The 228,467-nt window shown below is 66.3% G+C and overlaps 1 protein-coding gene across 40 annotated transcripts; it reads right to left on the bottom strand.

Annotated features, from left to right (window-relative positions):
* Positions 1-550: 550 nt before the first annotated feature.
* NCOR2 (nuclear receptor corepressor 2) lies at positions 551-161,307 on the bottom strand. 40 transcript variants are annotated; one of them, XM_070066059.2, is made up of 49 exons: positions 160,229-160,366; positions 139,324-139,369; positions 108,299-108,515; positions 102,365-102,492; positions 100,232-100,409; positions 92,637-92,816; positions 89,237-89,350; positions 83,562-83,618; positions 78,271-78,323; positions 71,326-71,392; positions 66,165-66,337; positions 66,000-66,093; positions 63,865-64,043; positions 60,951-61,005; positions 59,216-59,314; positions 49,008-49,147; positions 48,302-48,474; positions 46,863-46,925; positions 38,130-38,272; positions 33,564-33,711; positions 31,418-31,468; positions 29,713-30,325; positions 25,111-25,231; positions 24,498-24,651; positions 20,730-20,894; positions 19,910-20,031; positions 19,301-19,433; positions 19,022-19,126; positions 18,768-18,871; positions 16,239-16,389; positions 14,440-14,580; positions 14,182-14,268; positions 13,467-13,765; positions 12,024-12,378; positions 10,972-11,193; positions 10,367-10,618; positions 9,912-10,061; positions 9,630-9,773; positions 9,332-9,539; positions 8,140-8,678; positions 7,159-7,308; positions 6,878-7,023; positions 6,250-6,443; positions 5,558-5,707; positions 5,008-5,156; positions 4,512-4,565; positions 2,564-2,788; positions 1,789-1,968; positions 551-1,507 (listed from the first exon to the last, which is right to left on the bottom strand). In XM_070066059.2, the coding sequence occupies exons 3-49, from the start codon at positions 108,401-108,403 to the stop codon at positions 1,344-1,346; spliced, it is 7,677 nt and encodes a 2,558-aa protein (XP_069922160.2). In that variant the 5' UTR covers positions 108,404-108,515; positions 139,324-139,369; positions 160,229-160,366; the 3' UTR covers positions 551-1,343. The 40 variants fall into 40 exon arrangements, with proteins under 40 accessions (XP_069922160.2, XP_069922162.2, XP_069922158.2 ...); XM_070066061.2 differs by lacking the exons at positions 139,324-139,369; positions 160,229-160,366 and adding an exon at positions 160,872-161,307; XM_070066057.2 differs by lacking the exon at positions 139,324-139,369 and having other exon boundaries at positions 160,229-160,672.
* Positions 161,308-228,467: the final 67,160 nt, after the last annotated feature.

Raw genomic sequence — 228,467 nt, 5'->3', positions numbered from 1 at the left:
CAGGGGGTCCCACAGCAACTGCGCACTGGTGGCCAGGGGCCGGCGCTGTGGAGCAGGGACTTGAGCCGCAGCCAGCGACGCCGGCATCCCACATCTGAGCTCTGGTTCGAGTCCTGGCTGCTCCACTTCCAGGCCAGCTCCCTGCTAATGGCCAGGGAAAAGCAGGGGAAGGTGGCCCAGGTGCTTGGGCCCCTGGACCCACATGGGAGACCCGGACGAGGCTCCTGGGTAGGGCCTGGCCCAGTCCTGACTGTTGTGGCCATCTGGGGAGTGAACCCAGCAGATGGAAGCTGTCTCACCCCTGTCTGTAACGTGGCCTCTCAAATAAACAAGTCGTGTCCCCTTGGTCACTTATTTTCAGCATGGACAGGAACAGTTCACACCCTCACCACCCCTCCCCGTGGGCGTGACTCCCCAATGCCCTTGTGACCTCCCACCCAGGGGCGCAGAGGGGGTGTCCCTGGCCCTCCAGGGGGATGACACAGCCACCCTTCCTCAAGCCCCCGCTGCCTGCCCGCCTGGCCGTCGGTAGAGAAGACACCGGGGGGACTCGAGTATAATTCGCTTTTTAATTAGAACCACGTGTGTAAATGACAGAATGCCACGGCCGTGCGCAGACGGCGGCCACGGAATACGCGTCCAATTCATTCTGCCAAGGGAGGGAGGGAGGCCGCGGGGGCTGGGGAGCCCCGCGGACGATGGGGTCACCGCCTGTCGCCTGCACGCGCCCCCTGAGCGGGAAGCAGAGACCGAAAGCGCAGCAGCAGTAATACTGGGCGAGTCCTTCCTCGCGGGAAACAGCTGAGTTAATTCATCGAAGGTATCAAAAATATACCCTGTAAACCAATACATCATGTACACCTGCTCCCTCCCACCGCCCGCCCACCTGGCCTGACTTGGTTCCCAGCAGTCTCAGGGGCTGGAGCAGCCCGCGGCGGGGAGGGGGGCCTGCAGGGCGCCTGTGTCCGTCTGTCCAGAGTGCTAAGCGGGACGGGAGGCGGGGGGAGGGGCGGGGCTGCCAGCCCGGTTTAGACTTTGGTTCCAGATGCGTTAAGGGGGGAGGCGGGGGCGTGGAGGTGCGTGGCCGTCCTGCTTTGGGTCCCTGGCCGCCCGGCCGCGCGCGCGGCCCCTGCTCTCCCCCCCCCTCCCGAGCACCAGGTAAGCATCCCCTGAGTAAGGTCACTGCACAGGGCCAGCCCGGGGCGGGGTCCCAGTTAAGGCTTCAGACAGGCAAGGATGCCAACTCTGCATGACGGATGGACGGATGCGCAGGCGCACTCAGGGGCTCCTTCCTCGGTGCGGGGGCCGCCCCTGCCGCCCCCGCCCCGTGCGTGGGGAGGGGGTCACTCGCTGTCGGAGAGCGTCTCGTACTGCGAGCAGAGCAGCGGCTTGGGCTCCTCGTCCCAGGCAGGGTGGGGGCCCGCGGGGAGGCCAGGCGGGGGCGGGGAGGCCATGACGCCCGCCTGCAGCCGCATGATCAGGGGGTTGTAGGGGAAGGGCGTGGAGCCTGCAGGGGGACAATCCCATGAGCCGGTGGCCGAGCAGGCCCCACTAGGCCTGTCCCCGGGGGCTGGGCAGCACCCCCCCATCCTGGAGGCCCGCCCTGCCCTGCCCCACCCCGCCCACCTCCACGCCACATCTTCCCCAACACTCAGGAGAGAAGGCCCGAGCACGGCCGTGCCTGCCCCGCCCTACACCCCCGGGCCTTCCTGGACATCCCTGGTCACACCCCGTCCTCCCGAGTGGCTGGGAGCCAGGGTGTGCGTGGGCAGCCCTGCACGCACGCACCTGCCGACGAGGGCCGGTCCTCCCACACGCGGTTGGTGAGTGGCGTCCGGCGGTTACAGTCTCCCTCCGAGTGCACCGAGGAGACGGAGGGTGGCCGGTCCCCGGACGCCAGGCCCGGGGCCGGGGACTTGGCTTTTCGGCTGCTGGGTCGGCCAGAGAGCTTTGTCTTCCCGCTGCCCCCTGCAGGGGCACAAGGGGGAAGGGGCCGCGTTGCACCCCGCACACGGCCCCTGCACGGATGGGAGGTGGGGGCATCCTGCGGTGAGGGGGGGCGGGGTGGCAAGGAGGCCGAGACCTGGCCGCGAGCCTGGGACCCGGAGGGGTGGGCCTGACTGTCAGCCACCCACCCAGACCCCCGCTCAGCGTCCAGTTCGGACAACTGGGCCAAGACCGCTTTGCTCTGCTCCTGCTCAGGCACGGAGGCTGTGGCTGGGCCCGGGCGGCGGGCTGCTCTGCTCCCTGGCCCTGGGCCGGCCCTGGCTGCCGCGCCCTCCTCCTCCAGGGGCCTCCCCTCCAGCCTGGTCTCCCCCCAGGGAGACCCCAGCGGGCCAGGACGCGGGGGCTCAGCAGGGGCGGAGCGGGCAGCGGAGTGAGCGTTCTGAGGAAGCAGCAGCGTCTGGGGCCGCGTGGGCAGGGCCGGGACACTCGGGGGTGTCGGCCCGGAACGAACGTCAAACAGGCACAAAAACAGTCACAGGCTCCACAGAGGGACGCAGAGGAGAGGGGTGAGTGACACCGGGGGCGGGGACAGACGGGGCGGGCGGGGCCTGCAGACCTGGCGAGCCGAGCGCGTGGTCGCTCCGTCCGTCAGCAGTGGTTATGGGCATAGCAGCAGGCAGGCTGGCACTGGCATTCAGAGGGTTAAAAGCATGGGCGCTGAGTGGCGGGGGGTCGGCCCCCTGGTCATATTTACCCATGAGGGCCTTTCTAATAATGGCCTCCAGCCCCATGTTGGCGCTGGCATGCTCCTGCAGCGCCTGGCTCCTACAGGTCATAAGGCCTGGGAGAGAGACGGACACACAGACACACAGGGGCCGGGAGGGAGCCAGAGAGGAGGGGGAGAGAGGGCGGAGGCGGGAGGGGAGAGGAGAGGAGAGAAATTCACATGAGCACATTTCGCAAAGCAACGTTTCCTCCCCTCCCCCACTGTCCTGCAGGTGGTGACCGGGGTGGGGTAGGGGGCTTCTAACTGGGGCTCCAGAGCTCCAGGGAGGGCCAGAGCCCGTGCCCCCGCCTCCTCCTGACTGCCCTCCGCGTGGCCGTGGCCGTGGCCGTGGCCATGGCCGCAGCCCCTGCACCCGCACCCAGCCGGGCTGTTTGCATTTGCTAACCTCAGGTGGCCCCAGGGCTCCTGTTTGGGGAAGGGGTTGCTGGGAGACTGTTGGGCCAGAGCCCATGTCCAGCCGTGTCCCTAGGGGCTGGTGGGACTCACAGAGGCAGGGTGACCGGGGATGCACCCCCAGCTGCCCCTACACCGGATCTATCTCCTCTCTCCCGCCCCCCGCCCCACCCCACCCGGGAGGCAGTGGAGAAAGAGGCGCAGAGAGGGGACATGAGGTGAAGGTGGCAGCCATGCAGTTACGTGCGTGCAGGGGACAGGGCAGAGCTAGAGACGCGTGCAGGCCGCCCCCGGCCCGGCCCGGCCCTGGCTGATGGGATCCATAGACGGGCGGCCCCTGGCGCCGCCCCTCCCCGCCAGGCTCGCTCTCCTCGTCTGTCTCCTCACTGCCCATTCTGCGGGCTGCAGCGCCGGGGTCACACCGCACTGTGCTCCCGAAACACCCCAGGGGCCCCAGGGCCAGCCTGCCCCGGGCTCCGACTCAGAGCCAGGACCAGGAGTGCCAGTCCACCCGCCTTCTGGGTTCCAAACCCGTGGCAGCCAGACACGGAGCAAAGTCTCCGCCACCTGTCAACAGCCCCCAAAAAAGCAGCCAGCTTCACCCGCGATGCCGCCCACTCGGGGAGCGGAAGCGAGGCCGCGGGCAGTCAGCTGTCGCGACGGCTGAGCCACCTGCCTGCCTGAGCTGGGCTTGGGCCCGAGCAGCCTCGCTCACAAAGAAAAGCAGGTGCCGCAGAATGGCACACGGGCCTGGCAGGCGCACTGCGAAGGAACAGGGAAACTTCCCGGTGCCACCGCGAGAAAGTCTGCACACGCGTACACCTGGCTCTCGAGCGCCCACATCAAGGTCTCGACCATTCCGGAAACGCTCGTTTCTAACCACCTTCCTGTTTCGACCAAACTCGGTTCTTTCCGTAGCCTGAGGCTGTGTAGTTTCTGGGTGGACGGCTGCCCTGATGACCCCCCACCGAGGGACCTGGGTGAATGTCCCCAGGCCACGGTGCATCCGGGACCCAGGCCTGGAGTCCTGAGCACCACAGAGGTCAAGTTTCAGCTTAAAACCGCATGGGGAATTTTGTACTTGACTTAGCAAAAACAGACCAGCGATGTCCCCCCAGCTCCCGGTGAGAATTTGCAAGTGGAACCGATGCTCTCGATACAGTAGGGCCCACTCCCTGCTGGGACACGCCACTCTCCACCGAGGGCCCCAGCGAGGGCGCCGTGGCATCTGCCTCCGAGGAGGGGCTCCCTGCACGGCCACCGCCGCCGCCGCCTGCCTGCGGTCAGCTCTGGACCCATGCACAGCCAGGTGAGGCCCAGAGCAGGGCACCTATGGGTAGGAAGGGCCCCGGTCCCCACACAGAGGGCCGGGCGGCACGGTCACCTGCTCCGGTGATGGCGGGCATATTGAAGATCTCCGTCCCAGGCTGGCCGACATCTGGCGGGGAGGAGAGAGGGTGAGGCCAAAGCCCAGGGTCTCCCGTGCCCACCCAGCCCCCACGTGGCCCAGGCCAGGGGACCTGTTCTCCACAGACTCTGATGCAGGGGTGGGGCCTGAGACCCTGCACCTGCAGCCAGCTTCCGGCATGTGGCACTTAGCCAGCTCTAAGTGCTCTACAAGGGTCTCCCTCGGGTCCCGGAAGGAAAGAAGCCCCTGGGACCTGCAGAACAGGGGTCCCAAGGTCAGGGCCCCAGCTGCTCCTACATCTGCTGGCCGCCGTGCAGACGGGCGTGACACAGCATGTGGCGGGCACAAGCCCCAGTGTCGCTGGGTGCCCACCGCGGCGGGCGTTATTCTAGGCACGTCTGTGCCGGGGGCACCTATGGCAGGAGCAGCCAACAGACGCCCTGCGGCCCACTCGGCCCGGGCTTCCCCTTACTGTATTCCGGCTCGTTCCGGTTGTGGGTGTTCAGCTTCTTGTTGATCTCTTGCTTCTTGGACTTGACCATGGCGGAGTTGCTCTCAGTCAGCTTGCTGAAGAAGGCCGGCGGCTGGCTGGTGTTGCCAGGGGACTTGGAGCCCATCCTGCTGGGGGGTCATGCGCCCAGTCAGCTAGCCTGAGCTGCCTTAGCAACGCACCCACACCTGCCCCAAACCTCTTCTGCAGCCTGCCGGTCCTGGGACCCAGATAGGACACCCCGACACCCGTAAAGAACTCCAGAAACCAATACCAGGCTCCCATCACGGCTCCCTGGAGCTACTGGGCATGGCTCCCTCCAAGCCCCGCCCGGGTCCAGTCCACTCATCCCTCAGACCCCACCAGATGCCAGTGAGAGGGCTGAGCCCGAGGGAGGCTCCCAGCCCAGCGCCACCCCCCAGGCAGTGGACTGACAGGTCTGTCATCACCGGGCAGGGCCTCGAGCCCTGGACACCCCACACTAGAGCGGCGGGCTGAGGCCGAGCCTGCCAGGCCGGCATGGGGGAGGCACCTGGGCTCCGCCTGCTCCCCGTCCCGGTACAGCAGTGGGTACGCGGCGCTCCGTGGGCGGCCCGGCTCGGCCACGCCCTCCGGTGGGGACACCGGCTCCACGGCGTCCTCGCTGCTGCACAGGGCCGACGTCTTGTTTGGTTCTGGGGACCTGGGCAGAGAGGGGGCCCCGGCTGTGGTCAGGGCTCTCGCTCGAGGGGACGCCGCCGTGCGCCCAGCCAGGGTGGGGCAGGCTTTCCTGTGAGCGGCCAGACGGCTGATGCTCTGCACCGAAGACCACCCGAAGGCTTGCGCCCTGGGCGAGAACAGGTGGGGCGGGTCCAGGCCAAGGGCCAGCACGTCCTGCTGGGGGTTCTGATCGGGCCCCCGCCCCCGAAGACTTTCTGCCGACTGCCTGTGCCTGAGCTGCTGTCACACAGCCCACGGAGGGCCCCGGGGCAGCCTGGGCTGAGAGCACACTCGGGCTGGGAAGTGGCTCTCTGGCCACATGGCTTTGGCTCAAATCCCAACTCTGCATCCCAGTGGGAAGGGAATTCGCTTCTCCAGGCTTCAGTCTCTGCAACTGTGCAATGGGCACACAGCTGCCCCCACCTCCCGGGCCATGGCCAGAGGCGGAGACGGTGCCCACTGAGCCTGGCACCCTCCCAGCCCTCCAGGGTTGGCCCCGCAGGGAGCCCCTCAGCCCGCGCTCACCTCTTGCCCCCCTCGCTGTGCGGGGAGCCGCGGGCCGGTGGGCCGTGTTCTGGGGTTGGGAGGTAGAGGTCACTGGGCGTGCGGCGCAGGTCCAGGACGGGGCAGCTGGCCCCGGGGAAGGAGTAGAGGGGGGCGGGCAGGGGCGCGCTGAGCTGCTGCGGGTGGTGCCGTGTGTAGTCCTGCGTGATGACCTCCTGCAAGCCAGGGCGGGCGCAGGGTCAGGTGGCACCCTTCTAGAACCTTCCATGGGGCTGGGGCTAGACTAAGCTTTGGGGCTGGAACCCTGGCTTGGTTCCTGGCTTCTTGGGCCACTTGGGACCAGCCCACAGCCTTCTGGGCCTCGAGGTCCCCATGTGCAACAGGCTGGAGGCCTGGCCTCTGCAAGGGGCTGGACCACACCGGCCAGCTCCAGCCAGAGCCATTCTCAAATCATGGCGTCTCAGTGTTCTCGGGGCCGGGAGTCCCGGGCCGCATCCCAGGGTAGGGGACCATAGCTTGGACATCCGGGCCGAGACTCAGGGGTGCACCCTCCCTGCCCCCAAGTCCACGGGGCCCCTGTGAGCCCCCCCCCCCCGCCTCCCCCAGGTCCAGTCTCTGCCCTGGGTGCCAAGATCAGAGAGGTAGTTACACTGATGTGCTGGGCCAGGGTGACGACCCGCTGGTGACCCTTGACCCCGGGGGTGGGCTGCAGCAGGGAGCTGGAAGAGGGCTGGCTCTCACGCAGTGGCCGCAGGTGCGGGAGGTGGGCGGCTTCCCCGCCGAGCTTCACGGGGCCTGCGGACGGGGCGGAGCCGGTCAGGGAAGAGCAGACAGCGGGCGGCACCCCAGCTCTGCCCTGTGAGCTGCGTGACCTCTGGGTGCCTCGGTCTTCCCATCTGCGCAATGGGGCAGCGACTCGGGGGAGGGTACCTGGCTGCTTGTGCCGCAGCTCCCCCTCCAGGTGGCTCTTGTCGAGCTCTTCCAGGTGCTTGGGGACCGCCTTGTCGTGGCTCAGGCTGGGCGAGCTCACGGGGCTCACGGGTTCCACCCCGTCAGGGCTGTAGCTGCCGCCATGGTAACCTGCAGCAGGTGGGGCCCATGGTCAGGAGCCGGGCCCATGGGTCCGAGGGATCCAAAGGGTCCAAGGGCCGGGGATGCCCCTCCCGGCCCCCCAAGGTGGGCTGGGAACCTGAGCTGGGGCTGGGATTTGGGCCTCTGCAGGGAGTCAGAGGCCCAGAGGGAGAGCGGGGCAGGCGCAGAGGCAGGGGCACGGACGGACGGGCGGACGGAGACAGGCCTGGGGTGAGCGAGGGTCGGATGCAGAGACACGGGAGCAGGAGAGCTGGAGGGGGCGCAGGGGTGGCAGGACAGAGCCGAGTGAGGGCGCTGGGGCGGGGTGGGCAGTGACACGCGGGCCCGGCCCCACCTGGGCCACAGCCTCAGGCCCCGTGTGCAGCAGGGACGCCGCCCCTCGTCCCAGGGCACGGGGCCTGGGCATGTCCAGTACGCCCTCCGCCAGAGCCAAGATGTGGGAGCGGGGTTCCCGTCCCCTCACTGCCCACCCGCCCCACCTCCTCCAAGTCAAACTTCAAGGGCAGGCGGCAGTGGCGGGCACGTGGCATCGCCCGAAGCCCTCGCGGCGCCACCCCCTGCTCGCGGAACCAAGGCTCGAGGGGCGGGGGAGGGGACTCAGAATCACAGATCCACTCGGTAAAGGGAAAAAAAAAATAAGGAAAAATCCCAAAACCAAATGAAAATGAAAGAAAACCACAGAACTCATGATGGGGCTGTGTGCGCGATGAGGCGGCGGCCGTGGCGGGGTCCCCGGCGCGTGCTCAGAACCACAAAGCGGGCGAAAACAAAACGGGGTGGTCTGGGAGGGCCTCGAGGGCGCGGGGCCGGGGGTCTTACCGTCGCGAGGGGACTCGGCGGCCAGCGAACCTCCTCCTCGCGGCCCGACATCGCGAGCAATTTGACGCATGATTATCGCGTCTATGAAGCTGGCCGCTGTCAGGGTGGTCTTACCCAGAGATCGGAGCTCCAGTTCCTGGATGGAAAAGGGTTTACTCTGAGTCTTTTCCCGGTGCAGGTCGGAGGCCGAGGCCGAGGCGGGCGGCGCCGCTGGGTCCGGGCTGGCGTGCTGGGGTGCGAGGCTCTTCGCCGGGGTGCGGGCGATGGCCGCGTGGCTGGAGCCGGGGGGCGCCAGGGGCCGGGGCTCGGAGCCCTTGCCGGGGGAGGAGGCGGGCTCGCGGGCTGGGGGCTTGGCGAGGAAGGTGTGGCCGGTGTCTGCGCGGGGCCGCTCGGGCCGGGCGCCCCGGGGGGCCTCCTTGGGCAGCAACACAGGCTCCACGAGGGTCGGGTAGGCCCCGTCCAGGGCGCCGCCCAGCGGGCAGTGCGTGGCGGGCGGGAATGTGGCAGCCGGGCGGACAGGCGAGGAGGTGGAGGTGGACCTGGTGGGGGGGGAGGGGAGGGTCAGGCAGCTGTGGGGCCCCTCCCTCACAGCAGCGCCCGCGGTCTGCCCCAGGCCTTGGACAAAGTCCACAGTTCCTTCTGCCCCCAGGGCCACGTGAGGCGAGGCCGGCTCTCGCCTCCTGGCTACCGCTCACTCGTTCATTCAGCCAGTCTTCCCCGCCCACCCCACCACTCCTTCATCACTCACTCATTCATTCACATACCTGGCCTGCCCCACCCCACTCATTCATTCATTCCACTGCCACTCCTTCATTCATTCACACACCCCCGGCTGCCCCACCCCATTCATCCGTTCGTGCAGCAGTGTCCCTACCCCATTCACTGGCTAACCCATTCCATTCATGATTCATCCCCCCCCCCCCATTCACTCGCTCTCCTGTCTCCCCGCTCACTTCTATTTACCACATCCTCCCAAAGCTTTCCACCAGGCGCCTCCTGCTACGTGGGGGCAGCAGAGCCCTCACCCATCGGCCTGCTCCTCCACCCACCTGGCCACCCGGGTCTGCTGCCTCTGACCGCCGTCCAGCCCCCCCCACCGCGGTGAGCCCCGCCTGCTCACTGAGTCCACTGGCCGCCAGCAACACCCGCGCCGCTCGCCCGGCCCCGCCCCCCGGGCCCCGCTGGTGCCAACCTGGCCCACCTCAGGACTGTGGGCGTGCTGGGCTCCCCGGAGGTGGCGGCGCCCTTCACGCCCGTGTTGTGCAGCACACTGGGCCTCTGCTGCAGGACGTCCTGGGTCCGGGGGGAGATGGGCGAGTGCTGGTGGGAGTGGGAGTGGGAGGCGGGGCGGCTGCTGCTGCCCCCACCCCCGCCGCCGCCGCCGCTGCTCTGCTCCGTACCTGGCGACAGGCTGCGGTGTCAGGGTGGGGCAGGCCTCACGCGGCCCGCGGGGACCCCGGGGCTCGGGGCGGGGGTCCCTGATGCCTCACCCGGTCTCCAGATGGGCGCGTGCTCCACCGTGGTGGTGGACGCGAGGATGGACTTCTCCCGCTCCCGCTCCCGGTCTCGTTCCCGCTCCCGCTCCCGCTCTGACGAGGCCGCGCTGGTTGCTTTAGTCAAGTGGGTGGGACCTCCTGGGAAATCCATCAACTAGGGGCTCAGCCCGGGGTCTGGGAGGGCCGCCCAGGGCCCCCCCCCCCAACCAGGCACCTGCTCGCTCGCTCCCAGCGCCCGCCTGCCTGCCCGCCCGCCCGCCCGGGCCGCAGCGCCACCTGGGGAGAGCGGGGAGCTGCTGTGCCGGCTGCTGAAGGGCTGGGGCGCGGCGGGGAGGTAGGCGAGGCGGTCCATGGCGGTGGCTGGCGTGCCCGGCGTCGGGGGCACCAGCACGGGCAGGTGTGGCACTTGGGACAGGTCGATGATACCTGTGGGGTGGTGGCGGTGTGCCCTCAGGAGGCCGGCTCAGCCAGCGTGGGCCCCTCCCCCTTGGGTCCCGGCCCGGGGAGGGGTTGCTCTCTAGCAGGCTGCCCCTGCATACCCTGGCCTGCTGGCTCTGCTTTCTGACGTCAACTAGTACTAGTTCTGACGCTAATTAGTACTGGGTGTGCACCACCATGCCGCCTCCCGTCGGGGAGCCCCGGACCCAGGCGGTTCCGACAGCCCGCGCCGTGCCCCCGCCGCCACCCCGGGCTGGCACCACGCACGCCTGCCGGCACCTCGGCGTGCCCACCTCGCGGGCCGGCAGCATAGCTGAGCGCCAGCGAGGGGTCGCGGGGAGTCAGGCCCCTCAGCATGTCGGCGCGCTGGGCCATGGCGGTGGCCGCGTTGTGGTGCATCTGCTGCGAGGTGATGTAGTCGTTGATGATGGTCTGGCGGTTCTCCAGCGCCGCCGTGTCGGGGTAGCCGCGGATGAGGTAGGGCGGGTACAGGTGCGGGTAGCTGGGGTTGGGGGCCAGGTGCCGGGGCAGGTAATACGCGGCAGCTGCGGTGGGGAGGTGGGGAAAACAGGGTCAGGCCGGGTGACGTCCCTGAGCTCCGCACCTGACAGCTCCCCAGGGCACACGGCAGAGTGGGGCAGAGACCCCGCAACACACAGGGGTGCCTCCCGGGCATGGCGGTTTTGTCCCAAGTTAGCACCAGCACCCGGAGCACTGCCATTCCCAGGGAGGCATCCTTCCGGGAAGGTCTGGACTCCCGCCCACCCCAGCTCTGTTACGTTCTGCAGGAAGCAGAGACCCCCAGGTATATGACCAGGTGTGACCCTCAGATTACAGAGAAACTGCCTCGGCTCTCTCCCCTCCAGGTACCCCCGCGGGGGCCGGGGCTGCCAATCACCTGCGTCCAGAGGGATCCCGCGGGGAATGGAGGTGGGGTCGAAGGCCAGCGGGATGTGGCCCCGGTACAGGTCCATGCCGCTCACTCCCCGGAGCAGGTGCTCGTAGGGCGAGATGGGGTGGGCGTGGTGCTCGGGCACGGTGCTGTGCGGGGACTTGGCGAGCTCACGGGGCGTGGACGTCAGCTTCCGATCCTGGGACGCCTTGCTGGATGACAGGCTGCCTGTGGGCCGGGCCGAGGGGATGCGTTGGACTCGGTGGCCCAGCCAGCCCTGCCCCCAATGCAGGGACCCGGGGCGGCCGAGCTGGCGCCCACAGGAAGCCCCCTAAGGGTGCTTTGAGGGGGAGGCCCCGGGGTCCCAAGGAGCAGGCCTTTTCATTCTCTCCATCTGCCTCTCCGCTCACTCTCTAGAATGACCGGCTTGTTTTCGCTTTCTAGTTCTTTCTTAAAAACCCGTGCGTTCTCTGTTTATCCCCTCGCTTGACCACAAAACCTTTATGCAGCCCCCCACGCAGTGAGCGGAGTTCTGAGAGCCGGGGTCGCCCCTGCAAACGACCCCCACAACGCTGACATCAGCTGCGGGAGACGGGGCACAAAGCAGCCAGTGAGTGAGCAGGGAGTGGGCGGAGACCGGAGACGCCAGCCTTGGGCAGGAGGGCGTGGGGGTGAAGGCAACCAGTTAGCCAATGGCAGGGGAGCGGGGGAGGGGTCCCCGGGAAAGACCCAGCTGCCCGAGGCTGAGCCGAGAGCGAGGAGGAAGAGGAGCCGGAGGAAGAGGAGCCGGAAGACCGGGAAGCAGAGGCCAAGGGCTCGGCCGGGAAAGGGTGGGTTTGCTTCTAAGTGCAGAGAGAAGGAATAATGAAAATGTTTACAGCGAGGGTCCCGCAGCCATGCGGGAGCCGGGTCAGGACCTGGGGGTCGGGGCGGGGAGGCAGGGACTCAAGAACCCCCAGGTCAGGCAGGTGGGCGGGGGCGGCAGCAGCCTCCGGCTCCCAGCCAGCAAGGCACCTTCCTCGGGCCGGCGCCCGCACCCCAGCCCCCAGCCCGCTCACCCTCCTGCAGGCGCGGTGTGGGTTCCCGCGTGGTCACAGGGGAGCCCCGCGGCAGGTGGCTGGCGAAGGGCGCCCCGTGGTCCTCATAGGTCAGGGGGCTCTGCCGCGGCTTGCCCAGCTCGGGCACGATGACCGGAGCCCCGCGGGTAATGGAGCCGCCCGCGCCGCCGACAGCCGCAGGCCGGCTCTTGAGGCTGTCATCGTAGCAAGCACGCTCCAGGGCCCGCGCGTCGGCCATGGCGTCCAGCGGGTGCACGGCAGGGAACGTCCGGCCGGGGCTGCCGATGATGGAGCGCACGTCGTGCTTCTTGGAGCCAGTGGAGGACGCGCCGGTGTCGTACTTGAGCGGGGTGCCCTGCGGGACGGGGCTGTGAGCTCGGGGCCCCGGTTTTCAGTTTTCAGGGAGCGGCCTCTTGGGCCACATGGGGCAGACAGGGAGGGTGCACTTGTCCCTGGAGGCCCCCAGAGCTGCCTGGGGGCTGCGGAGAGGGGCAGAAGGGTCAGCAGTCAGCTCTTCCCGGGGCAGGCAAAGCCCCCCCCCCCGCCCCGGCTACTGTAGCGCCCTCTGCAGCCCGCCCTGCGGCAGCCATCCCAGGGCCACGGCTCTGGCTCGCTCGCTGGCCGAAGGGCAGCTGCAGAGATGAGGGTCATGGCAAAGGCTGGGAACGAAGTGGCCACGCCCCGACCCTGTCCCAGCCGCCAGGGAGACACTGGGCACGGTGCCCGCAGCTCGGCCTGAGCTACTGGGAAGCATCGGAGTTGCAAAGGAAGGAAGCTGCCCTGATGCTTGCAAAGAATGTTCTAGCCACCCAGCCGGTCCCATCCTGGACACACAGTGGACACATGGATGCTCGCTCCTTGATGGCTGTGCTACCTGGACTTCCTGCTGCCTCCATCTCCCTTGTTGTAGGCCCCGCCCCTCATGGCCACAACCTGCTGGGGAGGGCTCCAGCCTCCATCCTGCCCACGCCAGGCCCCGTGGCCCCCGGGCAGCTCTGGGGAGGGCTCCAGCCTCCATCCTGCCCACGCCAGGCCCCGTGGCCCCCGGGCAGCTCTGGGGAGGGCTCCAGCCTCCATCCTGCCCACGCCAGGCCCCTGTGGCCCCTGGGCAGCTCCTTGGCTGTCAGAGCAATCCTCCACTGCTGGGCCGGGCCTCTTGAGAGCTGCAGCCCCCGGGTTTAACCTAAGCCCCTAAGAAGCTGCGGATTTTAGGGACTGACGGCTGCCGCCGGCCGGCTCGCTGAGCCTGTCTGCTGGCTCGTGAGATGGGAACGGAACAAGAAGCAGAGGCTGAGGCAGGCAGCACCTGACCCACCTGCCTCCCCGGGCCTGGACACTGGCTGCTGGGGACGCCCCTCACGGGGCCTCACGAGATCTCGGGCTGGAGCGCACGGCCTCGGGCCTCATCTCCCCGCAGCCGCCTTGCCCGGGTGGGGTACGCACCTGCGTGATGGAGCCCTCCTTGAGCGGCCGCGGGGCCAGGGGCAGCTCGGGCGTGCGCCGTAGCTCCTCGCGTGGGATCTCGTGGATGGAGCGGCCGGCCTCCTTGACGGTGGCCACCAGGCCCTCGGCGGCCGGCTTCAGCTTCAGAGGGCCCAGTGCCTCCAGGGGCCGGGGCTTGTAGGCCTCGGCCAGGTCCCGTGGCGGTGGCGGCGGGGGCGGGGGCGTGCCCTCGCGCTTCAGGAGCTTGGCCTCGCGACGCAGGTAGTCCTCCTGGGCCTCCACGTAGGAGCGCGGGATCCCTGGCGGCACACGGGGAAGACAGGGCCCGGCCGTCAGCTCCCCCGCTGCCCCGCCCAGCCCAAGGCCAGGGATTCGGGGCTGGAGCCCCGAGCGCAGAGCCTCGCCCGCCCTCTCTGCCCCTGTGGTGACCATTCGTTAGCGACAAGCGCCTGGCCTAGCGGTCAGCAGCCAGTGAGCCAGGCAGGCAGGCAACAGGGGCGAGGAGCCGAGGGTGACCTGGCCTCCGTGAGCCTCCCGCCACCGGCACCTGCCTCGGGCGGACAGAGGCCCTGGCTGAGCTCAGGTGCAGGGCAGGGACGGTGGAGGGGCTCTCACATGCCTGCCGCTCCATGCCCGCACCGCACCCGTCCCCAGGGCATCCTGGGCGTCTCCCCGCCTCCGCCCACGGCTCCCGGCACAGGGCAGGGGTGGGTACCTTGCGTGATGGAGCCACGGATGTGGTGCTGCTCTTTCAGGTGGTGGGGGCTGTGGCGCTCAGGTGGGATGGCGCGGCCCATGAGACCTGGGGGGGAAGCCCAGGGCGTCACCCCGTGGCCCCCGTCCCACCTCCCGACCCCAGGGTGCCTCAGCCAACGCAGCCCCAGCCAGGTCCCCAGCCGGGCCACCCGCTCCATCTAGGGGAACTTCCCTCTCCACCGTGGTGACCAGGCGAGCAGGGGCCAGGGACATGTACCCTCGATGCTGGCCGAGGAGATGGCTCTGGCGACCCGGCCCTCCATCATGTCGTAGGTGCGCTTGGGGGCGGCCGGCTCGTGGGGAGGGCCTGAGCTGCTCCTGCCGTCCTCTCTGGAAACCTGGGATGCAGACATGCCACCTGGAAAGCAGGCGGACACAAGGTGACCACGTGCAGGGGCCTGGGACCGCAGGAGCCACAGGCAGGCGGCCTGGTCACAAGGCCCCATGGGCCAGGCAGCTGAGGCCCCCTGATCCCTACCCCTGGGGGGCCCCAAGGGCTGTGACCCAGCAGGAGGGAGTGACCAGCTCCGAGGAGCGCCCAGCAGCGGCAGGTGTGTGCCTGTGAGCACCTGTAGTGCCCACCTGGGATGTGACCAGGCATGGGTACAACAGTGAGGGTGTGTGGGTGTGTGTGCGCCTACCCAGAGGACAAAGCTGGCTCCACACACGTGTCTCTGAGTACCCGGTGGCCCACGGCTCTGCCTGGCCACGCATTGGCATGCCAAGGCTGCGCATGGACATGCACTTGTGCGTGGGAAGGCGAAGGCGCACCCGGCAGGCGGCGCGCAGGCAGGGTGTGCCCTGGGGGAGGGGCCCGGCTCACTGCCCCCTGCCAACAGGCAGCCCGGAGAAGGCATAGGCTGGGTGTCCCCCGTCAGGCTGGGAGATCCTCCAGGGGACTGTCCCTGCCCCTGCCCTAACTTGGAAGGGCGACCAGGTTAACAGGGCTCTGGGTTCCTGTACCAGTGACCATGGCGGCTGCGGGCCGTGTGCCGCTGCCCTAAACCATCTCCCAGTCCACTGCGGACACTGAAGCACCAGGAGGTCTCAGAAGCCTGGGCAGCAACAGCACCGGGAGCGCCGAGCGGCAGGTGCAGGCGGCCTGGCGCCCCCAGCTCCTGCCGCCCACGGAGGCCACGTGGCCCCAGCAGCACACGGGCACTTAAAAGCCCCTGGATAAACCCATTTCTCAGATGATCAACTTCAGGCCTGCAGCAGGGTCCCGAGCTGTGACTGCGCCCAGTGCTCTGGACACAAGTCCCCGCCCAGCACAGGGCTCCCTGCCAGCCCTGAGGGCACGCTGCTGCCAGGGTCCCGGACCTGGGCCGCAGGACGGGGGGTGGGCACTGTCCGGGCCCCAGCACAGCCTTGACCTCCACACCCAGGCCCGCTCTTCCCCAGAACTCGGCTCCCGCAATGCGGGCCTCGCAGGGCCCCGGACTCTGGGTGCAGAGGTGGCGGGGTCACTCTGGCCAGCGCCCTCTCTCTGGTGGTGAGCCTTGGCTTCGGCCCTGGCCCTCAGCCACCCACCACACTGGCAGCGGGGCCCGCACAAGTCTCTCCTGCACTGCCAAGAGCTGGGTGGGGGTGGGAGGCCGCTGCCTCTCTGACCGGGCTTCCCGCTGTCCTCAGTCCCACCCCGCCGTGTGCCAAGCACCCTCCACCCTGACCCTCGGCTTCCTCTGGTGACCACACAGAACCATGGCACGTGGCCACCCCTCAGCCTGCTCATCTGTGAAAGCAGTGAAAACCGCCGTCCTAGCTCCCGACCACGACGGCAGAGGCGCCGACTCCCCCAGGCTCGCCTGCCGCTCGCCGCCACTTTCTGGGGGCTCTGTCGACTGGCCCCAGACCCACCAGCGCCTGTGGCGTCCAGGACAAGCCTGGCGGGAGGCAACAGGGGTCCAGGACTCGGCATTAGCAAGGGGACTTCCAGTCTGCGTCTCGCGGGGGCGTCATCTGTCTCAGCCCCTGCCATCGGCCGGACAATCGGCTTCCTCCCGAGTCGCCACTCACCCTCATAGGACAGCACGTGGCCCTTCTTGCCCTCGTAGATGACGTGGGCCTTGGGCGGGCCGTCCTCCCGGGCGCGCTCCAGCCGGCTGGGGCTGTCTTCCCCGATGATCCTAGTGATGGTGCCCTTGTACAGGACGTCGGCCGGCGTGCCCTGCGGGGACGTGGGGTGAGCTGCAGGCCCTGAGACCCCCACCCCTGCCCGGGGCCGGGCTCTCCTGAGGCCTAGGCCAATAGGGAAACTGAGCAGTCAGGGACCCCACCCAGAGCCCCGTGAAAGGCAGGGCAGAGCCTGGAGTGTGGACCCTCGGGTGCACAGAACAGCACGGGGTGGAGGGAGGGGCACGGGCCCCAGCTCCTGCACCCAGGATGTGTCACCCGTCACAACTTTGGTTTCCAGGAGGAGGAGGGATGCCCCACCTCGGGGCAGCTAGTCTCACACGCTGACATCCAGAGCCACCAGAGAGACTCAGCCCACGCCTCCCATCCCCACCCCACCGCAAGGGTGACAGCCGTGTCCCCTGGGGGCAAAACCACCCCAACGGGGAACCACTGCTGGAAGTGAGCCCCCCGCTGGGGGCCGTCACACGAGCTTCACTGTGCTTCGCTGCTGCTGCCACCCCCTGCCCCGCGCCCGAGTCCACACGGCAGCAAGTGCAGTGGCCGAGTGGGCAGCTCAGGGGCACCTGGCACAGACCAGATGGCCACAGGTGCTGGCGTCCACTTCTCCAGAGTCCAGGAGCAGACCAGTGACACGAGCCCTATGGCGTGCCAGGCCCTGGCAGGGGACCCGAGTCTCCCGCCAGACTGGCTGGTGGCTGTGGGGGCGGGGTAGCCCCGGCCGGCCCTGGTACCCATCACAGACCCTGCTTTGATGGGAGAGCAGGAGCCTGGCGCCCTCAGCTCGGGCGGCGTTGCCAGTCTCTGCGTCTCCCCTGGTGGGAGGTGGGGGTGCCAGCCCGGGGCAGCCGTGCAGGCCCCCGCCCGGGAGACGAACACTGCAGGTCCACGGCAGGACCACATGTGCAGGGGGGACACAAGCGGCCGACAGGCTGGCCCCGCGCGTGGAGGACGGGGGCTCCTGGCTGTGAAACCGAAGGCGTGCGCTCTGAGCTGCTCTCCCTGGCCCACAGGCCGGCGGCGCCTGAGGGAGCCCCACAGACAGGGAGCGGGGACTCGGTGTGGCCCTGCGGGCAGCGCCCACTCTGTCTGCGTGTGTGATGCAGGCTCTGGTCCCATCACGACCCAGCAGAGCAGCTTCAGGAGGACATGGGACCCCAGAAACCTGGAATCCAGCAATTCCGGAACATTCTCCCGGAACACGCCTGCCAAAGGGCAGGGCTGCCCCTCCCTCACCGACGCGGGCAGCGATCCTGCCCCCAGCATCTGCTCCCAGCGCGCAGCCAGGCTGCCTTCCGGATCGCCGATCTCAGAGCGCTAAGGGCCGCCTCCATGGCCGGAGCTGAGGCTTCCTGGGTCCCAAATATCTCAGCGTGGACGTCCTGTTGCCTGAACCCTACACTCACCACACACACGTGCCTACGTGAGCATGTACTCAGCACACATGCATGTGCACACGTGTCTGAGCGTGTACTCACCACAGTGCATGCCTGTGCACACGTGTCTGAGTGCGTACCCACCACGCGTGCATGCGTGGTGCCTGTGCACACGTGTCTGAGCGTGTACTCACCACAGTGCATGCCTGTGCACACATGTCTGAGAGCATACGCTCACCACATGTGCATGCATGTGTGCCTGTGCACACGTGTCTGAGCGCATACTCACCACACGTGCACACGTGTCTGTGCATAGCCACCACACGTGCACCGTGTCTGAGAGCGTACACTCACCACACGTGCATGTGTGTGCACATGTATCTGAGTGCGTACCCACATGTGCATGTGTGGTGCCTGTGCACACACGTCTGAGCGTGTACTCACCACAGTGCATGCGTGTGTGCCTGTGCACACGTGTCTGAGTGCGTACCCACCACATGTGCATGTGTGGTGCCTGTGCACACACGTCTGAGCGTGTACTCACCACAGTGCATGCGTGTGTGCCTGTGCACACGTGTCTGAGTGCGTACACTCACCACACGTGCACGTGTCTGAGCGTGTACAGGCTCCCACCCTCTGCACGCTCATGCTAGGGGCAGACACAGCTGGCACCAGGCCCTGGGCCTCCGCTGCTCAGCCTGCGCCCTTGCTGTTCCCAGAGGCCTCCTGGCCACTTGTTCCTCTCTTCCTGCTGGCCACAGCCACATCCACTCCTGGAGATCTGCCCTGGAGGCCCAGGCACTGAGTCCTGGAGATACACTCGCATGGAAGGGCCACCCTGCTCTGCTGTCACCTGTCACCTACCCACCAGCTCCCCGTGGGCAGTGTCCAAGCACTGGGCTCTGTGCCGACTGCACGGCCACAGTGAAGCGATGTCAACCCTGGGGCTGGGCCACGTGGTGGCCTTGAAGGCAAGGAAGCCGGCCTGGCCTGGTGCTGGCCCCCCGTCCCCACGCCGCCCTCACCGGCCACCTACGTGGGTGATGGAGCCGCGGTAGCTGATGGTGCTCTCGGGGGGCACACGGGGGCCAGGGATGCCTTTGGTGATGCTTCCACCAGGAACGGAGCCCAGAGCCGTGCCTGGAAGACACGAGACGCAGGCCTGAGGCCGCCTGTGCTCCCTCCCTGAGGGGCCCCCGGCCCTGCTGCTCGGCAGGTCCTAGGGAGGGACCCACTCCCACCCCGACTGTGCAGAGCACAGGAGCAGATGCTGGGGCCTCAGGCACTCACCTCTCAGCACAGACGTCTCCTGTGCCGTGGGCACCCCCAGGCTCTCGGGCGGCCCGGCCTGGCCCCGTGGGGACAGCTGCTCCTGCTTCACCGCACTGAAGGGCGCTGAGGACCGGCGAGAGGTGAGCCCCGACGGAGCCCCGGGGCAGGCACGCGTCGGGGTGGGGTGGCCCCACCCAACGCCAGGGGCCGCAGCCTCCCCCATCCAGGCCAGGGTCCCTCCCCCAGCCCCAATGCCAACAGCCAGCGCCTCCAGGTGGGCAGGGCCCACATCCTTACCCAGCTTCTTGGGGTCCATGGCGAGTGGCAGCCCCATGGTGATGGGGCCGACGGGGGCCTTGGCGTGCTCAGAGTAGGGGACGTGCAGCTGCACCGACATTCCCTGCAGGGCGGGGGCTGGGGTCACAGGGGCCTGGCCAGAGCAGCAAGATGCGTGGGCCTCAGCCCTACTGCCCGGCTCTGTGACCGTGGGGATCCAGGCCCGTGCTGGGCCAAGGGCCCCTCCCATGCCAAGGGGTGGTCGTGGCCTGCATGGCTGAAGGGACAGGGGGCACAGAGGGGAGCTGGGGGAGGGGCTGGCAGCTGGGGACCCAGCGCCCACCACCTGCCGGCTGTCCTGCTGACCCCTCTGGGCCTGCAGCAGCCACACTTGCATTTCACAGAGGGGAAAACCAAGGCACAGCGAGGTCCAGCGACCCACTGGCCCCGCAGTGAGACCACCCAGGAACAAGGCCCTCGGCCCTGAGGGGGCTTAGACCCAGCAGCACATAACAGAGGGGACGTGGGCCCCAGCGCTCCACCGCCCCACCCCAGACAGACAGGAAGAGCATGTCCCCAGAGGGGCAGGGGTGCTCCCGGGGCCGCCCTCCCCTGGGAGATGGCCCCCACCTGTCTCTCGAGGACGCTGGGGTGCTTGGTGGAGGAGATGAGGGGCGGCGGGTTGGAGATGGCAGGTGGGCGTGGCAGGACGGGCCGGGCGTTGTCGTGGAGGCCCAGGGGCAGTGGGTGACCTGCGGGGCACACAGCTGTCATCGGGGCCTCACACCACCTCTGCCCCCGCTGGACACCCCGGGCCATTTGCACGGCTACCGTCCTCACGAGCCCCGCTGCTCCTGCCCTAAGCCTTCCCTGCCCCCGCTGGCTGTCCTGGCCCTGTTCCCACCTGGACCCTGATGGGTCTCCCTGTTCCCCACCAAGAACCAAAGGCATCTTGTTCAGTCTGAGGGTTCACGGCCTCCCACGGCTGCCCGCTGGCCCCCGACGTGGTGGTCAGAGCCACTGGCCTGGCGCCCGCTGGGCTCTGAGCTTGGGCCACAGTAGCCCGAGCTGGTTTCTCGGTGTCACCTCCTCTCTCCTGCGTCTGTATCTGGGCACAAGTCGTCCACCCAGCTCCCTCCCTGGTGCCCCTCGGCCAAAGCCCAGCCAGCCTCTGCCGAAGTCGAGGCGGGGTCCACCCCAGCCATGCCAGGGCCGCCCACTGGCTGGCTCCACCCCCACCCCCACCCCACCCCCGCCTGTTATCCGGCTCTGAGCCACCAGCGGAACACAGAGCCCTCCAGGCCCGCCCCTCACCCGCTCAGTCCCTCCCACGGCCCCGCCCCCAGCCCTCTGCTGGGCAGGCTGTGCTACCCATGGTTCCGAGCTGGGCAAACAGTCGGTGCCTGGTGTCGTGCACTGGGTGGCCCAGCGTGGCAGCTGCGCTACTCACCGGGGGGCGCGTAGGAGAAGGCCGAGGGGTCCGGGGCGTGTGGTGAGGCCTTGATCAGCTCACGCGGGGGCACGGGGAAAGGCAGGCCTGATGCCCAGCACGGGGGCTCGGCAGGAAGCTTCTGGCCCTCGGCCGCAAAGGCTGGGAAGAACGCAGGCTTCTCGGCTGAGGACGGGAGATGGGTGCTGAGGCCAGGATGGGCCGCGGCCCCTACCACGCGCTGCTTGGCGTGCGTGTGCGTCTTGGGGAGGGGCTAGCGGCTCTCGCCAGCCAAGGAGGGCCTGGCCCAGCACTAAGGGAGCAGCAGAGGGTGGCCCGGGGCCCGCCGCCACCTGGCTTTCTCGGCGTTTGGGGCTGCGGTGTAGTCACCGCTGTCTGCCCGTCTACACCCGGCAGAGCCGACAGACGTGGCCTGGCCCTCCACAGAACACGTGCACGAGCCGCGCCGTCCACGTGAAGGCTGCGGTTTGCTGACCGAGGAGGAGGGGTATAGAGGCGGCCGGAGTGGCCACAAGCCCACATGCTCCGATAGCAGGGACCCCAGCAGCGGCCTCTGTTCACAGAACACCTGCTCGGGGCCAGGCCGTGTGCCAAGCACCAGAGCAGCCCCACCGAGCCTCTCACAAGCTGTGCACAGACAAGTGCTGCGCCCACCTATCAGACGGCAGACTGAGGCCAGGCGCACTCAGGGACCTACCCGAGGTGCTCAGGACACGTGGCAGGACACGTGACAGTCAGCACTGGACCGTGTGTGGCCGTTTAGAGGGCACAGAGGCCATGAGAGACGACACTCTCCTGGGCCTCCAGCTCCACGCAGCCCAAACGCGCTAGCTCACGCCATCCCCGCGGCAGCCCGCGGGGCCTGAAAGGTCGGCCTCCTCTCGCAGACGGCAAAGCTGAGTCTGGACGGGCTAAGCCAGTTGGTTGAAGGCCCCAGCCAGCGAGAGGCAGGTGGGAGCTTCCCACCAGGGCAGCTGGGCTATGGACCACAGCCTTGACCTTAACCCAAGGCAGCGAGGCAACAGCTGATGCTGGATTCTCAGCCTGGGGCCCCTGCACAAGCCACCAGGGCCCCGGGGCTCAGGAGGTGGCTCAGTTCTGTCACATGGTGGCCCCTGCCAGCCTCCTGCCAGCTCTGAACCTCTCCCTGAGGACCACCCCCTGCGGTGGGGGAGGGGAAAACTGGCTCAGAGGTGGGGCAACGACAGAGGACGGGAGTGGCAGGCGGTCCTCTCCTGGATGGCCCAAGGCGGCTCTGGGTTGATTAGTGATGCCTGCTGTGGGCACAGCAGCTGGTAGTGGAGGCCTGTGTGCTGCAGTCTCCATTTCTCTCCCACGAGAGACTAAGCGTACACCCAACCCGTCCCCTGGCGAGGCTGACAGCCTGCAGGAGTGACGTGGCATGGCGACTCTTCATTCTCAGCTGCCCCTAGCGGAGGCGTCCCCACAGGGCCTGCCTCAGGCCAGGAAATTCCACACACTCCATGGACTTGGCTCGCCCAGCAGCCCAGCCCGGTGTGCACCTCGGCGGCTTTCTCCTGCTCAGCCTGGAGAGCCGGGCTGGGGGCGGAGCAGGGAAACTTGGGGCTAGGCCAGGCCGGGCGGGCGGCCGAGAGCCTGGAGAGACAACCTGTTCCTCCAGCTGGGCCCGGGGGGGCCCGAGGGACCGGCTTGGCCGAGCTGCCACACGCAGGCGCCAGGGCCAGGGAGGCCCGCCCACTTCCCGAGACCAGAGAGGTAGTGCTGGGTGTCAGGTTCCCATGAGGCCCCAGGGCAGCTGCCTGTGATCCAGACTGTGAGAAAGGCACGCGGTGCCTGAGGCCAGGTGCACCATCCCTGTGGGGAGCGAATCCAGACGCCAATGGGCGGGGAGCCAGTCCCAGATGCCCAGATGCCGCTGGCTGGAGGCTGCCTCTCCCCCAGGGCAGGGCCTGCACCCTGGCCTAGCAGGCCTCTGCCGGCCCCATGTGGCTCCGGCCCTGCTCAGAACCGAAACCAGCCCTCTGGGCCCCCGGACTGGTGCCGAACACTGAACGCTGCAGTGGCTCCCGCGCACCCCAACCCTACGCAGCCTTTGTCACAGGGAAACACCCCTGTCCTCGCCGGGCCCCTGCAGCTTTGCTTCTAAAGTGATCTGCTCTTCCCGCCCCACCTCCACAGCCACTGGCCAAGTCCAGGCTGCCGCTACCTTCGCCGGAAGCTGTGGCCAGGGGTTCTCCCAAGATGTCAATCACACGCCACGTCCAACCTCCCAGGAAGCACACTGAGTTCCAACCCCACCAGCAGCACCCAGGACAAAACGCACTCTCCTGAGGCCTAGGAAGCCGACACACGCAGTCCCACTGCCCTCTGACCCCATTCCTCGGTCCCCTCCCCCTGCCCGCGACTCCTCACGCTCCCCAAGCCTGGTCCCACCCCAGGGAAAGCTGCAAGGTCCGTGGCTGTCTCCCCCTGCCCTCTGCGGAGTCGCTGCCCTGAGGCCCCCGGCACTGCCGGTCACACTTCCTTCCCTGGGTGAGCCCAGCTCTCCCCTCGCCTCCCCTGTACAGCACACACAACAGGCCCTCCTCCTCCCACTGCCCGGCGCAGCACGTGGCCGTCACAGCTGCCCACCGATTGCCCTGGCCCAGGGGCCTCTGCTGGCCCTGCCCACTGGCCCTGCACTCTGGCCCTGCCCCCAGGAGGCCTCCAGACTTTCCAACAGCAGGTGCAGGTGGCTGCAGAGGTGGGGTGGGCGAGGGGTCTCCAGGCCTCACCTCAGGGCCAGCTGGCTTCCTAGAGACGGAGGTGACAACCGTGGTGTGGGGAGGGCACTGCGGCCACCTGCCCTGGGCTGTGCTGCTTGCGGGACCCATCTGGGTCCTGCTGCCCGAGACCTCTGGAGCCACCAGTAAGAGCCTGGGCTGGCCCAGGGGAGGCTCGGGGCACCATTCCCAGCACCTGTGACGGTCAGTGCGGCAGCCACCCGGGCTGGTCTGGGAAGGTGCCTCCTGGGGACACAGGCTACATCTCCTAGCCACAGCTGCAACAGGGCAGGGAGCACTCCCGCCGGTGCCCCAGTGAGCCTGGCCCGCAACACGGAGAGACCGCGGCCCTGACGCTTTGCTGCCGGCTGGGCCAGGGTCCCGAGCTCACACGCAGCCTGGAATCGGGTCCCGAGCTCACGCGCGGTGGGGAGTCGGGTCTCGAGCTCACGCGGCCTGGAGTTGGGGTCTCAAGCTCTCGTGCGGCCTGGAGTCGGGTCCCAAGCTCACACGGCCTGGAGTCGGGTCCCGAGCTCACACGGCCTGGAGTAAGGTCCCGAGCTCACACGCGGCCTGGAGTCGGGTCCCGAGCTCACATGCAGCCTGGAGTCGGGGTCCTGAGCTCACATGCGGCCTGGAGTCAGGGTCCTGAGCTCACGCGGCCTGGAGTCGGGTCCCGAGCTCACGCGGCCTGGAGTCGGGTCCCGAGCTCACCCACGGCGGGGAGTCGGGGTCCCGAGCTCACGTGCGGCGGGGAGTCGGGTCCCGGGGTCCCGAGCTCGCACGGCCTGGACACCACCCCAGCACAGGTTCCTGCGCAGCCAGCGCCCCTGGAAACGCCGAGAAGCTGACAAACTCCAGGGCTGGGCGCAGAAGGATGCTGTTCCGGCACCTCCGCCGTGTGCACCGCAAGCTGACTCGGCGGAGGCCACACGTGCCAGCCCGCGAGGCCACGAGGCCCGCAGCCGCCGCCACCACGTCACCCACCTGCCCTGCCCTGCCGCGGCCTCGCCGGGACCCTTACCCTCCTTCTCGGCGGGGGGTGCGGGGCTCCTGCTCTTGCCCCGAGGGCTGCTGCCGGGCTGCTGGGGACCCTCGCTCTCCGGCTGCAGGTGCTGCGGTGTTGGGGGGGCGGTGGGAGCCGGCTTTGCGGGGGCAGCATCCTCCCGGGTCAGCTGCTGGGGAAGCAGGACAGTGAGCGGCCTTGTCGGGGGTCCCGGGGCGGGGGCAGGGAGTGGCCAGCATGAGGTCCACCTGCACGTGGAGACCCGAGTGGAGAGGAGGCCTGGACCCAAACACGGGGGGCCCTCTGAGCCGCTGGCTCCCAAGTCCCCATAGGCCGGGGAGAAGTCAGGACTGCGCCAGCCCCAGGAGGGGTCCTGCAGCTCTGGGTCCCTCCTCGGACAGGGGCAGCCTCCCCAGAGGCCAGGAGTGGGGGCAGGACGCTCCGGTGTTGCTGCTGTGGGGGCCCAGGAACACCCTCCCGTGGGGGGCAGAGGCTACGGCGCCCCCTTCCCAGGGAGGTCACTCGGGAATAGGGAGGCGGGGTAGAGCCAGGCTGCAGGTGCTGTCTCCTTCCCACAGCTCAGGGAGTCACTGTCCCCTGGGGCTCGCGGGAGTCCCAGGCGGGCACTCACGATGGGGGGGATGGCGGCCGCCCGCTGCTTCAGCTGCTTCAGGTCCAGCGGCTTCTGAGGCGAGGCGGTGGCCCTGGGGTCGCTGGCGGGGCCCAGGAGACTGGGCCTGGGGGACAGCAGCCTGAGGAGAGACAAGCGTTGGTGCCCGCCCCGCTCGGCTCTGGGGGCGGGGGCTGTCCCAGCTCACAGCCGCTGCCTCCATGTGGGGCTGGGAGGGGCAGGACCCCCGGCCAGTGCCGAAGGGAGATTCGGCCAGGTGGGGTCCCCAGGGGCCCCCCCCTCGCCGCTCCGGCCTGCGCCAGCCTAGGGCGGGGCTGGGGGGCAGGACCACATCCAGCCCAGCGGAGAGGCGCAGAATCCAGTACCTGCCCCAAGCCTGGGGTGTCTCAGGAGGAGGCAGTGGGCGCTGTCGCCACAGCCCCGCACGCCACGCCCCCCCTCAGGCTGCCCGAGCTCTCGGCGGTGGTGCCGGGAGCACACTCCCTTCTGGCAGACGGAGCGGGAGGATGGACCACTCCGCCGTGCCACGACCACAGGGCCCTGGGCACAAGACAGGAGGGCGCTGCGGGGACTAGCCCCCTGCCCACACCCACCACACGCATAGCAGAGTGGGCGGAGAAGGCAGACTGCCCACGGCAGGAGCTGCAGAAGGAAGCTCACCCAGACGCTCACCTGTCAGGGCCCTGAGCTCTCCCGAGACCCCCTGGAGCCTCTCCCTTGGCCGTGGCCCTTCCTGGCACCCCTGAACTTGGGTGCCGGTAACACCGATGTCACCAGCGGCCCAGCTGCCACCGCGCCGAGGTCCCCAGAGTCTGTGCCCGGTGCACTTCAGTCAGGAATAGTCCACAATAGCCACGCCAAAAGCGGAGGCCAAGGCCACAGACCACCACTGTGGGGGAGGGAAGGCAAATGCCCAGGGCCACAGAGCGGACCCCATGCAGACAGGATGGCCGGACGGGCAAGGTGCGCCACGCGGACAAACCCCGGGAACACTAGACTGAGCGGAAAAGGCGGCAGTTCAGGGATGGGCAGGAGGGGCGGCTGCCAAGGCCCGTGGGGTTGGAGCGGTGACCGCGCACGGCACAGGGCTTCGGCTCAGGGTGATCGCCACGGCCGCGGCTGAGCGCTGTGCCCCCGCCCCCAGCTCACAGAGCGGGCGGAGACTGCGAGGGCCTGGGGCACGTGTGCATGGAACCTGGAGCTCGCCACGTGTGTTAAAGCTGTGTGTGTGTAAACACAAACCTACGGAGACAGAGTTTTAGCTGGGGACAAGCGGAACACCGTGTGGTGGGGGCCCGTGTGCCATCCTGCCTCGGTTTCCCCACAGCTCCTCACCCAGGCACCACCACATGGAGGCAGGTTCATCTTGTACCAATCCTAGGGGCTGGGTCACCCGTCGGGGTTCAGGAGTGGGCCAGCCCTGTCCTCGCGTTCCCCTGGGAGGGGCTGGCAGCGCCTGTTCCTGCCCCCCCCCATGTGCTCCTCTTCCTGGAAGACAGTGGTGTCTGTTTCCTGCTTCCTGGGAGGACCGAGAGGGTGGGGCTCTCAGGGCCTGGCACACGTGGCCAAGAGGCCCCGCCCTGCCCACCCACCTCTGCAGGGCAGAGTGGGCTCCACTTTGAACCCCCGGAGCTGACCGTGCCTCAGTCTCCCCATCTGTAAAGGCGGGGGGAGCTGGCAGGTGGGGGCTGGGCTGAGAGGCCCCTTCCTGCAGGCTTCTCTCCCCCAGGGCAAGCCATGGCCGAGGTCACGGGGCACCGGCAGGGCCTGCCCTGGCTCCCCCCCCACCCCCACCCCGGGTCTGCTCTGGGAGCTGCAGCACCCGTGCAGATGCGGCCACACCACTCCCCTGCCTTCTCAGGGGCTGACCATTCACCACCGCCCTCACCCCGGGCGCCCCTCACCCCACTCGCGGCTGCAGGGCTCTGCACTAGCTACTGAGCCACGCATGAGCTCCTGAGGCCACAGGGCCTTTGCCCCGGCTGCTCCCCCACCCTCCAATGCCACCTCTTCTGAGAGGCCCTCCAGGCCCGTGCAGCCCGTGTCTCCGTCATGCACTTAGCCGGGGGGAGGTGAGTGTCGCCATTTTCCCACCTTCTCACTGGAACCTGAGCACCCAGGGGCTGGGGCCCTGTCTATGCTGCTTCCCTGGTGCCGGGGCCGGCTGACACCCACCCACCACTCATGTTATCGACGAGCAGGAGGAAGCCACTGTTGTGAGCCTTTAAAGATTCGGGGGGGGGGGCAGAAGGAGCTGTGCTACAGCGCCATTTGGGGGGACCGGCCCCACGGGCCTGGCATTTCATGGCTCGCTGGGTCACACGTCAGGAGTGGAGGACCATGCCCATCCCACAGACGGGAAGACTGAGCCCGAGGAAGGGACCTTTCCCGAGGCCGGGTCCTGCCAGCAAGCACCCAGGCAGGCACCCTGTCTGGGAAACGGAACTGGGCAGGCTGGGCGGCAGGGCTCTGCCATCACAGCCGGGATCTCTGGCCGCCCGCCAAGACGACTCCCAAGGGAGAGGGGGAGGAAGTGGAGGGGGAGGGGGAGGGGAGGGGGAGGATGGAGAGGGAGGAGAGGGAGGGGGGAGGGGAGGGGAGGGGAGGGGAGGGGGGAGCAGGAGGAGGCTCTCTGTCCAACCTCCTGGCAGGGGCCCGAGCGACACTGGTCCAAGCCCATGCAGGGACGCCAGGCAGGAAGGAGGGCGCTGGGCGGGCAGCCAGGAGCCGGGGGTGCGGCGGGGGGGCCCCGGGGGCCTGACTGCAGGCCGGGCTCTGACGCATCTCACTGTGTCCTCCAGCCCTGCGTGGCTGTGGCTGTGGCTGTGGCTGCGGGGGGCGGGCTGCCAGCCAGGAGGGGTCAGCAGGCTGGCCCAAGGCCAGCCTCGCTCGCAGAGAGGGCAAGGCGGCCCCCAGGACAGGGGCCTGGCACACCAGGTGCCCTGACACCCCCCGGGGTGAGGCGCTGTGGGCTGGACCCCAGGCGCAGGATGGCCAGATGCCAGACCCCACTGGGTGGGGGAGGGACGTGGCCTGGGCGTGAGGCTGCCAGGGGAGAGGGCGGGGAGCTCAAAGCACCCTCTGTGGCGTCAGGCCTGACCCCAGGGGTCCGGACTGGTGCTGCCCGAGCCAGCCCTGCGGCTCCAGCAAGGACAGGCCACGAGCACCCGAGACACAGACTCCGGGAGGCTGCGTATCAGTGCGGCGCCCGCGAGCTGGGGGTGGGGGAAGTGGGGGAAGGCAGGGCAGCGTCCGGACCCCTGCCCTGGCACACGACCCTGGCTGGCTGCCCTGCTGGTGGCCACGAGCACCACTGTCGGTGCCACACCTGTCGGGCAAGAAGCTCTGCCTCTCCGTGCGCCCAGAACCTGCCACCGGGCCTCTGCTGACCAGGGTGGCGGCCCGATCCTGTGTCCCTCTCGGTGGGCGTGCTGCGGGGGCAGTGGGCTCACCTGAGTGCCTGCAGACAGCCCCGTCACCTGCCTGTCCTGCCTGCCTCACTAGCAAAGAACCCCGGAACCCCAGACGTCCAGTACAGGCCAGACGGGGCTCCACAGCTCTGCCCGCAGCACCCTGGGGTCGGTCCCGACTCGTCTTTGGTCCTGAAGCATCAGCCAGAAAGGGTTAAAGTCCAGCCTTCCCAGGGCTAGGGGAGGGGCACCCCATGTGGGCCGTGGCCAGCCACCCGAGGACCCCTCCTCAGCCCTTTGCCCAGAGCCCGGATGGGCTGGGCCATGAGCCTCCAGGGTGCTGCCCCAAATCTTCTGAAATTGCAGTTCTCCCCCAGACCCAAGGCCGCCACTGGGACAGCTGTCTCCTGACTGCCCGTCAGCCCCACTCCATGCCCCCACACAGCAGCCAGCGGCAGCAGGTAAAGCAGCCCCTATTGGTCAGGGACCCCCGAGAACACCACAGACGTCTGCCCGGTCCCATGTCCACCCCTTTCCTCCCGCCCCTCAGCACCTACACCTCACCGGGCCACTCCCACCCCAGGGCCTTTGCACCTGCCATCTTCGCCACGCTGAGGATGGAATTGTGTCCCCCACTCTAACCCTGGGCAGCCGTGAGGGCAACCTTATTTGGAAACAGAGCATCCTGTCGATGTGACCAAGGCAAGATGAGGTCACACTGGGCTGGGGAGCCCGAAACCCGGGCCTGGAGTCCTTATAAGAAGGAAACTTGGACACAGAGGCGCAGCGGGAGAAGCTGCGTGCCGACAGAGCAGAGTGCACGGGGCTGCGGGCCAAGGCACGGCCCAGGCAGCAGCGGCTGGAAGGCAGAGGAAGGGGCGACCCGAGTCTCAGGGGAACCCAGCCCCACCCACACCTTGGCGAGGGACTCTGGTCTCCACAGCCGAGAGAAGAGACAGCCAGCTGAAGGCGGCACGCGAGGCCTGGCCAGCTCCCCCGGCCTTGCCCTGCCGGCCCCTGCTCTGCCCAGGCCTCGGCTCACAGGGCACCCCTGGGTGGGGAGAGGTCTCCCACCCCCATCCCAGCCCCTGACTCAGCCACAGCATCAGCCTGCCTGCTGCCGCCTCTGCACAGTCGGTGCCTGATAGGACGAACACAGACAAGAGCCCCAAGCCGGGCCCCGCCCACACACCTGCTCTTGTCACCGCCCTCGGGCTCGTCCACCTCGTCGGCGCTGCACGTGGCGCTGGAGTCGCTGTCCTGGGGCGCACCTGAGCCCTTGGCTGCAGCGGCCTTGCCGACCCCGCTCTCCTTCTTCTCCACCTTGAGCGCTGCCTCCGGGGTGGCCTCCAAGCTGGGCTCTGCCCCCTTGCCCTGGTGCGGCCCCTCGTCCTGGGCCTCGTCCTTACACTCGCTCTTGGCGGGCTCCTCAGGGGGTGGCCCGGGGTCCTCCGTCTTCCCCGTGTCCATCACCAGCTCTGGGGCCTCGGGCACCTTCTGCTCTTCCCCCTCCTCTGCTGGGGGTGCTGCCACAGCCTCCTCTTTCTCCTCCTTGGGGACCCCCGGAGGGAGAGCTGCGGGCGAGGCGGGTGCGGGCGGGGGTGTGGGGGGGCTGGTGGCTTTGGGGGCGGGGCCGGGCTCCGCAGGGGCCGGGTTGTCTTCTGGCAGCGGGGTGGGAGGTTCCGGGGGTGGCGCGGCGACCACAGGTGCGGGCGGGGGCTGGGGCCCATTCTGCCCCGTGTCCTTGGTGGTCTCAGTGCGAGGGGAGGGGATGCTCTCGGTATCGGAGCTGTTGTTGACGGTGGCTGTGTGGGGCGAGAACACACGTGGAAGGAGTGAAAGGGGCTGGGGGCGCACGAGGCAGGTGTGACCCCAGAGTCCGGGACTCCATCCCAGCCCCCACACAGCCCTGAGGACCCAACACCCATGGCATCACCTGCACGGGGACCAAGGGCCCGTGACCCGGGTAACCCCAACCCCCAGGGCAGCCGAGCGAAGACCCCCGGGTTCTCAGCTAAGTTCTCACACTTGCTCTGCCCCCCACTGGCTGCTAGCCCACGGCAGCTCTTGGGCCTCAGTTTTCCCATCCACACAATTGGGAGAACAACACTCTTAAATCCTATCTCAGAGAGAGGATGAGCTGTGGGGCCTCACAGCTCACATGGGCCAGCTGGTCAACCCCACCATGCTATATCACCGTGGTCATCCAGCAGGACGAGGTGCACCTGCCTGTGCCTGGGCGGAGGCCATGGGGCAGGGCCCACATCAACCACACCCTCCTCGGGTGTAGACTGCACGCTGGCTGGTGACCCTGTGCCCCTGTGGAGGGCGGGCAGCCTTGGCTCCAGCCCTGGCTCTCGAGCCCCAAAGCCACCCCTGCTATTGCTTTGGGCTCGTGTTCCGCCACTTCCCATAGAACGCAGAGAAAACCAAGTCAGGCAGGGTGCCGAGGTGGAGGGCTGGTGTGGCCACCTCACCTACAGAGGGCCTGGCAGGAGTCCCAACCACGCAGCTTCCGACTCAGTGACTGCGCATGCGCACCCTGGAGGCAGCCGGTGGCGGCTCAGGTGCTCGGGCCCCTGCCACCCACGCGGGAGACCCCGAGGGAGCTCCTGGCTCCAGCCTGGCCCAGCCCTGGCTGCTGTCTCTCTCTCCCCTTTGACTCCCCCCCCCCCCCAATATCTTTGTTGCTCTGCCTTTCAAGTAGGTGAAAACAAACACAAAGGTTTTTTAAAAGGAGTCCCAGGTGCAAACTGTAGTGAGAAACGCGGTTGAGGGCTCATGGGTGCCCAGGAGGAAGCCAGGAGCACCGTGGGAGGGGGCACAGAGGGGGCAGCAGCCAGGTGGTAGTGCTCACAGGGGAGCGTGCCCCCCGCCCGGCCCCGCCTCATTCGTACCTGGACCGCCGCATTCCCCTCTGGGCACCTCACTCCCAGAGGCGTGTAAGGCTGGAAGGAAGTTAGACAAGAGTTAGGAGCCAGGTGGCAGTGAGCAGCGGAGTGGGGCGGAGGCGGGCAGGCCGCGGGGCTGGGGGCCCGGAAGGCATCAGTGCTGCCCAGCCCAGTTACAGGATCCAATGATGGGTCACAGGAGTCAGGGGCTTGGACGCTCAGGCCTCTTGCAGCCCAGGACCCCAGGGGCAGGTGGGTGAGGCTGGGGGCAGAGGCCGGCAGGGGCCACTGTGCCAGGAACAGGGCCACCCCTCGTGACAGCAACTCAAGGCCAGTACACATGGCGTGTGCCGAGCTCCACGCCGGGCCCTCACTTGGTCTCGGTGACTGCTCAGCACCCGGCACGCTAGCAGTCACCAGGCGTGGGCAGCAAAGGAAGCTGAAGCATGGGGGTCCGGCAACTTGCCCGAGGCCTCTGTGCAGGGCGTGAAGTGCGACACACTGTGCCCCTGAGCCCTGGCCGTCCTGCCCCAGCCTGGCGGCTATGGTGACAACAGCAGTCCCCGGGACAAGCGGCTGAAGCCCCAGTGCCCCAGTGTGTTCAGCCATACAATGGGCAGTTTCACCACGAGGTGGATGGCAGGGCTCCGGGGACGGACTGCGGGAGAAGCACACGGGGGCCGAGCAGGGCCGTCCTGGACTTGAGGGATTAATCCCAGAACGCCTGCCATGGCTTCTGCCATTCCTGGAGGTGCATGGGCCACCTGGGCTCCTGCCCCTCAACTGGCAGATCCGCCACCTACATGCCCAACCCCACGGAGAGGTCGGTGGCAACATGGGGGCTGGCTGGGTCTTCTGGAAGATTCTGCCAGGTCCCAAGCCGGCTCCTCCCTCCCCTGCCCCATCCTGGCCGGGCAGCCTGCAGGTGCCCCAGTTACACGCTGTGACACCCCAGGAGTGTCCCTGGCCTGAGCCTCGGCTCCCTCGCCAGTGGGACAGCTGTGACGCCCCGGGCATCCGGCCTCGGGAACGCTGTCCTGGGGGCTGGCCATGTGGCCACAGAGACCTGAGCTCTGTCCCCTCCCCCTGCCTAACAGGACGCGTGGGCCCCACAAGTGGCAGGGACTTCCCCAGCCCGCACCCTGCCCACCCAGGGGATGGGTTCTCTCTCTGGGTCTCCTCTTTTCATGGCCCACCCAGGGCCCAGCTGAGGCCTGGCGGGAGGCTTCATGCAGACGCCAGCCAGGATGCGGGCTGGCCTGGGCCAGAGTCTGCTCCCGACAAGCACCTGCGTGGGGGCGCGGGCTGGGCACCCACAGGTGGGCGGGAGCCCCACTGCCAGGAGCAGCAGGTGTGCCGTGGGGGGCCATAGGCAGACAGGAGGCCTTGCCTCTTGGCAGCTTGGGGCCCTGCCGGGGCTGCCCTGGCCATAGAGATGTAGGGCCGAGGACTGCGGGGGCTGCCACAGGTGACAGGAGGCCTGGGGCGGGCGTGCAGAGCATGGTTTGCTTGGGTGACCCGTGTTCAAGTTCCCAGGGCTGACTTGGGGGTGGGGAGTGGCCTTGGGTGCAGGGTGGGCAGGAGGCGGCAGCTAAGGCAGATGTAGGCGACGGTGCCCGGGCTGATGCAGCGGGTTGGGGACCCCTGCGCCTCATCATGCCAACCTGGGCGTGGAGCACAACCAACGGCCCAACAGCCACCCGCCCCAGCCGGCTGTCAGAAAGGACCAGCTTTGCTTATGCTGGGAGACCCGGCCATCAGCTCTGTGACCCGTGACACCCGACGGGCACAACAGGCATCACCAGGCCCAGCCAGGAGCTCAGATGACCCAGCAAGGCACCCGGGGAAGGCAAGCCCACAGTCCCTGAGCTGCTGTCATAGCCCTGGAGCCACTGTCACCATCCCGGGGTCGCTGTCAGCATCGCTGAGTCACTGTCTCTGATCACTCTCATTCCTGGGCTGTTGCCCTGTCACCACCGTGAGCCACCGTCACTATCCCCGTCCCCCACCCAACGGGAACCTTGGGGTGACACATGCACCCCACTTCGAGAGCCTGAGCCCCTCCTAAGAGGGCCACCCGGCGCCCGGCACCGCGGGGCGGGAGGGGTCCGTCCGTCCACCCAGGGCCACGGCCCCTGCTGGCCGCCCTCACCTTCCGCTTCCTCCGCCATCTCCTCCTCGTTGCCGCTGGCACCCGACGCCTCCATCTCCTCGTCCTCCACGGCGGGCGGGAAGGCGGCCTCCTCGCTGGCCACGGCCGGGGCCTTCTTCTTCTTCCTCCGCGCGTTCCTCTCCTTCTCCTGGGCAGGGACAGCGGGGGTCAGGGCCCGGCTGGGCTGGTGTCCCGGGGACTCCCCGGGCCCGAGGCCTTGCCACACTGCAAGGGGCAGCCGTTCCAGCCACGTGCCCCAGCGCCACGCCAAACAGCCACAGTTATTTTTACCAGGGCTTTACCCCTCCACCGTGTCCTGGGTACACCCCGGGCAGGGCCTGGCCTCTCGGCTGTCCCCATATTCTCGAATAGGCGAGAGGCTGCCTCTACCAGGAGGGCTCCCAGGACTGCTCCAGCCCTTGACTCCTGGCCAGAGTTGTGACCACACCCCTGAGGACACTGCCAGCTCCAGCCACAGGTGGGGAGGGGACCTTTTCCTGGCACATCTCGCCTGAGCCCTGAGCCCCAGGCACAGGCCGGGCAGAGCACGACATGGCAGCCCCGATCTCTGCAGAGCACCTGCTGGGCCAGGCACTGTGCACAGGCCCCTGCCCTGGAGGACTGCCGATCGGGGACGCAGCTTCTGAAGGGGGACTAAGAGGAGGCCACAGGGTCTGAGAGGGCGGGGTGGTGGCCAGGCAGCGACGACAGAGCCAGGCCCTGAGGGCCCTGGGAGGGGCGGCCCTGGGGTGCAGCCGATGGCCAGACAGGAGCCTGCGTGGAGCCAACTGCCAGCTCCTGTCCTCGGGCCTGGCTGGGCTGGGCACCTCAGCACGCCCAGACCAAGCGAGGGCCGGGCTGACTTGCGGAGTGGCTGTGCCTGGGCCGTGTCCTTAGCCATGAACATGCTGGGGTCTCGGGGTGACTGGGGACCCCCGGGGGAGTAGGGTGGGCCTCCCCAAGTCTGGTGTGAGAGGGGGGCAGCCTGACTTGCCGGGGTCTCAGCACACATGTGGAACCCAGAAGACACGGTGCCTTGGGCCGAACAGGGTCCCGCCAAACACACCCAGCCAGGACCGACAGCCCCTTAGCTGGAGGCATGGACCCAGTGGAAGGGTCAGCTTAGGGACGCCAGGGGCCTCCATAGGCCCCAAGTCAACCACACGACTCCTGCGCTGGAGCCAGCTGGCCCGTGAGAACTGACTCAGCCTCCCCCACCCCCCCGCCAAACAGGCACAGCCGCTCTCGGGGGCCAGGGCCACCCGGCCACCAGGCACCAAGCAGGCCGTGTCCCTCCTGCCCTGGCTGTGGCCAAGCTGGAAACAGCCTCGTGGGGCCCTCGGGGGTCTCCTGCCCAGCCCGGGCTCACTTCCTGTCCTGCCGCCGCCTGAACAAACAGCGGGCCTCAGGGTGCAGCCACCAGGGACAGTAGGAAGAGAGGGGAGTGGCCGCCTGCCCGCTCGTCACACTTTCCATCCCCAGCCCTGCCCGACGTCCAGGGCCTGGGCCTCAGCCCCGCCCAAACCCTGTGGCGGCTCCAGGCCGCGGAGGCGCGAGAAAGCTGTGGCCTGTGGCTTCCGTGGCTGTGGCCGAGGGATCCCCTTCTTCCCCAGTCTGTTTTTAGCAACAGGCACCAGGAGGGTGCTTGGGGCGGGGAGGCCGGCGACCGAGGCCTGGGCAGTGGGGGTGGGTGGGACGTGGCAGACAGAGCACTTCCTCGGGCAGGGGTCTCCAGCAGGGAGGGCCAAGCCCCGAACGCCCCACGCCTCGGCAGCCAGATGGTGGTCATGACTGGAGGAGCCCAGCTCCGGCACTGACTCCTCTGCACCCCAGGGCCCGGTCCTGCCTGGTGCAGCTCTGGACCACCACTGCAAGCTGCCCCCCCACCCCCCCAGCTCCTCAGCACCGTGACAAACTCATCGCCTGCTTGTTGAAGGTGCCTGGGCCACAGGGCCTTGGCACTGTCTGCTGCTCTGCCCAGACACCCATGGGATCAAAGCCCTCATGCCATCTGAGACATCTTCCCTGACTGCCCCGTCAAAACCAGCCGGCTCTGACCCCGACACGCCCCACTCGTCCCGCTCAGCCCGTCCGCAACAGATCTGGCTCCCTAAGGACCGGGGCCCCGCCTGCCCGCACCCAGCTCCCTGCCCGCACCCGGGAACGCCCTGGCACAGCATCGGGACTCTGTGACTTGCTGCTGGGGACCGAGTCCGGCAACACGGAGTTCGGCTCAGAGAGGCGGTGGCGCCTGCGCACGACCACACAGCTCACAGGTGGGGCTCCCCGCACGGCCTCGCGTGGCAGAAGACAGAGGTGCAACGGAGATAGCCGGACGCTAAGGCCCAGGGGCCGGGCTCCACAGAGGGGAGAGAGGGTAACCTTCGGCCACGGAGGGGAGGGAGAACCTCAGTGGGGACGCGGTGCCAGGAGTTACATAACCCGGGACGCGCTCCGGCTTCCCGCTGACGTCGCCGGCGGCCATGCTCGGCCAGGCCCGGTACGAGGCGGGAGGGGACACCCGCTGGCCCTCTGCTTCCCCCAGTCCTTCCCGCGCTGGCCGAGGGGGGCGTGACTTCCTGTGCCCCAGACAGGTTGGGCCAGGGGCCAGGGTCGGAGTGGCTGCTACGGCTTCGGGGTTTGCAGCGCTGGGAGGGGGCGGGGGCAGGGTGGGAGGCAGAGGGCAAAGATCAGGCCCTAGTGAGGCTGACAGGTCCCCGTGCCTGCTCTTTCTCTGCCGCCCAGAGGCCAGGCCTGTCCTCCCTGGGGACCGCCCTGGCCTCAGGGTCTCCCTCCTGCCCTCGCCCACCCACTGCATGTTCAGAGCTGAGGGTGGGAGGCCACCTTCCTATCAGCTCCGTCTCATTGTCACTGAACCGAGGACAAACCAGTCCAGCCCGGGACACAGAAGCAGTCAGCGGCCCCCGTGGTCCGGGCCCGGGCACACCTCTGCCTCCGGACACCTGCCGTCACCGTCACCTCACTGGACACAACAGGTTCTCGAGGAAGGAGCAGAGCGGGAAGCCACGTCCCCCAGCTGCCAGCCCAGATCCTGCCCTGAACCACCCGACAGTGAGTGAACGACGGTCGATCGGTTGGTCCCCCCACCCTGGTCTCAGCAGTGGAGCCGCGGCCCTCCAGCCTTGTGTCACAGGTGGGGGAACTGAGGCACAGAGCGACCACACAGTGAGAAAGCCTCAGAGACAAGATTCAGACTTGGCCCGGTCGCCTGACCACGACCTGCCGCAGCTGCCCCCGCACCACGGTCCCAGGAGCTGCTCAGAGTGCAGCCGCCATGAGCACTCGCGGGGTGAGGGCTGTGATCGCCCCGCTTCACAGACGAGAAAACGGGCTCGGGTGGGGTGGGCACGGCCAAGGTCACACAGGCGTTGCGGTAATGGCTGGGGCCTGGCCCTGCTCTCGGCAGCTGACCACACTGTCCACCTTGCTGGGGCCTCAGGTTCTCCAATGCTGCAGTGCCCCAGGGAACCTAGAAATCCAGGCTGGGAGGCCAGCAGGAGGAGGCAGCCACTGAGCCCTGGGCTGGAGCCCTGGGGGTGGGACTGGCAGCCTGGGGAGGCAGGGAGCAGAAGGCTGGTGGGGCCGGAGCACACGACTTTCTGTGCCTTGGGCGACATTCAGAGCCAGTGCTCTGACCCCTGGCTGGTCCCGTGTGCACCGCAGACTCCTGCCCGGAGACCCTGGCCCAGGACGTGACACCTGCTTCTTCCCGCCCGGGGCCCCTCTCCGCTGTAAGGGAATTCAGCGGGTGTTCAGTGCAGGTGCCCCACACCTTCCGACAGGGCCCTGCTGGAGCTCTGGGCTGCTGGCTCCCCTGGAGGGCCTGCAGGGGCCGGGGAGGGGGTGAGGGTGGGCCGCGGCCCTCACCACGGGTGTGTGGACAGCTCCCCGTGGCTGCTGGCGCCCACAGTTCGGGAGTGGAGAGGGGCCCTCAGATTCTGCAAGGGTGCGAGTGGGGCCGAGGCTCTCCCCAGTGGCCCCTGATGGAGACAATCGGCACTGCCCACACTCAGTGCAACGGGCAGCCTGGCGGGGCGGGGCGGGGGGCGGGAGCCCTGGGGACACAGCTGTGCAGCCCGCCCTGTCCCCACGAAGCCACACGGGCGCTCGGAGCACACGCCTGTGGGCTCAAACCCCAGTTCAGCTTCTTGCAAGCCCGGCCGAGCCCCAGCGCCCCCAGCCCTCGGAGGGGAGCTGAGGAGGAGGCTGAGAGGAGAGGAGGGCGGAAGGGCCATCAGCCGCAGCTGCGGAGGAAGCCGGCCCCTCCTGGGCCTCCCCCGGCAGCCCCTGAACCGGGAGGTGCGGCGGGGGCGGGGGGCTCTCACAGGGTGCACTGCCTCTTCATTCCAAGGCGCTGACGGCCACGGATTCCTGGCTGAGTCAGGCACTGACCCACCAGGCTGCTTCCCCACCCCCGGGGAGCACGGAGGGGCCGGGGGAGGGAGGCAGAAGGCAGGGCCGCAGGCCCGTGCGGCTGGTGGCCCGTGATGGCTGAGCCCCGCCCCGCGGGCAGCCCCCGGAGGCCCGGGCCCGGCAGCCTCTCACCATCTTCAGCTTGTGCTGTTGCAGGATCTCGTCGAGGTTCTGCCTCTTCTTGTAGTTGAAGTAGAAGTTCTTACACTGCGACACGGTCTTGGAGCCCACCATGCGGGCGATGGCTGACCAGTTCCGGCCATGTTCCAGGAGACCTGCGGGGCGAGGGCAGCAGGTGAGGCAGGGCAGCGGGCCTGGAGCGGCAGCAGGGCCGCCACCCCCACCGCCTCTGGGAACATACACAGAAGGATGGCGTGGGGAGGCTCTGGGAGCCTGGGGTCTGGGCTCCCAATCCAGAGGTGCCAGGCGAGGGCGCCCCCTCTGAGGCCGCCATTAAGGATGCAGGGGGCAGGGGTCTGAGGTCCGGGATGCAGATCCCACCCAGTCCCACCTCCCATCCCGCCAGCTGGGCGGGGGAGCCGGGCGGCCGTGACCCAGCCCTGACACTCGCTCACAGCTGCAGACGAGGCCTCCGGAGACCTCCGGGCTGTTTTCCGGCCACACCGGGCCAGGGCAAGGAAGGAACGCGGCAAGCGAGGGATGGGGGGGCGGGGTCTGGGGGTGAGCTGGGGCCAGAGCCCGTGCCTCGGTCACCTCGGGGCCACACGGAACCCAGAGCCCAGCCGGCCTCGCTCGGAGGTGGGGAGTGGATCTGCCCCCAGATCACGGCCCCCTCCCACCCCACGCCTGTGGGCTCAGGCCAGAGCTGCACCCCCTGCCGCTGCCACCCACACTCTGCTTCCAAGCAAAAAGCCTGGGCTCAGCAGAAACGAGGCTCCCGCTTCCTCCCGAGGCAGTGCCAGGAAGCCAGGCCAGGTGTCAGCCCACCTGCTGGGCGAGCTTGGCAGCCTGACCTCGTGTGGCCCAGGGCCGCCCCCTGCCACGCACCCACGAGGGGCAGGCCTGACAGAGGGCTCGGATGCTGGGATGGGCGAACCAGAGCCCCAGAGCTGCGCCCCCGGCAAATCCACTGACTTCCCAGACCCGAACCCCAGGCCATTTCCCTTGAACCTGCAGCCACCCTCCTGCAAGTGGGGGGCCTGGGGGGGCCGTGTGCACGGGCACTTCCTGCTGTCACCCATCCATTCATCGCGGCGCGGCGCGGCTGGCTGGCTACGCACAGGCACCAGCAACAGAGACGTCAACAAACCACCCCCCACCGCCTCGAGGGGTCAGGCGGTAGGCAGGGGCCCAAGGCCTTTCAGAGCCTGGTTCCGTCTCACCCTCCCAGTGTGGCCCTAACCACTTTCCCACGGCTGGTGTGGGCGAAACCGAGGTAGGGGGGTCACGCCAACTCCTCCCTGCTCTGGGGACCGGCCAAAGGGGCAGGGTGGGCGTGGGGCCCCAGCCTCCTGCCCTGCCGGCCTCTGGGCCCCAGCATGGGGGTGGCACAGGACGGACAGGCCACCTGCTTGCCTGCAGTGGCCACGGGAGCCACGTGGCTCCACAGGGTTCCTCAAGGACAGGCACGGGGGGGGGGGGATCAAGTGTAACTCGGCCTCCTGACCTTTCCCTCCGCCTGCGCCAGCAGCAGCTGTCACTCCCAGAACCTGGCGGACAGGGACGCGCGTTTATTTATATTTCCTCAGCCGGGGCCAAGAGCGTCCAGGCAAACACGTCGGGCCAGCGGGATCACAGGCCCGGAACCCAGGCGGCGGAGGGGGGGTTGGAGGGGGCAGATCTCCCATCTGGGCCTGCGGGGCTGGGGGGGGAGGGGGCGGGTGCTGAGAGCCCAGGCCGGCCGGACCCTGCAGAGGCTGCCATTTCCAAACTCCGTAAACAAATAAGGAGGTGGCTGCCCCCCCCCCATAAACTCAGCTCCCGGAAGTGGCAGAAGCAGGAGTCGGGGGCAGGGTGGGGGCAGGGAGGGGGTGTGCACTGTGAAGGCAGGCTGGGCCGAGCCGGCCGCGCTCCCCGCCTTCCGTCCCGCGGCAGTGGCTGTCCCGTTACCCCGCTGGCCCCTGGGGGCCTCCCCCAGAACTGGTCTGGGCAACCCTGGCTGCTGCTGGGAGTTGGGCGGCACTTCACGCCCCCCCACCCCTCAGGGTCTGCTGGCCAGCCCCCAAACACCCCCACAGACCTGGAGACTGCCCCTGGGCCGGCGCCAGCAGGACCCCTGGTGCTGCGAGGCACAGATAAGGTCCTGCCCTTCCTCCCAGAAGCTTCGGCCACAAATGAAACGCAGCGAAGGCGGCCCCCCCACCGGGAGTACACCCCCCCCACTGGCCCGGGACTCCGAGGCCCCCACCACCCCACTGCCCAGCCGTGATTTCCTGCCGGCCACGTTGCGGCCCCTGTCACGGCCCGTGGTCCCCCCCACCCCTCCCGGGGCCGCGCACTCACATCCTCTCATCCGCGTCTCCCCCTCGGCCAAGTTTTCCGGAAACATCCGGCTGGGAGGATGCTCCGGGGAGTGGAGCCGGGAGAAGTGGGCTGGAGGCTGGGCGGCCGCGGCTCTGCTGGGGCTCCGGCTGGCGTCTGCCGCCGGCTCAGCTCCTCACATCCTTCTCTGTCCAAGGCGAGGGAGGGAGCGCTGGAGCGCGGGCGGGCGGGAGGAGGAGGAGGAGGAGGGCGGGCCGCGGCTGCCTCTGGAGGGCGGGAGGCAGCTCCGCGCGCCGCCGCGCCCGTGGTGGTGGTGGTGGCCCAGGGCTCCTCGGCAGGCGGGCGGCCCTGCCACCTCTGCCACAGCCCCCCAGCGGCTGCTGACGAGCAGGAAGCCGTCAGTCCTGTGCCTGGGGCGCCCCTGTGCCGGGCGTCTGTCAGCACACACGGCATCCAGCGTGGACGCTCAGCACCAGAGAGGGAGCCCCCTGGACCCTACGCGGGGGTAAAATCCAAACACCCAGGCTTCGGGCTCAGCGCTGTCCCTGGGCAGCCTGGCTGCGCCCCAGGGCTGGGCTCTGCTCCTGCTGCTGCCTGACCCAGCGAGCCGCGTCAGGACTGAATGTGACCTCCAGACGGGGCTCGCGGGAACGGCGGGCGGGGGAGCCTGGCAGAGACCCAGGTTCAGGAGGGGCGGGCCAACTTGGCACCGGCTTCACTCCCTCTCCCTCCATCCGTGGCGGTGGCGGCGTCAGCAGCGGTAAGAACAGATGAGGGTTCCAGAAAAACAGAGCTTCTCCACCCCCGGCAGACGGGAGCAAACAGCTTCTTCCGCTGTCACCCCTCCCCGTGCCAGTTCCACCTGCGGTCTGCCCCCCCCCCCAGCCCCGGCCGCTCCCCGAGGGGGCCTGGCTCACAGGGAGGAAGTCTCCGCTTCCAGGGGCCTCTTCTTGCCTTCACAGAGGGGAGGCCACGGGGTCCCCACAGGGCTCTCTGCTGCTCCTCCCTCTCAGACGGCCGGCTCCCCGCACAACCGCGGCCCCCAGGCAGCTCTGGAGGGAGGCAAGCTAACGGAGCTGGATCCAGGTCATGACCAAGTTCCCCGACTCTGGGGCCACTCTTTCACCCCAAGCCTTCTCTGTCCCTGTCCACGGAAGCCGTGGAGTGGCAGGTGTCCGGGAGCACCCCCCTTCTGAACGAGCCCCTCACTCTTTGCAGGTCACTGAGCGTAAAACCCTGGCCCGACAATCGCAGCTCTCAGCCAGAGTGCAGAGGCCTCGGCCAGGCCCCAGGCGCCGCCGCGCCTGCTCGCCGCAGCCCGACCGCCTTCTTCCCACACCCGTGCATGTGCCCAGGGCACCCGAGCCTGCTGCCCACCTGGCTTTCTCAGGTCTGCCTCTACCCTCCTCCAAGACGCCCCCCGGAACCCCAGCCTGTCCCCTGCCCTCTGAGGGTCTTCTGACCGCCCCCCAGCATGGACTGACTGCCCCGGAAAGCTCACTGACCACGTGCTTTCATCCGTGGTGCTGTTTGACGACGGTGCCAGGCGCCTGGCACATCTGGGTCTGGCGCCCAGTAGCATCCCACAGCCCCTTCGCCACCTCTCTGGGGCTCCTGGGAAGCTTCCCAGGGAAGGGGGCCGGGGTGGCCCTGCAGGACGCCCAGGACCCTCCCCAGAGGTGGCTGGGGGTCCCCGCTCCCCACGAGGAGCACAACGTCCCCAGCACGCCTCGCACCTGGGCCGAGACAGCGGCTTCTGCAGACGTGCCCTGCGGCCTGGATTCCCCGACCCCACTTCTGATTTCTAAGGAAGGAGTTTCGTTCTGAAGGCGCAGGGGGCAGGGACTAGGAAGTGAAATTGACGAGACAGGAAGTCCAGCCCGGAGGTCTGAGTCACAGACTGGGAGTAGACGCAAAGCAGGCAGAGCTGTCCCGCAGCTGGCCGCAGGGCAGGGGCGGGCGAGAAGGCATCCACCTGTGGCCTCGGGGGGCCAGGGGGCCTGGTCGGGGCTGCGCCACCGAGGGGGACAGCTTCCCACGAGGGCCTGGGACCAGCTGTCCTCAGAGGAAGAGTGACATGGCCGCGGGCTCAGTGCCAACCCACAGAGGGCCTGGAGGTCCCTGCTCCCTCCCAGGACACCTGCCCCAGGTCCGTCAGTGTCCTGGGAAAGCCACAGTGGCTGACTCTGGAAACCAGCCCCTACCCCAGACACGTGCGCTCCCCACTCCTGCCAGCCCCAAAGGCTCCAGCTCTTTCCATGAAGGTTTCCTGCAAGAGGGGCGCAACTCCCACCCACCCATCCCCAACCCCACGAACAGCCGTTTTCTGAGAGAGGCTCCAGCCAGCGTACTCAACATCTCTCCCCAGGACACCCAAAGGAGGCAGGAAACCTGCAGCTCTCCCGGGCCCGAGGCCATCGCCGCCTTCTTCCGGAAACCCCGAGCCCCAGTGGGCTCCGCGGGGACGCAGCTGTCGGCTGCCGTGCGGGGCCTCACATCTGCCAGGCATGAGGGCCAGCCCTCTCCCACCGGATCATCCTTCCCTGCCTGGGCCCTCACACCCACGAGCTTGGACGGCGGCAATTCCACCTGCCAATCACCCACGTGCGCAGAGGCGAGACCAAGCTCACCTGGGTGCTGACGCCTTCCGCGTGGAGCTTTCCTGAGAGCAGGGCCGAGCGGGAAAGCCCGGCCTGGGGCGGTGGGCTCCAGGCGCTGTACTTAGGTCTCCGGCCCGCATGCGCGTGCCTGAGTGCCGGCCACAGGACACCGGGAGTCACCGTCAATCACCATGTGCCTCCCTGCGTCAGGACAGGTCTGAATGCTGCCTCCTGGCGCCCCGGCGTCTCCCAGGAAGCTGACAGGGAAAGCAGGGCTTGCGCCGGCCCCAGGATCAAGCAGAAACCCTGGCTTCCTGGCCGCTGCTCCGGCCGCGGCTGCTCATGGTGCTCCCTCCCCTGCAGCCCCCCAGCTGCCCCGCCTGTGCCCCATGACCCGGCCTCCACCTGCACTGGACCCTTGTGGTAGCTGAGGCTGGTGTGCGTCCAACGTCCAGGCCAGGCGTGCAGGCTGCTCCCACACGGGGCCAGCAGGAGGCCGTGACAAGGGCCACTTTTCCAGGCCTGGTGACGCAGGCTCACAGCTCCGTCCCCAAGCCTTGGATTTCCTCCACGCAGGGCACTGAAGCAGCCACGCCTCCCACTCACTCCTCCCCCCGCCACGCCCCCAGGCTCTCTCCTCCCTGGGGAGGCAGTCGGCTCTTCCTGGTCCATTATGGTGCGCCCGGAGCTTCCCCACCCTCCTGCACAGGGGTGGGGCCAGGACGAGCTGCCAGCTGAGCCCGGAGCCTTGGGTCAAGATTCCGAGCCGGGCCAGGCTGGCCTTCCCAGGGGGGAAGCACAGGCCCTCAGCCCAGCCCTGCCCCTCCCTCCCTGCGCAGCAAGGGGACACGAGGCAGGGGAGGCACCGCATACAACTGGCCTCAGCGTCCCTCGTCCTCTACGACCACGCAGACGAGGGAAGGCACCCAGCTCCTCTTCCTCTGGGCTCCAAGTGCTTCCCACTTGAACTCACAGACGCTGCCACAGGGCCTTTGCCTGTGCCATGCCCGCTTCTGAGAGGCCCTTCCCTCCACCCCCGCCTGGGCAACAGCAGCTAGACCCCATTCCTACTCTGTAGCTCGAGCGCCAGGTGCCAATCCCAGCTCCACCTTTCACCATTAAACACCCCCGGGCCTCGGTTTTCTCATCTGAGTAAGGGAACCAGGAGGTGTTAGCATTACTCTGCGCTCTGAGCGTCAGCCCCAGGGCCCCTCCTCTGGAGACCCCTCCCAGGGCCATCACACACTTGTTTCACCCCCACCCACCTGCTCAGGGTCAGGGCCCCACAAGAGGCAGGGCTGGGACTTGAACCCGGGCTGTCCCTCATGTCTGACCGTGCCCCCAAGCGATGTCTCGGGTGGGGGGTGGTATCCCAGACTCACGTTAGGGAACCAGAGAAACAGTGCAAGGGGGTGGGCTGGGCCGGGGTCGTGGAGCTAGGGAGCCTGGGATGGCGCCAGGGCAGGCAGGACGCACAAGGCAGTCTCACACCAGACGGGGGAGGGGCCTGACAAGATGCAGCAGGGATGAGACGCGCGGGCAGAGGCCAGGAGGAGGTAGAGGGGGACAGCAGAGAGACACTGGGCGCGAGCCCCCACAGGGCCCAAGGCCCAGACCACAAAGGTCCTTGCCGTGGCAGCCTCGGGACACGGATGCAGTGGGTGTCGCTCTCTGCCCCCCATGGTGCATTTGGGGAAACCGAGGCACGCACAGGCTGGCTGACTGCCTCTCAGGTCACAGAACTGGGGAGTCCAGAAGCTGCGCTCTGGCTTCCCTCTGGGATGGGGCCTGGTAGGCCCGGCCCTCGGCACACCTGGCTGCCTACCTGCCCACAGCAGGCCAAGCACCAGGTCCTTTAAGGCGTGCCGGCTGCTCACCGGGTCCTTTCCCTGTCTCCAGGATTCCAAGGGCTGGCCGGGGGGGCTTGGAGTACTCCTCGTCTTCTCCCCCACCGGCTGAGGAGCAGGCGTCACTGGGGGCTGCAGCACCTGCCTCCCCGCCCGCGCCCTCCCTCCCGCAGCCGCCCTGTGCGTAATTGGCCAGATTGCTGGAATTCACGGCAGACGAGCGCAAATGTCACCGAGCAGGGCTTCGGCAGCACAGCCCCCAGGGGCCCTGCGACGCCGGCTCCGTGGGCAGGACCGGGATGAGCTCACCGACCTCGCCGAGGACCAACCTTGAGACGGAGGGGCACGCTCCCGGCTCAGCCGTGACTCATCCCGGCCTCCGGCTCTGCCCTTCCTGCAGGGAGGGAGGGAGGAGAGGCGGCCGCCCGCCGACTCCAGGGCAACGGGGATGGGGCTGCAGCGACAATGGAGGCCCGGGAGGCCGTGGGGCCGCTGGCTGCCCGTCCCGGCACTTGGCGCCTGGAGTCCTCAGTGGACAGAACCCTGGGCGGTGTCACAGCCAGCGGGGCCGAGCAGGGGTTAAAAATCGCACGTGAGCTCCCAGCAGCCTCGCCGACCACGGCCGACAGAAACAGCCCCACATCCACCAGCCAGTGGTCGGGACGCAGGACGCCAGCGCACTGGAACATTACTGGGTCACGGTGAACCTCGGACACGCGGCGCTGGGGAGCAGCCGGAGCCCACCGTGAGCGATCCCCAGGACAGGCGCGTCTGCGGGCCGCGAGCTCAACAGAGAGGTGCAGACGGGAGACACAGGGGCTGCTGCCTGCGGCGGCGGAAGTTCTAGAACTTTCCGGCAGTGAGGGCTACCCCCCCATGGACGGCGCGGCTCACTTTTAGAGGATTTGGGCTTAGTGTTTTCCCAAAGCGAAATAAACGAGGGAAAAGTTCACCCGGTTCCAGTGAGGGCTCTCGCGCGCCACGGTGAAGCTCTAGGAAGACAGGAAGCAGTGGCCAGCAGCACCCGGCCCCGCCAGCGGGAAACGATGCCCACTACCCGGCAGCCCCTCTGCCCCAGTCACAGGCTCAGCCGCAAGGAGGCGGGGCCCTGGCTGCCGCCTCCAGTCCACCGGGGAGAGATCGGTGCTGAGGGGCAGTGGCCGTGGGGCTGTCGGGACAGTGACAGGCAGGGCGGGGGCTTGGGGCTTCCCAGGGTGGTGACAGGCAGGGCCCTCAGCTGCCCCCAGCAGGGGTATACCCAGCCCTTGGCTTCGTCCCAACTCCAGGCCCGGGCACAGGCCCCAGCTCTCAGCAATGGGGCGGGGAACGGAGGCAGGCAAGACAGGAGTCAGGCACAGCCCCCAGCCCCAGCACTGCCTTGAGCCCTGCACTGGGTGCGGAGAGGGAGGGGCAAGCCAGCCCCTAGACGCCGCTCCGCTTGGCAAACAGGGCCCCGACATGGGCCACTGGGTCCAGGAGCCAGGACACAGCACTTCCGGCTCCACGAACTGGTCTGTGGTTTCCCGATGCTCGGCCTCCCAGGGGATACATGTGAGCCAAGAGTGGTTTCTGCTCCCTGTGACACGGTGACTCGGAGAACCAACCGCCAACAGCCCCAACAGCCTCACCAGAGACACAGTCCCAGAGCCGCCTGATGCTACAGGAGGACCAAACCCCGCCGGGCAGGGACCACAGGCAGAGGCCCCCACTGGCCCAAAGGAGCTGGGCACAGAGCCCTCCCAGAAGGCACAGCGCCCGACCTCACACATTGCGCGGCCTCACAGCACAGCCACTCGTGCCCATTTCCTAGAGGGCAAAACCGAGGCTCCAGGAAGAAACGTCCAATCCAAAAGCACCATGGCACCGCAGCCTGCCCCATCAGGTCTCGCCACTGTACCCGGGCCGAGGCCAACGTGTCGATTCTCTCAGCTCAGGACCGGCACCCAGGCCGCCCCAGGTCCCCAGCAGCCCCTCACCTTTCTTGGCCGTCTCCATCTCCTCCTCGGTCCAGCGGGAGCTCTCGTTCATCTCCATGGAAGCTGAAAAGAAAGGCGGCGGATTGGCAGGAGCCCATCCAGGAGGCGGCCCTCTGTCTTCTGGGTGGGCGGCTTTGCCCCAGAGCCAGGGTGGGAGTGGACGGGCCCTCGACACTGCCACCTCGCGGCTCTGAGCCCCGGGGGGAGGCCCCGTTTCAGATGCCCATCCCAGCTGGCACCCAGCCCCCGCCCAGCCCCATTTCACAGATGGGCACACAGAGGCAGCCAAGGGCCTCAACCATGGCAGTTGCCGCTGCACACACTTGGCTGGGAAGGGGAGGGCCTGGAGCTTCAGCTGGGTTGGTCACCCCCAGTCACTCCATTGCCCAGTGCCTGGCAGGGTCCCACCTGTGAGCCACACCAGAAACGCCTGCGGGTGGGGGCAGCCCCCGGGCAGGTGCAGGATGGGACTTCCAGCTGACACAGAGGGGACCTGGCCGGCCTGGGAAGCACCCCTTCTGAGCGCCCTCTGAGAAGGCCTGGCGTGGATCCCTACTCCTTCCCCTCGGGCTGCGAAGCTGGGACCAGCAGCTCAGGCCCCGGAGGGGAGCCAAGCCCACCTCCTTCCCACAGGACCCCAGAGAGAGGCTGTGCGTGTCTGAGCGGGCTGGGAGGGCGTGCTGGGGTCTCTTCCACCCTGCAGCCCAGCCCAGCAGCAGCCCCGGGCCTCCAGGACACACCACCAAGTGGCAGACCCCACGGGGCCGGGTTCAAATCCTGGCTGCCCCAGAGACTTTCAGGAGGCCACGCCCTTTCTCCAACCCTCCAGGAGTCTATCCACGAACTGCATCCAGACCACGTCCCACGGGAAGAGGAGATGGGGGACCGGCACAGTGAGAATGGAAAACCCATCCATGTCCACTGTGGGACGCAGCCTTGGGAGCAGGGCCCGGCCTGGGCACCAGCGGCCCCGGGGGGCTCCTAGGGTGGCTGCAAGGCTGACCCCAAACGGCTCAGAGCACAGGCGCCGTGGCTGCCCCAGGCTGCTGGCTCGGCGCCCTCTTCCCTCCGGGCGGAGGGCAGCGGGCTCAGGGCACCTGGAGGTGAAAGAGCCGCTGAGGCCCAGAGCTCAAGGTGCGACCCAGACGCCCAGCAGGGCTGCGGGCACCACGTGGACAGACCCTGGGAGCCACGCCCTCCCTCGTGGCACAAAGCCAGAGCTGGCAGTGGCCTGGACCTGTGGCTGACACCTCCCTGCTTGCCCAGCGCAGCCCCAGGCCCTCCCTGTGCCTCTGACCCCACGGTTGCTGTAACCTCTATGACGCCCCCTCATGGAGAGGCTGAGGGAGTCACCGCGGGGGCCAAGGCTAGTGCAACCGGCTCCAGTTCCACAGGATGCCCGCACGGCCACCGCCCCTGGCCCGGCTCGCCCGGCTCACCCAGCTCGGCGCTCTGCTGCGGCGTGGCGGCCTCCTCGCTGTGCGCCTCGCTGGCCATGGAGCGCGTGATGCGGCCCTTGCGCCGCCCCTGGCTGTTGGCCGTCTTGCGGCCGCGGGAGGCCACGGCCTCCTTCTCATCGTTGTCTTCCCCCGAGGTGTCGTCCGTTTTCTCCCTGCGGCCAAACGGGGAGTCAGAGACAGGGTCAGCGGGCTTGTCCGCCCCGGGGCTGGCCCAGGGGCCCGGGGGTCTCCCTCGGTGCGCCCACTTTACACAGCACGACCAGGGCGGCTGTGCCCGCTGGGTCCCTGCAGGCCGGCCGAGGGGCAGGGTGTATGGGAGCGGGACGCGGAGCTGGGCTCTCAGAAGCTGCCTCCTCCCCGCTCCCCGTGCGTCTCCCTGAAAGGCCCGGGCTGGAGGCGAGAGGTGGCCAGACTTTCCGAGGTGCATTCCTGGGCCCCTCACGGGTACCTGGCGCCAAGCGAGCGGCGCTGCCCCTGGCTGCATGGGGCCTGTCACAGCCACAGGTGCCCGCAGCCCTCGCTCCTGCAGTGAGAGCAGCCAGGGCCCGCATCCCAGCTCGGGGAGGAGCTCAGATGCGAGCTCAGCCTCGCAGGGCCCCAGGGGCAGCTGGGAAGGAGCAGAGCAGCAGGAGGGGCTGCCTGGACGCACGGGAGGACCCGGCCGCTCTGCTCCCGGCCGGCTTACTTGGCGAGCTCTTCCCGGTCATGCTCCACGTCTGGCTTCTCCTCCTCCTTCTCCGCCTCCTTCTCCTTCTCCTCCTTCTCCTCCTGGCTGTTGCGGGGCATCTGCTGCTGCTGTTGCTGCTGCTGCTGCTGCTGCTGCTGTCAGGCCCCGGAGAGCGGCGAAGGGGGAGAGGAAACCCAGGCGTCAGCCAGAGAATCTCTGCACCTGGGCTCGGCGTGCAGTGGGGAGGAGCTGCCGGAGGCGGCAGGCGGCTGGGGACCCGGCCAGCCGGTGGGGCGGGTGGAGAGGCCACGGCTGAGTTCTGGGGCCCGGGGGGCGTGGAGGAAGCGCTGGGAAGTCTCAGACACCCCAGGTTCCATCCCTTGTGTGCGGGGCTCAACCTGTCTGCGCAGATTTCTTCCCTGTAAACCGGGAATTCCGTGCGCTCACACCTCAGCCAGGCGCTGGAGGCTCCACGGAACACTTAGAATGGGGCGGCCGGCCTGGACCCTTCAGTGGGGCAGGCGCTGGGGACACAGCCCTGCCCCTGACAGAGCTCAGGCCCCGCCCCGGGCCCCAGGGCTGTCTGCAGGAGGTCACTGCGCCTGGCCTTGGTCCCCCACTCAGGACGCTCCCTGGGCAGAGTGGAACGGGCCAATTTCACAGCAAGGATCACAGAGGCTCGGGGCAAACCAGCCTCTGCCCCGGGCCCAGCTCCTCCCTCTTCTTCCCCAGCCGCCTCCTGACTTCCTTTGGGTCCCGTCTGATTTCTGTGAAGGCACACATTGGGTCCTCCCTGCAGAAGTGCCAAACCATCCCCTGAGCCACAGGAAATAAAAACAACGCTGCTAACCAGAAAGAAACCCGGGCAGCGGGAACAGGGGCCAGGGCGGAGAGAGGAGAGTAAACGCGCAAGCGAGAGAGAAAACACGTGTCCCCCACCCCCCACACACACACGAAGCCCTCAGACCCCGTCTCCTGTGGGGTGGAGCCGGGCACGGGGTCTGTGGGTGCTGAGATGCTGCCTGGCCTGGGCCTGCCGGGGACACTCCCAACCTCCTGCTAATGCAGACTCCTCACCCATAGCCTCGACCCAGACTGACCCCTGACCCCTGGCCTCAGAGCCCCAAGCACTCAGGCTTGACCCGGAAACAGCTGGAGCTGGCATCACTCCCGGCCCCTTGTCCATACCCAACAGGCCGGCCTCCACAGCGCTGGCCCAGCAAGTGGAGCTGGGGTGGGAGGGTGTCCTCCCCACACGTGCCGAGGGGGCGGGTCACTGGGGCAGGAGGGTGTGGCCACCTCCCGTCAGTTGGCCCTGGCCATAGGATGTCTGGGCTTCCCCATGGCAGGGGGCTGGCGTCCCCAAGGCTGTGCCCAGCTCTCCCCACGGGGCGACAGCTGTTGCCACAGCCTCCCTCTCTGCCCCTCCAAGCAGGAGCAGTGGCTACTCTCATAGCAAATCTGTCCACTGGCCCCGAGGTCTGGGATGCTGGGGCCCCACAACCTCTCACGACTCGCCCATGGCCCACAGCGCAGACTAATGTCACACAGCACGACCAGAGGCAGCCGTAGAGTCTGGGAGGCCGCGGGCAGCCAGGGCTTGTGCGATGCTGGCTGAGGGGCAGCCCTGTCTGTCCTGCCTGCCCATCACGCCTCCCCTGAAGCGCACCTGTCAGTGTCCCCACTGCGCTCGCCACCAGCACCACTGCGCTCCCCAGCGGCCCTGCTCGCGTGCTGCCCGGGCCCCCGTGGCCTCCTCCACCCGCCGACTACACAGAAGCAGAAACGGGCAGACAGTGCGGCCGACGAAGCCGGCAAACAGCGGGGCCGGGACTCAAGCCCAGGGCCCGCAGCCTGGGCCAGCACCTGTGCAGGCTGGAAGTGCCCTCGGCAGCAGAGCCAGGGCGTGACTCTCTATCTGTCCATCCAACAGCGCGAGGGGCCAGGCCCCATTGCTACCTCCTCCCTGGAGACCCCCACCTCCCACCCTCTGCAGGGTGTGCACAGTGGATGCAGTGACCGGCACTAACCGGAGCCAGGGCCCGTTCCCCGCTTCTGCCGGCCTGAACTCCGTCTCCCGCAGGGCCGGCGCCGACGTGCCCTAAGCGGGGTCACTTGCAGGAGGACAAGGCGGGGAGAACAGCGTAGCCAAGACAACGGACATGCGTGGCCTGGGACCTCTGACCAGGGGTTGGTGGGCTTCTTCCCCAAGGGGTCCTGGTAAAATGCAGCTCTCCCGTCCGTGGCCTGGGGCAGGCGCTGCAGGTCGAGGCAGCTCCCTGGGCTCCCCGGTGCCCAGACCACAGGGACACCCGTGTCAGCCCACGCAGGGCCCTTGCCGCTGGCTGCAGATGCCACCCCTACCAGAGGGGCCTGGGAGGAGAGGAGGGGGGGAGAACTGGACGGCGCGGCGGGGTGCCTGCGACGCAGACGCGGCCTCGGTCAGGGCCGCCGGCGAGCTCCGTGCCACCGTGCAGTCGAGAGCATCCGGCCCCTGATCAGGGAGCTGCCAGGATCCGGGGCTGGCCAGAGCCATGGTTCAAGTGCTCAGGGATCCCTGCTTCCGGAAAACAATACTAACGGCACCAGCACACTCACTGCACACAACAGGTGCTGGAGAGGCCGTCTTCCCGGCCACGCCTGCCAGCTTCTTGAGCCGCCCTGCTCCTCCAGCTGAGGACACGAAGACACAGAGGGGAAGCGCCTCCCCTGAGGTCACAGCAGCTCCCAGCAGGGACCTGCAGACAGGTGCGTCAGGCCTCCCGCTCGGGGCTGGGGGTCGTACCCCTCCCCGTACCCATCCACTCTCTCCCTGACGAGCAGGTGCTCAGCCCCCAGCAGGGGCCCTGAGCCACAGGAAGACGTGGTCCCCAGGGCACGAGGCCTGCCCCGGGGCCACAGTGAGATGCCAGGGACGGCATGAGTTTGTGGCAATGCAATCACCCTTGCCCACAAGGGCTCTGGCAGACAGGCCTCCAGGCTGCCTCCCTGGGCTGTGGTCGTGCAGGCCGAGAGATGGCATTGGTGCGGGGGTGGGGGAGGGCAGGTGGGCCAACGCCCAGTGGTGTGGAAATGCCGGCTACACCCACGAACACCAGCATGGGCCGAGGGGTGGGCAGGGAGTCCAGTGAGGAGGCGGTGCCTGCCAGCCACAGGGGAGTGGACAGCATCAAGTCCCTGAAGGTAAGTTCTGAAAAATGGGTGGGGGTGGGGCCGGCACTGTGGCGCAGCAGGTGAAGCCGCCGCCCACAGCACCAGCGTTCCACAGGGGCGCCAGCTGGAGTCCTGCCTGCTCCCCTTCCAATGCAGCCCCCTGCTAATGCAGGATAACCCAAGTGCTGGGGGCCCTGCACCCACGTGGGAGAGCCACATGAAACGCCTGCCTGCTGACTTTGGTCTGGCCCAGCCCAGGCCACTGTGGCCATCTGGAACCAGAAGATGCAAGATCTCCCTGTCTCTGTCTCTCTGTAATGCTGCCTTTCAAATAAACGAATATTTTTAAAAAACAACAAGGGACGGGGGTCTTTCCAGGGCCCAGCCTCACTGCCTGCACCACCTCTCGCTCTTTCCTTCATTCAACGCACGCTTCACTGAGCGCTGCCACGGCTGGGGGCCCTCCTGGCAGCAGGGGGAGGGCACCCAGGAGCCTGAGGCTGATGTGGGGAGCAGGGTGAGGTCGGGGCTGGGGTCAGAATGAGGTTTCCTCGCCCACCAACACCTGCCCCTGGGGGGGGACGTGGGAAGGGCGGCCGTCGTGAGAAACACGGAGCAGCACCTTGGAAGCTGGCCACGAGTGCAAACTGGGGGGGGGGGCTCAATGTGGAACTCAGGACCAAGCAGAGGTGCAGGCCCTCCAGGTGCCTCCCCCCACGGCCAGCACCCGCGGTCTTGAGGCCCCCTCCACCCGGAGCCTCGGCAGGGCGGGCGGAGCCTGGACGAGCACACCACGGACATCCCTTCCCACTGCAGCCGGGGCTTCCTGCTGCCACTGGCACTCGGGTGTGTGTTCACACCGCAGCCGCTGGCGCCGGCAGCACACTGGGGTCCACCCCATGCCAGAGCCCTGCTGTGAGACACGTGTGCCAGCACACTCGAGCCACTCGCAACACACGGCGCAGACCCCGTCCTGCGCCTGGAACACAATCCGTGTGAGGGAGCCCCTGCCTGCCTCATCCACCTCCCCTCATCTGCGCTGCCCGGTTCCCTGGACGATGCCACCTTTGCTCCTGGCCCAGGGCTTCCAGGCTTGCTGTGGCCCAGCCTGTGTGCCCCTGCCCCAGCTCCGCCTCGCTGGCTCCTTCTCACGGCTCAGCTCTGAGCCCCAGTGGCACCTCATGGAAGCCCTCTGTCGGCTCTCCAACACCACCCCGGAGACCGCCCCTCCTGACTCTAGCCCACCTGCATGTGGTCTGTGTCCCCACAGGAGGGCCAGCTGCACGCTCACTGGAGAATCAGCCCAGTGACATCAGCGTGCAGGCACAGTGTGACAAAACACTCTCAAACCTGGCCCAAGGACACGACCCTGCTGTGGGCCAGCACCCACGGCTGGGATGTCCCAACTCCACGCCAACCTGCAGGCAACCCACCCCCGCCCTCCCCTCCCCTCCCGCGCCTCGGAAGCGGGCCTCCGTGGAGGGCGCTGGGGGCCCCACAAAGGCCCCCGTTCCCTTCTCTTCTAAACCAGCAGCCTGGCTTGCTCCACCCCGGGGGCCCCCCATCTCTGGCACCCCCACCAGGCCTCCAGCCCCAAGAACCAAGAACACCATCCCCAAAATGTATTGGTGGGCTGTGGGCCTGGGGGACCTCTGCTCCCCTTTTCTCCAACCCCATGCACCCCCACAGGGGACAGCCAGCTGCTTCTGGAGGACTTGGGCCACCTGGGCAAGCCGGCAGGAGCCCAGGCCGGGGGCCCAGCCCTGCCCCGAGACACAAGCATGTGCCCGGCGGACACGCAAATCTCGCCCAGCTGTCAGGGGCTTCGTGGGCCGAGCAGGTCGGCCAGGCCCTAGAAGCAGCGCCAACCACACACAGCCCCCCCACTGAGCTTGGCTGCCACCCGCAAACCAGTCCTCCCGGTCACACTGCTTCCCGAGCAAGCCAGCAGGGTGCCCTGGCAACGGGAACAAGGTCACCCGTCCCTCGGCAGGGAGCTGGGAGAACCGGAGAGGTGGAAGCGGCAGGGCGGGGAGAGGGTGACAGACACGGAGAACGGACAGGGGAAGGGGGGGGGCAGGAGACAGACGGGGGGTGAGGAGGAAAAGCGGGACACGGAGCGAGACGAGGAGAGGAAGGCAGAGACAGCACCAAGAGACAGCACCGGGGAGAGACCGAGCCAGAGGGAGGCGGCAGGCTGGGCTGGCAGCCTGGGCAGAGCAGAGCCCTGGCTGAGAGAGGGACGGGGGCCCAGACACGGCCACGAGCTCTGAGCGCGGGCCTGCGGGCAGGCAGGAGCGGGACAGCGGGGTCTCCACCCGGGGGAGGGGCAGCCTGGACAGTGGGGGAGGACAGCCTTGCCCGTCTCCTGTCGCGTCTCTGGGAAGGGACAGCGGCCCTGCTCCGTCCTCAACCTCCTGGTGGCCCTGGGGGCTGCATGAGGAGCGCTCAGCTCCAGGGACACACCCCCTTGGCCACTGGGCACCTTCATCACTGCCCCTCGACCATGGCCACGTCCCGCCCCTCTCGGCTCCGGCTCCCTGGCGGTGTGCACGGTTAAGCTGCTCACTGTCCTCGCATTCCTGGCCCCGGTGTTGTAATCCAGCGGGAAAACATGGTCCTTCAGTTGCTGAATCACGAGCTGTAAGCCACTGGGCTGTCACCAGCAACCAGCCCGCACCCTGCGCCTGTGATTCACCCCAGGTAGCCGGCGCAGGGGCCGGGAGGTGCTCGGGCTGCAGCCCAGCCTGGAAGCACACCGGTGTGAGGTGCTGGCACCCCAAACGTCCCCGCCTGTGTGACCCACGGCTGGAATACACAGAAGCTTCTAGAAGGCATTAAGTCATCACCCAGGGGACTGCCCCTGCAGGTGACCAGGGCATGTCCCTTCCTCCCTGTGGGCCCTAGGGCCAGGCACCTGCAAGACAGGTGCTGGAGGGCCCTGTTCTCTGGGGAGCCGGAGCAGGGGCCGCCTCCACGGGCTACCCCAGAGACTTCATAACCAGCCGGGAACCACCCACGCATTTACAACGCCACCACCGAGACGCTGCGTCCCACGAGAGTGCCTGGGTTCAGGTTCCAGCTCCACTCCCAATTCAACTTCTGGCTAACGCACACGTGGGAGGCAGCAGGTGAGGCCACCCACAGGGGCAACCCAGACCGAGTTCTGGGCTCCTGGCTGCAGCCCGGCCCGCTCCTGTCCATGGCAGGCATTTGGAAAGTGAACCAGTGGATGGGAACCCTCTCTGCTTTTCAAATACATAGAAATTTTACATAAGGAAATGTTGAACAACCCAGCAGCCGTGCCCAGGGCACACAGTGTGGGGTGACGGGGTCGGGAAGGGCTATGCAGCCACCGTGTGCAGGTGGGAGGCCCTGAGCAGCGCGTGCCATCCTGTGTGCCCATGGGGCGGCTGGGCACTGGGGCAGCACCAAGCGCACGGCCTCCCTGGGAGCAGGGGCCCTGACCGGGCTCAGAGCTGCCCGCTGGCCCTGCCCAGGCGGAGCCCCCGCACGGCAGCCTGCGCGGTGGAGCCGCGCCTCAGGGCCCAGCCCCCCGAGGGCCACCCGGCAAGGAGGCTCCGAGAACGGTCCCCGAGCAGTGCGGGCAGCTTGTGAGGAACGCGGGGTCTCAGTCCCGGCCCTGCTGAGCGGCACGGGCCGCAGCCCAGCGATCTGGGGCCCGGTGGTCCGGCCCGGCCCGGCCCTGGGGCACACGCAGCAGGCCTAAAGCAGCTGGCAGAGTCTGAGCTCGGAGAAGGGCTGTCCCGATGTCTCTGGAGAGCCACTGTCCCCGCCAGCCCCATGGGCTCCCCCTCCTCATGCCCACAGCAATCCCAGGAGCCAGGAACACCAGCATAGTGCCGGTGACAAGCGGCCCCCGGGGCCTGCATCATCTACCAGTGGACGAGGGAGCACCATGCCTGGAAGTCCCACCTGGCGTCCACCTTCCAGCTCTGCATGGGGCAGTTGGGGCGTGGGCACCGGGGCCACTTCTCTGAAAGATGACAGGCGATCCGCCTCGGAGCGGTGACGGCTGGCAGCCCTGGGCGACAGCAGCTGCTCCGTGCCCGCCCAGGATAAACACACACACACTGCACAAGCCACAGGCACCTCCTGCGGCAGGCTGGGGGCACCTTGGAGAAACGGGGTGGGGGGGCGCCAGAGCAGCCTGGGCCCTGCTGGTGAGCGGAGCGGCCACTGGTGGCTGCCCTGAGCAACGGCGTGGCCCCGAGCCACGGGACCTGTGCCAGGACCACAGGCACCGCAGCCTCTCTGCGGCCACCCACAGCAGCCTCCGGCCACCCGGGAGTAGGGGCGTGCAGGGAGACAGGGCGAAGGCGAGGAGGAGAGGAGGAGGCACAGCCGTCAGGGGATCCCGGGACACGGCGGCAGCAGGGAGCCAGGCAGAGCGGACAGCCAGGGCCGGGGCATCTCGGGGAGAGCACAGACACAGGCCAGAGCCGGGCGGCCCCACAGCACCACATCCGTCCCTGCAGAAGGGCGGGCCCTCACGGGGACCCCACCGGCCCAGCCTGACCAGCACAGCCCAGTAGAGCCCAAAGCAACCCCCACGGGGCCTGCAAAGAGGACTTGGGCTGGATTCACAGCCAGTGTTACCCACGGGGCCACATGACTGAGGGCCTGTGCCTCAGTTTCCCCCTGGGAAGCACTTCCCACACAAAGCTGCAGAATGAGCAAGCACCAGGCCCTCAGCACGGGGCGCTGGGGGCCCGTCAGCCAGCCCAGGACTGTCACGGCTGCCGCCGTCGCCATCATCCTCACACTGAGGGCCAGGCACGCCTGGAACCCTCCCTCACCCCCCTACTCCAGACCCCTGCTGGGCCTCGTAACCAAACCAGAGCTCCAGGGAGGCAGCGAGGACCGGGCCTGTTCCCCAGAAAATGAACACCTGGGGAGCTGAGCCAGCGTCCAGCGGGCAGGTGGCTGGCCACGAGGAGGGAGCCAGAGGCCCCTCCTGGCGGCTGCAGCCCACCTGAGGTGACCCTGTCATCCACTGCCTCGGCGCTGCCTCGCAGAGGTGGTGCCGGGAGAGGGGGGCACGGGCCACCGACCCAGGGCAGCTGCGAGGCGGGGGCAGGGCAGGCCCATGAATGCACGCTATGCCCAGTCCCGGGCTGCTGGGGGTGGACCGAGAGAGCATGGGTCGGAGAAAGGGACAAGCCTCAGGCAGAGGGAACCCATCCCCACGGGGGCCCTGGGGCCCGGGGGCCAGGGAGTGGGCCCAGCCTGCCTGGCCTTCCTCACGCCCCCGGGAGCATCACGGCTGGGGAATGCCCTGCTCCTCCGCTGTGTGCAGCTCAGCCCAGCACTGGCGTCGCTCTAGGGGCCCAGTGGAAACCTCCGTGCAGGGCAGGGCCTGGCCACTGGGCGCCCCTGTGGCAGCCCTGGCTGCTGGGAGAAGGCAGGAGCCCGAGAACGCCCTGTCTCCCAGCGCGAGGTGGGGCACCCGCCCTGCCTGCCCGAGGGGCAGAGCTCCAACACGGCAGCTCCCCTCCCTTCCAGGCGCCCCTCCTGGGATGCCGCGGAAGCCCCCACCCGCCCCAGAGGGAGCTCTGCAGGTCTCAGACTCGGAGGCGGGCACACCCTCCTGTGCTTTGGAACGCTGGCCTGGCCTCTGTCCCCAGTCACCTGACCCCTGCTGGGTTCCACACATGGCACACGTGGCTCCCGGCACGCCGTCAGGACACGTGGGCCCTTCCGTCTCCAGCAGCCCCAGGCCAGCCACCCGGGTAGGCTCCCTACAGAGGCTGCACAAGGGGCACCGGGAGAAGCAGCCGTGCCCAGCCAATGCCTGCCGACTCCACCACAGTCAGATCCCCGCCATCGCGCCAGTCCCCCCACCCCAGCACGCAGCCACTCTGCCTCTCGGGCCAGAAAACTCCAACACCCTAGGATTTCTAGAACAACACAGCTGGGTCTGGAACGGCACAGCTCGGTGCCACGGAGCCTGGGGGCCAGGCTGGCCAGAAAGACCCTGTCCACATACCCGGTCGGCTGCTGAGCCACCCCCCACCCACGGGGAACGGCACTTCAGCCGGCACCCAGGTTGCAGCGAGGGTGGCCCGGACGTGCCTTCCTAATTCTGCTTCTATAGGGTGGGCACACGGCGGCCACTCAAGAGGGCCCTGGGCTGACCCTGGGGGTTGGGGGTCCTGAGCTCTGAGGCTGGAGGACAGCAGTGCCGGGCATCCCACAGAGGAAAACCCGGGTGGGGGGGGGGGGCCTTCCATCCGGCCGTGCCACACTGGCCTTCGGCCCTGTCCCCTGGGCTCCCCCGGGCCATGGCCCCAGGGAACAAATACTCCCCCTGACTGGAGTGCAGCACCAAGGCCCCACAGGGTCCAGCCCGCCCGCCTCTCCCCAGCCATGACCCCAGCACCCAGAGAAGCAAACGCAGCCCACCTCCACCCGAGACCCCGGGGAGCCGGCCGCCCCTCTTGCTGTGCACGGAGGGTCTTCTCCTCTAGCTCAGAGATCAGAAAATCCGTTCTATAAAGTGCCAGAGAGCAAACACGGCGGGCGTTGCCGACCATCGGCTTCCGTTCCAATGGCTGCGACGGCACAGAAGCCGCCAGGGGGATGTCCACGCGTGGCGTGGCTGTGTGCCAATAAAGCTTTATTCGCAAAAGCAGGCGATGGGCCAGACGCGGCCTGCGAACAGCGGTTCGCCGACTCCAGCTCCCACGGACACCACCCTCAGGCTCACTCTGGGCAGCGACAGCCCAGAGACAGCGGGTCAAAGGGCAGGCTATTTTTCTCTCTCTGTAGCCGCAAAGATAAACACACAAAACTACTCAAGTGTGCGAGATGTGAAGCCCGCAGGCCACCCCAGGTGGTCCCAGGAAGCAGGTGTGGGAACGCGGCCTTCTGACCGCGGGGACCATGGCGCACACAGCCAGGAGCCTGGAATTTTCCAAGCCAAGAACAGCAGCAGCCACGGCCCGCTCTGCGCCACTGGAGTGGGGAGAGGTCTCCACGGGCCCAGGGACGCCAGCACGTGGGCGTGGCTGCACACCCAGGACAGCCCCGCCACGGCGCGCGCCTCTCACCTGGCTCTTGCCCCGGCGCCGATAGCTCCGCCTCACCAGGCTCTTGTAGTTCTCGTTCTTCTTGGTCAAGTAGTAATACAGCACGCACTCGGCCACCGTCTGCGGACGCAGCAGGAGGAGGGGCTGACGCACAAGTGGGCGGCGTCACAGCAGCAGACCGCAGGCCGGCGACCCCGGGCCGGCCACCCAACCTCACGGGGAGGGGCAGCTCACGGCACAGGCTTCAGAGGACCCTGAAGCTCAGGGGAGCAGTGCCGGGGTGGACGTGAGGCCGTAACAGCGCCACCCGCTGTGACCGCGGCCGGGCAGGCTCCGCCTTCCCCGCTCCTGGGTCTGGGGCTCCCTGCACCACCCCTTCCCAGCTCCACGCATCGGCGTGGCGGCACCCCCGCCTCTCCCCTCTCCCCTGCCCTGGTCTTGCCCGTGTGGGTCAGGGTCGGAAGCCCGCTGCCTCCTCGCCCAAGCAGGGCCAGGAGGGGGCATCCGCGGAAAGCCAGGCCCGGTGCCCCTACCCACGTGGAGGAGCCTGGCTGGGTGCCCGAGCCAGTGCCGAGCCGAGAGCACCTTGGAGCAGCTTCCGTGACGCCTGCTGGGTGCAGGGCTCCTGGACACACCTGGAGCAGAGGCGGCTCCCAGGCGAGGCTGCCCACGAGTGCGCCCACAAGGCAGCTAGGCACACCACCGGGCAATCAGACGCCCACAGCTGCAAGTGGCTCCATGTGGGTGACTGACTTCTTCCCAGCTGCCTGGGACAGGCTGACCCCACGTGGTAGCTGCCCCCATGGACAAGGTCAGAGCAGCCAGTTCGGCCAGCTCCCCTGACACCAGCCGGGCTCACTGCCACCAGTCCCCAAGGGAGGGCACCTCCTGCCCAGACCTTCTGGAAGCCCTGCGGGGGTCTCAGCCTGGGCCCCCGGGTCCCCAGGGCGCGTTCCCCAGGACAGAGACCTCGGGTCCCCTGGCGCCTGCACGGGAGTCCTACCCGAGCCTGGGCCACCACCTGCCAGATGCTGTCACACTGCCAAGCAGGGACCGTTTCCAGGACCGAGAGACGCTCGGGGCTCAACTCAGCAAAGGGAGCCGCTGAGAACAACTGTGACCCTTCAACGTCACTGCTGTGGACAGGGCCGGGAGTGGGTGTGCCCCACCACCCCGAGGAAGGCCACTGTCCCTCCCCACGACGATGCCGGGGTGCCATGGTCCCCTGCACATGCAGCTCCCTGCAGCCCAGGGAGCCATCTGCCAGTGACAGTGAGCACCCACTGGGGACGCTTTGTGTCAGTTCTCCTGGGGCAGGCGCGGGGCAAGGCAGGGTCCGGAGGGCGGCGGCTTGGCCTCAAGGCTGGCGCGGCACTGGGAGCGCTGTAAAACACACAGTGGCCGGCAGCAGGACAAGAGGACACCAGGCCCCGGGCAGCGCTGCCACTGCAGCCTGCAAGGCCCCGGCTGGGACACCAGGCACAGCACCATGGCCAGAATCCACGGGTTCTCAAGGACACACGCGGCCACCATGGAGCAGCCGGCAGGAGCCCCGGGAGGCCTGTCCACGCCACGCTCGGCTGCCGAGGCGCCCCCTGTGGGCCTGCACATCTTCTCCCAGACAAGAGGGGAGGGAGGAGGGCTGGCAGCCAGAGGCATGGGCGGGGGGGGGCCTCCACCCCCAGCCCCAGTGGCTGCCACAGACGTGGGCGTCAAAGGGACCCTGGGCGGCACAGGGCGGCGGCCGGCGGCTCACCTTCCTCTCCAGGAACGAGGCGATCAGGCCGAAGTTCTTAGGATGCTGCATGAACCTGCGGGATGAGACGGGCGGGCGTGAGGCCGGGCCGCGGGGGCTCCTCTGCTGGGCGCCGGCCATCTCCACCAGCCGGCCGGCCGGGCAGCGCCCCGCGGGGAGCAGTGAGGCCCAGGGGGTGTGGGAAGGGCCGGGCGGGCGGGGTGGGGGGAGAGGACCCGGGGCTGAGAGAGGGCGTTCCCCGGGGTGAGTCACTGGCGAGAGCGTCTCGAAAATGAGTTTGTTTGTCCTGCTGAGGGCGGCTTCCAGGAAAAATGAGGACACAGCCGGCAGCTCGGCCGGGCCCCCTTCTAAGATCTGCTTTTATTTCTCTCTCCAGCTGGGTCTGGGAAGCTGAGCCTCGGCCGGCCCCCACGGGCCCCCACCAAGAGGTCGCGGAGAGCTGGGGCAGAGGCAGAGTGCCCGCGGGCAGCCAGGAGGAACCGGCCAGCCAGGCGGGCGGCAGGGATGGCCCTCAGCCGGAAGGGGTGGCGGGAGCTGGCGACGGGCCACGGGCTTCCTGCGAAGCCAGGAGAATCGCTGGGAAACCACGCGGTGCGGCTGAAATGTCAGGGCAGAGGAGCAGGCTGACGGCAGGCAGGGGCGGGGATGTGGGTCAAGGCCTGCTCAGGCCTGGGGGTGCCGGGCGGAGGCCCAGGCCCAGGCGTCCCCACAACGCGCCACCACCACGACCTCCACCTCCCGGCCTTCCTCGGGGACGAGCCGCAGGGTCAAGGGCCCTGCCTGTGCTGCAGGTGGCTGGGCAGGAGGCCCGCGGGCGCCGCCCTGCCCCGGTCAGACACAGAGCCGCTGGAACAGCCTTTTCCCTCTCTTCCCAGAGGAAGCAGCAAGCACAGGGCGGCTGCGCTGGCCCAGCTGGGGCCACCCCGAGCGGCTCCTCCCCAGCCCCAGGCAGGGATGGGCCCCAAAGCAAGCAAGAACCACATGTGGGAATCGGTCCCAGCTCACCTGGGCCCCTGCCCGCATCCACTGGAGACCAACTCCATGGAGTACCCGCGCCTGCCCCGAACACACACACACACACACACACACACACCCCGCCCTCAGCCTAACGCCACATCCTCAACAGGTGCGCTGGAGCCGACGCCAGTCATCTGGGCAGGACCTGCAGTGCGTGGGAGGGCCGGGGGTCACACAAAACACAGCCGTGCAGCCCTGATCCGGATCCACGAAATCCGCAACGCTCCCCAAACGCTAAGCTTCCTCATCGCCGTGAAAACGCCACACCTGCCTTCCCAGGGTCACAAAACACCACACAAAACCAGCTGCCTCTGGGCTGCGCGTGGACCCCGTCCGTGAAACATGTGGATTTCATGCCGGGCAGGGGTCCACCCCCTGGGGACCCTGCGCGTGTGCAAATACTCCACTGTCGGAGAAAACCGGAAACCCAAAGCATGCTGGCCCCCAGATTTCAGACCAGGGGCCTCAGCCTGCACCGGGCCACTCCGCACAGGGACCGGAGCAGCCGCAGCTCTCGGCAGATGTGAGTGTCGGGCGGAGGGTGTTCCCTCTGGGATACCAAGGGACAGCCGTGTGGCTGTGCCCATTTCACAGGCGAGGATGCTGAGGCTCAGAGGGGGGACTGAGTGGTGCACATGTGGCTGATTCCCAACAGCCCTGAGACCTCCAACCGGAGCCACGCTCTTCAGCCGGCACACGCAGCCAGGCTGCAGCCACCCGGGACCCACACTGCACTGGCCCAGCCCAGGCAACACCCCCCACTGGCGGTTGCCAAGGTAACAGAGTGTCAAATCACCAGGCCTCCGGACAGCCGAAGCCGCAGAGAGCTCCCTAGAAGACATAGACTAAAACACTCGGCACACCAGCCAGTTCCCTGCCGCCTGCCGCAGTGGCCCGGTCACCGACCACCGCATCACCTCTCTGGGTGGGAACGGCGTGAGCGCACGTGTGTCCCTCACAAGGCCATCGGGGTCCCTGGGCAGCATCACCAGGCTGCACTCCCTGGCACTGGGCTGGGCGTGCCAGGGCTCGGGAGCCCAGGCCTCTCCCTCCCCGTGCACCTTGGAGATCCTATCAGAGGCCACTCTAAAAACTGCCCCTGCCCCCAGGACCGGCTCGGCGGCCACGCCAGCCTTGCTGGGGCCGAGCCCATCTGACCTGCCTGGGCTCCGACCCTGCAAGCTGCGGGACCAGGAGTCACTTCTAGGGGGAAGCCTTCCCGGGGGGGAGGGGTGTCAGTGCTCAGCTGGAGCTGGATGGGCCCCGGGCAGGGACCAGTACCAGCCCTGGCCTGCCCTGACACTGCGGCCTCTGTCCCTGCCCTGGTTTCCACCGTCTGTCCTCACTGGGGAGGTCTCCCAGCCTGCAGGTGGCCGTAACTATGGACCGCTCCCCCGCCAAACCGGGGCTCCTCGGTCCCCTGCACCCCGGCCAGGAGCAGCCCCTGCAGCCTCGCTTTTGAAAATCCAGTTCCGTTTTCTGCCCCGCCAAAGCTCATCCTCCCTTCCACCGTGGGCACGCTGTGTGGCTCTCCGGGCTGGCAGGACGGACAGAGGGACAAAAGCACAAGGTCCCAAAGGCACTGGTGCAAGGCTGGGCTTGGGGCCACTCCACAAGCTGCCACCTTCAAAGTCAAAAGCAAACCGGGCGCCGCGGGGGCCGCCTGCTCCGCCACTCTCGGCCCTGTCCCGCGTGGGGGCCACCTTGCACTTTGCACCGGGCTGAACGGCGCCCGCCTGAGACTCACACCCACACGCCTTATCTGGAAACGGGGCCCCGGAAGGCACGGCACGTGAAGAGGGCGGCAGAGGCCGGCCAGCAGCCGCCGAGGGCCCGGGCCGCGCCCGCACCCCGACTCCGGACCCCCGCGCCTCCGCCCCGGCCGCGGAGGACTCACTTCTCCCGGAAGGTGTCCTTCTCCTGCTCGCTCCACATGTTGGTGACTTGGCGGTCCTTGTACACCTTCATGGGGTCGTCCATGAGCCCGTTCATGTTGATGAACTTGATACGCTGCTGGTCGGCGTCGTACAGCATCGGCGGGATCACGGCCAGCTGGCGCATCTGCTTCTCCAGGTTCTGCGGGGACACGGAGAGGGCAGCAGGCAGGGCCGGGGGCCGGGGGCCGGGGGCCGGGGGCCGGGGGCGGCGTGGCGGGCACAGCCGTCGAGGGCCGGGCAGGAAAGAGCAGAGGTAAAGGGAAAGGGGAGAGCGACGAGCTTCACGCAGCATCAGCCGCAAGGGGGGCGCGCGGGGCCACGGCTGCAAACCCAGCCAGCAGGCGGGAAACACGTGGGGGCCTGGCCCGTGCACTGCCCGGTGGGGGGGCGGGGGGGCGGGCCTCAGTACAAACACGTGCACCCCAGCCCAGCCCCGGATCTGGATCCACCGTGGCCTTTGATAGCGCCCACCGGGCCCATCCTGCGGCCGGCAGGGGTGATGGCCACTGGCTCGGAGCACGTCATGACAACCACGAGAGGTTCTGCGCGGCCACGCAACCCCCCTTTCTGCAGTCACCCATCGCTGGAGGGCTCAGTGCGGCCAAGGTCGGCCACCTGCCACCCGCACCCAACTCCTTCACTCCACATCCAGTACCCCAGCCGGGCGCAGAGCCTCACCAGGGCCCTGGGCTCACCACGTGCCCGCAGTCCCCAGTGCCTGGCCTCTGACCTTCCCGGGCTGCCCCAAGAGATGCAGGAACAGCGGCAGCCCAGGCCCGGCCGCAGCAGACGGCCCCACGGGCCCCCGCCCTCCCCTCGCAGGCACTGCCTGCCGCCCAGGCTTGTCCACACTGGGCACGTGCTCGCACACCGGAAGTGCCCAGGACAGCGTCTCCCCCTGCCCTGCCCCTCCTCCACATTCTCCAGGGAACCTCAGGGCCCCCACCCTCCTGCAGCCCACACCCCGCTCCCTCCACGCAGCTGGGACCCGCAGGGGGGCCTGTGCGCTGGCATGCGTGTGACAATCAGCCTGGAATGCACGGGGGGGCGCTGCCCTCCTCCTGCTGCCAGTGCCAAGGAGGCCCCGCCGGCACCCCTGCAGAACCCCACGAAGCCACAGCATCAGCGGGACACGCGGCCAAGGGCAGGGCCAGGGCTGGCGGCTGTGGGCCGTGGTCTCTGCTGCCTGGACGCAGTTCCACTTAACACATCTCAGGAAGTTCAAAAGTGAAAAAAAAAAAATTTTAAATAACCAGCAAGCCTGCTTCAGAGCCAGGCCCCTGCAACCTAAACTGGCCGCTCGCCCCGGCTCAGCACCAGCACGGGGAACGGCACCGTCCACCGGAAGTGCCGGGGCAGGGCCACCCCTCACCCCACAGTGCTTGGAGGTGCCTGGCACGAGGAAGGAGGTGGGCTTTAATTCTCTCTCACCTGGACCCCTCCCAATGTAAACAGCCAACCGTGTGCAGCTGAGCCAGCTGGACAGGGTCCTCACCGGGGGACCGTGGTAGCCGTGGTGCTGGGCGTGGGTGGCCCAACGCCACCCTGGGTGCCTGGCCCACAAGACCCAGGAGGGGGCAGGCTCAGGCCCGCCCCTTCCCCAGGAGTCTGTTTCTTGACATCGCTGGGCCCAGTGGCCCAGGCCAAGGTCCACCCTTGACTGAGCCCAAGGGAGGCTGGGGAGGTGTGGGGCGGGGGGGTACGGGGCCATGCTCGAGCTGGGAGGGACGAGGGTCCCGTGAGACGCACCCCTCCCGGGACGCTGAGGGGCTCAGTGTCCTCCGCTGGCCTCTGCAGGTGCCCCCAGCCCGCCAGGCTCTGGGCGCCAGGAGTGGAGCCTGGGACTGCTCTCTCGGGCACCCCTGCCCGCTGGCTCCCAGGAGGAAGAGCTGGGGGTGGAGCGAGGTGCGTGTGTGCCCCCGGCCCCCCTGCGGCTGTACCACTGGGGCCGGCGGGACAGCTGAGCCCCTGGGCTCGACCTGCCAGCCCACGTCCTCTCTGCACTCCACCCTGCGGGCCTGGAGACAGCTTCCCCGCACACCCTGGTCCCGGGTGAGCCCACAGAGCTCCCGCACTGCAGCGGCCGGGGACTCACCTCCTGCTCCGAGAGGCCGTCGATGATCTCAGAAACCTCGTGCTCGCTGCGGGCGGCCGCCATGGAGAGCCCGCTGCCCCGCTGGCCCACCCTGCTGGGGACCGAAGGACACACTCAGCACCGGAGCCCCCGCGGGCGCGGGCGCGGGGCCGGGCGCGCGCTCACCTCTGCATGCGCTCCTGCAGCTCGCGCTGCTTGCGGATCTCGGGGAACTGCTTCTCGTAGTACTCGCGCACCTTGCTCTCCTTGGCCCGCCGCCGCGGGTTGTTCTCGATGCGCTCCACCTTCTTCTCCCAGGCCTCCATGAGCTGGTCATAGCGCTGGCAGAACTTCTGCTCCTGCACCAGCGCGGGAAGCGGGGACGGCGCTCGGCACGGCTCCGGCCCGCGCACGCCGAGGCCCCGTGGGCAGACGACAGATACACATACACACGTGCACACACACACACACACACACCCATGGACACACACACACACGCACACGCACACCCATGGACACACACATACATACACACGCACCCATGGACACACACATACATACCCATGGACACACACATACACGCACACACCCACCCATGGACACACACATACATGCACACACACCCATGGACACACACATACATGCACACACACCCATGGACACACACATACATGCACACGCACGCACACCCATGGACACACACATACATGGACACACGCACCCATGGACACACACACACACGCACACGCACACCCATGGACACACACATACATACACACGCACCCATGGACACACACATACATACCCATGGACACACACATACACGCACACACCCACCCATGGACACACACATACATGCACACACACGCACACCCATGGACACACACATACATGGACACACGCACCCATGGACACACACACACATACACACACACACCCATGGATGCACACACGCACCTATGGACACACACACACATGCAGACACAAACCCATGGACACACACACATACATACACACACCCATGGACACACACACATACATACACACACACACCCATGGACACACACATACATGCACACACACCCATGGACACACACATACATGCACACACACGCACACCCATGGACACACACATACATGGACACACACACCCATGGACACACACACATGCACACACACATCCACGGACACACACACATACATACACACACACCCATGGACACACACATACATGCACACACACCCATGGACACACACACATACACGCACACGCACACCCATGGACACACACATGCATGCACACACCCATGGGCACACACATACATGCACACACACAACACCCATGGACACACACACACCCATGGACACACACATACATGCGCACACACACCCATACATGCAAACCCGCACACATACCCACAGACGGACATACACATACACACACACACATACATACACACATACCCATGGATGGACACACACATGCACACACACACACAGCCACAGATGGACATACACATGCACACACACACACACGAACAGACACACACAAACACACATACCCACGGACGGACATGCACGCACACATACCCACGGACAGACACACAGACACACTCCCATGGACACACACACACACACCCACGGACACTTACACATGTGCACATGTACACATACCCACGGACACACACATACACACACACACCCCCAATGTGGCAGCAAAGCCCACCGCCGCCAGGATTCTCAGCGGTCCTGGTCTCTGCCCCTCCTTCAAGTCTGACGCTCTGCCTTGCCCCCCACAACAGACCCCTCCAAGCCATCTGGGATGTTCAAGCCTCACCCCCACCCCCACCCTGCAGCCTTGACCTCCAGCCCAGGACCCCCCGCCCCAAGCAGGGACGCGGCAAAAGAGACTCCCTAGTAGAAGACGCGTGTGAGGAGGAGCCCTGGAAGGGGGGGGCGGGAACTCCTTCCTGTCTGGTGGGGAGGGAGGGACGGGGACTAGCTGGAAGGCGGGGCCTCTGCAGCCAGCGTCCCCACCGCCACACAAGCCCACACGAGCCCACGTGAGCTGGATGGATCCTAGGCAGGCGGCACCAAGTGCTCCTCACCCTCTCAGCTGCTCTGCATGACCGGAAGTCTTTCATTTTTTTTTTTAAAGATTTATTTATTTGAAAGGCAGGGTTATAGAGAGGCAGAGGCAGAGAGAGAGGTCTTCCATCTGCTGGTTCACGGCCCAGATGGCCGCAACGGCCGGAGCTGGGCTGATCTGAAGCCAGGAGCCAGGAGCTTCCTCCTGGTCTCCCGTGCAGGTGCAGGGCCCAAGCACTTGGGCCATCCTCCACTGCCTTCCCAGGCCACAGCAGAGAGCTGGACTGGAAGAGGGGCAGCCAGGACTCGAACCAGTGCCCATATGGGATGCCGGTGCTGCAGGCGGCCGCTTTACTTCCTACACCATGGCCAGCCCCACAACCGGAGGTCTTACAAGACAGACTTCAATTCAGGTCAGTCATCCAGAAGGCGCCGACTGGGGCGGGCATCTGGTGCGGCAGTGAAGTCACCACGGGGGATGCCCCCTCCCATCTCGGCGCCCGGTCCAAGTCCCAGCTCCTCCCCTTCCAGCCCAGCTTCCTGCTCAAGCTCCAGCACCGGGGCCTGCACCCACGTGGGAGACCTGGACGGAGGCCTGGCCCAGCCCCGGCTGTTGCGGGCATCTGGGGAGTGAACCAGCAGGTGGAAGCTCTCCCTCTTTGTCACAAATAAAAATTTTAAAAACACATTTGTTTGTTGAGAAGAAACCAAGTGCCCCTCTGTGACCCCAGCACGAATGTGAATGTTTCCGGGGATCCGATCCCTATCTCTACCCCTTGCCTGTGACACTGTCCCCTGTGGCCCAAGCTGGCTCCAACCACAGGGCCTTTGCACCTGCTTGCTCCTCGGCCTGCCGCCCTGCCCATCACCTGACCCTGAGAGCCGGCCCTGCCCGGCTCCCCCACCCAGCAGCACCTGCCAGGCACAAGGCAGGTCCTCAATGACTATTTCTTAACTGTGTTTCTTAACTCCACGAGCCCGTCACCAGCCCCAGGGCCTCTGGTCACCACTATCATCTGCTCAACCTGGGGGCCCCGGGTGCTGCCGCCCAGCTGCGAGGCCCCGGCACGCAGTGGGAAGCTTCCCATCCCTCAACGCCCCCTCTCTGCAGCAGGGACCTCCTGCCCAGCCCTGCTCTGCTGTGCCCCAGCCCCACCCTGCTGTGCCCCAGCCCCGCCCTGCTGTGCCCCATGTGCCCTGCCCTGCTGCACCCCAGCCCCGCCCTGCTGCGCCCCAGCCCTGCCCTGCTGCGCCCCATGTGCCCTGTCCTGCTGCACCCCATGTGCCCTGCTGTACCCCATGTGCCCTGCCCTGCTGCGCCCCAGCCCCGCCCTGCTGTACCCCATGTGCCCTGCCCTGCTGTGCCCCAGCCCCGCCCTGCTGCGCCCCAGCCCTGCCCTGCTACGCCCCATGTGCCCTGCCCTGCTGTGCCCCATGTGCCCTGTCCTGCACCTCATGTGCCCTAGCCCCGCCCTGCTGTGCCCCAGCCCCGCCCTGCTGTGCCCCATGTGCCCTGTCCTGCGCCTCATGTGCCCTAGCCCCACCCTGCTGTGCCCCATGTGCCCTGTCCTGTGCCTCATGTGCCCTAGCCCCGCCCTGCTGTGCCCCAGCCCCGCCCTGCTGTGCCCCATGTGCCCTGTCCTGCGCCTCATGTGCCCTAGCCCCGCCCTGCTGTGCCCCATGTGCCGTGCTCCCGGCTGCCCTACAGCAGCCCTGCACTCCTTAGCAACCACGCGCTCTGCCCCAAGCCCACGGATGGGAAGGGCCTCTGCGCGAGCTCAGAGCACGGGCTCGGGAGGCTGGGGGCCTGGGTTCCGATCCTGACCCCACCACTTCCCAGCAGTGACCTGGGCTGTCACATAAGCTCTCTGTGCCTCAGTTTCCTCGACTGAACGGCCACTCACAGGGCCACCCGCACAGAAACGCTCAGAGGGAGCACGGGGGGCACCCAGCCGTGAGCTCCTACTGCGCACGTTCGAGTCCTTGCAGCCTCAGCAAGGGCCTGGCACACAGCAGGCGCCCAATGACTGCACAGCGTGGACAGGGCCTGAGCCTCAGCAACGGTCCTGCACACAGCAGGCGCCCAATGACTGCACGGCGTGGACAGGGCCTGAGCCTCAGCAAGGGCCTGGCACACAGCAGGCGCCCAATGACTGCACGGCGTGGACAGGGCCTGAGCCTCAGCAAGGGCCTTGTACACATCAGGCGCCCAATGACTGCACGGCGTGGACAGGGCCTGAGCCTCAGCAACGGTCCTACACACAGCAGGCGCCCAATGACTGCACAGCGTGGACAGGGCCTGAGCCTCAGCAAGGGCCTGGCGTACAGTAGGTGCCTAGTGACTGCAAGCAAATGTGCCCATTTCTGGGCAATCAGCACTTAGCCATCGCCTACTGTGTACCAGCAAGGTCCGTGCTCAGGACACACCAAGCAGGACCACCTCGGAGCCCCCGTCCCCCTAGCAGAGCCAAGCAAGGGCCGGGGCCTCCCCCGAGAGAAGCCCACATCTGTCCACAGAAACCTCTGGTGGCTCGGGCCTCGCCCGCGCCTACCCGAGGCCGAGATGGGCTGAACACAGCCAGGGTTCCCTGCAGGGCCCCCGGATGGGCAGCTGCCCCTGCCCTGGGGGCCGGTGTGAGGATGGGCGGCTATCTCTGGATCTAGTGGACACACACCTGCCCCAGAATCCCATGCATGTCCTCACACACGGGCTGGGCACAGCAGAGACGGGAGGACCTGAGCGAGCCACGCCTGAGCCCCGCCCCCCGGCCACTGTCCCCTCCCTGTCTGAGCCCGCTCCTGCTTCCCTGGCAGCGGAAGGCACCCCTTCTCCCACGAGTGAATGATGCACACGGCTCCCCAACCGCACTACACCTGCGGGCTGAGACACAGGACACGGGCACCATTTCCTGCTGGGACGCAGGCTCCGCCCGCCGACGCAGGCCAACGGGCCTCCTGGCTGCTCTCCATCTTCCTGGTCCACAAACGGAGCTCTCTGGGGCCCTGCCGCCTGGCTCACAGCCCCATGCCCCCTCGAAGCCCCTGCCAGTCCTCTGGCCCGTGCCCCCAGGCCTTCAGACCACGCGTGCTTTCCTCTGCTCCAACTGGAAAGGAGATGCTGGGCCCCCCACCCAGACCTCGCCGTGACAGCCTGCGCCATGCTGGCCTGGGGCAAACGTGGCCTCCATTCTGTCTCTGGACCTCCCGGGGACCCAGCCGCAGAGGGGCTGAGCAGCGAGTCCTGGGAGCCCCGACGTACCCATTGCTTCCGCGCGTGGTTCCTCCTTTTGAAGTACAGGATTAGCTTCTTCCGCATGGCCTGGTTTCTGCAGCAGAGCAGAGCAGAGGGCGGGTCAGCACCGCGCAGGGGCCAGCTCCCGCCGCCCCGGCTCTCCCTGTCCCTGCCCTCACTCTCCCTGCGTTCACCCCGCTACTGCTTCTCTGTGACCCACACCCTGCTGCCGTGCCTCCTCTGGCCCCCCAACATGTAGGCTGGGACCTTGGAAGCGCCGAGGGGCCTGTGGCTGCTGCCCCCGCCCAGCCCCCACGTGCACCCATACCCCATCCGTGTTACACGTCAGTGGCTGGGGGAGATGGCCACGCAGAAACACCTCAGCCTCAGGCCAGGAAAGCAGGTCTGAGCCCATGGTCCCGGTCCTGCACTGCGCAGAGCCAGGGTCTCAGGGCTGCGCGGGCGCCGTGAGAGCCACACGGTCAATCACGGGTCCACACACGGCGCCGGGGCAGTGGGCTCTCCGGGGGAAGACACGGGCACTCCGAGAGGGGCAGCATCGCAGGGAGGGGCAGAGAGGCCCAGGAGGCCGAAGGTGAGGGACACATGAGCCTGGGGAGGGACAGGGTCCAGAGGGAGGTGGCTCGAGACCCAGGGGCAGGAGAGCCGGGGCAGAGAGGCCACGGGGCCACCCCAGTCCCTCCCCCCCGACACAAAGCAGGGCCGCGACAGGCGTCCTGGGGCCTGCGCCCACCATCTGGGGCCTGCAGTGCCATCAGCTCCCGGCTCCCCCATTGCCAGTGCCCCAAACCCACAGAAAGCACGAAAATCGGGAGCCGGGAGCCACAGCCGCGCTGTGCGGGCTGCGGGCTCAGATCAGCAGCAGCGCCCTGGGCCTCCCCTTGCCCGGGGGCCCCCACCTTGAGGCTCTGCCACTCACATCAGCACGCGGCCAGCACAGCTGAGGGCCTGGGTCACGCAGGCGGGGCCCGGACCCCCGTGCTCCACAGAACGGCGTCTCCGAGCAAATCTCAGCTCTCCACGCCTCAGTTCCCCATCCAAAAAACCCACATCGTCACCCACTCGTCTCTGCCACTCAGGCCCTGGGTGCTGAGCTGGGCGCTGCGCTGGGGACACACCAGGGGCCGGACAGACCAAGCCCTGGCCCTCAGGGAGGCGCTGCTCACAGGGGCCATGCTGGCCATCGGCAACAGCTCTGGGTGCAGGGACCCAACTAGGGGTGTAGGGGAGAGAGACAGGGGAAGGAAAGAGGCTGGAGTTAGGGGAGGGGTGGGCTGGAGAAACTGGGGAGGGGGAAAGGCTGGAGAAAGCAAGGGGTGGTGGGCTGCAGAGACCAGGGGGTGGGCTGGAGAGACAGGGAGAGGGATGGAGAGATGGGGGCATGCTGCAGAGACCAGCGGTGGTGGGGGGAGGCTGGAAGATGGGGTGCCTAGAGAGACGGGGAGAACATTGGGTTGGGGAGCCTGGGGGAGGGGTGGAGAATCGAGCAGGGTGGGCTGCAGAGTGCCCAGCACTGGGGTCAGGTGCCGGGGCCTCCAGGAGACAGCCGGGAGCTGAGCTCCAGGACCCCAGGAGGGCCGCAGGGAGGGACCTGGATGCAGAGGGCGGCACAGCAAGTGCAAAGGCCCTGCGGCGGGACGGGCTCAGCACAGCTGCCAGGCAGACGTGCACACGCTGGCTCCACAAGCCACGTCAGCGAGGCCGACTGGGCAGGGCGGTGAGCGTGGACGCAGGACAGGGTTTGGACTTTCATGCAAAAGACAGGGAGCCGAGAGGGTGCAGATGCGGCGCTGGCAGCAGCGTGAGCGCGCTGGCTCGGCTCTCCACCGCGAGGTCTCCGTTTCTATGGCGGACTCCTGGACCCGGCCAGCAGCCCGCACGAGGAGCCCAGAGCCTCTCCAAGTAAAGAGCTGGAGAAACGCGGGGAGGCAAACACAGCCAAGGGACAGGAGCCGACCTGCAGCGCGCGCCTGTCGAGCTGGGACGGCCTGGGAGGCAGGATGGACGGCGCTCGTCCCGGATCGCGGACCAGAGTAACACGAGGCGCGCGTCCACGCTGATGTAAACAAACGACTGCACAAATCAATGGGGGAGGGGAAACGTCCCCCCAGGCCCAACGAAGAGATGCCCAGGGAACCCGGAGAGAAACCGCGGCTGCCGTGGCCGGGCCGCGCGCCGAGGGCGGCCGTGGAGATTGTAAGGAGACGGGGAGGCCGCACGGCCTCCAGGTACCTGACAGCACCCGAGTCACGGGGGCAGGGGAGGCGGCCCCAGCACAGCCTGCAAAGGGCTCCCCTCGGGCCTCCAGGAGGCTCAGTTCCGCTCTCCCCGCACCAGGGCCAGGGCCCAGGAGGGGTCCCCGGCAGACACAGCCACAGCCAGCGACTGGGTGGATGGCGCCATGCCCCAGGTACAGCCTTCTTCCCCAACGCCCCCACACACCCACCCCATCTCGCTGCACAAAACACCACCAGACCTCCGGGGCGGCCCCCAACAAGACCCTGACCAGCCTGACCCCACTCGAAATCCTGACAAACAAGACACGGCCACAGGCCAGGACACAGGGACTCGGCGCCACGTGGGAACCCAGGTGGCATCTTGGCTCGGGGAGCGGATGTTAGCAGAAAGCCTGGCAAACGCCAAGCACGCCTGCGGTTGGGCTGCTGTGTCGGGGGCGTCTCCTGGGCACGTAGGACGGCCGCAGGCTCCGCGGGAGTTTGCTGCACTCCGTTTGCAGCTCTCCAGACGTGCAGGGCAGAAACCCAAAACGCACGGTGAGGACAGATGCCATTCACTTCCGATGCCGCGGGCTCCTGCCGCCTACCCCACTAGGACTCACGTCACCCCCGGCCGCTCCAGGCGGGAGCTCACTGGGAAACAGGACCTTCAGCAAGGCAAGCGAGACAAGGCGGGCACGGGGACCTACAGAGGGGAAACCTCTGTAGGGTGGGCACTGGAGTCCGCCCTCGTCCCCGCTGGGAGGCGGCAGGTGACGGCTCGCATGCTTGGGCCCCGCCGCCCACAAGGATGGCCTTCCAGGCTCCTGGTTCTGCCGGGCCCAGCCTGGCTGTGGCAGGCATTTGGGGAGAGAACCAGTAGATGGAAGATCTATTTCTGTCTCTGTCTCTGCCTGCTTTCCAATTAAAAGGAAACACATAAAGAATTTTATCTAAAAAAAAAAATCTAGAAGGGAAATCTGGGGCACAGACTGGTGAGGACGGCGCCATGGGAAGTGGGGGGCGATGGGGACAGTGAGGCCGCGGCAATACGCGGACCGCCAGGAAAGCCGTGGACCCCGAGGCAGGTGAGCAGGGAGCGCCCTGGGGCCTGCCCAGCCCGGAATCCTGGCCCCGACCATCCGAGGACGCTGGGTCACCCAGTGTATGGCACGGGCAGCAGCCCCAGGAACGGCCCGGCACCTCAGTCTTCCACAAAAGGCCCACGCGGTCCGGCACCCACACAGTCCTGCCCGTGGCAGCCACTCACTGCCACGGGCAGCAACCACAGGGCGCAGATTCTCCCCGGCTGATCCGAGCTTCCTTCCAGAGCGAGCACGGTGCCTGGCACCCGGAGACCGCCTGCCACTGCCAAAGGGGACAGATGTCAGGTCCGCAGGCTGCAGCTGGCACCGGGCGCCGGCGCTGGCCAGCACCAGTGTTTGGACTGCAGTGCTTTCTAGAAAACCTGTACCCTTTGCCAGCACTTAAAGCCCAACTCCAGACTTCTCTCAAAACACCAGACGATCGGCCACCCCCTTCAGGGCCACAGGCTGGGATCTGAGGTCTGGACCACCCCCCAAGGGCCTGAGCTCTCGGTCACCACAGTCCCCACCACTCCCTACTCCAGCCCCTCGCTAACTTTCCTCCCCGCCCCTGGCGGCGTCCATCTGGGTCTGCAGCGCCCTCGACTCCTGGCTGAGGTCCGCTTGTTTAACATTCTCCTGGCAAACACTTTTGAGTGTTTATTTTGTTCCAAGCAGCGTTCTGGCAACAGAGATGCAAACAGCTTATTGTGGACGATATTCTGGCCGAGCTTTCTGTCCAGAAGTGTCGGCGAGGGCCCGGCAGGGGCCGGCAGAGCAGCAGTGGGAGGCACCGGGCGAGCGCGTGCACGGGGCGCTCCGGGGTCCTGCAGAACCAGGCTGTGACACAGCGCCTCCTGGCGGGATGCGCCGTCTTGCCATCCACACTGGGGCAGGACGAGGGGACAAGGACAGGAGCAGGTCCGCTGGGCCGGGGCGGGCTCTGTGACCCTGGGGAAGCGCCCTGGTGCCGCGGACCTCCTAGGCAGCACACAGGGGACCTGTGGACCACGGGCCCGGGTCCTGACTGGCCGCCGGCCGCCGGCCCACAGGAGTGCAGGGCTGGGCCTGGCCAGGGAGGCTGAGCTTATGGCCAGAACTGGCAGTGGCCCCAGGCCTGAGCCCCGGCCCCCTTCACGGGATCATGTTTGGGCTGCACAGGGCGCCGGGTGGGGGCCCACACCCGTCCCTCCCCGGGGCCCCGCAGCAGGTGCCCACACAGCGAGAGCCCAGGCGCCGGCAGCGAGCACAGGTGACTCCCACATGTCCTGCCACCCGCCACCCGCACCGCAGGAAGCCAGGCGTGAAATTAACTTTAGCTCCAGGGCCTGCGCGCAGACACAGAGAAATTAAAGTGACAGGCGAAGTCCCGGGGGAGGGACCACCCCCACCTCAGCGCAATCACAGCAGTGGCAGCAGAGCCCACGGAGCAGCCCGGGGACGCGAGCCGCCGACCCTGTCACAGCTGTCACACCGCACAGGCCACATGGTGTCCCCCACACACGGAGACATCAGGACAGCGCCGGCAGGCACAGACCTCATAAATACCTGTGGGACCACCGGCTCTGCAGCCCTGTGGGTCCCATCCCTTAGCCGCAAAGCCATGCGCACCTGCTCTGGGCCGGCCCTGGGCTCGGCACACGGGGGCAGACGGTGACTGCCAAATCCCCACGTACGCATTTCACACACTGGGACACTGGGAGCAAGCGACCTCCTACAAGGACTTGGGCAGAGCGATTCCAGGGCCACAACACAGTCTCGAAGACCAGAGCCCTCTGAGCCCAGCCCCAGGCCTCGCTGCCCCCGGCCCCAGCAGCGGCCACACTGGGGTGGCATGAATGGGGCATCCCCCACACACTTCAGAGACGTCTTCAGGCACCCAGCCTCCGGCCGCTCGCAACCCTGGCTGGTGTCCCCCAACCTGGCTGCCCTCGTCTTGGCTCCCCCTCCCACACAGCGACCCTGACCTCCCTGGTCCTCCCGGCCCTCGCCCTCCACACCTCACCCCCAGCAGCTCCTGCAGGGCCCTCCCCATAGCCCCTGCCCAGGTCCTCTCCCCGGGTGGCCGCTTGCGCCACCGCCTGCTGGAACAAGCCTCCCTCCCGGCCTCCGCGGCACAGCTAACTCACAATCCCAGCCTTCTAGCTGGTCCACGAGGTCCAGCCCACCCCGCCCTGGCCACACAGCCCCAGGCCTTCTGCACAGCCCGTTCCACCTGCTAGGCCGCGGCTGCCCTAGAGGCCCACACGGCTGCCGCTGCTCGGCCCGAGACTCCCCTCAGCCGCCCCTGCGCCGTCCCCACGCCTCGTGGAGACTTTGCAAGCGACTGAGCTGAGGACGACCACGCTGCCCCTCACGCCGAGGACCGGGCAGTTCAAGACACTCCCTTAGAGGTGTGCTGCTCCCCCACGCACTGGCCCACTTGCCGCAGAGCGAGCCGGGCTTACCCTAGGACACGACTCCTGGGATCCAGCACGGGGCAAACACCCCTCTGCGGGGAGGATTATGGGACGCAAGTGGTTCTGTGCTACCCCACCCAAGTCTGGTCCCATCTGCTGGACCCGCTGTCACCCATGTGGGTGTCTTACTCCACTCTCACTTGGACTCCGTGCTGTCTTATTTCTAGAGATCACTCACATTATTCCATTGAAAACACCACTCCCTTAAAGTGCTAGAACCCGCCTAGGATGTCGGGGGAGGGGCTGACGTGGACAGCATCCCACACAGGCCTCCCGCCCCATACCTGAGACCCCTTCCTGGCCGCAGCTGAGAACGGCAGTGCCACTGACCCCACAAGGCCTCTGTGGCAGGGGCTCGGGGCCCAAAAGCCCCTAGGCCAGTCTCCAGGTTGCCCTGGCCATCGCTGGGAGTGTGGCTGGGCCGGTCACCCACGCCTGTAGGGTCGGGTCACTCCCACTACAGCCCTGGGCCCTCACGGGGGGTTGGGAGCATGCACAGCAGCTGGGATCACCAGGCGGGCTGCACCGACCACTGACCACTGACCACCAAGCACTGCTCTTCCAGGAGCAGGCGAACGCCTGTGCCCTCAGTGACCGGCCCGGGACACTCGGACGGCGAACCAGCCTGGCTCCCGCTCACCTCCGCCCCGTGCACAGCCACGTGCTCCTCACGGGCCAACGTAGCCCCTCTGACCGCAGCTTCCTGTCTGACCACATGACGTCACACCCCTTCCACAGCCGAGCAGACCGCGCCCACTAATGCATCCCCGGAGAACACCAGCCCACTCCCGGCACCCCCCCACCCCCGCAGCGCCCCGTGCCTAGCACAGCCCTGGTGCCGGCCGCGGCACTTACCTCTCCTTCCCCTCCCAGTATCCGCGCGATGGGGACTCTTGTCCCTGGGATACATCGGCCTCTGGGCCTGTGTCAGGGCTGCTAGCTGCCCCAGCAGGGCTGTGTCCCCGTGTAGGTGTCCATGGGACCCCAGCACCTTGGCTGGCTCCCGTCCACCCGGTCGGGACGCGGATGCCCACGCTCCACCTCCCCAGCGCAATGTCTGTCTCCTGAAGCCTCACGGGACCACTCGCACCCCTGCACCCCTGCACCCGGTCTGCGGAGCCCCATCCCAGACCCTGCCTGGCCCAGAGCTCCCGCCCCACCCCCCAGCCCCACGGCGCCGCCAGCACTCACATTTTGATGTTCTCATGGTACTGCCGGGTGTCGGAGGGCTGGTTGTACAGTGGCTGCAGGGCGAGACAGAGAGGCATGTCAGAGCGGGCGGGAGCGTGGGCAGGGGCCAGGCAGCCCCAGCTGCGGGGCTCAAGGCCCAGGCACCAGGGCACATCTGCGGGGCTGAGCGTCGGGCTGCCCGCCAACCTCTGTGAGCAGGAACACGGGGCATTGTGTGGGCGCCGCCATGGTGGCTGCCCTGCGGGGTGCTGGGCAGTGCTGGCCTGGAAAGAGCCGCAGCCCACACTTCCCCCGGGGTCAACCCCAGCCACCGGATCTGTCTCGAGGCACCATGGAGACCCCCTGCCCTGCCCAAACCCTGTGAGGTGTGGCTGCACCCTCCTGCCCAGCGAAGATGAAGTCCAGAACCCGGCCACGTCTGGGGAGCCCAGAGCCACAGTGGGAGGGGCCTGCACCCTCACCTGGCCCCCACACACGCCCCGGGCACCACAGGAGACAGGAGCCAGCTGGACACCCCTGCCACAGGCACCACTAAGGGCCTGGAGCTCGTCCTGGCTCACAGCTGCAACACCACGAGGACCGGGCTGGACAGCAGCATGAGGGCCGGAGTGAGTTCCCCAGGGCCTCAAAGCCACGGGCTGTGAGCAGGGACCCAGCACAGCAGTTGGCCAAACGCTGGCCCCACCACTTTCTAGCTGAGGGTGCCCACATCCACAGAGCTGCGCTCCGGCACGCCACCCACGTCCACCCACTCCCTGGCCGGGGCTTCGAGTCCTGCCTTTCTGCTTCTCCCCGCCAAGCTAGAGCCACCATGGGGCCCAGCGCAGCGGCCACCTTGAGGCCAGCAGTGAGGCCAGGTGTGCTGAGCTGTGTCCACAGAGTCACTCAGCCGGAGTCCACGCAGGGGAGGGAGCAAACGTGGCTGCTGCCCCGTGACACAACAGGAGCCCTGGCTCAAGGGTCATCCACTGCCCAGGTGGGGAGTTAACTCATGGCCCAGGCTGCAAGACCCGAGCTCGAGGGCGGGTCCCCTCTCAACCCCAGCGCCGGCGGGGGGGCGGATGGTACACTCTCTCGCCCACGCACGCTGCAGCGGCGCGGTGGACAGGTACAGGGTGTGGGAGCTCGAGAACGGGAAAGAGCGACGCAGCGTCCTGGGCCTCTGGGCAGGGCCGAGAAGGGACACAGGAGGCCCACCCTGGAGCCTTTCCCCGCCGCTCGGCCAGGGCCACCCGGGCACTGGGACCCCAGGCCCCACCCCTTCCCAGCCCCACACCCAGTCCTGGTCCTCCATGGGCAGGTGGGCCTCGGCAGCCGTGGATGGTGATGGTGAGGTCCCCACCTCGTGACTGACCGCTGAGCTCCGGGCCCAGCTCCTCTCTCGAGCCGACGTCACCCAGTGCTGCCAGGGAGGGATTCTCCCCGCACTGGGTCATGCTGCCCGCCCCAGGTGCTCGGCCGAAGTGGGGCAAGGATTGCCCACCCCCACCGTGGGGCTGAACAGGAAAGGAGAAGTGAAAGTGGAGAGCAGAGAGCCTGTGGTCAGACCCAGGGCACGGCCCCCGGGGAGACACCGCTGCAGGGGGCTGCTGGCCCCTGAGGGCTGACGTCCAGCCTCAGGAGCCCCAGGGCCCTGGGAAGATGCCCAGCCCCCACCCTGGCTGACTCAGGCCAGCAGAACAAAGACCCGGCCCCAAGCGCGGCACAGCCGAGCCCTGGTTCACAGGCCAGGTCCGACAAGGGCCTCCAAGCCCAGGGCCTCAGTGTCCTCATCTGGAAAAGGGGCACAGGCCAGAGCACCTGCCTTGCTGAGTCACCCAGAAACTCAGACTTGGTAGTGACTTGGCCTTGTTTGGGTTTTAAAGAGTTCGAGTTGGCCGCAGGAGCCAGGACAGGGTGGAAAGACCTCGGCGGGCTGGGCAGGGGGCCCGGGCTTCCATTGCATAGGAAGGGCCAGAGAAAGGAGACCCAGGGCTTCCAGGCAGCCAGCAGGGTCCTGATGGAGCAAGCGGCCCCTCGCAGTGGCTCAAGGGGAAGACCCGGGAGCACCCTGCAGGTGCACGGCCCCTCCCCCAGGCAAGCCAGGCTGGGGCCCCACCGAGCCCAGATGCTCTGCTCCATCCTGGACACGGCCCCCAAAGCAGCCAGGGCATGGAGAGGGGCAGTGACTCAACTCCAGCAGGCACAGTGTGGCCAGGGGGTGGGACCAGGGCCCACACGGTCCCCCAGCCCCACCTCGCCCTCTGCACAGGGCTGCACGGAGGCTAGGCAGCTCCCCGGGCCAAGGGCTGCATTGGCACCAGGGGCAGGAGCCAACACCGTGGCCGCAAGGCCACTCTGAGCCCCCTCCTGAGTGGGGCTGCCCTGGGGACGGGGAGGCCCCGGGCTGTCCCTGGCCCTCTCTGAGGGCACACCGAGGGCACTGGCGGCGTGCAGCCCGGGGCAGGGGCAGGCCCCGCCGTGACTCAGGCGGGGAGCGCCATGGCCCTGACCTCCAGCCAGCCGCGGTGACGGAGAGAGCCGGCAGGGCCAGGTGGACGGCGGGCAGCAACAGAGGCGTCAGCCCCGGCCTCAACCCCGCAGTGACACCACATGCTTAAAATAACTCCTCCGCACAGGAAGGAAGCGGATGACTCAAAGCAGAGGGGCCGGCCGCTCTGAGCACACCCTCCGCCCACCCCAGCTGCAGCAGGGACCGAGGGGTGGCCGGCAGAGTCGGGGCTGCACGGGGGCGGGGCCTCCCCATGGCCCTGGCTGCCGCCGCCCCTGCGGTACAAATTCCACCGAAGCTCTCACACAGGGACTGCGCCCGTGGGCAGGAGCCGGGGGGGCCCCAGGAAGCCTCGCCTTGGCAGTGCCCCTGGCCACGCCGCAGGCCATGAGTGCAAGGAATCTGCAGCCCGAGACCCCAGCCCCTGGGTGAGCAGCACCAGGCCAGCCCCACCAGGCCGGGGGGGTGGTGGGGGGCACACACAGGGGCCCCTGCAGTGAGTGCAACCCTGAGTTGTCCCGCCTTGGACACACTGTGTGCCTGGCCACACCCCGCCCCTCGTCGCTTGCTGTGTGACCACGACAAGACACTGCCCTCTCTGAGGCCCAGAAAACGGGCAAGGCCTCAGCCACGGTGCCCCGTCCTGTGAGTCCCTTCCGTCCCCACCAAAGGGCGCCAAGCCACCAGACACCACAAACGTGGCTGCCTCGCAGCTGAACACGGGTCCCTTCTCCCCCGCAAAGTCTGGGGGAGTCTGGGGGCTACAGGGCTCGAGGCCAGCAGACGCCCCCTCCCGACGGGCTCAGCGGGCCCCATCCCTCAAGCCCTGCCTCCCCTCGGGCCCCTGAGACTCACGGGCCTCCAGCTCTGACCCCAGCAGGCCCCGGAGACGGAGCAAGGGGCAGGCGAGGGAGAACCGGGGGAATGGCCCTTCTGCTCTTTAACTTATGATTCCTTTCTTTGCGACCTTGACGCCCTGGGCAACGACCTGGCCAACGACCTGGCCATGGGACAGAGGCACTGGCTGCGTCCTTCCTGCGAGCCGGGCCCTGGAGGGAGGGTGGCCGAGGCCCCAGCCAACGAGCGTCCTGGTGCTCGGCCGCCAAGGATGCCATGTCCAGGCCTGCGGCCCTTTAGGAAGGTTGACTTCTGAACAGCAGAAGTGTGGGGAGGGGGCCATGGTTTCCGGGCCCCTCCCTGCCCGAGGGACACCCAACCACAGCAGCCCCGTGGGACCAGTGGCCAGTCCCCACACGCCCGCGGACGGGGGACAGCCAAGCCACCTTCCGCAGGGTCAGGCCACTGTGACTCGAGTCCCCAGGGGAGCCAGGTCCCCACGGGCAAGCAGCGGCTCACCCTCAGCCTCAACCACCCGGCCCTGCTGCCCGCATCTGGCAAAAGGGGAAACTGAGGCAAGCAGCAGCTCCCTGGTGGGAACGGAAAAATGGGACAGCCAGCCAGGCTGCTCACGAGGCAGACACGGTGCCGCCACGTGGCCCGGCCATGCACTGCCGGGCACCTGGCCCAGGGCGAAACGCCCGTCCACGCAGAAACCACGCCCAGCCCAGGGCGGTTGCGTGCCCGGCACCCGAGGAGTAGGAGACGCACAATACGTGGCCCATGCACAGGAGGGGGCCACCGACCAGAGGGAAGGCCCAGTCTGCCCGCCAGGGGACAACCTGGAGACCCTGGCCCAGGTAACACCAATGCTGCCGGGCGGGGGGGGGGTCCGCACACAGAGGCCTGCGGTGGAGACAGGCACCTGAGGTGGTGGCTGCTTACAGCCACTGGGGGCATTGTGTGCCACGTGCACGGCGTCCCAACGAAGCCGGGACTGGGGCCAGCCCAGCGCGAGGAGCCAGTGCCCCAGCCCAGCCCCGGCTGAGTCCTGGTGGGAAGTCCAGCCAGGGAGAGAGGGGCAGCACCTGCCGTCCATCTCTGCCTCCTGAGCAGGTCTGGGGGCCAGCAGCTCACTGCTCCCCAGTGGCCAGTACTGGGGGCAGCTCTCCTGCACAAAACGGGCAAACAGCCCCACGCTGCCGACTGCTCACCACGAAACTGAGGTCCTGGCGGCTGAGACCCGTCCCCCGGCCTCTCACCTGGGCAGTGAGTTCAGAACTGGGCTCTGAAGACCTGACATGGTACCGATGCCCCACGAGCACCCAGAGGCTCCAGGCCCGCCCACCCCGGCACCCGCTCACCCGACAGCACAGGCAGGCGGGGCTTGGGCGGGGCTCCCAGGGCTGAGGCCGGTGCCTGCCGCTGCCCCCAGCCAGGCTCCAGGAGGCCCGGGTCTGCGCTCCAGCTCCACCGCGGCCCTGCGGTGCACCCACCACGGCCGTGAGAGTAAAGGGAGCGACAGCTGCCCAGCACTCACGGCCACGGCAGGCAGCGCACAGAAAGCCACTCAGCAAACCTCCCTGTGGCCCGACGGGACGGGCGGGATCACTGTTCTCACTTTCCATACGAGGAAACTGAGGCACAGAGCCAGAGGTGCACCTGGGAGTTGCAGGCCACTTGTGGTGTCCGCGCAAGGGCTCTGCGGGCTGGGCTGGGCCCCACGATCGCACCACAGATGCGTGCCCCTTCCTGCAGCCCGGCCAGCCGAGCCCTCGGCCACCGCTCCTCCCCTGGCCCGGCCCCCGCCCGGCCTGGCAGCCCTTATCAGGAGGGAGTGCTTCCTGTGCCGGGCAGCGCCGCGGACTTCCTCCTCCCCCTCCTCCCCCTCCTCCCCCTCCTCCCCCTCCTCACCCACCTGCTGCCCGCCCGCCCCCACGCGGCTCCCCGGGCCCCAGCTCACCAGCTCCACCTGGGGCCCCAGGCCTTCCAGAATTCGGTGCGCAGCCTCGGCCTTCTTCTGCAGGACGGAGGGGCGGAGCGGTGAGAGACACAGAGAGAGGAGATTAGAAACAGAGGCCTCTAGGAGCAGCAGGCAGTGGCCAGCCCGCACGCCGGGCCACGGCCCCCTCCTGGCCCGCCCCACGCTGCGCCATGCACACGGGGGCCTCGGGACCCCGTGGCGGCCCCAGCAAGCCGGCTGAGTTTCTGGCACCGTGCCGAGTCCCCCAGGCCGGCGACGTGGGCGCTGCCCCCTGCCAGGCCCAAGCCGCCGCCGTGCCCTGGAAGCCCTGGAAGCCGGCTGGGTCGCCTGCAGGGATCCCGAGCTGGAGCGGGGAGGGGTGGGAGGAGGGGACAGGGCTGGAGCAGGGCCTTCGAGGATTCCGGTGTTTCACAATCACATGACGAGGCCTGCGCTGCCCTGGGGCCTCCCCGCCTCCCTCCCCTCTCACCACCCGGGACTTATTAGGAAGACGGGAACTTGTGGCAGAGAGGACTCCGGGCTGCCGCCTCAATGGGCCAGGCCCCAGCCCCCGCCCCAGGCCCTCAGCCCTGAACGCAGCCATTGTGCCTCGGCTTGGGACCACCAGGCCCCCCTCCCAGGAGGCCTGGACAGGGCAGGGAGGCTGGGCGGGCGGAGGCGGCTTCCCCGTGGCTGGGGCAGGGGGCGGAGGGCAGAGGGCAGGACCCGGGCCAGTGCGGGCTGCGCAGAGAAACCAGAGCGGCACACTCGGCGGCGGCCAAGCCAGGGGGACCTGAGGTGTTTGTCATGCGCTGGGACCATCTTCACACGGAAACCGCCCAGCGCCGGGCCGGGGAGGCCCCGGGGCTCCCAGCAGAGGGAGGCGCCCAGGGCGGCCCCTGCACAGTGGGTTTGTAGGTGGGCTCAAGCTGGCCTAGAACAACCTCTGCCTAGAGCCCAGGGCCCAGCCCACCCAAGGCAGAGCCATGCTCTCGGCCCCATTTGTGCAAGCCAAAACCCCGAGACCAGCATCCTCGGAGTGCGGCTGGGGGCCGGAATCAGGGGTGGCTTGTGCGACCACGGCCCCGTCACTGTGGCCGCTGTGAGCCAAGCACTGGGCGCGTGGCACACGGCACGCATGATCACACACAAGCACCACGTGAGGCGGAGACGAGCAGCAGTCCCACTTTACAGATGGACAGACTGAGGCACAGGAAGACGATACAGGGAAGAAGTCCCTCTGTGGTACGCAGGCTCCAGGAAGGGAGAAAGCCAAGGGTTGGGCTTGAGGCCAGCTCCGGCACAGGGAGGCAGGTGCCGCCGACAGTCACCGCAGAGCACCCTGGGGTGCCGAGGCCGTCAGAATCCGAGTCGGACTGAGTGTACGGGGCGAAGTAGAGCTGGGCTCCCTGAACACTTCCTGAGCACCCATTCGGCATTGAGCCCGGGAGAGACGGACGTCCAGAGACCCAGGAGCAGACAAGGGTAAGGGTGGGGTTCAGGCAGAGATAGGTCCGTGGGGGGCACATGGGGGCACAAGGTGGGCACGGGCCACTCTTCCAAAAGGGCCAGGAGAAATCGGGAGCTGGGTTTTGAGGGGTGAACAGGAGTCCGTGTGTACCGCGAGGCTCTGGGGGACCAGCAACAACTGCTCACACGGACTAAGGGGTGACTCCGGAGCAGCCGGGCACGAGAGCTGCACGTCCCACAGTGGGCCTGCGCCTCGGATCCTCAGCCTGCGTCCCTCCAGCCCCCGCCCCTCACCCCGGTACCAAGCTCCCAGGCCTTCCGCCAGGAACAGTGACACAGCGCGTGCTGTCGCTTTCCGCTTTCCGCCTTCAGGGGGCGGCAGGGCAGGACGGCGCGGACGCAGGCCGCAGACCCGGGCGTGCTCAGGACGGAATCCAGACTCCTGGCCGGGGTCCCGGGGTCCCGGGGTCCCAGCCCCTCACAGGGCCTTGGCCTCTGCTGTCCGCACACCGCTCCCCAGACACCCGCAGCCACTTCTGCCCCGGGCCTTTGCACCTGCTGCTGCTGCGCCTGGAACACCACTCCCACCTGCCCTCAGCCAGAGGGGCCCTCGGTGACCACCCAGGACAGCCCACCACCCCCTCGCCCTGGCCTGGCCGACTGTGCGGCAGCCGAGCAGCGGGACGGACGCAGAGCACCCGCCGTGCCTCTGCCGGAGGCTGTCTCCCCGGGACGTCAGCCCCCAGAGCTCGGCTCTGCCCTCAGCCGCGAGCACGGGACCAGCGCCTGGCACAGAGGGCGCTCGGGAACGCTCTCTCCGACTGGGAGGGGCTCAGGCTGGGGTCGCCCTCTAGCGCCGGCCGGCGCCTCAGCGTTCCGGGTCCCCGGCACCTGCACAGAGCTGGGCACACAACCGGGTCCCCACGCTGAGATCTGTAAACGCCCTAACATCCGACATGTGTGCCCCCAGCTGAGGCCCACTCACGCCTGTCCCCATGCGTGTGGCCCACGCGACCACGTGCATAGCCATGATGTGTAAATGTACAAGAAACCACATGTGTGCCCCACACCTGCCACCTCACGCCCACCCCCTGTATACGTCAGCCCATCACATGACTGCGTACCGATGCCCACAGGGACACAGGTGCACAAGCAGACACACGTGTGCCCACATGTGCTCACTCGTACACACAGGCACTCGGTAGCCACACACACATGTCCACATGTACACGCAAGTGCCAAAGACCCACAAGGAACCACAGGCCCACGCGTGCTCACATACACCCATACTGACCTGCCAACCACACACAGTCCTCCTCCAGGATGGAGGACTGAGAGCCCCCCACCACCCGCCGGGGAGCCCCAGGCCAGCTCCTCACTGAGCGAGCAGGCAGCGGGGACAGCGCCAGGAACCCCCGGCCGCACGCCCTGGCTCCAGGAGCCGCTCACCCAGAGGTTCCGCTGTGTCTCTGGAGGAGCCCACGGCCCGGAACCCCGGCCAGGAGCCCACCCCGGGGGGTGAGCGAGCAGGAAGAGCAGGCAGTCTGGGAGCCACGTGCGGGGCGTGGGCAGGGCAGGGGGGCAGGACTGGGGTGGGACCTGCCAGAGGACTCCGGGGGTGAGGAGCGGGCCTTGGCCACTGCCCAGAAAGGCCCGGATGGCGACTGGGCCTTGGGGCGCCAGGACCCCGAGTGCTCTGCAGAGTGCCCGGCTCAGCAGTCGCTGTCAGGACGCAGACGAGCTGGGCGCTGCTCGCGCCAGGGTCCCAGGTCCTCGCCCCTCGCCAGGGCAGGCCTGGCGGCCGCAGGTCCCACCCCCCACCACCCCCGCCCCGGCCTCCATCTCTGTGCTGGACCACCTCGGCCTCTCCCCAACCATGCTCATTTCTGCAGAGCTCACGCGAGTCCGCCTCCTCCATGAAGCCCACCCCGGTAGTCAACCCACTGCCTGAAGTGCTGCAGCCCCACGCGGCCACCGCCCGTAACTCCCCGTGCTGCCCACGTGTGCCCTCCACCTACACGCCAGGCAGGAGCTTCCAGTGCAGATCAAAGGAGGCCCCCACGGCCCTCCGGGCTTGGCTGCGCGGTGACCCCGCGCCAACTGCCGTCTGCAGGCACCTGCCTGCCCGCTGTGCCGCTCCCACTGGCAGGAAAAGCCCAGCATAGCGGCGGCTCCCGGTGCGCGCTGCGTGCCTACCGAGTGAAGGCTCAGAGGAGCCGGAAGAGCCGGAGGCGGCGCGCGGCGGGGAGCTGCGCTTCCCAGGCGCTGGCCTCGCCCTCCCTCCCTCCCAGGAACCAGCAGGGAAGGGAGTGGGAGGGATTAAAGGGAACCCCTGCTGCTCCCCGCGGGTGGGCGTGAGTCCTGGCTGCCCTGCCCACCATGTCTGCAGAGGCTCAGCCCGGCGGAGGCCCCCAGCACCCCACGGCCTGGGAAGACCCTGCCTCTCACCCTCCACTCAGCAAACACGGGTCGGGCATCGGCGCCAGGCACTCTGGCAGGTGCCAGTGATGCAGCCAGGCCAGCCGGGCCAGCAGACGGCTCTGGCCCCCAAGGGGCTCCTGTTCCAGGAAGTCAGGAGAGCCGATGCCTGTCCTGGGGGGGGGGGGGGGACAAGGGATGGGGAGAGCAACAGCCAGCAAGGGGAGAGGGGCCTGGGAGGCTTCCAGGATTAAGCAGGGCCTCACTGAGCACAGAGCGGGGCAGGCGACAGAGACCTGGCGGGAAGGGGCTCCGAGCAGAGGGCCAGGCCGAGGGTGCGCCGCCCGGCAGGACCAGGGCCACCACGGCCTCCACGGAGAGGCCACCTGGGGGACCCTCGCCGTCCCCCACACCACAGGCTCCTAGGGCCAGCTCCGTCTTGGCGCCACACCTGCTGCGGCGTCTCGGGCAGCTCACCTGCCCCCTCTGAGCCTGAGCTTGCTGAGTAACGTGGAGAGGACGCAGGCACCCGTCGCGTACAGATGTGGACGGGAGGAGATGCAACGCGCAGCGCACGGACAGCAGCAAGAGCAGAGAGCCAGCGACACTGACGACAGCCCCAGCCGGCACTTCCTGGGTGCCAGGCACTGGCCCGGGGGCACGCAGCCGTGACCGCGTGAGCCCCGGAGCAGCTGCACACGGTGCGTGCCGATGTCATCTCGTCTTAGCCAAGGAGCAGGAAGCACAGGAGGACTGGCGAAACGCTCAAGGTCACAGGGTCAGGAGGCGGGACAGATGGGATGCGAACCCAGGACATCTCGCTGAGCCACACGTGGCCCCTTGGCTCTCCTACAGTCAGCCGGGGCAAGGGGGTGTGGGAGGGCGGCCGGAGCAAACAGGCCGCAGGAGCCCAGCAGGCCAGCGCTCGTCCTGCACCATATGACCACCTCAGGAGTGCAGGCAGAGCCCAGCTGGCCGATTGGCAGTTTCCTGCCATGCGTTCCCGTGGGCCACCGAGGGCCCAGCACCGCCACAAATGCCGCCAGCTCCCACTCGGACTCCGAGCACTGATTCAGCCGGGGGAGAGGCCACAGAACCACAGCCAGGAAGGGTGGCCGGGGCCACAGCAGGGGGAGGACGGGAGGTCACTCTGTGCCCTCAGACAAGGACCAGCCCCTCCCCCCACCGTTCACCCACCCATGAAATAAAGGAGGGACCCCGGCACGCGTGGGTCCTGCCGAAGATCACCAGAGCCCAGCTCTACGTGGCCTCGTGGGGGTGACGGGGAGCTCACCACCTCCCCAGCACCAAGTGCCACCTCCAGGCAGCCCTGGAGATAGCCTGCCCGGGCACCTCGGCCCCTTCCCAAGATGGAGCCCCTCCCAGGGTCCCCAGAGCCTGCTCCAGGCCCCGTGGGTCCGTCAGCCCCAGCTCTGTGACCTGGACGAGGAACTCGCCGTCTCTGGGCCTCAGTTTCTCCATTCGTGAAAGGGAAACGGCGCCTGTGAGCCCCTCGCAGGCCTGTCTGTCAAGGGCTGACGGGCAGGGGCCGGGCAGGAGCTGCTACTGTGACTGCCTGTGCTCCAGCAACTCCCTCCACACGGGGCCTGGAGCGGCTGCCCTCGCACGGGGCCAGGGGGCCTGGGGCTCCCCACGCCCCACAGCCCAGCCACGGGCCCAGCAGCCACACTCGGCAGCCACCCCCCGCCGCCCACCTGCAAATCCGCCTGGGCAGGAGGGTCACCATGCCCCCACCTCCCCGACGGGGACGCGCGGGCGGGACGTACCCGGTTCTCGTCGTAGATGATCTGCACGAGGCTCCGGTGCTTGGCCTCGCTGGGCGGCGGCGACACGGGCTTCTCCGGCTCGGCCGGCTTGGCGGCCTCCTCCTCCAGCTGTTGCTGCGGGACGGGCAGAGCGTGAGGGGAGGGCTCCGACCGCACGCAGGAAGTCAGGCCGCTCCCCGCTTCCTCTGAGTCACTCGGGCGCTCGGGCTGCGCAGGGGCCCCGGCTGAGCCTCCCGGCTCCTGGCGGGCCTTCCCGGGGTTCAAATCCTGCCCTCGAGCCTGGGCAGCCAGGGGCCGGAGGCACGCCGGGCCTCGGTTTGCTCCTCCGTCGTGGGCACCGAGTGAGGTAACGGTGCACAGCAGGGGCCGGCTTGCCGACAGCCCCCAGTGTCACCCACTGCGGCCCCCACAGGACCATCGGCACCAGGACGGCTGTGCTGGCCATGCTGGCCGTGCTGGCCATGCTCGGTCTGTGCTGGTCCCATGCAGCGCAGCGGGCACCCTCGTTCTGCAGGGGCTCCAGCCACTGCTCCCTGCTGGGCGGCCCCCTTTTTGTGCAGGGGCTCCTTGGAGCCTCCCAGCACCCTCCAGGGAGTGGAGGCCCAGGTGGGGACGCTGCGCCCCCTCCGGACCGGCTGGGCAGCCTTGGGCATTCCCAAGCATCTCCGAGCCTCACCTCCTCACGGGGACATGGGGCCGAGAACCCCTCTGAGCCCCCCGTCACTGGCTTCCCCTGCACTGTCGCCAGCACCGACCTCGTCTGCCCTGAGCTCTGCATGCTGGAGCCCCCCAGCCCCCACCACCTCCGGGAAGGCCGCCCCTTCCTGCTGCTGTCTGCGCTCTGCCCGACAAGGAGCAGAAAAGCGCAGGGCTCGCGACACCGGCCCCACGCCACACAGGCAGCAGAGGCCCGGTCTGCCACCTTGCAGGGCAACACGAGTGAGAGGGGCCCCGGCTCCTCTGGGCTCACGACGCCCAGCCTGCCCGTAGCCGTGAGGCAGACTACCAGGAACCCAGAGGCAGCCGAGAGGAAGGCTGTGCAGAAAGCATCGGCAAACCCGGAGCCCTGGGTGGGGCAGAGCAGCTTCCAAATGCCCCCAAAGGTGCAAAACCAATGAAGCCAAGTAATGAAGCAGTCAGATGGGGCAGGCACATAGTCAGATGGGGTGGGCCCAGTCAGATGGGGTGGACACATAGTCAGATGGGGCAGGCACACAGTCAGATGGGGTAAATACCCAGTCAGATGGGGCAGATACCTGGTCGGATGGGGCAGGCACCCAGTCAGATGGGTGGGTACAGGAGAGTCTCTTCCGTCAGAGAAGTGGCCTCCCTGAGGCCCACCTGAGGCAGGCAGGGACGCGGGGAAGAGGTGTGGGCTGGGCAAGCCTCTCTCAGACTCCCGGGAGGACCAGCACTCCCTGGAGGGTGCTGGGAGGCTCCAAGGAGCCCCTGCACAAAAAGGGGGCCGCCCAGCAGGGAGCAGTGGCTGGAGCCCCTGCAGAACGAGGGTGCCCGCTGCGCCGCATGGCACCAGCACAGCCCGAGCATGGCCAGCACAGCCAGCACGGCCAGCACGGCCAGCACACTGCTGCTGGATGTGGGCAAACCTGCTGGGGAGACCGGCGGGCAGCCGCTCACCAAGTCCAACCAGAGAGCCCACGTGACCGCCAGGAAAGCCGGGAGAAGAGGGAGCCCCGGGGCAGCGCGCACAGCGGCCAAAGGGAAGAAGCCCAGGTGCAGACAACACGGCTCTGCACGCCGCGGTCAGGAGCAAAGCCCCGGGCCAGGCACGGTGCACAAGAACCTCGGACAGGTGCTGCGGCGCGAGCCCCGACAGGAGAGGTCCCCGGTGTGGGATTCCAATGGCACAGCACGCCCGGAACAGACGGGGGGCGGGGGGCACTGCTGCCCGGGCCGGGGCCTCCTCTCGGAACCAGCCGAGTCGCTGCACCAAATGCCTCTGAACCGCGATTGCAAAGGGTTGGTTATGTTTGCAAATTTTACTTAAAAAAAAAAAAAAAGAAGAAAGGTCCAAGTAGAATTTAGAAAAAAAAAAACCAAACCCTGACTGTGCAAGGCCTCTCTACACCGCTGGCCTCCCTCTGATCCCTCACAGGAAACCCTCTTACCAGCCCTGCGGCCTCTGACCTCTGGCCAAGCCCCACTGACCGTCCCCCAATCCTGACCCCGAGGTCCCTCGCTCCTACACAACCTCCAAAAACACACAAGGCGCCCCCTCCAGGAGGCCCTCTCTCCTCAGCCCCGACTCCAGGCCCACGTGGCTGGGATGGGCCTGTGTCCCTCATGCAGCCCGCATACCCTTGTCTGGAGGGACCCGGCATGAGCCCGCCGCCCTGGCAGCCTCCCAGGGGTGGCCAGCAGACAACAGCGAGCACCTTCTATGCACCCAGCATTGCCAGGGGCACGGCAGTGGCCAGGGAGACAAGGGCTCTGCTGTCCGGCGTGGCCGGGGGACCACGGCTAAGCGAGCAGGATAACAGCATCCTAGGATGCTGACGTCACCAACTGGGCAGAGGCTTCTGCCAGGACCCACACAGCCCAGGCGTTACGGACACAGCCGGGCACAGCTGTGTGCCAACCAAACTTCATTTACAAAAACCAGCAGCAACACACATTGGGCTGGACCGGCCGCTCCGGGAACGCAGGCTGGTGAGGCTCTCGGTGGAGGGGACCGCAGCAGGGCCCTGGGGGGCAGCAGGGAGGGAGCCAGAGCGGAGCCAGGAAAGCGGATCAGCAATGACCTGACACCAACGGCCCGCAGGCCAGCGCCGTGGGGGGAGCATGACAAACACCTCTTCACGTGGCCCGGTGACTCGGACAGCGACCACACGGCTTGCTGTCAAATCACACGACCCTGCCCCTGCGCACAACCCCGGGACGGGGCAGCCTGCCTGTGCCCATCACACGGTCAAGGGGACCGAGGCTTCCGGAGGTGAAGCTTGTAAAGCCACACGTGGCGGGGGAGGGGAGTGACGGCCGCCCCACGCTGCCTGAACACCGTGGCACCAAGACTGGACCTGTGCGGCCCGGCGACAGCTCCCACGCTCCGACAGCAGCAGCTCCAGGGCCTCAGCGAGTGTAGACTGACTTAACCGACACACAGCTGAGAATTCCAATCCCGCAGCTACACCGCAGCGCACACACGGCCCGCGGCCACCACGCAGGACGGGGCTGGGCCTCCCGAGGCTCCTACGGAACAAACTCAGACGGCGTAAGGAGGAGCCGCTCAGGGGACAGCACCGCACTGTGCATCCTCCGGCTGGCGCAGGTGAGAGCAAAGGCGGCGCCCGGCACTGGGGGGCGTGGGCGCACGCTCACCACCACCGCTTCCGGTACCACCCTCGCTGTGGGGCCCGAGAGCCGCCCCCGGCCCGCGCACCTGCTTCTTCTTCAGCTTCGAGATCTGCTGCTCCACCATGGTGATCTCGCGGTCCACGCGGTCCATGTTCTGGATCAGCTCCTCCTTGGACAGCCGTGGAGGGACCAGCTCCAGCTCGGGGTCAGCATGGGGAGGGCTGGGCGGAGACACGGGCTCCAGCTTGCCCGTCAGGCTGCGGTCCTGGGAGAGAGGGACAGCGGGCATGGAGTCAGCGCACGGAGCACCCCAGCTCCCAGCGAGGACTTCACAGCCCAGCACACCAGGCGCCTGCCAGTCACCGGACGGCTCACGGGTGCCCCGCCTGCCACAGACCCTCCGAGGGTCAAGGTCCTTCGGAGTCTTCCACAATGAGGCCCCAGCGCTCCCCTGAAGCCCCCGCTTTTCCCATAGCACCCCCTCTTCCGCCAGGTCCCACCCCCACACCCTCCGTCACTCTTCACGATGCTCCCTCCGCCCATCCAAGTAGCCACGGCCCAATCCACCGCGGGCGGGCTGGGGACATCCACGCTGCGCGATGGCCCATGGCCGGCACGTGCAGAGGGACCTGCTCTGAGCGGTGGGTGGCAGGGGCCTCCGCCTCTGCCTGTCATTCCCCAGCTACGTTCCTGATGGGCTTCCCCGAGGGCAGCCCTCCGCGGAAAAAGGCTGCTTTCAGAACTGTGTTTGCCACCCGAGGGAAGAGGGAGCCGGCGCTGTGTCTCCGGGGCTTCCTGGTCCCGCGCCCCTTGTAGAGGGAACACCTGCTCACGGGGCACCTGCTCTGCCCCATGCAGCACCCTGCCGCAGGCTCCTCGTCTGTGCCACGGGGGAAGGAACAGTCCCAGCCGCCCCAGCAGTCGCGATCTTGAGTGTCCACGTGTGGAGCGTGCGGAGCCCGTGCAACCCAGCCCCGAACCCATGCCAGCCTCAGGCCCAGCCGCAGCTGCAGCCGCGGCCCCAGGGAGTGCCAGGCCGCCACGGCCCCGCGCCCACGGCAGCTGCACCGAGGACACAGGGGGCAGTATTCCCAGGACAACTGCAGCCAGGCCCCCTACTAGCAGAGGCTGCGCCATCTTCTCTATACCCCCCACACCCACCCCAAGACCCCAGCAGAGCCCAGAGGGGCCAGGAGTGCCAGGATCGCTCTGGGTTTGCCTCCTGGCCTCACTGTCACTGTGGGAAATGTGGGGACATGGGAGCCGGCGCTGGACTGCAGAGTCTCCCTCCTCACACCCAGGAGCCCTGAGGGAAAGGGCAGGAAAAGCCCAAGTCCCTCATTGGCCCCAAAGTGCCCCCACCCCAGAAATGTGGCCCGGGCCGCTCTGCTCAGCAGAGCCCAGCCCACCAGCGACTGCACCCCTACTGCAGAGACGCGGCAGCCAAGCCTGAGGCCTGGCCCACACCAGGCAAAGCCTGCAGGCAGCATAAGGGACCAAGCCCAGAAGTATCTCAGGCCTGAGGGCCTGATGAGCTCACCCTACTGAAAGCAGCCGCCAGCCACGCACAGTAAACGTGCACGGTTGTGTACCAATAAAACTTTATCGACAAAAGCAAGCCGAGGGCCAGATCTGGAGCTTGTGGAGCTCACTGTCCCCTGAGCGGAGCAATCCACAAGTCGTGACTCCGGTCACTGTCACAGCCATTGTTCTCCCGCCTTCCAGGCACGGGCACTAAGGGACAGCAAGGGTCAAAGGTGCCCGAGGCCACACGGCCACAGCGCAACGCAGTCTGCGGTTGGACGATGCAGAAAGGGGGGCCCTGGTCACACATTTGCTGCCCCCATAGAATCACACGTCTGGGCAGAAGAACCAAACCAAGATCCTTCTAGGAACCCAGGGCCTGGAACGCCCTGAAATCAGACAAAAGTGTGTATGCAAGAAAACCCCCTATAAAAATGCTCACAAGGGGCCAGCGCTGTGGTGCAGCGGGAAAAGCCGCCACCTGCAGTGCCAGCATCCATATGGGTACGGGTTCGAGTCCCAGCTGCTCCACTTCTGATCCAGCTCTCTGCTGTGGCCTGGGAAAGCAGGAGAAGATGGCCCAGGTGCTTGGGCCCCTGCACCCACATGGGAGACCTGGATGAATCTCCTGGCTCCTGGCTTTGGTCTGGTCCAGTTCTAGCTGCTAATCGTGGCCATTTGGAGAGTGAACCAGAAGATGTAAGATCATTCTCGCTTGCTCGCTATCTCCTTCTCTCTGACTCTGCCTTTCAAATAAAAATAAACAAATCTTTTTAAAAAATGCTCACGACAGAGCCAGTGCTGTGGTTTAGAGGGTAAAGTCACTGCCTGCAGTGCCGGCATCCCATATGGGTTCAAGTCCTGACCGCTCCACTTCCGATCCAGCTCTCTGCTGTGGCCCAGGAAGGCAGTGGAAGATAGTCCAAGTCCTTGGGCCCCTGCACCCGCATGGGAGACCCAGAAGGAGCTCCTAGCTTCAGACAGGCACAACTCTAGCCACTGCAGCCATTTAGGGGTTAACCCACAGATGGAAGACCTCTCTCTCTCTCTCTCTCTTTGCCTCTGCCTCTCTTTAACTCTGCTTTTCAAATAAATAAATAAATCTTAAAAAAAAAATGCTCATTTATGGCCAGCGCCGTGGCTCACTTGGTTAATCCTCCGCCTGCAGCACCAGCATCCCACATGGGCGCCGGATTCTGTCCCGGTTGCTCCTCTTCCAGTCCAACTCTCTGCTATGGCCCGGGAGAGCAGTGGAGGATGGCCCAAGTGCTTGGGCCCTGGGAGACCAGGAGGAAGCACCTGGCTCCTGCCATCGGATCAGCGCGGTGCCAGCCATGGCAGCCATTTGGGGGGTGAACCAACGGAGGGAAGACCTTTTTCTCTGTCTCTCTCTCTCACTGTCTATAACTCTACCTGTCAAATAAAAAAAAGAATGCTCATGAGGGTGCATGTGTGTGCCAGTGGGGGTGGGCCTGACAGGAGGGCAGGGCAGGGGCCTGGGGACATCCGGTCCCCACGTAGCAATTCAGCAGTGCCTCACGTATCTACCACCCCGGGGCCTTTGCACAAGCTGTGCCCTGTGGCTCAACCCCACTTCGGTGCCAGGGAAATCAGAGCCACACCTCCAACACCAGCTGGCCCCTCCCCGGTGCACTCCACAGCACCTGGTCTCCCAGGGCTGCTGCAGGACACTCCTCCCCTGCTCTGCCACCGGGGCGAATGGGGACGAGAATGCAGAAGGGCGGGCTCTGGGGCCAAGCGTCCACCCAAGCCAGGAGAGCGGCTGAAGAGCAAGGCTGGCACGGGACGCCCCCGGCCCCCCGGCTGGCCGCTCAGCTCCTGCTGGGAACGTCGGGAAGTCCCGGAAACACCTGTCCCTTCAACTCCTGGGGGCAAGGAGCCGTCTTCCTCACAGCTTCTTCAAGGCTCAGATTCTGCTGTGAGCAAAAGTGCACGCCTGTGTCCATCAGCCTTCGGAGAGAGAAACCACGCAGGCGTGGCCACGATTGGGCCGCTCAAGGGACCGAGGCACCGACACCTGCCACAGCTGGCCGCACCTTGCAAATGGGGTGCCGAGAGACGGAGCAGACGCAGGCCCCCGAGCTGGCGGCCGGTGTGGAACGTGCAGAGGCGGCCGACGGACGGGCAGAGCACCCGCGGCCCCAGGGGCAGGAGGACTGGGGAGGACGGGGAGGGACCCCACAATGGCCAGAGTTCCCTCCGGAGTGCCGAGAATGCTCTGGAATGCGGTGGCAGTGGCGGCAGCCGCAGGGCTGTGCACAGCCTACATCACTACCTGCCCACTGTAATGGGTTAATCTCGTGCTGCGACGGGGTGAGCATGCGACACAGCACTTGGAGCACGCACGTCCCATGTCAGAGTGGCCGGGCTCCAGCGCTGGCTCCTCTGCTCCCAATCCAGCTTCCTGCTCGTGCACGCCTAAGGGCTTGGGCCCCGCCACCCGCCACGAGACCCAGGTGGAGCGCCTGACTCCCGGCTCCAGCCTGGCCCGCCGTCGCAGGCATTTGGGGAGTGAGCCAACGGAGAGACGACCTCTCTGTCTCTCAGCCTTCCAAATAAAAGGAAACACATGAAAACACGAAGCTCCTGGGGAAGCTGCACTTTGAACAACCCACCGTACCTGACCCTCACCTCAGTCCCCAGGAAGAGGCGCAGCCGGATGGCAAGGAGCCGGCGACCAGGCCTTGAAGGCCGCCCGAGCCTGTGGGAGGCACACAGAGGCCCCGCCCCCGCCCCGGGCTGCCAGCGAGCAGCTGGCACCGCTCTCCATCCGCGGCCGCCCGCCCGTGGCACGAAACCTCAGGCCAGCGCTGCGGAGCGGAGCTCATTACGCAAAACAAAAGACACAAAAGACGTGGGGGCGGCAAGGGACTCCGAGGTCCCAGATCCGGGGAGGGGGCAGGGCCAGCCCCAGGCAGCCGCAGTCTGTGCCTGGCCGGGCCACACTGGCAGGCTCCAGGAAGGCCCTGAGCTGGCGGGGGCGGGGGCTGGAGCGTGCAGAGGCGGAGGGAGCCCTCTGCCGCCCCTGAACCTCGGAGCAGCGAGGCTGAGCCCCACACTGCTCTGTCGCTGACAGAGATCACGTGACAAACGGCGGGGCCGAGGGGCCAGGGCCGGGGGTCTTGGTGAGCTGGACCACGCTGTGCCCCTGGAATTTAATTTACTAGGCAAGCCAGTCTGATGGGGCAGCCTGGGGGCCCTGAACAACCCCAACGTGCCCTGGGCTTTCTGAGGGACGCCTCTGCCCGCCACAGACCCCAGAGGCAGGGGCAGGGGCGCGTTTTTCACATGAAATGGAGCGCAGCTGGCGCGAGGGCGAGCAGCAAACGCCGGCCCCAGGGTGCAGCTGAATTCCACAAGGCAGACGCAAAGCCCGGCCTGCACCGCGGGCCTCCCAGGCCGCCTCCCGCCCAGCACTGGCTCAGAGTTTCCAATGGCTTCAACAGCCTGCAGCAATTACAGCAGAGGCCACGCACCACCCAGGGGCCCCCCACAGGCCCTGGGAACAGGAAGAGACGGAGCAGAGACCACCAGAGGCCTGTAAAGCCAGAGACACGGAGCGCAGGCAGCGCGGGAGCACGGAAGGGGGAGCCCCAGGCGGTGGGGAGGGGGAGCCCCAGGCGGTGCGGGGGTGGGGGTGGCAGAGAGCCACAGTGAGGGACACAGACCCTGCCGGCAGGGGCTCAGCCTCTGGCCAGAGCAGACACCTGATAGGGACAGCTGGGACTGGGACAGGAGTGCCTGGGGACAACAGCCCACAGGGCCAGGAGCCTGAAATCCCCTGGGATCTCCAGCAGGAGGGAGGCTGCAGGCAGCATTGGGAAGGCACCTGGGGGGGGGGGGTGAGCAGGAGGAGGGAAGGAAAGGGGTGGGGCGGGGGGAGGTGCCAGCAGCCAAGGCACCACCCCCATCTCGGAGGACCTGGCTCCAGCCCCAGACCTGGACTGCAGCATGAGCACCTCGATGCAGCCTAGAGACCCCTGAAGGCCCCAGGGAGGACCTCCCTCAGCCACGACCTCAGGGGGTCCTCGCGGAGCTGGCCCCAGGCTCCCAGGGAGAATGAAGAAGGAAGGCAGAAAGAACGCGCCTCCCTGGGATTCCTGGGCAAAGGGGAACCACGCAGACCTGCAGGGCGGGAGCTGAGGGACACTGGGCTGACCAGAGAGGCCAGGGCGGTGACGGGGCTGCAGCACACCGACCTGCCGGTCACCCAGATGGCTCCCCGTTCCCAGCGCCTGGCCAGGGTCAGCCCCGTGGGCACCCGGGAGGTGTGCAGGCGTCACAGCTGTGAGCCCCGCAGAGCAGGAGGGGAGGCCCGGACACCCCCTCCTGCCCTTGCCCGCCCAGTCCTGCCTCAGGGCCTCCAGGGTCCACAATGCTGTCATCCCTCCTCATCAGAAGCCCCGCCCACACAGCCACCAGCCATGCCAGCCTGGGACACGAGGCTCACAGCCAGGCACTCTGCCCCACGGCCTGTACAACACAGGAGTGCCCATCAGTCCCCCATTGAATGGGGAGAGAACGGGGCACAGAGAGGCACAACCCCCTGCCTGGAGCCACACAGCAGCCAGGCCAGGGTGGCGGGGACAGAGCCACGGAGGCTCCAGATCAAAAGATGCTGGGTAGGTTAAGTGCGCAGGTGAGACCAGGGGTGACAGGGCCCAGCTCCCCCCTGCCCGACGCCCGCCCTGGGGTCCCGTAGGCCCAGCAGCTGCAGATTCCCAACGCGGCCCAGGACCACCGCGTGGAGGACAGCGTGCTGCCCCCAGCAGGGGCTCCGGGGCCGAGCAAGCACGGCCTCCCTGGTGCCGGCAGGATTTGGCCCCCGTCACGCTGGGAGCACAAGCCCAGGGGGCTGCCTGCCGAGCAGTGTTTCGGGGACCCTCTGAGCACTCTGGCCAAAGCAAGCGACGAACGGAACCTCAGGGCTGTCCTCAACCCCGACCCCAGCACTCCGTCAGCACTTCCCGGGGACCCCGGGGTCCCTCCAGCTGGCCACACGGCCACTGCTCTGGCCACCTGGAACTCTTAGGTCGGAAGTTAGGAAGGGGCCTGTGTGCGCGAGAGGGGCCGAGGAAAACAGCGTCTACAGAAGCCCCCCGGGACAGTCCTGCCCAGACCTGGTAACTCGGGAGGCGCTCGCAGCCCCCCACTCAGGGGAGCCTCCCAGGACCGTCCTCTCCTCAGCACCACATGGGTGACCTGGGCTGGTGGCCTGGAGCAACCAACCTCCACGGCGGGCGCCTCTGCCCGTGCCAGCTGGGCTCCCCAGCCTGAGAGCACTGAGCAGTGAAACCCGGGAGGAGTCTTCCTTGTCCTGGAGACGGGGGAGGAGAAACAGCGGGGAAAACTGGAGCCTCCCTTACACGCCGCGGGCTGACTGCGCGCTCGGCCCTCTGCTCTCTGCTGAGCCGCCCGCCTGGCCTGCCAGCTGCGTTCTCTCCGTTTGCCCACGTGACCTTGCTGTCCCCAGGCTGACGGGGCGCTCTCTCTCTCTCTCGGCTTCTGTCTGGAGAGGCGCCCATCCGTCCTTGTGGGTGCCCCACCCAACACACCTGGCTACCTTGCTTACCGCCGCTCTGTTGCACACCTGAGCTCTTTCTTGCGCCAAGACAAGAACCCCGGCCGGCGCCGCGGCTCACTAGGCTAATCCTCCGCCTAGCGGCGCCGGCACACCGGTTCTAGTCCCGGTCGGGGCGCCGGATTCTGTCCCAGTTGCCCCTCTTCCAGGCCAGCTCTCTGCTGTGGCCAGGGAGTGCAGTGGAGGATGGCCCAGGTGCTTGGGCCCTGCACCCCATGGGAGACCAGGAAAAGCACCTGGCTCCTGGCTCCTGCCATCGGATCAGCGCGGTGCGCCGGCCACAGCGGCCATTGGAGGGTGAACCAACGGCAAAGGAAGACCTTTCTCTCTGTCTCTCTCTCTCACTGCTGTCCACTCTGCCTGTCAAAAAAAAAAAAAAAAAAAAAAAAAAAAAGACGAGAACCCCACACTTGGACTCCGCTAACAGAACCCTCTTCCCGATCTGGCCCATTCTGGGGCGCCGCCAGGAGACCTGGCCTTGCCAGCTTCTGGGCACCCTGTGGGGGGCCCTGTCCCCGGCCTGGGCCCCTCCGCCCCGCACACCAACGCCTTACCTTGGTGAGGTCGTCAGAGGCTCCGGGCTGGCCTGTGGCCAGCAGGGCCGAGGGCCTCAGCAGGGGCTCGGGCAGCAGCTCCAGGCGCGGGCGCTTGCTCTCCATGAACTCCAGCTCCGACTTGCCCAGCTCGGGCAGGTACGTGTGCGGCTCGGGCCGCAGGTGGAGCTCCTGGGACCTGGGGGCGGTAAAGGCACGTGTCACTGCACCGGGCAGCGAGGCTCGGGAGAGTCGGGGGCCCCACTGATCCCATGGGGCACCCCACACACCACGCGCTGCGCAGCCCTACGGCTGAAGCTTGGGAGGAGCGCCCTCGCGCTGCCTCCGTGGAGAGGACACTGGGAGACAGCAGCCGCCCCCCCACCCCCCAGCGGCAAGGGCACAATCTGGAGCTCCCCTCCCCCACCCGCCGCCCCGCCCTGACTCAGACGCTGCCCGGGCTTTCTGAGCAGGCCGATGACCACACATCCTCATCACCCGGCCAGGCAGGCATCACTAGCCAATCACAGCACGCAAGTCCCCTGCGCAGCCTGATCACTTAGGACCAGCTCTCTTTAACTGCACTTCGCTCTCCCAGGGAGGGGCCCTCAGCCTGCCCCCCCCCCCCCCCCCGCCTCGCCTCCGGACACTGCCCTTGCCTGGGGGCTTCTCTAGCATTTCCTTCTTGCTTAGGGTGGGACCCAAAGTCCCCACCCCCAGCCCAGAACCCCAGGCCCACCTCCCTGACCCTGCTCACCTCACCACTGTGTTCCTGCCTCAGGACAGCCGCTGGGGCCAGACCCCCTCCCCAGCCACCTCCCCGCCTTTGTGCCCCAATGCAGATGTGCAGAGTCCCTGGCCCCGCCAGCCCCCTCCCACCAGCCCTGCCATCTTTCAGCTCAAAGTCACCGGTGTTTGCTGGCTGCCAGCTGGTCCCGGCATGTCTGCTACGCCAGGGCACGGCCGTTCACCTGCATGGCTCACGGCGGTCTCCAAGGCACACAGTAGGTGCTCAGTCAGTGCAGACTGGCTGAATGCTGCCAACCACGGTGCAGCTGGCAGCACCTGCAGGGAGGGGGCACCACCCCCTCTGCTCCCTCCCTGGAGGCCCTCATGTGCCAGACCCCAACATCCCTTCTGCCACCACCAGGAGTGTGGCCGGAAGCCAGAGGCTTTTCCTTTAGACACAAGGCTGCCACACTGGGCTGAATGGTGTCCCCAAACTCCAAGGGACCTGTCGATGGCCCTGAGCTAAGCTGAGGTCACACTGGATGGGGGCGGGCTCAAAACCCCATGACCGCTGTCCTCCCAAGAGTGTGAGAGCGGTGGCAGGGGAGAAGCCCTGTGCAAGAGTGAGAGTGCAGGGGTGTGGACCTGGGAGCCAGGCAGGAGCGGCCTCCCCCGGAGCCCCGGAGGGAGCAGAGCCCGGCTGACACCTCGCCCCAGAACGGAGGGACGCGTCAGACTGAGGTCCTGGGGAACGGCGGCCCCAGGAAACCACCCAGGCCCTCGAGCGCGATCCCTGGGTCTCCCTGCACCTGCATCCGCTCCTGCCTGAGTGCCCCGGCCCCACCCACTCCCAGGGGACCCTTGGCGGTGGGCTCCCCACCAGGGCCTGTGGCACTGTGACAGTCTTGGTCTCAGGGTTCTAGTTCCCTTCCCTGCCCCCACCTCAGCCTCAGCTGCCCCTTCCAGGAAATGGGCACACTCCCCACCCCAGCTGCCTCCAGCAGCTCCTGGGGAAGGGAGGAGAAAGGATGAGGCCAAGGGCTCCGAATCTCAGCGCTGGCGTCCACGCTCCCCGCCAGGGCCTGCCCCCGGCTCCCCCACCTGGACGGGCAGGAAGCTGAGGGCCTCTGCCGGCAGCAGGAGAGCAGAGGACAATGGGGGGAGGGCAGGGGCTCCTCGTGCCCAGGGCGTGCTCACGCCCCTCCCAGCCAGGACACGCACCTGCTCCCACCCGTGTGGATACTCACCCTCTGCCCGGGCCCCTCAGGCACAGAGGCCCGTGGAGAGTCCACGCTGGGAGCCCGGGCCACACAGCTCTTCCCTCGGGTCACGGTGGCCCAGGACAAGGCAAATGCCCCCACCTGCGGACCCCGCTCCCCCAGGCCCTGCGTGGCCCCGAGCCAGGAGGCGCCGGCATCTGCTCACCGTTCATTCCCGGGCTGGAACTCGGACAGCAGGGAGGGCCTCCTCCTCTGGGGCTGGATGATGGAGCCGGGCGACAGGTGCGAGGCGTAGTCCCGCGGGCGGTGCTGGTACTCCAGCAGCCCGACATCCTGCAGACGCCGTGGGGCAGTGAATGAGCAGGGCATGGGCACGGGCTGCCCGGGCACGGGCTTGGCAAGGCCCAGCACACACACCCTCGTCCTCCCCGGGCCCTCCCAGACCCGGTGGTCAGGGCGCGGCACTGCGGCCACTCCCCAGTAAGAACAGCACAGGCTGCCTGAGCCCCTCCCAGCCTCCCCGGGAGCCGCTGCGTCCTCTGCAGCTGTGCCCAGTCTACAGATGGAACAACTGAGCCCAGAGAGCTTCCATGGCCCGCCCTCGGCCACAGACAGGTAAAGACCGGCGAACCTGCCCCAACCACTGCACACGCCTGCCGGGAACATGGCATCCAAGGACGGGCCAGGCAGAGGCGAGGGCAGAAGCCGGCCCCCACTTCCCGCCCTCCCACCTGCCACTGTCAGGAGCGCAAGCCCCTCAGCCCCCACAGCACCCTGGGAAAGCCAGCATTCGGAGGCAGACACACCAGCCACGTGTGTTCTCTGCACATAGACATGTGGGAGCACGCAGCAGAGGACCAGGGACAGCAAAGGAGGCGGCCACGTGAGCGCCCCTTGCGGGGCGGGGTGGGGGGTGGATAGACAACGCAGCCTGCGGTCTGGAGAGACCGGGCCGCATATGCAGCGCCCAGCTCGGGAGCCCCAGTCCCGCACCAGGACCATGCACGTGCGGGCGGTGGTCAGGAGGCAGGGAAGCCCCTCTGGGCAGACTCCAGCTTCCAGAGCCGTCCTCATGCCGGGCCTTGGCCTCGGCCCCTCCAAGGAGGGCCCCAGGAGGAGTCAGAGCAGAGAGGGCCCCGCCCGGACGCCTCCCCCCAGGAAGGAACTCTCCACCCAGGACCCCCCACCCCTGCTGGGCAGGCTGGACCTGGGGCCGAGCGCCACGCCCCTCCCTATTGCGCGAGTCTGACCCCCCCCCCCCCCCCCGCTGCAACAGCCCTGCACAAAGTCTCCCCCATTGCTGGAACAATGGCAGCGTCAGTTTTTCTTTAATACATTCCCCATCATGCTCCAGGAGAAGCCAAACATCAACAAATTATATGTTCCCCAATCGCCAAGTACACCTGATTTGAGAGGCGTTAAGTGTTTCAAAAAAAAGAAGAAAGAAACAACAAACAAGAAAGGAGGCGGACCTCACGCAAGATTAGTTCCGTCTGCCTAGAACACGCAGTCATACGGTGAGTGGCAATCGATTAGTGATGTCTGACACGGGTATGGCTCCACAGAGAACAGGACTGCAGGTGACTTAGCTTCCTCCTGGCATCTACTTGTAATTTTCCCAATTTTTTACAAAAATCGAGTCTGTCTTTAGTTGTCTGGGTTTTCATTTTAAAGCCGTTATTTTTGCTAAGGGGATCAGAAAGGACATTGGGTGGGTGTGTTAACGTATCTGTTTCAGGCCCTACACGACACGAAGGCGAGAGGCTGGGGGCCTGGGGGTGGCACAGCGAGTGTGATGGGGACCTCAGAAGCCGGACGCGTTGCGGGGAGGGCGTCCCGAGCAGCTCGGCGTGGCAGCAATCGGCGGCAGACGGGGCCGGCGCGGAGGTGCAGTGGTCGGCCCCCACTCCCGAAGCTGGTCGGAGTCCCGGCTGCTCCACTTCCCATCCAGCTCCCTGCCAATGCACCTGGGAAGGCAGTGGAGGATGGCCCAGGTGCTAAGGTCCCTGTCACATGGGAGACCAGGATGGAGTTCCAGGCTCCTGGCTTCGACCTGGCCCAGGCCTGCCTATGCGGGTATTTGGGGAATGAACCAGGGGATGGATGATGTGTGTGTGTGCATGTGTGTCCTGTCTCGTCCTTTGCTCTTTCAAATAAATTAATTAAAAAGAAAAAAGCTGTAAGACGCAGCTGTAAGGCTGGGTCCCTGTTACTCAACTCCTTTGAGCCTCAGCTTCCTCGTCTTTGAAATGGGTGACTGACCCTGAAGGAAGGAGGCCTCCGAACCTCCCAGACCAAGCCCCCGTCTCGCCCCGGGGATCTGCCCGGAGACCGAGGCAGGAAGGGAGGAGCCCTCCCCGCCGGCGTCCAGCACAAGACACCAGGTGCTTGCGAGCCCACGTGCGGGAGAAGGAAGCAGAAGCAAGGGTGAGGAGGGGAGGGGAGCAGGCGCACACGCAGAGGTGTGAAAGGAAACCAGCGGGCTCTGCAGCTGCCGGAGACCGACAGTCCCGTCCCCGGAGAGGCTCCCGGCACGGCGCCTTCCGTTGCCAGCTGGGCGGGAGAGGCACGTGGCACGGCCTCAGTTTCCCAGGTTCAGGAGCATCCGGGCGGGCCATACTGCGGGTGTCCACCTGGTCCCCACCCCAGGGCTTGATGTCGGTGCCGGGGGCTGAGCCCAGGACACTCCCCAGGGATGCCTGGAAGCTGTCCAGGAAACAGCCCGACAGAAGCTGGCCAAGGTGGGCACAAGGCATCCCGGGAACCTGAATTCGCCCAGGCTGGAAGCCCTCGGCCTCATCTCAGGGCAGGGCCCCAGGTGACAGCCACAGCGACACCCGGCGCCTGTAAACCACCTACTGCGCGCACCTGCCGCTGAAGACTTCCTTTCTATTAATTAGCGGATCCTGCAGCACCCCGCGAGGCGGCTGCCATGGTAACCCCAGCAAGGAGGCATGGCAGAGCCGGGAGCGGAGGCTAGGCAGCTTCCCGCGGGGGGACAGGCGGGGGCAAACCCAACCTGGGGCGGGGGAGAGTGGCCCGGCCTCTCCACGTGTGTCCAGGGCTGCTGCACAAAGCGGGCAGGAGGCTGAGCACGCCCGGGCGGCACCAGTCCGGCCTCCGTGGCCTTAGGAGCTGGAAACGGGGGCTGCTGGTCAGCAAGTCCCTCAAAATCCTCGGGCGACCGTGGACAAGCCGCTTTCCGGGAGCAAGCCCAGTGGGTGCCTCCCCGGCCAGGCCCCGAGGGGCTGGGGCAGCTGGACCTGGGACGCTGGGTCTAGATTCTGGGGACGGACGAGCAGGGGCTGGAAGGATTCTCCCCGTGGCTGGGCTGAGAGAGGGGTGCTCACCCCAGAAGGGGTCTGGAAAAGGCCTGGGGGCACGGGCGCAAAGGAAGAGCCCAGCCCTTCCCTGGACCTGGCCTCGTGGGCCCTCCCGGAATGATGGAGCTACTGCCACAAGCACGCCCACCTCTGGGCCTTTGCACGTGCCACACCCTCAGCCTGGTGCCGCCCTAGCCAGACGTCCATGAGCCTGGCCCTTCCTCTGCCTTTCGGTGCCAACCCCAACGCCGGCGTCTCCGCGAGGCTTCCTCCCCACTGCCCTCCCCGACTTCGGCTCTCTGCTCCCCGTGAGAACACGCTGATCTGTTTGTTCACTGCTGCGCTCCCGGGGCTTAGAAGAGGACATGCGGTGCCTGCTAAGTACCGGCTGAACAAATCAAAGAATCTCCCCCACGCGAGGCTCCCAAACCATCCCTCACGGCCTCTCCAGGGTGCAGCCCAGCCTGGAGCTGCAGGAGGGGCCAGAGACCCCCCAGAGGTCCTCAGGACAGAGTGGAGGCCCCGACTCTCGTCTCCCCCACTGCAGGAGAGGCCCACAAGGCTGCTGCCCCAGCGACGCAGGCCTACAAACCCTCGGAGCTGCACCTGCCGCAGCGTGCACGTGCACGGCCCGCACACGGGCTGCTGAGCTGGGCCCCGGCCAGTCCCCGCGTGGGCACAACAGCCTCTCCTCTCGGTTCGGGACAAAGGCAATGAAGCAGGCTGGTCCTTTCCACGGAGAGCCAGGCAAACACTCACCCCAGGCAGGAGGCAGCAAACCAGGCCCAGGGCCAAAGCCAGGCACAGTCCAGCATCCAATGCAACTGGCATGTGGCCACGCCCACCCGTGGCCGCAAGAGCGTTTTGCCGCCCCTGCCATGGGCGAGCCCCCAGGGATCACACAGCCGGGGCTCCTGCCTCCTCCCTGTCCAAGCCCCCCCGGGATCGTCTCCGACCCTGCACACAGCCGGGGCTCCTGCCCCCTCCCTGTCCTCCCGAGGCTCAGGCCTCACAAAGACGGCAGCTCGCAAGCCGCACCCTGCCCAGCACAGGGGCCAGTGGGAAGGCCCGGGCGGTGGGGGCTGCCGTGGGCGTCCTCCACCCAACAGACCCCAGCGTGCACCTCCTCTGGCCCTGGACACAGCCCAGGAGGACAAGAGCCCTCCTCGGGTGCCCAGAACCGCGTCCCAGCTGCCTGAGTGGCAGGCGAGGGAGTCTGGGGCGGGCACAGGGGAGCAGGCCTGGCGGCTGCCCACACAAACACAGAACACTCCAACCTGCAGCTTCCCCTGCTCACCCCTGACCTCAGCCTCTGGCCCGGAGAGGGCAGTGGCCGCTTGGTCCTGGCCTACCACGTCCTGCGTCACTGAGGGCCCAGCTGAGGAGGGAGCGGCGCCCACGGGTGGAGGCTGGGCCAGGGCGCAGGGCAGGAGAAGACTGAGTCCGTGGGGCCGCTGAAGGCGTCTCGGAGTCTGGAGAGGGAGCCGCTGCTGCCCCACTTTATGGATGACAAAACTGAGGCCCAGAGAGGCTAAGCCCCTCAGCCGCCCACGCTGGCACACCTGCCCTGCAGTAACCACCCCGTGACGAGCACTCGGGGTGACCATAGGGCTGATGAGGACAATACGTGACAACTGTGACGGCAATCCCGCTACGCTCGGTCCTTGGCCCCGGGCACACAGGCACGTGGACAAGGAGCTCGGCACGGCTTCGGCGGAACCTGCCGCCTGTGACGTAAGCTGAGCCTCAGTCGCCACGCGTGCACAGGGCAGGGGTGGGGGGCTGTCGTGGCTCCATTCAGGGTGCACTCCCCACACAGCGACCCCCAATGCTGGCACCTGCTGCAGCAGCCTCTACAGGGCGCCCAGGGCCCCCACACTCAGCAGCCTCTACAGGGCGCCCAGGGCCCCCACACTCAGCAGCCAGGGCGCCCTGGACTCCCCAGGGCCGGACCCCAGAGTTCACAAGCAAACAACCCGCTCACAGCCGAGGGCATCCCACCCTACTTCCTCCCAGAGACTCACAGGGAGCAGCCACACCAGCCACACGCTAAGCCGACACGCGTGCACACACACATGGAAAGGCCCCCCCATGCCACTTCCTCCAGGCATCTCACAGGGAAGGGCCGATGCAGGATACACGCATACACACGCCCGCACACGCAGGCGCACATGCAGGCCAGCGGGGTCAGCGGCCGCCTCAGCCAGGCCTCCCCTCCCCGTGCTACGTAGCCAAGAGGTCAAATGGGGGAGAGTCAGGGCTCAGAGCCCTTTGGCAAGTACCCAGGAACACGGCAAACAGTAGGAACTAAATAGATGCCAGCAAAGTGGACCCAGAGTGTTCCCCACCCCCTCCCCTGGTCACACCACACAGCAACGGTGAGGCAGGACACAGGGGCCCCGCTGGACAGCAGAAGAGGGCGCGAGTGAGAAGCCGGCGGGCACCCCCCGGGCCCCAGGTCAGCAGCCAGGACACGGCACAGCCTGGGCCTCAGCGCCTTAGGAGGATGTGACTGGAGTCCCCGGGAAGCCACCACCATCCAAAAGCCTGGGGGAACCAGGTGTATACAACAGGCGCTCCACACTTGAGTGTGAACTCAAGAAGGAGCCGGCCGCAGCCTCTATCGTCCCAGCTTTAAAATGGGAGGAAGGAGACGTGACCACGTGCTCCTGGGCCTGGGAAAGACCCTAAGACACCAGCAGCCTCTGGGGAGGCGTCCCACGTCGGAGCCACGGCAGCCACGTCCCAAGGAGAGGAACCCAGAGGAGGGAAGAAGGCCCGGGGGTGGCCCCAGGCGCACACATGCACCCCCTTACCGTGTGGGGCCGGGCGATCTGCACCGGGTAGGAGATGCCGTGGGGTGGGTAGCGGGGCTCCGTGGCCCTCCACGTCTGTGCCACAGGCTGTGTGGACCCTGACATGGCGACGGGGATCCAGGGGTGGGGACTGGAGGCCCCGATGAACTCTCAATCAGCAGCAAGGACTAAACACCAGTCCTCGTCATCTGCTCCCACGCTGCCACACCACAGACACCTGCGGAAAGAACAAAGAAGCAAGATCAGTCCTGGGGCCACTGGCTCCTCCCGAGCCCCCAGGGAGCGCCCCACGTCACAGCCTGCCTGGACCCACTTCCCTCTGCGGGTGCCTGCTCACCAACAGCACGGAGAGACAGGCTGCGGCCTTGCAGAGCCGGCCAGCAGAGGCCACCCGAGCCACATGGCCCCTGCCCAGCAGGCATGGGAACCCCGACGCGGTGGGGGCCCCCTCCAGATGGTGCCCAAGCCCCCTGGAGCACCCACCCTCCCTGCCACCACGGCTCCCAGGGCTTTCCAAGCCTCAGGACAAAAGTCTCCGACAGCACCTGCCGGCTCGGACGCAGGTACTCGGCCGGTCCCGAGAAGCAGGGCCAGCAGGGGAGGCGCACACAGTGACCTGGGCGGTGGCGGCCAGGACCAGTGCAGGCACAGGTCACAGCATGACCCCAAGCAAGGCCAGGCCGCATGGGCCTCCCTGTTACCCTCAGCAGGAAGATGACGTAATCAATGGCGTGGGATGGATCAGACACGGGGTTGGCCCAGCAGCCAGCCACAGGTGGAGGGATCAGGACACCGAGGGCCATACACGGAAGCAACTGAGGGCAGGACAAGAGCTGGGGCGGGGAGGGAGGGCCCCAATCAGCCCCCCAGGGCACACAAAGCTGCCTCGCAGGGAGAGCAGCACCCACGGCCACACTGGGCAGAGCTGCAAGCTGTGGTCCACTGGTGTCATGGTGGGAGACCCTGAAGGAGGGAGGGCTCAGACCCTCTAGGCTCCCACAGCCCTCCTCCCGGGCCTCTGCTCCAGGGGCCACGCTGGCCCCCGTCTCCCTCTCCCCACTCTGGAAAAGTGTGAGTACAGGGGACCCTGCCACCTGCAGACTCCTCGTCACCCCCCACGTCCCCGCCCCCAGAGCCCAGCACCTGGACACGGCCATCAGAGAGGAAGGCCGGGGGCAGGGGTAATTAGGGGACCAGAATGCTCCCCAGCTCCCCGCAACAGCATCACGACGCCCCTGCCCTGAGCTGGGCACTGCCCACTCCCGGGGTGGGCATCCTGGTCATCAGCTGGCCAGGGAGCGCTGCGGCAATGCTAGGTGGCAGGAGTAAGAGGTGGTGGCCCCAGGGCCATGGCCATGTCCATCCTCCCCCCGCCCAGTGCACACTTGACTTTGCTTTCCTCCCCAGGCTCCAGGACAGTCACATGATCCTGGCCTGGCCAATCAGCTTCCCATTCCCCACCCCCAGGCCAGCAACTGGTTAGGAGGTGAGCATGTGACCCAATGGGAGCCAATGAGAGTCAGTCTTGAGGCTTCTGCTGGCAGCACCAGGAACCAGGCGCTCTCTGCTGGGAGACCTACGCTGGGAGCCTGCCCAGGAGCAGTGCCAGCCGGCGGGAAGGCAGAGCTAACGGTGCACGGGGAGCGCCATCTGTGCTGACGCCAGCCTGGCTGGAGGCAGATCAAAGCCTGCTCGCGGCACTCGGGGCCGGGCACTGCTGCCGGGGATCTGGCCCCACCAGCCCAAGCTGGGTTTCTGTCACTTGCCACCCGGAGCCCCGACTCCCACTTGCACCCTGTGCCTGCTGCTGCGGGAAGCAGCCACGGGGACACGGTGGTTGGGGCACAGGTTCCAGCTCCCCCGGCACGGCTCTGGGCCTGGCTGGCTTCCCGCCCCCAGGGAGGCCACTGCCCACTCAAAGGGGTCCCCACCCTGTGTCCTCGCGAGGCCGTTGGGGACCAGGTGACTGGAGGCTTCCTTCACACACCGCAAGCTCTCTATGCCCAACCTCCACCCCCTAGAACCTGATACAATGTTGCCAAACCAAAAAAAGGGGGGGGGGCAGACAGTTTGGCAGATCCTTCAAATCTTAAACACAGTTACCACGACCCCGACAATTCCACTCCTAGGCAGAGACCCAGAAGACCTGAAAACAGGGTACAAACAGAATACCTGGATGTTCAGCACGGCACAGCTCCCGGCAGCCAGGGAACTGCCACTCAGCCACAGAGGGAACCGAGTTCAGACACCCGCCGCAAAGGCAGGCGCGAAACGAGCCACAGGGACGCCCAAGGCACGGCTCCCCGGCGTGCTCTGTCCACAGCAGGAACGCGCACGGGGCAGAAGGTGGGGTCCTGGCTGCCGGGGCGGGTAAAGGAGCGGCAGCGAGACGGACAGTGAAGGGCGCGTGCGGAGGGTGCACCACACGGGACGGGAGAGAATGAAGCTTCGACTCTCCACGATCAAGGTGGGGCAGGAATGCCGAGGGGAAACGGCGGCGTGACCTCCTCATAGGCAGGGTGCCGGAGGCCAAGGGCACTGGGCCGGGCCCTGAGGGTGGGGTCCAGCAGGAGGAGGGATGGGGGTGCTGTCCTCTGGGGGTGTAGTCTGGGCCAGCGCTCCTCCCCCGCAGACCCGTCAGCACCCCAGCCTGGCCCCAGCTCAGGTGCTGGAGGCTTGATGTGACCCAGACAGGGCCAGGCCCCAGACAGATGAGGCCAGTGACCACCGAGAGTGAAGGCTGGGGACTCTGGAAACCTGAGTCCACCCCAGCCCCAGGGCAGCAGGAGACAGCCAGGGAGACGGGAGGGGAGGCGCTCCAGGCACAGGATACCCCTGAGCACCCAGAGGCGAGACCAGGAGGCCCCTCCGAGAGGCCCGCTGAGGGGAGTGGGGGCAGGGCAAGGGCCATGGTGTGGCCAGGTCTTGCTCTCAGAGCCACGGAAGGGGGGTGACGGGGACGGGCAGAGGGCTCCACAAGCAGGCACTGTGGGGAGAAGAGGGAGAGGGATCCAGAAGCGGCAGAGGCAGGAATGCCGGGCAGGCGCCGACTCTGCAGCTCCGAGCCTCAGCTGCGGACTGGCGCCTAGAGATTGGACCCTGGCCCGAGCGAGGTGTCTCGTGAACAGCAGGTGCTCAACGAGGCTGGCGCAGCAAGGCTGGGAAGACAGCAGTCCCGTGAGAGTGAGGAGACTGGTGCCCAGCCACCCTCTGCAAAGTCAAGCCACAAACCACAGCACCAGAGCGACCCGCCGCCCATGAGTCATATGATGGCCACTGCAAACGCTGGCCCACAGTGAGGGGTCTCCCGGCCACAGCCCAAGCTGACCGCCTGGCCACCCCACAGCCCTCCCCAAGGCTGGCCCCCAGCGTCCTTGTGTGCCTTGCTTCTGGCTGCATCCTGGGATCTCCCGCTGGGTCTGGCACACAGTAGGCACTCAGTGCACGCATTGTCCATCAGAGGCACGGGCCAGCAGCCACCACACCTGCCTCCGCCAGCCCCCGCCCCACCTGGGAGCCCTGGGAGCTTTCTCGGGCCCTCGGGCTCCACCTTCCTCCCCCACCCCCGCAGGACAGCCAGGACCACGGCGCTTGGACACACTCCACAGATCTCCGTGCCACCAGCAGCGGTCTGGGTCGGGGGAGGTGGAATTCCACAGGGAGCGGCGGGTGGGGGCCGCGGCGCGTTCAGCCTGCAGCTGCCAGGACACGGAAGGCAGCGGAGCCGTCTGCAGCAAACGTGCCTGAAATTTTCTCGGAACTAATGGGCACTGACATTGAACTTGCGGCAGGTGGGAGAGCCTCAGCATTAACAATCAGGCGGCACCTGCACGCTCGACAGAGCCCTCCCGGGGTGGGAGCGCCACAGGCCCTGGAGGTGCCCCATCACCACGCACTGGGCGGCTGCACCCAACAGGACTCTCGTGTCCTGGTTCCGAAGGCAGTGCTCCCTCGGAAGACCCTGGGGTGACCTCATGGCCGCTCTGGCTTCTCACGGCTCCCGCTCCCTCGACGTCCCCCAGCTCCCACCTCTGCCTGGGCCCCTAGGGCTTGTGCCCCTGTGTCCTCCCATCCGTTAATGACACTGGGCGGGCCTGTGCGTGCAGAGCCCACCGTAACCCAGGCCGACCCCCCCGGGAGAGGATACCTGCAAAGCCTCTTCCAAGGCAGGCCCCATTCACAGGACAAACTCACGTCAACTGCACGGGCGCCCAACAAAAACCACTGTGAACGCCTGCTTTGCTGTGTTCACGGCTGTGCCCCCAGGGCCCGGCCCCTCGTACACATCCCACCCCTATTCAACCCCCAGGAGCACCGCAGGCTGCCGGGCACAGGATAGGGCAACACAGCTGCCCCCAGAGAGCCCTGCAGGCACAGGCCTGATTCCCCGCCCCCAGGGACCAGCTCGCGGGGTCCTCGCCTGCCTGGCTCCCGGGGTCCTCGCCTGCCTGGCTCCCGGGGTCCTCGCCTGCCTGGCTCCAGACTCAGAGGTAGAACCCGTCCTGGGCTGGAAGTCAAGACACTGCAGAAATGCCAGCTACGGCACCTGGGCCCTGACACCTCGCCATGTCAATGTTCAGCACTGTAAAAGCCGGGGAAGCCGCCAGGTGCTGGACGGCCACCCTCAGCAGGGACGCCGGGTGCTCAGCAGACGCACAGAGGCCTGGCTCTCGAGAGCGTCCCAGCACACAAAGTCCCCGGGACGTGGCCGGTGTGCGCTGCAGCCAGCCGGGCCCGAAGGAGCGCCCACAGGGACACAGGCAGGGTGCAGAACGCCTCCTGCCCGCCAGGGCTTGCCCCTGCCTGTGTCCACCGCGATTTCCAAGTGTCGACTGTGTGACAGGTGCTGGGACGAGAGTAACGGACCCCGCTTCCTGCCCTCGCGAGGCCAACATCCCAGCAGGCGAGACGGGATGGTCACGGGGTGTTAGAGGGCGCCAGTGCTGCAGGGAGAAGTCGAAGTGGGGGAGGGCGGGCCGGGGTGGGGGTGCGACTTCAGAACAGGTGGTCAGGGCAGCCTCCCTGGAAGAAGCTGTTGATGCCAAGATGTGGAAGAGAAGAGGCAATGGTGCAGGTGTCGGCAGGGGACCAGCAGGCGGGACTGCGCCCAGTGTGGGGAGACCACGACAGTGAGGGGAGGGAACAGAGGCTGAGGGCCCAGACCGGTGAGCTCCTGGGGGGGTCGCTGCGAGGGACGTGGGACAGCCACAGCAAGTGCACTCTGAGCAGGGCTGGCCGGGCAGTGTCCTGTGCCAAGCCCACCTCTGGGTCTCTGTTAAAAGGACACCTGAGCTGCGCGCAGGCCGCTGTGGGGGCCACGAGTGAAAGAGCCCTCTGTGACCACCACGTGAGCAAAGCCAGCAGCTCCAGGGCCTGGAGACGTGGCTTCACGAGGCTCAGAGCGCGGGCTCACTGCCCAGGTGTCACAGCCAGTCAGCCACTAGGCTCAAGGCAGGCCCCCCACGCCCCGGGCCCCGGGCCCCCGCCGGAGCCGGCGGACGGGAAGTGGCGCTGGCTGCAGCCAGCGGAGGAGGCGCACGTGCGTTTCCGACGTAACCGGTACATTTGTGCTTGCTGGGCTGCCGCCAGCCGGGCCCGCGCCAGCGAGGTCTGCTCAGAACCGCTCCCTCCTCCGCTCCTTCTTCTCCATTGAGTTTTGCGAACAAGAGAGCTGAACCGCAGCCCAGCAAACCCTTCCTGCTCTGCGGTTCCCGGCTGCCGCCCCAGGGCGGCCCCTCTGCTGGCTCCTCCTCGCTAAGTTCTGGGCGCCCCGGGAGGTCGTGGTTTCCATCCCATGCAGCTCCCCATCTGGCCTCACTTCCCGGCAGCGGCAGCGGCAGGGGGTGGGGGAGGGGGAGGGGTAGAGGAAGGGCTCCGCCCCTCATGGGGGTCCCAGCCAGTGTCAGAGGCTGCAGGCTGAGTGGGGGCTGTGACTGCCCCACTGAACCAACAGCCCAGAACTAGAGACCCAAAACACAGCCCTGACCTCCCGCCCAGGGACAGCGGCCAGGCACAAAGGACGCACACTGGGTGACCACCGATTCGGGAGCTGGCTCCCTGCCTCCATGCACACTTGAGTGGGACTTGGGGGCTGACTCCCTGCACCCTTGCACACTGAGTGGGACTTGGGGCCAATGCACACTGGGACCCGACCGGGGTGGGGGGGCCGACTCCCTGCATCTGTGCACAGAGTGGGATGGCAGGCGGCAGCTGCGGGGGGGGGGGGCAGCACAGGGGTTCACCACCGTTAGAAATTTTAAAAGCCCACCCCCCACCCCCTCCAGAAAGGCTTCTTGATTGCTAGCCACGGGCTCTTAGTTGGGCCAATGTTGCTCTGTGGTGACCCCAAATGCCCGGGCTGTCTCCTGATAGACACCCAGCACTCAGGGGACCCTCCCAGCCCCCTGGGGTATGGCCAGGAAGGTCCCATCCCCGGGCTTGCCACGACCTCAAGGAGCCATTGGTAGGCCTGTCCTGAGAGGCTGCCCGCTCTCTCCCTCTGCCCACCGGCCTGCCGTCGCCCCCAGAGGCGCCCAGACCTGGGTGGGAAGGAGGCAGCCCCTCAGGTTCCCGCGTCACCAACATCTGGCCCACACATCCTCAGCTCGGGCACACCGCCCCTCCTCCACCGCAGGCCCGGAGGACGACTTTCCCAGGAATTTATGGGGTCGCCCAGTACTCCAGGGCAGGTCTCTGGGGGACATCAGCCACATGTGAACACAGACAAATGACGCTGCTGCTAAGAATAGCTACGCCCCGGGCCTGGCCGCAGCCCACCCACTCAACAACGCCCACCCCCACCCTGGGCAACCGTCCAGGCCAGACTCCACGGAGCCTCCCTCCCCGGCCCAGCTGCTCAGCCCTGAGGCCACCCAGACACCCCGGCCAAGGGGGGAAGGCCCCACCAGCCCCGCCTGTCGCTCAAAGCTGGGCTCATCTGGGCCGGGCAAGCACCCCCGGCGCTGACCACTAAGTGTCTGGCCAGAACGCCTGTGGCCATGGGGGCTACCGAGGGCCAGGGGCCCGGGGCAGCGAACACGACAGCGTCCACCTGGGCCCGAAGCACCCGCCTGTGGCCGAAACTAGGTTATGACCCAGGCCGGGCAGAAGCAGGGTGTGGACAGAAAGGGACCACAACCCCCCTGGGACAAAAGGGGGCCAGGCAGGACCTGTGCCAAGCAGGGGACTGTGTGTGAAAGGGCGCAGGCCCCTCAGGCAGGGGCTGGCCGAGCTGAGCCAGAGTGCAGGGGTGTGACGCAGAACTCATGAGTACCCCAGTCTTCCAGGTGAAGCCAGCAGGCCGCGTGCGGAGAGCCCTCCTAACACCTCGGGAAGCCACTGAGCACACGTGCCACCCCCCACCTTAAGTCAGTGTGGCCCCCACAGCTCACAACATGCAGTCCTGGAAGCCACAGGAGGCGGCCCAGTAAAGTGTGGAGGCGGGGGTGGGCAGGAAAGGCTTGGAGGTGGACCCAAGAGGCCCCCAGGTACCAGCGGGTGAGGGGCTGGGCCCGCTGACCCCCCCTACCCCCACAGGACACAGCCAGGCGGGCTCCATCTCAACACAAGAGGCAAACCAGCCGCGGTGACACGGCAACCCCTGCACGCCGCGCCAGCGCTTCCTGCCGACGGCTGCTCCCTGGAATCTGGGGGAGGCTGACCCTGCCCTCCAGGTCTGGCCACTCAGGGCCAGTCCAAGGCCACGGTGATTGCTTTAGGGAGGGCTTTTGCTCTCAAGCCAAGCAGTGAGACTCCTCCTAGAGCTTCCGCTGGAGCCTCGGGACAGCAAGGACAACGGGCCTCTGGCTACCCAGGACTGAATGGAGACAGTGCCTGGATCCAACTGTGCCTGAAGCCTCCCCTGAGGTTTGGTTTGGTTTGGTTTACTGGAAGCTTCCTGCTATAAACGTGAGGACCAGGGGGAGTCTGCCCATTGCAGCCAAGCAACCCCTCCCACCAAAATCCCAGGCTCTCCTCCCCCTCCCAGCCCCTCACCTTGCAGGTGGGGAGAGCTCCAAAGCCAGCCGGAGGAGACAGGCCTGCCTGCCTCCTGCCCTGGGGGCAGAGGCGCGCCACCCAGCCCAGCCTGAGCCTGCGGCCACTCTAACGGGCAGAGCGAGGCAGATAAGGGCAGCCAGCTTGGCCTAGCCGGCTCCGGCCAGATCTGGGTCACTCCTGGGCGGCAGTCACACCCCGCCCACGGCGCCCCCAGCAGTAACCGGAGCCCCAGCCGGGGCTTCTGGAGGAACATCCCGATCTCAATCGCTCTGTCCCTGGGACATCTGCTACCAGGGCCGCAGAGCCCAGTGCCTGCTGCTGTGATAAACAGAGGCCAGGCCAGAAGAAAGGGGCATTGTCTGCAGCCCGAGGCCCCAGGGGCCAGACCCTGCACGGCCTCTGCTCCCTAGACTGTAAAATGGGCGGCCATCCCTGGCCTGGGGCTGGCCAAGGCCTCCCCCTGCACTCCCCTGCTGGCCCCGCAGGTGTGGGCCCCCCTCAGTCCCCTCCCCACAGCCCTGGGCCTGCTTCTGCTCCCATTCCACAGCCTGAGCTCTGCCCACAGGCAGGGACAGGGACAGCAGCAGGAAGAGTAGCAGTGCTGTTTCCTGCCCCTGGGTCCCGAGCAACCCCGGAACCAACAGATCCAGGGCAGGTGCCTCACAGCCACGGCCACGGCCAAGGGCAAGGGCAGCGGTCGCCACACCAGTGACCACCACACCCATGTGACAGGCTCCACTCTTATCCCCACTCCCCAGGCAGAGAGACTGAGGTACACGCAGGCTGATCAGTTACTTGCCTGAGGTCACAGAGCTCCAAAGTGGCCCAGCCTGGAGGCAAACCCAGGAGAGTCCCCTCCAGTGCCCACTTCAAACTGTAGCCGGCGACCTGTCAGGCTACAGGGACCCCCACCTCCCCACCAGCCAGACCCAGGCACCACGGGACCAGGCCCAGCCTGCAGCGGGAGGTGGCCCCAGGCAGGGCACAAGGGCTGTGCCATCCCTCTGGGTCAGGCCCTGGGGCACTCACTGCCCCCAGGCTCTGCCACCCCCCTCACCGGGATCCAGGGCCCTGGTTCCAGTCCTGTCCCTTCTCCTCAAGCCCCAAGCCTAGGAACCACGAATGCGAGAGCCACACTTGCTGTGTCCCCTTGTCCCCGCACCCCACACACAGGAGGTGCTAAGTGCTTGTTGAATCCACGGGCACGCCAAGGGCAGAACCGCAGGCGGCTCAGAGACTGCTCGGCAAACAGAAACACGCGAGGGACCCGGCAGGGCCTCTCACCGCCAGCCTGCGCCAGCAGGTTCGTCACAGGTGGCCGCACGTCCCCAGACATCGGGTGATGACCCCATGTCAGCAACACACCAAGGCCCCAGACCCTCGTCCCTGGGAGCCACGATGCCAGGCCACCCACTGCTGGGGCCTGGAGGGGCTCTGTGCGTCTCAGCTCCCAAGGTCCCGAGTGCAGGGCCAGGTGTGTGGGGAGAGGCGTGTGCAGCCTGTGCCTCCCGGTGCCCGGAGGCGGGACAGCCAGCAGCAGGTAACGAGCAGGCTTCGGGGGGTACTGGGCCTCGCCGCTGGTGGCCACTCAGTCCAGGCTCGGCCCCGGCTTCCACACAGCCGTCCCCTCCGCCTCGCCCAAGGACCCTGGTCACGGGCTTTCGTTAGGGTCCACCTGTGTAAGCCAAGATGACATCGTCTCAAAGCGCACCTGCCCCGCGTACAGGCACACGGACAGGGCCCGCATCGGGAGAACACGCTCGAGGCTTTGGGCGCCACCGTTCACCCCACTGCGCCAGACCCGGCCTTCCCTGTGGTCACTCAACCAGAGTGCTCAACCGCCGCCCAGCCCCGCAGCCGGGCCCAGGGCAGCACCCAGCATGCAGAGGGGGAGACAGACAAGGAAGCGGAGCCACACGCCAGGGGGCCTTCTGAGCGGACCCGGCAGCCAAGGCCTCCCTCCAGCCTCCGGGAAGCCAGAGGCTCCCACGCCCACGGCGATGACTCACCCCCACTTCCCAGGCCAAGAGGCGGCTCAGAGCTGTTCCTAGGGAGGAGGGAGGGACAGACAAACAGGGGTTCGGGACCACCCCCCAAAGCCTCTGTGATTCGCTCCACTGCCAAATGGGAACAAACCCATCTGGGAAGCCCCCTCGAGAGACAAGGGGAGACAGGAAGGCAGCGGCAGGCCCAGCCGGCACCAGCTCTCCGGTCGTTAGCACACAGCTGCCCACCCAGCTCGGACCCTGGCAGAAAGGGCATATTGTGACATCACAGGCCAGGAATTCTGTGATTAGCCAGGGAAGGGGGACAAAGGACCCAGTGTCATGCAAATAGGAGGGGCAGCCCCTCCTGGAGAGGTGGGCACCTCTAGGCCTCTGACCTGGGCTGGAGTCACGCCCCCGGGGGTCAGAGAGGGGCCTCCGTGGGTGAAGCGGGCAAGCTCCGGTGGGCTCCCAGCAGGAGAACCAGACCACACAGAAGTACCCCGGCCCGCTGGGACCCCGGCCCGCTGCCGCGTGTCTGTGGGCGTGCTGCCGACCCTCTCTGCGCCCAGTCGGGGGGCTGTGGGAGAGACACGGAAGCCAGGCAGAGGTGTGCAGGGCGCCCCAGCCACGCAGTCTGCACCTCCCCTATGCCTGATCCTATCTGGGAGGCCAGGACGCCCTGGGATGGCCATGGACACTCAGCACACAGCAAACACAGGACATCCCCGGAGGGCCTGTCTGAGGCCCTGCCCCCACCCCTGGCCACGAATTCCAGGGTGGGGCTTTGTGGCGGGGGAGAGGCCCAGGCCCTTGGGGGACTGAGCAGGCACAACCACTTAAGGAGTGGCCACTGTCCACTGGGGACACAGTGGTGCCCACGATGGAGGACCTGGGCGGGGGTGCTGTGGTCAGCTCATCACCATGTGAGGGCATCAGAGGGGCCTCTGGAGGCGACTGGCGCCCTAGCAGGGCCCCAGCGGGCTCTCCCTCCCACCTCACCGTGAGGACACCAGACGACACCATCCACGGGCCGGTACACAGACCCTCAGCAGACCCCAGTCTGTGGCCCCTGGCCCACGGCTCCCAGCCTCTGCCACTCGTGAGATGCCCTGGGACAGCCACACCCACAGCTGAACACGGGCACGTGGCAGATTCCAGTGGTGAGCACCACAGGATCTGCCCAGGTGGAGCCCAGAGGCCTGCGGCTGCCGGGGCGGGCAGCCCAGGGAAGGTGGGCTGAGCAGAGCGCACAGCCGATAACAAGGCCCTGAGGCAGGACCCCGAAACAAGGAGCAAAGAGGCTCCTAAGGGGCTGGCACCGTGGCTCACTAGGCTAATCCTCCGCCTAGCGGTGCCGGCACACCGGGTTCTAGTCCCGGTTGGGGCACCGGATTCTGTCCCGGTTGCCCCTCTTCCAGGCCAGCTCTCTGCTGTGGCCAGGGAGTGCAGTGGAGGATGGCCCAGGTGCTTGGGCCCTGCACCCCATGGGAGACCAGGAGAAGCACCTGGCTCCTGGCTCCTGCCATCGGATCAGCGCGGTGCGCCGGCTGCAGTGCGCCGGCCGCGGCGGCCACTGGAGGGTGAACCAACGGCAAAGGAAGACCTTTCTCTCTGTCTCTCTCTCTCACTGTCCACTCTGCCTGTCAAAAAAAAAAAAAAAAAAAAAAAAGAGGCTCCCAAGGGCGCACCGGCCCCTGCAGGCTCCCTCGGCAAAGCCCAGACCTGAGACCCTAAGCAGCAGCCGACAGCCCCTCCCCACAAAGGCACACACGCGCATACACACGCTGCAAGCAGGCACACAACACACAGCCTTGTGCACACACACAGGTTTGCACACAAGCACAAGCATGCACACAACACAGCCACGTGCGTACACATGCACACAGGTGTGCACACAACACACAGCCCCACACACGTGCACGCAGACACACACGTGCATCTCCACCGACCACTCCCCTGTGATGGCGGAACTCCCTGGGAACAGCTCTGGGCGGGACCACCTGGCCGCCCGATCTGCTCAGGAACCCCCAGCGCCCCCAGGTGTGAAGCAAGCCCTGCCTGGACCTCCCGGGCCACCTGAGCCCACATCCAGCCCCAGGCCACCTGTGCCCCCCCCCCGGTCACCTTGGCCGGACAGAAACCCATCCCTGGAGCTCGCGTGCTGGGGTGACACAGCCCACAGCAGGGAGAGCTCCTGCGCCCCGGGGCCTGCCCACCACCGGCGCGGCCAGAGAACACGCCGAGAGGAAAGGGAGGGGGGCAGTCACAGAGGCTGACCTGGGACTGCCCTGGACGTCCAGGGCCCAACCTGGCTACCCAAGACCCCTCCTCAGGGCTGCGAGCGGCGGCCTCTGAGGAAGCAGAGGTGGGCGGCTCTGGGTGGGCGCACCCAGGCCACATGCCCAGGCCCTGTCCCCGCCCCAGCCCGGCCCACACGTGGGGCAGGGAGGAGGCGGCACCTGCAGCTCAGGGTGAGTGGGGGGCCTCCCCGAGCCACGCCTGCGATGACCCAGCTCCTGGACCTCAGCTTCCTCACCTGCAGAGTGGGACCACCCAGCACCCTCCCTTCCCGGGGAGGATCACACCAGCCGTGACAGCGGTGGCCACAGCAAACCCACACAGGCACCAGGCCCACGCGGGCGCCATCTTCATGGCTCCACAGGCTTCCCGAGCGCCCGAGGAACTGTGGGACGGCGTGCGGTTCTAGGTAAGGGAGCGGAGGCCTGGGGGCCCGGAGCCACCAGCTGCAACCGGGGTGTGGCCCCTGCAGACCGACGCGCAGTGCGGAGACCCCAGGATACCACGGCCCAGAGGCAGGTCCCACCCATGGGGACCACAGCCACACCAGTGCCACCACAGGGGCCACGGCACGCTGTCACGCGGCAGAGCCCTCAGGTCCACCGGGCCGCGTGAGTACACGTGTTCCCATGAGTGCACACGGGTTCCACACACTCTGACACACGACAGAGCCCTCAAGTCCACTGTGCCACATGAGTGCACACGTGTTCCCATGAGTGCACATAGGCTCCACATGCTGACACACGACAGAGCCCTCAAGTCCACTGTGCCACGTGGGTACACACGTGTTCCCATGAGTGCACATGGGTTCCACGTGCTCTGACAGGCGACAAAGCTCTCGAGTCCACACTGCCAAGTGAGTGCACACGTGTTCCCATGAGTGCACATGGGTTCCACACGCTCTGACACACGACAGAGCCCTCAAGTCCACTGTGCCACATGAGTGCACATGTGTTCCCATGAGTGCACATGGGTTCCACACGCTCTGACACACGACAGAGCCCTCAAGTCCACTGTGCCACGTGAGAGCACACGTGTTCCCATGAGTGCACATGGGTTCCACGTGCTCTGACAGGCGACAAAGCTCTCGAGTCCACACTGCCAAGTGAGTGCACACGTGTTCCCATGAGTGCACATGGGTTCCACACGCTCTGACACACAACACATCCCTCAAGTCCACTGTGCCACGTGGGTACACACGTGTTCCCATGAGTACACATGGGTTCCACAGGCTCTGACACATGACAGAGCCCTCAAGTCCACTGTGCCATGTGGGCGCACACATGTTCCCATGAGTGCACATGGGTTCCACACACTCTGACACACAGCAGAGCCCTCAAGTCCACTGTGCCACGTGGGTGCACACGTGTTCCCATGAGTGCACATGGGTTCCACGCGCTCTGACACACGACAGAGCCCTCAAGTCCACTGTGCCACGTGGGTGCACACATGTTCCCATGAGTGCACATGGGTTCCACGCGCTCTGACACACGACAGAGCCCTCAAGTCCACTGTGCCACATGAGTGCACACGTGTTCCCATGAGTGCACACCGGTTCCACACGCTCTGCCACCCCTCTGGTCCACACAGGGCTGCTCATTGCAGGGGCTCAGCCTGAACCCCGCGCCCCACCGTAGGTCTCAGTCACCGGCACCACGCTAGGGGCAGGGCAAGGGCCGCAAGGCAGCCCCATGGCTGACCCGAACAGATGCACATGGGGTCACAGCGCCGGGGCCTCTCCCGAGGTCCCCGGGGAGGCCCATCGGACAGCGTGCAGCTGGCGTGGGAGCCTGGACACCCGGGGAAGTCCCCTCTGGCTCCTGCTCGCCCAAGAGGGGAGGCCCCAAGCCAGCCAGAGGCCCGGCATCCGGTGTCACTTACACTCACAGGACAGCTGCCACGCCGGGCAAGCCCGCGGCCCCTCCCCCTCTGCCCCCAGGACAGAGTCGCGGGCAGAGTCGCGGCTCCTGGCCCAGGGCCAGCGGGAGACAGGGCAGCAGAGCCCCCCTGGGGGAGCCTGAGGACCCAGGCCCAGCTGAAGACAGAGTGAGGCCCCTCCCCTCCCACCCCTGGGTGTGGGTTCCTGTAAAGCAGAACTCTCTACCGGGAAGAGGAGAAATGGCAGGAGATCGGGGTGAACTCAGACCTAAAGCCCGCCTGCCGTCCACACTGGGGAGCTGCACACAGCAGCGTGCAGGGCCCTCCGGTACCCCCCTCCCAGCACCCTGACACACACCTGCCGTCCACACTGGGGAGCTGTGCACAGCAGTGCCAAGGGCCCCCTGGCACCCCGTGCCCTGACACACACCTGCCGTCTACACTGGGGGAGCTGCACACAGCAGCGCGCAGGGCCCTCCAGTACCCCCTCCCAGCACCCTGACACACACCTGCCGTCTACACTGGGGGAGCTGCACACAGCAGCGCGCAGGGACCCCCAGCACCCTCCCCTGGCGCCCTGACACACACCTGCCGTCTACACTGGGGAGCTGCTCACAGAAGAATGCAGGGTCCCCCAGCACCCCCCCCCGGGCACCCTGACACACACCTGCCGTCTACACTGGGGAGCTGCTCACAGCAGCACGCAGGGTCCCCGGCACCCCCCGCCCCGGCACCCCGACACACACCTGCCGTCTACACTGGGGAGCTGCACACAGCAGCACCGAGGGCTCCCCAGCAGCCCCCTCACCATGCCCTGACACACACCTGCCGTCTACACTGGGGAAACTGCGCACAGCAGCGCGCAGGGACCCCCAGCACCCTCCCCCGGCGCCCCGACACACACCTGCCGTCTACACTGGGGAGCTGCGCACCCCCCCGGTGCCCTGACACACACCTGCAGTCTACACTGGGGGAGCTGAGTACAGCAGTGCCAAGGCCCCCGGCACCCCCCCCCCCGGTGCCCTGACACACACCTGCCGTCTACACTGGGGAGCTGCGCACCCCCCCAGTGCCCTGACACACACCTGCCGTCTACACTGGGGGAGCTGAGTACAGCAGTGCCAAGGCCCCCGGCACTCCCCCCCCGGTGCCCTGACACACACCTGCCGTCTACACTGGGGAGCTGCGCACCCCCCCGGCGCCCTGACACACACCTGCCGTCTACACTGGGGAGCTGCGCACCCCCCCGGCGCCCTGACACACACCTGCAGGCTGCACCACCACCTGGGCCATACGCACGAGGAACTGAGGCCAAGATCCAGGACTCGCACAGTGCCCAGCCTCATGGGCCCAGCCGGGACCAGGACCTCGGTTTGGCCACTAAACCCTAGCCCTAAGGGACCAGAACCTCCACAAGCCCCTCCCACCTCAATTCAGGTTTCTGGGGGCGGGGCAGGGCAGCATCCTCCTCCTCCTCCTCACTGTTGAGCCACAACCGCAGCACCAGCCAACACTGACCACACACCCACACCAAGCCAGCATTTCCAGCGAGTGCGTCCACTTGTCAGATGGGAAAACTGAGGCTGAGGGACGTGAAGGGACTCGTGCAAGGGCATCCGACCCAGGTGTAAACCCAGGTGGTCTGCCCAGAGGCAGCTACAAAGCTACAGCTCCTTCTAGTGATGGCCCCTCCCCATCTGTGTGCCCCTGCAACTTTACCCCATTTGGGGAAACTGAGGCTCCTGGAGGAGAGGGCTACACAGCAGAGAAAGGGACGGAGCCAGGACGCCACCTGGGAACGCAGCGCCTGGGGCCTGGGCTCGGAGGTGCCCCCGACACGACACCCGCTTCCCAGCGCGCTCGGCTCAGGACAAACGGCTCCCTCGTGCCCTCAGCTCGCTCGCAACTGAAGGCCCCTTGTGAGCCCGGGAAGCCCTTCCAACTTTCCAGCATTTATCCCGGCTCCTCGCTGCCAAGTCCCGGGCAAGCCTGGGCCGGTGGCCCTGATCTCAGACCAGCCCCGGGCGCCCGGCCAAGCGCCAACCTCGGCGGGGAGCCGCCTGCACCTGGCTCTCGGGCCCGAGCCCACCCCCACATCCCCAGGCCTCGAGCCCACACCCTCCCGCACCCAGTCCCGAGAACAAACTCCTGGGCCCCAGGGCCCTGCGGCTCAGCACACTCCAGGACGAGACACCGGGCTGTGCACGGGCTCCAAGCAGAGGGGCACGGCGTCCCTGGACGTCCACTCCCCCAGAGGGCCGGCTCCGGAGTCGCCCCAGCCAGGGCCTCCGAGATCTTCCCGTGACTGCAGCAACTCCGAGCTTCTGCAAAGACGGGGCCCATTGTCCCGCGAGCACAGCCTGACCCACGTCCGGCTGCCCCCGCCGGCCAGCCAGCATCCCCGCGGCCCCCAGCCCTGGCCCAGGGCCACCAAGGCCAACGGCGGGCCCAGGGCTCCAGCCAGGTGACGCCAGGGGCCCCGGGCGACACCCCCCACCCGCGTCTGGGAGCCACGGCCCCTGTGGCGCCCACCCCCACCCCAGGCCACAGCGAGCCCGGCGCCTTCCCTTACCAAGCACACGCGCAGCCTCCCGCTCAGGCCAGCTCCGCACAACTTGCGGGAAGTCTCCCACAAAGAGGACAGGAAGAGGCCGGGAGACGGCCTCGGCACGCACCGGCCACGCCACGGGCTCCCACCAGACACCCCGCGGCCGACGGCGAGCCCATCCTTCCTCCAGGACGGACACGGGCCGAGGGACGGCCCCGCAGAGCGGCCGCTCCGCCTTCCCGCGAGACTTCGGGCTCCCACCCTGCTGAGGAGGCCCTGCCGGGGGCCGGCGGCCCAGCAGCCAGGCCGGGCTCCCCAGGCTTCCGGCGCAACGTCCCCCCAAACTGGGGCAGGCCGGGGCCCACCGGGGACAAGCTGCCGGGGCGCCCGACCCCACGCGGGGCGGCGAGCGAGACGGCGGCGGCCTCCAGCGACGGGCTCTCGCCTCCTGCCACTCCGGGCCTATAAACACAGGGAATTACATAAGTCCGCAGCTCTTGTTTGGAAGCCAAAAGTACGAGCTTTTTCTCCGAGCCTTGGCAGTAAGTAATAATTCCTCATCGCCATGGTAACCCTGGCGGGCTTCCAGCCGACACTCGGGAGCTCAAACACTGTGGGGCCTTTTTATAGCTCGGCTCGAAAAACCTCCCCAGTCTGCTCGCTGGCAGGCGGGGCGAGCTGCAGCCCCGCGTCTCCGCCTTTAACCCGTTTCCTCCCAGCTGGACGTCCCCCCGACCCCTGCCGGGCGCCAGAGCACACGGGCCTGGCCTGGCCCGGGGTCAGAGGGCCGGAGGGGCACGCTTCGCCTGGAAAACCCATCCGTCCCTTTCACCTGCGGGAAGGAAACGTGGCTCCCTGGGCCGGGGTCACCGCGGGGACGGGCCTAAGAACCACACACGCACACACGCACCGGCCCAAGCAGATGGCCCGGTGGCCAGCAGGAGTCTGACCCTCGGCTCTGCTGCCCCTCGCCTGTGACTCAGCCGAGGCTCAGCTTCTCCCAGGTCAGGGCTCTGGGCAGGGCAAGAGGGCTGGGGCAGGCCGCCAGGAGGTGGGGGTCTCGCACATTGCCAAGGGTGCAGACGCAGGGGAAATCCCTGGGAATGGGCTCAGCAAACGCCAAACTGCAGGCCTGGTGCCGGGAGCCGAGCAGAGGCCGGCAGGCCCGAGTGAGGGGTGAAGGGGTGAGAAGGCGGGGTGGGGGAGTTAGCAGGCCCCGAGGGCTGTGGGCGGGGCCGACTGCAGGAGTGAGGGTGGCCCCACTCAGGGCCCACCAGGCGCCCGTGCTGGACCGAGCTCCTCACCTGCGGAACCGGACCCTGCTGTTCCCACCTGACAGACGCAGGTACAGCCACGGTGCAGGCCCAGAGAGGGCGAGCGCCTCGTCCAAGGTCGCAGGCTAGGAAGCGGCTGAGCTGGGTCCTGAACCCAGGTCACGTGGTGCAGTCAGCCAGCAGCCACCGAAGGGCTTTGGGAGCAAGATCAGATCTGCAGGTGACAAGGGTCTGTGGCTGCCGGTCTGGCCAGGGCCCCAAGTGGCCACCGGGAGAGCAGGGCACCTCACCACCCAGGGCAGCTCACTCCTCCAGCCCTCGCGAGGACAACAGCCCCTGGAGTGCTGCCCCCGCATGGGCGTGTTGCCCCTCAGAAGCCTCCATTCACAGTGGGGAAATCGAGGCACGGACAGAACGAACCGGGTGACTGAGAGCTGGCGTGTTTTTAGTTCACAGATCCGGGCACCGGCTTCCCGCCTGCTGGCTCTCGCCGTAACCACCAGGAGGCTATGAAACCCGGAAAACAGCACCAGGAAGCGGTGCGGAGCAGCTGGGGCAGGACCCGCGGGCTCCTGTTGTCCTGTGATTGTTCTGGACACAAACCTGCGCCCAGCTCCTGCCATAAGCCGGACAAACGCACCCCAACGCCCTCCACAGTGACCTCAAGTCTCAGGCAGGTTCCAGGCTGCCCCCCGAGACGCTGGGCGGCAGACCGACGGAAACAACTAACCAAAAACCAGCATCGGCCAGCAGCACCTCCTCACCAAAACTAGAGCTCAGGTTCGGAACAAGTGAAGTTTGCAGTCATCTGTCCGGCCCCGGAAAATCCCCCACCCACGGAGCCGCCGCCGCTGGAGACCAGCACTCCTCATGCCAAGGAGCCCCATGCCGCAGATCTCCCAACTCAGCCCGTCCAGGGCCTGTCTGCTGAGCACGGCTCGGGGTCGGGGGAAGGGGCGGCTCGGTGGGGCCACAGGGCAGGAGCACGTGGGCAGAGGCAGCAGCAAGGGGGACCCTTGGGCTGAGCAGTCACGGCCTGCCCCCCACCCCGCCTCTCCAGGGTGAGTCTGCTCAGCCCTCCAACAGGGGCGCACCTGCCACCACCCCCTCGGGGTCCACAGAAACGGGACCTCCAAAGGACAGCTGTGGGCCCACAGCCGCGGCCACCACTCGGCGCCCGGCGCCCGCCGCCAGCAGGAAGGGAGGGTCGAGGGGAAGGAAAAGACAGCATTAGAAGCGTCTCCGCCCCCTGCCACCCTGCCCTGGGCCCCCATGCTCAGGGCCTGAGCAGCCTCAGTTTCCCCATCTCCTGCGCGCTGGTTTGCCTGACACACGTGTGCATGCGCCACAGGAGGGAAGGAAGTCCCGGTCCACGGCGCCACGCGGATGCTGAGAAAGCGCCGCTGGGCCGAGTGCGAGAAGCGGGCGCGGGGGCACAGAGCGCAGGTGCAGCCGCGGGAGCTGGGCTCACAGGTGGGCTGGGCGATGCGGGGGCGGGGCGGGGCTGCCGTGGGGCGCTGCGGACGGTGTGGGCATGGCGTGGAGGGACGCTCCCAGAGCTCAAGGACTGACTTGAAAACGGTCCGGTTCCCGTGGTCTGGGCTTCACCTGGACATGAGCTAAAGCAGACAGTGGTCACGTGAGACGCACCGCCCAGCCACCCCCCAGCCGATGAGAGCCCTGCCCCCCACCCCGGCCTGGTGCCGTCAGCAAAGTTTATGAAGCCCCTACTGTCCGCGCTGGGCACTGGAACTACGGCCATGAGTGAGATAAGAACAACAAACTTCACCCTTGACGTGCGGTTAATGTAAGGTCCCCAAGGGTTCCCAGGTCCCCATGGCAGCTGGGACAAATCAGCAGGAATGGGGTGCTCAGGGCAGCTTGCGTGGAGGTCACGGTCAGAAACCGGGGTCCACAGGCCGTGCTCCCCCACCAGGCTCAAGGGGAGGCCACCTCCCTCCCGGCGCCAGCCCGGGGCCGGGGGGCGTCTCCGATGCTCCCCTTAGTACCCGGGCAAAGGCCTCTGTGCAGTGAGCACCCCTGCCACAGCCCAGACCGCGTCCAGCACCCAAACGTCCACTACAGGGGCCCCGGCCGGGAGTCCCCCCACCGAGTGATGACAGCGGGGGGGGACACCCCCTGCTGGCCTGAACCAGCCGAAGACAGCCCCAAGCGCCCCACCCCCCTCCCGAGGGAAGCGGCCGGGAGGCCCGAGGGCACCTGCAGGAACGGCGCTGTGACTGGGGAGGCCAGAACACAGGCCCGGCTCTGCCCCCAGAGGCGACACCGCCATACCCAAAGGCACAACCGCGTCAATGGCGGAGCCCTGGACCCAGCAGCGGCGGCAGATGCCAGCAGGACGTCAGCACGTCCTCCTCTGGTGGCCGTTTGCATCTCAAAGGGGCCGCTGGGAGCTGGCAGCTGGCAGAGCGAACTGCTCACCAAGACTGGCTTCCAACTGCAGCACCACCTGGCTGGCCGGGATGCCAGGGGCAGCGGGGGCGGGGCCGGGGGCCCTGGGAAGCCACGCCACTGCGGAGGCAGCGACAGCAGGAGGGGGGCGCCAGCCAGCTGCTCACAGGGCCCCTGCCAGGGAAGACCACCCGGCACCTGCCCGCTCAGGCCAGACAGAGGCACGGGGCGGGGGCGGTCTGTGATGCCTCCAACAACCTGGTGGGCACTGTGACGCGGGAGGTGGCGGAGCCGGTCTCCGAGCCCACAGAGCACGACGCCCTGGCTCCGGGTCGCTGACAACCAGGCATCACTGTCTCAGCACAGGCCATCCCCCCACCCCCGGAGACAGAGAGCTCCCTCCCTCCTGGGGGACTGCTGCAGCCCCAGGCCCCAGCCTTCGGGAATGGCGACTCCAGACACCGCGTCCCACGACCTGGGCCTCCCGGGCCATTCCGCGGAATGATCTGCCCAGACCACAGGCGAAAGACCTCTGCGACAGAAGTCACAGCTAAGAACAGAGGCCACGAAATGGTGACAGCCAGCTGTGGCCGACCGGGACGCTTTCTGGCCCACATAATGTTTTTCTCAAAATTGGGGCATTTCTTATAAAATCCAGACTTACAGTTTCTCTTGGCCAACGACCGGCATACCTGCCATGCCAGTCACCCACAATCCCGCCTCCCTCTCGCCTGCCTCTGATTCACCCCCTCCCTCGCTCCCCGCGTCTGAGACACCCCCTCGCTCCCACGCTGGCCACCTCCCTCGGCTGTGGCAAAGAACCAAACCGGGCTGGGGGCCGGCGTGTGGCGCCGTGGGTTAAAGCCCTGGCCTGCAGTGCCGGCATCCCATATGGGCGCCAGTTCAAGTCCCAGCTGCTCCACTTCCCATCCAGCTCCCTATTAATGCACCTGGGAAAGCAGTAGAGGATGGCCCAGGTCCTTGGGCCCCTGCACCCGCGTGGGAGACCCAGAAGAAGCTCCTGGCTCCTGGCTTCGGATTGGTACAGCACCAACCATTGTGACCAATTGGGGAGTGAACCAGTGGATGGAAGACTTCTCTCTCTTGCTCTCCTTCCCAGTGTAACTCTGCCTTTCAAATAAATAAAATAATTTATCTTTAAAAAAAGGAAAGAAAACCAAACTGGGGAGCAAGGTCTCATTGGGGCTCAGCAGATGCTGGTAGGAACATGCCCAAGAACAAGGCCACACAGAAGGAGGCAGAGCTGAGACAGTCAGCTCCCCGGTGCACCAATTCAGCTCCGGATCCAGCCGTACCTGAACTCCTTCTGCCCCGCACCGTGCCTCTATCCACCCACATAAGCCTCCATCCACCCACTCCTCGTGTGACTCAACCCAGGGGAGTACGTCTCGGGCACACCTGCCCCTAACTAACCACCCTTGGGTCTAGCCTCAAACACCAATGTCCCAGGACACCCATCCCAAACCTCCTGGATGCTGCCCCAACCCTCACCCCCGACAGCCTGCTTGGGAACCAACACCTTCCTCTGGACACAGATCAAAAGCACAGACAACTAATGGCTTTCCACGGCTGTGACCCCGAGGGCCGAGCCCGTAAGCATCAATGAACCACCCAGTACCAGAACAAAAGGCAGAAGCAGAGCCCAACCCTGGGATCCAGAGAGGCCTCGCGTGGACCGGGCCGGCCTCCCCCACGTTGAGAGAGCACAGCTGCGGGGCCTTTGCACCTGCTACCCCAGATCTGGAACGCCTTCCTCTTCCTGTCTCAGAGCTGGCTGCCTCTCACCGTCCCACTGCCAGCTCCTCAGATTCCGCGCTCAATGCCCCCACCGACGACGAGCCCCCCAAATCCAGCATGCCCCCCACCGCCCCTCCAACCTCACCACCTGTGCCAGTCCGCAGGCAGGGACCGCCCCGGCTAGCAGGAGTGGGTTTCTGCTTTTGTCTGCACGCACGGCCAGGCCCTGTGTTTGCTGTGCGCTCCCCAGCAGGCCGCCGGCTCTCCAGGCTGCATGGAGGCAGGAAGTGGCTCTCCCATGCAGCCAGCCCCGGGCAGCTGCTGCATGCCTGGGCCCTACGTGGCACACGGAGCCTGGCCCACGGCTGGCATGGCCCTGCCAAGAGATCCCGGCTGGCTGCGGCAGGGCCTGGCACGGCCAGGGGGCCTGGGGAGGGCCGCCTGTGTCGTCCCCATTGTCCGCGGCAGGTGCTGTCGGCGCGGGCTCCTGGGTTCAAAGCCCAGGCCCACCAGCGGCCAGCTGCACAGCCTTAAACAGCTCTCAACCCGTGTGCCCTCAGCTCCCTGACCATAGCACAGGCCTGGAGGAGGAGCGCCTGCGTCCCAGGGCCGCTGGAAGCAGCAGGGGTGGGGTCACGGGAAGACCCTACAGGCCACACAGGCTTCTCTGCACCACGGTGGACTCCCTCTCCCCGGACAGCCTCCAGTCCCTCCGAGTGTGGCTGACCTGACCTCGCAGAAACAGCTGCTCAAGGGCCGTCAGAAACGAGGGCGCACAGGGCCGGCGCCGTGGTGCAGCGGGCAAGGCTACCACCTGCGGCACTGGCACCCCATGTGAGCACCGGTTCGAGTCCCGGCTGCCCCACTTCCAATCCAGCTCCCTGCTGATGCACTGGGAAAGCAGTGGAGGTCGGCCCAAGTGCTTGGGCCCCGGCACCCATGTGGGAGACGCAGATGAAGCTCCTGGCTTCAGCCTGGCCCAGCCCCGACCATCCCGGCCACTTGGGGGGTGAACCAGTAGGCGGAAGATCTCTCTCTGTCACTCTGCCTCTCAAATAACTCAGTCTTAAAAATAAATAAGTGTAGGAACTTAAAAAAAAAAAAAAAAAAAAAAGAAGAAAGAAACAGAGCTCACGTTAGCAATGACAACAGCTCCCGCAGCACCGAGGCCGCTCGGCGCGGGGAGGCTCGCAGGGGTCAGCCGATGCAGTAAGCTCAGTACCTGCCGGGACCCGGCCTGCGTGACACACTCGACGTGCATTATTCAACCCTCCAGGGCAGGTTTGCTATAACTACACGTGCTTACACCACCTCTTCCAGGCAGTCCCCCGGGATGCTCCCCTCCCCAGGACAACCAGGGACATGCCACCCTTCAGGTGGGCCTGTCCTCAACTCCCCTCACTCCTGCAGGCTGCAGTGAGGGACAGGGAGAGCACCCCACACCCCCACACCTCAGGCCCTGCCAGGACCCCTGAGACAGGCCCCATGGGGTGCTGGGTACATGAGCGCACCCCAGAAAGAAAAGGGTGTCCTTGTCTGCATCCGAGGGCAGTCCCCACTGTCCCTGCACAGGCTGGGCTCTGGGGACCCAAGGGGCACCCAGGAGGAACGGGGGGACTCTGGCTGGGAGTCGGGAGTTTGCAGGGACAGACGTGGGGGCAATGCTGCCCCTCGGCCCCCTCCTGCGTCCCCCATCCCAGCTCCTACTGCACGTGGGCACAGCTGCTCCCCACCTGAGACAGACAGCTGGGCTAGTCACCGGGCCTGGCAGGGGCACGGCAAGGCCAGCCCAGGGCACACGTGGCCCCTGGACTTGCCTGTCAGGAGAGGCGGCCCCCCGACACCAGGGCCACAGTGGCCTCGGTTCCCAACCAGGCGCCGACAGCCAGATAGAGCCCAGGCCCATCACCCCCGGGCCTCCGGGTTCCCATCTGGAAAATGGGCCCAGCTGTCATCATCAGAGCCGCGGTGGGACACAGCTGCCTGAAGAGGAAGCAAAGCAGCGCCACCAAGAGAGAGGAGCCGTGGAGGAGAGCCTACGTCCCAGCCAACGGCGCGGCCCAGTCCCCAGGGAGAGGGGAGCCGTGGAGGAGAGCCCGCGTCCCAGCCGATGGTGCGGCCCGGTCCCCAGGGAGAGGGGAGCCGTGGAGGAGAGCCCGCGTCCCAGCCGACGGCGCGGCCCGGTCCCCAGGGAGAGAGGGAGCCATGGAGAAGAGCCCGCGTCCCAGCCGACGGCGCGGCCCGGTCCCCAGGGAGAGAGGGAGCCATGGAGAAGAGCCCGCGTTCCAGCCGACGGCATGGCCCGGTCCCCAGGGAGATGGGAGCCGTGGAGGAGCCCAGTCAATGGCGCGGCCCAGTCCCCAGGGAGAGGGGAGCCGTGGAGGAGAGCCTATGTCCCAGCCGACGGCGCAGCCTGGTCCCCAGGGAGAGGGGAGCCATGAAGGAGAGCCCGCATCCCAGCCAACGGCGCGGCCCAGTCCCCAGGTAGCACGCAGCCACACTGCCCGGTTCCCGGCGGCTTCTGGGGGTTTATGGCCATCAAGGCAGCAGCCAGAACCTGGGGCACTGTGACTCTCACAGTGGGGGCCATCCTGAGCCAGCCCCCGAGCCAAGGAGCCCACCACACACACACACACACACACACACTCTACGATACACACAGCACCCAGCACACACATGCACACACAGATACACACAGCACCTGGTATACACACAAGTGCACACACACACACGATACACATACACATGCACACACACACAGGATACACAGAGCACCTGGTACGCATGCATGCACACACACACACACACACACACACACAAACACGATACATACAGCACCCAGCACCCACACACACACACACAGACACGATACATACAGCACCCAGCACCCACACACACTCTACACACGGTGCCCCGCCCACACAGCAAGCTGGAGGCTGAGGCTAGGGAGACGCCGGCCCCGGCTGCCCACCAGCTCCACAGGACGCAAAACTCACACGCAGAGGGCGACTCTGGGCAAACCCTGCTCTTCCCGCGGCTGCCACTGGCGTCGTCGCCCAAATTCCAAGCGGGAGGGGCGGGCTTTGTCACAGCAGCCAAGTCACGTTTGGGACATCCACGTCCCCCAGCGCCTCCTGTGATCCAGCCCCCTGCGAACGTTCGTTCTGGGAGGCAGCAGGTGCCGGCCCCAGTACCCACGTGGGAGACCCGGATGGAGCTCCTGGCTCCTGGCTCGGGCCCGGCCCAGCCCTGGCTGTCGCAGGCACTCGGGGGAGAGAACCAGCAGAACAAGATTCATCTGTTTCTGTCTCTCTGCCGCCCAAATAAAATGAAAATAAACAAACAAAAATTGAAAAGCCAAAAGCCAAGGAGGTTTATAAACCCCACTGCGGTATCCAAGCCAAGTCCGTCTGGATCCCTGGGTGCGGCACGGCGCCCGGCCCCGCGGGGACCCCACCCCGGCCCCGCCAGAGGCGCCTCCTGCTGCCAGCAGGCCAGGGACTGCTACGCGCACAGGAGACACGTGGCGGAGCGGAGACTGCAAACAAGGGCAATGATCGGGCAGGCATCCATCCCTAATGAGGAATCTGATGTAATTAGGCACCCCGCTAACTTCATTACTTATTTATTTACGGGATTGCTTATTTAATTTAGGGGCCTCCTTCCCCGAAAAGCCATCTTAGCCGACACCCCTGGGGCAAGGCAGGAGGGGGGCCCCTTCTGTCCCCACCCCCACTCCTGGGCTGCCCGAGGGCCTGCTCCTGCCGCGCCCCAAACAGCTCCCTGGCAGCTCCCCGGCTGAGCCTGGACAGCGAGGGTGGAGCAAGGGGGACCCCTGACAGGGTCCCAGAGTCCCTCAGCAGTGCCCGAGCCAGGGACAGGGCTGGCGGGAGGCAGAGGATCTCCACGAGGGGTAGGGGATGCACCTGCCCAGCCACCAATGCGGCAGACCCCCTGGGCCAGCCACATAGCCACACAGCCCTCAGAGCCAGGAGCTCCTGGCCGCACGGAGGAGAGAGCACGCAACTCACAGGGCGGTTTCAGTTCTCGTCCACAGCCTCGGTTTGCTCATCTGTCAAATGGGCACGTGAGGGCCACCACCCGCAGCTGCCCTGGAAATCCTCGCTTCTCCCCCCACCCCACCGTGGAGGCCGTGGCCGCGGCCAGAAAAGGCGGCAGGAGCAGGCAGAGCTGGCACCGCAGGCAGCCGCGTGGTGAGCTCCCCAGCCAGCAGATGCCAACCTGAACAGACACCAAACGCATGGACGGCGCGGCGGACGGCGCGACAAACAGCGCAACCCACGACGCAAACGCCGGCCGAGCGGGGGCACCTGTGCGCTCCCGCGGCGCCGGAGGAAACTTAAATCCCACGGTAACCACACGTCCAGGAGCAGAGCAGCCCCTCAGCCGGCTCGCACAGCCATGTCCTGAGCAGCCCTGTCCACGCAGCCAGAAACCACGAGGCTCCCACACGGGCACGACTCCCGACGAGCAGCGGGGACTCGCGGGAACACCACACGGCACACAGGCGCGTGCACACTGGGACGCAGTATTCTTACGGGCTTCTAGAAGACTCTAGAACAGATCGCTGTGTACTCCTGGTGGGGAGGGGCGGGGCCTGGAGGAAACCCCGCATGTCCATGCTGCTCGGTGTCATGGAAAAGGTCACCCTGGTCAAAGCTCACGGAGCTGGCAGCCAGGGCCACCTGAGCCATTGCCTGCAGTGCCCACATCCCACACGGGCGCAGGTTCGAGTCCCAGCTGCTCCACTTCCAATCCAGCTCCCTGCTAGTGCACCTGGGAAAGCAGCGGAAGACGGCTTTGCCCATGTGGGAGACATGGATGGAGCTCCTGGCTTCGGCCCAGCCCTGGCCACTGGGGAGTGAATCAGCAGATGGAAGATCTAACTCTGAGTTTCAAATAAATAAATAAATCTTAAAAAGCTGGCATCCCGTATGAACGCCAGTTCGAGTCCTGGCTGCTCCTCTTCTGATCCAGCTCTCTGCTATGGCCTGGGAAAGCAGTAGAAGATGGCCCAAGTCCTTGGGTCCCTGCACCCATGTGGGAGACCCAGAAGAAGCTCCTGGCTCCTGGCTTCAGACCAGTACAGCTCCGGCCATTGTGGCCAATCAGGGAGTGACCAGCGGATGGAAGACCTCTCTCTCTCTCTCTCTCTCTCTCTCTCCCCGCCTCTCCTTTCTCTGTGTAACTCTGACTCTCAAATAAATAATCTTTTTCACTCTGCTGTGGCCCGGGAGTGCAGTGGAGGATGGCCCAAGTGCTTGGGCCCTGCACCCCATGGGAGACCAGGAAAAGCACCTGGCTCCTGGCTCCTGCCATCGGATCAGCGCAGTGCGCCGGCCGCAGCGGCCATTGGAGGGTGAACCAACGGCAAAGGAAGACCTTTCTCTTTGTCTCTCTCTCACTGTCCACTCTGCCTGTCAAAAAAAAAAAAAAAACTCATGGAACAGATGCTTAAAACAAGTGCACCTCCTACCTCGCAAGAAGGCGGCTGATTTTTACGTGAACCAGAGAAATACACACGCTACCTCCTCGGCACCGCCAGCTCCAATTCCCCACTTGTCAGCCGCTGGCCCTGCCGCTGCCCGGAGCTTCCCCCAAGGGCCCTGACCTCGAGCTCAGGCCAAGGCAGGTCTGGGTCAAACCCCGCCCCCAGCAAGGTCACGACCCCAGGCTGAGCCACGCTACCTGCAGCCCCAACTCCAGCGGGGCCTCACCGCTATTGCTAGGCCCGGCACACACGGGACGGACCAGGATCCTCGGAATCCTGATGAAGACACGCCCACCCCCGCCCAGTGGGGCTCCTGGCTCAAGCCCCACACACCCACGGCAGCCTCCGACTGGGGGCATTTAACTGATGCCTGCTGTCCAGGAGAGGGCCTGATGCCGGGTTCCTCCCAGGAGACACAGACAAAAGGCAGGGGCCTGCAGGGAGGAGCTGGCTGGGGGCTGCACGGTGACCTGAGCGGAGACTCAGGTGGAGACCCCTGGTGTCCCTCCGCTGCCCCCCCAGAGCCCGCCCACTTCCGCAGCAGAGAGACAGTGATGACAGAAAGCCAAGGCGGCCCCGGAGCCCGTGGCCATGCAGAGTGCTGTGATGGGGAGGGCGGGCGACAGTGGGGGGGGGGGGGTCCCCAGGCCGATGAGCCAGGCGGCCACGGGCAGACCCCAGCTCCCCGCCAGCCTCCTCCTCCCTCCCCCCTGCCAGCCGCCACAGGCACCATTAATTGCTGTCATTTGAGGGTGGCCTGTGGGGAGGAAGGGAGGAGGCAAGGGGAGGGGGAGCGGAGGAAGGGGGGGGCACCGGCCAGGGCCGAGCATCCTGGGCCTGGAAGGAACGGGAGAACCCCCCGGGGGGAGGGGGGTCCATACTCTCTGCCCACCCCAGGAAGCCCCAGGCACCCACAGGCCCCCCCACCGTTGTGACACTGCACCCTGCCCCCGGGGTCACTTGACTGCTGCAGGTGGCCCTGACCCTCCTCCCCAGCCGCCCCCACCTCCCATCTGTCACCCTGATTTACAAGGGCCCCATTCCCCAGCTGAAGAAAGCTCCAAGGGTCAAGTCCAGGGCGAACTCTGCCAGGCAGCCCCCACTGCCAGTGGGAATCCACACCTGGCCCAGGGCCCACCCAGCCACCCCCTTGGGGGACCTCCAAGCACTGCCCTGCCCCCGCCACGTGCCCCAGGGACGTCCCGTTTTGGGGGGTGGTGTGCATGTGGGTAGCAAGGCAGAGCTGAGCCCACACCCGTCCTGCCGGCATCACAGGTTCCCCAGCAGGGGGGTGGGGGGACAGCAAGGACCCGTCAGCCAGGAGCTCCGCCCTGCCGCCGCGACCCCGCCACCCCCAGACGGGCGCAGGGCCCACCCCATGGCTGCTGCCTCCCTCTGCCGCCTGGCCGTGATGGATCGGCCCAGGGAGGAAGCTAAGTGCTCGCAGACAAAAAGCCCTTTTATCGTCCTCGGGAGGTCACCAGGCTGACAAGCAGATAACTCAGCCGTCCCCATCAGACCCAGAGGGGGTCACAGAGGAGCAGGGAGGGGGAGGCGGGGGGAGGGGGAGGGTCTGCCAGCTGAGCCTACCGCCTCCCCTCGCCTCCCCTCGGCTGGCCAGGTGGCTCACCTGGGGGACCACACCACCCCCACTCAGGGTGGTAGGGCAGCAGCAGGGCCAGGCTCAGAGAAGCAAATGACCTCAGGACAAAGAGAAGAGGCCCCCCACGGAAACCCCAGTGAGAACAGAATCCTACCCAGGGCCTGGTCACCCCTCAACCCCCCGATTCCCACAAGCCCCCTCCTCAGTCTTCAAACAGCACCTTCTCAGGGAAGTCTCTGCCTGTGGGGGATGGGCGCTCTGCCCGCCGCACCCACCACGGGGCCTGGCGTGCAGTGGACTCCTGGGAGAGTCCCCCTGCAGAACGGCCAGGCGCCCATCTCACAGACGACGAGACTGAGGCACAGGCAGAGGCGCCTCGGGAGAGCTCCCCAGAGAGTCAGGCCAGGTGGTGTCGGGGTCAAGGACCGGAACTCGCCACCACGCCCCTCGGGGCTGTGACCTCAGCGAGCCCTTCTGCAGAACAGGGTCGCACAAACTGACCCCCCCCCCAACCGTCACACCCAGGACACAGCCAGTCCCCGCCTGCAGAACACACGGTGCTGCTGGGCCCCACCCCAGATGCCGAGGTCAAAGGTCAGGGGCTCTGCTGGCTACTCCCGGGACCCTCTGGGAGGCCTGGCTGACACCCACAGAAGTCACTGGAAGTGCAGGCGCCCGGGGCTCCCGCTCGTGGGGGACAAACCACGCCACACTGGCCACATGGAGCTGGAAGGGGCCTGGGTCTTGCCCCCACACCCAGGGTGCCCCCCTCCCCGTCCCCAGCAGCCCAACTCCTCACACCAGGCCCGGGTCAGCCCCACGACTCTGGGGACAGACACAGGGACAGGGGCCATGGGTTCAGGTCCCCCTCAGCTGGTTAAAAAAATGCAAAAACACGGAAATGTGGGCCGACACCCACATGGCGCCTGCTGTGTACCTGGGCCTGGCTCAACTCACCCTCACATGAGCCCACGGCAGATGTGACCATGGCCCCTGCTCACAGCTGAGAAGTGGCTGAGGGTGCTACACTCAGGCCCAGGACGCTGCCCCTCCCCGAGCGAGAACACACATCAGAGCCCCACGGACCAGCCCGGCTGACGCTGGCTCCCTTTCCCCAACACCCACACCCTGCTTTCTGGGGAGACCCCCCAGCCACTAAACACACGAGGCACGAAAGCGAGGCATCGCACAGACCCACCAGACCCACCAGCCTCAGTCTGCCCAGCTGTAAAATGGGCGTGCTAGGCAGAACAGGCCAGCTTCCCAAGTAGGTGCCAAACAGGGTTCTTAGCTTCCAGCTGAGACACATGGCTCAAGGCACCAACCTGTGCCTCGGTTTTCACATCTGTAGAATGGGCCCACTGGGGGATGCCGTTCACAGGATCAAGGATGCAGGGAAAACAGTGGCTGGGGAGGCCCCACCCACCACCAGGTGTCCTGTGCCAGGTGCCCTGTGCCAGGGCAGGAACCAGGCTGCTGTCCACCAGAAAGTGTGCACAGCGGGCAGGGAGAGGAGTCCAGCCTGAGGGCATCCCCCAGCACCCACCACCCAAACTGCACAGCAGCAATGTGGACCCCAGAACCGAGAGAGAAGCCCACCCACCATGCCGACATCTGCAGCCCAGAGATGCCCCCCAAACTCCCCGCTGCCCCCTGCCCCGGGCGGCTCTGAAAAGCCAGAGTCCCCCTCCCCCACCCGCAGGCACTGCTGAGTCACTTCCCACCAGAAATCCCCCCAGCACCGACCCGCACCTACCGGAAGCTGCCGGCAGCACGGCCGCGTCCCCGTGGACGCAGGAGGCCTGCAGGAGACAACACACAGGGTCGCGTTACTACGTGGGCAGTGGCCGTGTGTGGGCAGCATCCACGTGCAGGCTCTGTGTTACTACGCGGGCAGTGGCCGTGTGCGGGCTCTGTGCGCAGGTGCAGACGATGCTGGCTGTGGGCCCCGGGCCCCACGCACTGAACACGCCAGGCCAAGTCTGCTGGGCAAGCCTGAGGGGCACGTACTGCTACCCTCGCTCCCGAAAGACTGGTTTATTTACTTGAAAGACAGAGTGACAGACAGAGAGAGGTCTTCCATCCACTGGCTCACTCCCCGACGGCTGCAACGGCCGGGGTGAGGGCCAGGGACCCCTCCGATTCCCAGCAGGAGTCCGCCTGGGGCACAGGACTTGGGCCATCCTCTGCCTCCCAGGGCGCATCAGCAGGGAGGGAAGCAGAGGAGCCGGGACTCAAAGCAGCACTCCAGCCCAGGGTGCAGGTGTCACAGCCTAGTCCGCAGGACACAGACCCAGCCCCGTGACCCATTAGACAGACAGGGAGACTGAGGCGCAGAGAATCCAACTGTCACGCCAAGGGCCCGTGGCTAGGAAATGACGGAGCCAGGATTCCCGCCGCAGGCTGCGGGGTGGTCACGGGGACCCACGGCCACTGGGAAACCCACCCCCTAACTGCCTAGAGGACCCCAAGCAAGCCAGTGAAGGATGGGTGGGGGGATCTCCCGTCCTCATTCCAACATGTGTGAGTCGCCATACTCAGCTGAAACCAGCACAGCGACAAAGGTCAGAGCTGACTGACATGAAGGGGGTGGCGGACGCGTCACTGCGGCGGTGAGAGGACACTCGGCCCGCTGTCCACAGTGTCAGAACGCGGGTTCGAGTCCCGGCTGCTCCACTTCCGATCCAGCCCTCTGCTATGGCCTGGGAAAGCAGTAGGGGATGGCCCAGGTCCTTGGGTCCCTGCACCCGCGTGGGAGACTCGGAAGAAGCTCCTGGCTTCAGCCTGGCCCAGCTCCAGCCATTGTGGCCATCGGAGGGGTGAACCAGTGGATAGAAGACCTCTCTGTGTCTCTCATTTTGCCTGTCAAATAAATAAATAAATTGTTTAAAAAAATGACGGACAACATCAAGTGCTGACGGGAAAGAGGAGCAACTGGAGCCGCCACTATTGCCGGGCAGACGCCAAATGGTGAACCCGGCTGGGAAACAGGCGGTGACTTTTTTTTTTCCTTAAAATTTTATTTATTTGAAAGATTTACAGAGAGAGAGAGAGAAAGAGATCAATCTCCCATCCGCTGGTTCACTCCCCACGTGGCTCCAATGGCCTGGGCCAAGCTGACGCCAGACGCTTCTTCCGGGTCTCCCACATTGGGGGCGGGGCCCAGGCACTTGGGCCACCCTCTGTTGCTTTCCCAGGGGGCTGGATCAGAAGTGGAGCTGGGACACGAACCGGTGTGCCGGCTGCGCCCACAGCGCTGGCCCCTGCTGGGCGACTTCTTCCCCAGGGACCCGGCCACTCCGCTCCAGGGCAAGCGCGTCCACACAGAGACCTGGGCAGGACGCTCACCAAAGCTTTACTGCCAACCTCAGAAAAGCCGGACGCGACTGTCCGAGAACAGGTGCGCGGACCAACAAAGCACGGGGCCCACACGGCAGGACAGTGAACGCAGGACCCGGGGGCGGAGTCCGACGCTCCACTCAAGGTGACAGAATGACCACGGGGACGGCAGACAGCCTGCTGTGTCCAGAGGCCCCCCGAGGCTAACAATAGCAGGACGACTCCCCCAGGTCAGGGTGTGCAGGTCGGGGAGGCCGCGACAGGCCCCACTCCCACCCGCTGTGACTGCCTGCCGCGCCGCGTGCCGCACCCTGTGTTCGCGTGTTCTTCATCCGCTGAATTTCTGCATGAAACGACAAGTAAACACCAACAGTGGAGGGAGCAGCCTGAGCCAGCGCCAGACTCCCAGCTCTGCCACGGGCAAGGTCACGGCCTCTCTGAGCTCAGTCTCCCCAGTGGAAAACGGGCGTTGCTCACCGAGGTCTCTGTCTCGAGTAGACCCCGCAGGAGCTCCTCCACCCCAGCCAGAGCCCAGGGGTCAGAGGCCAGGGAGCTGGGGCTGCTCTCACAAGCGCCCCCTACCTCGGCCTCACCGTGCCAACCAGGACACGTCGCTGCACCCCACTGAGCTGCTCCCTCGGGAGTGGCACGGCGCTAGCCTCCAGGAATGCACACAGCCGGTGCTCAACTGCTGCCGGTCATCACCACTGCCACGCCTGAGCGCCCCCACCCCTGCGCCCGGTGCCACATGCCGCCCCAAAGCTCCGTCGCGGCCCAGGAGGCTCGCGGGAACGAGCCAGATGCCACTTTCCCGCCCTCTTCCTTTGTTCAGCTTTTTCTTCACTCCAGTGCCCCCAGGCTTGGCACTCGGTCCTGCCATCTGCGGCAGCTCCAGAGACAGGCCCCTGCGGGCAGCTGGAGACACGGAGGCTCTGGGCACGGCTCCCGGAAGCCTCGGCGGCCGGCCACCTGCACCCTGCCCTGGCGCGGGCTCAGGCAGAGCCAGGCCCACAGCACCGGCCCCCAGTGAGCAGCAGGAAGCCCCCAGCCCTGACCTAGGAAGAGCCGTGGGCGATCAGACCCCACCCCGCCCAGCGCCAGCAAGGCCACGAGCTGCAGGGGCGCAACACCGGGCACCTCCCAGCAGCCCTGAGGATTCCCGTTTCGGGGACTCGGTAGGAACATCCCAGAACAGGCTAGAAGGGGAAGGGGAGCCAGCAGGCGACGGCTGTGAGATGCGAGAGAACCCAGGGCCCTCCTGGAGGAGGGGTCAGGGACACCCGGGACCGGGCACGCGGGCCCTGCTGCTGGGGTTTTAGTGAGACCCTTCTCAGGGTCAGCCAGGCCGAGGAGGGCCTGGGCCACTGAATTTGGAGTGGAGACAGGAAGCCGGCCAGGGGAGGCCCAGCCCCAGTCCTGGCAGGAAGGCTGTGGATGGTGGCAGATGGAGGACAGGGTGGGGGTGGGGAGAGCTGCAGGGGAGGAGGGGAGCAGCCTTCAGTGCCTGCATGCTGCCTGTACGTGCGACCCTGATGAGTCCCCGCCACCACCCGGCGGGGCCACCCCTGCTTCCTGGACCGGAGAGCGGAAGCCGCGACCTGAGCTCACACAGCTCGGAAGTGAAGGAGCCGGGATTCGAACCAGAGCCAACAGCTCCCTCTTCCCTCCCCAGGGTGAGCAGGACCGGCGGCAGGGGGTGTAGCCGTACCAGAAGCCATCCCGGGGACTTGGGGCACTAGCACTAGGTAGGGGCACCCTTTGACACCTAGGGAGCAGGGGCCTCCGCCTGGCCACGGTCAGCCAGCCCCGTCCCGGTGGAAGCCGGAGCAGACACAGGCCGACTTCCGAGCCTTGCCACTGAGAAGCCACTGGGATCGCAGGCGACCACCCCTCAGCCTCTCCCAGGAGCCCCAGCCAGGCAGCCACAGGAGGTCCCGGGTAGAGTCCACCCCCCGCCCAGAGCACCATGGCAGCCACTACAGGAGGGCAGGGGACCTCCCCACGCCAGTGGGGCAGGTCAAGGCGGGGGCCACAGCCTGGACATCAGCAGACAGGACCCGGGCTAGGTCCTAGGCTAGAATGGGGGAAGGGTCACAGGGCCCATCCCAGGGTGGGGAGCAGCCGCCAGCCCCCACCCAGCCTGATTGTCTGGCCACCTTGATCTGGGGCGCAATGCAGGGAGAAGCCCACCGCCCACCAGGCCCAAAGGTGTGGACAAGGAGCAGGGCGAGGACCGCCCTATCCGGCTGACTGGGAGCAGCAGCGTGCCCCCTCCCCCACCCTCAGGCCACGCCAGGCAGTGTGCCATCTTCACAGCCTGCAAGGCGGCACCGTCCAGACCCCGTGTCATAGATGCAGAACCTGAGGCCCCAAGAGGTGCAGCCCCCTGCCCACGGTCACACAGCCTGTGAGCGGCGGGGAGGCTGCGCTAGGCCCCCCCCCCGCCCCCCCAGCACCCGCAAGGCCCACCACCTCCTCACTCTGGGTGCAGGGAAGAGCCAGGAGGAAGGGGGAGGCAGCCCTGGCTCCCAGCCAGGCCAGGGAGCGCAGGCCAGGCCTGGGGGCCCACAGCAGCGGGGGACAGAGGCCATCTGCCCGTCCAGCTGGCTGTCCAGCCCTGGTCGTGGGCTTTGCTGCCCGGCACAAAGGTACTCGCTCCGTGCAACCACCTACGCCCCTTGTACAGGTGGGGCAATGAGGCCAGAACCCCCCGGAGGTCCCAGAGCTGAGGGTCACACCCAACACCCACTCTCCGGCTGCCCCGGGGACTCCGGCGGTGGATTCCGCATCAGCTCCGCCTGGATCTGCAGTCAGGAGGCAGAGCCTTCCGGCTGGCCGCAGGCTCCTGGGGCCTCACCATCAGAGGCTGCAGGGGCCGGGGGGGCTGCTGGGAGGGCAGAGCCACCATCGATCCAGAAGCAATTCATTGCATGGGTCAAAAGATGGTGAAAGAGATTTGTCACCAGGGGCCCAGGGGACATTCCAGGGAGTCCAGCAGCCCAGGGGGAGGGGCAGCCCAGACTTGGTGCTGGGGGAGGCGGGACCCTTGCCATCAGCCCCAAGTTCGTTCCCTCTGCTTCCTCCCCACCCTCGCCAGAGGCAGAGGCTTCCACTGAGACTCTCGTCCCGGGGAGGTCAAGGGTATGGCCCCAGCCTCGGTGACCCGTGCTCCCAGGAAGAACAAGCCTCCGCCAGCCACGCCCACTGCACAGCGGCAGGAGGGAGGTGCAGGGAGGCCCAGCCGGGTGCAACCCTCGTCCCGGCCGCATCACATTCCACCGCCCAAGGGCTGCGGGAGCTTTCCCACCGTCTCCGGCAGCAGGCTGAGCACAGGCAGCTGCGTTGGGGTGGCTTCAGCTCACGCCCAGCACCCTCCACGCCTCTCTACCTCAGTGTCCCCTTCTGTAAAATGGGGGTGATACCACAGACTACTCGCGGGGGTACCCACTGAAGCCCACCCTCAGGGTTCAAGTCCAGCCCCCAAGACTCCTGGACGTGGGTCAGTGCCCCCAGTACCCCAGGCAAGCTAGAATCAGAACAAGGGGCCGTGATGAGCAGTGCACACCACAACTGTCCACCAGGCCTCTGTGGCAGAGGGCATGGGAGGAGAGGCCCCAGGCGGTCACCAAGCCCGTCAGCAGGCTGGGGCCCGGCCACCACGGAGCAGAGCAGGGCCCAGAGGCACGTTAGCCCCCACACCGATTCCCCATGAATGGCAGCTCCGGGGGAGCCTCGGTCAACAGGAGTCCCAGCAGCTCCCAGCCCCGGCACCTGCACCCCGACAGACACGCGCAGGAAGATGCCGACAAACACCTCCCTCTCTGCCCCCACGGAACAGACGCAAAACCAAGGCCCCAAAACAGGGCGCGCAGCCTCAAAGCCAGCCCGACCGATGACCGATGACCGATGCCGTGGTGAGCTCCCCCGGGCTCAGCAGGTGCTCGGAAGCCACGCTCACGGGGCTCAGCAGCAGGAACCTGGGCGGAAGTGGACACAGCCCCGCGGCCCACACGTTCCCCGGAGCAAGTCTCGCTGACTCACTGCCCGGCCAGCCGTGCCGGGAAAACTCCTGGCTCTGCCGCCAGGGTGGGGGCAGGGAGGAGAGAAACTAGCCTGGGACCCCCTCGGGCCCTGCAGGTGAGCAGTGCCCTGGGCGGGAGGCCCCCACGGGACACAGGTGAGCAGTGCCCTGGGCGGGAGGACCCCACGGGACACAGGTGAGCAGTGCCCTGGGCGGGAGGACCCCACGGGACACAGGTGAGCAGTGCCCTGGGCGGGAGGACCCCACGGGACACAGGTGAGCAGTGCCCTCGGCGGGAGGCCCCCACGGGACACAGGTGAGCAGTGCCCTGGGCGGGAGGCCCCCACGGGACACAGGTGAGCAGTGCCCTGGGCGGGAGGACCCCACGGGACACAGGTGAGCAGTGTCCTGGGCGGGAGGACCCCACGGGACACAGGTGAGCAGTGCCCTGGGCGGGAGGACCCCATGGGGCACAGGCCTCAGCCGCTGCCTGGCTAGGTTCATGCTGCAGGACTCAGCTCCTTCGACCTCAGGATCCAGCCCCAGGCCTGGGTTCAAATCCCAGCACACCGCTCACCGTCTCTGAGCCCCCCCCCCCTTTAAACAGAAACCCTCCTAAGCGCCGGCTGAAGGCCCCGCTGCTCCACTTCCGATCCAGCTCCCTGCTAATGCTCCTGGGAAAGCAGCCGAAGACGGCCCAAGTGCTCGGGCCCCTGCACCCACGTGGGAGACCCGGAAGGAGCTCCTGGCTGTGACCCGGCCCAGCCCTGGCTTTTGCAGCTAATTGGGGCGTGAATCAGCAGGTGCAAGACCTCTCTCTCACTCTGCCTTCCAAGCAAATAAACACATCTTTATTAAAAATGAGGAATAAAATGGCGCTGACTCAGCACAAGGCCTGCAAGCTGCCAGGTGCAGTCGGAGCCCAAGGAGCACGCATTCCGCAGTCCCCAAACTTTGTTTATTGAGCAGAAACGCACAAACAAAATTAACCATTGTCAGGTGAGCAAGGTGGCAGCTGCTCACCCCGCAGCGCAGTGTCCACCCCCTGCCCCCAAACCCCTGCCCAGCCTCTGGCAACCTCGAAGCCGCCCTGCGACATCTCGCCCTCCGTGGCCTTCCGTGTCTGCCTCCCTAAGGAGTGCCGCGTTCCCAAGGTTCGTCCACGCAGTGGCCGGTGGCAGGGCCTCACGCCTGGCGTGGGTAGACCAATTATGTGGTTTTTGAATGAGAACATGAGTTGTGAAACAGAAACACAACGTAACTTTAAAAGTGTAAAATTATAAAAACGGTAAGGGCTGTGGTGCCGTGGAATCCGGGCGGCAGACAGGGGCGTCCCGGGGCCCCAGCACTGGCCTGCTCTCCAGCCCCCCAACATACTGACTCCTCTAGGTATTTCAGGAGGCCCCCAGGGGCCGTGGGAGCTGAGACGGGAATGTGGCAAGGAGACAGCTGACAGCCGGGCCACTCTCTGGGTTAGGTGCAACAACAATGCAAAAGCCCCGCGAGGGTGGGGGTGTAGCTGGGGCTGGAGCCCCCCCAGGCGATGGGTGAGGGCCCAGGAGCTCTTTGCCCACCTGGGGTTCACTCTCAGAGTACAGGGAAGAGACCCCCACTGTGGTCACCCTGTCTACAGGGGCCTTCACCCCAAAAGTCCCATTCAAAGCACCTGCCGGGGCCAGCATTTGGCCAGTGGCCGAGGTGCGAGGGGGGAGCTTGGGGCCAAGTCCCCCATCCGCTCCTCAGTCCAGCTTCCCGCTAATGCACACTCCGGAGGCAGTGGAGACGGAAGCAGCTGGGCCTCCGCCACCCACACGGGAGACCTGGGTTGAGTTCCCGGTGACCGCTCACGCCCTGGCCCAGCCGCATCCGTCACAGCCCCTGGGGAAGTGAACCAGAGGAGGGAACCTCTGTCTCTGGCCTCTCAAATACCCTAACAAAAACGTAAAAAGCAAAACCAGCCCAAACGCTGGCCTGCGACTGCGCCCCCATGTCTGATCTCACTCCCGCACGTCGACCACGCCTCCTGGTGCCACGTCGACCACGCCTCCTGGTGCCGAGTGGGACCGGGTCTCTAACTCTCACTTCCCTCTCGTCCTAGGAAAGACGCTGCCCTACGAAGGCGGGAGCTCCGTGCCAAAGATGAGAGTGAGTGCCGCCGCCGGCTGCCTGGACACCGGGCGGCACTAGGCGGCTGCAACAACCCCTCTGAGCGTCAGTGACTTGCCCACGGCACAGGGAGAGCGGTGGCCACGGCTGGCTCGAGAGACTGCAGGGACGAGAGAATCGACGCGGCACGTGCAGCCACTGTCAGACACACAGGAAGAGTGCACACCTGAGCACCCTCCCCCGCCCCTCCCCACAGCCACAGCAGGAAGCCAAGGGGGCAGACAACTCCTGCTATGGGGAGGGGAGGCCAGGTGGCTCCCGGCCCCAGGGGCCCCCCGGGCTTTCATCTCCGAGGAGATAAGCCTCCTGCTCAAGTTCACATTCAGGATCAAATGAACCCACTTAATCCCCTCAGGGATCTCGCTGAGCTGAGCCGGCTCTTCAGGGGCAAGAGAGGGGCAGGGGGGTCCCCAAAGGTGGAGACCCTCCCCACACCACAGGACCGGCAGAGTGCCCCGGGCTCCCTGCTCCCGTCCCCGGCTCTGCATGCCACCACACAGAGGCCTGTGCCACCAGGATCCCACCCCCCCCCATGGGGAAGTCAAGGCCTGAGGAGACACAGCTGCAACCCCCAGGGGACCCCTCGCCCAGGTCCCAGAAAGGCAGAGGGAGGCAGGAGCTGGCCTCCAGCCCCAGGTGCACACAGTAGGCACTTCCTGCAGCATCAGGGCACACAACAGGTCTGACCAGCTCAGGCTGCTTGGCAGGCCCCTCTGGCTGCTTCAGGGTGGGGGTGGGGAGTGACTGCCCCCAGAGGACGGTGGGCAACGTCCCAACACTTCCTGTCGCCACAAGGGGTGCCACGGGCGTCTACGGTACAGAGGCCCGGGGTGCAGGCCAGTCCCTCCCAGGGTGAGCAGTGTCCAGGCTGAGGCCCCGCCCCCTGCACCAGGGCTGGCAGCTCAGGGACACCTGCTGGGGGCAGGGGACGTCACAGGCTCAGGGAGGCGTCCCCACACAGGGCTCCCCCTCCCGACCCTGCCCCCACCCTGCCAGGCCTAGAACGTGGGGTCCAAAACCTCCTCCACCACGGTCACTTCCAGGGAGGCCAAGGCCAGACCTGTAAGTCTTCCCGGGGGCCCACCTGCACCAGGCAGTCTCCCGCCCGGGCGGGCAGGGACGTGGCTGGATGGCTTTGTTTTGTTTTGTTTTCTCACATGCAGGCTTTCTGCTTCTTCGCTTCCCAACACATAGAAAACACATTTGTTCTGCTTCTTCAAAAACCAAAAACGTCTTTCTGGTAAGGCAGCTGCCAAACCACAGGCCAGGCCAGCCCCGGGGCTCCCACGGGCGGGGACCTGGCAGGGGGAGCCGCGCCTCAGTGGAGACGGGAGCAAGCGCCCGTGGCGTCGGCACGTGGACACCCAGGGGTGCTCGGGCCAGCAGACACCGGCATCGCCTGAGTGGCCGTCCCCAGGGAGGACCCCCGCGTGTGCTCCCAGGCCCAAGAGCAGCAGCGCTGATAGCAGACACAGGAACCGCGGCTTGCGACGCGGGTCTCAGCCCCTGCGTGAGGGGAAACCGAGGCACAGAGCCACAAGATGCAGGAAGGTGGCCAAGGACGTGGGGCAGGCAGGAGGGGGAAGGGACCCTGTCCGACCACTGCAGAGGGAAATTACTGAGTGGAATTATATAAAAAGCTGTCGATACGCCACCACCCTGACCTACAAAGCTGACCGACCCCAGTCGGCTCCCCTCAGAGCTGCCACAGCCACTCAGTTAGCCCAGGCCCGTGGCAGCGTAAGCCATGGGCACAGGAAAAGCCCACGCCCAGAGGAGAGGTGGCAGCCTCCAGAGGGGCTCGGGCGCCCTGAGGCCACTGGGATTGCTTTTCCCAGGGCTCTGGCGCCGTCCGGGGCCCTCTCCCCCCAGCAGCCTCGCAGGAGCCTCCCGGCTGGGCTCGCCGCAGGGAGAAGCATTGCAGCTGCAGGTTCCTGGACGCAGGCCCAGGGCCCTGGGGCAGGAGGCGGGCCCGCTTTCCTCCCCTTTTCCAGGACAGCCAGGGAGGCAGCGGCCCTGCCCGAGGTGGGAACACCTGCCCCCACGGAGGTCCGCCAGGCAGGATCGCCCATGGTTTACCCAGCAACACGCCGGCGACACAGCGGCTCCCTGGCTGTGGCTGGGGCCAGGAGTCCCCCTGGACTCGAAAGAACGCTTTTAAAGGAGACACAAACCTCCCTTCTTCCCCCCTTGTCGCCTCTTCCGCACTCCCAAGCACAGGATGTGAGGACCCCTCTCTCCTCTGCGTCTGTCAAGAAACTGAGCCGGGGCCGGCGCCTGCGACCGCGGCATCCCACGTGGCGCCAGGTGGAGTCCTGGCTGCTCCTCACCCCATCCAGCTCCCTGCTAAGTCGCCTGGGAAGCAGCTGGTGAGGGCCCAAGGGCTCGAGTAGCTTCCACAGTGTGGGAGACCCGGGTGGAGTTCCCAGCACCTGGCTTCGGCCTGGCCCAACTCTGGCCGCTTGGACATTTGGCGGGTGAACCAGCATGGAGGCCGACTCGCGCTCACTCTGTAACTCTGCCTTCCGAATAAGTCAATCATAAAAAAAAAAAAAAAAAAAAACTGAACAGTCGCCCAGTTCCAAAGTCACCGGGGCACAGTGGCGGCCTCAACGCCCGTGTCCTGCTCGGGGACAATGGGCTCTGTCACAGGTGGCTGTAGGTCACAGCCTGGGGTCGGCGTCTGCTACCATCAGGGCACGGGCTGGGTGGCTTCCTGCCAGAGGCTGCTCGCCTTGGAGGCATCCGGAGGCCGCCTGCAGTCCTTGGCTTGCGGCCCTGTCCTCCACCCGCAAGGCCAGCACGGCGTCCCAGGTCCAGGCCCCCCTGCCTCCTCTCGGGAGGGCAGCCACGACTCCACCAAGCCCCGCAGAGCCCAGGGAAAGCCCCATGGACGCCCCTCTGCCGCGGGCTCAGAGCATCTGGGGGCCGCTGTGCCCTCCCCACAGGCTCCAGCTCTGCGCCCCGAGGAGGCCCAAGGCCCCACCCTCGACGAGGGCAGACTTGGGTCTGTCGCCTTGTGGTGACTACAGGTCCCCAAGGCTGCAGGAGCCGACCTCTGACGGGAACACAAATCCGGCAGGGCCCTAGAGTCCCCTCTGCAAGTGCCAAGGACCCGATGGGTGAGCCGCGGTCCCGCCACCCTACCCGACGTCGCACACTCGACCACGACCCCAGGGCACACGGAAGGCACCACTGGAGTCCATGCTGTCCCACATCCATGCGCCCTAGGCCACCAGCGACGCCGGCAGAAGCCTGGGCAGGGGCGGCGTGGCCGGTGCGACACTCCTGCGTGCGTGTCCCAAGCCCCAGCACCACGGCGCTCACAGCACAGCCAGTGCCTGCCAGGACGGAGGTGAGGGAGATGGCCAACAGGGGCTGGGGAGTCGGGGACCACCCAGAGCTGCGGGGGATGTCTGTGGCAGGGCCAGCGCCCGCCCCCAACAGCAGCTGAGGACCCGTCTCAGAGCCAGGGGGCCCCAGGGCGGTGCAGACAGGGACGGGGCAAGCCCTGCTCCTGAACAACCTCGTGGCACCAGCAGCTTCAGCGCGCGACCCTACAGACGCCGGCGGGCAGCACCACTCACTGCCTTCCCCTGGGCACCTCCTTCCTGGCACAGGATCCCGGATGTGGTTTCACTCCAGTTCACAGGTCTGGAAAAAACCAACAGCAGCCCGGTGGCGGAGCCGGGTCTCCAGTGCACAGGGCCCTCGCCCAGCCCTCCTCCCGGTCCTGGACTGCCAGGCAGTCCCCCTCATCCACAGCCTGGCGTCCAGTCAGGGCCTCGCTGCCCTGAAAGACCCCCCTGCAGCCCGTGCTCCCCATCTTGGCGTCAAAGCACCTGCTGCTCCGGCCCTGGGCGCCCCCCACCAGGGCTCAGCCCGAGGCGGCCCCAGGGCCCAGCGAGGACGGCGGGAGCCCGAGGTCACGCAGCAAACCTGCAGAGCAACACCAGGGGCACAGCCGCGGCCGGTTCAGCCTGGCCACCGGGAGCAGCGCCGCACAGCAGACCGGCAGACGTGGCTTCCTGCCGGCCCTGCGGCTGCTATTTATAGCCGAGCACGGAGAAGCCTCCCGCAAGGCACAGCCAGCCGCAGCCTGGGAGCTTGTAGGTGAGCCCCCCGGGGTGGGGGGGACGGGCTGGGGCGGGGCGGGGAGGGTGGGCCCAGGAAATGCCCCTGGTCCAGGGGGAGGGACTCGAGGATGGACCAGGCTCTGCCCATGACAGCTGCCCAGCAGGAAGAGGCTGCCGACCACGCCCTGCACCAACCACCACCGTGCCTCAGTTTCCCCATCTGTGCACAGGGAAACGGACCACTGTAGGGCACCGTGAGGCTCGAATGAGGACGGAAAGCCAGCCGGCACCCCCACCATGCCCTGCCCAGAGCCAAGACACGGGCACCCTCTGCAAGTGCACACCTTCCACAGCCCACCGAGGGCCCCCGGGGGCAGGGCACACAGACGCCCCCATTCCCAGAGGCACAGAGCCACGGAACTGTACCGGGAGACACAGGGCGCCCCAGCGCTCGCTGTCCTGGCACTGGCCAGGGATCTGAACCCAGAAGACAGAGCTGGCCCGGGCCCTGCAGAGCTTGCTTCCTGGGGTCAGGGGAGGCAACAGGGCCAGGAGGGAGCAGCACCCAGAGGCTGCGTGCCCATGGGAACGCAGGCCCCAAGTCCCTCGCAGGCAGCTGGGTCACCACCTCCCTCCAAAGACACGAAGGGAAGCTGGATGCAGTGACCACACCGACAGCGCCCCCTCCACGCCAGCAGCCAGCCACGTGGCCGCCACTCCCACAACCTGACCTCGGCCGCTGGGTGGACAGGGAAACCGAGGCCCTGCCTTGCGGTCAGGGGAGAGCCGGCTCGGGCTCCAAGACCTGGGGGGGGGGGTCTGTGGAGAGCAGCAGGGGCCCAGGGACAAGGGAAAGGTGTCAGACACTCCATGACTCAGGCACTGGGGAGCCTGAGCGGGGGAGGGGAGCCGTGCCCAGCACAGCCCTGGAACCCAGGGCACAGCAGGGAACCCCCGCCCAGCAGGGGTGACGGACCCCAGTCAGACAAGCAAGTGAAACCACAGCTGAGAAGGGGGGGAGGAGGCGGGAGAAGGGGAGGGGGGAAAAGGGGAGGCAGGAGAAGGGGAGGGGGAGAAGGGGAGGGGGAGAAGGGGAGGGGGAGAAGGGGAGGGGGAGAAGGGGAGGGGGAGGGGGGAGGGAGGTGAGCAGAGACCTCACAGAGAGGGAGTAGGGTTTGAGACAGACACCTGGGGAGCAGTGCCCTGGGCAGAGCGATGCAAAGGCCCTAGGGCAGGGGCCCTCCAATGGCAAGGAGGCCCCAGTGTACCCGGGACACGGGGACACAGCCTTGCGCTGGGCTCCAAAGGCCAGCGCGATGCCAGGATGCAGCTGGGCCAGGGTTCCAGGGCCACTCACGGGACCACGGCAGCGGAGGCAGCACTTTTCTCTCACCCCAGACGCGGGCAGGCGGCTGCTGGAGGCTCCGGGCGAGAACCCAGCCCAGGCCTCGTTTGCCCGCAGCCCGTGGCCTTCCTTGGCTCGGCTGCATCGCCGCGACCTCTGCCCCACATGTCTGTCTTCTTCCTGAAAGGCCCCCGGTCACGGCGACCCAGGCTGACCTCAGCTAACAAGCCCTGCCTGCGAGGCCTCTTCCCGAGGGCAGTGCGCGAGAGCTGAGTGGACTCGGGTGTGGGGAGGGCGGGGCCTGGGCCAGGGCGCAGGTGGGAGGAGGTGGGGATGGCGGGCGGAGGCGTGCCGTGGGCAGGTGTATGCGGCAGGTGTGCAGAGGAGGAGCCGCCCCCTCCATGCCCCAGCACCTAACGGAGCACCCAGGCCCCTGGCTCCTGCTGGAGCCACAGAATGGCAGCCCCTAGGCCCCGGGCTGGCGGCAGAGGCCCGGCATCGTTAGCCTAACAAGCAGCCTGGTGCCAGGAGGGTTGCCATGGCCACGGAGACACCGCAGGCGACACTGCTGGAGGTCTCGGCGGGCACCGCAGGGTTCAGCGTGAGGACAAGGGGGCCTCCAGGCACCCCCTCCCCATGGGGCCTGGCCCCTGGGACTTGTGACTTGGAGCACTCCCCAGAGAGGCCCCCGGGGACGCCAGGAAAACATGGACTCCCCATCCACCTGCGCCTGGAGACCTGCGGGCTGATCCCATCCCCCACGGTGCACAGAGGTCACAGCACTGGGGGGCAGAGCTGGTGGGGAAGGTCAGAGGTCACGTGGCTCTACCTGCTGTGGCTGCAGCCACTGCCCGGGGGTGAGGGGGAGACCAGGAGGGCCACGGCAGGGTGGGGGGCATCTGGGACCACTCTGGGTCCTGTGCCCACACTCACGGAGGCAGCCCAGGATGGGGCTCTGGGGCCAGGGGCCAGACGGGAGGAGGCTGGGCGCGTGCTGCAGGAGTGACCACGCCTCAGTGGAGCCCGGCACCCCTGCTCCACCTGCTCCACCACCACCCACGGCCGTCGCACACACCACCCATTTCCCTGCTGGGCAAACCAAGGGGCTTTCTGCAGAGAGAGAGAAAGGGGGCTCAGAGCCACGGTTCCCTCAGGACCAAAAGCCCTGAATTACAGACGCAGGCCAGGACACGGAGCCCCTGAGAGCCTCAGCCAGGGGCTCCCGGGGCAGACACACACCCCCGCCCTCGGTGCACAGAGACCAGCGCCCGCCTCCACGCCCACAGCCGCTGCCCAGCTCCCTCTGCTCCTGTCCTTGCGCGGCCCCAAGCTCTGAGCCGGCAGCAGGAGCAGCGGGGAGGAAGGAGACGCGGTGGGCGCGCACACAGCCGCAGCACCACCCCCAACGCCCTCTGCGCCACCGCCCTGCTCCCCCAGGCCCAGTGCCCTCCGCCCTTCCCGTCCAGTCACTCACTACCATCCAAAGACCCTGCCCAGCTGTCACCCAGGCCCTGACCACAGGACGCTCCTCGGAGCCAGGCCCTGGCTTCCTCCCGCACACGGCACACACCCACAAGCACCCAGCGGGAACGTGGGTGGAATCATCTTGCAAAGTGCCTTCCCTCTCTACTGGGAAGACCCCAATGCTGCATCTGACAACCCAGAGGGCAGTCGGCTGACAGGGAAGAAACACGGACAAACCGACCAGCCGCCGGGACAGACTAGGCAAAACCAAAATGCAGACTGGTGACTGCTGGAGGCAGACTACAAACCTGGCTCTGAGCTTCCCAGCAGTCAAAGCGAAAAAGGAAACAAGGCGCGTCTCGACTGAACTCCTGAGAACTACCTAGCACCATACAGCAGGTGCTGTGGCAACTGCACGGCAGGCTCAAGACGGGGTGTGCCTCGGGGGAGAAGGTGCCAGGGCCTTCACCACCCCCTTCTTCCCGCTGCAGCTGCATCGCTGCCTTCACCAGGCAGCTCCAGCCACGGGCAGCAGCCTGACACCCTGACACCCTGACACAAGCGGGCGTCAGCAGGAACAATGGCCGGGGCAACCTGACCTTCAAACCCACCCCTCTCGGGGCCCCAGCATCCCCCGCATCTGGGTCTCGGGATCACAGAGGGTCTCTGTGAAAGGCCCCTCCGTCCCAAGCCCTCAGCTCTGCGGACAACGAGCACAAAGCTTCACCCGGGGTCGCAGTGTCTGCACCTCATAGCCCCTCTCTCGCTCCACCGTCCCGGGCACCGCGGGCGAAGCCGCCGCCTGCGACCGCATCCCACACAAGCACAGGTTCCTGTCCCGCTGCTCCACTTCCGACCCGGCTCCCTGCTAATGCACCCGGGGAAGCAGCAGAGGGCGGCCCGAGTGCTTGGGCCTCTGCAGCCGCGTGGGAGACCCGGAGGAAGCTCCTGGCTCCTGGCTGCAGTCTGGCCCAGCCCCAGCCCTTGGAAGCATTTGGGGAGGGAACCAGCAGATGGAAGCTCGCTCGCTCTCGCTCTCTCTCCCTCTCTCTCACTCTCTCGCTCTCTCTCTCTCTCTCTCCCTTTCAAATACATAAATCTCTTCTCTTTTTTTTCTCAATGCAGAAAGCAGATTTAGCTTAGCCCAGACGAGAACAGGAGGCAGCCAGACACGGCCGAGGGCCGCACGTGGGCCACGGTCATCTGCGAGCGGGCTGCAACTCGGGCCGTGAGCATTCGCTGCGCGAGTCTGGGAGTGCGTCTCTACAGGGCACACACACGTGTCCGTCCGAGGCCGACGTACGCCGAGCGTCTCCCGGGGAACGCACAGGGACCACGGGCTGTGACCGCCCGCAGGGACAGAGCCTGGGAGGCCAGGCGCCCGGGCACGTCTATAATATGCATTTTTTTCTAACTTCTGGAGACTCCTCACACACATGCATTTAATTCCATTTTTCCAAGAACCATCTGCAGCCCCCTCCCATAAAAGGCAGCATGGGCCCCTAAAGCGTTCGCTGGGCAGCCTCCACGGGGAGCAACGCTCACGGCGCGCTCGCCCTGTCGGGACCCAGAGTCACCAAAAGCAGGTCTGCGCCAGGTGTGCCGTGCAGGCGCAGGCCAGGGAGGCCGGGAGGCGCCTGGAGCCACTGGGTGTGCAGCGCGGGCACCCAGGCTGTGTGGACCGGGAGGGGTCAGCCTGGGAGGGTCCCCACAGCCACACAAGTGGCCCAGGACAGGTGGGAGCCGCCAGCCAGGTGAGCCTCTTGGAATCCATCAAAACTGAGTCAAGGTAAAATTCCGCCCCGACTCGCAGCTCCAGTGCTGGCAGATCTAGAACGTTCCGCCGGCTGCAGGGAAAGGACGGGGCGGGGGAGGTGGACGGCCGGCAGAGGAGGCAGCCCTGGGCTGGCTTTGGGAAGCGCACCCTCCAGCACCGCTCACCACGCACAAGGGGGTCCCTGGAGGCCCAGAGCCCTGGCCCTGAGCCGATCTCATCCTGCAGCCCACACCGGCTGACGCGGCAGCCATGGGCCACAGCCGCAGGTGGCCGCTGAGACTGAACTTCATTAAAATTAAATTAAAGCACAGCTCAGCTGCTGCCTCGCTGGTCACGTTCAAGTCTCAGGAGCCACCGCGCCCCATGGCCTGGCCTCAGACGGCAATTTCCACCACGCAGGGCGCCCGCTGGACGGCAGGGACCCGGACTGCACCATTTGAACCCAGGTCTGACCTCAAAGTAGCCCCTCCCAGAACCACCAAGGTCACTCTCCCCGCTGGAGAGAAAGCGCAGCTCCCCCGCCCCGCCCCCATCCCCAGCACCACCCTCTCCAGGCTGCACGGGACCCCCAAGACACAGGGTGACTGCAGGCAGAACAGCACCCCGCCAGGTCCAAGGGCAGAGGGAGGGACCCGTGCCCGTCACAAGGCACTTCCCAGCAGCCTTCGAGAGGGAGAAACAGGGCCGGCGCTGACCCCAGCGCCATAGCGTAGCAGGTAAAGCCGCTGCCTGCGGTGCCGGCATCCCAAATGGGTGCCAATTCGAGTCCCAGCTGCTCCATTTCCCATCCAGCTCTCTGCTATGGCCTGGGAAAGCAGTGGAAGATGGCCCAAGTCGCTGGGCTCCTGCACCCACGTGGGAGACCCGGAAGAAGCACCTGGCTCCTGGCTTCAGATCAACTCAGCTCCGGCCGTTGTGGCCATTTGGGCAGTGAACCAGCGGATGGAAGACCTCTCTCTGTCTCTCCCTCTCTCTCTCTAACTCAGCCTTTCAAATAAACAAACAAGTCTTAAAAATAAAAAAAAGGAGGTAAGGGCACCCACCTCTGCCAACCTGGGTTCACACACCTGAACAGGGAAACCTTGGCTCTCCAACGGGTCCCCAAAGCAGCAATGGCAGCTCCCCAGGGAGTGGCTCGGTGCACCCCCATCTCAGAGAGGAGCAAACTGAGGCCCCGAGACGTGACGAGCCCTGCGTCAGACAGCTCACGGCTGCAGAGACGGCATGGACACCCCTGCCCCGTACTCCTCTCCACAGCCCCCGGGTCACACGAGGGCACCCACACTGCGCGAGCAGCGGGCACCAGCCCGAGCAAACCCCCTGCAACCGGCTGAGCCCGGGCCTGAACGCTGGCTGCTCGCTCAGGGATGGTGCACAGCACATGGCCCAGGAGTCCCGGACACATGCTTAGGGTGACCCCAGGAGATGAGGAGCAAAACACTGGGGCACGACCACGCCAGGCGTGGGAAGGGCCCAGGCGAGGACAGGGGTGCTGAGGGGCCCACCCCTGTGCGACCTTGGACTGGTCACGCCCTCGCACGCACAGGGGCCCCGGGGCAGCCAGTCCCCCGGCGGCAGCCAGCCCCCGCACACCCCCAGGCCCCAGCTCCCCTCTGATGGAGATTTCCGGAGCCAGAGCTGAGCTGCTCCACGACAAGCTCAATAATTCAAAACCATGTTTCCATTTCAAAATAAACACGGCCCTGTCGCCAGGGCGAACGCCAAATTTGCATGAGTGTGGAAGATAAACCTCAAAGACAGGCCCGCCTTCCACTGGCACCAGCCCCCTCCCCAAACCCTGGGGAGGACGGCCGGGATCTGGTGCCCCAGGGCTCTGATCTGCAGGTGCTGCCCACATAGGAAGCAGCGTTTCCCTGGCCAGCCCCCCTCCCCAGGCCCTCCTGCACCCACCCTCTCCAGGCCGAGACCGCCACCTGCCACTTAACCTCTCTGCGCCTCAATCCCACCAAGAGCAAGACGGGGCCACAGCAGCACCAACCCCCCGGAGGTCACGCAGAGCCACCAGGACCCCAGCAGGCACGGGCCCTAGCGCACCATGAGGGCCGTCGCCCTCACTGCAGTCCGGACGGTTTCCAAGCTCCCACACTGCGTTCCCGTGACGGAGCCCTGCCTCCCGGCCTGTCCGTGGCGCTCAGCTGAGCTTTCCTGAGCACACCTCCCTGGGGAGACCCCCCCCCCCGATCCACCTGGGGGACAGAGGCCCTGTCCGCTGCCGCCCTTGGCCGGGCCCCAGCAGTCCAGGCTCGGCGCCTCCCTGCCCTGTCCCCGGGGCGTCTCAAGCAGGAATTACCAGCCCTTGCGCGAGCTGCGTCCCAGAGGTGTCACCCGGGAGGCGCGTGAGACATGAAAGAGAAATGGAGGGGCGCACCCACAGCAGAGGCTCGGCCCCCACGCCAGGGTGCACTGATGTCGGATCTTCCGCCCTGGGACCTGAACCGCTCTCTTCTCCCCCTCCGGCTGGGTGACTGCAGCTACCCTCCCCCACCTGGGAGGGAAGCACCAACTTCTCCCCCTACAGGCCTGGCGGGGGGGGGGGGGGGACTCAGAAGAAGGGATGCCCCCTCCCAGACAGGGGAAGCCAGCAGGCCCCCACACACTGGCAGGTGGGCGCCCCAGCTCAGGATGGCCGAAGGCAAATTCATGTTCACAGAGAAAGGACAGACTGCACACCAGGCCAAACGCCGCCCCGCCAGAGGGGTCCCGGGGGTCTCCATCTCTCACAGGGGCCTGACAGCCCCGGCACGTCTGCGTGGAGTTATCAATAGTATCTATCAATAGTATCGATCCCTGAGCGGCTGTAAACAGCTCAGGAGAAGCGGCCAGGGCTGGGCCCCGGCTCCCGCCCCCACGTCTGGGCCCGGCAGCACAGGCTCCCCTGGCACCGGCGCCGGCAGCAGCAGTAAATTTCCAAGCAGGGACACGGTGGGCGGCGCAGGGATGTCAGACAGCTGCGGGACGCCCTCCATGCCCCGCCACCTCCATGGAGGCCCCGGCTCGGCCAGGCTGTGTCTGCATCTGTCCAGTGGGCAGAGGCCACCTGCCCGTGCAGGGGTGGGAGGAGGGCCCGCTCCCTGCAAAGACCCCACCGCGCCCTGCCCAGGCAGAGGGGAGACAGACAGCTCCCGGCGGCAGTGTCCAGGCCACCCGGTGCTCACCGCGCACCTGCAAACTCCCCCCAGCCTCACTGGGCGTGTGGAAGCCTGCGGCCCGGCCGGCCGGGTTAGGTAACCCGCCGGGGTCACAGGGTTAGCAAAGCAGAACAAGATCCGAACCACGCAGCAGGCTGCCCAGGCGCCCCACGCTCGGCCAGGCTAGCTGCCCTGCCCCCTCCTCAAATTAAGAAAAAAACAGGCCACCCACCACGTGCACAGCAGAGCCCGGAGGCCCCCTCGGACCCAGCCCCAGTTTAAAACTGGCGGAGTCAAGGCCGCCGATAACACGCAGGACTCCCCCACCCGGCCCCGGGATCCTCGCCTGCCTCCCTCCCTCCCTCCCTCGCTCTCACATCCTTCCTGCAAATCTGCAAAGAGGAAAAAAATCATAATAAAACCAGTTCTCACCGACAGGGGGGAGGGAGGAGGGGCGGAGGCTGAGCGCGCGCAGCGGATCCGCCCCCGCTGCCCGCACCAGACCCGGAGGGCCCGGCGGCCGCCCGCTTCCAAAAAAACAAACCCACGCCGCAGCAGCAGCGCCGGGCGCCCCACGCCGACGGGCCCGGGCGGCGGCAGCACGCGGGTCCCGCGCCCTCCCACGGGCGTCCAGGGCGGCGAGCAGGCGTCCCACGCGCGCCCCCCGCCACGAGGGCCTGGGGCTCCCCGGTGCGGCCCCGCTCCGGATCCCACCTTCCCACCCAAACTCGTGGCCTCGCGAGGATCCGCACCGCCCCGGGCAGGCACCAGGAAGCGGCCCGAGGAGGCGTCACCGGGCGCCGGAGGCAGGCCCAGACCCCGCGCGGGGGCAAGGGCGCGCGCCGCTGCGACCCCGCCCAGCGCCCTCGGCCCTCGTGCAGATCCCCCCACGCGCCCCTCCACAGCTGCCAGATCGGGGCGGGGCGGGGCGCTGGGGTGCCACCTCCACAGACGCCCCAGAGACGCCGGAAAATAAGGCGCAGCGTCGCCCCCCCCCCCCGCTGCTTCGGAGGGGAGGGGGCGCTCGGCGAGCCAAGCCCCCAGGGCGGGCGCACGCGGCTGGGGACCACCCTGCGCCTCGCCAGGCGCCCCCCCGCCCCCCCACGCCACTTCCCTCCCGCCCGCCCCTCGCCGCGGAGCTGGAGTTCCCCTAAGTTCCCCGCGCCCCCAAGCACGCGGGCCGCAGTGCCGACCCGGCGCCCCCGGAGCGCCAACTCCGAACGCAAGGGCCCCGCCAACTCCGCCGCGTGCGCCGCCCGGGAGTCCCCCCTGCCCCGGAAGCGCGCCCCCAGCCCTCTGCGGAGACCCCTCCACCCCGACTCACCTCCCGGAGGTGGCGGCGGCGGCGGCGCCCGGGCTCGGGGCACGCTCGGGCCGCCCGGGCGCTCAGGCAAGTGGCGGTGCCGATCGGGCTGGGGGCGCGCAGCAGGCCCGGCCTGTGGCCCGGGCGCGATCCTCCCGCCGCCGCCTCCTAGGGCGCCGGCCCCGGGTCCCCGGCCCGCAACTTGGCGCGCATGGCGGGGCGCAGGGCGCGGGCGCACGGCTCAGGCGGGGCGCGGGGAACGCGGGGCTCCGGTGCGGCCCGGCCTGCCCGCGGCTCCGCGCTCCCCGGCGGCGGCGGCGGCGGCGGCGGCGGCGGCCGCGGGAGGGGGAGGAGAGGCGGGGCGGGAGCCCGGGAGGCGGTGGCTCGGCCTCGCCGCTCCCGACTCCCCGCCCGCACCGACGCGCCCCGGCCCGGCCCCCTCGGGCTCCTTAAAGGGCCCGCGCCGCCGCCTCGGGCTCTGCACGCCCCTACCCGCGCGCGTCCCCGCGGCCGCACACTCGCTGGGGCGCGACGCCGACTTTCTTCCTGGCAGCTCCGGCGAGGGGGAGAGCGCCTCTCATCCCACCGCCTTCCTCCCTCCTCCTCCTCCTCCTCCTCCCCCCCTCCCCCCCTCCCCCCCCACTCCCTGGCCCCAGACACTCACCGGAATCGGTTTCCGTCGCTAACTTGTAACTCCGGAGTGGCAGCTGGTGGGGAGGGGGCACTTGCGGGCCACTGGCGCTGCCGCAGACGCTGGGGTGCAGCCTGTCCCCCGACAGGCGCGCTCCGGGCCTGGCCAGGCAGGAGGTGCAGCCCAGGTGGACACAGCGGGCCCCAGGCCTGCGCAAAGCCTGGGCAGGAGCTGCCAGCAGGCAGAGCTCATACCACGCCGCGGGCACCTGCACTCCGGCGAGGGGGAGAGCCGGGGGCTGGTGAGTGCGCACCCACTGGGGGACGGTCGGGGACACGCGGCCGGCCGCGGTGGCGACACATGCGTGCAGGAGCGCGCCCGTGGGGCCGCACGCCCACGTGTGCCCACGCACCCCTCCAAGGTGGCCCCTGCGGCCGGGGCTCCAGGCCGCAGCCGCCCTCCCTCCCCCTTCTGCCCTTCCCTAAGATGTTGAAGAGTTTGAATTTTTTTTTTTTTTCAGTTCAACTTTCCTTTTTTGGAGTGACTTCTCAGCAGATTCACTTCTGCCATCTGCCAACATCTGAGAGCCCCCAGAGAGCCGGGGAATGGCCGCGGCGGGGCGGCGGCCCTGCGGTTTCCAGGGGGCCCCCGGGCGCCTCCGCCTCCTGCGGGATGCTGGCCTGGCTGCCCTGCCCCCCCGCGGCGCGGCCCAGGGTCCGGGCTGGAGGCTGGTGCAGAGGGCATCTGAGGCCAGCAGATCTGGAAAGAGGGAAGTGCGCCTAGCAGACTGCAGTCGGGAACGGGAGGGGTCGCCGGGCCAGCCCCTCCCTCCTCAAGGGGAAGGAGCAACCCGGGTGAGCACCGCCCCCCAGGCTACCCCCCCACTCCTGGGGCCTGCATTTCAGAGTCCTCTGGCTTCAGGGGGTCCCCAGCTGATCAGCTCTGCAGGAGGACTCCTTGTGGGGGGGGGGTCTCAGCCGATCCTCCCCCAGCTCTGCCTCCCAAGGGTGGGCCAGGCTGGGTGGGGCGCAGGTGCCTCTGCTTTGCTCACCAGGAAGCCCCTCCCTGGGACTTCTGGGCCCACCATGTTGCGGGCTGGGGGCTGCTTTCCCGCCTGCCGGGCTTCAGGGGACAGGACAGGCACACTGAGGCCCTGGGGACCCCCTGAGTGCCCCTCACAGGAGGGCTGCTGCAGACCCCACCCCACAGAAGGGAATTGAGGCCTAGAGGTGAGGAATGGAGGGTGCCCGCCTCCCTCTGCTGGTGACTCCGCGTGGTGCCCGGAACCCTGGCTCAGGGAGCTGGAAGCCGGCCACCCTCAGCCCCCACCACCACTGGCTCCCTAGTGGCTCCTCTCCCGGCCAAGCTGCACTTTGTTCCTGGGCTCTGGGCAGGCAGCAGCCCCAGGGATCCCCATGCTATTCATGGGAACAATGGTTTTGAAAAACCAAAACTCAGACAGTACCCCTGGCAGCTGTGCCTTTGTGAGGGCTGGCTTCCCATAGTCCCATTTTACAGGAAGGAAGACTGGGGTTGAGTTAGGGAAGTCACCCAAGGACATTGGGCAGCGTGTAGTAAGTGGCCCAGGTCAGAATGGAAGGGGGGGGGCCTCTGGCGCTGTGCTACACCAGGTTAAGCTGCCACCTGGGATGTCCGCATCCCTCTCTGGAGTGCTGGTTTGAGTCCTGGCTGCTCCGCTTTCAATCCCGCTCCCTGCTCACGTGCCTGGGAAAGCAGCAGAAGACGGCCCAAGTGCTTGGGCCCTGCACCCATGTGGAATTCCAGACTCCCGGTCCTGGTGGCCAGCCCCAGCTGTTGTGGACATCTGGGGAGAGAACCAGCAGACGGAAGATTTCTCTCTCTCCCTCTCTCCCTCTCTCCCTCTCTCCCTCTCTCCCTCTCTCCCTCTCTCCCTCTCTCCCTCTCTCCCTCTCTCCCTCTCTCCCTCTCTCCCTCTCTCCCTCTCTCCCTCCCTCTCCCTCTCCCTCTCCCCCTCTGTCTTTCTGTAACTCTGCTATTCAAGAACACAAATCATCAAATAAATAAATAAAATGCAAGAATGCCAAAAGCCAGGTGGTGTTTGCCAGAGAATGGGGGAGGGGTCTCTGTGTGGTCCCTGAGAAGTTCCTCCCTCACTTGCAGGGGGCAGCAGAGGGGGTGGAACCTCCCTGAAAGAAAGGGTGCCTCTTTCTAGAATGCCTGCTTTCAAAGGGGCACCCCAGATTTCCACGCACACTTATTGAGCACCTACTGTGTGCCGGGCGCTGTGGACCAGGCAGTGAAGGAGTCTAGGAGAAGCTGGTGTTTGTGTGCTGAGCAAGGGCGTCCAGGGACAGGAGGCCAGTCCCAAGGGTAAGAAAAACAGCCGGCCTTCCCAGGGAAGCCAACTGCATGTGCAGGGGATTGATCGGGGCCAGGGCCTCCCCAGGGGCGCCAGAAGCCCCTTCCACTTCCGCAGCCCCGTGCAGGAATGGCAGCCCCCCTCCCCGCCCCCCCGCCTTGCAGCAGGAAAATGCAGTGTCAGCCCCGGGCTGCTCCCAGCCTGCAGCTGTACTTATGACGCTGCGTTTCAGAGCCCAGGCACAGCCCGGAGGATGTCTGGAACCCACACCCCTGCTGCCCGCCCGCGCCCCCACCCCCACCCCGGGGGCTGCCCCAGCCATGGGCATCCGCTCCCGCGGGGCAGGCGCGCACACGGGCATCGACACAGCGAGGCATCCAGCCAGGACGGTGGGCCCTGTGGTCTCGCTCACGCTCCCGGTGTCCAGAGGCCAGGGCTGCCCAAACGGCTGCCGGTGGACGCTGGTGGGCCTCAGAGGTGGGGGTGCAGCTGTCAGCAAACCCAGTGCACTGAAGGACAGGTCTCCAGGCTGAGCTGCGCAGCGCACCCGCCATTCACAGACAAACCCAGGGCCCGTTCAGGTGCGTGTGGGTGCTTGTCTGCTCCTGGGTACTTCTGCAAGGATCTGCACCCGTCTGGAAGTGCCTGCCCCGTGCTAGGCACCAAGCCTGGGGGTGGAGCTGGGCCGGAGGCAGAGCCCACAGCATGGTGGGTGAAGACCCCCATTTTGCTCCAGGAAAGAAACAGGAAGGTGGTGGCAGAGGGGGCCAGGCCAGGGGAGGACCCCCGGCGGCGTCTGGACAGCGGCCCTGGGTGGGAACTTGCAGGTCGCACTCAGCCGGGCGTGAGGGGGAGGCCGCGTGGGCACTGAGGCTGGGGTTGCAGGGGACGCAGGAGGCACCAACAGCACCGCTGGCCTCCAGGCCGGGGGAGGCCCTGGGGACTGGGGATTGTGGCTTGACCGTGTCCGCCTGGGCCGTGGGGGAGTGTTTAGACACACAGTGAGAAGTCTGGCTTCTTCCTGAGCTGGACGCTCCCCCATGCACTTCTGGAAGCTTTTCAGGCCCAGGAGGTCCCCATTCCGTTCCGGCATCTTTGTTCCGCATTTGCTGCCTCCCAGCCTCCCTGAGAACGTCAGGAATGAGCCCCTGGGTGGCCTGACCCCCCCACACACATGGGCCTGGGAAGCAGGCAAAGCCCCGCCCCCAGGGCAGCAGCTGGGCAAGGCCGCACATGGCAGCAGCGGCTGCCCCCCACCCCCCAGGCAGCCCTGCCCAGGGCTGTGGCCAGAGCTCAGGCCCCTGGGCAGGACGAGAGGGGAAGTCCCGGCCCCCAGTCTCAGAGCTGCAGGTGTACATCCCCCTGGGCAGCGCAGCGTAGACACAGGGCACCAGGACGCCCCGTCCCAGGCAAAGACGGGGTCCCTCGAGCTAGGGAGAAGCCAGCTGCATGGCCAGGGCCACAGGTCTGGGGTCACGTCCCAAACCCTGACACCTCCATCATCCTGCAAGCAACCCGGCATAGATTTGCTCCAGAACTGAATGACAGGCAGGACTCGCGTGGTGCTCGTCGGCTGGCTGGGCAGAACCGGGGCCGCCTCTGCTCCAGAGAGGGGCCGTGCGGCGGGGCTGCCTGGGCCTCTGCTCCTCCCGCCTCCTGGGCAGCCTCACTGGACGGCAGCCGTCCGCAGCCACACCTGCCGAGGGTATGGAGCAGCCCCCCCGCTCCAGATCCAGTGGCACCACTTGGAATGGGCAGTGAGCCCCCGGCTGGCGAGGGGCCCTATCGGGGCAGCAGTGGGCACAGGCCCTGGGGCTGGCAGCCACAGGGACCCCAAGTGTCTCACTGTGGGGGGGGGGGCATCCTGGCCGCAGGTGTCTGAGCATCGGGGCTCGGTTGGGTCCCCTCTGCGCTCCAAGCCCTGTGCTGGGGACCGGCTGGGCGGATCAACAGTGCGGCTGGACCGCGGGGGCTGGGCAAGTCACTCCCTCTCCGTGAGCCTCAGTTTTCCTCCTCTGCAGAAAAGGGCTGGACCCCCGCCCGGTCCACTCCCACAGGTGCTGTGGGGAATCCAGGCCCAGGAAGCCTTTGGCGGCCTGAAGAGTGTTCCCCAGGAGCTCGCTCCTCCCGCTGGGCCTGCGCCTGTGCAGCGCGGCTCGGGGACCACGGGTCTCAGGTCTGAGGGGCTAGGGGCTGGGCACACACCCCCACCCCCTGAGCCTCTGTTTGTAGCCTGTGAAACAAGGCCCAAGAGCCCGCGATGTCCCTGTGCCATCGGATGTGGCCGTGGGAGCTCGGTGGTGTGGGCGGCACTCAGCACACAGCCCGTGCCACGGAGTCCGCCAGTCAGCTAGCAGGACGCCGGCCACCACTCTCCCCCACACGGACTGGGAGTCAGCCCTGCTTCCCCCTGCCCCCGCCCAGCCAGGAAGCGACTCACGCCGGCTGCCCACAATGGACAGGGCAGGGAGGGGACAGGGCTAATCCCCAGACTTAAAGTGATGGCGCCCACTGGCCCCACCACGGTCCTGTACCTGAAACCATCACTTAGTTGGCTGGTGTCACTCCTCACTGCCACAGCCCTGTCACCCCCAGGGCCAGCAGCTCCCCAAAGTGGGGGTGGTGAGAGGGGCAGCGGCAGGAGGGGGAAGTGTCCTTGAGCTCACGGTCCCTGCTCTCCCCTGTCCTGGCTCTGCGCAGCCACACCAGCGTCCTCACACACAGCCACAGGGCTGCCTCGGGGCCTTTGCACCTGCCGTTCCTCTCCCCGGATGCTTTTCCTGGGGTTTGCTCCGTCGCCTGCCAGCTCCTGAAACCAGCCGGGTGCGGGGGCTTCCAGGCCTCCTCTGCTGCTGAGTTCTCCCTGGGACTCGGTGCCTTCTGTTCTCAGGGTCCCCAGCAGGGCGTCTCCACGGTCAGGTCTGTTATAAAGGACACCCCTGGCGGTGGGGGCGGAGGAGCCGCGGGGCCTGCAGGGGTGCTGGAGACGCAGGCCGGCTGATGGCATGGCTCTGGTTGTTTTTTGTTTTTTGGTTTTTGTTTTTTTTAAAGATTTATTTATCTGGAAGGCAGAGTTACAGAGCAGAGAGAGAGACAGAACCAAGCATCCGCTGGCTCACCCCCCAGGTGGCCGTAACGGCAAAGGCCTTCCGGCAGGCGCAAAGGTCCTGGGCTAGGACCGAGCTGCTTGGCAACCGTCAGCACCGGTGAGCCCTGCATCCCCGGGAGACCGCAGGGCCTCAGCAGGACCCCAGCCCTGCACGGAGCACCGAGGGCAAGGCGGGAGGCCGGGGCAGCAAGCCAGGGAGGCCGGGGGCAGCAAGGCGGGTAGGCCGGGGGCAGCAAGGCGGGGAGGCCGGGGATGCCCCAGCGGGGAGGCTGGGGGTCGGCAAGGCGGGAGGCCAGGGGACGGCAAGGCGGGGAGGCCGGGGTGGGGGGGACGGCAAGGCGGGGAGGCCCGGGACAGCAAGGCAGGGAGGCCGGGGGACGGCAAGGCGGGGAGACCGGGGGACGGCAAGGCGGGAGGCCAGGGATGCCCCAGCGGGGCTGACAGGGTCCACTCAGGGCCGTGCTGCAGCAGGAGGAAACGGACGCTGCTGAGGTCACAGGTGAGACACGGACTCCTCCCCCCCATGGGGGTCACAGGTGAGACACGGGCCCCTCCCCCATTGGGGGTCACAGGTGAGACATGGACTCCTCCCCCAGGGGGGTCATAGGTGAGACATGGACTCCTCCCCCACGGGGGTCACAGGTGAGACATGGACTCCTCCCCCACGGGGGTCACAGGTGAGACGTGGGCTCCTCCCCCACGGGGGTCACAGGTGAGACGTGGGCTCCTCCCCCACGGGGGTCACAGGTGAGACGTGGACTCCTCCCCAACGGGGGTCACAGGTGAGACGTGGGCTCCTCCCCAGGGTTCGCAGGTGAGACGCGGGGCCCCTCCCTGAGGCGGCCAGCACGGAGGAGGGCTGCAGGCTCAGGGCCTGGGCACGGCGCCCGCCTGTGCCTGTGGAACAGTTTGCTTGGGCAGCGGCGTGGAAGACAGTGTCTGTGTGTCCCCACGGTGCCTTTGAAGCTATTTGTGGACAGGCACACACGTGGGGCCCCTCCTGCTCCCAGGCCATGGGGGTCCATGCCAAGCCCCGTCCACGGCGGGCAGAACAGGCCTGGCAGGCTCCAGGCATCCCTTCCGATGCACCCCCTCTCCTTATCTGTCCTGATGGTTGCCTGCCTCAGTTTCCCCCCCATCCCCAGGGGTTGAGACACTGGCTGCAAACTCTGCCTGTGCCAGGGCCACATAGTGTCCGTCATGGTAGGGGGTGGGAGTTGCAGGAATCTGGGGTGGCTTCCTGGCAGAGGCGTGACCAGAGCGGGTGGGGCTTCTAGGACCCGCCTGAACCCCTGGGGTCCCACAGGAGCCGCTGGCTGGACAGAGGCGACCCCAGCCCCTTGGTGTCAATCTGCAGCCGCTGCTGGGACAAAAGACCACACAGGAGGTGGCTGCAAAGTCGTCACTGTAGCTCTGGGGGTGGGGCTCTGAACGAGGTCTCCCCGGGGGAACCCAGGCACCAGCCGGGCTGCGCTCTTCCCAAAGGCTCCGGGGCAGGGCCAGGATCTTTCCAGCGGCCGGGGCCTGCGTCACGGCCCCCCCTCCCCCCCGTTTGACAGCGACGGCCAGCCTTGCTCCTACAGGGAAGCTCGCGACCGCATGGGCCCGCACGGATCATCTGGGATCAGCTCAAAATCCTTGCCTTAATCACATCCTCAAAGCCGGAGGCCCCAAGAGGCTGCCCGACGCTGTGGCCGCCTAGCAGAGCTGTCCAGGGAGAGGACTGCACAGAGAGGGTGCGGCGTGGACTTGACCCTGGCCGGTGGCACTGACACTCGGGGATTGTGGCCGGTTACTGGAACCCGCACGAATTCCTTGGACTAATGCGAACTGTGCTCCTGTTCTGTGCCAGGCAGGGTCCCGGGCCTGGGACACAGCGACATGCGACCCAGACCGGGGGACACCCCTGTGTGCACGGCACTGGCGGTCACTCAGCCACGAAGCCCCAGCTCAGATCTGCTGGGACGGTGAGGCTGTCGACGCCACACAGCAGGGAGGGCTGGTTCTGCACATGGCCAAGCACCTGCCACGGTCAGGGACCCCAGACTCATTGCATTTCTCTGGTTTCCTCCCCTCAGCTTGGTTCTCACCCCAAATCCCCTCATGACCACAGGATAGCTGCCATGGCTCCAGCAAATACATGAGCTACTGCACAAAAGACAAGAAACCATTACCCCAAAACTCACGTCTCATTGGCCACAACTGGTCCTGAATGAATCCCTGGCAAAGAAATTGGGGTCTCGGCACCAGGTGTGACCCTCCTGCATTTCCTCAGAGCCGGCAGGGGCAGGGGCTCTCACTGCCGGAAAGAACACATTCCCCAAGCACCTTTCTGAGCCTCAACGTCCTCATCTGTAAAATGGGTACAGCAACGGGACTCAGTTCACCAGGTTGCGACAAGAATGAAAGGAGCAGACGCACGCCCAGCCCGACTCTCCACAAGGCTCATCTTTCTCTTCCCAATGACTATTTTATTATTAACTCTAGGAAAGAGCCCACAACTGGAGTTCTTATTTATTTATTTATTTATTTTACAGGCAGAGTGGACAGTCAGAGAGAGAGACAGAGAGAAAGGTCTTCCTTTGCCGTTGGTTCACCCTCCAATGGCCACCGTGGCCGGCACACCGTGCTGATCTGTAGCCAGGAGCCAGGTGCTTCTCCTGGTCTCCCATGGGGTGCAGGACCCAAACACTCGGGCCATCCTCCACTGCACTCCCTGGCCACAGCAGAGAGCTGGCCTGGAAGAGGGGCAACCGGGACAGAATCCGGCGCCCCAACCAGGACTAGAACCTGGTGTGCCGGTGCCGCAAGGCGGAGGATTAGCCTAGTGAGCCGCAGCACCAGCCTGGAGTTCTTTTTTTAAGGATTTATTTATTTATTTGAGAGTTAGAGAGAGAGAGAGAGAGAGAGAGAGAGAGGTTTTCCATCTACTGGTCCACTCCCCGGATGGCCAAAACAGCCAGGGCTGAGCCAAGCCTAAGCCAGGAGCCAGGAGCCTCCTCCAGGCCCCACGTGGGTGCAGGGGCCAAGGACTCGGACCATCTTCCTCTGCCTTCCCAGGAGCATCAGCAGGGGGCTGGATCGGAAGTGGAGCGGCCAGGATTCGAACCGACACTGGCTGGGTGCTGAAGTTCCTCTGGCCTGTCTCGGTTTCCCTGAACCAACCCGAGAGGCGTTGACGCCAGCACTTCAAGGCCCAGCTGTGGAAGCCACAGGGGAGACACTGACTCCAGCCAGAGGGGCAAGTGTTGGGAGGCTCAGCCCTGCACAGCGGCTGCTCACCGCCGCGGGACAGCGGCTCGGCCACGCTCGGGGTGGGCGCCCCCTGCAGGCTGGGCACAGGAGCAACGTGCAGCTGCAGCCCCACCCTGGGGTGACGCCAAGGGAAGGCCCGCCCATCGACTCCTGCCACATCGTATTGGCCGGAACTGAGTCACATGCCCACTCCCGAGCCAATCCCAAGTGAAAGGGGCAGGCTCACTTCCTGGTGGGGGGGCGGACCCTGAGGCTCCCTGGGGCGTCGGGGCGGTCGGGGTTCCCGCTGCCCTCCTGTCCGGGAGCGTGGCCGCGGCCGTGTCCCCTCCACCCGGCCTTTGCTGAGGTGCGACGGCCTCTGCTGATGGCCCTTGCCGCGGCGGTCAGCGGTGGATTCCGTGGGCTTCCTGGGCGCTGGGGCCTTGACTGCCCTCACAGCCTTTTGTTCGCTGTGGATTTTTCTCCCGTGACCGCTGTGCAGTCCGGGCCTGGAGGCGCACTCGGCCTCGCGCGGGCGGGGGCAGAGTGGCGTCCCCGCTCTGAGCACAGGCCTGCCCGCTAGAAACGCGGGACCAGGGTGGCTGCCCGACAGCCCTTGCCCGGCGCTCCCGGACGCCCGTGGCCGAGGCCGACCAATACGGACGGCCGCACTCACACACAGCCGTGGACAGCACCCAGCCCCGGCCCCATCACCCGGCCGCAGTGGGGACTGCCCGCGGGGTCTTTCTGGAGTGTACCCCAACTAGCGGCTTCAGGAGGGAGCCATCTAAAGGAAAACGGTGCCGCCCACCGGAGCCAGCCGCGGTGGGGCAGGACCAAGGCTGGGGCAGGGCCTCGGCCCGGCAGAGGCTGAGAGGGGGATCCCGGGGCGGGAGCGGAGGCCCCTGCAGGGCACAGCGCTGCTGGAGGAGCCCTGGTGGCTCCAAGTCGCCTTCATTCCGGCCGGGATGGAGGCAGGTCTGCCCTCCCCGTGTGCCCCGCCTGGGGGACGGCCAGGGCTCTCCAGAGCACAGATCCAGGCCGAGGACAGGGCACTGCTCCCGGAACTGGCTCCCTCGATAGCGGCCGGGCTGGTTTGCTGGCTCAGCCCAAGCAGGGAGGCCCAGACCCAGGCAAGTCAGGGGTTTCGCTCGCTCTCAGTTCAAGGCTGACAGCCTGAGACGGTGGGCAAGGGGCTGCCGGTGCCAGTGCTGGAGCCCCAGGCCTGGGCTTCTGGCGGCCAGGGCTCTGGAGGTGGCCAGTGAGACTTCAACAGGCTCGTAGAGGGCATGGGCTTTGGACCCCGCAGCTAAGACACGTGCATCATGGGGCAGGCACTGTGGCTCCGTGGGTTAAGTCCCCACCCGCGGCACATGGCACCGATCCGGCTCCCTGCTAATGGTCTGGGAAAGCAGCAGAGGATGGGTCAAGTGCTTGGGCCCCTGCACCTGCGTGGGAGACCCAGATGGAGCTCCTGGCTTTGGCCTGGCCCTGCTCTGGCTGTTGTGGCCACTTGGGGAGTGAACCAGTGGATGGAAGACCTTTCTCTCTGTCTGTCTGTCTCTGTCTCTGTCTCTGTCTCTGTCTGTCGCTCTCTCTCTGCTGGTCTGCCTTTCGAATGAACTGCAGCAGAAGGTGGCCCAGGTGCTTGAGCCCTTGCACCATGTGGGAGACCCGGATGGAGCTCCTGGCTCCTGGCTTCGGCCTGGCCCAGCCCTGGCCGTTGTGGCCATTTGGCGATGCCCTGCGCTCACCAAGTGGTCGTCTGGCCCACCGGCGTGGTCTTCCCGCGGAAGCAGGAAGCTGACATCTGTCCACGTGAGGAAGTTGGGGGAGCCTCCTTCCGCTTCCCACGAAGGCCACATTTGCCTCTGAACAGCCACGGCCATGCTCCAGCCCTCCGCTCCCAACTCTCGCCATCACACAGGCCGCGCCCAGGGCTTCTTAGATAGATGGTACAGCCCCTTTTGGAAAATGGGCGATTTCCCTGGGGTCCTCTTCCGTGGGCTGCTAGCTAGCCGTGAGTGCAGGGAGCCATGGGAGCCCAGCTCCGGCCCACAGGACTTGGGAGGAAAAGGCGGGGCTCAGATAAATAAATATTCAACTATTTATCTGAGTGATAGAGACAGAGCCCCCATCTGCCACCTTACTCCCCAAGTGCCCACAACAGCCAGGGCTGGGCCAGGCCAAAGCCGGGAGCCAGGAGCTCCATCCAGGTTTCCCACATGGGTGCAGGGGCCCAAGCACTTGGGCCTCTTCCCGGCGTTCCCAGGCCACAGCCGGGAGCCAGATCAGAAGCTGAGCAGCTGGGTCTCGCAGCAGCACTCATGGGATGCGAGCCCGACAAGCGGCAGCAACTGTAACCCACTGTGCCGGAACACCAGCCCACCTAGATATCTCACTGACATTTTCATCGTAATGATCGCTGTCTGTAAAGAACAGGACCGTGGCATGGACGACCTTGACCCCGCCGCCCGGGCTCCCCGGTCTTGGCCATGGCGGCGGCAGGTCGTCCCTGAAGCAGGCGGGCGCTGGAGCCCCTTCCCTGGGTCCCCCCGCTGGTGAACACCTCTGCCCCACTGCCAGCTCCCAGCACGGTCCAGGTGTTCAGAAACTCGGGTGGTCACTTGTGCTTCCTGCCCATTCCTGGGGTCTTACAGGCAGGCATGTGGGTCAGCGGGGAGCCAGTTCCTTCACCGTGACCTTGTTATGGTGCTGAGTGCTGAGCACCGCCCCATCCGTCTCCTGCCACCTACTGATGGACAGGTGGCTGGGGTTCAGTTTTTTTTCTGGCTACAGTAACAAGTGCTGGGCGTGCAGAGGAATTCTGTGGAACTCGGCGCCTCTTTTCATCACAAATATTTATAGTGTCTCCTGTTCTCTCCTGAAGCCGGATTCCGCCTGATGGGTGCAACCTACGCGGAGTGCCGCCGACACACACACACACACACACACGAGGAGTGGAGAGCTAAGCAACTGCATCGGGCGAGTCCATGCTTTCTGTGAGGGGACTGTGCCCCCTGCCACGGGGAACTGAACTTTGCGCCAGCTCCTTCCTCCCTCCGCTGGCGACGTGGCCGCCCGAGCACAGGGTAAGCCCTGAACCGCTGACACTCCCCGCAGGGTGACAGTGCTGTGGGAGTCCCTGCCTTTTATTTCTCCCTTGTAAACTTGAAACAGCAAACATCAGAGCCTGGTTTGGGATGCGGCGTCTCCCACCTGAATGTGCGTCCAAACCCCAGGAGACGGGGGTCCCCTGGCCCTTGGGTCAGCAGGAGCTGCAAAATCGGCCTCGAGGGTCTCCGCCAGGCTGACCTCAGCCCCTCCAGCCCCACGAGCTCCTGTGGGGTTAGGGTGGAGCAGGTGACGCTGTCCCCTGGGTGACTAAAACAGCTGCGTGGGGAGAAGGGAGACCGCCCCCGATGAGGCTGCCTGGGATTATTTTTCTCGCTTTTTTCTTTTGAACTGACAGGTAACGGTTGTGCGCAGCTCTGTGGCTGGGTGTGATGCCCAGGATGTTTGTACATTGTATCACCATCTAATCAGTATGCAGGTCTTATCTGTCCCCTCACCTTCCAGACCTCCCAAGTCCTGTCTCCTGGCTGTGTTGAATCATCCTGGACCTTGTGGCTGACCACAGCCCTGTCTGACTGCAACATTGTAGCTATCCGCCCACCTCTCCCTGCCCGGCTGTGGCTCAGGGCTCTTAGAAGTCACTGCCGCTGTCGCCGCGGCTCACTAGGCTAATCCTCCGCCTTGTGGCGTCAGCACACCCGGTTCTAGTCCCGGTCAGGGCGCCGGATTCTGTCCCGGTTGCCCCTCTTCCAGGCCAGCTCTCTGTGTGGCCAGGGAGTGCAGTGGAGGATGGCCCAAGTGCTTGGGCCCTGCACCCCATGGGAGACCAGGAGAAGCACCTGGCTCCTGCCTTCGGATCAGCACGGTGCGCCGGCCGCAGCACACCGGCCATGGCAGCCATTGGAGGGTGAACCAACGGCAAAGGAAAACCTTTCTCTCTGTCTCTCTCTCTCTCTCTCTCACTGTCCACTCTGCCTGTCAAAAAAAAAAAAAAAAAAAGTCACTGCCGAGACTGCTGTGCCCGGCAGAGAGACAGTGCCCAGACACTGCGCTCCAGGCTGCCGCGCTCTGGAGGTGCTGGAAGCCACTGGGAACAAAGCTCTGGAACATCGCTGAGCAGGAGGCGCACGCACCCACACAGCAAGTGAAACCACCTAGGTCCCCGTGTGTGCCAAAGGAGGCTGTGGCCTGGGACAGAACCCGTGGCTGCGTCACAGGCTCATTCCAGAAACGCTGAGTCTCACAGGTTCTGGACAGAAGGGGAGCAGATGGGACCGCTAAGCCCTGCGCAATGACTCAAACCGCGGCGTGAGGCCCCGGGCAGGCCTTGGAGAGCGTTATGAGTGCACGTGGGAACAAAAGGAAATGCTTCTTTTTAAAAATATTTATTTATTTATTTACTTGAAAGGCCGAGAGAAAGAGAGAGAGAGAGAGGTCTTCCATCCACTGGTTCACTCCCCAGTCCCCAAATGCCTGCAATGGTCTAGGCTGGGCCAGGCTGGAGCCAGGAGCCTCCTCCGGGTCTCCCACGTGGGTGCAGGGGCCCAGGCACTTAGGTCATCTTCTGCCGCCTCCCAGGCACAAGGGCTTTGCAGAACAACAAGAAGGCCAAGGGGAGCTCGGCCCACAGGGAGCTGATGTGGGAGGAAGACAGATGTTGGCACAGAGGGTTAAGCCACTGCTTGGGGGCACCTGCGTCCCATATCAGAGCGCCGGCTTCGTGCTGGCATTTCCCCTTCCAACCCCGCTTCCTGTTAACGTGCCTGGAAAAGCAGCAGATGCTGGCGTAGCTGCTTGGGTCCTTGCCACCCAAGTGTGAGCTCAGCACGGAGCTCCTGGCTGGTCTGGGCCCGGCCATGTGGGCATCTGGGGAGTGAACCGCAGGTGCAAGATTCTCATTGCCCCACCCCGGCCACCTTCACTCATCTCTGCCTTTCAAGTAGATGAAAAATACTTAAAAAAAAAAAAAGAAGTTTATTTATTTATTCAAGAGGCAGAGTTAGAGAGGGAGAGAGAGAGAGAGGTCTTCTATCTCCTGGTTCACTCTCCAGATGGCCACGATGGCCAGGGCTGGGCCAGGCTGAAGCCAGGAACCAGGAGCTTCTTCCTGGTCTTCCACATGGGTGCAAGGGCCCAAGCACTTGGACCATCTTCTATTGCATTCCCAGGCCATAGCAGAGAGCTGGATCGGAAGTGGAGCAGCCAGGACATTAACCAGTCTCCATACGGGATGCTGGCATGCGGGTGGTGGCTTAACCGGCTATGCCATACGGCCAGCCCTGAAAACAATTTTTAAAGCTGATAAAGGAACCCACACACTCTCGTGATTGGCGCTATGATGAATCCTGGGGCAGTGCGGAGCTGAGGGGTAGCGGGAACGGTGCCGCTGTGTGTGAATGGAACCTGCAGCGATTCTGTGGACGGGGCTCTGGGAATTTCTCAAGAGAGAACTCCTGGGAGCAGAAATGGAAATGCAAAGGACCTGAGATAGGAACAAGTTTGCAACATTCAGGAAACAGCCAGGAGGCCCTGGTAGCCAGAGTTTAGCATGACAGGGGAGGGTGCAAGGGGCCGGAGCTGAGGGCCTGAGTGCCTGGGAGCCTGGGAGGCAGGCGGGTTTTACGGCAATGCCAGGTTCCTCTGGGGCTGGGCAGGGGGTAACTCTCATCATTCCTGATCTGGGACCTCTGCCCACTGCGGGGACCCCGTGCCGCCGGTGTTCAGTGTTCTCGGTGCCTCCTGCTTCCCCATCTGCATTCCCCCCTCCCCTCTCCCCCCTGCCCTTCCTTGATGAGCAGCCAGGGCAGGGAGGGGCCGTGGCTTCCCAGCGCCATCTGTGCAACGCAGCTCAGATCTGGGCAGGAGCACTTGGTCAGCACCTCCTGCGCACAAAGCACTGGCCTCAGCTTGGCACCGCAGGCAGCCAGGCCCTCGGCAACTCTGCGTGTTAAGGTCATGGCAGGGACCCCACCCCCACAATCACCCTTTGTGTTGCCGAGGCCCCGGGGAGCCGCCCTTTGCTCCGCCTGTCCCACGCTGGGCCTGAGTGCCCCGGGGAGGGCAGGAAGAGCCTGGGCAGAGAGGGGGCCGCCGGAGCCCCGGGACCCAGCTCCCCGCCACCCTCTCCTTCCACACCCGGCACTGGCTCCTGGCACAGGGAGACTCAGGGCACAGGGCCAGCGTCCTGAGCATCAGAGGCCGAGCCGGGCCTGCCATCTTGAAACGTCACGCCCGTCTTCAACAGCACTGGCCCTGCAGATGAGGGGCGGCCTGGAGGGGCCCTGGAGGCCAGCGGAGCTTGGAGATGGGACCTGGCCTCGAGGCTCTAGGGGCAGGGGCGGTGGCATGTGGGGCGCAGGCAGCCCTGGGGCCCCTCTGTGGTCTGCGGAAGAAGCTGCAGACGGCAGAGCTGTGCTACGGTGATGTCTGGTTTTGATTAGAAGTCCCGAGTCACTCATTAACTTGCAGGCCATCGTGCCACGGCTGGCAGCCCATCCCCGCCACCTGCGGCTCTGGCTGGAGACCAGGAGCCCCTGCTTCCGGGCCGGTGGCCTCAGAGGCAGAGGGGTGGCCAGGGCCATCCCAGCCCCAGGGCCTGGGTGCTCGGAAGCACGTGTTTCCCATCTCCTCCCTGCCCCCCCAGGCGGGGGCCCGCGTCCATCAGCAGGCTGGTCCAAGCTGCAGGCCCACGGCCGGACCCAGCTCCGTCGACCTCCCGAACTGCTCTGCGCTTCCCGGCGCTGTGTCTGCGAGGACTTAAGCACACATCTGCCAGCTCCCCAGGCTGCAGCTCGGGACGGCAAAGTGCAAGGCCCTTTCACTCCCGCACCGAGAAAACAGCTCCTGGGCCCCTAGAGTGTCGGACATCGGCCAGGAGCGGGCTCGGGGTCCCCAGCACGAGGCACAGGGCCTCCCACTGCTGGGGCTGCCCACTTACTTGCTGAACGAGGGAATCAAGAGATGGAAGATTCTAGCGTTGTAGCTCACTCGGGGAGCTGCTTCGTGCCAGGCTGCAGCGTCTGGGTCTCTCCGTACTTGCCACAGCAGCCAGGAGGCGGGCGCTGTTACTCTCCCATTCCATGGAAGAGGAGATTGAGGCACTCTCAAAAACCACCGCCCTCCCAGGGCTGGTGATAACACACAAATGAGACACGTGGGAGACACACATGAGACACACAGGAGCACTTCAAACGGTGGCAGAGGGGCCGGCGCTGTGGCGTAGAAGGCAAAGCCACAGCCTGCAGTGCCAGCATCCCATCTGGGCGCCGGTTCCAGTCCCTGCTGCTCCACTTCCCATCCAGCTCTCTGCTGTGGCCTGGGGAAGCAGTAGAAGATGGCCCAGGTCCTTGGGCCCCTGCACCCGGTGTAGGGGACCCGGAAGAAGCTCCTGGCTCCTGGGGGGTGAACCAGCAGACGGAACATCTCTGGCTCTCCTTCTCTATGTAATGCTGCCTTTCACGTAAATAAATCGTTACGAAAAAAGATGGCACGTGTAACTAGAAGATAAACTTGGTGCACAAAGTTCACAGCTCCTGCACACGAGGGGCCTGAGAAACCCTTCGGGGACACGCACCCCGGTTTCCAAGCCTTTGCACCAGGGCCTGTCTTAACACGCTGGTCCCCAGCCGGGCAGGTGGGCCAGGCGGGTCGCGGCCCCGGCAGGTCGTGGGCCAGCAGCCGTCTCCTGAGTGCACAGGGGGCAGCCCCGGGTCTCACCGGCCACTCGTAGTGGGCACCTTCCTGCCCCAAACCCCCTCCTCAGGCCTTGCCACGCCCTGCTTAGGCCGGGAGCGGGAGCCCCCCACCAGGGGGCGGCTCTGCAGGTGCTGTGATCAGTGGGGGCCCGTGGGCGTGGCTTCGTGCGGGCTCGGGACTCAGCCTGAAGCACCCCGGCAGCGTGGAGTCCGGGAGCCCCGCCAGGCACACAGGCAAGCCAGAGGCCCCGAAGGCCCCGCGAGTGGAGAGAGAGGCCGTGCTGGCTCGTCCTGTCCTGAGCAGGAGGGGAGGGCCCAGGACCAAGACTGGCCAGGGCACCTGTCCACTGTGCCCACGCCTGGGACGCCCTTTCTGGGCTTGGGACGCGGTTCCTTGCGGTGCCATCGGAGAGGACAAGGCTGTGCCGAGTGCGTCCGCATGCGCAGTGCCGATGTTCCCAAGAAACGGCACAGAGATGCAGGTGGCCTCCCGGTCCCTCAGAGGACGCACAGCCGGCTTCTCGGTCTGGACTTCCCGCCTCCAGGACAGAGGGTAGGGTGTCTGTGTCAGTGCGTGTGCACGGACATGCGTCTGTCTCTGTGTGCATGCACACACGTGTGTGTCCAGCATACATGTACGTGCAGTTTGCAGTACGTGTACATGTGTGTCTTTGCATTCACACACGTGTACATGTGTCTGTGCATACATGTGTGTCTCTGTGCATGCATGTGCATGTGTCTGTGAGCGTGTACGCATGTACCACACATGTGTCTGTATATGCAGGCATATGTGCAAATGTGTCTGCATGCATGTGCATATGCACGTGTGTGTATGTATGTGCACATGTCCATGTGTATGTGTCTCTATGTGTGTCCTTGTTCCTCTGCTATGGCAACGGAGCCCTGGCCTGGCAACCACAGATGTCAGCAAGTACCACTGCCTCTGCCTTCACAGATGAGCCAGCCCTGCTGCCTCCCGGCTCCGGCGAGCACCAGGTCTGCGCGGCTCCCTCTGCTGCCTGGGCCGTGGCAGAGCCTCTCTCCGGTCTCCCGGTGTCCACTCTGTCCTCCCGTAGCCACGTGAGCAGCAGACCCCCCCCAGCAGATGCTGGCGCCCACCAGGGCCTGGCCCAGCCCCCATGTCCCCTCCCCCACTGTGCTCCGGCTCATCCTCTCGAGCATGCTGGGAATGCTGCCTCCTCAGGACCTTTGCACGTGCTGTTCTGTCCCCAGAGCCCCGCTCCCCAAATATCTGCACCGCTCCCTTGTTTCAGGATTTTGCTCAGAAGTCACCTCCCCAAACAAGAAGGTTTCCGTGACCACCCTCAGTAAAAAAGCAAGCCCACCCCCCCACACACACGCCGTCTGCCCCCATTGCCTTTGCGGGGAGGAAGGCCTCTCCAGCGCGAGGGGCAGAGCAGCCTCCAGGCCTGGCCCCCGGCTCACTCCTGTTCCATGTTGAGCCTTGCAGCCTCTGCTGTCCTCTTCCCAGCTCAGTTCGCTGCAAGCCTCAGTTTTTGCATCTGTAAGATGGGTCTGCAGTCCCCTCTGCCTGTGCCTGCCGTGACCTACTGTGTTCTAGAAGTGGAGTCAGCAGGGCAGGAGAGGAGCGTCTGCCCACGTCGGGGTCTCTCTTCTCTTACCAGGGCTAAAGATCGATTTGTTTGAAAGCCAATTAGAGAGAAATCTTCCATCCGCTGGTTCACTCCCCAAATGGCCCCAACCAGGAGCCTGGAGCTCATCCAGGTCTCCCACATGGGTGCCGGGGCCCAAGCACGCGGGCCGTCCTCTGCTGCTTTCCCAGGTGTGTTAGCAGGGAGCTGGCTCAGATACCAGCTTCGCAAGTGGCAGCTTAACCTGCTGCGCCATGACACCAGCCCCAGTGGCGTCCCCTGACGGAGCCGTCTGGCTGGGCAGCAAAGCCACAGCGAGTGTGAGCGTGCCCAGGCTGCCCCCTGCTTTCCCTTCATCAGGCAGGCCGGAGGGCTGCCTGGAAGCGGCAGCAGCTACGGGCAGTTTCCCTGTTCCACTGGAGCTGGTCCTCCCCACTCACCCCATGGGGGGACCAGGCACCTTCCAGGACATCAACCCTGTTCCATTGCCATGGTTCCAATCGCACCCAACAAGGGTTTCTCACCAAAGTGCACACAAGTCTACTGGGTTCTGGGCTCCGGACGGCGAGAGGTGCCCGTGTGTGCAAAGTGCCCACTGTGCTCGGCACGGCAGGCAGTGGTCATCGTCCCCTCCCTGGGAGGCTGTCAGGTGAGGCCACGCCCAGTGCCCACCTGGTGCTGCCTCATGCCAGAGGCCCCTCCTGGGCACCAGCCAGGGCTGCTGTCTGTGCGGCTCCCTCCCCCGGGCCCTCCTGAACTTCCCAGCGAGGGCTGAGCTCAAAGCCAGCGGCGTCCAGGCCTGGGGGTGGGCTGCAGGGGGCTTCCTGACCTGGAAGAGCATCCGGAAGCCCCCGCCCCGCCCCGACCGCTGTGGTTGGGTGTGGTGATGGCCGTGAGGCAGGTGGGTTCACCTGGCCCTTGACTGGGTTCCTGAGAACCATGGGAGAACTGGCCACAGCCACCTCCTCCGGGCAGCCTTCTGCTTACCCGATGGTCCCTCAGCCCACGCAGACACAGACACCCCCAGGGCACCACAGCCTACAGGTTCAAGGTCACGCCTGTACCTTCACAAACACATGCACACAGGGACACGCACACCACACAGGCAGGGCCACAGAGCAAACCTGGCAGAAGCGGGCCCAGCGCACACACAGCCGTGCTCATGAGGCCCTGGTGACCCTGGGTGATTCTTCAGTGACCTGGGGTGGCCGGATTTGACCCCCAAGCCCCGCCCAGAGCCTCACTGGCTCGGACTCCTGCACAGACCACACACGCTGTGCCCTCCCGGCCCCTTACCAGCTACCAAAGCCCCTAACACACCGCAAAGACCCACACGCGGCCAACGCTCCCTGCCAGGCTCCTGTGTGCTGGGCTGGGCCGAGCACTTGCCCACGCCGTCTCGAGTGATCCCATGGTCTTGTGCCCAGTAAGATCAGTCCCCCCCCCCAACAGAGAGGGAAACTGAGACACGGGGGAGGTGCGAGAACTCACCTCAGGTCACATCTCCAGCGAGCAGGATCAGAGCCACTGTCCGGCAACCCCGGGTGCCCCCGGCCTGAGCCCCACTTCCGCACTCCTGCCTGCGGCTCCGCCCCTCCCATCTGGGCCTCCTATTCCTGCCTCACCTGTGTCCTCGCTGTGTGAATCCAGGTGCCCCGTGACTTCAGTGTTGCTCCTGAAGTGGGGGCCGGGCTGCCTCCAGCCTTGCAGGTTCCTCGTGTCTGGAATATTCCATGGCATCTCAGATGGGTGCGCCCAGGCCCCGGCCACAGGCAGCTCAGGCCCGGGCAGACCTCGGTGGGACCAAGTGAGGTGGCCAGCTGGGGCAGGGGCCTGGGGCTGCTGTCCTTGGAAAGCCGACCTGGGAGCCTGCTGGGAGGTGGCGGCTGGGGCACGGGGACCTGGGGGACTGCACAGGCTCAGGGCCCCGGGGTGAGGGGAGAGGAGGCCGGGTCCTCTCAGATTGGCCAAAGCTCCAGCAGGGCCCGGCCCCTCTGCCTGCCTCGGGGCTGCCCTGAGGAGAAGCACAGCTGGCCCAGGGAGACCCACTTACTCGAAATAGGCTGGGGCTGGGGCTGCCCCGGGTGTCCTGCCGAGGGCCAGCCCTGTGCACCCGCCTTGGACACACAGTAGAAACCGAGGCACGGAGCCACCCCCGCCTTGCCCAGAGTGCCCACCAGGACTGAGGCCTGCAGGAGCCCCCAGGAACATGGCGGAGACATGTCTGAGGTCCTGCAGCCCAGGCTGGGGAGCCAGGACCCTGGTCTCCTCGGAGGCGTCTCCATGTGGGGACCTGAGACTCATCCACTACTGCTGCCAACACCACGACCCCCACTCCATCGTCCCACTGCTGCGGCCAGGGGTTCCGTCAGCTGTGCCTTCTGCTCAGGGGCTCACCAGGCTGTAGACCCAGGGCTGTGGCCTCATGGGACCCACCCCAGGAGGATGCCCCTCCCCAAGCTCCCTCTGGCTGCCCACTGAATTCTCATGGGAGGCCCAGAGAGGGAGGGGAGGGGGAGCAGCTTCCCATGTGCACCTGCGGCCCTGCCTGCTCTCAGGTGATGGCCTCTGGAGGAACACAGGGCAACTGACTAGGGACCAGGGTCACACCTGCAAACCCCCCGCCCTGTGTGACTGTGCCCATGAGACGCATGACAGCCCCGCCACACCCGAGAACTCCACTGCCCAAGGTGACGGTGATTCTGACCAGGACAAGTGTAGGCAGGGGGTTGGCAGGCGCCAGCACCTCCAACGGGATCAAATACCCACGGCACGAGCTGTCGGGCTGGAGCGCCCCACCCCCAGCCTGCACCTGCCGTCCCCGGAGGAGTCACACAGCGCTGCACTCAGCCCCGTGTCCTCAGGTAGGCCCATGGCGTCACCTGGGTCAAACTTCCCTTTCCCTAGGCCGGGTCACAGCCTGGGCGGCTCGCTGGCATTTTGTCTCCCTTCACCTGCACGCACACCTGGGGCTTGAGTGCCGTGTGCAGACACCTGCGGCGGCAGAGCGGCCATGGGTTCAGGTGGAAGTGGTCCAGGCTGAAGACTCAGCCAGGGTACGTGGCGGAGCCGGCGGGGGCGGAGCCGGCGGGGGCGGAGCCGGCGGGGGCGGAGCCGGCCGGGGGCGGAGCCGGCCGGGGGGCGGGGCTGTTGCTTCTGCTGCGTTCGGGGCTGGGGACTCCCCTGTGCCGGGAAAGGATCTGTTCTCACGCGGTCTGCTTGTGAAAGGCTGCTTGTGCCGGAATCCCTCGCCTAAATCCTAGTCTCTTCCCTGGACTTCATGGACCCCAGGCACATGGGCCAGTCCCTGAAATCCCCCCCGACAGCACCGGTGGACCCACTATCAGGGTGTGTGCAGGGGTCAGGGTGTGTGCAGGAGTCTGGGGGTGAGCAGAGGTCTGAGTGTGAGCAGGGGTCCTGGTGTGCACAGGTCTGGGGGTGATCAGGGGTCCTGGTGTGCACAGGTGAGGGTGTGAGAGGGGTCCTGGTGTGCACAGGTGAGAGTGTGAGAGGGGTCCTGGAGTGCACAGGTGAGGGTGTGAGAGGGGTTCTGGAGTGCACAGGTGAGAGTGTGACAGGGGTCCTGGAGTGCACAGGTGAGGGTGTGAGCAGGGGTCATGGTGTGCACAGGTTAGGGTGTGAGCAGGGGTCCTGGAGTGCACAGGTGAGAGTGTGCAGGGGTTCTGGTAGGCACAGGTGAGGGTGTGACAGGGGTCCTGGTGTGCACAGGTGAGGGTGTGAGAGGGGTCCTGGTGTGCACAGGTGAGGGTGTGAGAGGGGTCCTGGTGTGTACAGGTGAGGGTGTGAGAGGGGTCCTGGTGTGCACAGGTGAGGGTGTGAGAGGGGTCCTGGAGTGCACAGGTGAGGGTGTGAGCAGGGGTCCTGGTGTGCACAGGTGAGGGTGTGAGAGGGGTCCTGGTGTGCACAGGTGAGGGTGTGAGCAGGGGTCCTGGTGTGCACAGGTGAGGGTGTGACAGGGGTCCTGGTGTGCACAGGTGAGGGTGTGAGAGGGGTCCTGGTGTGCACAGGTGAGGGTGTGACAGGGGTCCTGGTGTGCACAGGTGAGGGTGTGAGAGGGGTCCTGGTGTGCACAGGTGAGGGTGTGAGAGGGGTCCTGGAGTGCACAGGTGAGGGTGTGAGCAGGGGTCCTGGTGTGCACAGGTGAGGGTGTGACAGGGGTCCTGGTGTGCACAGGTGAGGGTGTGAGAAGGGTCCTGGAGTGCACAGGTGAGAGTGTGAGTAGGGGTCCTGGAGTGCACAGGTGAGAGTGTGAGAGGGGTTCTGGTGTGCACAGGTGAGGGTGTGACAGGGGTCCTGGAGTGCACAGGTGAGGGTGTGAGAGGGGTTCTGGTGTGCACAGGTGAGGGTGTGACAGGGGTCCTGGAGTGCACAGGTGAGGGTGTGAGCAGGGGTCCTGGAGTGCACAGGTGAGGGTGTGAGCAGGGGTCCTGGTTTGCACAGGTGAGGGTGTGAGCAGGGGTCCTGGTGTGCACAGGTGAGGGTGTGAGAGGGGTCCTGGTGTGCACAGGTGAGGGTGTGAGAGGGGTCCTGGTGTGCACAGGTCTGGGGGGGGGTCCTGGTGTGCACAGGTGAGGGTGTGCAGGGGTTCTGGTGTGCACAGGTGAGGGTGTGCAGGGGTTCTGGTGTGCACAGGTGAGGGTGTGAGAGGGGTCCCGGAGTGCACAGGTGAGAGTGTGACAGGGGTCCTGGTGTGCACAGGTCTGGGGTGAGCAGGAGTCCTGGTGTGCACATGAGGGTGTGACAGGGGTCCTGGCGTGCACAGGTCTGGGGTGAGCAGGGGTCCTGGTGTGCACAGGTGAGGGTGTGAGAGGGGTCCTGGAGTACACAGGTGAGGGTGTGAGAAGGGTCCTCGTGTGCACAGGTCTGGGGTAGCAGGGGTCCTGGTGTGTGGGGAGCAACTCGGACTAGACTAAGTTACTGGAATTAAGACTTATTCTATGCATCTGCTTTCCCACAATATGGCGCTGAGAAGGGAAACAGCTTCTACACAGCTGCCTCCAGTTCAACCAATAAACTGTAGGACTTGCTCCTGATTGGAGGAGAGCAGCGTACTCGGTGTGTGGGTAGCAGAGTTGGGATTGGCGGAGGAGGACTATAAAGGAGGATAGAGACAACATGCACCAGGAACATCTAAGGGGAACACCTGTGCAGCCCCCGAGAGAGCCGGCCGGCGGTGTGCCGCTCCCCTGCGGAAGTGGGGAAAGTGGCAGGGGGAACCGCCCTTCCACGGAGGGGGAAGGGACGGCAGCCAACCCGGGAAGAACCAGCAGCAAACCCGGGGAGGGCCGAGCAGACGAAAGAACAGCTCAGGGTCCTGTGTCGTTCCTCCATGAAGACGGGGAGCGACATAATGGTGCCGTGACTCGGATATGAAGCCTAGGCAGGGTTTGGTGTCGTTCCTCCACGAAGAGGGGGAGCGACACGGGTGTGCACAGGTGAGGGTGTGACAGGGGTCCTGGTGTGCACAGTGAGGGTGTGAGCAGGGGTCATGGTGTGCACAGATGAGGGTGTGAGAGGGGTCCTGGTGTGCACAGGTCTGGGGTGAGCAGGAATCCTGGTGTGCACAGGTGAGGGTGTGAGCAGGGGTCCTGTTGTGCACGGGTTAGGGTGTGACAGGGGTCCTGGTGTGCACAGGTGAGGGTGTGAGCAGGGGTCCTGGTGTGCACAGGTGAGGGTGTGACAGGGGTCCTGGTGTGTACAGGTATGGGGTGAGCAGGGGTCCTGGTGTGCACAGGTGAGGGTGTGAGAGGGGTCCTGGTGTGCACAGGTATGGGGTGAGCAGGAGTCCTGGTGTGCACAGGTGAGGGTGTGAGAGGGGTCCTGGTGTGCACAGGTGAGTATGTGAGAGGGGTCCTGGTGTGCACAGGTGAGGGTGTGAGAGGGGTTCTGGTGTGCACAGGTGAGGGTGTGAGAGGGGTCCTGGTGTGCACAGGTGAGAGTGTGAGAGGGGTCCTGGAGTGCACAGGTGAGGGTGTGAGAGGGGTCCTGGTGTGCACACGTCGGGGGTGGGGGTGACTAGCCCAGGCCAGCCCTAGTCGCGTCTGAGCTGCTCAGACAGCAGACCCGAGTGGGTCCTTCGGGAACACTGAGGACACCCCCTGTCCAGGAAGGGTGCCCCCTCCCCTCCTCCTCCCTGCTCTAGGCTCTCTGGACGCTGGGCGCGGGCCAGGCCCACGCAGACAGGCGGCAGGACAGACAGGGCTATTCCAGAAAGTGGGACACCTGGGGCCTTGACCCCGGGAGCATCAGCTCCACCTGAGAACCGCTGTGTTTGCAAATGCTTGCATGGAGAATTCTAGAAGTAGATCTGGTATTGGCCCCCTTGCACTGTTGAAGAGGGAGCAGGGAGGGGGCCGAGGTCTCGGGCACACAGAGGAGCAGGGAGGAGGGACGAGGTCTCGGGCACACAGAGGAGCAGGGGGGCCGAGGTCTCGGGCACACAGAGGAGCAGGGGGGCCGAGGTCTCGGGCACACAGAGGAGCAGGGGGGCCGAGGTCTCAGGCACACAGAGGAGCTGGGAGGGGCTGAGGTCTCGGGCACACAGAGGAGCAGGGAGGGGCTGAGGTCTCGGGCACACAGAGGAGCAGGACGCGCACCCCGGCTGGCTGATGCCGTCCGCATTTCCATGAGGGCTCAGCCGGCCCCAGCAGCAGAACCCACAGAAATACCTGGGGTGGGACGCTCACCCGAGCCTAGGGAGGTGGGGCCTGCTGCCTGCTGCCTCCTGCTCTCGTTGTTTGTTCCAATTATGTCATGTAGAGTGGGACAATTTGGTGTTTTTGAGATCAACAGTTTTTGCTCCAGGGCACGGTAATTAGCAAGAGCTGGGAGCTTAATGATTCCCGCAGCAGCCTCCTGGGGAGGTTCCCCAGCCGCTCTCTGAGGCCTGAGGCGGAGTCAGCGCGGGGAGGGGCCTCCTGCCCAGCCGGCCCCCAGCACCCCTGCCCCCACCCTCTTCCAGGGCACACAGGAGGCGCTCAGCTGATGCTCATTAACTGAATGCCTGGGCAGAGAGAGCAAACTGGAGCCCGCAGGCCAGTTCCCGCCCTGGATGGGTTGCATGGAGCCAGTTCGATGTATCTTTTAAAGATTATTTATTGTTTATTTGATTTATTTACTTGCTAGGCGGAGTGGCAGAGAGAGAGAGAGGTCCTCCATCTGCTGGTTCACTCCCCAGATGGCCACGATGGCTGCAGCTGGGCCAGGCCAAAGCCAGAAGCCCAGGTCTCCATCCAGGTTTCGTGGGCGGCAGGGGTCCAGCACACCATCCGTCCTCTGCTGCTTTCCCAGGCGCATTAGCAGGGAAGTGGAGTGGCTGGGACTTGAACCTGAGTCCCAGGTGGGATGCCAGTGTGGAAGCAGTGGCCTAACCCGCGCTGTGTTTTATTTATCCATTTCCCCTCGGTGTGTCTGTACACAGTTTGAATGCGCTGTCACGTATGATCAGGACATTTCACCAAGAATCGACACGCCCACTTCTCTACGGAAGCCAGGGCTCGTGGGTGTGAACGCTAGTCTGCCACAGTCCCCACCATTCCCCATTGCCTCACACCCAATGTGCTGCTCCCGCCAGCGCCTGGGATCAAGCTGGCTTAGGCTCCCCTGCACCCGCACATCGCAGAGTCACCCCTGCCTGCTGCCCCGGGAGCCTGCAGCTGCTGGGAAGAGAGGGGCCCCAGCACAGCGGGGAGGCTGGAGGGTCTGGCGGGCAGGCGGCCACATCACTCACCTCGCCTCCCCCTGGCCCGGCCCAGCCCGCAGCCGCTGCCGGCTGTGGTCTTGCTGTTTGCCGCGGGAAACCAGAGGGGGCCTGCTGGAGGCCGTGGCCCACCCCCGGCTCCTCTCCAGCCGGGCAAGCACCATCTCCCCAGGCTCTTCTGTGGTGACACGCAGGTGCCCTGACTCGATGGCAAAGCCGTGCCTGGCTGAGCCGGGCAGGTCGCCGCCCGGGGCCTGAAGCCCAGCGCCCTGGCTCCAGGCATGGAACGGCCGTGGGAGGCGCCTCCCTGCCCTCACTGCTGCCCAGGCCCTGCGGCCTCCCGCTCTGTCTCACAGAGGTGACGGGAGGGTGTGTCCAAGTGCCTGGATTCCAGCCCCGGGTCTGCTTCCGGCACCAGCTTCCTGCTCGCGGGTGCCCAGGGAAGCACCAGGTGACAGCGGGAGCCCGAGTCCCTCCCACCTGCACGGCCAACTTGGATTAAGTTCCGAGCCCTGGCCAGCTCCAGCTGCTGCAGGCCTTGGGCAGCGAACAGTGACCCTCTCCCCGAGCCCCCACTGTGCGCCTGCCGGGAACGCACCGTGCAGCCCAGCACATTTTGGTTTGGAAACGATTGGGTCAGAGGAGAGACAAACGCCGGAGGTGGGGTTGGCAGGGCCTGGGGGAGGGGGAGGCGGCCACCTGGCAGGTGAGACTCGAGGGCCGAGCAGGGATGGCCCTGTGGGGATGGCGGGCCGGAGAGAACAGCGAGCGCCAAGGCCCTGAGCACGGTGGGCTGGCTGCGTGAGGAGCAGACGTGAAGGGCCAGGGGCCACGGCGGTGCTGAGACCGCACCACCCAGCCGCCAGCGGCACTGGACGCCCAACCACCCACAAGCGGTGAGACCGGCGAGCCTGCCGTCACCACCCCGGGGTCCAGGTGATGCAGCCGGACCCCTCCAGGAAGACCAGGAAGGGTGTCGGGTCGGGCAGCTAACCAGCACGAGGAGAGACTAAAAGGGGGCTCCTGACTCCCACCCACAGCCCGCCAAGGCTCTGCGGCAGGTTCTGTCAATCGTCTGAATCCGGCTGGCTTTCTGTGTGTGCCAGTTACGTAGATGACGGTGGAGTGCAGGACAGCAGCACCCCCCGCTCAGGTGGAGAGGATCCGCTGGGTCGTGCAACTGGAATGCTTCAGAGCAGGGCGACTTCAGGAACGGCTGCATCCAGGGGCTCTCTGTCCCCAACGCGCCAGACGCACAGTGCCCCACACAGAAAGGAGCAGGGCTGACTCTCGCTGGTCCATTTCAGGGGCCACATGGCCACCCCTGAACCAATCACTGGCCAGGGCAGTGCGCTCTGCCGATTGGCCACCAGGAGCGTGGCAGGTGGAACCCCTCCTTCCGCTCTTGGGTGAAACTGGGTGAGAAGTGGCCGCCCAGGGGAAAGCCCAGGTGTGGGGTCGGACTGCCGGTCCCGGCCTCACTGCTCGCACTTGGATCCAGCTCCCTGCTGACGCACGCCTGGGAGACAGCAGGCGAGGGCTCGAGTCTCGGGGAGACCAGAACGGAGCTCCTGGCTTCAGGCTGGCCCAGCCCCGCTGCTGCAGGCATTCGGGGAGCGAAGCAGCGGATGGAAGCTGTCTTTACCCCCTCTCTGTAACTCTGCCTTTCAAATAGATAAAAATAAACAAATGGACTCTCATAAAGAAGAAAAACCGGGGTGGAAGGGTGCTGGGGAGACCCAGGTAGGCCCCTGCACGGGGGCAGGGCTGGAAGACGGCTCCACCCACTCTGCCCAGAGACCTCCAGGCCCCTCCCACAGCAGGCAGGCAGGAAGGGCAGTGGCCCAGGGACTATCCTAGGCTGTCCTAGGCTGTGGGGAGCCCTGCCCACCACTGGGGGAAGTCAGGATGGAGCGAGCTCCCTGGCACCTGTCCGTCCGGAGTCTTCCCTTTCAGACGCTCACAGCCTTTGGAGGGAGAGGCAGGAGGGTGCAGTGGTTAGGGCACGGCCTCTGTGCCAGCTCCAGGCTGCAGACCTGGCTCCATGACCTGGGAGCAGCATGGCCTTGACTGAGTCCCCGCCCCTGGGCTTGTGTGGGACTCCAATGAGCCGGCTCACGGCAGGTGCCGCAGTCTGCCCAGGTAGAATCACGGGCCCCTGGGGCATCGTCCGTGTGTGGCTTGCGGCGGGTGGGGGCAGGGTCTCCCAGCGCATGGGTCTGCACCGAGCCTGAACGGACGGGGCGCTGACCTGGGAGCTCTGAGGCCCCTGCTGCCCCCACACGCCCAGCCCCCAGCCTCCTCTAACCACCCAAGAGCGGTTAAGCGGAACATTTGATTTAAGATATTTATAAAGGCACGAAGGATGTCCTGTGCTAGCAGCTTATATATTTTTAATCTGCTGTTACAGTGATTTAGAGCAGAGCTCCAACAGGCGGGCGGCTGGCATCACAAGGCTCCGCAGCCTCAGGTCTGGCTGCGGCAGGCTGGCGACAGGGAGGCGGGGGCGCCCCCCCCACACCACCCAGGGCTGGGACGGCAGCCAGGGGCAGGGTCGGAGGAGGGGTCCTGCGGCCACCAGGCTTTGTGAGAGGTGACATCTGCTCAGCCCTTTAATGAGGAGCCTCCTGGCCCGAGGGCAGGACACCGCCGTCCTCGGCGTGGGCAGGCGGGAGGGACGGCATCGGCAGAACGCTTCCTGCCTCCTTTCAGGAGCCGGTGGGATCCTGGGCTCGGAGCAAGGCCATGTCCTGGGCTTCCAGGGGCCCGCTGGGTGGACCGGCTCTCAGTGCTCGGCCGAGCCGCCTCCGCTCCTGCCTCCTCCACCCCACCCAGCGTGCAAAGTCTGCAGAAATCAGCCCCGGGGCAACTCTCCCCAAAATCTGCCCATGGCAAACCCACTCATCCATAAACACACACGGCCCCACCAGGCTGCCCACCGCCCACGCTGAGGCCCAGGGCCAGGGCTGCCCTGCTGGCCACGGACGCTGAACCCCCGCCCGGGACAATGGACGTGGGGTCTGTGGAGAGCCGGGCTGCGGTGGGGGGCAGAGGGGAGGTGCTGACCTGGGGCCCAAGGCTGAGGCCCTGCTTTGTAAACGCCTCAGCAACCCTGGCTTCGCGCCCTGTTCCCACCCCAGACCCAGCAGCTCTGGCAGTTTTGTTTTGTTCTTCTAGATAATCAGCACTCATTTAGCACCTACTGTTTACGTGGCCCTCACATGAAGCCTGTGAGTACAGGGGAACCAGAGAGGGCAGGGAGTCGGCCCGGGGCGCACAGCCAGCAGGAGGCAGCTGCTCCAGGAGCCGCACTCACTGCGTGAACCGACTCTTGGCGGGGGCTCCGAGCTGGCTTAGCGCCCAGCGTCGGTGCCTGTGTGGCCGCCCCACGCTTCCCCGCGTCTTCACTCACCTGGGAAAGGCTTCGCACACCGCCATGTGCCCGACCTCCCAGCCCTCCAGGCCCTGCCGACCCCAAGTCCTGGGAAGGCTCGGGGTGCTGCCTGAGGCTCAGGACACTCGGGGCAAAGCCGGGGCCTCCATGGCTGGGGCGGGCCCAAAGCACCCAGCGGCCTCACCACGACGGCAGCACAGCCCTGTCCTCTGCCGACAGCCCCGTTCAGTTCTCAGCCCAGAGCACCCTGCGGTCCCCCACGCCCTCCCCCCACACCCTCTGCCTTTCTATCCGCAGCCCCAGGCCCCGTCTGGACCCCCAGTGTGCCCAAAGCCACCCTCCCCGCCTGCTGCCTGGATGGAGACCCCCGAAGGGGACAAGGGGCGGCCTGGGCCTCCTTCCCAACACACCTGTGTCTCCTAAGTTCCCTGCCGTGGACGCGACAGTGACTGCTCTGAACCTCGGCACTGCACGTGCCCACGCAGCCACGGTTCATGGGGCACCTGTGCCGTGCAGCGGCTCTGCTACCGCGATGGCTGGGACAGGGCTCCACCCCCAGGAACGGAGCTCAGAGTCTAAGGGGAGAGGAAGACTCTCACCGGGCAGTGCAAATCGCGTGGCTGCGCTGCAGCCCAGAAACCAAGCGACGCTGGCCAGGCACCGAGGAGACACCTGACCGAGGCCTCAGGCCCCGGGAAAGCTCCTGGGAGAAGTGACATCCAAGGGGCAGGGGGGTGGGGGGAGAGGTTAGCTGTGGTAGCCGGGTCAGAGGTGGGGGGTGGGGCTTGTGGTACTGCAGGTTCTGTTGGCACTTGCAACATCTGTATCAGAGTGCCTGGTTAGAGTCCCGGCTGCTTCACTTCTGATCCAGCTCCCCGCTGTGGCCTGGGAAAGCAGTGGAAGATGGCCCAAGTGCTTGGGTCCCTGCCCCTGCATGGGAGACCTGGATGGGAGACCGTATGGCCCACTCCTGACTCTTGTGGCCATTTAGGGAGCGAACCAGCAGATAGAAGATCAAGATCTCTCTCTCCCTCTCCCTTTCCCCCTGTCACTCTGCCTTTCAAATAAGTAAAATAAATCTTAAAAACAAAGACCCAGAAACCTAGCCCCACAGTCCTGGAGACAGCGAGTGTGGGGTCGGAGCAGCCACGGGCTTGGAGGGCTCGGGAAGCATCCGTTCCAGGCCCCTCCCTGGCTCCTGGGCTGCAGGTGCAGCAGTGCCCTCTCCTCACACCCACACCGGCCACCCGGGAGCGGGGCCCACCCTCCCCATGAGGCCTCGTCTTCATTCACGCCAGCTCGTCACCCCTGCGCCTCTGGGACACTCCGTGGCGTCTGGGAGCGGTCCCAGACCTGGAGGAGGAGCACAGTCCTGGCGTGCGGCCTCCGAGGGGCTGCCGCGTGTGAAAGCCTCGTCCCAGGCCACCTCCAGAGCACACGTGGGGCCCCTGCGCCAGGCTCCGCCTCCCCCCAGCTGGGGGGCCTTCCCCCTGCAGGCGGCCTCGGCCCAAACAAGGGCCGAGTGTGTCCCTGGCGGCGAGACTTTGGCTGGGGTTTGGCGGCAGCCGGGCTCACAGAGGAGACCTTTGAAGGCGCTGTGAATGGGGCCCAGTGTCTCCACCCAGCTGGGAGTGGTGGCCGGGGCAGGAGGGCTTCCAGGGGCCTGCTGTCCCCAGCTGAGCCAGCTCCCCCGCCCCCGCCGGCCTGAGTGACATCCTCACCTCCCAATCTGACAACAGCCTCGGCCGAGGGGAGCGGGCAGGGGAGGTGGGCCAGGATGCACAGGTACTTGGAATAACCATGCGTTTATTTTAAGGTACAGCAGAGGAAAATAGAACGGGTCTGCCCCGTGAACGCTGCCTGTGGTGGCGCTGCCTGGCACTGGGCAGCGGCTACCGCAGGGTCACGGGAAACAGCCCACGTGTTCCCGGCGTGGCAGGTGGATGAGGACACTGCCACATACCCACAGAGTAGAACACGACCACACCTCAGGAAAAAATCCACACAGCAGCTCGGACCCAGCCCCCATGGGGGCGGCCCCAAGAGGTGACCACTGGCTGGGGGATGTTGAGCGTGGGCCTCGCCGGGCGCCAGGCCTGGCACAGACTCCGCTCCGAGGCTCCGCCCCTGGCACCCCGCCGCTTTCCCCAGGAAGCTCCCCGCTGCCTCTGACCCCACCTCACTGTCCCAGCTCCGATGTAGTTGGCCTCTGTCCCGCTCGTCTCGCCCCCAGCCCTACCTCTGACCTCATCAAGCCCCTCCCCGCCCTGCGCTCCAGCACCTGCAGGGCTTCTTGCTCCCTGGAAGGCAAACACCAGCTTCCCGAGCCTGGAATTGGGCTCTGCCCGGGGCTTCGGAGCCGGCTTCAGTCCTGCACCCCCAAGTTCAACCTCTCGGACTCCGGGCCCCATGGCCCTGCTGGCACAACCCCAACGTTCCTTTTGAAAGTGCAGCTCGAATGCCGTGGCCGCCGTCCCTGGGCTCTGTCCCTCTCGGATGGGCGGGAGTGACCCCACGTGACTCCCAGTTGGAGCCACCATCTTTGAGGAAGCCCAGGCTGCAGGGGGAGGGCCCAGCCCGCAGCCAGCGTCCACTGAGTTGAAAGGACCCCCAGAAGTGGCTGTGCCTGTGACCCTGGTATCCCTGGAGCCGCACGCAGCCCTGTGTGGCTGCACCCACGTGAGAGGCCCTGCAGAAGAACCGCCCGGCTGAGCCCAAGGTTGGACCCACGACACACAGAGACCCTCGCTACCAAGCCTTGGGGTGTTTCCTTGCACGGCCAGAGAGAGAGACCTGGGAGAGGGGTGGGGGGCATTGTGGGTGGGGGTGAGCGTGGGGGTCTGCCGCTGCCCGGTCTTGTGACAGAGTCTGCCTGCCAAGCTCACCTGCCCAGGTGTGTGCGAGTCTGTTCGAGAGAGGAAAAGGAGAGGTGGTGCCTGTGTCCCCCGGGGCCCCTGAGCTGCACACAGCCCCGCTGGGGGAAGCCGCCCCACCCTCACCACTGGGCACTTGCTGTGAATCCCGCGTCACAGTGGTGGCCACTCAAGCTGCCTCTACCGCCCTGGCTCTTCCCAAAGCTCAGGCCCAGCCCGGCTCTTCCTGACTTGTGGAGGGAGCTTGTCACCGTGGGAGAGGCAGAGGAAAGGGGACCTTTGGCGGTGAACTTGCCGAACGCCAGCCCGGAAGGTTCCCATGGCAGAGCCTGGAGGAGGCTGGACTGCAGTGGCGCCCTGGTTCTCACCGGCTCAGGTCCCATGAGACTGGGTGACCCTGGCCGGCCCCTGGCGGGTCACCATGGCAGAGGGGTGTGGGACAGGGGGGAGCCCCGGGCAGAAGGTGCAGAGAGCGCACCGGCCCCTGGAGGCCCCGGGGGGGGGGGAACTCTGCCTTCTCCACGCCCACTATGGGCTCAAGTCTTTGAAAAACAGCCACTTGCCTTCTTAAGGCAGCGAGAGTGACTTGGAAAGGGCAGCTCGGATGACCCCGTCGTCGGGAAGCCGAGACCGCTGGCTGTGAGCAGGTGACACCAGAGTCTGTGGCCCAGCTCCGGCTGGAACCGAGTGAGGCGTGGTGCTGATGCCTTCCCCAGCGAAGACGCCAGGCACAGCAGCACCGCAGGGCGCACGGCCAAGGCCACCCGAGGTCAGGCAGTGTTGTTCAGGGCTGTGTCCACGGCTGCCCCAGGGAGATCGCGAGTGGCAGCAAACGCTCGCCCGGGGCTTGCTGGGGGCTCCGGGCACTCAAGAGCCCTGTCTGCCCTGACCCATGTGGTCCCCTGATGCCACTGTCCTCACCACAGGGGACCCAGACGGCTCCAGTCACTCATGCGAGGGCCCCCAGAGACCTCAGGCCCCGGTCAGCTCCCACCCCTGGCAGGGTCAGAGACTTCGGCACTATGCCTCAACGGCCTCTCGTCACTCAACTCCTGCCCATCCCTCGAGGCCCACCCCCAATGTCCCTGTGTTAAGGAAACCCCCCCACACCTGCTTCCAACAACCCCCCCCCCGGAGGTACACTGCACATCACAGCTCAGAGATGGACACGGCTCGCCCCCAACTCTGTGTGCCAGGGAGCGGCGGGCCCTGGTGAGCGCCTCCAAGACCGGTGCCCTTGCCCACCCCACACACCCTGTACGTGGGCACCCACTTGCACACACACACACGCGTGCACGCACATGTAGATACAGCACATGTGCAGACTACACAGGCACATCCATAAGGAAGGCATGTACGTGCACACAGAATTTCACCCCCATCCATGAGTACACGGAAGCACCTGCGTGTTCAGCCACACACGCATCCATGTGCACACCTATCCGTGTACGGACTTGGTCACACACATGCACGGGGCAAGGCACATGCCTGTGCACACACTGACACTCCCTACACATGATGTTCTCACACATTCATAATACACACACACACACCTCAGCGTAGACACAGAAACATGTCCGTAGCCTTTCACAGTGTGTGACCATGTGGCACATGTGTGGACACATGCTTGCACACACTTAACACTCAATTAGACCAGACGCTTCCCTCCTCGCACAAGCCGGCCCACTGGCACACGCACCTCCCCGCAGTGTGCACACACAGACCACCGAGCCCCTGCCTGGGGTCCGTCCCCAGATATAAACCCCACACAGACCCCACTAAGGTGGCACACATCGGCACATGCCAGGACACATGTGTCTCTACCACGTGTCCGCCACAGACAGAAAACCATGTGGCCCCAATATGGGAGCCAGGAAAATCCAAATCCTGTCATCCCACACTCATGCCCACACACATGTGTGCACACACACGCGGGTACTCTGGGTCCCGGGCCCGTGGCCTCCCACCCACCTTCCCCACCCAGGAGCCTCCTGGGAAGACCTGGGTGGGGGGAGAAGAGGGCAGCTGCCCCCCTCGGCTCCTGGTGACGGGACAGGTGCTGGGAGGAGGGGCGCCCGCAGCCCCAGCCCCGTCCTCAGCCAGGACTCCTGTTCCCGACACACCCCCGGGGGCACACCCGTGAGCCCCTCCCCTTGCCCGGACGCCCCTGCCTGGCCCTGCTGAGCAGAGAGAAAGACGACAGAGCTGCGTGGGCTGCAGGGGACGCCTGCCCGTCCAGCCTCCTGCGCAGCCAGATGGCCAGCCATCTGCAGGCCCTGCGCCTCCCCCTCTTTCCTCCCGGCACGGCCAGGCCTGGTGCTGGAGCGAGACTGGCAGAGCGGGTGGGAGCCCCGTGCTCCAGGCAGGCTTGAGCAGGGCTGGGGGGCGGGGCTTGTTCCTGGAAGAGCCCTAAAGCCCAGGCAGCCAGGCCCTCCCCCACCCCCCGCCTTGGTAGGCACCTCCGCGCTGGCAGATTCAGCCCTCCACCCAGCCAGCCGTTCATTCAGGAAACACCAGGTGCCTACTGAGCGCGAGGCACCGGAGAGAGCGAGGCTTCCTAGGGGCTGGGGTGCACATTAGCCACCCAGGCGCCCGTGCTGTCCACCTGTCACGTTTCCAGGCACCGGGGACACCGCGGTGCATGGCGCCATGCCAAGTGGGTGATGCGTACCTGCGGAGCACCAGGCACTGGGGACAGGGTGGTGACCGGGAAGATGGGTTCCCGCCCTCCCTGCACGCCCGCGGGCCTGGGCCGAGAAGCATTTGTGTGAAGCCGGCCTCCCCTCCCCCGTGCCCGTCTCTCGGAGGACAGAGTCGGCGTTCAGCCGGCGCAGGGCACCCGTCTCGGCAGCGCCGGGTCCTCAGCACCTTCACATTCTGAGAGCATCCTCGCCGCTAAATAATTAATTCTCGCCACGCTGCCGTGAGAGGCGAGGATAAATGTCACCTGCGTGGGTGACTCAGCCAGCCGGGGGTGGAGGGGTCGGCCGGGGACACCACTCTTGGGCCCGCAGCTAGAGCAGGGCTGACAGGGAGGGGGCTGCTGTCAGACGGCAGCGCCCAGCAGGTGCAGGCTCGGGCCTCCGTGCTCTCCTCCAAGGTGACCTCTGCCGGTGGGACAGACCAAACTCGCCCCTGAGCTGCGGGCCTTGCCACAGCCGTGCCCGGCGCGTCCCCTGCGCCTGGTACTGCCGTGGTCTCTCCCCAGACACCCCCCAGAGCCCTGACCGGCCCCTCCCGCACCCACCTCCTGCCTCCCCCGCCCCAGCTCAGGGGCTCCAGGTTTATTTATAAACTGTTTTCTCTGCCGGCTCCCGAGGCCCTCACAGCCGGGGAGCTGTCGGAGCCACCCCACATCACAGATGAGAAACAGCCCCAGACAGGAGGGGCACCACCCCCAGGTCTCCGCAGCCTGGCCGCAGAGGCCAGGAGCTAAATCTGTGTACACGTGCAAGCACACGTGTGCTGTACACATGCCCACGCATGTACTGTTGTGTGCCTGTGCACATGCATGTGTCATGTGTGCAGATGTGCCTGTACTGGGTACAAACCTGTATGTGTTGTGTTTGTACACACATGTGTGCCTTATATCTCTCTGTGTGACTGCATGTCTGTCGCATTGCATGAGCCTGTGTGTGTCTGTACATGTGTGTCCATCCATGCAGGCATTCCATGTGTGTGCATGCCTTATGTGCCAGTGTTGTGTGTACATGTGCCTACATGTGTGTACTGTGCATTATATACTGTGCTTGTATGTGTGCTGTTTGCACGTGTGGGAATGCACATGTACATTCTGTGTTCATGCAAACACATGCATGTGTTGTGTGTGTACATGAGTCTGCTTGTGTGGACGTATATTTGTGCGCCTACATTGCATGCATGTACATGCATGATGTGTATACACGCAGGAGTTACATTTAATGTGCACATGTGTGTGGCATGTATGTGCTTCTTGTGGGCACACACATTTTGTGCTGTATATGTACCCATATCATGGCATGCGTGTTGCGTTGTGTGTACTTGTACCCATATGAATGCATGTGTGTTGTGTGTATATGTGCACATACTCGTGTGCCTGCATGCACGCGTGTTGAATGTGTGTACAGACATATGGGTCTGTGTTGCCTGTACACATGTTGTGCGTGTGCACTTGCCTGTCCATGTGCTGTGTGTGTCTCAGCTCAGTGCCAGGGTCCTCCTTTCTGGCAGGACAAGGTCCAGCTCACCAAGCCTAGGCGCCCAGGGCACACCACACCGGCCACGCCCCCACAGAGGCCAAGCCTCCTTTGCCCACCGGGGGTCCCTGCAGGGGGCTCCCCAGCCCACAGCCTTGGGGAAGAGATGGCTGCGAACCAATGGGAGCCATTGTTGTTCCTGTCTCCGAGGGGGGAAGGCTGGGGCCACGCTGCAGGCCCCCAGGGCAGAGCCAGGATCCCACAGAGCGGGTGCCAGGGCCTCTGTGCGTCTCCAGGTTTCTCCCGGCCCCTGGGCCCAGCTCTGCCTGGCTTTGACACCGCGCACTCCTGCAGCCAGAACCCTGCCTGCTCATGGGACTTGAATGGGGGAAACAGAGACTTTGCTTGGGCCTCTTACTCAATGTGCTTGTACCTCAGTTTCCCTAGCTGTGAAATGGGAGCAAATGGCAGAACCACATCATAGACCCGTGAACATTCCAGGGCTCGTTCCCCAGGTGATTAAACCTGCGCCTGGCACGCAGCCGGCGCTCAGGAAGGCTGGGAGAGGCCGGCAGACGTGCAACCTGGGCGCAGCCCTAGTGGGCGGGCTCTGTGAGCCCCTGCCACTGTGAGCCGCTCACCCGAGTCCACCCAGCCACCGGCACTGAGCCAGGTCAGACCCAACACCTGCCCCTGCCGTGGAGACGGGCCAGTGGAGGGAAGAGGGCGAGGGGCTCCTGGTGGGGGGCAGACAGGGGGGCCTCTTCAGCCAATCAGGCCCCAGGCTCCCTTGCATGGCCACCCCGCTGCCCTCAGCCGGGACGCCCTGCAGGCCCTGGGACAGCCGGGAGGCCAGCTGCAGGCTGTTGCCATGGCAACAGGACCTCCGTGGGGGCCGTATCCTGCCTCTCCCCGGCACTGAGTGGGCTGGGCTCTGCGGCCCCTCCCCCTCTTCCTCCCCAGGGGTCATCTGGGGGTCCCGAGGGCTCTCCACCCACCCACAGCACAGCAGGGCGGAGCTCCGTGATGACCGACCCCAGCACTGAGCCCTTGGCAAGCTCGGCGGCTTCGCCCTCGTGATGACCGTGGGATGGACGGAAAGACCGAGCCTGCTGCCCGGGCGCACGGGACTTCTGTGGGCAAACCCGGGTCCAGCCAGGACCTGTGGCCCCAGCAGAGCAGCACTCCGGCCGCGACCGCTGCAGCACGCGGAGCTGCGGGACCCCGGACAAGCGGCTGAGTCACTCTGGGCTGCAGCGCCCCACCCAGCGCCCAACGAAGTGAGACAACCAGACCTGCTCTCCGAGGCCTCGGGGTGGGAGGCAGCGCGCGCCTCAGCTCCGGGTTTCTACAGATTCTGAGGCTCGAGGGGCTGCTGGGGCAGCAGACCAGGACAGGCAGCGGAGGAAGCCCAGCGGGGCTGTCTCGTCGCAGGGCAGGGCCACTGCCGCCCTGCAGCCAGGCCACGCTCTGCTGCCACTGTTACCCCAGGGCTGGCCCTGGGGCCGTGCGGGGCGGGCGAGGGGCCGGGAGGCAGGCGGGCGCCCAGCTGGGGCTTCTGGCCGGTGGACAGCGCAGGGAACCGTGTGAGCGGCCAAGCTCTCAGCAATGGCCAGGACACGGCCGCCACAGGGGGGCGTGACAGCTCCCTGCCGGGCTCCTGCAGGAGGCAGGATGTCCACCGGGTGCCTGAGGGGGCAGACTATGGAGGAATGAAGATGTGTCCTCACCCAGGACAGGGAGCCCCGAGGCAAAGGGGCGCAGGCCTGGCTGCAGGGGTTCTGCCTTCTCTCTGTCATCCTCAGGCCCGAGACTCCCCTCGAAGGCCCAAGATGACTGCAGCTGATCCGGTCGTCACATCCCGTCAGCCGTCTCTTCTCCACGTTCCTCTTTTTTAAGAGCAAGGAACCCTCCCGTGGGCTCGCAGTGGAGTCTTCGTCTTCCCTCATTGCCTAGAGCTGGGTCACGTGACTACTCAGTGAGCGGAAAAGGGCGGCCCAGACTGGCTCAGGCCAGGATCAGCAGCCTGCAGCAGTTTGGCTGTGCACCGGCAGCACCACCAGCAACTTTGTGGCCGACCCCTGGCTGCACCGAGCAGGGTTCCCCTGGGCGGGCGGGGCGGGCGGGCGTCCTCAGACCTCTGCCCTGCACAGGGCAGGCGGGCGTCCCCAGAGCTGTGCCCTGCAGCTCAGACACCGCATGAGCGGGGTCTGGGGCCGCCCCAGATGTGCACAGCCAGAACCAGCGGCCCCCGGGGGCCTCGGCCCTGCACGCCCCCAGATCACTTCCAATTTTAGTATATGTGCTGCCGAAGCGAGCACCCCAGATCACTTCCGACGGCTGCTGGAGCAAAGTGCCACAAGCTGAGGGCCGGACCCAGAGGCTCAAGATCAGCCGAGCCGGAAGTCCAGGCCTGGCTGCAGGGAGGCCGCTCCCATGGGGACGTGCCCTCGTGGGCAGGGGCCACTTGACAGCCTCCCCCGAGGCTCAGTCACGGTCCCCGGCACCAGGCAGCAGGACTGGCACACAGGATCCACTGCGCTGCTGACCCACGGCCGCCCCGTGCACGTGCCATCACCCACGAGGCGCCTGCTGGCTACTGCACGGTGCCAGGTGCCAGGGACTCAGCTCCGTGAGTCGGGACCCCTGCCCGTGTCCCAGGCACCCCTCTCCTTCCCTCCCCCACGGCCCACCCACGCTGCGCCTCCCTCCGCCTCATCCCCCCACGCTGCGCCTCCCACCGCCCACATCCCCCCGTCACTCACCAGAAGCTATGTGATTGAAGCTTTCATTGAGCTTAACTACGGGGCTGGGGTGGGAAGGGGGATGGGAAAAAGCAAAGTCACCTGCTCCCCCAATTACAGTGCAGCCACAGGGCTCGCAGAGGGTGGGGGTGGGCCAGGGACCCCTGGGTGCAGGCACAGCCCTCGCACGAGAGTGTACAGGGCAGCTGCAGACAGAACCCCAGCCCCGGGCCGCCCCGGCCACGCCAGCCCGGTGCCCACGTCTCTCCAGCCCGGTGCCCACGTCTCTCCTGGTGCCCACGTCCCTCTCCTGGTGCCCACATCTCTCCAGTCCAGTGCCCACATCTCCCTCCTGGTGCCCACGTCTCTCCAGCCTGGTGCCCACGTCCCTCTCCTGATGCCCATGTCTCTCCTGGGGCCCACGTCTCCCTCCTGGTGCCCACGTCTCTCCAGTCCAGTACCCACGTCTCCCTCCTAGGACCCATGTCTCCCTCCTGGTGCCCACGTCCCTCTCCCAGGACCCACGTCTCCCTCTGGGGCCCACGTCTCTGCTGGTGTCCATGACTCTCTCCCGGTGTCCACATCTCCCTCCTGGTGCCCACGTCCCTCTCCTGGGGCCCATATCTCCTTCCTGGTGCCCATGTTTCTCTCCCAGGGCCCACATCTCCCTCCTGGTGCCCACATCTCCCTCCCGGGGCCCACATCTCCCTCCTGGTGCCCACATCTCTCCAGCCTGGTGCCCACGTCCCTCTCCTGATGCCCATGTCTCTCTTGGTGCCCACATCTCTCCAGTCCAGTACCCACGTCTCCCTCCTGGGACCCACGTCTCCCTCCTGGGGCCCACATCTCCCTCCCGGGGCCCACGTCTCTCTCCCGGGGCCCATGTCTCCCTCTCAGGGCCCACGTCTCCCTCCTGGTGCCCACGTCTCCCTCCTGGTGCCCACATCTCCCTCCCAGGGCCCATGTCTCTCTCCCAGGGCCCACGTCTCCCTCCTGGTGCCCACGTCTCCCTCCTGGTGCCCACATCTCCCTCCCAGGGCCCATGTCCCTCTCCCGGGGCCCACGTCTCTCTCCCGGGGCCCATGTCTCCCTCTCAGGGCCCACGTCTCCCTCCTGGTGCCCACGTCTCCCTCCTGGTGCCCACATCTCCCTCCCAGGGCCCATGTCCCTCTCCCAGGGCCCACGTCTCCCTCCTGGTGCCCACATCTCCCTCCCGGGGCCCACATCTCCCTCCCGGGGCCCACGTCTCTCTCCAGGGCCCACGTCTCCCTCCCGGGGCCCATGTCTCCCTCCTGGTGCCCACATCTCTCTCTGGGGCCCACGTCTCCCTCCCAGGGCCCACGTCTCTCTCCAGGGCCCACGTCTCTCTCCAGGGCCCACGTCTCCCTCCCGGGGCCCACATCTCCCTCCCGGGACCCACGTCTCCCTCCTGGTGCCCACATCTCTCTCCAGGGCCCACGTCTCCCTCCCAGAGCCCACGCCCCTCCTGCCCCCAGGCCCAGCATAGCCGTGATGAGGACGTGGAGGCCGGGCGCAGCGGCTCTGCTAAGCCCCTGGGTCTGGCTTGCACCCTTGAATCACTGCACTTGATGAGGTCAGTGGTTGAGCTATTGCTGCATCAGAGCTTGGGACAAATCCACGAGGAGCCGGGCTGCTGGGGCCCAGCGTCGGCAGGGACCCTGGCTGTGTGGGCTGTCCAGGCAGGCAGGCCTAGGAGCCTGGGGACGCTGCCCCGGGGAGGCACGGGAGACACAGGCTGGTCCTGTCTGCCTGGGGCCTCCCCTTCCCCAAGGTCCCCAACCCCCACCCGGGATATGGATCCAGCAGAGCTCACCCGTGCCGCGGCCCCGCCTCTGCTTTGGAAAGTGACCGCTGCCGCCCGATGCCTGGGGACCAGAGGAAGCCGCTGGGCTCCGGGTTCCCCCTTCCTGGAGGCCGTTTGCACTTTAACCGGCCCCATCCCCCATGGGCCTGGGGTTTAGCAAAGATTAGCTCCAGCTGTGCAGATTTTAGATGGGAGGGGGTGGCTACCAAGGCAGAGAAAGGGTTTTGTTAAGGTAAAGGTTGCCCCTCCCGGAATTCTCCATTTGCAAAGATCCGGTGGTGTCGTGTCGGGCAGAGTTAGGGGCCGGGGGCACAGGTCAGACACGGGGTTGAACACTCAGCTCCTGCCGAGGGGAGGTGGGCAAGGCAAGCAAGCAGGGCTGCCGGGTGTGCTGCGACAGGGATGGGTGGGGAGTGGGGAGAAGTGAGCAGGGGCCACACCTGCCTGGGTGACGGCCGTGGTGACCCAAGATGGCAGGCGAAAGGTCACTGCATCTTCTCAGAGTTTGAAAAAACAGAGGTCACAAATTCAGACTTAAAAATATTTGAAAGACAGAGTTACAGAGAAAGGAGAAACACACACACAGATGTTCCATCTGCTGGTTCACTCCCCAAATGGTTGCAATGGCTGGGGCTGGGCCGGGTGGGGGCCAGGAGCCTGGAACTCTACACGGGTCTCCCACGCGGGTGCAGGGGCCCAAGCACTTGGCCCATCTTCCACTGCTTTCCCAGGGTTGTCGGCAGGGGACTGGATTGGAAGTGGAGCAGCTGGGACTCGAACCATTGCTCATGTGGGATGCTGGCGCTGCAGGTGGCGGCTTTACCCACTGCACCATGACACCGGCCCCACGTTCAGACTTTTAATATAAACTCACCCCCCAACCTGGCTTTTAAATGGTACCAGTTAATTTTCTTAAAATCATGAAACTCCATGGAAGAGTTGCTGAGCCCACCACGGACCACAGTGGGCTCCTGGGGTGGGCACAGGGGCCCCCCCCTCTGCATTCATGGCCACCAGGGGTCCTGCAGGAGAGGAAGGCGGAGCATCGGGGAGGGGGCGGGGCCTCCCCAGCAAGGCGCTGAAGGCTGAGTCCCAGGGTGCTGGCGGCGGGCAGGGGGCAGTGGGACGGGCTGTGGCCCCTGTGGGTCTGGAAGGCTCCAGCGTGGCCCAGACACGGCTGACATGGGCCAGTGGCTTGGGCCCTCGCTGCAGGGGGCAGCCAGGAGTCACCAGGAGAGGTGCGGCTGCCTCTCCGCTCCCTGGGGCCTGGCTGGAGATCCGGGCGGGGCAGCCCCCGCCCCTGACGTCAGCCACGCAGCCTGCGCTTCTGGCCGGGCCCCAGCCCACTCCTCCCTGGAGGAGGGAAGTGGGGAAACACACTGGAGATTCCTGGGCGATGATGCACTGTTTGGGGCGAGGCCGGGGCATTCCAGAACAAATGGAGCTAGCAGGCCGGGAGAATATAACATCCAGGGCTGTGCATACAGTCAGCACTCAATAAACGCACACCAAAAAAAAAAAAAAAAAAAAAAAAATCTCCGAAGAGGGACAGAACAGGGGCATCCTGAGCTGTCACTCACAGCCCTCAGCGCACGGACACACACGCCCTCAGCCACTCTCTCTCCAAAGGCTGCCGCGGAGGAAAAACATGAATATGCTCAAGCCTAATCAAATCTGGATAATTTCAGTAGAAACCGTTCTCTAATTCCATCAGCGTTAAAGGATGACAATAGCGGCACATTAAACCAGCAGGCGCGGGCAGAGCTGCTCGAGAGGGAACGTAGCTCGATTTAGAAACGATGTTGCAGGTGATTAACCAATCCACATTAATTTGATTTTGAGCCCCTGTTCCATATACATTAGGACGGATCACCCAATAGCATGGCTGGCAGGGAAGCGCGGCGGCGGGTGCTGGGTGCCTGCACACAGCGGGATCTGGGAGCTCGGGGTGCAGAGAGCCAGGTGAGACTGCAGCAGCAGGAAACGCAGGCTCGGGAGGAAGCTTCAGGTACAGCAGGATCCAGGTGCGAGGGGGGAGGGGCAGGGTCTCCCACGCAGGCAGCTCTGGGCCGGCCTCCTGCCAGCTCAGCCTCCCCACAGAAACAGACCCCAGCGCCACTGGCCTGGCCACGGTCATGAATCCCACTGAGGAGCCAGGTTTGCCGGCTCGGCCCCTCCCAGCCCTGGAGAGGAGGGGAGGGGTCAGGGGCACTGAGGCCAGAGGAGGGGCGGAGCCTGCACCTGCGGGGGCGGAGCTGCCCGTGGCCAGAGAGACTGGGCCTGTGTGGCAGAGACGCGCTGGGCTTTCCTTCCCACCCCCAGCGTGTGTGTCTGCTGGGACAGCCCAACCCTGGCCCCCAAACGTGCTTGGCTCCACCCCAGAAGCTGAGAAAACGCAGCCTCACCTGACCGCCGCTCGCTCGCCAGGCCCTGCTCAGCCTCTGCTTCTCAGAGGTTTGCACACGGACCCAGCACCACCGTGGGGAGGGGAAAACGGGGTTGGAGACGTTAGGAGACGCTACGATCACCCATCAGTCTTGTCGGAGGTGCCCTGGTGCAGTGCACAACACAGACACCGTGCGTGCCCCGCTGCTGCAGCCTTCCATGGACTCCAGGACCCTCTGGCTGTAGGGGGCTTCGGGTCGGGGGGACACCGTGCAGGCAGATTCCACCTCACCATTCGGGCCACGTCCCCGATGGCGGACACTGCATGGGGGTCGCGCTATCCCAGAGGCTCGTCCTGCCCTGTCACCTGTGGGCATCTGGGGTGCTGGGCTTCCCTGCCCCCTGCTGCCCGGCCGGGTGACCTGGGCTCCCTTGCTGCCCCGCCTGGGCCAGGCTCTCCTGCTGGGGTGGGCTGGGCTCCCCTCCCCCTGGAGGTGAGAGAGGTGAAGAGGGAAGAGCCGTGCCAGCCGCCTCACTGAGACCGGAATTGGAGCCAGCTTCCTCCCCACCTCCTCCTACCTCCTCCCCACTTCCTCCCCACTTCCTCCCCACTACCTCCCCACCTCCTCCCCACTTCCTCCCCACTACCTCCCCACCTCCTCCCCACTTCCTCCCCACCTCCTCCCCGCTTCCTCCCCACCTCCTCCCTGCTTCCTCCCCGCTTCCTCCCCTGCTTCCTCCCTGCTTCCTCCCCACTTCCTCCCCACCTCCTCCCCACTTCCTCCCCACCTCCTCCCCACCTCCTCCCTGCTTCCTCCCCGCTTCCTCCCCACTTCCTCCCCACTTCCTCCCCGCTTCCTCCTACCTCCTCCCCACTTCCTCCCCACTTCCTCCTCACCTCCTCCCCACCTCCTCCACACTTCTTCCCCGCTTCCTCCCTGCTTCCTCCCCACCTCCTCCCTGCTTCCTCCCCGCTTCCTCCCCACTTCCTCCCCACTTCCTCCCCGCTTCCTCCTACCTCCTCCCCACTTCCTCCCCACTTCCTCCTCACCTCCTCCCCACCTCCTCCACACTTCTTCCCCGCTTCCTCCCTGCTTCCTCCCCTGCTTCCTCCCTGCTTCCTCCCCACCTCCTCCCCACCTCCTCCCCGCTTCCTCCCCGCTTCCTCCCCTGCTTCCTCCCTGCTTCCTCCCCACTTCCTCCCCACTTCCTCCCCACTTCCTCCCCACTTCCTCCCCACCTCCTCCCCGCTTCCTCCCTGCTTCCTCCCCACTTCTTCCCCGCTTCCTCCCCACCTCCTCCCCACCTCCTCCCCGCTTCCTCCCCACTTCCTCCTACCTCCTCCCCTGCTTCCTCCCCATCCTCCCCTGCTTCCTCCCCATCCTCCCCCGCTTCCTCCCCTGCTTCCTCCCCGCTTCCTCCCCACCTCCTCCCCTGCTTCCTCCCCATCCTCCCCACTTCCTCCCCACCTCCTCCCCATCCTCCCCACTTCCTCCCCTGCTTCCTCCCCACCTCCTCCCCAGAATGCCCAGGAGTGCAGTGGGGGTCGGCACTGGGAAAGGCTCCCCAGGCAGGGGCTGAGCCTCCGGCACACCGGGGCTGTGCCCACAGCGGCCCCCGCACGGCGGAGCTCATGTTCCCCCCGGGGAAACTCCGCGGCAGGGGCTGACCGCACACGCCCACAGCTGCTCCAAGCGTGGTGCCAGCCGTGGGTCCCAGGGAGCGCTGCGCTGGGGCGAACAACACAGGGGCGGCGCTGGCTCTGCAGGAAGCAGCCCTGCCCCTACGCAGACACGTCCTTCCCCCCTCCCGCCCTCCAGCACCTGTGTGGTTCCCGGAGCCCCTCCCTGTGGTTCTCAGTGACACAGCCCTGGGGGCTCCTCGGGCACCGTCATCATCCCCACGCCACAGGTGGGGGAAACTGAGGCACAGAGGGGCCACGGAACCTGCCAGGCTGCAGAGCTGCTAAGGGGGAGAGGCCTCAGGGCCTCCCCCCAGAGACTGTGCGGCTGCTTGTCCTGGGCTCCTGGGGCAGGGGGCGGGGACGGGTGGTAATGGCTCTTTGGGAAAGCCCTGGGGGTGAGCGGAGTTCAAGTCCAGGCCCCCTGGGGGCGCAGAGGCCTGCAGGGGCTGATTTTTCCACCAGGGAGCCTAGAACAGCCCCAGGGACCACCTGGGGAACCCTACCCTGCAGCCCTGCCCTAACCAGCCCCAGGAAGCCCCGCCCACCCCCCCACCCTCCCCACCCCTCCACCACCCCCCCAAGCCTCAGCCCAAGTCAGCCAAACCAGAACGTGGTGGGCTCGCGACACCCACGAGAGGCCGGGGCTGGAATCTCGCCTCTGAGTCCCGCCTGGACCCTGCTGGTGCTCACCTGGCGGGACCAGGTTCTGCCTCGCCTGCCTTCTCTCTGCAGGGGTCTGCAGCCACGTGCTCTTCTGTGAGCACCATGTGCCCTGCCCCGTGCCGTGTCACTGACCAGGGCTGGGGACACCACCCCAGCCCCCGCGCCCCGGAAAGACAGCGGCCCTGACCCGCGCGCCCTGCATCTTCTGAGCGCCTGCACCCTCGCCCAGCCAGTCCTCACGGTGGCCCTGGGGCAGCACGGCTGGCGGCCTCGGTCAGCTGACGCCCAGAGAGGCCGTGGGACTTGGCCAAGGTCACAGAGCTGTCACGGGGAGGCCGGATTTAAACCCCCGCTCAGGGGTCCTTCGGCTGGAAGGGGCAGCTCAGGGTTCCCGGGGCACTTGGGAAGGACCCGTGAGAGATCGGGCCTGAGAGGGGACACCGAGAGACCCCTCACCGGGGGGCTGCTCCCACAAATGCACCCTCTCAGGGGCACCCCCGCAGGTCTCTGAGGTTGTCGGGGGCTTCCCTGCGGGATGCACAGCCCACGGGGTTCCCTGTACTGCAGGCCCCGTCCTGCCCGCCCCCCACAACCAGACTCGCTGGGCTGCCCAGGGAGGGGCTCCCCAGGCCCAGCCAATGACAGCTGAAGGGCAGGGACCCCTCTCAGAGTGTCTTCTTTTTAATTAATGAATTTATTTACTTATATTAAAAAAAAAAGATTTATTTATTTGAAAGGCAGTTTTACAGAGAGGCAGAGAGAGAGAGAGAGAGAGGTCTTCCATCCAAAGGTTCATTCCCAAGATGGCCGCAATGGCTGCAGCTGCGCCGACCTGAAGCCAGGAGCCAGAAGCTTCTCTGGGTCTCCCTTGTGGATGCAGGAGCCCAAGGACTCAGGCCATCTTCTACTGCTGTCCCAGGCCATAGCAGGGAGCTGGATTGGAAGTGGAGCAGCCGGGTCTTGAACCGGCGCCCACATGGGATGCTGGCGCTTCAGGCCAGGGCGTTAACCTGCTGCACCATAGCGCCGGCCCCTATACTTGTTTGAAAGGCAGAAAGACAGAGCTCTTCCATCTGTGGTCCACGCCCCATAGCCAGGCTGGTCTAAGGGCAAAGCCAGGAGCTGGGAGCACCACCGAGTTCCCCTGTGCGGGAGGCAGGGAGCCGACACGCAGACCCTCCCTGTGCCTGCAGGAAGCTGGAGCCAGGAGCAGAACTGGGACTCAGACCCAGGCCCTGCGTTTTGGGAGCAGACCCGGGCGTTTGCACATCGGGTGCCGTGCTGTGCCCAGGCTGCTGTGAGTGCTCAGGCCGCAGGGGCCAGGGGGGGCAGGCGGCCGCCCTCTCTGTGTGTCCCTTTTGCAAGGGCGCTAACCCCACCTTCCCGCCCGCAACCTCCCAAAGGCCTCACCACAAACGGTGGCGCGCGAGTCTGGGGCAGATGCAAGCACGCGGTGTGCTGCACAGGGGCCGCGGCTGCTGGGGCTGTGGGACACCGAGCTCCCAGACGCTGGAGGCCGGAGTGGACGGCAGCACAGCCGCTTTGGGAAGCTGTCACCAGCCACTGAGCTAAGCGCCTGCCTCCCCCGTGACCAGTGACCCCACTGCCCGGCCACCACCCAACAGCGGTGACAGTGGCTACCCAGGCACAGGACGTCCACAGCAACTTCACCTGCCCCAGCCAGAGCCTGTGAACACCCCTGTGCCCTGGCGCTCGCCACGTGAACTGGCGCCCATATGGGATGACGGCACTGCAGGCTTTTACCACTAAGCCACAGTGACAGCCCCAAGGGATGCAGCCTCTTAACCATCCCCGCCCCGTGCTGGCGTGAAGGAGACACCTCACTGGGAAAGAGGCGTGACACCCGGCAGAGGTGAGGGGACAAACGGGATGAGCAGTGGACGACTGGAGGTGAGAAGAGGAGGGCCTGAGGCAGGACCGGGCCTGGCAACCAGGAGGGCGCACAGGGAGGCCGGGGCAGACGCTGGGTGAGCCTGGGGCTGGGTGGAGGAGTTGGAGGGGCGCACAGGGAGGCTGGGGTGGACTCTGGGTGAGCCTGGGGCTGGGTGGAGGAGTTGGAGGGGCGCACAGGGAGGCTGGGGCGGACACTAGGTGAGCCTGGGGCCGGGTGGAGGAGTTGGAGGGGCGCACAGGGAGGCTGGGGCGGACACTAGGTGAGCCTGGGGCCGGGTGGAGGAGTTGGAGGGGCGCACAGGGAGGCTGGGGTGGACTCTGGGTGAGCCTGGGGCTGGGTAGAGGAGTTGGAGGGGCGCACAGGGAGGCTGGGGCAGACGCTGGGTGAGCCTGGGGCTGGGTAGAGGAGTTGGAGGGGCGCACAGGGAGGCTGGGGTGGACACTAGGTGAGCCTGGGGCCGGGTGGAGGAGATGGAAGGGTGCACAGAGAGCCGGGGCGGACGCTGGGTGAGCCTGGGGTGGGAGGAGTTAGGGGGTGTCCAGAGTGGTTGGGCGGACAGTAGGTGAGCCTGGGGCTGGGTGGGAGAAGACGGAGGGGTGTGCAGGCCGTGGTGAGGATGGCGGCTCTGGCTCTGAGGCCAATGGGAGCCCCGGGAGGGTCCGCATCAGAGTACCCGGCTCTGCCCCAGGGCCCACCCTGGCTGTTGTGGGGGGCAGGAACTGTCTGGGGCCAGGGAACCGGGCCCCTGGGCAGCGCAGGGGAGCGCAGCGGCGGGGCGGACAGGTCGGGATCCTGTCTGGACGAGGAAGGCAGCAGGCTGGTTCACTGATGAGTCAGATGCGGGCTTGCGGCGGAACAGCAGTGAGAGGCTGAGGCCCGAGCCCCGGGAGAGGGGTGACGTCATGGACGTCGACAGCAGCGGGGGCCCGGCCCAGCCCGGCTGCTCTCCGAGGACAAGCAGCAGAAACTGGGCCACGTTGTCTGCCAGCGTCGGCCGCTCAGGCGCCGTCTCCTCTGGGGGCTAAACCAACCAACCGACTCCCTCTGCGTCCAGTCTCCTGAGCGGGGCCGGCCCATCTGTCACCTGCGCTGGTCCCCAGGGGCCTCAGGGGACTCCTGCTGCCCAGGGCTCAGACACCCGCCAGGCCTCAGATGCGCTCACGCAGGGGTGGGGTGGGGGTGTGGGAACGTGAGGTTTGCTGTAACCATGAACAACGGTGGTGCCGTAAAAGGGGCGCAGGACGGTGGGGAGAAGGAGAATAAATCCGCAGAGGTGGGTGACCAGCTGCCAGCTCGCACGCAGACTGGACACGTGGCAGAGGGTCCAGACCCCAGGGGCTGGGGGTGGGGGGCTGGGGGCAGTGGGTGGAGCTGCATTTCTTTCAAGTCTGGCCTGCCAGACCCAACTGGGATTCGGGGACAAGGGACAGATTCCGATTTCGCTCTCTTGGGCAGTGAGCGAGAACGGCTGAGAGGTTTACGTCCTTGTTCCCTCACTCTCGGCTGAGCTGACCTGGACGAGGGAGGCTGGCGGGGTCCCCGGTGGCCGGGCCGGTGCCAGGTGGAGGACCCTGGAAGACATCTTGGTTCAGCTGTTTAAAGCTAGGGGTCTGGGGGTCAGCTCCCCAGCCTTGGGGACCCCGGGTCTCTCAGAGAAACGTGGGTCGTTCCTGAGCCTCCCTCACACCACGCAGGAAGGGGAGCACCTGGTGGAGTCCCCAGCCGGCTGCACGCCCCAGGCCCTCTGCTCGGTGTGGTCGCTGGGGCACGAGGACAGGGCCTTGGCCCCGTGTGCTCCCCGCCTCTCACATGGACCTCTTCCCTCCCGCCCACCACGGCCAGTCCCGCAGCCCCCAGCCCATCAGGCAGGTGCTGTAGCGGTCGCTGGGGGTTCGGCCGGGATGCGGGTGAGGGGCTGTGTTACAGCTCTCCTGGCTGCCCAGGTGACGGTCGTGCCAGTTCCGTGCTGGCCGAGCTGACGCCAGCAGCTGCGACCAGAGGCCCCAGGGCACAGACCCCTGGTCTGCCTGGTTTGCCTGAGCCAGTCCTGTTTGGCTCCAGAGCCCCTGCCCTGGCTCACCCCGGATGGCGCCCGTGTGCACACGGAACCCCTGTGTGCATGGAGCCCCTCAGGCCTGAGCCCCGGGCTGCCCCACTGGGTGCTAAGCCCACAGCCAAATGTTCCCCTCCCCTCCCCCACGGTCCTAGAGGCTGGAAGCCCTCGGTCTAGGCTGGGCAGCAGCCGGGGATGGTGGGGGGGGTGATCTTCCGAGGTCCCTCTCGTGGTCCCTGTGTTCACACAGGGCCTTCTCTGTGCCTGTCATCGTGTGGGGCTGCATCTCCAAACCAGGCGCCTTCTGGGGCATGGGGGTCGCTGGCCTTGGCTGCCGGCACCCTGAAGCAGGACCCCGCCCCCGCCATGCCCTCTGATGAGCCGGGGCCCAGCAGACACCCTGCCTGCAGCCTCCTGAGCCACAGAGAGGGTGGCGACATGCAGGGGGAGGGCGGAGAGGGGCGCTGACGCCCCGTGTGCCCCCACCGCCGTGCTCACTCACCCGGATGCCCTGCAGGGTTCTCAGCGAGGCACAGCGCAGCCAAGACACACTGCATGGAAAGCTGCACGCCTGCCCTCCGTGTGCAGATACACGGCTGTGCACCGGTGCTGCACACACTAAGTCCTGGGGGAGAGGGGCAGGGGCTGGAGTGGCTTACATTAGTAACTGCATCAGCGGCACTCAGCGCAGGTGTTGTGCCCGTGTTTGTTGATTGACTCACGGAGCACTGAATACACACCCTGGCGCCTGCCCTCTAAAAGCACAGGACAGGGGTGGGGGCTCCACTGGGTCCTCTGGGGAGGGGCCGCTTCCTCAGGAGAGGCCCCGAGGTGACCGGACAGAAGTTCTGAAGGAAGTGTGCCCTTCGTGGGCAGCTGCCGGCTCCACCGTCCTGAGCCAGCAACTTGCAAGCTAATCCCTGGGCTGGCAGAGTTCTCTGAGTCATCGCTGGGCAGGAAGCAGCTCACCGGTGACCCGGCGGCCCGGACAGCAGCAGGTCCTCCTGCACCCCCAAAAGGGCGGGCGGCCCTGCAAGGCAGAGGGAGACCTCCGCGAGGGAACGCACGGGGCCCAGCGCGGGGCTGGTGCTTGCACCCCCTCCCCATCCAGCCACACCCGCCTGCCGCCCCCCAGGCGGCTTCGGTGCAGCTGTGCCCGCTGCCTGGACAGGGGTCCTCCTGCCGCCCACCCTGGCCTGGCTCACGCGGGAGGTGGCGCTGGCGTGTGGCTTTTCATCCACGCGGGGGTGAGAGAGGCAACCCAAGGCCCGCGGACAGCTGCAGCCACAGCACACACGGCGCACACTGGGGGGAGGCAGGGAGACCCCCGCGCTTGGACACTGGCACAGCCGTCCCCAGGGGGTGAGGGCTCACGGCCCTGGCACCGACGTCCCAGCTGATGCAGCTCCCAGCCTGTGGGGATTTCTCAGTGAGAACCGCAGCGCCCCTCCCCCACAGGGCCACCTCGTTCACCTCTGACCCCGTCACCGAATGGCACACATTCGACCGCAGCGGGGACTGCGGCACACATCAGCTTTGAGCCTCAGTTTCTCCTTTGTGCAACGTTGGTAATAACAGCAGTTTCCCTGACAAGGGGGATCCGAGCCCCTCCTCTTGGGGGGCCTCTACTAAGACCTTGGATAAGAGAAGAAGGGTTGGGGCTGGCGCTGTGGCACAGCGGGTAAAGCCGCCACCTGCAGTGCCGGCATTCCATCTGGGCGCCAGTTCCAGTCCCGGCTGCTCCACTTCCAATCCAGCTCTCTGCTGTGGCCTGGGAAAGCAGTGGAAGATGGCCCAAGTGCTTGGGCCCCTGCACCCATGTGGGAGACCTGCAAGAAGCTCCTGGCTCCTGGCTTCAGATGGCCTCAGCTCCGGCCGTTGCAGCCAACTTGGAAGTGAACCAGCAGATGGAAGACGTCTCCTTTTTTCTCTCTCTCATTCTCTGTACCTCTGCCTCTCAAATAAATAAATAAATCTTTAAAGGGGGGGTGGGAGAGAGAGAGGGAGGAGGGGCTCCAGACACACGAGCAAGTCAGCGATTCTGATCACCCTGAGGTATCAACATTTAACAGCGAGGAGATCAGAATTCATTCAACGCCATCGGCACAAAGCTCGGCCTTCGCCACCCTGCAGCGTGCACAGGTGTGGCGCCGGGGCGGAGCCACAGGGCTGAGCCCGGGCACCTGCTGCGCACAGCTCCTCCAGGCCGGGCGCTCAGGGCCTCTGAGGGCTGCCACTGTGGCCGAGCTGCGGACATGGGAGCAGGACAGGGCCTGGCTCGAGGGAGTCTCTGGGCTGGGGGTGGGGGTAGGGCAGGGGAGACCTGGCCGCCGGGGCCTGCTGTTCCTGACTCGGTCTCCCTGGCTTGGGCAGTGGGTGTGGTAGGGGATGCAGCCCACGACCCCCGTGGACGCCTGAAGCCGGACGGCACAAGCCGGTGCAGTCACACCCACGAACCCGCTGAACGTGGAAACCCGGCACTGCACAGCTGATCAGCAGCGGAACAAAGTCGCCCGCGCACCGCTCTCCAGCCGTGGGCACTGTCAAGCCGGCAAGAGCCGCTCACTTACTTGAAAAGCAGAGTGACAGAGAGGGAGGGAGTGATGCAGAGAGAGAGAGACAGAGAGACCTTCCATCCGCTGGCTCACTCCCCAGGCACCCACAGCAGAGCGGCCAGGACTCGAACCAGCGCTCTGACATTGTAAGGCGTCTTCACGCACCGCCCACGGCGCCGGCCCCAACACAGCACCTCGGCCATGCGGCCGATCTGCCCAGCAGGCGGAGCGTGCAGCGTGGACCCACTGGACACATGGTGACTCCCTTCCTGGGAGCGGGGACGCAGTGGACGGCAGGCGATGCCAACACACACCCAGAACAGCGTGCGTGCTAAGGCTTGTGAACTGTTTCTTTCTGGAACTTTCCAGTTAATAGCTTTGGCTGCGGTTGACGAGGAGCTACTGAAGCCATGGTTTGCAGGCAGAGGGGCTGCTGTCCTCCAAGCCTGGGTCCCCGCATGGCCCTGTCTGCTCACCAAGTGTAACTGAGATCGCCAGCGACCCCAGCAACTTGGTCATCCTCTGACTGGCGCAGCCGGGTCTCGGCAGCAAAAGCCCCGGGCCCCAGCGGCAGGGCCAGAGCCGCACGTGCAGCCGGAATCATGGCCACAGGTGGCCCTGGTGGGCAGCGGCTCCTGCTCCCACCGCCGGGCTCGGCTGCCCTCTTTCCTGGGGCCACAGTTCAGGGTCAGTCCTGCACTGTGGGGAGGCCACGCAGCGGCGGGGACAGAGAAGACAGCAGCCTTTCCCGTGCCCCCACCCCGGCCGGGAAGGGGCTACTCCGGAACCCAGCCGCCCGCTCACAATGGCTGCTCTATTGTGGAACGGGACCCGGGCAGCCCGGGGCACGGCGTCCCTGGCACAGCACACCGCGGCCCTGCCGGCCCACTTCCTCCTGCTTCTGCCGCCAGCGCAGCCCCCGCCCCCAAGCCGGGGGGCCTGAGACAAAGGGGACATGAAGCAGAGAGGCTGGGGCGGCTCCTTTTCCACGAGTGGGCCTGGGCGGAGCCGTGTGGGCAGTACTCCAGGGCTAACACTGACGGGTCAGCACCTCGGGCCTCGCCACCGTGGCTGGCCGGGACCTGGCATTTTATGGGACAGCTGTGTTATTCCTCCCCTTCTGCGCTTGGCAATTCACGGCTTCGTGGCAGATTGGGTCCTCCAGAGCCCGCTTGGGACCCTTGCCCCACCCCCACCTCCATTTAGCACAGGCTGACCTTGTGTGCGCCCTGGGCCGGACACACAGCCTCACGTGCGTCCACCGTGCCCTCGATTTTTCCAGAAACAGCCTTTGGTGCCTGTGTGTGTGCGCCTGGGTGTGTGCAGGTCACTCGGGGCCGTGGACACACGCGTGGCCGGACCCTCCCCAGGGTCTGGTTCAGCAGGTCCGCGCAGGACCCAAGAATCTGCATTCCTTTTTTTTTTTTTTTTTTTGACAGGCAGAGTGGACAGTGAGAGAGAGAGAGAGAGAGAGAGAGAAAGGTCTTCCTTTTGCCGTTGATTCACCCTCCAATGGCCGCCGCGGCTGGTGCGCTGCGGCCGGCGCACCGCGCTGATCCGATGGCAGGAGCCAGGAGCCAGGTGCTTTTCCTGGTCTCCCATGGGGTGCAGGGCCCAAGCACCTGGGCCATCCTCCACTGCACTCCCTGGCCACAGCAGAGGGCTGGCCTGGAAGAGGGGCAACTGGGACAGAATCCGGTGCCCCGACCAGAACTAGAACCCGGTGTGCCGGCGCCGCTAGGCGGAGGATTAGCCTAGTGAGCCGCGGCGCCGGCCAAGAATCTGCATTCCTAACAAGTGCCAGGGCTGGCTGGTGCGGCTGTGGGGACCGCAGGTGGACGGCCGCGGCTCCGAAGCACACGTTGCGGAGCTGGGGCTGCTCTGAGACCGCACAGCTGAGGCGGCGCTGTGGTAAAGCAGGCGAAGCTGCCACCTGTGATGCTGCATCTGCACGGACACAGGTTCGCGTCCCGGCTGCTCCACTTCTGACCCAGCTCCCTGCTGATGCGCCTGGGAGAGCAGCGGAAGATGGACAAGTGCTTGGACCCCACACCCACGTAGGAGACCCAGATGAAGCTCCTGGCTCCTGGCTTCTGTCTGGCCCAGCCCTGGTCATTGCAGCCATTTGGGGAGTGAACCAGCAGATGGAAGCTCGCTCGCTCGCTCGCTCGCTCTCTCTCTAACTCTGCCTTTTAAATAAATCAATCAATCTGAAAAAAGAACTCTGTCTGCTCCCAGCCCCTCCCTCGTGCAGGACCATATGGCCTCCTGGACAGCGCGGGGGTCACCAGGCCGCCTCCGTGCCCGCCCTCGTGTGACCGCCTCACACCCTCTGTCCCCCTGCTCAGCGGGGATGCTTCTCGGGGTGTTCAGGTCTGCCTGGCAGCACCCACTGAGACACGAGCCACGCCTGGCTCCCGACACCTGCCACGCGACAGAAGCAGAGACAGCTGGGGCTGTGCCCACCTGCCCCCTAAAGCACCCCCACCTGCCACCCTGGATCTGACTTCGGCTCTCCCCACAGCACCCAGGGGTGGTGAGACGGCAAGGCCCAGCCCAGCACCTACGTGGACAGCGACAAGCTGAGCTCTGCTTTACCCAGCGTGGGCTGGGGCCCTCGGTGCAGCGGCTGACACGGATGGATGAGCCTCCAGAAACTTCTCATCTCTGCTGGGAAAAACCAAAGTCAAGGGGCCGGCGCTGTGGCATAGCGGGTAAAGTCGCCGCCTGTGGTGCCGGCATCCCATATGGCTGCTCCACTTCCGATCCAGCTCTCTGCTGTGGCCTGGGAAGGCAGTGAAAGATGGCCCAAGTCCTTGGACCCCTGCACCCACATGGGAGACCTGGAAGAAGCTCCTGGCTCCTGGCTTCAGATTGGCACAGCTCTGGCCCTTGTGGCCATTTGGGCAGTGAACCAGCAGATGGAAGACCTCTCTCTCTCTCTCTCTCTCTCTCTCTCTGCCTCTCCTTCCCTCTGTGTGTAATTCTGACTTTCAAAAATAAATAAATAAATAAATGTTAAAAAAAAAAAAGAAAGAAAAATGGAAGTGAGATGAGGGCTGGCCGCCACCTGGAATCAGGGCGGAGCGCAGCTGCACGGAGACTCCTGCTGCAGGAACGCCTCCCACAGGCAACTCCAAGGCCCGGCGCCCGGCGAGGCCAGTGAGACCCGGCACGACCATGACCGGGACAGCAGCGGGCACTCTGGGGCGAGCCCTGGCCAGGTGAGGATCCTCACGCGAGACGTGAGGTCGGCACACCCGCTCGTAGCGGCAACAGGTAACCACCAAAGCTGGGGACAGAGTAAGAAACACCGGCTTGGGCTCGCTCCGGGGCAGGGGGCGGGGACTGTGGGGCTGACCGGCTGCCCCGCTCGACAGTCCAGTCGGCCCGGCAGTCCGCAGCCGACAGGGTGGCGAGTGATGGGGAGGAAAACACTGCTGGGATCAGGCGTGCGGTGAGCCCGGGAGCAGACCCGAATCCACATGCTGCTCCGGCCGCCTGAGCCCCGCCCCCACCGGGAGCCAGGCGCGGCCTCGGGAGAGGTGAGTTCAGAGAGGGGCGTTGGGCTTCAGGTGCTGCCAGGGACACCCACCTTCCTCGTCGGAGTGCCTGGGGTCCAGTCCTGCCCCAGGCCCACTCCCCATTCCGGCCTCCCGCTGAGGCGGCAGCAGGTGGTGGCTTCAGCGCCTGGGTCTCTGCCCCCCAGGGAGAGACCCAGACTGGGTCCCCGGCTCCTGGCTTCAGCCCGGCCCAGAGCCAGCTACTTCAGGCAGTTAGAAAATCTGTGTGTCTGCCTTTCAAGTAAAAAAACAAGGGAAAAAGCCAGTGGGGCCTGTGGAGCTCCGCTCAGCTTCCTGAGACAGGGATGGAGCGCCTGGGGCGCTGACTTTAGAAAGAGAAGAGACTCCTGCGGTCCTGAGGCTGAAGTCCAAGAGCAGCGGCCCCACTGGTTTGGCCTCGGGGATCGAGGCAACAGCAAAGGCCGATCAAGGAGGGAGAGGGAGAGAGGGAGGGAGATGGGGATGGGGGGAGGGGGAGGGAGGCAGGAAGAGAGAGAGGGAGGGAGAGGGGGAGGGAGAGAAGAAGGGAGGGAGGGGGAGAGAAGGGGGAAGGGAGGGAGGGAGAGAGGGGGGAGGGGAAGGGAGGGAGAGAGAGGGAGAGAGATGGGGATGGAGGGGGGAGGGGGAGGCAGGAAGAGAGAGAGGGAGGGAAAGGAGGATGGAGGAGGGAGGGAGGGGGGAGAAGAGGGGGAGGGAGGGAGGAATGGGGGAGGGAAGAGGGAGGGAGAGGAGGATGGAGGGAGGGAGAGGGGGAGAGAAGAGGGGGAGGGGGGAGAGACAGAGAGAGAGAGGTGGGGGCGGGGCCCAAACCAGGCTTGCACCACCCCCTCCACACCAGAACTGGATCAGGCTCCACCCTCTTTGTTCCCTTAGCAGTGATCCGGGGGGCTCACCTATCTGCAGGGGTCCCCGGCCAGGGCACACTCAGACCGTGGCCCCGACACCGCTGCAGATGCTCCGGCAGCCTGGGTCCCCGGACGTGGGCGGTCCCAGTTACTGCTGACGGAGGCCTGCTGGGCGCACAGGGCAGAGGGCGGGGCTGGGAGGGGCCCTGTGGCCCCCCGGAGCCCAGCGCAGACAGGACCCAGAGCCAGGTCTGTGCCCACCATGACCTTGCTTCCCGGACCAAGGCAGCTGAGCTCCGCGTCACGAACCCCTTCAATTAAAGCCAATTTCAAGGTCTCCTGGTTTCTCAATGAACAGCCCTGCTCCTGTCTGTCGAGGGCCCTGTCTGCTCAGAAAGTCATTTTATCAAAAGCCGCCAACAAGATCAATGGCCCCGGAACTCACTGTTCCACGGCAGCGCCTCCCGCGAGCGGCGCAGACGCCGGCAATCAATCACATCTGATCTCCAGAGCGGGGCTCCCGCCGGGCAGGCAGAGGCGGGGAGGCGGGGGCCTGGGGCAGGACCCCGGAGCCGCCGGAGGGCCTCAGCAGGCCTGCAGCCCCTTCTCAGTCGGCTCCGCGTCCGCCTCCCCGCCCGGAGCTCTAACAGCCCCTCTGTTCTTCCGGAAGAGCACAGCCCGCGTGGTTTCCACGGGGTCCTCCGGAGACTTGGCGGGGGGAGTGGCGCGCCGCCCTGCCTGGCCCAAGGAGGGAGCCGCTGAGTGTCCTGGCCAGGGCTCTGTGTGAAGGCGCTGAGCCGAGGAGGGAGCGAGCGCAGGTCAGCGTGGCTGGTGGTGGTCGGGCCTTGACAGCCTGATACAGTTCCTCCCCCTCCTGGGGCCTCAGTTTCCCTGCCTGTAGGATGGGTGAACAAGGCATCGCCCCATAGCCCATTGTATCTGTTAGCCATGGCTGTCACTGTGGTGTGGAACAAAGGATCTCACGCCCGGTGGCTTAAACACACTGGTCACCATTGTCACCTCTGCCTGCCCCGGGCTGGCCGCCTGCACTCCCTGTCGCTTGTCCCTCTTGGAGTAGCAGGCTGGGCCAGGGCACAGGACAGGGTCTCTGAGGGGCTGGGGTCACACCTAGTGTAGCACCACTTCCCACTTCCACCTCGTTCTTTCCGTCAAAGTGAGTGACATGGCGAGACCCGGGGTGGGGAGGGCGCACTCTGCCCCCAGGGACGCGGTCCCTGCACAGGCTGACCCGCTCAGCGTCCGTCTCTGCTCCGGGACGTCACCTCCCAGCCTGCACTATCACAAGGACTGCACCAGGGCACAGCAGAGGCCCCTGAGAGCCACAGTTCAGACCCTGCTCCGGCCCTGGGCATCCCGTCTCTGCCCCTGATAAAGAGCAGGGGGCCCGAGCTGGGTGGGGACACCACATCTGGGGTCCTCGGCTAGGTCCGTGTCTGGCTCTCTCCCCATGTGGCCCCAGAGACCCTGGAGAGGCCCCATCCTGGTGGCGCCAACCATCCCCTCGGACCAGGGGGATGCGTGGCCGTGGCCAGCAGCAGGGTGGGAAGAGGAAGAGCCGGCCGCAGCCCGGGGCTGGCCCAGGGTATCTCTCGGGACGCGGCACAGCCGCCCCCCGCCCCCCACGCCGGACCTGGCTCCCTCCAGCGCTCAGCCTCCCCGACGCCCCCACACTGCCCTGCGGCTTCAGCACAAAAGCCGCCTCTCCAGGCCCGGCGAGAACCAAATGTCCCCGTTATGCAAGCTCATGCCTCTCCTCCTGCCGCGGCCGAAATTGCAGTCTGCGCGGGAGGCGGGGGAGAGCAGGCCCGGCATCGGCGCGGGGCACACAACGCCCTCCCGCCGCCACCGCCCCCAGGCCGGCCGGTCGGCCCGGCAGACGCACGCGGTGTCAGCGCCCGTCACCTGCTGGCCCTGGGAAGAACGTGCGCCCCAGCCCCCATCAGCCCAACACTGCCACCACAGGGCCGGGGCTGAGCCACGGGCAACCCTCGGGTGGTGCTCCCCGGGCCTCTGCAGGGCACCAGCGCTGGCCCAACCCCTGCTGCGCCGTGGGGAGGCACTCAGACCGGCCCGTTCCACAGAGGAGACCACCGAGCTGAGGAAGCCGGAGCGGGAGGCGGCAGAGCCAGGGTGGGAGCCAAGCGGCCGACGTTTATGTTCCGGCGGGTTTTCCTGCCAGGCCGAAACCCACACCACCCACGGCGCCACACTCCCACGCCCCGGGAGCCATCTGCACCGTGACGTCTAGGCAGCGTGATTCGCCGACCCAGCGCTGCCGGGCGGATGAGTGGCCGGGGGTGTGTGTGTGTGTCTGTGAGTGTGAGAGTGTGTGAGAGTGTGTGTGTGAAAGTATGTGAGAGTGTGTGTGTGAGAGAGTGTGTGTGTCTGTGTGTGAGAGTGTGTGAGAGTGTGTGTGTGAATGTGTCTCTGTGTGTGTGTGTGTGTCTGTGTGAGAGAGTATGTGTGTGTCTCTGTGAGAGTGTGAGTGTGTGTGTCTGTGTGTGAGAGTGTGTGTGTCTGTGAGTGTGAGAGTGTGTGTGTCTGTGAGTGTGTGTGTCTCTGTGTGTGAGAGTGTGTGTGTCTGTGTGTGAGAGTATGTGTGTGTCTCTGTGAGAGTGTGTGTGTGTGTCTCTGTGTATGAGTGTGTGTGTGTCTGTGTGAGTGTGTGTCTGTGTGTGAGTGTGTGTGCCTGTGTGTGTCTGTATGTGAGTGTGTGTGTCTGTGTGTGAGTGTGTATGTCTGTGTGTGTGTCTGTGTGTGAGTGTCTCTGTGTGTGTCTCTGTGTGAGTGTGTGTGAATGTGTGTGTGTCTCTGTGTATGAGTGTGTGTGAGTGTGTGTCTGTGTATGAGTGTGTGTGCCTGTGTGTGTGAGTGTGTCTCTGTGTGTGCCTGTGTGTGAGTAAGTGTGTGTGTGTGTGTCTGTTCCCACAACACAGCACGGAAGACCCTGAGTGCATCGGCGGGGTGCGATGGCCCAGTCTCCCGACGGCGAGCGCTGTGGGATCCGGGCCCAGGGCAGGTGAACTCCTGGAGGTAGAAGAGTGCGGGGGCGGGGGTGTGCAGTGGGAGGGGGGAGAGGGGAGCCAGTGTCCAGGGGACAGAGCCTTGGCTCCGTGCACAGCCACGAGCGCACTCCGTGCTGCTGGGAGACAGCCGAGGCAGACTTTGCCGTATGTGTGTTTTTGCCACATTACAAACAAAGCAGCCTCTCTCTGTCTCTCTCTGCCTTCCAATAAAATAAAAATAAACACGTTAACAAAAATTTTTAATGGGGCAAGCGTTCGGCGTAGCGGCTAAGTCGCCACCTGGGACCTGGCATCCCACGTCAGAGTGCCCGGTTCAAACCCCGGCGCCTCCACTTCCAATCCCAGCTCCCTGCTAATGCACACCTGGGAGGCAGCAAGTGACAGCCCAAGTACCTGGGTCCCTGCCACCCATGTGGGAGACCTGGATGCAGCTCCAGGCTCCTGGATTCGCTCGCCCTCTCCCTCCCTCTTTCTCTCTCCCCCTCTCTCTCTGTCTCCTCCCGCCCCTCTCTGTAACTCTCACAAAAAATAAATCTTAAGGAACCTGAATTGGCCCCGTGACCGGGGTCAGCCAACACAAGTATGAATGTGCCAGAGGGAAGCCAGGTGTTGGGAGACCTGGGAGGGAGGGGTCTGTCCTCCTCCACCTGCGCCCCACAGTGGGGATGCCCGGCTCCACCCACTGGTGAGAGACGGAGGAACCAGGGAGAGCTCCCCCAGCACCCCTGCCCACTGGCAGCCCACCCCAAATGAGTGCGTGGGCCCAGCTCAGACAGAGCAACCACCCAGCTGAGCCCAGCCTCTGAAGCCCAAGCCAGATAGTCGCTTAGTGTCGAGGTCCCTGACACCTGGGGCCGTCTGCTACACAGCACAGGCACAAGGCTTGAGGGCGGTCATGGAGGACATCCCGGAGGAGGTGCTGTCTGTACAAAGACTGGGGTTGGGTCAGGCAGGGGCGGGGCGTCCCAGGCAGAAGGAACCAGGGCAGAGGCACCGCTTTAGGGGTGGGGGCAGAGGGCAAGTCTGCTGCTGAAAGGATCACATGGCCATTGGAGAGTAGTGGGGGAGCCAGAACCCCCGGGGACAGTGCCCCCCACCATTGATCCTGAGGGCCCACCCCAGATCCGCAGCCGTATGGAAGAGACATCGGGGCACACGGGGGAGGAGTCGCCATGGCCAGCCCTGCCACCCGCTCCGTCCCCGGCTCCCTCCTGGGCAGCGAGGTGGGAACCGAGGTTGTTCAAGGGCAGCCAGGCCATCATCACCCACTCCCCAGGGAGCCGCCACGGCACAGCCGGGACTCCCACCAACTCTCCCCACTGGCTGAAACCGGCAGCCCGGAGGGAGTCGGGCTGCCCAGCCCGCCGCCTTCAGTATGCCCGTGCAACGCCCCTGCCCAGCCGGCTGCCCCGACCTCCTCCATCAGACAGGCTCAGCCAGTGGCATCCATCACTCCAGAGGACAGAGGGAAAGACACTGCCATCTCCTTGTCCTGGGATTGATGTCCCCACTGCGCAAACAAACGTCGCGTCTTCAGCCAGCGTTTATTCCTGATAAATGCTGTGACTTTGCCTTGACATTTCGGGAGCAGCGGGAGGCCATTACCCGGTGACAATGTTCCATTCCACTGACATTATCTCTTAATTATAATATGCACGGGACGCTGGAGAAAGCCGCCCATAAATAGCTCATTTGGAGCGGCTGCTCTCGCCCTGTGGGGAGACGTGGAGGATTCCATTCAGTGCCTGCAAATGAGGGGAGACAAATGGATCCGGCCTCCTCCTCCTCAATGACAAAGCTGCCCGCGGTGGCAGGGAGGTGGCAGGAGGGGCGGAGGGCAGGGCACCCGCTGCGCCCCCGCCCGGCCCCCAGGGCCCCTCCCCCGCTGCCACCCTGTCACCCCAGTCACCCCCGCCGCCAATTATCAGCCACCAACTGCAGCCCTGCAGGGCGGGTGCAGAGCCAGAGCAGGCGGCTGCATTGATTTTTTTTTTTCAGGGAATTAATTCTGCCGAGAGACAGGGAGCACTGGGCGGGCGGCGCTCCCCGGGTGGGGGCGGGCGACCAGGGAGCACTCAGGAAGAGCCTCAGCAGCGGGTGGGCAGTGCTCCCCGGGGTGGGGGCGGGGGACCAGGGAGCACTCAGGAAGAGCCTCAGCGGCGGGTGGGCGGCGCTCCCCGGGGTGGGGGCGGGGGACCAAGGAGCACTCAGGAAGAGCCTCAGCGGCGGGCGGGTGGCGCTCCCCAGGGTGGGGGCGGGGGACCAGGGAGCACTCAGGAAGAGCCTCAGCGGCGGGCGGGTGGTGCTCCTCAGGGTGGGGGCGGGGGACCAGGGAGCACTCAGGAAGAGCCTCAGCGGCGGGCGGGTGGTGCTCCCCAGGGTGGGGGCGGGGGACCAGGGAGCACTCAGGAAGAGCCTCAGCAGCGGGTGGGCGGCGCTCCCCGGGGTGGGGGCGGGGGGACCAGGGAGCACTCAGGAAGAGCCTCAGCAGCAGGCGGTGCTCCCCGGGGTGGGGGGACCAGGGAGCACTCAGGAAGAGCCTCAGCGACAGGCAGGTGGGCGGTGCTCCCCGGGGTGGGGGTGGGGGGACCAGGGAGCACCGCCCAGGCTCCGAGCACCGCCCACCTCTGTAGCCAGCAGCAGCCAGAGCCGGGGGTGGGGGTGGCAGACGGGGCCCAGCGCCCACATCCAAGGCCACACCCAGGGTGCCGGCTGAGATCCTGCCCCAGCGTTCTCCTGGGCACCGGGGGCCAGGGGACCCCCTGCAGGGGTCCCTGCGGTCGGTGGAGTCCATGGAGGGAGGGGCACAGGTGCACCCCAGCTGGGGGTGGGCGGCCAGCACCCCCGCCCTAGTCCTCGGAGAGTTCCAGAGGCCACACACACTCCTCCTGCAGAGCCTGGGCCTCCAGGGCTCCCCGGGGGTCTCCGACCTGCCTGGGCTGGCGGCCCTGCCCTCCACCCACAGAGTGTGGCCCCAGCTTCTTCTCCCAACTCGAGATCCTCCGCCTAACCACACAAAAGGCCCTGTGGCCACGCGAGGGACAGCTTCCAAGGGTTAGGACGCAGGTGTCTTTGGAAGGGGGATGGCCGGCCCCAGCCAGCCGCAGCCTTGGCCATGGCCCCCTCGCCCTCCGTCCTGCTCCTGCTCTGGCACAGCCTGGCTCCGGACAGAATGAGGCTCAGGGGACCGCGTGGCAGCAGGTGTGGAGGCGGCTGGCCAGGGGCAGTCCGCGGGGGCCACACCTCCCTTCCCCGAGCTGCCGGAGCGAGGCCCAGGGTGGCCAGGACTCTCCGCTCCACACAAGCGGCTGGAACGCAGGATTTTATGTGAAGGGCTCCCCTGTTAACATATTGGCTGCCAATTCCGTTGCTTTTCGCCTTGAGACACCAGGTGAGCTGAAGGGAAAGGCGTCCAGCCCCCAGCGGCCCCCGGGCCGGTCCCAGGCTGGACACACGGGAACACCCCAGCCACCCGAACTGGCCGTGGCCCAGAACAAGTGCCACCAAGGGCTGAGCTCCTGACCTGTGACCTGCCCAGCCCCCTTCTTTGCCCCCAAGCCTGGCGCTGAGTCAGCCTCTGAGCTCCAGTCTGCCCCCTGCACATAGTAGGTCCACAGTGAAGACGGCAAAGGCACCAAATCCAGAAGGAACAGCAGACAAGTGACCAAGTGGCCTGGGGCCTCTTAGTGGACTTTGGCAGCGACTGATGGACGGGATGCGGAGGAGGCCCCGGCCAGGGAGCCCTCCCCACTATGTCCCCAGATGCCTGCAACACCTGGGGTTGGGCCCGGCTGAAGCCAAGAGTCAGGAGCTCCACCCACGTCTCCCATGTGGGTGTAGGGACCCGTGTTCTTGGGCCAGCACCGCTGCCTCCCAGGGTGGGCGTCAGCAGGAAGCTAGGTCCGAAGCAGAGCGGCCAGGACTGGAAACCAGGTGCTCCAGGCCAGGACACGGTGCTCCAGGAGGTGTCCTCGCCACTCGGCTACAGCCCGACCCCCACTCCTGGCAAAGCCAGCACCAGCCTGGCTCCACCGCTGGTGGCACCCCGGAGTGCCTGCCATAGGTGGGGTCCCAGGTATCACACAGCCCCTTGGCTGTGCTCCCCGGGCCTGGGCTGTGCCCCTGGGAGTCCAGGCTACCCGTCCTCTCCCTCCCCCGGGCCTGGGCTGTGCCCATGGGCGTCCAGGCTACCCGTCCTCTCCCTCCCCCGGGCCTGGGCTGTGCCCCTGGGCGTCCAGGCTACCCGTCCTCTCCCTCCCCCGGGCCTGGGCTGTGCCCATGGGCGTCCAGGCTACCCGTCCTCTCCCTCCCCCGGGCCTGGGCTGTGCCCCTGGGAGTCCAGGCTACCCGTCCTCACCATCCCCCGGGCCTGGGCTGTGCCCCTGGGGGTCCAGGCTACCCGTCCTCTCCCTCCCCCGGGCCTGGGCTGTGCCCATGGGCGTCCAGGCTACCCGTCCTCTCCCTCCCCCGGGCCTGGGCTGTGCCCCTGGAGGTCCAGGCTACCCGTCCTCTCCCTCCCCCGGGCCTGGGCTGTGCCCATGGGCGTCCAGGCTACCCGTCCTCTCCCTCCCCCGGGCCTGGGCTGTGCCCCTGGGCGTCCAGGCTACCCGTCCTCTCCCTCCCCCGGGCCTGGGCTGTGCCCCTGGGCGTCCAGGCTACCCGTCCTCTCCCTCCCCCGGGCCTGGGCTGTGCCCCTGGGGGTCCAGGCTACCCGTCCTCTCCCTCCCCCGGGCCTGGGCTGTGCCCCTGGGGGTCCAGGCTACCCGTCCTCTCCCTCCCCCGGGCCTGGGCTGTGCCCCTGGGCGTCCAGGCTACCCGTCCTCTCCCTCCCCCGGGCCTGGGCTGTGCCCATGGGCGTCCAGGCTACCCGTCCTCTCCCTCCCCCGGGCCTGGGCTGTGCCCCTGGGGGTCCAGGCTACCCGTCCTCACCATCCCCCGGGCCTGGGCTGTGCCCATGGGCGTCCAGGCTACCCGTCCTCTCCCTCCCCTGGGCCTGGGCTGTGCCCCTGGGGGTCCAGGCTACCCGTCCTCACCATCCCCCGGGCCTGGGCTGTGCCCATGGGGGTCAGGCTACCCGTCCTCTCCCTCCCCTGGGCCTGGGCTGTGCCCCTGGGGGTCCAGGCTACCCGTCCTCTCCCTCCCCTGGGTACTCCCCTGCTCGAGCTACACTAGACAGCTGGGGGCTGTGCCTGTGGCCCTGCGTGGCAGGTGCTGCCCGGCACTGCCTGCCACCACGCACGCGTGGAGAAGCATGGAGGAGGACGACGTGGTGGGTGTCAGGTGCAGTGGATGCCCTGGCTCTCCCTCGGTCACGCCGGTGCACGCAGCGCTGGCCGGAGTCACCGCGCCCTCCACACACCTTCCCTGCTGCCTTTCTCCGAGAGAAGAGCGTTTCTCTAAGCAGCATGAACTCTCCTGAGTTTTAATTATTGACACAAAGTCCAATTCAAATAATGTCATGGGGCTGGCTTTGCAGCATAGCGGGTAAAGCTGCTGTCTGCAATGCCAATATTCCATATGGGCACCGGTTCGAGTCTCGGCTGCTCCACTTCCAATCCAGCTCCCTGCTAATGGCCTGGGAAAGCAGCAGAAGATGGCCCGAGTGCTTGAGCCTCTGAATCCATGTGGGAGACCTGGAAGAAGCTCCTGGCTCCTGACTCTGGTCCGGCCCAGCCCCGGCCGCAGCCACGTGGGGAGTGAACCAGAGGATGGAAGAGCTCTCTCTCTCTCTCTCTCTCTCTCTATTAATGCTGCCTTTCAAACAAATAAAATAAATCTTTAATAGTAACAATAATAATAATGATACCACGTGGATTACGCCAAGCATGTCAGGACGTGGCGTGTGGGGTCGTGAGCAGGGCTTTGCTTGGGCGCTGTGGACGTGGAGCATCAGTGGGGCTGGGGGCTGGGGTCCTCCTTCAGCCTGGTTGACGGGGTGCTCAGCTTACATGGATGGGGCTATGTGGGTCCCCGGGGCCAACACGCTGGCTTCCCAGGTCTGAAAGGAGCACCCAGGAAGTGCTTGGTGGCGGCACCTCCTGGTGACGCTTGGGACTGCAGCCCAGCTGGATGAGACCTGGGGCACACAGGAAGCTGACTCTGGGTGTCTGGCTGGCTCCGGTGGTGTTCTACACACATTTGAAGAATCACGCCCAGCTGTTTCTTTTTTTGACAGGCAGAGTTAGACAGTGAGAGTGAGAGAGAGACAGAGAGAAAGGTCTTCCTTTTTCCATTGGTTCACCCCCAAAGTGGCCGCCACGGCCAGCATGCTGCACCCATCCGAAGCCAGGAGCCAGGTGCTTCTCCTAATCTCCCACGCGGGTGCAGGGCCCAAGGACTTGGGCCATCCTCCACTGCACTCCCAGGCAACAGCAGAGAGCTGGCTTGGAAGAGGGGCAACCGGGACAGAATCCGGCGCCCCGACTGGGACTAGAACCCGGGGTGCCGATGCCGCAGGCGGAGGATTAGCCAAGTGAGCAGCGGCACCGGCCCGCCCAGCTATTTCCCACCCAGTGTGCACAAGACGTTCCTTGTGGCGGCCCTCAGGAGGGCCTGTGGGATAGATGGCGCTCACACTTGGCTCGCCATGTGTTGTGTGGGGCAGAAGCAGGCACAGGTCCAGGGAGGCCACAGCCTGAGGGCCACAGGGAACCCAGGCGTCTGCCACACATAGCACCGGCTCCCAAAGACCACTGTCAGCCTCATCTCCCAGGCTGACGGCGGGGGGAGCCACAGGCAGGGGCCATGGAGCCACGCCACATGCCGTACACAGATCCAGAGATGCCCCGTCTCGGGTCCCTGTCCCTGAGACAAGAGACCCCCACAGCCCTGGGCAGAGCAGAGGGGGCAGGTCGGGAAGCTCAGGGAAGACCCCAGACTCGGGGAGGGGGACGCTCAGTTCTGAACAGCGGCCATGAACCCGGCCACCTGCAGGGCCGAGACCCCGTCTGCAGAAACACAGGCCATGGTCGGCGCCGCCGGAACAGCAGAAAGCCAAGCCCCGTCTCCCAGGCCCCCTCCGCCCTGGCTGGGACATCACAGCACCATGACGCCAGACTCCTGGGGGAGGTGGGAGAAGCCCCACCCAGTGGGGGCCACTGCTCCTGCCTCCCCGCCCGCTGCTGCCCTCCTGGGAGCCCCTGGGCGGGGCACAGCCAAGCTCTATTTGTAGAGACCTTTGTTCCGACCCCCCCCACTCTCCTCAGATGCTTCCCTGCTGGGGGTTCTTTGGGGGAGGGGCACGCACCTGGCCAGCCCAGGGCTCCCCCATGGGGCTGGGGTGTCTCCAGAGCCTCCCGGGGCTGCCTCCGGTTGGGGACGGTGCTCCTGGGAGTCGCCCCATGTGACCCCCCAAGGGGAAAGGGAGCGGGGAGGCCTGGACCGGACACCGGGCGGCCACGCCCCGCAGCAGGTGGCTGAGACGCAGAGCCGACCCGACCCTCGCTGGCAGCCTGGGACGAAGACCTCACTCTCCCAGCCTCAGTCTCTGCACCCACCAAACTGAACCAGCACACGGCACAGCTTTAAAACTGCATGGCCCACAGTGAACGCTGTGTTGGTTTTTTTTTTTTTTTTAATTTTTTAAAGGATTTATTTGAAAGGCAGAGTTACAGAGAGAGGGAGAGACAGAGAGAGTCTTCCATCCATTCTGTTCACTCCCTAGATGGCTGCATCGGCCCGGGCTGGGCTCTGCCGAACCCCATCCAGATCTCATGTGTGGGAGGGGCCCAAGCGCTTGGGACACCACCTGCTGCCTCCCACGAATGTCCACAGGGAGCTGGGTGGGGGGTGCCGCGGCCGGGGCGGGGCCGGTGCTCTGACGCGGACGCCAGATCACAGGCGGCGGCTTAGCCCCCTCCCCACCCCCGCCACCTCCGCCCTGTAAGCGCCGGCTGGAGTTAGCAGTCTGCGTCAGGAGACGACGACGCTGGGACACCAGGGCCCTGCTCCAGCCTGGCCGAGATCTCACACCTCCTGGGCCTCTGGCGTTCCCGGCAGGATTGTGCCCGTCCCCAGGGGACTGGGGACAGCCGCAGGACGAGCTCAGATGTGCTGTCCCAGGCCACGCCTCCTAGACCCAAGACTCGGGACCATCCCGCCCTGACAGCGTCACCATGAAGCT

This window comes from Oryctolagus cuniculus, chromosome 21 (genome assembly GCF_051225735.1).
Source record: "Oryctolagus cuniculus isolate XC-2025 breed Fujian yellow rabbit chromosome 21, ASM5122573v1, whole genome shotgun sequence".
Classification (NCBI taxonomy): domain Eukaryota; kingdom Metazoa; phylum Chordata; class Mammalia; order Lagomorpha; family Leporidae; genus Oryctolagus; species Oryctolagus cuniculus.
This window is presented reverse-complemented; position numbering and strand designations above follow the sequence as displayed.

Coding starts and splice junctions, on each gene's coding strand:
- NCOR2 (XM_070066061.2), bottom strand. CDS start 108,403: ATGTCAGGGTCCACACAGCCTGTGGCACAGACGTGGAGGGCCACGGAG. Junction 59,315..60,950: donor CCTCGTTCCTGGAGAGGAAG/GTGAGCCGCCGG, acceptor CTGCGTCCGCAG/ACGGTGGCCGAGTGCGTGCT. Junction 30,326..31,417: donor AGGGGAATGCGGCGGTCCAG/GTACGAATGAGG, acceptor CGCCCCACACAG/CCACCGTCAACAACAGCTCC.